This window comes from Cydia strobilella, chromosome 26 (genome assembly GCF_947568885.1).
Source record: "Cydia strobilella chromosome 26, ilCydStro3.1, whole genome shotgun sequence".
NCBI classification, from domain to species: Eukaryota; Metazoa; Arthropoda; class Insecta; order Lepidoptera; family Tortricidae; genus Cydia; species Cydia strobilella.
The window spans coordinates 190,416-404,364 of record NC_086066.1 but is presented as its reverse complement, the minus strand read 5'-3'; the positions used below and the strand labels follow the sequence as shown (position 1 = coordinate 404,364).

Here is a 213,949-nt window from a genome sequence, read left to right as displayed (position 1 = left end):
TGTAATTTTCTGTACAAAACAGTCTGTCGATTTTTGCTGGGGAGGGGCACGTCAAATGTATACGTAACGTAAAAATATGGCAGATACACACTACCGCACCGCACCGCGACCTTTAGGGTCCTCCACACTCGTGCACAAATCGCGGCGCGAAGCCGCGAACGCGAGTGTGGAGTGTCTAGTTCGCGCCGCGTAGTCTGGAGCACGTCTGGAGCGACTTTTCACGCATCGGTCGCTCGGATTGATCATTCCGTCTGGACTACCCTTTAGAGATATGCTAACCGGACCAAGCTCGCACCGCACCGCGCTTGATGCGCCACACCCATAACTGAGAGCGACAAAGACATATCTTTTTCTCACTCTCATTTGTGGGTTCGGCGCACCGCGATCTTGGTGCGGTGCGGTAGTGAGTTAAAGTTAAAAAAAAAGATGAATCATTTTTAAGGGGGAGTCCAGACGGGATGTTCAAATGAACCAATTTAATCAGAAAATAAATTGGCGAAAAAATTAGATTTATGGTGATATTTGAACTTGATTTGAACACTAATCTAAAAAAAATCTCCCAAATGCCAATACTAGGGTCACAAATTAGTATTCATGCGTCCGCATCTGCATTTTAACGGTAATATTAAATATAGCTCATGATCGGCGTGATCGGCGGTCGAAATCGGTTAGCCAAATTGGCGTTTGCGTCCGACACCACGACACCACCTGATTTGATCAAACAATTTAATCAGATGGTATGGATTATGGCCTTCTACACGCACTTGCATTTGGGGCCCGATGACTTGCAAGCTAGGAGGATATAACCAAAGAGGATATAATAGGATAGAGCGGTACTTGAGCGGTACTGTCATAGTAAATTGTGTAACCACAGTAAATTCACTGCCATCTATCGACACACGATTAAAACTAAAAACAAAAATATCAAAAAATGTATTTATATAGACTGTTTCCATCTATTACAGAGTTATATCTATCTTTGATATAACCAAACGGAGACTCCACGTCTGTAATTCTCTGTCACTTTCTGTACAAAAAAGTTTTCCGAGTTTTGCGGGGGAGGGGAACGTCAAATGTATACGTAACGTAACGTCAAAATAGCCATGTCAGATAAACGTCAGCCCATACATTGTTTATGACCATTGGCCTATGGAAGGTAGAGGTAAGGAAATGAATCTTCATGTATCAAAAAGTGACCGTAAAAAACAGTAAATAGGCGGCGCCACCATACACTGAAGTACCTAGACCATACACCTAGTATTTATATAGATGTGCACAGAACATACGCAATGCGACAAAATTAGAAACACGTTTTAACATTCCTGACAACATACCAGAAATAACCTACGTAATTTGGTCGGGTTATTTGCTGCCCCTCCCCCATTTCATCTCTACATTATTATACCTCTATGGTGCATGTCATATAGTCTCCTATATAATACAATACTCCAAAGGTCTCAAAGCCTACCTAGCGCCACTGGAGAGATTAGGAACTATTATTTAAAGCTGAAAGCGGTCACTTTTGCAACAATTCGGCCATATAAGAGATTGCGATCCTTTCTATACCATCCATACATTGGCCGACAAAGAGCATATAATCACTACGTTTGGCCGACTACTTTCGACAGAGGGGAACGCCTGTTAATCTTGCAAGGGTTGTTTTCCGTTTCATGAAATATCAGAACAACGGTAATCTTATACTTCCGCTATCTGAGTAAGTAAGTAAACAAGTACGCTGACCTAATTACAATTGAACCGTTCGACATGCAACTTGTGGAGAAAACGTTACAAAAAATTAAGCGCAAGGACTCTAAAGACATAAATGATATGTCCACGCGCTCACTTGATCTAATACCTAAATTTGTTATTAGTATACTTTGTAATTTATTTAATAGATGTATTGAGACAAGCACTTATCCTAGCAACTTAAAAAAGATTAAAGTACAACCGATCTACAAAGGTAAAGGAGAATTAAATAGATTAAAAAACTACAGACCAATATCCCTAATAACACTGTTTTCCAAAGTTTTTGAAAACCTTTTAAGTGGCAAACTAATGTCTCATTTTAACTTAAATAACTTAATAAATAGGCAACAATATGCCTACCAACCGGGCAGGTCGACGATCGATGCCGCGCGGGACGTGGTAACCAGAGTGACCGGCCATCTCCACGCCGGGCGACAGGTGGCCGCCATATTCTGCGACCTGTCGCGCGCCTTCGAGCTGGTCGCCCATCCTCTGATTCTGGCGAAGTTAGATCACTACGGCGTTAAGGGAAATTACCTAAATATAATCGCTTCCTTTTTAGATGGTCGCAGGCAACTAACCTCTGTCCATGGAGCTAGATCTGACCTGTTGGAACTTGGTGACTGTGCCGTACCTCAAGGCTCCGTTATGGGCAACAACCTGTTCTTAATACTTATGAACGATTTCACAACCGCCACCGATGATGCAGAATTTGTCATGTTCGCCGATGACGGTTGTGTGATCGACTCAGCTTTAAACCAGCAGGAACTTAGATCTAAACTTACCAAGGTGATGAACGACGTCGCATCATGGTTCTCAGTGAATGGAATGATACTGAACGTAGAAAAAACAAATATCATCCAGTTCTGCTTACGTGGGAAAAAAGAACACAACTTAAATATTTACTGCAATAACGAACTTGTTCCCCAGGTGGAAGAAGTAAAATACCTAGGTCTCATAATAGATTCTGGATTAACATGGAATCCCCATACTGACTCACTATGCGACCGTTTGTCTTCTGCCTGTTTCGCGCTCAGCAGGCTACGCCCTAGTCTACATCCTACCAACGTAAGAAAAGCCTATTTCGGCTACTTCCACGCTTTACTAACCTATGGTACAGAACTATGGGCAACTTCAGCCAACCGCGACAGAATATTTAGACTTCAAAAGCGGGCAGTTCGTTGCATGCGTGGAGTCCCCTGGGATCACCCCGCTCGTGAACTGTTCAAGGATACCAGAATCCTCACCCTCCCGTGCCTATATATTCTCGACGTAGCCAAGTATGTGAGAGGTAACCTTGAACAGTTCCCGACGCGCGGTGACGCCCACAACTATAATACTAGGCGAAGAGGCGAACTGCGTCCACCACGTACGCATCTAGCTAAGTCTAAAAAGTGTCTCCACTCAATAGGCCCTAAGATATATAACCACATACCCTTAGAGATTAAAAGTGCTACTGGTAAAAGAGGTTTCGTGAATAAACTTAAGGCTAAACTTATGTCTGCAGCGTACTGCTCTGTTGACGAATTTTTTGATGGCGTGCACTCTTGAACTGGTCCACAATCCCAAGCTATAGAAATGTAAAATAAGAATTTAACTAACCATAATTATGTGATATGATATACTTATATGAACTTACTGTAATCATTTAAACCTATAAATAATAATTGTACCTACCCGACATAATTATCTTATACCTAATAATATATTCATACTGATGTGTTTTGCTATGTAACTTAGATGTAAATAGTTGTATATATGAAATACTGTATTTGACATGTAAAACTATGTTTTATAAAGGAATAAATGAATGAATGAATTAGGGGACATCTTACACAGATCAACCTAGCCTCAAACTAAGCAAAGCTTCTACTATGGGTGCTAGGCGACAATATACATACTTATATAGTTAAATACATACATATATACATACAAAACACCCATTACTCAGAAACAAATATTAGCGTTTATCACACAAATCAATGCCCTTTTTTTATGAGGCAAACGAGCAGACGGATCACCTGATGGTAAGCGATTACCGCCGCCCATGGACACCCGCAACACCAGAGGGGTTGTAAGTGCGTTGCCGGCCTATAAGATAGGAGTACGCTCTTTTCTTGAAGGTTTGAAGGTCATATCGGTCCACCTTACCGGGATTCCAACCCAGGACCATCGGCTTCGCAGGCAGGGTCACTACCCACTAGGCCAGACCGGTCGTCAATTATGCGATTTTGGTATTAAGAAAAGGTAATAGGGTAGATATTTGCTGAGAGGGTCGAATGGATTTACCCGAGTTTATAGTTAAGCGACACAGATATGATAATGACTTGAATTTTGACAACCCTAAATAGCCGAAAGGGTTAGTGCCATACATTAGAAAGGGACAGCGCGATTCGTCCCTCGTCCCCGTATCGCTGTCAAACTTCGGTTTTGTAGGAAGTGTAATTCCTGTACGGTAGTACTATTATTTATTCTGTGCCCCGGGTTAGTGGGATGGTGGCAAGTGGCGCCCAATAGTCAGTAGTCTTATAATAGGGTATTTGACTGTATTCAATAGTAGATTGTTAACCAAGGGATGAAAGGCAGTCATTTCTGCCGAGGTATTTTGGCGCTCGAACGGAGTGAGTGAGTGTTTTTTTTAAACATGACTAAGTATACATTTTTATAGTATTTCTTACGGGTACATTCAGTTAACAATTTAGGCAAAAGTATCGTTATTTATGGAATGGAGAGTCAAATATCAGAATGGAAATTGTATAACAAATCCATTTAAACTCAAATTTCAATTGCTTAACGTAAACAAATTAAAAAAATCACACTTCGAACGTAAAATGCTCTAGTGCATCATTATCATTTTCTGCACAACTTTTAGAACAACAATGACCCTCTTTCAAAGCATGAGAAATGAAAAATAAATTATTTTACACCATGCATGAAATAAAGCACCACAAGATTAATAGAGAAACGTAGACAGCAGTTATTTTAAGACACAATTTCTATTTTAAAACTCGTATAAAACTAAAAAGAGTAGGTAATTTGATTGTGACGTCACATGCTAGTGTTTCATATAAATTCCATAGTAGCAAAATCGTTTTGACAGTTCGAAAAAAGAAACTGATTTGACTAGTACTCAAATACCCTATTGTAGCAGTAAAAAAACAAAAAAAAAAGATTGTTGTGAAAAGATGCAACATCGAGCCCTCTCAGGGGGAAGGTTTGGCAGCACAGCGTCCTGAGTGGCGCAGGCTGGTGCACGACAAAGTCCGCGATTTCGAGGAGCAACGCATAGTTGACTCGATGCTAAACGCGACGAGCTGAAAGCACGCCAGCCTGCTTCCATTCATTACCATTATGTGGCTGGTGTTCTCACGTGCTCTCAATTTGCACGGGGGTTCGCCTCGAAGATCGGCTACATCAGCCATATTCGGGCGCACGAGCGCCGTGCTCACTGTAACAGTTAGCTCCTAGTTACTAGGAGTCGAAGTGGTCGCCATGGTCGAAATCGGCCGTAAGGATCATCATCATCACTGTAGCAGTAATTTTTAAAGGTATTTTTTTATTGATTTTCAGTTTTTAATTTTATTTTATTTTGCACCACCTAATTACTTTAAGTTTATAATTAGGTAATTTAATTTCTCCACTACCTATAGATTGCCCGGAAGAGATTCTTTAGCGATAAGGCCGCCTTTTGTTTACTTTTCTTGTGTGTTTCTTTGTTTTATTTTGAAGTTGTGTAATAAAAAGGATTTGTACTATACTATAATACTATTATTAATAATGTTAACGCTAAATAATGCACAATTTTCTTTAATTGTGATACATGTTTTATTTACAATTTTATTTGATACAATATAAATACATATTTACATTTAATGGATGTTTTTATTACATTTAATACATTATTATTGTAAAATTATAGCTGCCTGGTGAATTTATCTCAAGAGAACAATCGTTTATGCTGCAGTTACCTTTGTACAGTCGCCATCAGATATATCGGAGCGGCCGGGGTGCTCAAAAATATCTGAACATGCACCTAGCGCCTTGACAATAGAGGCGTGTTCAGATATTTGTGAGCACCTTGGCCGCTCATAGGCACCTTGGCCGCTATATATCTGATGGCGACTGTACATAAATCTGTATCATTATTAGGTAATGCAACCGGTAAATATTTAGTATGAAAATACCGGTAATTTACCGGTTTATCTCTTATTTCCAGGGATGTTGCGGATGCCGATTTTTAAAGGCTCACATCCGCGGACGCGGATGTCGAGATTAGGCACATAAATAACCGGGCAAGTGCGAGTCGGACTCGCGCACCGAGGGTTCCGTACTTTTTAGTATTTGTTGATATAGCGGCAACAGAAATACATCATCTGTGAAAATTTCAACTGTCTAGCTATAACGGTTCATGAGATACAGCCTGGTGACAGACAGACAGACGGACAGCGGAGTCTTAGTAATAGGGTCCCGTTTTTACCCTTTGGGTACGGAACCCTAACAAACGTCGAATATTACACTAGTAATTTTTTGTTAAAAAAAAAGAAACTTGGTATTTGAACAAGAATATTAGGCGCCCCACAACCGCATTACTATACTAAAGTCCAAATAAAACAAACTTTTCACTTCGCTGTCCGTCATAGGCTAAAGTGCTCGATCGACGAATCACGAAAACGAAACGAGATTCCTATTCGCTAATGACGAAATTACCTACTTACGCCGCCGCTAAGACGTTCCGGCACCTACCTGTTCCACATCCGCATCCGCATTGAGCTCCGCATAGATTTTATGCGGATGCGAATATTCGCAACATCCCTGGTTATACTCTAAGAATAAATTAAATTATTTTCTATGAAAATATTTTAATTAAACACAAATTAAAATATTTTCATAGAAAATAATTTAATTTGTTCTCAGAGTATTAATGGCAGCGCCATCTCTCTTCGCTAGCCCGAAATCACCCGAATTGATTCAGTACCTGTCCGGTAAACGGGGGACGCTGGTTCCAGCTCTGGACACTGGAGGCTTTGGTCATTTTTTCCTTCGTATATGACATTTATTTCAGTTTATCCCTGGTTATTTCTATGCATTTTTTACCGGTTTGCATTCCCTAATCATCATCTACTTATCAAGACGATTCTAATGGGCCCAAACTCATCGTAACTACAGTTTGCGCCGCGGACGGCGGTCGGGCGCGTGATGCATCAGTTTGACGTGTGTACGAAGATGAGGGCCTTGTTTGAAGGAGCTATCGCATAGCGAACATTTGTATGGACGCTCACCGGTGTGGACCTAAAACAAAAGTAATTGGTAATCGTAAATTCATGTATTATATTAATGATCACCGATAAAAATAAAAAACTGGCCAAGTGCGAGTCTGACTCGCGCACGAAGGGTTCCGTTCTATTACGCTCAAAAACTGCAAAAAAATCACGTTTGTTGTATGGGAGCCCCACTTAAATATTTATTTTATTCCGTTTTTAGTATTTGTTGTTATAGCGGCAACAGAAATACATCATCTGTGAAAATTTCAGCTGTCTAGCTATCACGGTTCATGAGATACAGCCTGGTGACAGACGGACGGACAGACAGACAGCTGAGTCTTAGTAATAGGGTCCCGTTTTTACCCTTTGGGTACTGAACCCTAATAAAAACTACCTTATGTTATGCCTTTGTCCTTCCCCGGGGCTAAATTTATCTGCATACAAAATTTATTCAAATTCGGTTCAGCTGTTTATGCATCAAGATGTAACAGACCGAGTTTTGCATGTAAAATACGGTTTTTTTTTAAACTGTTAATTTCGGGGTATGGCTAAGTACATTTAAGGAAACTGAATAGCATGGTTAATGTATTTTTTATTGTAATTTTTCATAAAATGTAATTAATAGAGTTGGACCAAGAAAAGTCTGCAGCGATTTTATATGCAAGTGTTATTTATACGTCATAATTTGAAATAAAATGAAAAGAATTTATTTATGAACAAGTTTGGGAACAAATCAAATTATTTTATTGAATATTTTGATTTGTGTTTTTTAAGTAGTCACACTACTATATATAAATTAAAAACTGTTATAGATGTCATATATTAAAGATAAAGTGACGAAGCCCTCCAGTGGTGAAGGCCGGATTCGAACCGGCGTCTTTAGCTATCGCGGCCGCCATGAACCCCTAGGCCACCCCGCCACGGCGGTGCCCGTCCCAATTTCTCGACTATATGCGTTCTTAGTAAGACTAGGACTTTTTCTTTAATATATGACATCTATTACAGTTTTTTATTAAAAAAAATATTTATATAAAAAGTTTATTTATCTCAAAATTACATACATATATATAATCACGCCTATTTCCCGGAGGGGTAGGCAAAGACCACGAATTTCCACTTGCTACGATCCTGACATACCTCTTTCGCTTCCTTCACTTTCATAACATTCCTCATACACGCTCGCCGGTTTAGGGTGCTCTTGACCTGGCCTTTCTTCAGGATTTCCCCGATCTGATCAGAGAAAGTCCGCCGAGGTCTGCCCCTTCCAACTCCCGTTTCTACCTCTCCCTTATACACTCTCTTTGTTATTATTCTACTCTATGTTATTAACAGATATTAAATACCTATCATCGTTTTATCTTGTTGTCTCAAAGAGGATGCCACTCAGCATGTGTCGGAGTACATAGTGCTACGACCTACGACACTGATATTCAGTTGACCCATAAACTTAAAACCTAAACCTTAAATTTAGAAATAAAATATGAAACATAAGAATAATAAATAACAATGCGGAGCAGGTGTTCATGAAAATAATAGCAAGCAAAAAACAAAATTTGAATTTTGTTTTGCCATATCCTCTAGCTACGGATCAGAAGATCAGGGGCGTAGGTAGAGGATATGGCGCCCGGGGCAGTCACCAAACTTGCGCCCCTGACGACTGACAAAAGTTTCCCTGCTGCTGCCTTTTGCCCATTTTGGCGCCCCCCCTTGGATGGCGCCCGGGGCACTTGCCCCCTCTGCCCCCCTCTAGTTACGCCACTGCAGGAGATGAATGGAGAATTTCATTATGCAACATGAACTTTAAACCACAATAGACATAGGCGACTAGGTGTGACTTTTGATGTGTGAGATGTAGTTTACACACACACGACTACACAGTACACGACTGCCCAAAAAGAAAAAGAGTGTATTGTTTTCAGGGTTCATGTTTGTATGTGGGTAAGTTTCTTTGTTCCAACGTGTTATGTATGCGTCTTAAGTGCAGTGTAATGTGTGGGCGCATAACCTAGTGTAACCTGCGCGCCGCGAGTCAGTGCTATTCTTAAAATCGGATAGAACACACGTACGTGTACCTCGTTTCGGTCGTGTTTACTAATTTGTACGCTAATCAATTGTCGGGACCATTATGTAATTTAGTTGATTAAAAACGTGTAATCTATAAATTTAAACAAGTTTTATTGGAACGATAAAACCCAAGAACTATAATTACCGTAACAGCTAAGTGCCTGAATCGATTTAGGTGTTTGAGGTATCAATGGAATCCTTACGTCATCCCGAGTAACGAGTAACATAAACTATGTGTCGAAGGACTGTCTCATTTCAAACATAACCAGAGAGAATCATCTTTGTCTTAAACTACTACTAGCACCCAAAAGAAAAGGATGAGTATAGCTTTTTGTTCTTATTTACTATCAATTTGGTTTGACAGACTATATTTGACACGCTCTTACCCGGCTGTGCAGTTGTAGTGCCACTTTCTGTTTGAAGGCCTTCGGGCACACGGAGCACGTGTACGGCCGCTCGTCCGAGTGCACCAGCTGATGATTCTGTCACAAAAAAGGTTTTAAAAAAAATGGACGACAAAGTCGACTTTGCCGGTTAAAAAATACCTCGCGAAGTGCTTAGTTTACGGTAAATCAAAAATTAAAAACATTGCAGTCTCGATTTCGGGAGGGCAATGTTGAATACAAATTCCATTATCTATTTGTCGAGTTTTTTTTTCGAAAAAGTTGAAATGGTCCATATCTGATGAGGGCATAGGTTATTTAACGCTTTTAACAGATAATTAGTACTATTATTATAATGTTGGTACCGCGACTATTTAGCTGTCTCAAATAATGAGGGCTAACGCGTATGAATTCGCCGCTAGGGGCGCTAGTGTAGATGGTGGTCTTTTCCATAGTTCGAAATGTCACTTGTCACTTCAATGACTGACAGCTTTTCTATAGTCTTTTGGACCACCATCAACAGAGGCGCCAACTGGTGAGCAAAAAACGATAGCCCTCATTGGCGTATTTTCGGCAAAACAATACACTTATATTTTTTTATAAAAAAAAGCCAACAAAGCAAATCTTTTCTGTTTAATGTGTTTTAGTTGCTTTCTTGCACCATTTTTGAGAAAAATACTATACAGGGTGGCCAAAAAATATGTGCATTCCCGTTGCCAGGGAGATTTTGGGATTATACTGAGCATAGAGTAACTTATACTAGAGCGGTACTGTCATAGTAAATTTTGTAACCCCAGTAAATTCACTGCCATCTGTCGACACACTTTAAAACTAAAAATGAAGATTTATAAAAATACGATAGAATGTATTTAAATATAGATAAATGATTTTTTTTATTTGCATTAATTATTTTTATGATTTTGACCCATGTTCTTTCACTAATATGCGTTAAAATTGTTAAATAACAAACGAAACCGTCAACGCCATCTATACGACTGTAGGCCAAAACTAGTAGCGCCCTCTGAACGAGAATCAAATTTTCTTGATTTTCGAGGCACGTTTTTTCCTTAGACTGTATCCATCTATTACGGAGTTATATCTATCTTTGTACTGAGCAACTTTTAGTATGGGACCAACAACGAAATCGCGAGAAATAAATTTACCCTCCCATAGAAAATGGACCAGCCAAAACGTATGAAACAGCCAAATTTTTTTTCGCGATTTCGGGGTTGGTCCCATAGTAACAGATGCTCAGTATAATCCCAAAATCTCCCTGACAACAGGAATGCACATATTTTGTATATGACTGTGACCTGTATATGACTCGGCTGGAAGGCTGATTGCTGGCTTCGGATTCAATTAAACGGACTCCCAAGGTTGTCCATCTAAAATTAATCCTCAGCCAGCAAGTAGCTACTTCGGAGCCTCGACAATAATTTTTTTTTTTTTTACTTTATTTAGAACACAAACAGTCACATATACAAATGGGTTTGAAGTACAAATGTACTTAACATACTTAAGAAAACAGACCTGGAGGTTCATTAGTAAGTACATAATGTTAACATACACACTAAACAGCAAAGATAAAAGGAGATAAAAAGGAGATAAATTTTGAATTTAATTTAATTTAATTTATTTAATACAATTCTGGTTAAACGGCATTACAGCAAACACCAATGCGCCGAGAAACTTAACCTAACAGAAAATTTCATTTCCAGAAAAATATAGTACAAAAGTAGGTACAAGATACAAAATACACAGGAAGAAACAGAAATAACAACTCACATAACATAGTATTATACACCGACTGTGGAAGGCCTATCATCGATCGTCTCACAATACTTCAGACATTCACGGTACACACTCGTCCATCTCCATGCAAACAAATCACAATCAGGTGCTGACGTCAGGAGCGCATTGAGTAATGTCAGTGCTCGAGGGAGCGGCGAATTTCTGCGTGACACAATAAAAGGAGATAATAATGTACTATTTTCGATAAGGTTTTTAATCTTAGGTGGCAATGGTTTATTTTATTAAACCAGTCTTGTATTTATTTTTCCGTGTAAAATTCACACTGTAAGTATATTTAGTTACGGCAACAATCTTAAGACATTTTGGAGAAAATATTAAGTAGGTATTATTGATGTTTCACTGATACTTGTAAAATTTAATGTTTTATGCGTTTATGTTTTTCGAAGTGTTTAATGAAATATACTGAAATTAGTTGCAACATAATTTTTTCTTCTTCTTTTAAAATTATGGCTTCAGCCCAGTGGGACTATTTCGCCAGTATCAAGGTATTGAGAGGTTTAAAAACGACAAAAATTGTACGGTTGTACAAGACAGTGTACGGTGATTTGCTAGCTCTTGTAAATCGATAGCTAGACTTTACAAGAAGCACGTGGACTACCGGCCGTTGACTCCAAGATGGTGGTTAAACGCGCTTCAAAATTAATTCTCCATTCACTGCACACTACCACATTAGTTTACTGTATAATAAGCTATCGATATTACACTTTAAACAATATTAATGAGCAAAAAACAAAGTAATTAATCACGATGCTAACTATCAAGATGGCGCTCGAACCGGAAGTCGCAACATAATTTACTAAATTAAAACTATGTTGTTTTTCTCCAGTCATGGGTAATATGGCGTTTATTTTAAAAACTATGGCTCTTGTTTATGGTAAAATGTTGCCAGTGTTTAAAAACTGATGTTAATAATGCAACATGAAATAGTAGAAATTAATTAAAATGGATTTCAAAAATTTCCATATTAAATTGTTGCCATGTTTAAGCATTTTACGTCAAAAATGTGACAGTTACGTAGGAAGTGGCGCCCTCAATAATTTTCTACAATTTCTTGTCGGACTATACTTAATTTTACAGGATTTGTAGTATACGTCTTATTATTGGTGCCAATGGTGCCACGTTGTAGGGGCGCTCGCCGGTGTGGAAGCGCTGGTGGTACACCAGGGTTTTACACTTACAATAGTTACAATACAATATAATGTACTCACTATGAGGGCCTGCGGCATGGTGAAGGATTTAGGGCACTGTGTACACTTGTAGGGACGCTCGCCCGTGTGAGAGCGCTGGTGGTACACCAGGGTTTTACACTTACAATAGTTACAATACAATATAATGTACTCACTATGAGGGCCTGCGGCATGGTGAAGGATTTAGGGCACTGTGTACACTTGTAGGGACGCTCGCCCGTGTGAGAGCGCTGGTGGTACACCAGGGTTTTACACTTACAATAGTTACAATACAATATAATGTATTCACTATGAGGGCCTGCGGCATGGTGAAGGATTTAGGGCACTGTGTACACTTGTAGGGACGCTCGCCCGTGTGAGAGCGCTGGTGGTACACCAGGGTTTTACACTTACAATAGTTACAATACAATATAATGTACTCACTATGAGGGCCTGCGGCATGGTGAAGGATTTAGGGCACTGTGTACACTTGTAGGGACGCTCGCCCGTGTGAGAGCGCTGGTGGTACACCAACGCTGCGTTCGACTGTCAATAAACAAGTAATAATATAATCATTATATTTTATACGAAGGAAGTTTAATTTTGACGGCCTGTCTGGCCTAGTGGGGTAGTGACCATGCCTATGAAGCTGATGGTTTTGGGTTCAAATCCTCGTAAGGGCATTTATTTGTGCGATGAACACGAATATTTGTTCCTGAGTCCTGAGTACCCACAACACAAGCCTCATCACAGAATAAGTAATAGTACTACCGTACAGAAAGGACACATCCTATAAACCCGAAGTTTGACAGCGATTCAGGGACGAATCATGCTGTCCCTTTCTAATGTATGGCACTATCCCTTTCGGCTCTTTAGGGTTGTAAAAATTCAAGTCATTATCTTATATGTGGTCGTACACGCAAAGGAACGTCAAGATGTGTCACGAGTACGTACATCTTATTACTACCTTAAACCTATTTATTGATTAAAGCGCCACCTATGGATTTTTATTTGTATAAAACAGTATTTATATGTATTTTTTCCTTTTTCTCTATTATGTAAAAATCTGTGTGACTCTTATTTGTTGTAATTTCTATTTTTTTCTGGATTGTTCTGTGTACCTATGTCATTTTTGTATTTGAATATTTTGTGTGTATTGTGGCAAACAAATAAACAGTTTATCTATCTATCTATGGGCCTTCTCTTGAACTACGTACCCTGGTGGGTGCGTAAAGTAGATAAGTCATCTAGGGTTCAATACAAAGTAGAGGGTGTCCCATAGATGGCGGTGTTAACACGAGTTAAACTGAAAGGGGAATAGATTAGTTATCCGTCTCACCTCGCACGCCTTGCCGCACACCTCGCACATGGCCTCCTTCCGCTTGGGCGGGTCGCTGTGAGTGCGTCTCGCTCGCTTATCGCGCGACTTTCGCCATCGCACGTTCAGATGTACCCGCTGGTGGTGAACTTCGTAGGATTTCGAGCTGGCGAATGTTTTGTCGCACTGCAATAAATCAATATAACTGAAGGCTTTGTTTTAAGCCGCGGCCAGCCGGGCTAGCTCCCCCTTTAGGGTTCATCCATTAATTACGTCACACGAATTTCGAGGTTTTTTTATTCCTCCCCCCTTCCTTGTCACACTTTTTTTTTTAATGATGAATAGGCAGGCGTTTGACCACGATCCTACCTGATGGTAAGTGATGATGTGGTCTACGGTGGAGCACGCTTACCTATGAGATACCTATTAACTCTTGCCTTGAAGAGCCCCAAATTGTACTCATGCGGAAACACAGACTCGGGCAGGGCGTTCCACTCCTTGGTCACATTTAGCAACCCCCCCCCCCCCTGGTGTGACGTCACATTTTTTCAATGAAATCGGCAAATCGAATTAAGTATTATTAAAATTTTATCAAAATATTTTTGACAAAGGAAATATTAGTAATTATATAACCCAAAACAGATTAGAAAATAAAATTAAATGATTATATAAAAACGATCATCGTTCCAAAAACTTGTTAATTAATACTTATATGTACCTATTGAAATAGTACCCAAATAAGTACATAATTGATTATAATAAAATAAAATAAAAATTATAATAAAATAATAAGTAATTATAAAATAAATATAAAATAATATATATGCGTTATTGATATAAATGCGTTAATTTTAATTTATGTACCTAGTTATAGTTTAGTTTTAAGAAATACTTGCTGTGCCCTAACAGGGTTCATGTGTGAACGTACCCTAATGTAACATCTGTTTTGTACCACATGATAACAAGCAATAAATGAATTATGAATTATTATGAGTTATTTAACTGTACAGCCGATAAAATAATTTAAATAAGTTAAAGTGACGTCACAAAGTTTGTGACCCCCCCCCTCCCTAAACGTGTGATGTAATTAATGGATGACCCCTTAATGCATACAGTTAGTAAAAGACGGGTAGTCTATCTCGCGTCAATCATGTGCTCGGCCTACAGACATGCGTACTCGCCGTGTGCCGTGCCGATTTTATCTAAAGCTTTAACCTTTTCGACGCCAACGACGGATACCGAATCGCAGGTCTAGAGCCAATGAAGGATTAATCCGTCACAGGACACAGAGCAACATATACCTTACGTGTATATACATAAAGTTCAAGGGCCTGACACTCTTTGATAGAGAAAGATAGTCTTATTGCAATTCCTATAAGAGGAAAGAGAAAATAGTGCCATTTGTAGCCGCCGTGCAGGTCTCGACGACAAATAAAAAGACTTTGATTTGAAGTAAACTTATAATCAATAGGTGCTGGTTACTTTACAAGGTACAGTTGACGTAAACGGTTAAAAGTCTAGAAGTGGTGGTAATAGTATGGAGGCTGATGCGAAAGTGATTTAGCTAATTTTGAATGTTGAAATGGTAGTCTAAATTTAGGTGCCTCTAATTGGCCGCGATACAGGTTATGTGGAGCGCTCCTATTGGTGCATTTAAATAAGCCTCCGCATAGTAAGCGAGCCCGACGGCTGCGTTTAGCTACTGCATTACGAATAAGAGGTTGCGTTCGCAACACCATGCTTTGTCCTTATCCTTATCACCGACCGGGTGGCATCATAGGTAGGAGGCGACGGTGAAATACCGAAATTTATAAGAGTGAAAGAGAAAAAATCTTATGCTGCCCAAATTTTATATGAATATTCTTTCTCTTAACCCCGGTCGCTCGGTGGCGCGTCTATAACTACTTGTATATACTGTGTCTATGCTCTTACCTGTACACATTTGAACTGGTCCGTGCTGTGTCGTTCCTTCGCGTGTGCTTGTAATTCCTCATCTGTCGACAATGTCTCACCACACACCAGGCAGGGTCTGTCAACGTTAAAACACTGTTTAAACCGCTTAAACCGCTGAACCGATTTAGATGACATTTGGTATGGAGATAGTTTAAGCCCGGGGAAGGGCATTGGATAGTTTTTATTAATCATCATCGAAAAAATCGCGGACTAAAGCTAGTTATAATATAGGTAAATTACGTACCTACAATTTTTTTTTTATGTAAGTGTAGATAGAATACTCTTTATTGGCACACCTCATTAAAGGCTTAAAGAAATAGAAAAACAATATTTAAAGGCAAAGATAGATATAACTCCGTAATAGATGGATACAGTCTAAGGAAAAAACGTGCCTCGAAAATCAAGAAAATTTGATTCTCGTTCAGAGGGCGCTACTAGCTTTGGCCTACTGTCGTATAGATGGCGTTGACGGTTTCGTTTGTTATTTAACAATTTTAACGCATATCAGTGAAAGAACATGGGTCAAAATCCTAAAATAATTAATGCAAATAAAAAAAATCATTTATCCATATTTAAATATATTTTATCGTATTTTTATAAATATTTATTTTTAGTTTTAAAGTGTGTCGACAGATGGCAGTGAATTTACTGGGGTTACAAAATTTACTATGACAGTACCGCTCTAGTATAAGTTACTCATGTTTAAAGTAAATAAGTAAATAAACATATAAGAAGATACAAATAGACATATAAAAACATAATATATATACGCGATTAAGCACCGTTTAGTTTTAAAATTATGAGTGAAAATCATGTTTTTAAATCGACATATGATATCAAAACAAAAAATATGAATAATATATGTACCTGGCATGTGGGTCGCAGGCGCAGGGGGCGTGTCGCGTCAACGCCTCCGCGCTGTGGAACTGCGCGCCGCACCCCGCGCAGCGGGACTCCGGCTTTACCACTGTTACCTGATATATATGTACCTGGCATGTGGGTCGCAGGCGCAGGGGGCGTGTCGCGTCAACGCCTCCGCGCTGTGGAACTGCGCGCCGCACCCCGCGCAGCGGGACTCCGGCTTTACCACTGTTACCTGATATATATGTACCTGGCATGTGGGTCGCAGGCGCAGGGGGCGTGTCGCGTCAACGCCTCCGCGCTGTGGAACTGCGCGCCGCACCCCGCGCAGCGGGACTCCGGCTTTACCACTGTTACCTGATATATATGTACCTGGCATGTGGGTCGCAGGCGCAGGGGGCGTGTCGCGTCAACGCCTCCGCGCTGTGGAACTGCGCGCCGCACCCCGCGCAGCGGGACTCCGGCTTTACCACTGTTACCTGATATATATGTACCTGGCATGTGGGTCGCAGGCGCAGGGGGCGTGTCGCGTCAACGCCTCCGCGCTGTGGAACTGCGCGCCGCACCCCGCGCAGCGGGACTCCGGCTTTACCACTGTTACCTGATATATATGTACCTGGCATGTGGGTCGCAGGCGCAGGGGGCGTGTCGCGTCAACGCCTCCGCGCTGTGGAACTGCGCGCCGCACCCCGCGCAGCGGGACTCCGGCTTTACCACTGTTACCTGATATATATGTACCTGGCATGTGGGTCGCAGGCGCAGGGGGCGTGTCGCGTCAACGCCTCCGCGCTGTGGAACTGCGCGCCGCACCCCGCGCAGCGGGACTCCGGCTTTACCACTGTTACCTGATATATATGTACCTGGCATGTGGGTCGCAGGCGCAGGGGGCGTGTCGCGTCAACGCCTCCGCGCTGTGGAACTGCGCGCCGCACCCCGCGCAGCGGGACTCCGGCTTTACCACTGTTACCTGATATATATGTACCTGGCATGTGGGTCGCAGGCGCAGGGGGCGTGTCGCGTCAACGCCTCCGCGCTGTGGAACTGCGCGCCGCACCCCGCGCAGCGGGACTCCGGCTTTACCACTGTTACCTGATATATATGTACCTGGCATGTGGGTCGCAGGCGCAGGGGGCGTGTCGCGTCAACGCCTCCGCGCTGTGGAACTGCGCGCCGCACCCCGCGCAGCGGGACTCCGGCTTTACCACTGTTACCTGATATAACAAATATGTGGGGTCGGAGAGATACAAAACACTGATTTAAACATAGAAATTTCAATCGAGACAAAGGTTTTAATTGAAATTGAAAATATTTATTTCAGGCACAGAACAGAACCCATATAGTGTTAGTACCAAAAATATAATATGCTACCTATATCTATGTTAGTCTGTACACTATGTAGTAAAACAATAAATACCTAAAAAACTAATTAAAACTAATTATTTCGATGATGCGCTGGGCTCATGTAATTGGTTCCAACGCCTCATCAGTGGGCAGTCCACTCTGACGACAAATGCGTTTAGGAGACTGTTGGTGCTACCCTGCAATCTATGCAATAGAGATGCCGCTCTTTTACGTATAATAGCGTAAAAGTCATCCGTACGGGCATCGGCGAACATCCCCGACGCACTGCAGTGCCGAGGCAGACCCACCAGTATCCTAAACGCATTATTATATTGCACGCGCAGGGCATTGTACGATCGCTGCGTGAAGCTGGCCCACAGAGGCCGGTGTCGATTTTAGTCGCAAAAATGTAAAATTGATAGATTTAGTCGGTGAAATTGTACACCTTTTGTTACCTAATTGAAACAACAAGTACTGGTTTCTATTAGCACGTCTTCTTATCGTACCTTTTATCAGATCAATTTTTTGAAAAAAGACTCACTAAATTAGTAATGTTTGCTTTTCTGACGGACGTTTAGGTAAACGCGCGTAAAGCACTGATTTTGTCGCTCTTATTTGTAAATTTCGTAAAGTTTGGACGGCTAAACATGGTAATTTTGTATTACACATATCCTGTACTCGACGTTTATCAGACTACATTTTTATTATTATGACTTTGAAGTAGTGTAAATGAAAGTTACACGAAATCAATTTTCTCCAGAAATTACTTCAAAACAAGTGACAATTTCTCTGAAAATCGACTTAATTTCAACGTAATTTTGATACTTAAACAATCTACAACATTTGCTGAAACTATTCTTATACATCAATTTGTATAATTTACCACCATCAATTTTTGATGATTTTTTAAAAACTGCCCCTTCTTTTCATATATTACCGGTGACGCACGCTCGCGACCTCATCACGTGTATAATTTCAACGACAATATCTATCAATTTTAAATTTTTGCTCCAAAATTGACTACGGCCTCTTAAGATCCCATCCACATGGAACCCAGTCATTAGTAAGTATAACCGAAAACAAATATCGAAAGTTGAAAAATCGAATATTGTGAGTGTTGTGTGTCGACGCGGTGACATCCCTGGTGCGCAAAACGTTCAAGTTAATAAACAAGACCAAGTGCGGGTTCGAAAAACTCGCGCGCCTAGAAGATGTTGATGTCAACTTGAGCCAGTCTTCTCCGAGACCACGGGGACAACGCCGTCCTCGAAACGTCGGAGGTAAATTTAAAACTTATTTTACGCGATTAAGTCCGGTCGTTTTGAATTAATAATAGAGAGATACAAGGCTCAAGAATATCAAGATAAGTGATCGGTTTTTAGTGGCCGACAATGTAAGACGAAATTATAAAGTTTAGTACAAATTCACGCAATTTAGCGAAAATTATCCATCTAAAAATTGTTATTTAATTAATACCTACACTACCGCTCAAAAGTATTTAGGCACCCGCAATTCTCACCATACAAAAGATATTTTCAAAATCATACTGTTCGATCGCATACTCGTAAAATATTGTGAGCAGTTTATTTTTATACTACATCGGTGGCAAACAAGCAACGGTCCGCCTGATGGTATGCAGTCATCGTAGCCTATGGGCGCCTGCAACTCCAGGGGCGTTGCGCCTTAGAAAACCGGTACACTCCTTTTTTGAAAAACACAACACACACTCGTTTGGTTCAATAATTATAGCTATAGTTTTTTGTCGATTCAGTATCTGTTTTTGAAAATAAAGAATCAATGGGGGTTCGCGTAGCCCACAGTCACTCATTTCTAAAACATTAACTTTAAACGCGTAAAATAAGTTTTAAATTTACATCCGACGTTTCGAGGACGGCGTTGTCCCCGTGGTCTCGGAGAAGACTGGCAAAAGTTGACATTAACATCTTCTGGGCGCGCGAGTTTTTCAAACTACCCGCACTTGGTCTTGTTTATTAACTTGAACGTTTCGTTTACGCGATTAAGTCCCGTCGTTGTGAATAATAATGAGTAAAAATCGTGAATGTTTAAATCAGTAATTAACTTTAAAATTAGATAATTACTATAGGCTAATTATAAATTGTATTGCACGGTGCCTTTTCAAACATAATATTTCAAAGTCGAAGTTATGTTGCATCGTGTTCTACTCTGAGCCTCACATGGCGACCCTGCCACGTGCCACTTACCTGATGCGCTCGTGACTTGTGCTGTAATAAACCCAGTCGTCCCACGAATGTTTCGCCGCACACGTCGCATGCCACATTCATCGCAGGGTGCTGGAGACGCACGTGCGACAAGTACGTTGAACTCTTCCTATAGAAAAATAGTAGATTGTTAACCAAGGGATGAAAGGCACTCATTTCTGCCGAGGTATTTTGGTGCTCGAACGCAGTGAGAGCGCCAATAGTCCGAGGCTGAAATGATGCCTTTCACCCGAGTTAAACACTCTACTTTTCATTTCGAATACGAGGAAAGTAAAATGAATGTGTTTTTTTTTTAAACATGACTAAGTATACATTTTTATAGTATTTCTTGAGACTTTCAATCATTATGTCAAACAAAGGGACCCCAAAAAAAATACCTAAGATATTCCTCTCCAAACATTGCATGTTTTTCAGTTTCGCACGAAAACGTATAGATTTTTATTATTATTTAAAATTTCTGAATTTTTCTAGCCCCCCATGACGAGAGTTTGCCCACCACTGAACACTGAACTAGGCACTCACGTAAAGCTGGCCCCGCAATGTTTGCAGACGTGAATCTTGCCAGAGTGCCACTCGAAATGCTTCTTCGCTTGATACCTGCAACAAATAAACCGGCCAAGTGCGAGTCGGACTCGCCCACCGAGGGTTCCGTACTATTTAGTATTTGTTGTTATGGCGGCAACAGAAATACATCATCTGTGAAAATTTCAACTGTAGCTATCACGGTTCATGAGATACAGCCTGGTGACAGACAGACGGTCAGACGGCAGCGGAGTCTTTAGTAATAGGGTCCCGTTTTTACCCTTTGGGTACGGAACCCTAAAAACATAAGTGGCATTTTTTTAAAGGAATGCTAATTTAAGAAACGAGCAACAAGTGATACTGTTGACACTACTTATAAATAATAACTACTTAAGGTGGTTCGACTAGGTTACCCAAAGCTTAAACCCCGCTAGATGGCGTCACTTTCGCAAATTTTCAGGTTTTATTTTTTTGTGGAATAGTGTTGGTATCTGTATACTTAAAAGTATGTTTAGCGCACTCTTTACATAAATATTGAACTATTATAATAAACATTGAATACTTCATTAGTGCAAAAAACACTTTTAAAGTCGACAGAGTGTTTCTGTCATGCTATTTCCTACTATTACTCGCACATGCAAACAGTGTTTCCGTGATGCTTGTAGTAGACAATTTCATGCAGTGTAAGTATGCTGCAATGGCGTTGCGGTATGTTCGTGGAAATACATGCAAGAGGATTCGGGTTCGAGACTGGTACGTCAGGGGTACTTTTTTTTGTCCTTTTTTTGTTATCTTATGTTTCTTATACCTTTTATTCTTCGAATTCTTGTCCGATTCCGATATAACCGAAATATATTTCAGTGATATCGGAAACGGCTCTAACAATTTCGATGAAATTTGCTGTAAGGGGTTCGATCTAGCTAGGTCTTATCTCTGGGAAAACGAGCATTTTTGAGTTTTTACTTATGTTTTCTTTTTCTCCCAGATATTCAGTATTATTAATAAATTAGTTTATAACGTTTTATAAAAATATGTGACGTTTTGAACTAAAAGGTACCACATTGTCGGTTGTCGATTAGGTTGAGTTCATTTTGAAGCTTTATGGGAATATGACAACAATAAGTAGGTACCCGTTTGGTTGAAAACGCCACATATATTGAAAACCTGACTTTCACAAATCTCACCTTTTTGGGTTCTTCCAACTCAGATAGGATGGAGAATACTGACGATTCTTAGTAGCACTAGCCCAAGGAAGTCCAGGTTTGTAAGTGTCAGGTATCAGTTTTTTTTAAAGCGCTAAATATAGTTCTACAAGTAAAGCAATCCCTTACTGCCCAGCCTCTATAGTATTTTTGAAACTGGAAGGGTACGATGATAGATTTCATCTCCATACAATTTATAACCTAATAATGCCAAATGTTGTTAAATTATATTGAATTGAGACTATCATCGTACCCTTGCAGTTTGAAATAGTTATTTACGATACAAGTGCGGAAAAGAGAAAATTCGAAACGAGTGGCGACAGATTAAAACACGACCGCAGAGTGTTTTATATCGACACGAGTTGCGAATTACCTATTCGCACGTGTATCGTACAACGTTTTACAGTACATATGGCCCTTTAAACTTTCGACATATGCATGAAAAGTGCTCTTTACGCACTAGGGCGAGAAAGTTGCACCATATGTACTGTAAAATACTTTTTAGTACATATGGTGCTACATATACGTTACCGCCCTAGTGCGGTAATTAGTACAATACGTGCATATGTCGAAAATGTAAAGGGCCATAATTATGTACTGTAAAACGTTGTACAATACACGTGCGAAAAGGTAATTCGCAACTCGTGTCGATTAAAACACTTCCTTCGGTCGTGTTTCAATTTATCGCCACTGGTTGCCAATTTCCTACTTTTCGCACTTGTATCGTAATGTACTAATAATAAAGTAGTAATTGTAAAATAAAATTAAAACTTTTTTTAAATATTTTTTTTTGAATTTATGTAGGTACAGTGAGTAACAACATTGCATGGCCTTCTAATTATAACTATTATAGAAAACGGGATATTTATCATACAAAAAAAATACAAATACAAAATTCTTTATTTTATAATAATTTACATCATGTTTATTTATATTATTTATTTCTCGATATTTTGGCCGGTCTTGCAAGACCAGTCGTTGTGGAGATCCCTGGGGAGGCCTATGTCCAGCAGTGGATGTCTTGTTGGTGTAGATGGATTCACACAACAAATGAAATAACATTTTTTCATATTTGTTATCTGTAGTTGTCCCTGTACCTGAAAGAAAAATAATATCATGATAGCACAAAATCTCTAATGTTATAGGAAGAAAGATGATGCAACAATATGGATTCTAATAAAGTTATCATTTACTTACCTAGTAATAATTGTGTTTTTCATTCATAGACAAAATTCCATAATTTTCATCCCCAGGAAATGTTTTATTTTACTTTATTGCAGTGAGGATGTCCTGATTTTTTCTGGCTAATGAAGGAAAACATTTTATTTCCAAGAATGCCTCTTCATTTTGCACAATAACTAAAAAAACCTAGAGTTAGTGACACATTGACTATTCGGCAACCAAAACAGTAATAATTACATTATATAGGTATTGTTCACTGCTTATATCTACCATTACGGAAGAAGTGAGAATTATTTTCTAAAAAGATCGGCACAAGAAAATTACAATGTACAATGAAGGAATGAAACTGTACCTACCTTACGAAACTTCACCATCATGAATTCCGCTTCAATTGAGTCTGAATTTTTCTGGATTTTCGCGGACAGGCACACCGATGATTTTTGTAACTTGATTTAGACGTTGCTATCATTTTCAATTTATACAAACAAATTGATAAGTCACAATAAACATGACCCTATGTGTCAGTGTCAACACTGTCAAATAAAAATGCACTAAACATGACGGCACTGCAAATCCTGCCAGGTCGGCCAGGCAACGTCGCCAACGTCATAGAGTGGCAACGCCGCACGCAACGTATTTGTACACGACATTTGTGACACACACATACGTAAAATTGATGAAAAAATTACGTTGATTTATGTATGATTTCTGTATGAAACAAAGTTTTTCTATTAATTTAGCGCAAACGAATATTCGAAAGTAGATAAATGAGCAAATATTTGTGTAGTAATAGTGTGTAGTGCCTTAATTAAAGCAGATTGAATTTTGTATGAAAATCGAACCACCTTAAATAATTTTATGGTTTAGACTCACTTATTTTAGTTACTCGCGCGACATGTTTCGGAGAGCCTAGGTCTCCTTTCTCAAGCACTAATAGTGCGAGCAGCGTTCACGACGGCCGTGTATCGCGTACTGCCACGCGCCGAGAAAACCGCGGCGCAGTGACTAAAATAAGCGAGTGTAAACCGTAAAATGATTCAATTTTTTTTATTTTATTTTTTATTATCGGACTTTCTTACACAGATTGACTAAGTCCCACGGTAAGCCCAAGGAGGCTTGTGTTATGGGTACTCAGACAACGGTGTATATATAATATATAAATACTTAAATACATAGAAAACACCCATGACTTAGGAAAAAATATCTGTTCTGTTCTCATCACACAAATAAATGACCTTACCGGGATTCGAACCTAGGACCATCGGCTTCACAGGCAGGGTCACTACCCACTAGGCCAGACCGGTCGTCAATTATGCGATTTTGGTATTAAGAAAAGGTAATAGGGTAGATATTTGCTGAGAGGGTCGAAAGGATTTACCCGAGTTTATAGTTAAGCGACACAGATATGATAATGACTTGAATTTTAACAACCCTTAATAGCCGAAAGGGATAGTGGCATACATTAGAAAGGGACAGCTTAATGTTAGTATATCTCACAACAGTTTAAATTCGATTAATAACTAACCTGTTTCTAGACACGAAGCTGCACTCTTTACACAGAAATTTGAGTCGATGCAGATCCTGGTGCTCCTGCCGCCGGGACTGGCGCTTGAACCGCACCAGACAGATCTCGCACGCGTGCGCACCCATGCTCTGTTGCAAAATAATAATAAAAACTATTTTTTTTAATTGATTGATTGATTGGTTGATTTTTCCATTGTGATTGACATCTGTATCAAAGATAGATATAACTCCGTAATAGATGGATAGTCTAAGGAAAAAAACGTGCCTCGAAAATCACGAAAATTTGACTCTCGATCAGATGGCGCCAGTACCTTTGGCCTACTCTCGTATAGAGGGCGTTGACGGTTTCGTTTGTTATTTAACAACTTTAACGCATTTTTATAAATCTTCATTTTTAGCTGTAAAGTGTGTCGATAGATGGCAGTGAATTTACTGTGGTTACAAAATTTACTATGACAGTACCGCTCTAGTATAAGTTACTCTATGTCTGTATATACAATTTATAGATTGTAATAATGTGGTCCCACAATAAAAAAAAACCGGCCAAGTGCGAGTCGGACTCGCGCACTAAGGGTTCCGTACCATTACGCAAAAAAATCACGTCTGTTGTATGGGAGCCCCACTTTTATATTTGAGTTGATTGTATGAAAGGTAAATTGCGGTTTACGATTTATGACGTATTAAAAAAACTACTTACTAGAGTGGAAGCTTGCATGGTAATGGCACGGTTCACAGAATACATCTACTTACCAAGTTTCAACAGTTTTTTTTTAGTTTCGGAAAAAGTGGCTGTGACATACGGACGGACAGACAGACATGACGAATCCATAAGGGTTCCGTTTTTTGCCATTTGGCTATGGAATCCTAATATGGAAAAAATATATTAACATTTAATATAATACGAGACTAATAAGCCAAGAAGACTGACAACTCTCATACCACGCCGGAAAAATCGACATTGTTAAAGATACTGATATAATAGGGAGTATTACGCGAAACTCTGCGCAGGTGGCGCCACTACTACAATCTATCTTCTCGTAAGGGCCTATGGCGGTCAGCAAAATATTATCGGCGCGTGTCGATAACTTAGTATAGGTTAGAGCACGCGCTGATTCGGTTAAGATAATGTCTGTACCGCCGTAGATTAGAGATGTATAAAACACTTGATTATGATTTAATAAATCAGTCTAAGTCTACCGGTCAACGGTACCTTTTACTCACCCAGCCACGTTCCTCTAAAGAGTCTAAAGGGTCTATCGCGAAACAAGTAAATCGAAATTTCGTTATATCATATCAGCCTTTTATCGCCCACTGCTAAGCATAGGCCTCTCTTCAAGTACGTCACTTATCCAGGTCCTGAGCCAATCTCATGCAGAAGTGACCCGCTATCTTCCGAATGTCGTCCACCCAACGAGCCAACCTAGTTACCTATTTGTGTGATGGATTGATAAGGTAACTGGCATCAACGGAAAGCTCACAAGAGTGCTCCTCCAACTAGGGAAGACCCGACTGAGCATGGTAATCAGTGTCATAACAGTTCATGGACTATTCGACAAACATCTTTTCATAACAGGTGTCACAGACAGTCCCCTATGCAGAGAATGCATGGAGACGGAAGAAACAGCCTCTCACGTGGTGCTGGAATGCAGCAGAGTGGCCCCATACAGGGCAAAACATCTCGGATACACGAGAGACTTCCCCGAGGTCCTACTCAACATCAAAGATTTGATAGGTTTCCTCGAGGAGCTGGGCTGGCAGGACTAGCCCCCCCATGTCACGCAAAATAGGCGTCAGTCGTCGAGTTGCGGAAAATTACAATACAATACAAGGTAACTTACCGGGCTGTGTCGTATCTTGTGGTTGTTGTAAGCGTCGTTCGCCATGAACCCCTTCCCGCACTCCTCACACTTGTACGCCGCGTACTGGTAGTTGGCGCTCTGCTTGCGCGCTCTAATCTCTTCTAGTTGTTGTTCCTGACACATTACAATTGTTAAGATAAACCATTTTTAGGGTTCCGTACCCAATTACAAATTATAGCGCCAACAGAAATACATCATCTGTGAAAATTTCAACTGTCTAGCTAATCACGATTCATGAGATACACTCCGTAATAGATGGATACAGTCTAAGTAAAAAACGTGCCTCGAAAAATCACGAAAATTTGATTCTCGATCAGATGGCGCCACTACCTTTGGCCTACACTCGTATAGAGGGCGTTGACGGTTTCGTTTGATATTTAACAATTTTAACGCATATCAGTGAAAGAACATGGGTCAAAATCATATAAAAATAATTAATGCAAATAAAAAAATCCATTTATCCATATTTAAATACATTTAATCGTATTTTTATAAATCTTCATTTTTAGTTTTAAAGTGTGTCGATAGATGGCAGTGAATTTACTGTGGTTACAAAATTTACTATGACAGTACCGCTCTATCCTATTATATTCTCTTTGCTGTAACTGAAAGCTTACTAAAATGTTTCTTACCTTTGTCAAAGCAATAATTTCAACACTATAACTACTTTCAAACTTGGCGAAATCGAAATCCGGCAAATAGTCATTATCTGACGTCCTTTTCTTTATTTTTTTCTTAACTCTCTTCTCTTCTGTTCTTGTTTTTTTCTTCCTTCCCTTTCTAACTTTTACTTCTCGCACCGGATTTGTGGCAACAAATATCTGTTCTGTATTATCATCACTGAAATCTCTATCGTTATCAATGCCTTCATCTATTTTGTCTTTGATTTCATATTCTATTTTCAAATCATCAGACTCTGGGATGAAACTGTCTATGTCTGACTCTTCTTTTTTTACGTCCACTTCAAGGATGTCTCTATAGTCTGTGGTTTCGACTCTTGTTTGTGTTAGGTAGATGAGCTGGTGTGAGTGGCGGTCTATGGTTCTGATATAGTCAGTGGTTAGCTGAAACATTCGATAGCTTTAGGCAAAATAAGACAAAAGTATTCTTCTTATCTTAAGACAAACAAAATACTTTTGTAAGATAAGAAGATCAAGATAGACCCTTGAGGATACCCTGGTTTGATTCTACCAACCTCTCTAGAAAAGTGTTAGTCTCAGCTTTCCGAGTCTGGTCCGGACACATCCCTACAAACAAATTTCTGTGCATGATGGGTGTTAAATCGTCACCACTGTGTGCAAACTGTCAGAAGACTGATGACTTGTCTCACGTGTTGTTGGTTGAGCGTCCGGAATTCGGACTTGAGAAAAAGAATTTTTGGTAGTCTGGGCTCCATGCACAATGGACAGATCAATTGTTGGTTGGCAGAGCCTATATCGGACAAAGCAATCAGTGTTTACCACTTTATTGACCTCTCCCTTGAGTAGGGAACTATGATAGCACCCATGAGGCTGACATGTTCACCTAGTGTCCAAAGCCTCCATAAAAACCAGATAAAAAAAAGAAAAAAAAAAAGAAGAAAAACATAGTATGTGCAGAGATATTCCTGTTCAAGGGTATTGCAAGGGGGAGCAGAGAAAAGGGGCTGCCATTTCCTAGATATCAAATGTTACAAACAATGTATGCCCCCCCCCCCCCCCCCCCTCAACCTAACGTAAATGCTATAAGTTCTACAGTGTTTTTACAACATATGTACAATAAAATTTTAAGTAGTAGGTTAGGGGTATGGGCATGTAATGATGAGGGATGAAAGCCACATAGGCAAAAGAATGTTAGGGATGAATGTTGATATGGACGGAGAGCGGATGGTGGACCCAAAAAACGATGGATGGATTGTGTGAAAGAGGAAATGAGAAAGATAGGAGTGAGTGCTGAGGTGACAAAAGATAGAGGAGAATGGAAGAGAAAAACATGTTGTGCCGATCCCACATAACGTGGGATAAGGGCAGGAAGGAAGATGTCCAACATGTGTTGATGGAAGGTGTCCGCAACGAGGCGCTGAGGAGCGACATGACATTACCAAATCACAGATTATATAATAATTGTCAAAACTACCAACATAAGTAGCTGCAACATCGTCCTGGCATCGCCTCTATCAGACGAGGTCAGGATGATGTGCAAGCTATACTTAAAAATAATGTAGTGGGGTAAGTAATACTGCAATATTACATTATTACTATTGATCTCAGTATTGGTGACATCGAGACAAAACCCCATCTTTGAAAAAAAATATATAAAAAAAGGGCAGGAAAAAGTTCAATAAAATTTTAAATAAGATACTAATTTTTTTAAATCAATATTCACATGCTCACCTATTTCACTACTATTTGAAAAGTTCACAGAAAACCCCACAGTAACCAAAAGCTTACAGTATTACATGTATTTATTTTATTTATTTATTTTTATTTATTGATAATGGGAAACAAACAGCGAAAGATGACACATATAGATAATTACACTTAAATACATACATAAGCCAAAACAGTTTCCACTACTGAAATTAGATAATTATGGTTGCTCAGACAAGACTTGTTTGTACAATTCAATTAAACTATCTCTAGATCTAGTGCTAAAGAACTAAACAATGCGAATTTGAAACCACATCACGATTTAGATCAATACGGTTTCACTCACTATTATTTTTCGGCAACATGTTTCGGATTCTCCGGGAATCCTTTCTCAGGCACGAGTGTCCGCGTTGGTTGTACGTGCACTAACAGTGAGTGAAACCGTGAATCTAAATATTTTGAAATATGTCTCACGATAGTTTAATTTCGAGTATTACATGTCTTACCTCAATTTGTAAAGGAATTGCCCTGAGGCACTGCTGTGCGCGGAGGCTCCGGGCCCTGAACGCTTTGCATTTGAGCAGAGCACTGCGGCAGTAGCAGCACAGGAGCTGTGGTAACCCATCTGATAACAGCACCTACAAATATAACCATTCTCCTATGTTAACTAACATAGCGATTAGCGGTTTCACTCACGTGTTTTTAGTCACTCGCGCGACATGTTTCGTAGAGCCTAGGTCTCCATAACGCGTGCGCATAAAAACACGTGAGTGAAACCGCTATGTTAGTTAAGTTAATATGTCTCACGATAGTTTAAATTCGATCATTCTCCTATGTATTCAGTAAAATCGAAACTCTTATTTTTAATGGTGCATCTACTATATTTTCTTAATAACTTTCAATCAATCAATCAATCAATCAATCAAATATTTATTTGCTATAAGCACAGCAAAAGTTGTTTCAATAAACATTGTTTTAATTTAATCTTATTAACAAAATTTATGTAAATCTGATGTTTTCAATCAAAAAAGACCACATTGTCGCTTACCATAAGGACGAAAATTGCTTGTATCTTTATACGAAGAACCAGTCAGAGCGTCGTTATGGCAAGTGGCAATGTGGTACCTTTTGCTTGAAAACGACACAAATAACGACTAATAGTAATGACTAAAATTTTGAAATATTATATTTTATCATTAATTAATTTATTTAATGTGCAGCACATAGGAAAACACATTGTACAAAAGGCGAACTTAATGCCATAAGGCACCACTCTTCCAGTCAACCTTTAGGCAAAGCAGATAAGTTGTAGGCGGTGCAAAAACATGATATCTCTAACATGTTGAGATTGCAGTTTACAAAAATTGCATTGAACTAGAAGGTAAGACTTACGGGACTCCCTGTGGTATGAGCAAAAGCTTCTGCGAGTTTATTCTCGTATATATTAAACAATTTAATATCAGTAGCTAGGCAAGCACGGCAGCTTAACAGCTTTAACGAAGGATTAGAGGTTTCTTCTTTTATTGTGTTCATGTTTGTAACTTAGTATCACGTCGTATGTATTTGTAACTATATGCAAAGCTAGGAAATTGGTGTTTATCTCTCGTTTTTGCAATAAAATGCGATGAATCTTGAGTAACAAGCGGACAGTGATTGATGTATTTCTGATGAACTGTCAAACGAGACTCGAGAGCCGTTCGGATACAATCACCACTGCTTAGCGACAGTGCCAAAGCTTTAGAGCCATTTTAGTAGAATTTAATTTTCTTACAATGGCAACATTAAATTTAAACGTCAAAGTTATCATAGCCTCTAATTTCCTTAATTTTCTTTTGGTTTTGTTCATATAGATACATATAATAGTCTTTATATTTGAGAACTAAAGTTACATTTAGAAAATCGTTTATTTCGTATGGCATAAAAAATAAGTAATTTGGCGACTTACATACTTTGCAGGTCAATAAAGCCGCCCGATGATGCTGATATCTTTATTTACGTTTTTATCAGAAAACCGATTGAAAATAAACATTTAATATGATAAACACACGTTAATAAAGGCGGTAAAATGGCTGCAGTCAAGTCGGAAGCGGCGGAAGAGCTGCGTGCGTGTAGAATATGCCTCGCTACCGACACCAAACTTTTCGGCATCTACGAACAGCGGTTAGATGAGGCTTTTATCGATATTATGGGCACTACGGTACGTGTTTTTATATTAAGTTTATGATTGAATCACCAGTAGTTCTAATTGCATTTAGACTTATCTTATTTTTAGATAAATTCTAACTTTGTTTCAAGTTCACTTCCCATCAAGGAATAAGCTAATTTTATTATTATTATTTAATAAGCCGGCAGGCAGTTATGGCAACGTATATGGCCTGTATCTAGTAATCATAAAGATATATATCATGAACGAGTATTAGATGTAGTGTTATGCTTGTCTAATTTATTTTTAAACTGGTTCACATTTTGTGCTGAAACTAGGTCTTCCGGGAGTTTGTTCCAAGCCCTTACTACTTGGTTGCTCAGAAAGAGTTTGTAAGGGTTACTGTGAGACCTATGCCTTTCTAGCTTTAAGTGATGACCTCTCAGACAATCGCTGTTGTTGCGCTTGAACATCTCTTGAAAATCCTTGAGGTCATAGTGCCCAGATAGTATTTTGTAACTTTCTATTAGGTCTCCGCGTTCTCTGCGGTGCTTTAGGGTAATTTTATTTGATTTTCTAGTAAAAATCATTGTTCTTGTCCCTCATTAAAGCTTTCTTTGGCCAAGTTCAGTGGTGTACTCAAGTATGCCAACTGAGGCCAAGGTTGATCTGTGTTAGATTGTCCCCAAATATTTATTTATTTATTTATCATTCAGACTGTATTTCTGACTAAGACCTGATCAAACATTTCACAATCTTCTCTGTTTTGAGTTGTTATTACTCTCATAGATAAGAGGGTCATATAATATCTAAGCAAGCATTAAAATTTATTTATTTTATTTGTTAGCTTTCAGTGTGGGATGGGTGTCCTCAACATCTATGTGCGTTGTGCGGTGCGCAGCTCATCAAAGCGCACGCGCTGCGCGCTCGTGCGCACCGCGCCGACGCGCTCCTCAAGCAAGCCCTCATGCACCAACATATTGTAAGTTCAAGCCTGTCGGTGTTTGTGTGTGTGTGTATGCGGTACTTGTGTGTGTTGTGTGGCGCACAGCTCATCGAGGCGCACGCACTGCTCAGGCCAGCCCTCATGCAGCAACATATTGTCAGTAAATATACTGACGCCCAATACAACAAACTGTGGCTCACAAATCTTTACAATCCATCCAGTGGCTATAAGGCGCCATTCATTTATTATGTAAGACATTTTTTGCAGTTTTTGACTCTAGACGTTGGACCCTATCTAAGAAAAACTGGCCATGTGCGAGTCGGACTCGCGCACTAAGGGATCCGTACCATTACGCAAAAAACGGCAAAAAAATCACGTTTGTTGTAAGGGAGCCCCACTTAAATATTTATTTTATTCTGTTTTTAGTATTCGTTGTTATAGTGGCAACAGAAATACATCATCTGTGAAAATTTCAACTGTCTAGCTATCACGGTTCATGAGATACAGCCTGGTGACAGACGGACAGCGGAGTCTTAGTAATAGGGTCCCGTTTTTACCCTTCGGGTACGGAACCCTAAAAATAAGATTTTTTTTATTTATTTAATATATTTAAATCGGATAACAAGATCCATAAAATACAATAATTAACAATTAATGATTACATTACAATATTAATAATAGCTAATTAATTTATAGCATTGTCAAATTATAACATAAAAAACATAAATCACTAATAAGAACAAAACAAAAATGAAATAAAACTAAATTAAATGTCCAGTACTAATTTGATTTAAAATAATTTGATGATTGCAACATAATAAAACCGTGTCCACCTTTAACATTCACCTCCGTAAATTCATACTGGCTAAGCAAAAATGCAACACTTAGGCAACCGTGCCCACTCAGTCACTCACACACAAATCGCATAGACACTTACATACATACATACACACGAACATTCATAAGACTTAGGTATAGGCTAATTTTAATTAAGTAATTTGATTGTTATTTGTATTTAAGCTTTCCCTTATTTATTTTTTACATTGTGTTTACTAGTCCATCTACTGGGCCTTACTGAAAATCAGCGTCGCGGAGTGTGCCATGTTGGCTCACACCGTGACACCAAGCTGAGTAAGGACCATTTAGCGCAACCTCATTCTGTTTAATTATTTCTAGTTTTAGTCTTATGTTATGTTGTGCTAATAAATGCTTTTTCTTTCTTTCTTTTCTTTCTAATAATGATGCCCCAATTTATAATGTCGAGAATAGGTTGGCGGGTAAGCTTCATTATGGATATTTAGCCATAATTTTGTTTTAAATTGCCCACAGATAACAACAAGCTACCTGGCAACGTTAGACCGCATGTCGCAGCGGCTCGCGCTCTGCCTGTCCATTCACCATCCCGCGATCATTGAAACCACTCATGATGAGACCAAACAGGAGATGGAAGATGATGACTTTGACCTGTATCACCCAGGTATGGCAACATTCGACATAATTATGTGTTAACGCCTCGTCTTTGTTCGGGTATCTTCGGGAGCCGCCGCCGACGCAATGCCTGGTGCGGGGCGCGGGGGCGGGGCAGTGGGGCCGGCAACTGCCATTCTCTCACCAATGTTGCGACGGACGGTCGAGCCCGTCCGCTTACACTGATATTCTAACACCTATGTATCACCAGAGTTAAATTATTATACGTGCATGTATTGGACTGCGAGTGTCATTTCAACTCATCTCATCCACGACCCCAACAACTTCTCGTCCACCCCTACATGCGTGGACATTATGTTTACATGCAATGCATCAAAACGCCTTTTTTTTATCTGGTTTTTATTGAGGCTTTGGACAGGTGAACATGTCAGCCTCATGGGTGCTTACATAGTTCCCTACTCAAGGGAGAGGTCAATAAAGTGGTAAACACTGATTGCTTTGTCTGATATAGGCTCTGCCAACCAACAATTGATCTGTCCATTGTGCATGGAGCCCAGACTACCAAAAATTCTTTTTCTCAAGTCCGAATTCCGGACGCATTCCAACAACACGTGAGACAAGTCATCAGTCTTCTGACAGTTTGCACACAGTGGTGACGATTTAGCACCCATCATGCACAGAAATTTGTTTGTAGGGATGTGTCCGGACCGGACTCGGAAAAAGTGAGAATTATTGCAAACTTTTATTTAGTTTCACGTCCCGTTGTCTGTAATCAAATCTTGCAAGTTAAATTTGACTTCCCGGTTTCCGATGATGCTGGTGTCCATAAATATGTAAGTCGGGCGACAATGCAATATCATGGTACCATAGAGCTGATCTGATGATGGAGACAGGAGCCATAGGAACTCTGTGATAAAACAACGAAACCTAATTGTGTTTTGGGTTGTTAGAATTGTCTCGATGAGCCTGTGGAAAGAAAAAGTACAGTTAGCGATAAAAGCTTGTACCAAAAATTTAATTTTTGTCAAAAACTTATTTTATTCTCATAATACTTTCAGACTTTATTCTCAAAAAAACTTTAATTTATATAAAGTAAATCGTCCCCTTTGCTTTTAATCTCATTTGCAAAACGTCCCAGTCGCAAAATGTTGTAAAGCTCATTCATATTTATAAAAATTAAAATGAGTTACATTTATAGTAAGCTAAATCCATACTTATATTATAAATGCGAAAGTCTGTCTGTCTGTCCGTGTCTTTCTGTCTGTGTGTTCCCTCTTCACGCTTAAACCGCTGAATCGATTTAGATGAAATTTGGCATAGAGATAGGTTGAGTCCCTGAGAAGGACATAGGATAGTTTTTATCCCGAAAATCATCCCTTAAGAAAGTAAAAAGCGGGGTGGAATTGAGATAAATAATGAAGTGCCTGCTAATTTGTGTGCATAATATGCTCAAATTGAATCATTGCTATGAGAATTTTTCCAGGCGCTATACTTACTTTAGCTGCTGTTACTAAGTCCACGCAGACGAAGTCACGGGCAAAAGCTAGTAGTTGACATAATTTAAAAAAAAAAAATACATTTACAAATCTGAAACATTTATAAATGGGACATTTTGTGAGTAGGACATATTTGAATTTAAACTGTTGTGAGACATACTAACATTAAATCATTTTACGGTTTAGACTCACTTGTTTTAGTCACTCAATACACGCTACGTGTACGCAATACACGGTCGTCGTGAACGCTGCTCGCACTATTAGTGCTTGAGAAAGGAGACCTAGGCTCTCCGAAACATGTCGCGCGAGTGACTAAAACAAGTGAGTCTAAACCGTAAAATGATTTAATGTTAGGACATATTTGTTTTCTTCAAACTTTGTTTTTTTTTAGAATTCGACGAGCCCATCATTAACCTGAAGAACAGTATGTTGCTCGAGAGCATGAAAGAGACAGAACTACACGCGGAGGACATTAAGACGGACGTGAGCGAGATGGAAATAAAAGAGGAAGAACCTGTCAAAAAGAGGAAAGACAAAGTAAGAAGAGAGAAGGTGAGTTTTATTAAAGTTAAACATTCACTTATTATGTGTAAGATGTGTAAAAAGTTGAAAAATTCGTGCTTCCAATTTGACAGCTAATGTAGATGGCGCTGTACCAGTGGGGCGACACTCCTCCTTTCGGGCATTCTCGGCTCCGTTCGGCTCAGCATTGCTCCGAGCAATTATTAGGGTTGGCACAACTTGACGTCAATTTGCGTGCACGACCACAGATAAGATCATCATCATCTTCCTCGCGTTGTCCCGGCATTTTTGCCACGGCTCCATGGGAGCCTGGGGTCCGCTTGGCAACTAATCCCAAGAATTGGCGTAGGCACTAGTTTTGACGAAAGCGACTGCCATTTGACCGTCCAACCCAGAGGGGAAACTAGGCCTTGTTGGGATTAGTCCGGTTTCCTCACGATGTTTTCCTTCACCGAAAAGCGGCTGGTAAATATCAAATGATATTTCGTACATAAGTTCCGAAAAACTCATCGGTACGAGCCGGGGTTTGAACCCGCGACCTCCGGATTGCAAGTCGCACGCTCTTACCGCTAGGCCACCATGCGCTCTGCCAGATAATGATAAGATAATGACCTGAATTTTCACAACCCTATAGAAAGGGATATTGCCATAACATTAGAAAGGGACAGCATGATCGGTCCCTGAATCGCTGTCAAACTTCGGTTTTGTAGGAAGTGTCATTTCTGTACGGTAAATAAATAAATATTCGGCCATCGGCTTCACAGACATGGACACTACCCACTAGGCCAGACCAGTCGTCAAATTAGTACTATTATTTACGTGTTTATTATTTACTAGCTTTTGCCCGCGACTTCGTCTGCGTGGACTTAGTAACAGCAGCTAAAGTAAGCATAGCGCCTGGAAAAATTCTCATAGCGATGATTCAATTTGAGCATATTATGCACACAAATTAGCAGGCAATTCATTAATTATCTCAATTCTACCCGGGATTTTCGGGATAAAAACTATCCTATGTCCTTCTCAGGGACTCAACCTATTTCTATGCCAAATTTCATCTAAATCGATTCAGCGGTTTAAGCGTGAAGAGGGAACACACAGACAGAAAGACAGACAGACAGACTTTTGGCATTTATAATATTAATATGTATTATAGGTAGTACTATTATTTATGGTACAGTACCATAATTACAATTTAGTCAAACATATTAATTCTGATTTGAAAGTCAACTTAGAGCTCGGCTTTTAGTATTTAAAATGAACATTTGACCACAGGTAAGAGTGAAAAGAGACAAGAGCATAAAGACGAAGAAGAAAATCCAGCAGATAAAAGAAGTAGAGGAAGAAGAGAAGGAACCAAAGAAATACAAGAGGAAACTGAAGGGATTCAAGAAATTCTTTGCCAGTGAGGATGATTATATCAAGTTTGAGAGCACTTATAATATAGGTAAGTATTTCTAACATAAATCTAGAATGACGCTTAAAGATATATTACATTAGACATTTCATGAGTGCGAAAGAGGTAGACTACACGTGAAGAAACGTGACCACTTTTGAGCTTCATAGCGGCCGCTAGCGGCCCGCTTGAATGTACAAAACGTTAGGTTAGCGGACTGTAATATATGAATACATGAGTGCGAAAGAGGCAGACTACACGTAAAGAAACGTGACCACTTTTGAGCTTCATAGCGGCCGCTAGCGGCCCGCTTGAATGTACAAAACGTTAGGTTAGCGGACTGGAATATATGGAAAGCTGTATATAAAAAAAAGATAGGAGATATATAGGAGATACGGTGGGTGGTTATATCTTGGAATACTGTTACATAATCAAATAGTTTACGCAATCACATATTAAGAGTCTCCGGCAAGCTCGGCCGAATTTCACCTTCCCATAAAAACGGAGTTTCGTTCTCATTTTAAAACTACGTGTTGAATTGTAATGAAACTTTGCACATACAATGACATGAGGTATATCTAGGTCTGTAATTAGTTTATATAACTCCAGTTTATAAAACAAACGAAATAGAGCAATAACCGCGTTTTTGTAGTGCATCGCAGATGTTTACCGATGCACACACGGACAGCTTTGCAGCTATTTTGCGCAAAAGAGTGGCATCCTTAGTGAAGAGGTTGCGGGGCAGCCCAAACAATCTTTATTGAACTACCATGGATATTAAACTTATTTTTTATTTACTCATTTGTCAGAGATAGTAAAGCTATCAGAAGAGGAACAGCAAAAAGAGTTAGACGCACGCAAAGAGTCAAGCAACTACCTCCGCTCGGCGTACCGCTGCGAGAGGTGCTTCAAGGGGTTCCTGTCGCACACCACCTTCGAGAACCACCAGAAGAAGACACACGACCCGGTAACTGACTGACTGATTCATGGATCATCAAAATTATTTACCACTTCCAGATGAGTTAGGAACTTGAAAATTGGTATGCTGGTAGCTTCTACATTGCTAACTAAGGATAAATTAAAAAAAAAATTGAAAATTATTGAGGTTTGTATATTTATGGGTCATTCTATACCAGTACGAATAAGTTCGACTACAAAATTAGAGTCGAGTTCCGGTGAGTGTTGTACTAGATTTGAATAGTAGTTCAAAAAGAGCTAGACGCAGCACAGGCCTACCGCTGTGAGAGGTGCTTCAAGGAGTTCCTGTCGCACACCACCTTTGAGAACCACTACAAGAAGACTCACGACCCGGTAACACTGACTCACTCATTGAACATCAAAATTATTTACCACTTCCAGATGAGTTAGAAACTTGAAAATTTATATGCTGGTAGCTCTTGCATTGCTAACTAAGGATAAATTAAAAAAGTAGAAAATGGCGGACTTACAACCTAATAGCATGGTCTATTAGTCAGCAATAGGGCTAAGTAAACATGTGAATAGCAAGAGCATATTTATTTTGTCCACAGAGCAACGGTCGAAACGAATGCGTTCTATGCGGCGCGCGTTTCCGTCACCCGGCCGGGCTCAGGAAGCATTTCGAGTCTCACACACTCAAGTTTATATGCAAGATTTGCCAGTTCATGACTCGACACCGGTAAGGACATATTATACATATATTTATACAGGGTGGCTAAAAAATAAGTGCATTCCCGTTGCCAGGGAGGTTTTGGGATTATATTGAGCAACTTTTACCATGGGACCAACCCCGAAATCGCGAATAAAAATTTGGCTGTTTCATACATTTTGGCTGGTACATTTTCTATGGGAGGGTAAATTTTTTTGCGATTTCGTGATTGGTCCCACAGTAAAAGTTGCTCAGTATAATCCCGAGACCTCCCTGGCAACGGGAATGCACTTATTTTTGGGCAGTTCGTATTGTCCGCAATCCCGAACTTGCTGACGGCTTAGAACCTCTTAGTCTTCGGAGAGACGTTGGCTCTCTTTGCATGTTCTACCGTCTGTACAATGGGGAATGTTCCGAAGAACTTTTTGATCTGGTGCCATCGTCTCGTTTCTATCACCGCACCTCCCGCCAAAGGAGCAAAGCTCATCCTCACTTCTTAGACACATGGCACACCAAGAATAAGCGGCCATCTCGCTCGTTTCTTCCCAGAACGTGCAGAATGTCGAATGAGTTGCCTCCTGAGGTATTTCCTTTGTGCTACGACATGGGATTCTTCAAGAAGCGGGTATTTAGGGTTCTCAAGGGTCGGCAATGCTTAAGTGGCTCCTGTGATGTTGCTTATGTCTATGGGCGACGATGACTGCTTCCCATCAGGCGGCTCGTCTGTTCGTTTGCTGACTATCACATAAAAAAAATATCCTGTACCTATATGTATAAGTCAATGGCGACAATGTGATGTAATTCCTCCCTACGTTGTAAAATATTATGTTTTTCGCCAGGAGTATGGCGGTGATGCACGCAGATTTCCATTCAGGAAAGACCTTCGTCTGCAAATACTGCGGCCTCACTTTCAAGTTAGTATATAACGTATTCCCTACATATCTTAATGACATGTTTTTATTAGGGTTCCGTACCCAAAGGGTAAAAACGGGACCCTATTACTAAGACCCCGCTGTCTGACTCTCTGTCCGTCTGTCACCAGGCTGTATCTCATCAACCGTGATAGCTAGACAGTTGAAAATTTCACAGATGATGTATTTCTGTTGCCGCTATAACAACAAATACTAAAAACAGAATAATATAAATATTTAAATTGGGCTCCCATACAACAAACGTGATTTTTTTGCTGTTCTTTTCCGTTATGGTACGGAATCCTTCGTGCGCGAGTCCGACTCGCACTTGGCCGGTTTTTTAATGGTTTTTAAAATATAAATATTTATTTTCAAAAAAGTATGGTACATTTTAAACTTATACTAGGTTCGCCAAACTTGCGTTTAACGGCGAAATGATGCACTCATTTTCAATGTTAGTACCTTAATCTAAATTTAATGATTAACATATTACTAAGGTTAATACATACTTTTATATCACATTAACAAGGTGTAAGTTGTATATATACAATATTTACCTATCTTATCTATTTAGTCAAGGATAAACCGGAGTAACGACATTTTTATTTTTAATGTCATATGCCCGTGTGTGTTCCGAATCGCCTCTGAATTTTAAAGTTAATTTTCGGAACTACCCGACATTCAGACATAATTGCCCAAGAATACTTTATTCCATATCTTATTCTATATTGTCTCTATTTTAAACATTAAATCCTTTGAGGCGCACATGTTCTATTAAAAAGCCCAAATATAATAATTTGTCATAAGCGTCGCACCACCGACGTATGTCGTCTTATTTGTAGAATACCGTCCTTATGATATCCTTATATACTGTCCTTGATGTATCTTTTTATGTATTTATTTGTTGTACAGCAAACAAACCACATTCAATACACACACACGTGTGCAACACCCTTTAGAGAACGCCTCGGCGGGCACTTGCGACGTGTGTGGAGAGACCTTTACAGGCAAGCGGGGGCTTCAGCAACATAAGGCCATCGCGCATAAAAAGGTCAGTCAAATGAATATTAAAGGATAATCTTATACAAATTGACCCAGTCCCACGGTAAATACAGTAACATCATAGAGTAACTTATACTAGAGCGGTACTGTCATAGTAAATTTTGTAACCACATTAAATTCACTGCCATCTATCGACACACTTTAAAACTAAAAATGAAGATTTATAAAAATACGATAAAATGTATTTAAATATGGATAAATGATTTTTTTTATTTGCATTAATTATTTTTATGATTTTGACCCATGCTCTTTCACTGATATGCGTAAAAATTGTTAAATAACAAACGAAACCGTCAACGCCATCTATACGACAGTAGGCCAAAGCTAGTAGCGCCCTCTGATCGAGAGTCAAATTTTCTTGATTTTCGAGGCACGTTTTTTCCTTAGACTGTATCCATCTATTACGGAGTTATATCTATCTTTGCTTATAGGATCACTCGTGTGTCTGTCTGTCCGTCCATCTGTAGTGTGCGCTACGTACGTTACACACATCTTCACACTTTATCCCTATATGTGTCATTCTCAACCAAAAGGGTACTTATTGTCGAATGTCAATAAGGCGCTATTTCCATATAGCTTCAATTTGAAATAAACCTTATCGTCTAGCGACAATGTGGTACCTTTTGGTTGAAAACGTCACATATATTCCGTAGGTTAAGGCTCATATTTCACAATTAAACTATACTGCCAACCAACAAGTTGTGTCAATAGGGAATATTACGCGAAACTCTGCGTAGGGGGCGCCACTACCACAATCCATCACAATCTGAGGGTCTACCGAGAAACAAGAAAATCGAAATTTCTTTATCTAACCTCTCTATCACGCTTGCGTATTCGAGCGATAAGAGGCAGATAGCGAATTTTCGGATTCGCGTTTCCCGGTAGGTCCTCTGTAAGCAAACCGCCTTGATGCATCAATGTCATATTTTATTATCTCTGAAAACTTGTCAAAAACAGTTTAAGGCTCAGTATGTATAAGTTACTCTATTTATTTATTTATTTTATTATTCAAATTAGTTACACAGCATTACAGTATTACTACCAAGGCACTGCGAACTATAAAACAAATAAAAATACAAAGATACAATGCCCTACGAGAAAACACAAAAATTTAAGTATTTAAGATTTGGGCGACGACATAACAGCGTGGCTCCGTTGCGTCGTCTGGCTTGGTCTATGGTGTACGATCGGTGCTAGTGCTGCACTCTGGCGGCAGAACAGTGCAGTAACACCCCCTATTGACGCCACACCTCACATGGCGACCCTGCCAGCATGTCACAGCCCATTTTTAGGGTTCCGTACCCAAAGGGTAAAAACGGGACCCTATTACTAAGACTCCACTGTCCGTCTGTCTGTCTGTCCGTCTGTCTGTCACCAGGCTGTATCTCATAAACCGTGATAGCAAGACTGTTGAAATTTTCACAGATGATGTATTTCTGTTGCCGCTATAACAACAAATACTAAAAAGTACGGAACCTCCGGTGGGCGAGTCCGACTGGTCCGGTTCTTTTCTTTAATATTCATGAAATAAAGGCAGGTCTTACAAAAATTGAACAAGTCTCAACCGTACCTACGCTGAATTAGGATTGCCTTGCAAACAATACAAGCAAGCAACATTTTAATTTGATATAACATTTAAAACTTTCGCGGTTTAAACACATATTAAATCACTTATCGGCAACTTGGGGACCAGTGATCCAGAAGTTAAAGCCAAGGGATCTATCTTCGGATGTGTGCGCGGATGTTGTGAGTGTTGTGTGTCGGACTATTGACAATAATTAACTTTTATATGTGTAGTGGGTGGTTTGAAAATGTGATGTCTACCTCGAACTTTAAATGCACTTTTCGTGGGGTAGTCACACAAATCTCTGTTTTGACATTTTGCTGGGACGTCAGTTAGCCGCGACCACGACCAGTGAAACCTGTGTCGAAACGTCGGTAAATAAAGGTAACAAAATAAATTCGCGATAGACCCGTTTCTAAATGTGATTTAATATTTTAATTTGATAATCTGCAGCGGAAAGAAAATCAAAATGTTATTATATTTCAGCTAACAACGCCAGAACTAAAATGCCGCTCATGTCTGGTTCAGTTCGAGAACGTGGACGCGAAAACACGTCACAAGATCAACAACGTCTGCGATCCCAAATTAAGGTAAAATATCCTTTAAAATGTAGCTTTTTAGGGTTCCGTACCCAAAGGGTAAAAACGGGACCGAATTACTAAGACTCCACTGTCCGTCTGTCACCAGGCTGTATCCTGTATCTCATGAGCCGTGATAGCTAGACAGTTTTTGACAACCCTAAAGGGATAGTGCCATACGTTAGAGAGGGACAGCATGATACCACCCTGAATCGCTGTCAAACTTCGGTTTTGTGGGAAGTTTCATTTCTGTACGGTACTACCCGATTAATTTAACTAAATTCATAAATAATTGAATTAAATAAAGCACGCGCCGTTAGGTAAATTCCGTGACTGCTGGATTAAGTTATTTTTGTTATCCAACTTTCTCTAACCCTCTGTTAACATATAAGGAAGGGGGCGTTCAGATATTATGTAACGCAATTGGGGGGGAGGGGGGTCTTATTAAACGTTACGATGCGTTACAGGGGCGGAAGGGGGGGGGGGTTGGAACAAGACGTTACATAACATGTTTTTTTGAAATAAATATCATTATAATCACGCCTATTTCCCGGAGGGGTAGGCAGAGACCACGGATTTCCACTTGCTACGATCCTGACATACCTCTTTCGCTTCCTTCACTTTCATGCTATAACATTCCTCATACACGGTCGCTCATTTCTTCAATTTTATGATTATACTTTGCTAAACATAATTGTGACTTTTAGGTAAAAATGGTCACTTTGGTGTTACGTAACTTTTAGGTAAGGGTAGGGGGGGGGGTACAGGAAAACGTTACGGCGCGTTACAGTGGGGGGGGGGGAGGGGGGTCAAAAATCTTCGAAAATTGCGTTACGTAATATTTGAACGCCCCCGTATCTACTAACTCATGGTTCCGGTCAAAATGTTTGTACAAATAATTTAATTTACTACCCATTTTGTACTTTGTCACAGTGACAACAGTATGAGGTCTCTATTAGCTATATACTTTCATATTGGTGGCGCTGTGACAAGGTAGGAAATGGGTCGGAAATTAAATGATTTCCTCCTTATTCAAAAAACTTCACGGGCCTGATTTAGTTAAATTATGTCAAAAATCAATATGTCAGATAGCGACAAACGAGTCATAGCTAATTCAGGCCAGTAACGCGTGAATAAAGCCATTCGACTCGAATGATGTTTGTACGAACCAGGCCGTGTGCGGCGTGCGGCGAACGGTTTGAAGACGAGGAAGCAGCGAAGAAACACTACCAGGACAACCATGTGAAGGAACACTACAAATGCGACCAGGTACGCTCGTATATTACACCAAAATAAATAGTACATTTCGATGCTAGTGCGGAAAGTATGTTATTACTTCGGGTACCGAGATATTAAGACTCGGGACGAGTGAAGAATGACATTTCGAACGACGTTTTTTAATACAGTTGCAAAAAATAAGACTAGTTACGTTCCGTAGTTCCCTAGTTACGTTCAATACTCCTCGATTTAGATCCCGTGCTCCTAAGACTTTCGCCCTTCAGGTCTACAGAAATAATACCTCTTTTTACAATCCAATTGTCAGAATGTGTCGCCAGTATAATGAATTGGTATTTAAACACAAAGATATTAACATTTTCGACTCACGGCAGGCAGTATTTAGGAGGCAGGTTCTTAGGGTTCTCGGCCATCTTCACACTTCTCAATAATAGTACGCAATTTGACATGTAATTATTAAGTATTTGCGAAATGTTGTAATTTGTAATTTAGTATAATTTTGAGTAGTTTTAGGATAGTTTTTGCTCCTTATATTTCTTTCTTGCTGTGCATGCTTGCTTTGGATGGCATTCTTATGCAATACCTACCACTCATGCACTCTTTGTAACTATGTTGAATGTTGTCTGTTTAGTGTGCCTTTTAAATAAAATAAAAAAATAAAACAATATCGAATGTTGCCTTTTGAAACTTAAACATGCTTGCACAGAAAAAAAACGCCTCTTCTTTGACAGGCGTTTCGGCAGCTATTCCTACCTCTACCTTCCATAGCTATTCCGTTCCATTCAGACAACTTAATATTAAGAACGGTTTTTTTAATATTCAATATTAAAAAATAAACGTGTTATAATACTTATAATGATGAAGAGGTAAGTAATAAAATATGATATATGTATATTTTTCGTATTCTTACATTAACAGTTGGTTTTTTGTGTTGATTATGACGTTTAAAGGAAACTAATATTTACACTCATCAATAAGTAGTCATGAATTGGAACAAGTATACATTTAAAAATATTGGAAAATGAAAAGCACTAGTTCGCGAAAAACAACTTTCCGCACGCTAAACAGCTACGTAAAGTAGCACTTTTTGAGCAACTGTATTAAAATAGTTATTTACGATACAAGTGCGGAAAAGAGGAAATTCGAAACGAGTGGCGATAAATATAAATAAAAGGTAAATCGACACGAGTTGCGAATTACCTTTTCGCACGTGTATCGTACAACGTTTTACAGTACATATGGCCCTTTAAACTTTCGACATATGCACGAAAAGTGCTCATTCCCGCACTAGTGCGAGAAAGTAGCACCATATGTACCGTAAATGAAATTTTTGCCAAAAACTCCATCTACCTAATAGTTGCCAAGCAAAGATCGCCCTTTAGTGTTGAGACCGCCTGTTGTGTAACCTCTATTCTTGTATAAATATTGTTATAAAAAAATGTGGACATATTATCTTATTTATTACTTAATAAGTATTAAGTATTTCAATGCCTTTCACTGAGTTTTATGTATAACCAAAGATAGATATAACTCCGTAATAGATGGATACAGTCTAAGGAAAAAACGTGCCGCGAAAATCAAGAAAATTTGACTCTCGATCAGAGGGCGCTACTAGCTTTGGCCTACAGTCGTATAGATGGCGTTGACGGTTTCGTTTGTTATTTAACAATTTTTACGCATCAGTGAAAGAACATGGGTCAAAATCATAAAAATAATTAATGCAAATAAAAAAAATCATTTACATTTTATCGTATTTTTATAAATCTTCATATTTAGTTTTAAAGTGTGTCGATAGATGGCAGTGACTATGACAGTACCGCTCTAGTATAAGTTACTCTATGGTATAACTGATTTCTGTGTAACCTTTTACCTTTTTTACAAGATATAGGTACTTTCTCGTTCTGTATAAAGATATGTTTAATAAAAATGGAAACTATAGGTCTAGATTAAGATACTGTAACAACATTTTTTGTGTTTCATATTTCAATAATAGTTATTTTTGCAACAAGAGAGGAAACTTGTTTTTTCTTGCGAGTGTTTATTTTTAGTCCCGTGAAAGCGAAAGATTCTATAATTGAATCATGAACGAAGCGAGTGATTCTAAGTTAGAATCTTGAGCGTAGCGAGGGACTCAAAAACACGAGATGTAAAATAACTTTTCTCTCGTGTTGCACATATAATTTTTCACCTCAGTAGTGAGAACATATTAAAGGTTAAAATGTATTTCGAATTACACAGAATAATACAAAAAAAGGGAGTGACGAAAGTAGATTTGTTCGAGCTGCTGAGGTGAAAAATAAATTTACTGTGTCTATGTTATCCAGTGTGACACAACATTCGCTAAGAAATCCTCCCTGGCCGTTCATTTCGAGAGAGTCCATCTCAAGATCAAGCCGAAGAAACCCGCCTTCTACAAGTACCACCAATACGGCAAGGGCAGGATGAAGATCCGGAACGCAGAGATCTGTGAGATTTGCGGCAAAGGGTACCCGGTAAGTTGTAGCTATGCGCGTGTGACACCCCTGAAGCAGTTCTACAAATACCGTCAATACGGCAAGGGCAGGATGAAGTTAAGGAACGCAGAGATCTGTGAGATCTGCGGCAAAGGGTACCCGGTAAGTTGAAGCTACGCGCGTGTGACACCCTTGAAACAGTTCTACAAATACCGTCAATACGGCAAGGGAAGAATGAAGATACGGAATGCAGAGATCTGTGAGATCTGCGGCAAAGGGTACCCGGTAAGTTGAAGCTACGCGTGTGTGACACCCTTGAAACAGTTCTACAAATACTGTCAATACGGCAAGGGAAGAATGAAGATACAATACGAAAAAGTCACATTATTCACACTATTATAGATAAATTACTTATCTCTGCATAAAAATGAGTAAATACTAAACTTTAATCTTATTACAGATATGTCACAAAATTTACTTTCAACTTATTAAACTTGGGTTTTTATTCATGTATGGAGTGAGCACTCTAAGGTTATCTTATCTTATCTTATAGTTCCGGGGGGCCCTTACGGATACACTTCGACCCATAGGGATCTTTTGTGCAGTTACCCCCTAGGAAAGATCCGTCCGCTACTCAAGAGCCTTCCCCACCATCTCCATATGGTGATCCGGATGATGGACCTTATGGGTAGCTTTTTGAATTCCTTTGGTACCAGGTAGCCTGTTCCAAAGTCCTTCATTCTTTGTCTGGCGAGGGCGTGACATTCTAAGGTTACTTATCTTTGGCTTTACCTTAAATTTTAAGCTGACTGTACTGTAATAGTTATTTACAGTACATGTGCTACTTTACCGCACTAGTGCGATAATTAGCACATTACGTGACTATGTCGAAAATTTAAAGGGCCATATGTACTGTATAATGTTGTACGATACACGTGCGAATACGTAATTCGCAACTCGTGTCGATTTAAAACACTCCCTTCGTTGTGTTTTAAAATTACCTATCCGCACGTGTATCGTACAACGTTTTACAGTACATATGGCCATTTAAATTTTCGACGTAGTTACGTAATGTGCTTATTATAGCACCTGGTGTCGTAATGTAGCATCAGATGTGCTGTAAACTGTAATGTAAACCAGACTCTGGTGAATATGTTCAAATTGGTCTGTAGGACACGACGTGGCTTCGGTACCACCAGCGCACGCACACGGGCGAGCGGCCCTACAAGTGTGCGCAGTGCACCAAGAGCTACATGACGCCCGCCGGCTTACAGGTACAGTACAGACAATTGGGGCTTTCCATCACAGAAGGGTCCTTATGCTTCAAGTGCAATAAGGACCATTCTATGTGAAATTCTAACAGATATTCACATGTAGCATAAGGACCTTTTTCTGATGGAAGGCCACAATTATTATCATTACTGGTGTATTTCCAATATCCTTAAGTCCAGCCATGCTAGCGCGGTGACTAGAATACTGACTGGACACTGCAAGTAAAATAAAAAATAATAAAATAAATATTATAGGACACACAGATTGACTAAGTCCCACGGTAAGCCCAAGGAGGCTTGTGTTATGGGTACTCAGACAACGATATATATAATATATAAATACTTAAATACATAGAAAACACCCATGACTCAGGAACAAATATCTGTGCTCATCACACAAATAAATGCCCTTACCGGGATTCGAACCCAGGACCATCGGCTTCACAGGCAGGGTCACTACCCACTAGGCCAGACCGGTCGTCACAATTGTTTATTGAGAGACAATAATATTATATATTATGTAGTATATATTATATCGTCAGGTGTCAAGCAAAACTCACTAATTACTGAAAAATAATTAAACAAAAATCCACCTTATTTGGATAATAAAACGGTTCACTATGGCTATAGGGACCGTGCGCGTTGGAGGGTCTGCCATCTTGTGGCCTGAATCGGAACTATAAACATGTACATCACATGTACATTGACACTTCACGCCAAAGCAAGTGCTGCCATCTTGTGGGCTACTTTGGAAGCATAAACTACACATTTACGCCTATATTACTTAGTGACTTTTCTTGTCATCCGACGATATACTTAGCCCACTTTAGACTGTTTCCTGCCCCTGTTGTTTTTAGGGTTCCGTACCTAAAGGGTAAAAAAGGAACCCTATTACTAAAACTCTACTGTCCGTCTGTCACCAGGCTGTATCACATCACTTGAACCGTGATAGCCAGACTGTTGAAATTTTCACAGATGATGTATTTCTGTTGCCGCTAAAAATACTAAAAAGTATGGAACCCTCGGTGGGCGACCGACTTGCACTGGGTTTTTTAGACTTGTGTGTAAAGCTTGTGCATTCTTTCGACTTCAATATTTCGAATTCGAAGAAGGTTCTCAATTAGCTGGAATTATTTTGTCATTTTTAGGGTTCCGTACCCAAAGGGTAAAAACGGAACCCTATTACTACATGTAACTTATTTTTACGCGACCATGACATTCGATTTAAATTTAGTTTATTTGAAATTCTATATGAATCATGTTTCATTTATGTCTTAATTTTTATTCTTTTATTTTTGAAATGTTTCCTGTAAGTTAGTTAATATTTTAGTAATACATATTTTAATTTTTAAGTTTGTATATTTAAATTTTAATTGATTTTTTTTAATGTTTCAAAGCTTTTATGAGCAATTTTATTGCTTGAATTAAATGAATAAAAAACAATTACTAAGACTCCGCTGTCTGTCAACCAGGCTGTATCTCACGAACCGTGATAGCTAGACAGTTGACATTTTCGCAGATGATGTATTTCTGTTGCCGCTATAACAACAAATACTAAAAACAGAATAAAATAAATTTTTAAGTGGAGCTCCCATACAACAAACGTGATTTTTTTGCCGTTTTTTGCGTAATGGCACGGAACCCTTCGTGCGCTAGTCCGACTCGCATTTGGCCGGTTTTCTTTTTCTTGGTTTCTTGGGGGGTTCGACTTGGAGAAATATTTTTTGTTTGAAAAGGCATACTTCACAGACAGTCCGGATTTGTCTATAGCATCCTTGAGAAATCGAGAGATCAATTAAAATATTATTTGTATATTCTTAAAGCAATTCGTGCATTTTTCTCGGAAATATTTGGTCAAGTTGAACTGCTGATGAAGTCGCTTTTCTACATTTCAACTTTGTGTATAAAACCTTTGCTCATAATTTACGTTTCAGCGCCACGTGGTGATCCACACGGGGGTGCGGCGCTGGCAGTGCTCGCAGTGCCCCAAGACCTTCCTTCACCAGTCCTCCATCTACACACACAAATTGGTAACACACACAAACACACTATTGTTAATACGTCCCTTTCTATTCTCTTATGTTATATGTCGCATGATTTGACTATATGTGACATTTTCAACCTAAAGGTACCACATTGTCGCTTGTCAATAAGGTTGATTTCAAATTGAAGATATATGGACATAGCGCATTATTGATAACCAACAATAAATACCCTTTTGATTGAGAATGACACATAAATAAATATTATAGGACACTCTTACACAGATTGACTAAGTCCCACGGTAAGCCCAAGGAGGCTTGTGTTATGGGTACTCGGACAACGATATAATATATTATATATAAATACGTAAATACATAGAAAACACCCATGACTCGGGAACAAATATCTGTGCTCATCACACAAATACATGCCCTTACCGGGATTCGAACCCAGGCCCATCGGCTTCGCAGGCAGGGTCACTACCCACAAGGCCAGACAGGTCATCAATTAAGGTAACGGACGTCACAAAAAGTTTGGAGTTAGAATAAGTGAAGTTGACAGCGTTCAGCGTTCTATGAAATTACGACGTTTAAATAACGCTTGCGCAGTCTGTGCTATCAAAATCGCTGCTAACTTAGCTTGGTCTAGCTCTATATTCTTTCTTAAAAGGAATATGACAAATTTAAGTGGCTTTAGTGGATCCTTTTAATAGATTGTTAACCAAGGGATGGAAGGCACTCATTTCTGCCGAGGTATTTTGGTGCTCGAACACAGTGAGAGCGCCAACAGTCCAAGGCTGAAATGACGCCTTTCACCCGAGTTAAACACTCTACTTTTCATTTCGAATACGAGGAAACTAAAATGCATGTGTTTTTTTTAAAACATGACCAAGTATACATTTTTATAGTATTTCTTAAGGGTACTTTCGGTTAACAATTTAGGCAAAAGTATCATTATTTATGGAATGGAGAGTCAAATATCAGAATGGAAATTGTATAACAAATCCATTTAAACTCAAATTTGAATTGCTTATCGTAAAAAAATCAAAAAAATCGCACTTCGAACGTAAAATGCTCTAGTGCAGACGCGTATCATTTTCTGCACACCTTTTAGAACAACAATGACCCTCTTTCAGAGCATGAGAAATGAAATAGTAGATTGTTAACCAAGGGATGAAAGGCACTCATTTCTGCCGAGGTGTCTTGGCGCTCGAACGCAGTGAGAGCGCCAATAGTCCGAGGCAGAAATGATGCCTTTCACCCGAGTTAAACACTCTACTTTTCATTTCGAATACGAGGAAAGTAAAATGCATGTGTTTTTTCAAAAACATGACGAATAATACATTTTTATAGTATTTATTGAGGGAACTTTCAATTAAAAATTCAGGCAAAAGTATCGTTATTTATGGAATGGAGAGTCAAGTATCACAATGGAAATTGTATAACAAATCCATTTAAACTCAAATTTCAATTGCTTATCGTAAAAAAATTAAAAATATCGTACTTCGAACGTAAAATGCTCTAGTGCAGACACGTATCATTTTCTGCACACCTTTTAGAACAACAATGACCCTCTTTCAGAGCATGAGAATAGAAAAAGCATTTTTTGACTATGACGTCTAAGCGTTATTCATAAACGCGTTACTGGCCTAATTAGCTATGAATCGTTTGTCTTTATTTGTCATTTTGACTTATGTATTTGTAAGAAAGGGATAAAACATAATTTAACTAAATCAGGCCCGTAAAATGAGGTAAATGTTAACCATAACCATGGGTCAATTTCAAGGAGGTTTCAAAATGTGTCCAATAACATTAGGTGAAAACAGACGACCATTGGAAATAATTTACTAACATTTAAAGCTTAACTTTGTCTTCCATTTTATTTGCTTATGTAATCGTTATTTATCAGGTCCACACGGGTGAGAAACCATACGTCTGCCAAATCTGCAGCAAGGCGTTCACTCAATCTGGCTCTCTACAAACTCACGTCAAGTACGTCCACATGAAGCTAAAACCTCCTCCGCGTCGTCGCCGTCAAGAACTCTATAAGCAACCCAGCTGAACTCCGTTAATAACTTAAACTAACTTCCACATGGGAGAGAAAACATACGCATGCAAGATCAGCAGCAAGGTGTTCGCATGATGCTCAAGACGTCTGTAATAGGAGCTCTACAAGTACGTATACAGGCTGGCAAAAAAAAAGTGCATTCCCGTTGCCAGGGAGCTTTTGGGATTATAATGAACAACTTTTACTATGAGGCCAACCACGAAATCGCGAAAAAAAAATCACTCTCCCATAGACAATGGAACAGCCAAAATGTAAACAGCCAAATTTTTTTTTCGCGATTTCGGGGTTGGTCCCATAGTAAAAGTTGCTCAGTATAATCCCAAAGCCTCCCTGGCAACGGGAATGCACTTATTTTTTGGCCAGCCTGTATAATATTAATAACGCGCAGTCGCACAGAAACAGCACATGAGTGGGAAACCATACGCATGCAAAATCTGCAGTAAGGCAACTGTGGGGTGTCTAGACTAAATTATTAGTTATATTTTACCAACAAGCGATAGACTAGTCTCGTAGGAAGACATAGTAAGAGCCAAAGCTTTAGCTAACAGGGTTAAGTAAAATAAACATAGCCCATTTACTCTTGCCTTGAAAACAGTTATATTCTATTTGAAATTGTACAATAGAAATTCTATGAGAGATCAGATGTAACAGTGATTCTAAAATACTAATGCTTCCATATTGGAAATACTGTCTACCATTTAGAGTAAGGTGTGAAAGTACGTATATTCTGTTTTTTATTTCGTAGACTAAAATGACATTTCATGTGGTACTAAGAAATGTCATGTCTTACACATGAAACGTCATTTTAGTCTACGGAATAAAAAAACAGACCTTAGGATATTTGCTGTAAATGTAGTGTTTTAAGTATTTATAATTACTGTAAACTCTAGTTCCTCATAACGTGAAATAAGAATTGAAACGCCGATTTGCAACACAATTATGTTATTAATAAATTAAACGCGTATACATGTTATTTCTTTGAAGGATATTGCAAAAGTAAAAAGCTTGACAATGGCCGCGCTTATATAGGTCGCAGGAAACCCGTAGCGCGCGATGTGTGCAGCGCAGCGCCATCTACCATGAAATTGAGTATGCTTTCTTGCTTGCCGCAACAATTACGGTCTGCCCTATGGCCAGTGTGATAACACGCGAACATAAAAATAAGCATAACTGTCATTGGGCTTTGTAATATTTTGTTTTTGGTGACCAAACAAATCACATGTGTACGCATACATAGACTAACGGCCTGATTCGAAGTTTAAGATACGTCAATCAATCAATCTTTAGGTAGTATGACCCCATCGATACTGTCGATGATTTCGCCAACGTCAAAGTGGGAGCCACGTGGGATCGAATCAATATTTCAGCCAGTGTACGGTAAATAATAAAATAATGGGCCTCTAGGGCTCTAGCCAGACACGGTTAGAGGTAGAAATACCAAATGCTCTTAGAGCACGACGTTGTTCGGTAGTTATTATTTGTAGTCGACTCGTAAAACCGATAGCTGGATTTTACGAGAAGCACGTGGACTACCGGCCGTTGACTTTAAAATGGTGGTTAAACACGCTTTGAGATTAATTCTCCATTCACTGCACACTACTACATTAGATTACTGTATAATAAACCTATCGATATTACACTTTAAACAATATTAATGAGCAAAAAACAAAGTAATTAATCACGAGGCTACTATCAAGATGGCGTTCGAACCGGAAGTCCCAAGATACGTCAAAAATTTGCTTAATAAATACGCCATGGATCGGATACGTCAGTGTCAAAAGTGACGCTAAAAACTGTAACGCTACCCCGCGCCGGTACGAGACCCGCAGCGCGCGCGCTGGTGAGCACCGCGCGACGCGCGTGCCACACCGACTCGCACTCAGCAACGCTCACACACGTCATGGTCATGGGTCGCAAGATCTATAACGCTACCCCGCGCCGGTACGAGACCCGCAGCGCGCGCGCTGGTGAGCACCGCGCGACGCGCGTGCCACACCGACTCGCACTCAGCAACGCTCACACACGTCATGGTCATGGGTCGCAAGATCTATAACGCTACCCCGCGCCGGTACGAGACCCGCAGCGCGCGCGCTGGTGAGCACCGCGCGACGCGCGTGCCACACCGACTCGCACTCAGCAACGCTCACACACGTCATGGTCATGGGTCGCAAGATCTATAACGCTACCCCGCGCCGGTACGAGACCCGCAGCGCGCGCGCTGGTGAGCACCGCGCGACGCGCGTGCCACACCGACTCGCACTCAGCAACGCTCACACACGTCATGGTCATGGGTCGCAAGATCTATAACGCTACCCCGCGCCGGTACGAGACCCGCAGCGCGCGCGCTGGTGAGCACCGCGCGACGCGCGTGCCACACCGACTCGCACTCAGCAACGCTCACACACGTCATGGTCATGGGTCGCAAGATCTATAACGCTACCCCGCGCCGGTACGAGACCCGCAGCGCGCGCGCTGGTGAGCACCGCGCGACGCGCGTGCCACACCGACTCGCACTCAGCAACGCTCACACACGTCATGGTCATGGGTCGCAAGATCTATAACGCTACCCCGCGCCGGTACGAGACCCGCAGCGCGCGCGCTGGTGAGCACCGCGCGACGCGCGTGCCACACCGACTCGCACTCAGCAACGCTCACACACGTCATGGTCATGGGTCGCAAGATCTATAACGCTACCCCGCGCCGGTACGAGACCCGCAGCGCGCGCGCTGGTGAGCACCGCGCGACGCGCGTGCCACACCGACTCGCACTCAGCAACGCTCACACACGTCATGGTCATGGGTCGCAAGATCTATAACGCTACCCCGCGCCGGTACGAGACCCGCAGCGCGCGCGCTGGTGAGCACCGCGCGACGCGCGTGCCACACCGACTCGCACTCAGCAACGCTCACACACGTCATGGTCATGGGTCGCAAGATCTATAACGCTACCCCGCGCCGGTACGAGACCCGCAGCGCGCGCGCTGGTGAGCACCGCGCGACGCGCGTGCCACACCGACTCGCACTCAGCAACGCTCACACACGTCATGGTCATGGGTCGCAAGATCTATAACGCTACCCCGCGCCGGTACGAGACCCGCAGCGCGCGCGCTGGTGAGCACCGCGCGACGCGCGTGCCACACCGACTCGCACTCAGCAACGCTCACACACGTCATGGTCATGGGTCGCAAGATCTATAACGCTACCCCGCGCCGGTACGAGACCCGCAGCGCGCGCGCTGGTGAGCACCGCGCGACGCGCGTGCCACACCGACTCGCACTCAGCAACGCTCACACACGTCATGGTCATGGGTCGCAAGATCTATAACGCTACCCCGCGCCGGTACGAGACCCGCAGCGCGCGCGCTGGTGAGCACCGCGCGACGCGCGTGCCACACCGACTCGCACTCAGCAACGCTCACACACGTCATGGTCATGGGTCGCAAGATCTATAACGCTACCCCGCGCCGGTACGAGACCCGCAGCGCGCGCGCTGGTGAGCACCGCGCGACGCGCGTGCCACACCGACTCGCACTCAGCAACGCTCACACACGTCATGGTCATGGGTCGCAAGATCTATAACGCTACCCCGCGCCGGTACGAGACCCGCAGCGCGCGCGCTGGTGAGCACCGCGCGACGCGCGTGCCACACCGACTCGCACTCAGCAACGCTCACACACGTCATGGTCATGGGTCGCAAGATCTATAACGCTACCCCGCGCCGGTACGAGACCCGCAGCGCGCGCGCTGGTGAGCACCGCGCGACGCGCGTGCCACACCGACTCGCACTCAGCAACGCTCACACACGTCATGGTCATGGGTCGCAAGATCTATAACGCTACCCCGCGCCGGTACGAGACCCGCAGCGCGCGCGCTGGTGAGCACCGCGCGACGCGCGTGCCACACCGACTCGCACTCAGCAACGCTCACACACGTCATGGTCATGGGTCGCAAGATCTATAACGCTACCCCGCGCCGGTACGAGACCCGCAGCGCGCGCGCTGGTGAGCACCGCGCGACGCGCGTGCCACACCGACTCGCACTCAGCAACGCTCACACACGTCATGGTCATGGGTCGCAAGATCTATAACGCTACCCCGCGCCGGTACGAGACCCGCAGCGCGCGCGCTGGTGAGCACCGCGCGACGCGCGTGCCACACCGACTCGCACTCAGCAACGCTCACACACGTCATGGTCATGGGTCGCAAGATCTATAACGCTACCCCGCGCCGGTACGAGACCCGCAGCGCGCGCGCTGGTGAGCACCGCGCGACGCGCGTGCCACACCGACTCGCACTCAGCAACGCTCACACACGTCATGGTCATGGGTCGCAAGATCTATAACGCTACCCCGCGCCGGTACGAGACCCGCAGCGCGCGCGCTGGTGAGCACCGCGCGACGCGCGTGCCACACCGACTCGCACTCAGCAACGCTCACACACGTCATGGTCATGGGTCGCAAGATCTATAACGCTACCCCGCGCCGGTACGAGACCCGCAGCGCGCGCGCTGGTGAGCACCGCGCGACGCGCGTGCCACACCGACTCGCACTCAGCAACGCTCACACACGTCATGGTCATGGGTCGCAAGATCTATAACGCTACCCCGCGCCGGTACGAGACCCGCAGCGCGCGCGCTGGTGAGCACCGCGCGACGCGCGTGCCACACCGACTCGCACTCAGCAACGCTCACACACGTCATGGTCATGGGTCGCAAGATCTATAACGCTACCCCGCGCCGGTACGAGACCCGCAGCGCGCGCGCTGGTGAGCACCGCGCGACGCGCGTGCCACACCGACTCGCACTCAGCAACGCTCACACACGTCATGGTCATGGGTCGCAAGATCTATAACGCTACCCCGCGCCGGTACGAGACCCGCAGCGCGCGCGCTGGTGAGCACCGCGCGACGCGCGTGCCACACCGACTCGCACTCAGCAACGCTCACACACGTCATGGTCATGGGTCGCAAGATCTATAACGCTACCCCGCGCCGGTACGAGACCCGCAGCGCGCGCGCTGGTGAGCACCGCGCGACGCGCGTGCCACACCGACTCGCACTCAGCAACGCTCACACACGTCATGGTCATGGGTCGCAAGATCTATAACGCTACCCCGCGCCGGTACGAGACCCGCAGCGCGCGCGCTGGTGAGCACCGCGCGACGCGCGTGCCACACCGACTCGCACTCAGCAACGCTCACACACGTCATGGTCATGGGTCGCAAGATCTATAACGCTACCCCGCGCCGGTACGAGACCCGCAGCGCGCGCGCTGGTGAGCACCGCGCGACGCGCGTGCCACACCGACTCGCACTCAGCAACGCTCACACACGTCATGGTCATGGGTCGCAAGATCTATAACGCTACCCCGCGCCGGTACGAGACCCGCAGCGCGCGCGCTGGTGAGCACCGCGCGACGCGCGTGCCACACCGACTCGCACTCAGCAACGCTCACACACGTCATGGTCATGGGTCGCAAGATCTATAACGCTACCCCGCGCCGGTACGAGACCCGCAGCGCGCGCGCTGGTGAGCACCGCGCGACGCGCGTGCCACACCGACTCGCACTCAGCAACGCTCACACACGTCATGGTCATGGGTCGCAAGATCTATAACGCTACCCCGCGCCGGTACGAGACCCGCAGCGCGCGCGCTGGTGAGCACCGCGCGACGCGCGTGCCACACCGACTCGCACTCAGCAACGCTCACACACGTCATGGTCATGGGTCGCAAGATCTATAACGCTACCCCGCGCCGGTACGAGACCCGCAGCGCGCGCGCTGGTGAGCACCGCGCGACGCGCGTGCCACACCGACTCGCACTCAGCAACGCTCACACACGTCATGGTCATGGGTCGCAAGATCTATAACGCTACCCCGCGCCGGTACGAGACCCGCAGCGCGCGCGCTGGTGAGCACCGCGCGACGCGCGTGCCACACCGACTCGCACTCAGCAACGCTCACACACGTCATGGTCATGGGTCGCAAGATCTATAACGCTACCCCGCGCCGGTACGAGACCCGCAGCGCGCGCGCTGGTGAGCACCGCGCGACGCGCGTGCCACACCGACTCGCACTCAGCAACGCTCACACACGTCATGGTCATGGGTCGCAAGATCTATAACGCTACCCCGCGCCGGTACGAGACCCGCAGCGCGCGCGCTGGTGAGCACCGCGCGACGCGCGTGCCACACCGACTCGCACTCAGCAACGCTCACACACGTCATGGTCATGGGTCGCAAGATCTATAACGCTACCCCGCGCCGGTACGAGACCCGCAGCGCGCGCGCTGGTGAGCACCGCGCGACGCGCGTGCCACACCGACTCGCACTCAGCAACGCTCACACACGTCATGGTCATGGGTCGCAAGATCTATAACGCTACCCCGCGCCGGTACGAGACCCGCAGCGCGCGCGCTGGTGAGCACCGCGCGACGCGCGTGCCACACCGACTCGCACTCAGCAACGCTCACACACGTCATGGTCATGGGTCGCAAGATCTATAACGCTACCCCGCGCCGGTACGAGACCCGCAGCGCGCGCGCTGGTGAGCACCGCGCGACGCGCGTGCCACACCGACTCGCACTCAGCAACGCTCACACACGTCATGGTCATGGGTCGCAAGATCTATAACGCTACCCCGCGCCGGTACGAGACCCGCAGCGCGCGCGCTGGTGAGCACCGCGCGACGCGCGTGCCACACCGACTCGCACTCAGCAACGCTCACACACGTCATGGTCATGGGTCGCAAGATCTATAACGCTACCCCGCGCCGGTACGAGACCCGCAGCGCGCGCGCTGGTGAGCACCGCGCGACGCGCGTGCCACACCGACTCGCACTCAGCAACGCTCACACACGTCATGGTCATGGGTCGCAAGATCTATAACGCTACCCCGCGCCGGTACGAGACCCGCAGCGCGCGCGCTGGTGAGCACCGCGCGACGCGCGTGCCACACCGACTCGCACTCAGCAACGCTCACACACGTCATGGTCATGGGTCGCAAGATCTATAACGCTACCCCGCGCCGGTACGAGACCCGCAGCGCGCGCGCTGGTGAGCACCGCGCGACGCGCGTGCCACACCGACTCGCACTCAGCAACGCTCACACACGTCATGGTCATGGGTCGCAAGATCTATAACGCTACCCCGCGCCGGTACGAGACCCGCAGCGCGCGCGCTGGTGAGCACCGCGCGACGCGCGTGCCACACCGACTCGCACTCAGCAACGCTCACACACGTCATGGTCATGGGTCGCAAGATCTATAAACATCTCCCGGGTGAAATCATCGCTGCACATAGTGCAGCAATATTTAAAGCTAAACTTAAAAAATGGCTTATAGAGCAGGCATTCTATGACCATAAAGAATGATTTTTTAGCAATAGTACCTTAAACTAAGAATGTTATTTACAATTGTATTTACATTATTTTGACATCTATAAAAAAAAAAAAAATCTATTACCAATAAAATATATGAATATGACGTTCTTGTTTGACTTGACAGTGACGAATCCGATCCATGGCGTATATATTAAGCAAATTTTTGACGTATCTTAAACTTCGAATCAGGCCGTAAGCTAAAATGAATGTACTAGCGTTTGGTTATATATTTTCCATATTGCAGGTCTGATTTGCTTTATATTACTCTCTCATCGCACTGATTTTTTTTGGCAGGCCGCGTTATTTATTTAGTGAAATTTGTATGACGTATTGAAGTAATATTTTAATATTAGAAGGAGGCTATGTATGATTTTCGATGAAAAATATAAACGAATTCGGGGGGAAAGAAATATCGATTAACATCTATCAAGTCAGTTCTAATAATAAAATTAAATCCTTAGAATAAATTTAAAAGTGGAAATATAATTTATTGAAATCAGCATGTTTTTATAATTTTTACACCTCAGCGAAGACCCAGTACGGGGTCCCTTTGTTTGACATAATTATTGAAAGTCATAATGTAATGATTGTCATATTATCATTAGTCATAATTCTGAAACCGTTAACTTCAGGATTTTCCTCAGGTTATCCTACAGATAGGTTAGGTTAGGTTATGTTTGTTTTATGGCAATCCTGAAAAGTTACGCGTTTCTGAGAAAAACCAAATTATGATTAATGATAATATGACAATCATTACATTATGCGGCTGTAAATAATAATATAGTTTTGTTTTTAGTAGTAAATATAACTAGTACTATTTATTGTATATTTGCATGTATACATAGAGTAACTGATACTAGAGCGTTACTGTCATAGTAAATTTTGTAACCCCAGTAAATTCACTGCCATCTGTCGACACACTTTAAAACTAAAAATGAAGATTTATAAAAATACGATAGAATGTATTTAAATATAGATAAATGATTTTTTTTATTTGCATTAATTATTTTTATGATTTTGACCCGTGTTCTTTCACTAAAGAGTAGTGAAAGAAACCGATGAGAAAGTATGGGATGCACAAGCGGGATTCCGAAAGGGTATGGGATGTACGGATCAAGTCTTTTCCTTGCGATGCATAGCCGAAAAGCATTTGGCTAAAGGTCAGAAGGTCTATTGCGCTTTCGTGGATTTGGAAAAGGCTTATGACAGAGTGGTGAGGAATGAACTTTGGTCGGTACTGTCGGTGTATGGATTGAGCGGCCGTCTCATTCAGGCACTGAAATCGCTCTATGAGGATTCCAGTGCTTGTGTGAGAGTAAACGGGTCGTACACTGAGTGGTTTAGCATCGAAAAGGGTGTTAGGCAGGGATGTGTAGCGTCACCGTGGCTGTTTAATCTGTTCATGGACAGTAGTTTGCATGATTTGAGAAATGATGAATGTGGGCTGAGAATGAGTGGGTTACCCGTCAAATGTCTTCTTTACGCTGATGACCTGGTATTGCTAGCGTCATCGGGTGAAGAGTTGCAGGAGATGGTAACTAGAATGCTTGGATCTTTTGAAAGGAAAGGAATGAAAATTAATGTAAGTAAGACGAAAGTAATGGTATTTGAAAAGGAAGAATATATGACAAACTGTGAAATTTTGATTGGTCAAGAAAGAGTAGAACAAGTGAAAGAGTTTGTGTATCTGGGAACCTTATTCACTAGGGACGGTAAGCATGATAAAGATATTGAAAGGAGAGTGAGTGCTGGAAATCGCGTGAATGGGGCACTTAATGCTTTTATGAGCAGCCAGAAGGTGTCGCAAAAGGCACGGTTGGCTGTGCATAGAGGGGTGCTGGTGCCTACACTTATGTATGGTAGCGAAAGTTGGGTATGGCAGAAGAGGCATCAGAGCCAAGTGAATGCAGTGGAAATGAGAGCGTTGAGAAGTGTGTGTGGTGTGAGATTACAAGATAGAATTAGGAACAGTGTGATAAGGGAAAAGTGTGGACTGAACGAAGATGTAGTGACAAAAATCGAGAAAGGTATGTTGAGATGGTTTGGACACGTGGAAAGAATGAGTGAAAGAAGGCTAACAAAGAGAGTGTATAAGGGAGAGGTAGAAACGGGAGTTGGAAGGGGCAGACCTCGGCGGACTTTCTCTGATCAGATCGGGGAAATCCTGAAGAAAGGCCAGGTCAAGAGCACCCTAAACCGGCGAGCGTGTATGAGGAATGTTATGAAAGTGAAGGAAGCGAAAGAGGTATGTCAGGATCGTAGCAAGTGGAAATCCGTGGTCTCTGCCTACCCCTCCGGGAAATAGGCGTGATTATATGTATGTATGTATGTTCTTTCACTGATATGCGTTAAAATTGTTAAATAACAAACGAAACCGTCAACGTCATCTACGACTGTAGGCCAAAACTAGTAGCGCCCTCTGAACGAGAATCAAATTTTCTTGATTTTCGAGGCACGTTTTTTCCTTAGATTGTATCCATCTATTACGGAGTTATATCTATCTTTTATGTATACATGTGTACGTATGGCAAATAAATGATTTGATTTGATTTATGACTTTCAATAATTATGTCAAACAATAGAGACCCTTGGAAAGACATATACGAATAATGGATTCCAGTAATAGTTTCAAATATTTTTGATTCTCATTCCTTCTGCCGCCGTCGCTTGGGCGGCGGCAAACGTAGATGCACTGTGTTCACGTGCAGTTTCCGCGTAGATGGCGTGGAGAAGTATTTGCCGCACTGCGCGCACTGCACGCGCGTGTCGATGCCCAGGTGCACCTAGAATTTACACACAAAAGTTAGTTGTCTGGAATAGATCGTTCGAGCGATAAGTGCGCTTGTTAAAAGTGAGGGCTCATTTTTAAATGGCAAATATATATAAAACCAGAAGTACTCTAATAATATTTACGCTTAGAAAAAAAAACTACGTCGGTGGCAAACAAGCACACCGCCCGTCTGATAGTAAGTAATTATCCTAGCCTATGTACGCCTGCAACTCCAGAGGTGTTACATGCGCGTTGCCGACCCTAACACCCCGCACCCTCTTTGAGCTCTGGCAACCTTACCAGCAGGAATCCAACACTATGAGTCTTGTTTAATATTGCTACAGTAGAAAGTGCTACAGGTTTTATAGAAAGCGAGCGAGCATTTGAGCGACTTCTCCCCCGTGTGTAGCGTCACGTGAAGCTGTATATAGACTATATACGTAGTGCTGGTCTGTCTGTCTGTCTATCTGAACTTACCGTCGCGTGATGCCGCTTGAGCGCGCCCGCCTGCCTGAACTGTTGCGGGCACTGCGAGCATTTGTGCGGCTTCTCCCCCGTGTGTAGCGTCACGTGAAGCTGTATATAGACTATATACGTAGTGCTGGTCTGTCTGTCTGTCTATCTGAACTTACCGTCGCGTGATGCCGCTTGAGCGCGCCCGCCTGCCTGAACTGTTGCGGGCACTGCGAGCATTTGTGCGGCTTCTCCCCCGTGTGTAGCGTCACGTGAAGCTGTATATAGACTATATACGTAGTGCTGGTCTGTCTGTCTGTCTATCTGAACTTACCGTCGCGTGATGCCGCTTGAGCGCGCCCGCCTGCCTGAACTGTTGCGGGCACTGCGAGCATTTGTGCGGCTTCTCCCCCGTGTGTAGCGTCACGTGAAGCTGTATATAGACTATATACGTAGTGCTGGTCTGTCTGTCTGTCTATCTGAACTTACCGTCGCGTGATGCCGCTTGAGCGCGCCCGCCTGCCTGAACTGTTGCGGGCACTGCGAGCATTTGTGCGGCTTCTCCCCCGTGTGTAGCGTCACGTGAAGCTGTATATAGACTATATACGTAGTGCTGGTCTGTCTGTCTGTCTATCTGAACTTACCGTCGCGTGATGCCGCTTGAGCGCGCCCGCCTGCCTGAACTGTTGCGGGCACTGCGAGCATTTGTGCGGCTTCTCCCCCGTGTGTAGCGTCACGTGTAGCTGAACAGACAATATACATGGATTAAAATCTGGAAACATGTACTAAATGTCCGTAAGAAGTCAATTGTGGGTGTTATCTAGGCTATAAAGGACCTAGGCCAGGTGTCGGCGACCTTTGGAGATGCACCTATTGCTGTAGAAATCACTAGTTTTATGATTAAACTACCTACACCTTAAAAGAGCCTATACCTTGCCGACCCCTGCCCTAAACCTTGGTTGATTAAAACAGAAAAGTAACTGCAATATGAAATAAATAACCTAAACGTCAAACTATCTTTACTTCGCCAGAGACGTTCAGAATTATTAGAATTAATCACTTTATTGTCTCATCTACTCGAAGGTTAGCTGGAAGAGATCCCTTATAGGGATAAGTTCGCCTTTCTACCTCTATTGCTGTAAATTTTATTTTAGAACCTGAACCTTTGTTGTGTTCACATAAAATTTACACCAATAGAGGTAGAAAGGCGAATCTCTTCCAGCGAACCTTCGAGTAGAGTGAAAAACTCTAGTTAGACAAACTAACCAAAATAAAATACTTGCCTAAACTGGCTGTCACCTGGTCCAAAAGAGAGAAAACCGAAAGTTTAAACTAAAATTAGTTGACATTACCTGCAGCCCCTGCCTCGTGGCGCACATCTTGTCGCAGGAGGGACACTTGTACGACTTGCTACTTTTCTCTCGCTTACACTGCCCGAGTTGGTGCCTCTCCAGGGCCGCGTTAGACTGAGACAAAATACAATACTTGTTTTACCATTCACACAGTTGATATTGTATGTAATTATTCTTTAAGGCTCGGAAAAACGCCCGCCATTTTGAAAACGTAAGCCTGTTCCGTTCAACAGACACTTAATATTCCTTATAATAATGTCAACGATTAAATACGAGTATTCCCCAATGACGTCCGTAGACTGTGAGTGAACGAACATTTTTGACTCATAAATGGGTCCCAAATTACAATAATAATAATAAAGTTTCAGGGGCCCATCTAGTCAGCGACGAGTCACCAGCACCACCTACCTTGATAACGTTAACAGACATTGTTATGGCAGGTGTCCGGACCTCTCAGCAATAGCCCAATCTTTTGACCAGCCAAACTTCAATCCATAAACCGGTATACTGTTCACTTTTTCTACAATAGTCCCAATGCCTGCTGCGACCGGTTCATGGGTGTCCATTGTTGCGCCTGTGAACGGGTTCCAGCAGGCGTTCTACATGACATTAAAGCTCTCCAAGGGGCTCTACGTGTTGGATCTATATCCCCACGCAAGCCTATCAAAAGACCGGGATTCATAGACCCGTAAAATCCAGAAGGAGATACAAACAATAATAATAATAATAAATAATATTAGAGTTAGTCTTATATTATAAGTCTGGGTTAAAGCCTAGGTTAAACTATGGTTATGTTTTAAAAATGACGGGCGTTTTTCCGAGCCTTTACTCCTTAAATGCATAAATCAAAAAGGTTGGTTAAGTAATAAAAAGAATTACAGCTCTTATCGTACATAGTGTATGTATGTTTTTCTGTACTGTAATAATTTGTACAATATAAGTACAACTATGAAATAAATATTTTTTCTTTCTTTCACTCACCATGAGTTTCGCTCCGCATATTTCACAGACAACCTGGGCTCGAAGTCGCGTCCTCTCTTTTATCTAAAACACAGATACTTTAGTTAAAATTTTGCCATATTTTAAGAGGCCGTAGTCGATTTTGGAGCAAAAATGTAAAATTGATAGATTTAGTCGTTGAAATTATACACGTTTTGTTACGTAATCCTAAGTAAGTCTCCTCATCGCCTTTTAACAATGAGGTCGCGAGCGTGCGTCACCGGTAATATATAGAGGCAGTTTTTAAAAAATCATCAAAAAATTATGATGGTAAATTATACAAATTGATGTAAAAGAATAGTTTCAGCAAATGTTGTAGACTGTTTAAGTATCAAAATTACGTTGAAATTAAGTCGATTTTCAGAGAAATTGACACTTTTTTGAAGTAATTTCTGGAGAAAATTGAATTCGTTTAACTTTCATTTCCTCGAACTCTAAGTTATATAACAAATTTACCATTTTTAGCAGTCCAAACTTTACGAAGTTTACAAATAAGAGCGACAAAATCAGTGCTTTACGCGCGTTTACCTAAACGTCCATCAGAAAAAAAATCATTACTAATTTAGTGAGTCTGTTTTCAAAACATTGATCTGATAAAAGGCAAGATAAGAAGACGTGCTAATAGAAACCAGCACTTGTTATTTCAATTAGGTAACAAAAGGTGTACAATTTCACTGACTAAATCTATCAATTTTACATTTTTGCGACTAAAATCGACACCGGCCTCTTAAATCTCGCATTTTCTGTGCTTCGTTTAAAAAATAGTAACATTCAAATCATTGGAAGTCACAACGTAATGTAACTTTGAAATCCATCTAAAGCATTTGATTGCGTGAAGCATGTTCCGTTTAACTACTCTGGCTGCAGTACAACTGGTTGTGAACTGAAGCTTGCCTTGTTAAATCTTACTTAAACCAAACAACCCAGGACAACAGTCTTGTGACACAATTGCTAACGACGACAAATTGCCAAAAGTTAAGGAGCCTAAAAATTTGTTTAAGCCAAACTCGGACTGCCGCAAGGTTCAATTGTAGGACCCGTTCTCTTCCTTGTTTAGTCATAAGGTATGTACCTTTCTATAGTATTCCTTGCACAATCGCGTCATCCGTATGTTAACGCAAATGAAACCTTGCTAAACTTTAAATCAAAGACCTAAAAACTGTTAATCCCGGAGTATCCCAAGGTTCAATTTTAGGACCAGATAATGGGTGGGTCGTTGTTTCCTCTAATTATATAATATGGGTACCTTTCTATAATATTTCTTGTACATTTACCTCGTCCGTATGTCAAACCAAATTTTACCTTGCTAAACTTTAAATCGAAGACCTAACTGTTAAGCACGGAGTACCCCAAGGTTCAATTTAAGGACCCATTATCTTCGTCGTCTCTCTTCTAATTATATAATATGGGTACCTTTCTATAATATTCCTTATTCATCTCCCTCGTCCGTCCGTACGCCGGCCACTTGATGCGCAGGTGTATGCGCTGGTGGTGTGTCTCCAGCGAACTGGCGCTCACGAACGATTGGTCGCACTGAGGGGAAAAAAGGATTTATATTTAAAAACTTATTCAATACTCGATGTAGCTCGGAAGGCGGCCAAGCTAAAATGGGAGTGGGCTGGTCACGTCTGCCGGATGCCGAATGAGTTGTGGGGCAAAATCGCCACAGTGGGAGTCCGAAATCTCTAATCGAGGACTTGGCAGACCCCGCCGGCGCCGGTGGGATGAACTAGACTCGTTTTTGAAGGAGTGGCCAGACACAGTATTGGAAAGAGATCTGTGAAATTGGGGGAGGCTTTTGCCACGTCGGACACGTAAGGCTCCAAATAATTTAACTCCAAAAATACGCACGAAGCGTTTCGCTTCCACATTTCTCATGCGAACTGCCAAGGAGTGGAACGCCCTGCCCGAGTCTGTGTTTCCGCGTGAGTACAATCTGGGGCTCTTCAAGGCAAGAGTTAATATGTATCTCATAGGTAAGCGTGCTCCACCGTAGACCACATCATCACTTACCATCAGGTGGGATCGTGGTCAAACGCCTGCCTATACATCATTAAAAAAAAACTAGTGCCGTGTACAAAGCCCTATAAAATCAATGTTTAAAAAAATACGAAAAATATATCAACTTGATTACCAAATCTGCTCATAAAACTACGAGAATCGGTAAAGAAATGCGACTAGTTAAGAAGAGGCTGTTAGTCGCAGCTGCAGGAGAGAGCAATTGGAATTAAGTCCGCCTTTTTGGCGTTATTTATTGTTTTTAGGGTTCCGTACCCAAAGGGTAAAAAGATTCAAGATATAAGCATTTATTCATAAAACATAGTATTTTACATTTACGGGATTTACAAAAACGGGACCCTATTACTAAGACTCCGCTGTCCGTCTGTCTGTCTGTCTGTCACCAGGCTAGATAGTAGAAATTTTCACAGATGATGTATTTCTGTTGCCGCTATAACAACAAATACTAAAAACAGAATAATATAAATATTTAAATAGGGCTCCCATACAACAAACGTGATTTTTTTGCTGTTTTTTTCCGTAATGATACGGTACCCTTCGTGCGCGAGTCCGACTCGCACTTGGCCGGTTTTTTAATAATAATGATTTATAAAATGCATAAATAAATACAGAAAACCACACATCTTACATTTTAATTCCTTCCGACATCCGATATCTGATCAGACAATGTGAAAACGCTCCGCGCCGCGATTTCGTCGTGTCGCTACAAGTACATGCGGCCCACAACAATTTTGGTGTCTAGCCATAGTGGTTGCCGCGCACCGCTACGGAACGGACGCCTGTTCGCGCATGCGCCACCTAGCGGTCATATCTGTCGTAATAGACGCGTTATGTTAGAGAGTGAACCTTCTGTAGCTAGTCATCATCATCATCATGTCAGCCGATAGACGTCCACTGCTGGACATAGGCCTCCCCCAAGGCTCGCCACTCCGACCGATTCTGTGCCGCTCGCAACCACCGAATTCCCGCGACCTTCACCAGGTCGTCGCTCCACCTCGTTGGAGGCCTACCGGCAGTTCGTCTTCCGGTACGCGGACGCCACTCCAGAACCTTCCGGCCCCACCGGCCATCAGTTCTGCGAGCAATGTGCCCCGCCCACTGCCACTTAAGGTACCTAGTACTATTATTTATTCTGTGTCACTGCGCAGTTACGCCAATGTTGCGTCGAGCAGCGCTAGTGTGGGATGGCCCTAAGGTGGAGTTACCTCCTCGCAGCAGAACTCGTGGTGAGTGCGCGCGTGCGCCGCCAGCGCCTCCTCCGCGTCGAACACCGCGCCGCACTCCACGCACGCTCTGAAATAAACATTTTGATTGAATAAAGATAAGATAATATTTATTCATTTAAAACGTATGCTAATTGGATTTATACAATGGTAATAATACAATTTATACTTAAATACTCGTACATTCATAGATGCAACAAGATAAATACAGGTCAAGTTAAAAACAAAAATACCGAACAAATTTGTATTTTCTGTTGCTAATGGAAATTTGATAACAATACCTAAACTAAGTAAACATTTACTTGTATCTTAGGTATGCACTTTTTGTAGGTCAATGTATCAGTGGGTAAATGCTTACCGGACAGAAGGATTATTTATAATAACGATAAACTAAATGATCAATGAACTAAATTTGATCAAATACTCTGTTTCAATGAAGAGAAATAAGTCATAATATCATAATAAAGTGGAAATAAAATTACAGGTTTATCCAGTAATTCTTGATTCAAATAAGGGCACAATTTTATAAAATGATTTCTAGATGAACTAAGTATCTACATCTGTACATACCATAGAGTAACTTATACTAGAGCGGTACTGTCATAGTAAATTTTGTAACCCCAGTAAATTCACTGCCATCTGTCGACACACTTTAAAACTAAAAATGAAGATTTATAAAAATACGATAAAATGTTTTTTTTTTTTTTTTTTTTTTTTTTTTTATACCACGTCGGTGGCAATCAAGCATACGGCCCGCCTGATGGTAAGCAGTTACCGTAGCCTATGAACGCCTGCAACACCAGAGATATTACACGCGCGTTGCCGACCCTTTAAAAACCTGTACACTCCTTTTTTGAAGAACCCCATACTGTAGCCCCTCGGGAAAACCTCGGCAGGGAGCTCATTCCACAGCCGAAGCGTACGCGGGAGGAAATTCCTCTTAAACCGCACAGTACGCGACCATTTAGGTGCTAGGGTGTGAGGATGAACACCCTGCCGATGGCGAGCGGTGCGGTGATAGAAAGCGGCCGTTGGCATCATGTCAAACAATTCTTCAGAGCACAGCCCATTGTACAAGCGGTAGAACACACACAAGGAGGCGAAGTCTCTCCTTAGACTTAAAGGTTCGATACCGCTTGTGAGTTTGGGATCGTCGACGATTCTTACAGCGCGCCTTTGGACTGAGTCGAAGGGTCCAAGCTGGCATCCAGGTGCTCCTGCCCAAAGGTGACAGCAGTACTCCATATGGGGTCTGACTTGCGATTTATATAGCAGCAGTCTTTGCCCCGGAGTAAAGTATCGCCGTGCTTTATTGAGCACACCGAGTTTTTTGGATGCCAGATCAGCCTTCCCTTCCAGGTGGCTACGGAATTGGACGTCACTGGAGATGTCGACACCGAGGATCCCAATACTCCCTACATGGTAAGGGCTGTGCCTTCGAACTGTGGGACCACAGTAAACGGGGTTTTCTTAGCGGTAAACGCGCAAACTTGTGTCTTGGTGGGGTTGAATCGCACTAAATTGTCCCGGCCCCACACCGAAACTCTGGATAGAGTGCCCTCAATATCCGACACAAGCTTTTCACGACTCTCTAGCACCACGGAACGAGGGATGTTGGCACGGCCTGCGTAATAGGCATCCCCAGTACTGTCGTCTGCATAGCAATGAATGTCGTCGATAGACAACATGTCATTGATGTGCAGCAAAAACAGCGTTGGGGATAGCACAGAGCCTTGCGGAACGCCAGCGTTAATGTCCATGCTATTGGAGCAGCTTCCGTCTACTACGGCTCGTATGCGTCTGCCAGACAAAAAGCTAGCGATCCATTTGCATAGTCCCTCCGGCAATCCATAAGATGGTAACTTCGACAGGAGACCCCGATGCCAGACCCGATCGAACGCCTTCGCTATATCTAGGCTAACTGCCAATGCCTCACCTTGACTCTCAATGGCCGAAGCCCAGCGGTGAGTGAGATACACTAGAAGATCACCAGTCGAGCGACCGTGGCGAAAACCATACTGACGGTCGCTGATCAGGTCGTGTTCTTCTAGGTATCTCAGGAGCTTTGCGTTGATTATACGCTCCATGACCTTAGAGAGAAGGGAGGTAATAGCGATAGGCCTGTAATTCGATGGGTCCGATCTGTCGCCCTTTTTAGGCACAGGGTGCACAAGGGCCGTCTTCCACGAAGATGGAACATGCCGTTTGTTGCTAGAGAGTGTGAAGAGACGCGCCAACACGGAACATAACTCAGGAGCACACTGCTTAAGCACAAGTGCTGGAATGCCGTCTGGCCCGCTCGACTTATGAACGTTTAGGGATAGCAACTCCCGCCGAATATCCCTCTGCGTGAATGAGATTTCGGGCATGGAGTATGCACACCGCGGGATGGTGGGCGGCACGGCGCTACCGTCGTCGTTCAAGGTCGAGTTCGAGGCAAAAAGAGTACCAAGAAGATCGGCTTTCTCTTTTGCACTGTGGGCCAGATCACCATCAGCTTTTCGCAGAGGTGGTAAAGACGACTGACAAAAATTTCCCTCGGCAGCTTTGGCGAGCGACCAGAACGCGCGACTCCCAGAGGGATAGCCCGCTAGCTTGTCGCCAATTCTGCCGACGAAATCGTATTTAGCCCTGGCAATGGCTTTTTTACTGGACCTCGAGGCAGCGTTTAAGTCGCGTTTCACATCAGAAACGTTCGGATCCTTATTAGCTACGGCCTTGGTCCAAGCCCTGTAAGCGGCTTGCTTGCGAACTGTAGCCTCTTTACAAGGCCGATTAAACCAAGGTCGTCGCTTTGCTCCCGCTGCTATTACCGTGTTGGGAATGAAACAATCCATTCCCAGCAGTATGGTCTCGGCAACATTGGCTGCGCAGGAGTCAGGATCTTCTGATGTGAAGCAGAGCTGCCTCCATGGGTACGAAGCGTAGAATTCACGCAGTCCGTCCCAATCTGCTGATTTATATTGCCACACGCGTCGCGAGCTAGTTGGCCGTGGTGGATCGGGCCGCGCGCAAGGCGCCTGTGTCCGGACGAGGCAGTGATCGGACGAACCGAGAGGTGCATTCACTGAGATGGAATATCCGTCCGGACGTGTAGTCAGCAGGAGGTCCAGTAAAGAGCTAGTATGATCCTCGATGTCTGGTATTCTCGTGGGAGAATGTACCAGTTGCGAGAATCCATAGGCCAGAGAAAATTCGTGAGCAGACCTCCCCGCGTGGTCGGTGGACCGGGAACCAAGCCACTCAACGTGGTGGGCATTAAAGTCCCCTAAAATCACCAGCTCTGCGGAAGGGTACTGCTCTAGAAGTTTGTCAGTCGTCGATTGCAGGTGCTCGAAGAGTCGGGTTGTCTCCGTGTTTCCGCTATGAGACCTGTACAGGCACGCGTAGACACGAGTGTGGCCGCTGTAGTCCACACGCACCCACAGAACTGACAGGTCCCTGTCTTCAAAGGCATGGAGGCGGCGACAGCAGACCTCCTGCCGGGCATACATGCATACACCAGCGCGTCTCATGAACTTGTGTTCAAGTGTATAGCCGGGATATAGTAGGTATGCAGTGTCCGCCGGGCAGGATATCTGCGTCTCCGTTAGAAATAGGATGGTCGGCTGCGCAGATTCCAGGTGGTAATGGACTGCGCTCAAATTTGAGTGTAATCCCCTGATATTGCAGAAGTCCACTTGTGTGGAAGGGGATGCCGCTGAGAAACCATTTCTTTTTTTACCCTTATTTGCCATGTGTTGTTGTTGTTGAGTGTACAAAGAGGGTTCGGGGCGTTGACGGCTTAAGGGACAAGAGAACAGAACAGATCTGCCAAAGGAATATGTAGGGTAGTGCGGTTCACAGGCACGGCGTACGGAAGGGCCCCCGGTCCCCCCCTGGTGCAGCAGCCGGGTCCACTCCGGTCTCCTTCTCCGGCACGACTACTACATCAAGGATTTTACGCGAGGTTGGTGGTTCAGCCTCCCAGGGCGGAGATTAAGTAATCCCTGGGTTCGGGAACCCTACTGACCTGCGGGCGGCCAGCGGACAGCCGTTTCACCGGGTCTCCCTGATCGCCGCACCTGTACGCCGCGTCCATACAGTCCAAATGCAGTACCGTGAGTTCCGTAGGTCCCCCGTCGTCAACACACCGCACCCTCGTTGAGCTCTGGCAACCTTACTCACCGGCAGGAACACAACACTATGATTAGGGTCTAGTGTTATTTGGCTGCGGTTTTCTGTAAGGTGGAGGTACTTCCCCAGTTGGGCTCTGCTCTAGATCTGGAATGACATTCGCTGTGTTGTGCCCTACCACACAAAGCGAGATGACATTCACAGTGCCCATACCTCTCTTTTGGACGTACTTTAAGGACATACCCGGGTCCGGACGTAGTTTAAGGACATACCCCGGGTCCGGACGTAGTTTAAGGACATACCCCGGGTCCAGAAATTTAGATTTAAATATGGATAAATGATTTTTTTTATTTGCATTAATTATTTTTATTATTTTGACCCATGTTCTTTCACTGATATGCGTTAAAATTGTTAAATAACAAACGAAACCGTCAACGCCCTCTATACGACAGTAGGCCAAAGGTAGTAGCGACATCTGATCGAGAACCAAATTTTCGTGATTTTCGAGGCACGTTTTTTCCTTAGACTGTATCCATCTATTACGGAGTTATATCTATCTTTGACTATACTCTCGTTTGCAATATTTAACTTACGCCCCATCTTGCACAATGTACTATAATCATTTAGGTCAATTATTAAAAAATATCCACAATATACTAACTTTAAGGACGCGTCGCAGTGTGTCCGTCCGTCCGTGTGTCTGCTCATAGCCTCGGAGCTCGCGAACTGTACGCCGCACGACTCGCAAGACAACTTTGACTTCGATAACTAGAAATAACAAACATTTTTTTAATCGATTTCAACATGAATGAGCTTTTCTAAGTTTTCTTTAGGGGCTGCAGTATGAGGTTCTTCAAAAAACCGGACAAGTGCGAGTCGGACTCGCCCACCGAGGGTTCCGTACTTTTTAGTATTAGTTGTTATAGCGGCAACAGAAATACATCATCTGTGAAAATTTCAACTGTCTAGCTACCACGGTTCATGAGATACAGCCTGGTGACAGACACACGAAAATCTATTTCTATAAACTAATGGTTTTAATTGCATGAATTGTATAGTAATTAAAATTGTATTTTTTCTTATTTACTCGTAAGGCATGTTAATTATAAGATGTATTGTTTTGAAAATATGTGTTCCGCCGAGTTTGTTGCCGGTCATAATTCATAATTTATTGCTTATTATCATGTGGTACAAAACAGATGTTACATTAGGGTACGTTCACACATGAACCCTGTTAGGGCACAGCAAGTATTTCTTAAAACTAGAGTTTTGAATGATTCACGGTTAGTTTCACTAGACTTATATTGACCGGGATATAGACCGTGATTACCTTTTGTATTATTTGTGAGCTCCCGATATTTCAACGCAGTTACATGCGTCATGTTCACGGGTGACTGAAGATAGCGGGTGGGTGTCAAAGTTGTGTAGACAGCGCTCGGTCTACCCTCATTCTTGCGCGTCGGCTGCGTTCACAAAAAATAAATAATACAAAAGGTAATCACGGTCTATATCCCGGTCAATATAAGTCTAGTTCTTAAAACTAAACTATAACTAGGTACATAAATTAAAATTAACGCATTTATATCAATAACGCATATATATTATTTTATTATATTAATTACTTATTATTTTATTATAATTTTTATTTTATTTTATTATAATCAATTGGGTACTTTTTTGGGTCCCATATTGGGATACCCTCCTCCAATTGAGGGGGGATTTAAATCTCGGGGCAGAGGTGTAGGGTTAGAGCCGGCGTAGCTTTATTTGACGTTCATAAGCGCATTGTAATATGCCTACTTGAAAAATTAACTATATTTATCTTATCTTTATCTATATAATGATAGTTTTAATTTTGTAATGATGTATATAATGATTACATTCGTACTAATACCTAGCATACTTTAGATTTAAGACTTTTGCTGTGCCCTACCAGGGTCCATGTGAAACCTACACTGCATCCATCCATCCACCATCCATCCATCCATGTACCACCAAATGTAAACCATGGATGCAATAAATAAATTATGAACTATGAAGCGTCCATAGGCTACGATGAAGACTTACCATCAGGCGGGCCGTATGCATACCTGCGGGGTCCCTTTGTTTGACATAATTATTGAAAGTCATAATGTAATGATTGTCATATTATCATTAGTCATAATTCTGAAGCCATAAACTTTTTAGGATTTTCCTCAGGTTATCCCATAGATAGGTTAGGTTAGGTTTGTTTCATGGCAATCCTGAAAACTTACGCGTTTCTGAGAAAACCCAAATTATGACTAACGAAAACGTGGACAAACAATACATTATGACTTAAAACTGTATGAGAAACAATAGAGACCCGCATACCTGCATAAGCATACTTGGTATTTAAAAAAGTTACCTCTTTATGTGCCTTCGCGTGATGGTGGCGTAGCCCCAGGGCTCCGATGAAGGAGTCCCCGCAGATCCCGCACACATGGTCCTTCGATGGGTGGTTGAGGCGCACGTGCCCGTAGTATGAGGTGCTTTTCCTGCAGGGAATCACGTAGGGTAGGGTAGGAAACAGTGGCTCGGAAACAAATAGCCGGAGACAGCGGCTCAGTCAACCTAATTGCAACAAGATAGAGGCGATATTGGGGCAACTGAGCCACTGTTCGAGCTGAGCCACTGTTTCCTACCCTACCGTATACTAAAATCCGTATATATTTGACACTTTTACAGATAAATCAATTAAATATTATAGGACACTCTTACACAGATTGACTAAGTCCCACGGTAAGCCCAAGGAGGCTTGTGTTATGGGTACTAGACAACGATAATATATAAATACTTAAATACATAGAAAACACCCATGACTCAGGAACAAATATCTGTGTTCATCACACAAATAAATGCCCGTACCGGGATTCGAACCCAGGACCATCGGCTTCACCGGCAGGTTCACTACCAACTAGGCCAGACCGGTCGTCAAACACACAAAATAAGATGTTGCATAGGGTCCCTTACCATTTTTTTAAAATGTAATAACTAAAATTAATTTTAATAGCGTTTGGATGGCTACCGTTGCTCAGTCCTCCAACGGAGCGGCAGCTGACGTTCACGATGTTTCTTAATATCGACCTTACTTTAAGAGTTATCGCTTAAGAAAAACGGGGTCATAAAAATGTATTTCTGGCTTAAGGACGTCCATTAAGAGCAAAAGTGAATGTATTGTGTCTCGGTATTAGGCTTGAAGACGTCGCCAGGGAGAAATCTTGATTCCCATTCAGATTCCCAAGAGTCCCGTAGGTTACACATTGGTGCTGGATCATGGAATCTCAGCGCTGGATGGCGGGACTTAAAAATAATAATAATTAAGCCTTTTATTTCCAATAGATTCTATCATAATAAGATTACATTCATGCATAAATATATTAGTTACATTAAAATCATATCATAAACTTAAAACATCATTAACTATTAAAGTATCAATAATTAAGTTTAGTATTAGCATAGAGTAACTTATACTAGAGCGGTACTGTCATAGTAAATTTTGTAACCCCAGTAAATTCACTGCCATCTGTCGACACACTTTAAAACTAAAAATGAAGATTTATAAAAGTACGATAAAATGTATTTAAATATAGATAAATGATTTTTTTTATTTGCATTAATTATTTTTATGATTTTGACCCATGTTCTTTCACTGATATGCGTTAAAATTGTTAAATAACAAACGAAACCGTCAACGCCATCTATACGATTGTAGGCCAAAACTAGTAGCGCCCTCTGAACGAGAACCAAATTTTCTTGATTTTCGAGGCACGTTTTTTCCTTAGACTGTATCCATCTATTACGGAGTTATATCTATCTTTGGTATTAGTACAGCGTTCATTCGTAGCATTTATTAGGTAATTTACATATATGTGATAATTTTAACTAAGTATTTATTTATTATAATTATTTCCTTATTTCTATTTGGGCTGTCCATTTTTGGACATAGGCCTCCTCCCTCCTGTGCCACTCGTTCCTGTCGGCGGCTACTCGAGCTCGAGTCCCGGTGATGCCCGCCTCGGCGACGATGTCGTCTCGCCGGCGTCGCCGCGGGCGGTACGCGTGCCGCGTGGCAACCATTCCAAAGCGCTTATCAAGGCCTTCAGCAAAAAGGCGTCTTCGAGCGCCTTGGCGCTGCCTAGGAACCAACTGCGCAACTTGGTCAGGGTGCTTACCGGGCCCTGCGGCCTAAATAAGCACATGCACACTATGGGGAAACGTGACATGGGGCGGTGCAGACTCTGTACGGAGGCAGAGGAGACGCCCCTACACATCCTCACAGAGTGCCCCTGCCTAATGCGCACTCGTGACTTGATCCTGGGTGGACATATATTGCGCCCGGAGGAGTTAAAGTATCTCGAAACCAAAAAGATCCTGCAGCTGTTTGAAGTTGCAGGTTTGGATCGAGAGTTGTAGTAGGTGGCGATCACAATAGATCAGAGATGGTCGCAGTGATACATAGGCTCTGGAGCCTTACATAGCCCCTAGAAAAAGAAGAAGAAGAAGTGCCGCGTGCCGCGTGGCGCCGCGCGGGTACCAGTGCAGGATTTTCTCGCTCCATCGTCCATTAGTGCGAGCCGTGTGCCCAGCCCATCGCCATTTTAATCTGCAAGCCATTTCCACTTAAAAATAATACTTACGTGAAAGTGGCTTCACACTGCTTGCATTCGAACACCTTTCCAGTGTGCATGAGATAATGGTTCCGCGCCAAATGTCTGCGAGCATACAATACGTTTCAGTCTATATTTATTATTATTTTTATTATTTATTTATTTAATCAGCGCCTTACGAGTCCTCTATAATAACATGTTTAGGGTGCTGATGGGGCTCCCTAGATTCTGCAGTGCATCGGGCATGTTCGCCGACGCACACGTAGAGGACTTCCACGCCATTATGCGTAAAAAGATCATGTCCATCAGAAGCAGAATACAGGGGAGTGCCAACAGCATACTAAATATGTTAGCGGACATCAGGCCAGACAGTCTTTTACAAAGACATTGGATGTCCTCACTTATAAACCCCCATTCAGGGGATATATATTTTTTAAATTAGTGTAATAAAAAATAGTTTTAATATAAATAACCTAGCTTTTAAGTAACAAACTAACAAATTTGGAACACCGTATCTGAATAAAGAATTTTTTTTTTTTTTTTAAATAAAATACAGAGTATTCATACAATAATCATAGCCCCGCAAAACTCAATAATGAGTTTAACTGTGGGGTCATCAGTCTCTAGTTACATATGTACTTAACTTAATTTTATAGTAGTGCAATTACTACAAAATATTGAGGTAGTGTATTTTTAACATAGATTTAAATTTAGACTTCTTATTTTCACATCTTATGGCTTCGGGCAAACTATTAAGCAAATATGGTATTCTTTTCCTATACTTGTGACGTTTTCAATTAAAAGGTACCACATTGTCGCTTACCATGACGAGAACTGCTTGTATCTTTATACGAAAAACCTGTCAGGGCGTCCTTATGGCAAGCGCCAATGTGGTACCTTTTACTTGAACACGACACATTTAGACAAGGGCAAGGATTTATATAGAACCTGGATAGCAGTTACCCTTGTTGCTAATAAAAATTGACACATCACGAAACTAGAGAAAACGGTACGAAAGACTAAATGGAGGCCTAGGAATTGACCAAGAACGGAGTCAGTGGAATATAATATCGAGTCCTACACCCCAACTAGCGTTGAAAAAAACCGAGAAAATTACGGAAAAATTTCAAACGGGCTCGTTTTTTTCGAGTTTCTTTCGAAAAAAACAATGCAAATTTCAGTTACTTACTTCCGAAAAAAAGAATAAAAAAACTTGTTTTTTTTTAAATATTAATTAGGAATTTAAACAGGTAGGTTAAGAACTGTTAGAAGTATTAGAACAAATTAAATTATTTACAGAAAATACTTTAATTTGTTTTTATTTTTAAGTAGAAACATTACTACACTACTATATACTACTCGGCCCAGTGGCCGAAGGGCACAGGCACCTGCCGCGATAGCAGAGGACGCTGGTTCGATTCCAGCCTGGGGCACTGGAGGCCATGGAGACTGTATAAAGGAGCCAAATCTCTATGTATGAAAAGTGTCCATCAAAAAACAGTAATTAGGCGGCGCCACCATACACCGAAATACTACCAAAAACAACCTACGTAATTTGGTCGGGTTATTTGTTGCCTTATATGGTTCATGTTATACTCATGTCCCAGAGCCTAACTAGCGCCACCGGAGAGATTAGGAACTATTATTTAAAGCTTAACGCGGTCACTTTTACAACAATTCTGCCATAAGAGATTGCGATCCTTTCTATACCATCCATACTGGAGGCCTTGGTCATTTTTTCTTAGTATATGACATTTATATCAGTTTATAGGTAGGTTAAGGTTGCATGTCTAATGTGTTTGTTTATGGCATTCACACTGTCATCACTCATCAGTGGCATTATGTGACGTATTTAATTTTTCTGAATAGAACTGGAAAAAAACCGAAAATAACGATTTTTTTTTAAATTCCCGAAAAAAACATTTGTTTCTGGAATTTTCATCCCTAACGCAACTACGAGTAGCAAAGCGTCCATACTCATTACTCAACCCTGTCATATTCATGCCGTGCCAGGAGCAAAGTGTAAGTACCTAAATATAAGGTTGCCAGCCTGTCGATCTTTTATAGGATACATTTCGGAGAGTGTGCCGAGGAACTGCACAACCTTATTCCTCCGTCCCATTTTTACCATCGGACCACACGACAAACGGCACTCCGGCATCGCTTCATGGTAGGAATTCCAAAAATACGCACGAAGCGTTTTGCTTCCACATTTCTTATGCGAACTGCCAAGGAGTGGAACGCCCTGCCCGAGTCTGTGTTTCCGCATGAGTACAATTTGGAGCTCTTCAAGGCAAGAGTTAATAGGTATCTCATAGGTAAGCGTGCTCCACCGTAGACCGCATCATCACTTACCATCAGGTGGGATCGTGGTCAAACGCCTGCCTATTCATCATAAAAAATAAAAATAAAATATATATATAGTTATAACATGTGTCCCGCCGGTTTGTTGCCGGTCCCATATTGGGATACCCTCCTCCAATCGAGGGGGGATTTAAATCTTCTCGAGGCAGAGGTGTAGGTTGATAATCATACTATCCTCCTCTTACACTACTACTAGCACCCAAAAAAAGGAATAATAATAATAATAATAATAAAATACTTTATTGTGCACTACAAAGAAAAATACATGTTACAAACAATGACAGGACATAAGTGAGTAGGTAACAACAGGCGGACTTATCGCTAAAAAGCGATCTCTTCCAGACAACCTTCAGATAGCGATTCAGTGGCTAGAAATAAGTTAATGGGCAGTGCAAAATAACAAAGGTAGGAATAGTATCACAAGTTAGTTTTTTTGGTTCTTATTTACTGCCAATTTGGTTTAACCAACTGTATGTTGAAGTATTATACTTCTTTTTCAAAGGCAAATGCTATGAAATAAATCATAAGGAAGAGAACTATACAGGGTGGGCACAGGGATTCCGACAGACTTTAACCGTGGATTCCTGGCAGTGTTACGAAAGAAAAATGTTATATCAACATGGGTCCAAAATTGCCTAATTAATTTACTTAATTTCTGGAACAAAATAAATCAATTAACGATAGTACTAACTTGTGAACGTATCTTTAGTTTGAAAGAGTGAAAAAGACAACATGCGACACCAATATGACACTTTATGTCTAGTTTATAGCAGGTGACAGGTAAGTTTACTATTTTTAACACTTCTGCTTTGCATGTGTGATTGTTTGTGTCTTGGTATGTAATGATTACGTCACATAAGGGCGTGTTAGCCTTGAGTTTTTTTAACTTCGAAATTACTTAAATAATTGAATATCTCGTAAATTAGGCTTTCTATGGCATTGTTATATTACTTTTTTTTTATCCAAATAGGCACTAGAATTCATGGTTAAAGTGTGTCGGAATCCCTGTGCCCACCCTGTATATATCAGAGAGTACAGGATGGAATGCTTACTTGGCGCGTGTGATGAATCCGCACAGATTGCAGCTGAACATCATCTTGTGGTAGTCGAGGTGGCGGTGACGCAGATACTGCGTGCGGAAGTATATGTGACACACGTCGCACTCGAATGGACCGATATTCTACAAAAATTAAGCCTAATTTCACCTTAATTCACAAAAACATAATCATACTCATTTTAATAACAAAACTTCCGTGAGACATAGACATATTAAATATATTAATAACGGGTCACTCACGTGTTTTAAGTCGAAAACGCTCGACATGTTTCACTCCGTACCGTGGAGCGTCATCAGGAGCTTGCGTCGACGGTGACGGACCGGCGCAGACTGCGGGCCGCAGCCCTCCGCGCCCGATGACTCGGCGCGGGCGCCGGTGGCAGCAGGGGGGGCGAGAAACTACCCTCGTTTACGGCATTATTGTCAAATGATGGGTTACGCGTTTTCGACTTAAAACACGTGAGTGACCCGTTATTAATATATTTAATATGTCATACTCATTTATTTATAATAGTATTAGACTTATATTGACCGGGATATAGACCGTGATTACCTTTTGTATTATTTGTGAGCTCCCGATATTTCGACGCAGTTACATGCATCATGTTCACGGTCTATATCCCGGTCAATATAAGTCTAGTGAAACTAACCGTGAATCATTCAAAACTAATATTACATATATTCAATTCATTAAAGTAATCATTAATTAAAGTAAAGTAAAACAATATAAAAATAAAACTACACTGTGTTTTTGCACTTTGTAGTTTTTTCTCAGTAACCCGTTGACCACGAACGCTGTAAAGGGTTCGAAACGTCGGGATGTGTTATAAATTCAATATACGCGATATAATCCGTTTTCATAGTTTTATTTCATGAGTAACTATCGCGGTAACCGAAGACAATATTAATATGAAAATAATCAACACATTATAGCTAGCCAACATATTAATCAACATATTACGGTGAAAACTTTTTTTTAAAGTAACTTTGCATTAAACCTCTTTATTAACTATTTCCCCTGTCAAAGTCAAAAATATAGTCTGTCAAACAACTTTGTCAGTAGAAAAAGGCGCGAAATTAAAATTTTCTATGGGACGATAACCCTTCGCGCCTACAATTTTTATATTTCCCGTTTTTCTCTACTGACGGAAATACGCTCACGCACGCTAAAGTTACACGAAATCAATTTTCTCCAGAAATTACTTCAAAACAAGTGACAATTTCTCTGAAAATCGACTTAATTTCAACGTAATTTTGATACTTAAACAATCTACAACATTTGCTGAAACTATTCTTATACATCAATTTGTATAATTTACCACCATAAATTTTTGATGAATTTTTAAAAACTGCCCCTTCTTTTCATATATTACCGGTGAAGCACGCTCGTGACCTCATTATTAAAAGGCAAGATGAGAAGACGTGCTAATAGAAACCAATACTTGTTATTTAGATATTACGTAACAAAACGTGTATAATTTCAACGACTAAATCTATCAATTTTAAATTTTTGCTCCAAAATCGACTACGGCCTCTTAATGGTTATGCTTACCGGGTCATGCTTGGCCATATGATTCTTAAAAGGCTGCTCAAACTCAAACCCCCGCCCGCACTGCTCACACTTATAATCCAGATTCAAATAATTACTGCTCTGCTTCCGTTCCTCTATCTCCTGGAGCTGCTCTTCCATCGTCAGTATCTTCAACTTACAATCATGCTTCGACTCAAACTCAGCGTGGTCAAAGTTTGGCAAAAAATTATTCTCCGCTCTTCGCAGTTGCAGCTGCCATTTTGTCAATGGCTTAGCGTTTCTCTTTTTTCCAGCTACAAAACGAAGCAGATTTGATATCCTCTTAGTTTTCACTTCTTTATCCTCCTTTTTAGATTTCCTTTTGGATTCCTTCACTGTTTCTAAGTTTTTAACGGAGATTTGACCTAGGTTTAAACCGTCAATTTCTACAACTAATTGTTTGGGCGTTTCTAGATTATTACTTAGATTAACTGTCTCTTCAATGTTATTTGTAACGTTATTTAAGGGATCTGTGGGTTCATCTTTAATTTCTATATCAGTTTCAGGCAATTCATCCCTGTCATCAAATGAGTCTTCGCAAATTTCCTCAGGTTGTGTGTTAGTCTTTTTTTCAAGTGAGCTGAATGAGTAAACGCTAAGTGTTACCAAGTTTAGAGCTAGTTTGTGATAATTTCTGTCTATTGAGAGTATGTCGTCTGTTGAAAGCTGAAATAATAATACAAAAACTTTATTATTCTATTCTATTTAAAATTACTTTTAATTATTCTATTTTTTTTATACCACGTCGGTGGCAATCAAGCATACGGCCCGCCTGATGGTAAGCAGTTACCGTAGCGTATGGACGCCTGCAACACCAGAGATATTACACGCGCGTTGCCGACCCTTTAAAAACCTGTACACTCCTTTTTTGAAGAACCCCATACTGTAGCCCCTCGGGAAAACCTCGGCAGGGAGCTCATTCCACAGCCGAAGCGTCCGCCTATTTACTCGTAAAATCATCTGAACCCGACTAATACAATCAATACAGTCAGAGAAGTTCTGTCTGTGCCTCGTGCTCCCATTTGTGCTAAACTAAGGCAACGCGCAGGTCATATTATCCACTACTTGTTTTATTGTCCCACCAGATCAGTCAGACGATATTCACAACAATAACTTCATGTGTATGTTTACCACCTTATTTTAAGAACTGTAACTAACCCTTTTTCTGCAAATTAAAATGAATCTGAATCTGGCAAAATAAACTCAATACTAGTTAAATATAAGATGCCATTCATCACTTACGGCCCGGCCACGACATCGAGCGGCGGCGGCAGCGGCGAGCGGCAACTATAGGTTGGAGCGAGACACAGCGATTGGACCTTTCGTTCCCATCTATGGCCGCCGCTCGCCGCTGCGGCCGCGCGATGTCGTGGCCGGGCCGTTAATTAAGCTGTCAAAATATATTTTATTACCACAGTCCAAATTTTGGCATGGCCACAGGCACAAAATATGTTACTCACAAAAGTTAGCTGTTTCAGCATCTCCCTAAGCAGGGCCTGTGAGCGTTGGCAGCGAGCGCGGAGATCAGCAAACCTCAGGAGCTGCGCCCGGCAACATGGGCATAGGTACTGGGGCAACCCATCGTCATCCGAGTACTGAAAATAGCATACATTTTCAAGTCAACTTTTAGCTGTTACTATTTTTGATGGGCACTAAGCATTTTTGGTTTAATAATTATCATGACCAAACATTTTACATACAAATGTTGATTATTAGGGTTCAGTACCCAAAGGGTAAAAACGGGACCCTATTACTAAGACTCCGCTATCCGTCTGTCTGTCACCAGGCTGTATCTCATGAACATGGATAGCTGGACAGTTGAAATTTTCACAGAAGATGTATTTCTGTTGCCGCTATAACAACAAATACTAAAAAGTATGGAACCCTCGGTGCGCGAGTCCGACTCGCACTTGGCCGGTTTTTTTTTAAATGTTAAATATCTAGAAGATCACAGTTATCACTGCTGGCCTGCTGCTTAAATAATAATGATAGCTTTAGGTTCATAATGTAGGAACATTATATTATACCTCTTTAGCATTCATTTCAGATAAACAATTCACTATAACATGAACATCTCATTATCTCTTTTTTGGAACATCTCATCTCTTTTTTAAAAGTTTACTCCAAGGCATGATTTGCAACAATGGCAATGTATGATTTGCATTAATATTTATAGTAAGAAATGAATATAGAAGTTTCAAATAATTAATGTTTCATTCTAGTGAAATATAAATTTCCCATTTCAACATCAGATTTTTCAGTAGGGTGCATTAGGGTAAGATTGAACGGGTTTTTCATGAGGGGTAAGACAAAAAATCGTCCGTATGCCCAAGCATTACGGGCGACATTTTTCAGGGCCGGATCTAGGGTAGAGCGAGTGGAGCGGCCACTCTAGGCGCCAGGTGGCAAGGGGGGCGCCAAAAGGGCAAATGAGAAAAAAAAGGGTAAAAAGCTTTAACGAAGGGCGCCAAAACCCCATTTCGCTCTACCCTAATCAAGGAGTCGAGCCGGCACTTCTTTTTATCTTACCCTGCATGAAAAACCCGTTTAATCTTACCCCAACGCACCCTATTAAAGTATGAAAATCGCAATTTTCCTATATAATAACCATATTTTAAAGAAGATTACTTACCTCCACGCCCATCAGCTGTATGAAATGCTCTTCAAGCCCATCAGGAATGCTATAAAGCTTATTGCTAGTGGTCAAACAGACGCGGCACACGCTCAAGTCCTCAGACACCAATTGTACTCTTGAACTGTTATCCATTATTATTCTGCACCTTAATTATAGTTTATAGAAGATGTATAGCCATTATAAAGGCAGGTGCAACGTAAGAGCTTGCTGTGGATAAGTGGATAACACAATGTATTCAAACTTCAGTCTTGTTACTAATTAGTTAAGCGGATGTTTTTGTAATGATATTGAAAAAATATGTTTAACTACAGATGTTTTTGTGATCTTTACGGATCAAGCACAATATACTGGCCTTTTCTTAAAATTTCAGCGTAAAATAATCAGCAAAACTGAACAACCGAATATACGTCGATACAGCGACGCTCATACAAACACAGAGATGTCAAACTGACAGTGACAGTTACGAACGGCGGCCATATTTGTCCTTGATTAAAGATGCGTTCAAGTTCAAAAGTTGCACAAGTTATGGGCTCTACATACCGTGGGATTTAACAACATAACGGTCGAGTTAAACGTAACAGACTACCGCACCGGACAGCGACCTTGTACGATCACAATATCTTTCTCGCTCTAACTTATACTATCGATACGTGCGACGCACCGCACCAAGGTCGCGGTGCGGTGTGCGGTAGTATTAAGTACCCGAAATAGTATCTCTCTAGTATCTAAGTAATAATTTTTGTTTTAATATATCGTATATAGTGGTTATCGATGGGGAAAAAATCCCAGCTGTTACCAACAATAACTTATAAGAATTGGGAAATAGCCCGAATATTTTTTATTGCATACCTACTTAAGAGGAAAGGGGATGACCGCTACTCCATACAAGCGTAGTCCCCATTTTCCTCTCTAGATATTAACATTGTAAAAAGTATGTTTACACAATTTGATGTAATATTGACACTGATAAGAGTTAGAAGAAAAAAAAAAATTCCATAGAAATGTTTTAATGCTTCTAACTATAATGCAGTAATTAAAAATTCGAAACAAATAAAACTAAGGAGCATAAGCTGTGGTAGATATAAATCAAATTGTCCCAAAATATTTGTTAATATCCAGAGAGGAAAATGAGGACTAATTTTGTATGGAAAGGCGGATCCAGAGCGGTTGTCCACTTTCATCTTATCGGATACATTTCGGGGAGTGCGCACAGGAACTGCACGACCTGATCCCACCTTCCCCTTTCCATCATCGGACATCCAGGCGCGGGGAGCGATTGCACCCCCGTTCGTGGTCCACATTCCATTCGTTCGGACAAAACGTTTTGCCTCCTCCTTTTTGGTACGGACGGCTAAGGAATGGAATGCGCTCCCGCCATCTGTATTCCCTGATCAATATGACCTCGGTCTCTTTAAAACAATTTGTAGGTTTTGGCTGTCTCTGCATCAAGATGCGAACCGGAAGTAGTAGGTTATTTTATTTTATTTTAAATTGTAATTTTAAATATATAATTATTGATTTTGATTTTTAACTGTTATTTTTACTTTTAACTTTTTACACTTGTCTCATCTTATAGGTAATTCTGTGTTTTATATGGGTGCTTGCCTGAAATAAAATCAATTTATTTATTTTATTTTATTTATTTAAAACAAGAGTGAATAGGCTGTTACTGAAACGGTGAGCTCCATCTTAGGCCCTGTCTTCGCTTTCCATCAGATGTGACTAGGGCCAATCGCCGATCAGTTTATAATAAAAAAAAAAAAATCTTAAGTAAATGACTACAAATACTACAATGCATCCATAGCATAGGATTGGGTGCATGGATAGAGTGAATGAGACTGCGCGGGCGCACATAACATGATAACGAAAAGTATAATAAATTCTTATTTATTTTTAGAATTCCTTATTTACCTAATAATATTCAATTTATTAGGTACACTAGTTATATTTAAATAAACATACATTTACAAAGACATATTTTTTTTTAATGTTTAAAACTCTTTATTTACATACAAAATATATACAGTGGTACTACGTAAACGAAATTAATATCTAAAATAGAGGGCCTATAGGCATTGTACCAAGGATGCTGGCGGCATTTCCTCGCTGTATCGCAATGCTGATACGTTGTGCGAGGAAGCCGCCAGCTCTTCGGTCACCAGTTACGTCAACCAGACGCTTTGCGATTTCTGCAAACAACTTGTGCGCGCTGGGACCACATGGCCCTAGAGCAGGGGTCGGCAACCGGCGGCCCGCGAACCGCTCGCTTGCGGCCCGCGAGCCTCCGGGTTACATCAGTCCTACGTCACTAAAGTGATCGAGTGAAAAAGAAAAGTCTTTCATTTCAATTTAATTATTTGGAATTGGGTTGGGTTATCACAAGATCTACATTAAATGTGCTGATCACTCAATATGCACAGACGTGCCAATATGAGTGTCTGCCTATAGGGCGCTCCAGACTACGCGGCGCGAAGCCGCGAACGCGAGTGTGGAGTCGATTTCGCTGATTAGCGCACTAGACTCCAGACTCGCGTTCGCGTCTTCGCGTGTGGAGAGTCTTTAAGTGTGGAGGGTTCGCTGGATGTCGGGCTTCGCCCGACCTTTAAAGGCGCCCTGCATGTAAAAAGCGCACAAAGCGCGCATAGCTGAATGTCCTGACCTTGATGACCTTTAAGTGTGAGGGGCACCTCAGTAGGTCGCGCACATGATTGGCGCGACAGTATCTCGCCGCGAGATAGACTACCCTCTTTTACTAACTGTATGAATTATAGAGGGACGGGTAGTCTATGTCGCGGCTAGATACTCTCGCGCCAATCATGTGCTAGCCCGGCTGGCGCCCTGTATGTAAGAGCGCGCGAAGGGCGCTGAATAACTGTGAGGAACGCCGCAGGCGCCCTGTATGTAAGAGCGCGCCAAGCGCGATGAATGTCCGGCTCCGCCCGACCTTTAAGTGTGTATGTAAGAGCGCGCGAATGGCGCTGAATAACTGTGAGGGACGCCGCAGGCGCCCTGAATGTAAGAGCGCGCGAAGCGCGCTGAATAACTGTGAGGGACGCCGCAGACTCTTTTGCATAGAAATGTATATTAAAAGGTGTCCTTTTTGACAAACGACAATGTAGCCTTTTGTCTAATAAATTCACGAATTATTAACAGTGTGCGGCCCGCTGCAATTTTGCTAACCGCTATGTGGCCCTTGGCTGCTAAAAGGTTGCCGACCCCTGCCCTAGAGTTTCAACTCCAAATGGAACGAAATGATACTCTCTACCGAGGCTCTTATATTTATTACGTTTTAAAATTTCGGCGCTTTCCGAATTATTTTTGAAAGACAATGATAGGTAACAATTATTCTTGATAGTCTTAAACTGCTTGAGAATTAATAAAAAATGCGTATAATTAGATAGATACACTATCCTGTGCCTCCAACGTCCTATCCTAACCTAACAGTCCTAACTGTAAGACAATAAATCTAATTATATACGCAATTTTTGATTTTTTTTCGTATTGATTTCGTTTGATTTCGTATGCCATAAGCGACTACTTGCCAAATTATACAGATATGGTATACGAGGTCCCTCACTCGATTGGATTAAGGACTACCTTGATAACAGAAAGCAATGTGTAGAGATTCTCAAGTACTGTAACAATTCTCGAACTATAGAGTCTTATAGATCTTCCTATATGAATAATGGTTACGGAGTTCCTCAAGGCAGTATACTGGGACCTTTACTATTTTTAATGTATATAAATGACTTGCCGAATTACTTATCCCACAAATGTATTCTATTTGCAGATGATAGATGTGTCATCTATTATAATTAAATGTAATGATTTACTGACATATAATAATGATATAAATTTAACATTAGCTCAAACAATTCAGTGGCTTGAAGTAAATAATTTAAAGGTTAATATTAAAAAAACTAATTATATTCAATTTCATACAGAACGAGCTACGCCGCCTAACTTAAATGTACACTATAATAACGATCCTATAGAAGAAGTTAAATGTACGAAATTTTTGGGAATAATGGTGGACTGTCAGTGCAAATGGCGAGAAGATAAGGTCTATTCAAAACTCAACAGTTTTGTGTTTGCCTTGAGACGAACAAGACAAACAGTTTCCACAGAAGCGGCTTTAATGGCATACCATGGTTACGTTAGCTCAACAATAAGGTATGGTTTAGTCATTTGGGGTAATTGTACACTAATAAATCAAATATTTTTGGCTCGAAAGCGGTGTGTCAGGGCTGTTTTTAATTTAGACCGAAGTGCATCGTGTCGGCCTTTCTTCATACAGCACAATATTCTAACTGTTGCTTGCGTGTATATATCTGAGGTCTGTATGTTTGTTCATAAATATAAAGATGAATTCATAGAAGCACAACAGATGAGCTCTCGTAATGTTAGACAACAATATAAACATAAATTACACAAACCAGCTACAAAACTAGCATCTAAAAATTCATACATCATGTGCATTACAATTTATAATGAGTTACCGGATGAATTTAAAGGGGAAAAGAATACAACATTTAAGAAAATGATGAAAGCTTGGCTGTGTGGGAAATGTTTCTACAGTGTGGGCGAGTTCCTTAATAGTTAAGTTAATATAATATGCATGGACTTAGGCTAGTTTAATCTAATTTGTATGCCAGTTTGTAGGCACAATGTGGAGATCCTATGTAATTACATATTGTAAATAGTTTTAAGACCTCTGTAACCCATATTGACAAATAAACGATCAATCAATCAACTTTATACGTATGGTGTAACATAAATATACAATTATACACGCACCGTATATTCTACAGTTAAGTAAACAAATGCCATGACCAGATCTACTGCGGAAAAACGATTTTCAATAGGCTAAGATCTAGCTAGAACAAATTTTCATTAATGGTATCAATCGATCAGGTTTGTTTTTAGGATCAAATCGGGGGGCTCCGACATGGCTGAATTTATCGAAAGCGCCTTTCCGATATCGGATGTCGGAAGGCGCCTATGACAAAGCAGATGAGGAGAGTGCCATTGGCATTAAGTCAGACTTTTTTGCGTTATTTATCGTTTTTTAGTAATAATGACTTATTAAATGCATAAATAAATACAGAGAAACACATATCTTACATTTTACTTCCTTCCGACATCCGATATCGGATCGGACAATGTGAAAACGCTCTAAGCGCGACCCTGTTTTGGGACCCTTCAAATAGTTTAATTAAATAAAAATGAACTCCAAAAACTAAAGTAGTCGTGACTACTGAAAAATATAAAACAAAGAAATATTCTAATCTGAACTTATCGTCTGTTAAATAAAGGAATAAAATATTCTATTTAGTGTGTATCTTTACGTGCTGAACTAAGTAAATCTTCCGGGCAGCTGTGTAATTACAGTGACTACATTTGAACGGCTTTTCTCCAGTATGTTTTCTAACATGAAGTGTTAACTTATTTTTCTCTTCACTAGCAAAACTACACTGATCACACTTGTATGGTTTCTCCCCGCTGTGTTTCATTTCGTGGCGTTGCACGTTTACTAATTTGCTAGAAGCATAGCTACAATGGCCACATTTGTAGGGCTTGTCTCCTGTATGTGTTTTTACGTGGACTTTTAATTGACACACTTTTCTATACGCACAACTACATAGGTCACATTTGTATGGCTTTTCACCAGTATGTTTCATCTCATGAATTCTTAGCTCACCTTGTTGTCTGCTAGTAAAACTGCAATTAGCACATTTGAATGGTTTTTCTCCACTATGTATTCTCTCGTGAGACTTTAAACTACTGATTTGTGCGCAGGCATAACTACACTGACCACATTTGTACGGTTTTTCACCAGTGTGTTTCCTTTCGTGGGTTTTTAAATCAGACAATCTGATACAAGCAAAACTACAATAGTTACACTTATGAGGCTTCTCACCAGTGTGTTTCATTTCATGACATAGTAAATTGTCTTTTTTAATACTAGCATAACTACATTGGCTACATTTGAACGGTTTTTCACCCGAATGTGTTTTTTGATGACGATTTAACTTTGCTTTCCCTGCACAAGCATAACTGCATTGGTCACACTTGAATGGCTTTTCTGTAGAATGCGTTAACGCATGAGCTCGTAAATTAGATTTTCTATTAGTAGAAAAACTGCATTGGTCACATTTGATTGGCTTTTCTTCAGAATGTCTTAATTCATGGGTTCTTAAGCTAGGTTTTCGTTTAGTAGAAAAACTACATTGTCCACATTTGAATGGTTTTTCGTCAGTGTGCATTTTTAAATGACTTTCGAGATGGGATCTCTTTTTGCATGTGTAGTTACAGTGCTCGCAGCGGTAGAGGTTCTCGCTGTTGTGTTTCCTTGCGTGAATAGCTAAAGCGTTCTTTTTGAGCGTTGTGTAACTGCAGTGGTCACATCGGTGAGTCTCTTGTGTGTCGCTTTGTTCCCCCTGCGGTGTTTGCCCTGCAACAACACACCTTCACATTACTAACACTGTTTCGTTTCGACCAAAACCGAATGTTCGGCCGAAATCTAATTTTTATGCCGAATCCTGTGTGCTATCACTAGGGTATTTGACTACTAGTCAAATCAGTTTCTGTTTTCGAACTGTCAAAACGATTTTGCTACTATGGAATTTATATGAAACACTAGCATGTGACGTCACAATCAAATTACCTACTCTTTATAGTTTTATACGAGTTTTAAAATAGAAATTGTGTCTTAAAAATAACTGCTGTCTACGTTTCTCTATTAATCTTCTGGTGCTTTATTTCATACATGGTGTAAAATAATTTATTTTAAATACAGTCAAATACCCTATTGAACCATGCAGTGGCGCCCATTATGGGCCCGGGCGTAGGGCGGCAAGGCATTATAGTTCGTGCAGTGAGCGGAAATAAAACATGAAAGCGTTCTGTCCGCTCAATTATAGCTACCCTAAGGTGGGTGGTACAGTCGCCATCAGATATATCGGAGCGCCCGAGGTGCTCGCAAATATCTGAACACGCCTCTATTGTCAGGACGTTAGAGTGCGTGTTCAGATATTTTGAGCACCTCGGGCGCTCTGATATATCTGATGGCGACTGTACTTACAAACTACCCAATTGACAAGCTTAGTTCGACCGAGATGACAGTCAGTGACGGATAGTTAAATCGGTTTGTAAAAACAACGTTTTTTTATAATTAAAAATGTGTTCATGTGTCGTGAAGTGGTGCAGTAGTTATTTTGTTCATACCAAGGACAGTGGAATCACTTTTCACGTGTAAGTAAACAGATAACTTCAGTAAAATTTGGAATAAATATGACGACATGTTTTCAATACTACCGTGCTTAGCTAAAACGTCGTAAGTGCATACGACTTTCATAACAACATACGACTTTTTAGATTACGAGAATAATAGGGATGATGTTATGCCAAATGAAGCAGACTGTTTTATTAACTTGTTTGATTTAGATATATTCTATATTGTAATAAATTCCTTCATACAGATTATATTTTCGGTTGGGGTGTAGCAAAGGGTACCCAGGACTAAAAAAAATCGTTGGTGTGATGTCAAATTGACACTACTTTTTTATGATTGTATCTTACAGAATACGTCAAAATAAGCAGGTGTTACTTGAAATTTTTTTTCTAAAATTTAAAAATACCGAGATATTGCACTCCAAACTGAATAATTTGAAGGAAAAAAAATCTTTTTTTTTTTTTTTTTTTCAATATAACCCGGACTTTTTATTACTTCATCATGTAAGAAATATTTAAATAAGTATCTCTTGTTATGTATCATTTTTCTCTAAGATCACCCATTATGGAGATAGGCGGGGTAGTAATCGACAATTTTAGGAACAGAAAATTTACAAGTAACAGAGGCAAGATAGGTGCGACGACGAGCGAAGCGAGGAGGACTGTGTTAGGTTGACTGCGATCAAACAGTGTGCCAGAACCGGCTTATGTTCTTGTACTATTTTCGGTTACAACCTCACCTATCTCCATAATTATTGATCCTAGAGAAAAATATTACATAACAAAATATACTTAATTTGACATTTCTTACACGACAAAATAGTAAAAAGTTGGGTCCGGAAATTTGTAATTTTCGTCGAGTCTTTTTTCCTTGGGTCCCCTTTCGTACACTCTGAGTGAGTCGTAAACGGTAACTTCGGCATAACAGGTGGAAAATACTATTGTAAATTAATCTATTGCTGTCGAGCAATGTGTAATAATTTTGCATTTTTATTATTTATTATTTTTTTCCGTATTTTTGAGAATATATTTGTAGGAATACTACTAATAATATTTTTTAATACAGTTGCACAAAAAGTTCTACTTTACGTAGCTTTTTAGCGTTCGCAAAGTTGGTTTTTTGCGAACAAGTGCTTTTTACTTTTCCAACTTTTTTAAATTTAATTCCGACCGTAATCCATACGTCCACCCACGCAAAGAGTATGGATGTTCAAAATCTTAATGTATTTTTTAATTCGGCATTAAACATTTATTAGTATTATTACACGATGTAAAGTAAACATTAATTTGTTATTACATAAATAAAACGTTACATACATACGATATTTCACTAATTTATTATTTGGCAGAATGGAATTATATAGGTATATAATTATATATATAGGTAGAGGTAGCTATGTAGTACGAGTAGGTAGGTAGTTATAGGTATTTCGTTCATTCATAGGTAAAGCAGCCTTAGGTATATCGTGCAGTAGGTAATTAGGTATAACAACTTAAGGGTGTTACGTGCATTAGGTATATTAGTATTTCGTTCAATAGGTAAATCAAGTTTTGGGTATCGTCTATTAGGTATGTGGCGCATCACTCAGACTGCATGCGCACACCACTACTCGTGAACCCGTCCAGGCGACAGCGGGGCGAAGAAGACGCGCGGAGCCGGAGGGAGCCACCGCGGATCGGCTCCCAGATCGCGACGCGGAGCCTCAGAGCGCATCCGATCGCCTTCGACGCTGAACCTGTGCCGCTCTGCCCCGCCGCTCGCGCTTACGCTATCGCAACCTATCGCTTGTTCGCTATCCTATAAATTCATAGCGCTTTGTAGAAATTAAGATTATAGTTTTATACGTGGAGTTCGCGTTTGATTTAACGATCACATAGATAAGAACCCACAGGTATATCGACTTTTGGTATTACATAATTTGAAAAAATCGCGTTATATACCACAAGCTTAGGTGTCATCCATTAATTACATCACACGTTTAGGGATGGGAGGGGGTCAAGAAAATGTGACATGATGTGACATGGGGGAGGGGGGAGTCACAAACTTTGTGACGTCACTTTTACTTTTTTTTTTTTACTAGCCTAATTTAGTGTCCCACTGCTGGGCAAAGGCCTCCCCTCGTTTCCTCCACTCGAGTCGTCCCGCCATCTCCTTTTCTTATTTAAATTATTTTATTCGCTGTACAGTTAAAAAACAAGATTTTGGAACGATGGAACGATAATCGTTTTTAATCGTTTAATTTTCTTTCCTGACTGTTTTGGGTTATTAAATTACTAATATTTCTTTTGTCAAAAATATTTTGATCAAATATTATTAATACTTACTTAATACGATTTGCCGATTTCATTGAAAAATATGACGTCACACCAGGGGGGGAGGGGTTTGCCAAATGTGACCAAGTGTGACAAGGAGGGCGGGAGGGGTCAAAGACCTCGAAATTCGTGTGACGTAATTAATGGATGAACCCTTATTAGAATGCAAGACATTGACATATTTTAGTATAAAGCCCACTCCAGACTAAGCGGCGCGAAGCCGCGAACGCGAGTGTGGAGGCGATTTCGCTGATTAGCGAACTACACTCTACACTCGCTTTCGCGGATTCGCGCCGTGATTCGCGCATGAGTGTGGAGGGCCCTTTATGTTGCCTGTTTCGTTCAACTCATATAATAGTGACGTACCACAACCGATACTAACCGAAAAAAATGTAGGTACCTACGTATACATATTTGTTGATATAATGCCTGTAATACAATGATTGTATAATCCGTAACATGCAAAAAAAAGCATAAATGTACTTAGTGGGAATATAGTTCAGATCCGGAAATAGCTTTCAACTTTTAGTATGTTGTTAGGCATGGTACTGGGTCTCCAAAACTGCCGGGAGACAGCGGCGCCGGCCATCTACTTCAGCGGAATGACGTCATCAAAATGACTCCAGCCTCGGTGCGAATATTGCATATTGCACCGAAACTATGCATTGCACATACACGTGTGGGGTATTAAATAAAAGCCAATTAAATATTCTATATTTCATTTCTACACTATGGACCAAAATATACAATATAAGAGGAATTTACAAAGATATCAAAATGATCTAAAAAATATTTGATTATTTGGGTTTTATAACCAAACCAAAAGTCGGATGTTAAAGTAATGTACTACAACATTAAAGATGATGTCTCAAGCCATACACTGATACCAACAAAATCAAAATCAGACCAAAAATGTGAAAATTATGCATGAAAATGTAGGTATTTGCTAGAACAAATGCATTAGTTAAAAAAATCGAAATTGGTCATTTTTAGGATAATCTGTATAAGCTTCTAGTATGTTATTAGCAATATAAAAAGTATCATAAAACTGCTGGGAGACAATCTCTAACGCATCTCATGGTATAGTTATAATTTAGATTTTGCAAATTTCGGCAGCGGTCACATGTATGACGCCATTATTTGTCACTCAGGCACTATAGAGATTGTCTCCCAGCAGTTTTATGATCCTTTTTATATTGCTAATAACATACTAGAAGCTTATGCGGATTATCCTGAAAATGACCAATTTCTGCATTTGTTCTAGCAAATACCTACATTTTGATGCATAATTTTCACATTTTTGCTCTGATTTTGATTATTTTGATATCAGTGTATGGCTTGAGCCATCAGCTTTAATTTTGTAGTACATTACTTTAACGTCCAACTTTTGGTTTGGTTGAAAAACCCAAACAATCGAATTTTTTTTCGCCATTTTGATTTATTTTTAAATTTCTCCTAAACTATTGTATACTTTGGTACATAGTGTATTAGTGAAATATATAATATTTTATTGGCTTTCGTTTTTAGTATTTGTTGTTATAGCGGCAACAGAAAAACATCATCTGTGAAAATTATAACTGTCTAGCTATCACAGTTCATGAGATACAGCCTGAAGACAGACGGACAGTGAAGTCTTAGTAATGGGGTCCCGTTTTTACCCTTTGGGTATGGAAGCCTAAAAAAGGTCAAATAGTTAAATATTGCCGTGACTTTGAGATTATTATTATTGTTATTATAGCCCTTTATTCCATAAGAAGTTTTATATGGTTTTTGTATTTGTAATTTAAATGTTATCTTCTATATGGATCCCTCTTTGGGTGTAGGCCTCCTCCAATTTTATCCAATCATCTCTCTGCTTCGCTTTCTCCATCCATTGTTTTCCAGCTGTATGGACTATGTCATCTGCCCACCGTTTTTTTGGTCTTCCTATAAACCGTTTGCCTTCTGGTGCTTTCCATTTAGTGGTTATGTTGGTCCACCTTTTGTCAGTCATTCGGGCTACATGTCCTGCCCAGCCCCATTTAAGTTTTAAAGCATTTGCGAGGGCGTCAGAAACCTTTGTTTTTTCTCTTATTGTTGTGTGTTTTATTTTTTGTATCTTCCTGAGTCCCATCATACTCCTTTCCATGGCTCTCTGTGTTGATCTTATTTTTTCTTTTACTTTATTTGTGTACACCCATGTTTGTGAACCATTTACAGGCATGGCAGAAGACATGCGACTTTGAGATATCTACACATAACTTACCTACACAAGACATGCACACAAACTCAATATGAACAAGTACTAAGGTATTAGAAACAAAATAAATTATTTTAATTATTATTCAGTAAGCAGGCAGGCAGTTGTGACAACTGATTAATTTTATTAATTCATTTGTGTTATTTCAAGTAGAAACACTACTATATAAATTACAAATCAAGTGAAACTCCAGTGCCCAGGGCTGCACGCTTTTTTATGTCTGTTCTAGTCGAATTTTAATTGTTCTACTTTCATTCTAAGCTGCCTGCTTTGTTTTAATTAACATATCTTGTAAACACTACCGAGAATCTATATAGCTATATACCCTTTGACAAGGCTCGGAACCGGTTTTTTCTTCATACAAAAAATACCGGCATTATTACGTTCTTTTCGTTCTTTGGTTTATTATTTAATTTTTAATGGGAAAATCTAATAATACAAAGTACCAAAGTACATGATTTAGTTCTACGTAAATAATTAAAAATGTTGGGCTATTTTGGGATTTTCAAAAAAATCAGTTCCGAGCCTTGCCCATTGAAAAGTAAGTTTTACCTTTAGCTGCACAGATTTGCTGCTCCACTAGCTCAGGGCCAAGCACCAGCTCGTCTTTCACAACATGATCGTCGTACAGTCCTGGCTGTATGTCCTCCATTTCCTCACAGTCATTTACACCAATACCAGAGCATGAGGGTTCTACTTTTACAGTCAATGATGGCTTTTCCATATGACTGTCATCTGACCGTTTCTCCATAAACACATCTAAACGCTCGATTTTTACAACCACATCTGAGGAAGATGGTTTTACAACACACACATCATACCACGAAGCGTCTTTTATACACACGTTTTCGTTTTTTACACTTTCTATACATAGTGAGGGCTTGACTTCAATGTCATCATCAAATGTAGGTTCGGCCTTAATAAGAATAGCTGAACACGATGGACCATCTATTAAGCATGCGTTGTCGGTTGCGAGCTCGTCCTTTACGTTCACTTTCTCATGGTTTGAGGTCTCCATCGTCAACTAATAAGGTTATTTTTACTTTTAAAATGTTAATTAAACAGAAAAAGCAATGGCATGTATATTTAAACTCTTTATATAGTTATAAATTCTAATGTTCACGCCTTAATTTTCTCAATTTCAGTCATTCAATTGACACTAATGATATTTCCATTCATGGCATGGCATTACGTTTCGTTCGTTCATTATGCAGATGCAATGTGAATTTTTTTCTCGTTTGGGTTAAGGTTGAAGTGTAATTGTCTTTTTCGTTCTGTGAAATTATTATGTTGTTTAAATCGTGGTAACAAATAGCAAATAATGTTGTATATTTATGTTTGAGATGCAAAGCAAAGTGTAACAAAACGCACCTGAAAAGTTAGTGTTGCCAGATAGTACATTTTTTACATAGATGGTAGGACCCTATAGATGTGCTATACGCGTGCGCCCGTGAGGGCAGGGCCCATGATTTTTTACATTTTTTGCCATGAATTTAAGTAGTATAATTGGATATATCGCTGTTAAAATTGTGGTGATAACTTATTTTTTGAGCAGTGATATCGTAAGAATCGTGCATTAAATTATTACACGGGCGTTGTGCGAGATGGAGGGGATCGCAGACGGCGGCATGGCGCGCGTGGAGTAGGAGCCCGAACCCGAATGGGATACTGACCGCGGGGAGTTCACACTAACATTACTTACACTACTTCTTACTGTCTTGGCCTCCAACACGACTGCTCGCCACTGATCTCGGTCCCTTGCTGTTTCTCTCATAAGTCCCGATATCATTAAAGTGTTTTGATCTCTTACAGGAATAATAGAATTTTGCTAAGTAAGCACAAAAATAATAATTGCACTACGGGATTAAAGAAATGTTTGTTAAACAGTCCATGACCTGTTATGACGCTTGTTGTATAGTCTGTAGTTTTTGAACTGGATTGGTCTGGAGAATATTTTATTATTATAATTAAAAACTAATGTATAAAAAAATTGAGCATACAAGATAACATGTCTCTAGTTTTTGGTGTTCCTGCTAAGTTTATCAGAATGGAACATACAGTGTCGTTAATTAAATTTAAAAATTATTGTTACAGTAACAGTGAAGGAAGAAGCAGAATTTATGGATGAAGAGGCGTGTGTGAAGGAGGAGTGCGAGGACAGCAGAGACGGGTGCGGCGTGAGCGAGGCAGCCAAGCTGGCCGGCCTGTACGACGAGCACGAGGTCAAGGACAAGCTTGTGCTGGGGCCGGAGCGCCCACACCGCCCCATAGTCGGCCTGCTGGTGAAAGGTAAGTTGATTTTTGTTTCACATTAAATAAACAGAAATCACCATGGTAATATGACAAAATAAAAGAGGGTTATTTGTTTACATATAGGCTGGGCTGTAGCTGCCGCTGGGGCGCGCAGAGCACAGCTCGCTAAAGACTCCTCCGTGCGGCTTGAGCGCCTTCACACGCACGGACAGCACCACACTACAACCGCACATACCGTCACAGAGTCAGAATACAGTAATTATGTTGTGTTGTTTTGAATATTCGGCTGAAGGAATTCAAATGCAAAATTACTTTCACATTTTCAATATTAGTAGGGTTAGTTTTTTTCATATTAGATCGAATATTACACAGTTCGAAAAAGGAAGACTTTCAGAAAAACACAATGAGGGCTACCGTTTTTGTGTTCACCAGTTATAGTGGTATTATATCTAGTTCAGGTAAATGAGGGCTATCGTTTTTTTGCTCACCAGTTGGCGCCTCTGTTGATGGTGGTCCAAAAGACTAAAGAACAGCTGTCAGTCATTGAAGTGCCAAGTGACATTTGACATTTCGAACTATGGAAAAGACCACCATCTACACTAGCGCCCCTAGCGGCGAATTCATACGCGTTAGCCCTCATTACGTAAATTGTTTTTTTTTAATTCAATTCAATTTAATGAAAGAATGTTGACAATAAGATGTAATGTTTTAAAATGATGTTGTCCTGCAGTGTTTCTTGCCGGTGCCATATTGTAAAATGCCTACTTGAAAAAAACTAGATTTATATTTAGTAATAATGAATTATATGAATTAAACAATATATTTACTTATTACAAGCTTTTATGTGGTTTCACCTGTCCCGTTATCTGTATGTCTGTAATCAAATCTTGCGAGCTCACTCCCTCCTAGGGCTCGGCATAGAGAAATAAGTAAGCACAGAGTGCTCACTCCATACATTAGTTTTCTTACCAAAACGCGTATTATTTCCGTAGTCGACATTTAGCGTTAAGTAGCGGATTTATCAGTAGTGATTTGTAGTGCAGTGTAGTGATTTTGCAAACTTTTCTTGAATTAAACATTGTTTACTTCGATTGAAGAACCTATTTATTATATTTTCGCAGCTATGGCAACTTCAATTCTTTAAGAACATTTATAAAGGCATAAAGATTAAAACCTAAACATATTCAAGAAGATTTTATAGGTAATGAAATGTTGTAGATTGTTTAAGTATCAAAATTACGATGAAATTAAGTCGATTTTCAGAGAAATTGTCACTTGTTTTGAAGTAATTTCTGGAGAAATTTGAATTCGTTTAACTTGAAAAAATGTAATCTGATAAAGGTCAAGTACAGAATATGTGTAATACAAATTTACCAATTTTAGCAGTCCAAACTTTACGAAATTTACAAATAAGAGCGACAAAATCAGTGCTTTACGCGCGTTTACCTAAACGTCCATCAGAAAAAAAATCATTATTAATTTAGTGAGTCTGTTTAATTTAGTGAGTTTGATCTGATAAAAGGCAAGATAAGAAGACGTGCTAATGGAAACCAGTACTTGTTATTTCAATTAGGTACCAAAGGTGTACAATTTCACCGACTAAATCTATCAATTTTACATTTTTGCGACTAAAATCGACACCGGCCTCTTAAAAAAAAGATAAATTTAAAATCCAGCTGAACTGAAATTAAAATATTTATTTGTATAAAATGGGTATACATAAAAGATATTATTTTATAGATAGTACAACTTTCAGTATATTACACACATAAAAATCAAATAACCTTACAACTATATTTACAGAAATTAAATCTATATTTACATTATTACTGAATAAATTTCATTGCTTCAGTATCAAATAGCAAAGAGTTATCGTAATATATTTAAATTGCAAACCCTAATCGGTGTGGGTAAGCTCATGTCTCTTTAAACTCGCCAATTTCGCATATTTTTTTTCACACGTGCCACAGGGATAAGGCTTCTCACCGGTGTGTGTTCTTAGGTGCTTGTTTAATAGAGACGGTTGCTTGAACTCCTTTCCACATACATCGCAAGGAAATCTTCTGTCTTTCGAATGTACTTGTTCATGATTCTTTAAATCATCCAATTCTGTGAACACCCTAATGCACTTGTCGCAGCGATACGCTTCTCTAGTGTGAATTTGTTTATGTAAATTCAACGCACTCGTTTGTCTAAATCGCTTTTCACATACGTCACATGAAAAAGGTTTCTCGCCAGTATGAATTAGCTCGTGTTTCTGCAAGTCGTACATTTCCGAAAAGCGCTTTTCACACGTTTTGCAGGAGTGAGGTTTTTCACCCCTGTGACGCCGTTCGTGAGCCTTCAAATGGCTCAATTGCGCAAATCGCTTATCACATGTACCACAAGGATAAGGCCTCTCGCCTGTGTGTGATCGTTTGTGTACTTTTAATTGATTCCACTGTTTAAAGCTCTTTTCACACGTTTCGCAGGAGTAAGGCCTTTCCCCGGTGTGGATACGCTCATGTGTTTTTAAATCCTGCAATTTCGCAAATTCTTTTTCGCACGTGCCACATTGATAAGGTTTCTCACCGGTGTGTGTTCTTTTGTGATCATTTAATGCAGATGAATTCCTGAAAGCTTTTCCACATACATCGCAAGAAAATCTCTTTTCTTTTGTGTGTATTCGTTCATGCTCCTTCAAGGCATCTAAATTTGTAAAGTTCTTATAACATACTTCGCAGAAATACGGTTTGCTTGCGTGGTTTTGTTTGTGTAAATTCAATGAATGAAGTTGTCTAAATTGCTTTTTACATACGTCACAGGAGTAAGGTTTTTCGCCAGAATGGATAAGCTCGTGTTTCTTCAAATCGTACGTTGTCGAGAAGCGCTTTTGGCATATTTTACAGTCGTAAGGCTTCTCGCCTCTGTGACGGCGTTCATGTGCTTGTAATATACTTAGCAGTCTGAACCGCATATCACACGTTTTGCACTGGTAAGTTTTTTCTGCGTGAATTCGTTTATGCTTAGTTAAGGCGCCTAATTGTGGAAATTCCTTTTTACAGACATCGCACGAGTATGTGTTTTCTATTTTTTGTGTCTCTGCACTGGCCGGGGCTACTGTCTCGCGTGCCGTCGCTAGTCCTTCATCTGAAACAAACACGGATTTTTTATACACCATTATAAAGTCTCTTTAGGGACCTTTCAAAGAGACTAAGGGACGCAACACTTGGAGAATTAGAAAAACAAGAAGACTTTTGTAAATAATCAATATATTATATCGAATTACACCGGTAAGTAAACGCATACGACCGAACGTAAATCCGAATTAGAAAAACAAGAAGACTTTCGTAAATAATCAATATATTATATCGAATTACACCGGTAAGTAAACGCATCGACCGAGCGTCTACCATCGTACTACTAGCGACACACGGCCATTTTAGGAACCAAACATTAAAACTAAAGCGCTGCTGTCTATGACAGCTATTGTATTCAGCCAATACCAAATTTCTATATTCAATAGCAAGTGGGGACTGGAGAGCCGGCAGTTACTCCGCTCAACGCATCAGTCTGGCAGTTCAGCGGGGTAACGCAGCCAGCATCTTAGGGACCTTATCGCAGGGGCCTTTTTAGGGTTCCGTACCCAAAGGGTAAAAACGGGACCCTATTACTAAGACTCCGCTGTCCGTCTGTCTGTCTGTCTGTCACCAGGCTGTATCTCATGAACCGTGATAGCTAGACAGTTGAAATTTTCACAGATGATGTATTTCTGTTAAATGGGGCTCCCATACAACAAACGTGATTTTTTTGCTGTTTTTTTTCGTAACGGTACGGAACCCTTCGTGCGCGAGTCCGACTCGCACTTGGCCGGTTTTTTAGATTTAGTTTAGTGTTATTTAGATTTATTGTAATTTTAGGTTGTTTTTATTTAACTTATACAACTAGCACACCAAAACCACTTGAAAATACTCAACAGCTTATATAAAAAACGCAGCAACAACAGATGGACTTGGATATCTCCTAATGGCAAACACAAGAATGAGATAGACTACATCCTTACTAACAAACCAACAATGTTTTAAGACTGTAACATCATTAATAATCTAAACTTCAACAGCAACCATAGAATGGTAAGAGCGAAGCTACAACCCACTGCACCCAAAAAAAACAGACCATTTAAAATAAAACAAACAAACGATATAGTGCTAGAAAGTACTGAAAAAATAAATAATAAGTTAGAAAATTTCATTGAGGATTCAAAGGAACTAGATACTCAAGACATATACAACTACTTTGAGGAACTATTGCACACAAATAACAAAAGTGAAAAAAGGGTAAAAAAAGCCCAGCAGAATGGATTACCAGCGACACCAGACAACTACTAGAAGAAAGAGCGCAACTATTTGCTAAACCTAACAAAACTAAAAAAGACAGAACAAATATTGCCAAAATTAGTAACAAAATTAAGTCAAACATGAGAAAAGACCGCCACCAACACCGGCTAGACCTGTTGGAAAAATGCATTCAAAGCACTGGAGGCATCAAAAAGGCTACCAGATTATTAAGAGATAAAATGGAATGGATACCCAATGTTCTGGATAAAAGCGGCAAACACGAACGAAGACGACCAGAAATTATCTCCATAGCCACCGCATTCTTTAGAGACTTGTATACAAGTAAGAGCACCAGCCAAGATACAGACCTGACAGGAGGAATCAAAGTACCAGACATCATCCCGGCAGAAGTAGAAAGAGCAGTAAATACCCAGAAAAAGGACAAGGCCCCAGGTGCAGACGGCGTAAGCAACGAATTTTTAATTAATAACATCAACCACCTCAAAAAACCCCTTACGCACATATTTAATGAAGTATTACAAAGTGAGACAATACCAACCCAATGGACAACATCTACAATCATATTATTACATAAGAAAGGCGACAAAAATAACATCAACAATTACAGACCGATTAGTCTTATGTCAAACATATATAAGACCTTCGCAAAAATTATTTTGAACCGAATAACAAAAATTCTGGATGAGAACCAACCAAGAGAGCAGGCCGGGTTTAGAAGTGGATATTCAACTTTGGATCACATCTACGTCGTCAAACAGTTATTCGAAAAGGCCAAGGAATTCAACATAACTCTTTACTGTTGCTTCGTAGATTACAGCAAGGCCTTTGACTCACTTGAGCATGAGAAAATATGGCAAGCCCTTAAAAACCAAGGAGTTGACAACAAGTACATCAGGGTCCTAAGAAATGTCTACGTAAACAGCAAGGCAAAAATCAAACTGGATAAAGAAGGAGAAGAGATAAAATTAGGAAGAGGCGTACGCCAAGGGGACCCGGTGTCTCCAAAGCTCTTCACAGCTGTATTACAGGAAGTATTCCGCAAATTGGATTGGAACAAATGTGGACTACCAATTAATGGCGAGAAACTATCACATTTAAGGTTCGCAGACGACCTAATTATTATCTCCCAATCAAAGGAAGAATTACAAACAATGCTGACGGACCTGGACATAGAAAGCCGTAACGTTGGTCTTTACATGAACACCCAAAAAACTAAAGCAATGACGAATGGCAAACTGGAAAGTATACCTAAATATAAATAATAACACAATAGATTATGTGTCAGAGTATGTTTATTTGGGCCAAACAATATCACCACAGGACTTGACCTCGAAAGAAATAGATAGAAGGATCGGAAATGCGTGGAAGCGATATTGGAGTCTAAAAGAAGTCATGAAAAATAAAAGCACAAGTATGGCCATCAAGAGGAAGCTTTTTGATACCTGCATAGTACCTGTTATCACATACGGATGCCAAACCTGGGCAACTAACAAATCTCACATAAGAAAAATAGAAGTTTGTCAAAACGCTATGGAAAGGAGTATGATAGGAAAAAGACTGTCAGACAGAATTAGACTTACAACGATAAAAAGGTACACTAGAACCAAAGACATTACAAGAACCATCAGAAAACTGAAATGGAAATGGGCAGGACATACAATAAGAGGAAGCGGAAAATGGTCTAAAACAGTAATGTTCTGGTTTACAAAACACCTGAAAAGAAAACGTGGTAAACCCAAAAGAAGATGGGTTGACGAAATAAAGAAGGAAGCAGGTGGATGCTGGACAACATTAGCACTAGAAAGAGAGAAATGGAAAGAGTTGGGGGAGGCCTTTGCCAACAAAAGGCATACAGACAACCCTATTATAATAAATAATTAAGATGTAATATACAAAGGTAACAAGTGAAACCATGTAATTGTCTGAAATAAAGGCTATTTTTATTTATTTTATTTATTTATTAAATAAATAATAAATAAATAAATATTATAGGACATTCTTACACAAATTGACTAAGTCCCACGGTAAGCTCAAGAAGGCTTGTGTTGTGGGTACTCAGACAACGATATATATAATACTTATACAAATACTTATACATACATAGAAACGTCCATGACTCAGGAACAAATATCTGTGCTCCTCATCACACAAATACATGCATGCCCTTACCGGGATTCGAACCCAGGACCATCGGCTTCGCAGGCAGGGTCACTAGGCCAGGCCGGTCGTCTATACATAGAAAATTTATTGTTTTTGTACCTTATATATGAATAAATTTACTATTTTACTTTGGTACTTAAGTTCCAGATTGGTCCCATTTTGTCAAAATTCAGTTCTGATGATTGGATCACTGAGGTATTGAGGAAACTCTTCAGTTGTAATAGGCACGCATATAGCGATTTTTTATTGAAATTACTTATTGCCAGTGCCATTTGATGAAGTGGAACTGCTGATGATGACCAGAACGGAATTCTTTAACGACGCGTTTTGCACATTTGACAATTTGTCTTCTTCGTTAGTTTATTAAGCAAGTAAGGTTTTCAACACATTCACTCTCAGCGAGCGATGGAGGAAAATGCGAGCTATCGGCAACGCTAGTAGCGCGTGGTTCGGCTGGCTGTGAATTTGTTAAAAAACATTTTAGTCACAGGTCCAGTTCTGGGGTCCATGGTGGGTTCAAATCCCGGTAAGGGCATTTATTCAGTGATGAGCACAGATATTTGTTCCTGAGTCATGGGTGTTTTCTATGTATTTAAATATTTATATATTATATAATATAGTTGTCTGAGTACCCACAACACAAGCTTTATTGAGCTTACCGTGGGACTTCGTCAATTTGTGTAATAATGTCCTATAATATTTTTTATTTTTATTTATTTTATTAAGGGAACACCTCAAACCTTGATAGTTTCAGATCCAGATCCAGACCTATAAACGTACCCGAAGCGCGAAACTTTTTATTAACAATTATTGTTTGGTCACAAAAAATCCTGCGTTACTCATAACATAGACTTAAACTAAAAATGGAAATACCTTTTATAAAATATATTATATAGTTGGTCAAGCAAATCTTGTCAGTAGAATAAGGCGGCAAATTTAAAAAATGTACGCGCCTTTTTCTACTGACAAGATTTGCTTGACCAACTATATATATACCATTTGCAGTTTGAGTTTGAGCTTTACCTTGGTGTTGTTCCTTTGGTTCTGTCTCGCTCCCGCAAGCTGGTGTCGTCTCGCTCTGGCTCGTTCCCTCTCCCTCCTGCTCACCCCCAACAAACTCCGCCTCGACCTTGATGCACACTACGAACAACAGAACAATTGTGACGTTTTCAATCAAAAGGTACCACATTGTCGCTTACCATAAGGACGAAAATTGCTCGTATCTTTATACTAAAAGCGACAATGTGGTACCTTTTGCTTGAAAACGACACAATTCGAAACATACGGTCACGGTCCGTGATTGTTGAGTTAAAGTCTGTTTTTAGGGTTCCGTACCCAAAGGGTAAAAACGGGACCCTATTACTAAGACTCCACTGTCTGTCACCAGGCTGTATCTCATGAACGGTGATAGCTAGACAGTTGAAATATTTACAGATCATGTATTTCTGTTGCCGCCACGGAGTTTATTAATTCGTGGTTGCCGCTATAACAACAAATACTAAAAAGTACGGAACCTTCAGTCTATTTCACTATATGGCGCCTTACGGCATACAAATTTTGATCGAATTGCGTAAACAACTCTTAACTTGCGCCGCCCGGCACCAAGTGACTGAATCAATATCTTAACCTCGTAAGGCCCACCATACAAAGTTTCCATATTTTTAATTTGAAATTTGTTGTATAGTAGATATTAGGGTGACTTTCGTTTGTTTCAGAAAACAATGAAACAAAAGAAATGCTACTTTATTTAGTATAGATTGAAACAGAGTGTACATTGTAATGCACATTGGGGCTTACGAGGTTATAGACTTGAAGGGATCTCCATACGTTACTCCATAAGTTATAAATCACAAATTCAAATAGTGTGGAAATGATTTAGATAAATCTAAATCTTAAACAAATAAATTTCAAAGCAGCTGAGCACCCCTCTGTAGTCGAGATAAATAACAAGTAAAACAAAATAAAGGGGCGGTGTGACTTCTGGATAGATTTTAAATTTAAATACTATCGCCAGATTTGCAGCGATATACTGATTAGTTTTCTATGATGTTATGCACTAAACTGTGTAGATAAAATGAATGCCGGCGCCCTGGAGGGAAAGAGCTTTAAAACCTTGAGTAAAATGAACTATTTTACTTAAAGGAAACATTTTCTTATTTTTAACATTACACGTCAAAATGATAAATAGCCAAGGAAAATAATGCTGCCCCAATTACTATATGTGTTGTTTTCAAGCAAAAGGTACCACATTGTCGCTTGCCATAGGGGCGCTCTGACAGGTTTTTCGTATAAAGATACAAGCAATTTTCGTCCTTATGGTAAGCGACAATGTGGTACCTTTTGATTGAAAACGTCACATATAATTTCTTAACCTTTCAAGTGGCATACGTCTTTTAGAGTTAAAGGAATTTCGATTTTATTTTAATTATTCAAATCCCAAATTTAAATGACTTAAATTGTCCGCGAGGCGGTTCCTGCCACTTCAAGGGTTAACACTTGTTAACTCACCATATTCTGTAAACACCAGATCACTTGGTAGCACTCCATTCACTGCCTCTGCTTCCTCCAGGGGTTCCTGTTTTAAGTCCAAAGCCTCATTGCCCTGGGACTCCAGTTTAAGACCCACAGCCTCATTGTTCAGAGGCTCCTGTTTTAGGCCCACAGCCTCCATGTCCAGGGACTCCTTCTTCACGCGCACTTCCTCCATCCCTATTCGTTTTTTTTTTATCCTACATACATACAGAGTGGCTAAAAAATAAGTGCATTCCCGTTGCCAGGGAGGTTTTGGGATTATACTGATCAACCTTTACTATGGGACCAACCACGATATCGCAAAAAAAATTACCCTCCCATAGAATGTAAATAACAACCTCAACAATCTCAATAGGGAATATTACTGCAATGTTCTGCAGCAAGAGTGCAGCACTAGTGCACATCCTAAACCATAGAGTAACTTTTTTTTAATCCTTTATTAAAGGGCTTTATCGCTTAGCGATTATGTCGCTCCATATAATCAACATACAAACACACTCACGATTACTAAGGCACTTATGTATCCAGATCCAGTAAATTTACCTACGATAGTAACCATACTGCACAACAATAAAGTGATACACGAAATTTCCACAAGTAACACTCTTTCCAAAACTAGTCAGCCCGAAAACGTTTACCAACGCCGCGAGGAGCAAAACGATTTAGATTTTGCCAAAATCCCATTCATATGTAGAGATACTACGTTGTGGTTAATGATCTGAACTAATGGATCCGAATCGAGTAAAGTAAGTATAATAGGTCGAATTGAGGGTCGAATGATCATATCATATGTCACCACTGACACACGTAAACCTCACTAATAACAGACGTTCGGACTTGGTTCGGACTTGGTAAACGCTACAGTTTTGCTTTGGATCTATAGTGGTAGTGGTACTTAGTTTTATTATGAATTGTTAGTTTTTATGAAATAAAACTATGAAAACGGATTATATCGCGTATATTGAATTTATAATTCATCCCGACGTTTCGAACTCTTTACAGCGTTCGTGGTCAACGGGTGACTGAGGAAAAATTACAAAATGCAAAAATACCCACATACTAAAATAATGAACAATCATAGACTACAAACTTTAAGGCTGGTTGTACATGCAAAATCGGTTCATAAGGCTAGTTGTACACTATAATTATTTTTCAAGTAAAGATATATATTATATACGCGATAAAAAAAAAAAAATATATATATATATATATATATTATTATTATTAATTATAGTGTACAACTAGCCTTATGAACCGATTTTGCATGTACAACCAGCCTTAAAGTTTGTAGTCTATGATTGTTCATTATTTTAGTATGTGGGTATTTTTGCATTTTGTAATTTTTCCTCAGTCACCCGTTGACCACGAACGCTGTAAAGAGTTCGAAACGTCGGGATGAATTATAAATTCAATATACGCGATATAATCCGTTTTCATAGTTTTATTTCATGAGTAACTATCGCGGTAACCGAAGACAATATTTTGTTAGTTTTTAATTAATTTTAAGGTCCTCCACACGCATGCGCGAATCGCGGCGCGAAGCCGCGAACGCGAGTGTGGAGCCTAGTTCGCTAATCAGCAAAGGCTTCACACTCGCGTTGTTTCGCGCATGAGTGTGGAGGGGCCTTTATATATATATCAATTATAGTCTGGCAAACACAACTTGTCAGTCAATAAGAACCAGGAAAATTATACTCATTCCTTTCTTTTGGGTGCTAGTATTAGCGTAAGACGAAGACAGTACGATTCTCTCTGAATGTCTATGTTTGAAATGAGACAGTCCTGGGTTGTCCTGGGACAAACTATAAATTATTTTCTTATCTACAGCGTATTTCCGAATTATTTCTATGTAAGAATCACGTGAGAATTTCCGAACGTTTTTTTTTTGACATTTACATAAAGTTTATCTTGTCATGATCTTGTCTGAATTGTCTGTGGTATGGTATTTAATAACCTTTCGTTCGTGGCTCTCGTTGAAGTAAAAAAAGATAAATTTAAAATATATGTTTACTTAGAATAAGTATTGGTTATTTTCCATATAATTAGCGAACACCAGTATTGTGTAGACGCTGGTAATGTCTCAATCCGTAAACATAGTCTCTGAAGACTCTATCATGAATGTAGATGACTCCTCGGCCCCTCGGGTGCTGGGCGGGTTAATCCTGCCTCCAGAAATCCTGCGGACGGAACTGCCCGAAGTTGCTTCGGCTGTTAATAGTAAGCTTACATCAGTATCCATACGGTCTGGCAAAAAAAGAGTAAATTAAAAAGCGGCAACACTGTAGTGTCGTCCCTTTCAAATCAATCTAAGAAAACCGGCCAAGTGCGAGTCGGACTCGCGCACCGAGGGTTCCGTACATTACTTACTTACTTAATGGCGCAGCGACCCAAAATGAGTCTTGGCCTCCGACACGAGTATACGCCAGTCGTCTCGATCCTGTGCCATCTCCCGCCAGTTATCGGCATGGAGAGCGCTCAAATCTACTCCAACAGCATCGCCCCAGCGATACCTGGGACGTCCGATCGGCCTCCGCCCCACCTGGCGTCCCAAGTACGCCCTTTTAACGCCGCGATCCTCCTCCATTCTCAAAACGTGGCCGAACCAGCGGAGACGGTGAGCTTTTGTCTCGCCTATAATGTTGAGTGCTTACATGACTTTACAATTTACATGATTTTAAATAAAAATAAAATAAAATAAACGCAAAAGAATAGGAAATACTTAGAAGTGTGCCAACACAACATAGAGAGAAGTATTCTCAACATAAAAAAGAAAGACAAAATAAGACTAAGCACCATAAGAAAAACACAATTTTAAAAATGTATTTTTTATGTGAAAGGTGAGTGAAAGGTAAATTGCGGTTTACGATTTATGACATATTAAAAAAAAAACTACTTACTAGATTGCGTTCAAACCAATTTTCGGTGGAAGTTTGCATGGTAATGTACAGCATATATTTTTTTCAGTTTTATCATTCTCTTATTTTAGAAGTTACAGGGGACACACACACACACACACATTTTACCACTTTGGAAGTGTCTCTCGTGCAAACTATTCAGTTGAAGTTCAAAAAAATGATATTAGAAACCTCAATTTAATTTTTGAAGACCTATCCATAGATACCCCACACGTATGGGTTTGATGAAAAAAAAATTTTTGAGTTTCAGTTTCAAGTATGGGGAACCCCCAAAATTTATTGCTTTTTTCTATTTTTGTGTGAAAATCTTAATGCGGTTCACAAAATACATCTACTTACCAGGTTTCAACAGTATAGTTCTTATAGTTTTAGAGAAAAGTGGCTGTGACATACGGACATGACGAATATATAAGGGTTCCGTTTTTTGCCATTTGGCTACGGAACCCTAAAAACGGGACGACACTACAGTGTTGCCACTTTTTAACTGTCATTGTAAATGCATAAATGTACATAAATTGTCCCTTAGTTTTAAGACCAGTTAATTTTGTTTCTGCCTAATTCTTTGTGTAGAATAAATGATTTTTACTTTTTTTTTTTTTTTTTTAATTTCTCTTTTTTGCCAGATTGTACAGTTGTATAGTTTGGCATATGAATGTAAACAACGTGTTTTTACATTTCAGGCTACTTGTAACATTTATCAGTTAACCAACCAAATAGAAAACCGGCTGGATCTATGGAATCCACCACCAAACCATGTCCAACATTATTTGATTCTTTTTGTAGGCTGCATCCTACGGTTAGGTTATCATAGGTAAACAGTAAAAAGACCTAAGGGTTAACAACTTGCATTTAACATCTTTAGTCCATAGGACTGTTAGGCTTTAAATTCAAATGTCCTAAAACTAGTGCCTGCTCAAATTTGTGAGATTAGCTTAGAAATAAAACTATGAAAACAGATTATATCGCGTATATTGTATTTATAATACATCCCGACGTTTCGAACTCTTTACAGCGTTCGTGGTCAACGGGTGACTGAGGAAAAATTACAAAGTGCAAAAATACCCACATACTAAAATAATAAACAATCATAGACTACAAACTTTAAGGCTGGTTGTACATGCAAAATCGGTTCATAAGGCTAGTTATACACTATAATTATTTTTCAAGTAAAGATATATATATATAAGCGATAAAAAAAAAAAAATGCCGGCTCCAACCCTACACCACGGACCCGAGAAGATTTAATTCCCTCCTAAATTGTAGGAGGGTATCCCAATATGCGCAATATGCAATATGCAATTCAATATACGCGATATAATCCGTTTTCATAGTTTTATTTCATGAGTAACTATCGCGGTAACCAAAGACAATATTAGATTAGCTTAGGTTTATCCAGCCTTGTTTAAGATTTCCTTCGCCAAGTACTAATACAACGGTTTTATTTCAGACGCAATACGCTCAAGTACGCGAATCAGGCGGGCCCCTGTCTATCTGCAGCCGGAACTCACACCACACACAATACATCATCGCAAACGTCAACACACACCAACATACAACGAACATGCACAACACATAGCAACACAGGAAAAACTCACGCTAGCAGCATCACCACAAAGAAATAAGAATATAAAGCAGAACCTGCGACAGTATCAAAGGAAATTTAAATGCAACACATGTAATCTACAGTTCCCGGCAAAGGAAGAGTTAAAAAGTCACAACCAATTAAAGCATCAGAATCACAAGTGCGACGACTGCAAGATAGAGTACAGTACTAAAGAACAGCTACAACACCACAAGTGTTTACTCTGTAAAGTTTGCAACATATTATACTCAAACGACTATGGTACATACATCACTCATTTTAGGAAGTATCATTACAAACCAAATTTTACATGCTTTGCTTGTAACGAACATTTTGATAACGAAGATACATTGACAGTTCGTCGAGAAAGCTATGTGGCCTTTTATGCACACTGTCCTAAGTGTGATCGGAGGTTTACTTCTTTTCTGTGCTACGAATGTGGCGACTCTTACCGAAGTATGGATGGTCTATCTAAACATACTCATGGCCAGGGCTCAGATAACATGTGTAGAATATGCAACGCAAAGTTTGAGCATGATTTCCTTCTTGCTTCACACATGCGGACGCATTCTTCTACAGTTAAGAGCTATACGAAGAAGCCAAAAATAAACGAAAAAACAGAAGATATAGGAAATCAAGTAATTAAAGAGTCTGAGGATGCTAAAGTAGAAGAAAATGTAAAAGCGAAATGGTTTGACAATGCGAAGGAAACATTTTACAAAGCGGATGGTGAAAGGGAGTCGATTAAAGATTTAGGAAACTACTGGTCGGCTGAATCTGTAAAACAAGATCCTGATGATATTAAAATATGTGATGAAGAAGTGAAGATCGAAGCTGATGAGCTAATCATAAACACTGAACATAGACAGACAAATGTGCTTGATGAAAGTAAGTTAGACAAAAGAAGAACAGATGGAGTCAAGAAAGAACAAGAGAATTGGTATGAGGTCAATATTGAACCGACAGAGATTTATTTTCTGTCAGAGGTACAACGCCAAAAGCACCAAAGGACAATAATAATTTGTGAAGATAGTAAAAATATTAATGAAAAAATTAACAATAGCTTAAACATTGTAAAAGAAGAGCAATGTGATTCTAATGAAGGGACAGGATTTGTAGAAGCATCAACAGGCACAGGACCATGCTTGGTTAAACTGGAACCTCCAGAGGTACCTGATGGAGATATTAGTAGTGAACCATGCCTTGCAGGGGTCAAGACAGAGTATACATAGAATTTCTGTTTAGATAACAAATAATAGTCTTCTATACTGTGATAATTCTATTATAAATATTTAACACATCCAAATATGTGTTTTACTTTGTAAGTACCTATTAGAATTTAGATAAAATGACAAAAGATTTTTAGGGTTCCGTACCATTACGCAAAAAACGACAAAAAAATCACGTTTGTTGTATGGGCGACCCACTTAAATTTTTACTAGCCTAATTTAGTGTCCCACTGCTGGGCAAAGGCCTCCCCTCGTTTCCTCCACTCGACCCTGTCGTTTGTAGTGTCCCGCCAATCCGGATAAAATGCGTCTAAGTCGTCCCGCCATCTCCTTTTCGGCCTGCCTGCACCCCGGCCAGCACCATCTATGGTGTTCCGTGGGTCCCACTCGGTAACCATTTTGGCCCACCTTTCAGGGTGCATGCGGCAAACATGCCCAGCCCAGTCCCACTTAAGCTTAGCGGTCTGGACACCTACATCTACAACTCGAGTTCTGGAGCGCAGTTCCGTGTTTCTGATTCTATCAGTTCTGCGAACACCTAGTATACTGCGCTCCATCGCTCGCTGGCAAACCTTGAGTTTGGACTTTAACGCCTCAGTTAATGACCATGTTTGAGCACCGTAGGTTAGGATAGGCAGGATACACATGTCGATGAGTTTGCGCTTGAGACACAGGGGAAGGTTTACCTTCAATAGCGCCTTCATGGACCAGAAGCTCTTCCAGGCGTTGTCAATACGTCTATTGACCTCTATGGTTTGCCTGTTTTCGAAGGAGGCTATCTGGCCCAAGTAAATGTACTCATCAACATACTGTATATCCTGCCCATCTACCGTGACCCTGTGTTTTGCTCCATTGGTCATCAACTGAGTTTTCGCTCTGTTCATTGTGAGTCCAACCTCAAGGCTCGCAGTGCTGAGATCTTGTAGCATGTGTTGTAGTTGAGATGCCGTGTGGGAGAAAAGGACGATGTCGTCGGCAAAACGCAGGTTAGTTAACCGTTTATTACCGACGACAATGCCCAATCCTTCCCACGAGACCGCCAGCTTTTTGAATATCTCCTCTAGGCAACTGGTGAACAGTTTAGGAGACAGCGGGTCGCCCTGTTTAACGCCTTTCTCTATTTTAAATATAGGACCATCTCTATTTTAATGTCCAACGAGTCCAACGTATGTCGGGTCTACACCCTGATTCTGCATGGCGGAAAATATAGCGGAGTGTTTGACGCTGTCGAATGCTTTGCTATAATCTACAAAACCAAGGTATAGAGGCACGCTGAACTCGTTGGACTTTTCTATTAATTGATTTAAAGTATGGAGGTAGTCGGTTGTGGAGAAACTAGGCCGGAAACCGGCTTGCTCGGGTGGCTGATGTTTATCTAGCAGTGGGGCAATTCTATTTTCTATGACCTTTATAAACAGTTTGTAGATATGGGAGGTAAGACTAATGGGCCTGTAATTGTTTATATCAGACTTATCGCCTTTCTTGTGCAGAAGTACTATATTTGAGTGGCATAATTTAGGAGGTATTTTACCGCTATACAAAATTGAGTTGAAAAAAAAATACTTAAATATTTATTTTATTCTGTTTTTACCCTTTGGGTATGGAACCCTAAAAACGGGACCCAATTACTAAGACTCCGCTGTCTGTCTGTCTGTCACCAGGCTGTATCTCATGAACCGTGATAGTCAACGAAATCGACTCCACACTCGCGTTCGCGGCTGCGCGCCGCGTAGTCTGGAGCGAGCTCTAAATTTCATTCACCAAGGTCATTGTGCGACGCATCCATAAGTAAGAGCGAGAAAGCGATATCTCTTTCTGACCTTATATGACCTTGGTGCGGTGCGATGGTGTGTTACGTTATTACATTCGCGGCTCGTCTCGTGTCTCGCCTGGAGCTCGTCAGGGGTGCCAACTTAGGGGTTTTTCCACTAAATTTAGGGGAAAAAAAGCAGCGTGGGTTTTTTTTAGTGGCAAAATATTTTTAGGGGTATTTCTATACCATGCAGGTGTGACATCGAAAAAGTGTTCACGAAGTGAGAAGCTACATTATTACTGGAAATGAAACGTTCTCGATACCATAGTGTATCTATCCCACTCGTTGTTGCTTGAACTCGCAAGTGCGACTGAGAAGGAAATACACGGCTGAACGTTTAGATTTACGCTACACAGTGTTTTGTAACGTGGTTGTATGATCTTTCGTCGCTTTAAAGGCGGTTTAGACCTTACTTTTGGTTGAGCCTACCCGGTTTCCTTACGGAATGATCTGTGTGAACGGGACGTCGCTATACACATTCATAGAGCTGTCTCGTTTGCACATGTCCGTTCGTACAAAGATATCTCTATATAATACTAATAAAAAGCCTAAAAAGGAAGTACGGCGGAGCAGGCAGAGAGTCTGCCAGAGACGGTACTTCTATACGTGTCGCGGCGAATGACTATCCGTATGACAGTTCCTTCAAATGGTCTCTCCACACTCGTGTGCGAATCACGGCACAAAGTTTACGGTTTTACACGTGGTTTTACAACATAACAAAATGCAAAAACAGTTAAATCACGTATGATGCCGTAGATAAATAACAGTTAAACTCGATCAGCTGATGCTTTTCCGCCATCTTGCCGCAAACCAAACGGTGAAATCGCCAGATGGTAGGATAAATACTAAGCACGCTCCAGAGTCAGACCACGCGACGCGAAGCCGCGAACGCGAGTGTGGAGTAGATTTCGCTGATTAGCGAACTAGACTCCACACTCGCGTTCGCGGTTTCGCGCAAGAGTGTGAAGGGCCCTCTAGATTCATGGAAATCGCCGTTAAGTTCTGCGAGTATTGAGCATGTATGGATGGAGTCATACGTCAACGTCGCGATATGTTCTCTCCGCGAAGTCGCGACTCGCGATTCAGACAGATAGTAACGTAATATGAAAAATAATGGAAGAAATAGGTTTTTAACTTATTTTTATTACTTAATTGTTACATTTCTAAATAAAAAAATGTGTTTAAGTACCAAAAAAAGTCTAGAAACATTTGACATTGACGGTTACTTCATAAAAAAAAACCGGATAAGTGCGAGTCACACTCGCCCACCGAGGGTTCCGTACTTTTTAGTATTTGTTGTCATAGCGGCAACATAAATACATCATCTGTGAAAATTTCAACTGTCCAGCTATCACGGTTCATGAGATACAGTCTGGTGACAGACGGACAGAGGAGTCTTAGTAATAGGGTCCCGTTTTTACCCTTTGGGTACGGAACCCTAAAATATTAACTTTGAGTTGTCATAGGGATTTTTTATCATTCGCCGATCGCCGAGTCAAGTACTTATAGTACATAAGTTTAATCATAAAAATGTCGAACCTGTCGAAAATGCTTTAATGTATGAAATTCTGGAAAATGTATAAATAATGAGCTTTATTAAATGTATAATTTATTTTATTTTTTATTTAGTGGGTTTTCCAAAACAATAGTACAGTTTTAGGGGTTTTTAAGTTGAGCTCTAGGGGTATAAAATTTTTTGTTGGCAACCCTGGCATTCATGCTCTTTGTGTAATTAAAAAAAAATGCTCTTTGTGTTGTCACCATTGTCCATTGTCACGTTCTCCGCGTTCTCGTTCTCGTTGTGTGGCAACTCAACTGGCATAGCATTCGGAGGAGCGGAGCATAGCAAGTCGTGTTGGTTTTGTGTAAATTTAATCGTGTTTGTAATAATTTTACTTACTACCTATAGATTATATTGAAACAGTTTTTTGTTAACTATGGAGTCGTCAGCGTTACAGGGCGCAGAGAGTGTTTGCGTGAAAGCTGAGCCCTGCGAGGAAGTGTTTGTGAAAACTGAACCTTTGCTGGATGACGTGTGTGTAAAAGACGAGCCCAGGTGCGAGGATGTGACGATAAAAGTCGAGCCTTCGTGCTCAGATGTGTGTGTAAAAGATGAGTGGCCCGGGGTGAACGCGGCGGCGGGTCTGTACACCGACGACGCCGTAAAATATGAACTAGTGCTCGGCCCCGAGCTAGTGGAGCAGCGAGGCGTGTGCCACGCATCAACAGGTCAGTTAAATTGTCTAGGGCCCTCCACACTCATCCGTGAGTCACGGCGCAAAACCGCGAACGCGAGATGGCGTCGATTTCGCAGATGAACAATAGGCATTGTTCCCCGTGTATAGTCGGTTTTCGGCCCGCGTCAAAAGAGACGCGAAGCGCGAACATGCAAGACTCCATTACACACTATTTTGGCTCCTCTGTGGCAAGATAAATATTAATTATATAAGGTTATAAGCTATATTTTACGGTTTTACAACAAAACAAAATGGAAATAGAGCTAAATCACGTATGATGCCATAGATAACCAACAGTTAAACTCGATCAGCTGATGCTTTTTTTTCGCCATCTTGCCGCAAACCAAACTGCGCAACCGCCATGAAGTTGCGCGAGTGTGGAGTCTACGACGTCAACGTCGCGATATGTTCGCTCCGCGAAGTCGCGCCGCGATTCACGCACATACCTTCTAATATAAACTGTAACCCGATTTTATAACCATATTTGATCACATAGTTTATGATCCTTTGTGGCCAAATTCAAACTTGATTGTCTGTGGTCCCAATTATTTTGGATAATCAATGTTCTACTGTACACACAGACAATCTGTATTTAGTTTAAGTAGATTTGAGTAACGGTTGTTTTATTCTGTTATGAGTAACAATGTCATGTTGATTGCAGCTACCAACCTGGCTGTGGAAGTGAAGCATGAGATTGTCCCCGGGAGACCATTTGTGAGGGACTACTGTGTGGAGCCGGAGCATCTTGTTGTGGACACGCTGCTCACCGGCACTTGGAGCACACACCAGGATGGCCCGAGACAAGCTTATCAAGCTAGTGTGGCGGAGTGTAGTGAAGGTGAGTGGCTTTAATAACAAAACTTCCGTGAGACACAGACATTAAATATATTAATAGCATAGTGTGGAGTCCTGCTGAGAGTATGAATGCCTTGCTACTAGAAAAGGTACAGAAGGCATTCCTAAGGTTCCTGTACAAGAATGTTTACAACTACTATCCATTTTTATACCCTACGAAATTTTTGTTAGGATCCCTGGGTTTCAACTCCCTGCAAGTGAGGCGTAACTATAATCTCCTGATAGTGGCTTGTAGAACTTTCCGACTGCCCCGACCTAGTGTCACAGATAGTGAGGCTGTCTGTACCTTTCCTATCCAAGCAGGAACTTAGGCCCACTATAACCTTCTTGCAGTCCCAGCAACGCACACTGTAGCACACCAAAAATCTCCGCTCATTCGCGCTCTAAAATTTCTGAACGCGCTTCTGTCATGGGCTCCTGAAAGTGATTTGTTTGCAAGTCGATGGGCAACTGTATGTAATATTTGTCTGAAGTATTGCGAGGCGATGGATGGTAGTGGTATTTTATAAAATTGTTATTGTAAAGTGTTGTGTACCTTAGCTAATAAGTTGAAAGCTCTAGATTTTACAGTGATTTGGTGTATACTGTCAGACTGTATAAGTTTTGTTTCAATAAATAATAATAATAATTAATAACGGGTCACTCACGTATACGTGAATACGTGAGTAGCCGGCTCTACACATAGTGAACATACGCGCGAAGCAATTTCCTCGCGCACAAAACGGCCAGTGTAGACGTGTCTCACGCGCGCCGCCTCGGCCGAGGCACGTCTACACTGGCCGTTTTGTGTGCGAGGAATTTGCCTCGCGCGTATGCTTGCTATGTGTGGACCCGGCTAGTAACCCGTTATTAATTTATTTAATATATTTAAGGTGAGTGGCTTATGTATTTTTCTAGATTGGTTTTTTTTTTTTTTTTTAATCCTTGTTTAAAGAGCTTTGTCACTTTTGTGACGATGTCGCTCTGTGCGTATACAAAAATGTGACTATCTTCTATTTAGTCCAAGCGCAACAAGTTTGTATAAACATTTTGCATCCTCAGATAGTGGGTGCCCCAAAATTTGGTTGCAACCCCCAACTTCAAATAAGGTTACGTTCATATCCTTTCTCTCACTTTCGTTTCGGACACACTCCATGATGACATGGTATGCATCCTCCAAAATGTCACATTCGTCACAGTTTGGCGACGGCACCTTTTTCATTAGATACGCAAATTTATTTAATGGGATGTGTCCGGAACGTAGTCTAAATGCTAATACTAGTTCGCGTCGACCCATGGACGAGTCCTCAAACCATGGATTCCTTAGAAGTTGTGGCTGGATCGTTTTATACCATATCGCCTTATCTACCGATCTACAATCAAAGTATTCACTCCACATTTGCCTACATTGTTTTTTGACTAGGTGAATTGAATCCATAAATGTAGGTACTATACTAAACGGGATTCCGTCGCTAACCGCCTCATTTGCTAAAATATCTGCCACCTCATTACCTGTAAGACCTATATGGGACGGTATCCATTGTAGGGTAATCGATTTATCGTATTGTTTTAATGTGCGAACTGTTTTTAGTATAGAATAGGCTATCGGTGCTCCTCGATAGTTCGAGGTGCATCGAGCCAGGTGCTGAAGGGCACTCCTTGAATCTGTCAGTATTACAAATTCTTTTCCATCCACTGATTCAATCCAAGATAATGCTTCTGCAATAGAAACTAGTTCGACCTGCATAATTGAGATATTGGCAGACATTTTGAACTTAGCCGATACCTTGCATTGGGGGTCATAAAAGGCAGCACCCGATATTTCCTTATTCTTGGAACCATCTGTAAATATTTTGTAATGCGACCCATATGTTTCATCCAAATATTGAGTGCATTTAGCTTTGAGTTGGTTTTTATCATATAGTCTTTTCGCTTGCGTTACGGTTTCTAAATTTATTTTAATGACATCAGACAATTTTATGTTATTAATCCAAGTATCTAAGGTAAACATTTCCAGTTGTTTTTTTGACTGAATTAGGACATCCTTTAGACAATTGTGAATCGAAACTAAAAGAGGTATTTTAATGCCATACTGACGAGAGCCGAGAATTTGAGATAAATTGCGAATGGAATTAATTGTAGGATTATTCAAAAGGGATTTAGATTTTAAATAGTATTTACCAGCCAGACAATATCTACGAATGTTTAGTGGGGGGATATGCAATTCATTTTCCATTACATGTATAGGGGAACTTTTTATAAATCCACCAATCACTCGCATACATTGGTTTTGAACTTTGTCTAACTTGTATAAGTGACAATTTGCGCTCGTGTCATAAAGGAAGCTACTGTAATCCAATCGACTACGTATAAGAGCTATATATAATCGTCTTAAGTGTTTGGGATGTACTCCCCAACGGGGTCCTGTGAGAACTTTAAGAATATTGATAAATTTAGTCAATTTTTGTGTTATTTCATCTATATGTCGCTTCCATCTCAGTCCGCGATCAAGCCACAACCCCAAGTACTTAACATTATCAACTACTTGTAAGGCTGAATCGTTTACGCTAATGTTTATTGCCTCGGCCTTTATATATTTGCCAAAAACGCATATTTTGCTCTTAGACCCTGAAATTGATAGCCCCTTTTCCTTTAATAGATGGTTCATCATATTTAGAGCAGATTGTATCTCAATTATACCATCATTGACGTTCTTGGCCGCAGTGTATAAAACGAAATCATCAGCATATTGCGATACTGTTACATTGGTTATTTCTCTGCAGATATTAATCGTCGCTATATTAAACAACAAAGGCGAGAGGGGGTCACCCTGCACCAAGCCTCGACCGGTATGTCTGATGGTATAAGTGTCTGATATTGAACATTTAAGTATACGCTCCTTAAGGAAATTCCATAAATAATTACATATTTGAGCTCCTATTTCATAATTGTCTAGTGTGTTCATCAAATAAGATATGTCGACATTATTGTATGCATTCTCTAGATCTATAAAACAACCCAAAGTCATGAGTCCCTTGGCCTTTCCCAGTTGCGCGTCAGTTACAAGGCGACTTAAATTATCAACACATGAGCGACCTTTCCTAAACCCGGTAGTAGCCTCAGCAAGCATCAGATTCTTTTCAAAATACCATTCGAGGCGTTTATTTAATATAGAATGAAAAATCTTACAAATACATGATATCAATGATATTGGGCGAAGTGCATTGGCGGATTGTAGGTTACGACCAGGTTTCGGAATAGGCACTATCTTAATATCTCGCCACTGATATGGAACATAACCACTGTTAAAAAATATGTTGTACAGACGCAATAAGACTTCTTTGCCACAATCGGGTAAATACTTTAACATAGAATACGAAATATCGTCACATCCTGGGGCGGTATCCTTTGATTTCATGCAGCTATCAAGTTCTTGGCGTGAAATCTCGGCACTTAAATAGAAGTTGTTGGACTTAAAAATTGGGGCTTCAGGTAACACGTAATCAGGCGCTAAGCTGTGCAATAGTTCGTCAATCTTTTCCCTGTCTGTATAAGTCCTGTTTGACTTAATGCCTTTTAGCCACTTCATACGAGACCACATATCGCTAGAGGAAGTAGTTTTATCTATTGATGAGCAAAATGTTTGCCAGCTCTGACTTCTAGCCTTTCTTATCTTAAGTTGAGCAATTCGAGTTTTTTTTTTTAACCTATCCAGATTTTGCGGGGTAGGATTTCTTCGCAATTGAGCCAATGCTAATCTTCTTTCGGCCACCGCTCTTGAAAGCTCCGTGTTCCAGTACGGTTTTGGGGTAAAATTGGTTGTGTGGTTTCGATTAAATTTAATATTTGGAATATATAGGTCAGCCGCTTCATTTAAGTGTTTTAAGAATAAATCATATGCTTCTTGCGGACTGTCAGGCATCACGAGATTAGAGAAGATATTATCAAGATATTTTTGGTACTTCTCCCAGTTAGCGTTTTTAAAGTTGCGCGTTTTCCTTATAATATCAGGGTGGTTCATTTTCAATTGTATTTTGATGAAAAGGTGATCACTGCCCAAACATTCATTTGTAACTGTCCATTCTGTTTTTAGGGCTAAATCTGTTGATGCTATCGAAATATCTGGTGATGAACTCTGCAACCTCTGATTTACCATCTTTAATCTAGTCGGTTGACCATCATTTAACGAAATGAAATTATAGTCTATCAGACTGTCGAAGATTTGCGTCCCTCTCTGGTTAGATCTATTTGACCAATTTGAGTGATGTCCATTGAAGTCTCCCAATATCAGTGTTTTTTCTTTAAATTGCGAAAAAACGTGATCCCAATCATTTTGTGATGTATTGATACTCGGTGGACAATATACGGCAACAATATCTCTTACATCGTGACAATTGTATAGTTGAACGTGTATCATTTCAATGCCATAGTTTAATGTATTTATTGTACATTGCTGCGCTTGAATAGAATAGTGAGTCAAGATACATACCCCCCCATATCCATCATTTCTGTCCTGTCGAAAAACGTTATAGCCGCTTATTCTAATATTAATATCCGTATGCAGCCATGTCTCACTAATAATACAAATATGAACTTTTTCTTGGCGAAGTAATAATTCTAACTCCAATATTTTACTCTTTAAACTTTGGGCGTTCCATTGCAAAATGTTTAATTGTTTGAATGTGCCAAATAACTTAATAATGGTATATCCGATATATTTTCTATAAAGTAGTTAATAGCCCACTGAATGCATACTTGAATTATATTGGCGAATTTAGTTTTTACAGTTTCCTCGGGTGAAAAACATATTCCCTTTATCTTATCTAGTAATTGACTAAATGTCATCGATTTCCCCCTCTTATGTTTTCGTTGGTAAGGTGTCGATTTCTCTTTCTGATCTGTTGTATTCTCAGTTATATCTTCCGAACATGACATATCCCACTCATCAGTATCTACAATATTGCGTTTTTTTTGTTTTTTCCTTCCTGTACTTTTCGCGGTTTTGGTTTTTTTCGACTGCGTGTTTTCTTGATGTATAATCGCTTGCGTCGTGCGTAAAACTGAGTCGTTGTTGTCAGATTCCCGAGTTTGTTGAGTTTCTCTAGATTTTAGTGTGCTTGTCGGTTCTTGGCTAGCCGCGTAGCTTCTGGCGGGTAAAACCTCAGATGTTATTTGGGAGCGGAAAGCGGGCTGATGAATAGGCGGAGAAGGCGGAGTGTAGAGGGTTGATGCTTTCTGGTAACTATGGTTATGTTCACTCATTATTTCTCTTATTTTTCTCTCTTTTAAGAATACCGGGCATTTCCTATCTAACGAAATGTGATTCATTCTACAATTTACACACTTAAAGATCTTAGTTTCGCAGTTAGCGTGGTTTCCTCCGCATTTGGGGCAAACAAGTCTATTTGACGGGCATACCTTTGCTGTGTGCCCGTACCTCCAACATTTCGAACACTGAGTGACTGGAAATACATAAGGTTCCACTCTTATTCTTAAATCATTCATATAAATGTATTGTGGTAACGTATTGCCTTTAAATCCTAATCGCACTTTTTCTGATTTAACCCAGTCGCCCTCGTCATTTTGGACCCGGCTAGTAACCCGTTATTAATTTATTTAATATATTTAAGGTGAGTGGCTTATGTATTTTTCTAGATTGGTTTAAAATAAATAAAATAAAAATATAAAGTTATGGTAGTATCTTACACATCATCCTGGTCCCATAGTAAGGGCATGTGTTATAGGTACTCCACTCGAACACTCCTCCCCCCTCTCCCCTCGTGTGACATCACACATTTGGCAATCTTGTTCTGAACGAAATTAGCAATCTGAATTAAGTATTTTTTTTATAATAGCAATATTAGAAAAGAAAAAATCACGAATAAAATGTTATTTAGTTTTAAGTTGCAAAAACTAGTTATTTAGCTGTACCGCAAGTAAAAAAAACTAAACACTTTCCGGTTACAAGTCGTCGGTTGAAAGTGACGTCACGAAGTTTCGTTGTCAGGAGGAATCACGAGGACTGTAAATTTAAAAAGAAAAAAAGTTAAAAAAAAAAGTCTGGTGTGACGCATTTCCAGTTACATTTTATATGGACCGTCACAAAACTGACACCCAAAAATGAAAACTGGGGCACTTTTTTTCTAATAAAAGGTAAATGGTACCCTTTTATAGCATTTTTCATGGACGACGGCGACAGGTGTCATCGATATATAATTCAAAACGCCAAATCTCGCAAAATTATATTGAGATTTGTTCAGTCACGGTACGCATCCTTCCTGTTTGAAAAATACTGAAAATGCCCATTCCCTATATGTATTTGAAGCAACAATGGATTTACGTCAATGAATGTACTTCGTATAACCATAGAGTAACTTATACTAGAGCGATACTGTCATAGTAAATTTTGTAACCCCAGTAAATTCACTGCCATCTGTCGACACACTTTGAAACTAAAAATAAATATTTATAAAAATACGATAAAATGTATTTAAATATGGATAAATGATTTTTTTATTTGCATTAATAATTTTTATATGATTTTGACCCATGTTCTTTCACTGGTATGCGTTAAAATTATAAATAACAAACGAAACAGTCAACGCCCTCTATACGAGTAGGCCAAAACTAGTGGCGCCATCTGATCGAGAATCAAATTTTCGTGATTTTCGAGGCACGTTTTTTCCTTAGCCTGTATCCATCTATTACGGTGTTATATCTATCTTTGGTATAACTTAGCTAACTTCACTATTATGATAAAATAAAATTTAATAACCCATGGTTATGTAATGTAATGTAATGTAATCGTTTATTGCAGACGAATAGTCCATATTATATACACAACAATTTACAAACAGAATTAAAAATAAATAATAAATAATTTTATTGTACCTATGTTTTCACAAATAAAAAGATTCTGAATCTGATTAATCACAAAATTATTGTCTTTGGTTACCGCGATAGTTATTCATGAAATAAAACTATGAAAACGAACGCTGTAAAGAGTTCGAAACGTCGGGATGTATTATAAATTCAATATACGCGATATAATCCGTTTTCATAGTTTTATTTCATAATCACAAAATTCATAAAACAGCACATACCAAGTCAAATAAATATAAACAAACGAACAATTTAATCATAATAAAATAAAATAAAAATTGAAATAAAATTAAAAAGATTAAAACAAAAAAAATATCATATCATATCATTTATTCAATGCAACCATGGTATTTTACAAAGATGTTAAAAGTCTACTTAAGTACAAACATGGACCCTACTAGGGTGTAGCAGTTTACATTATAATTATTCTTACCCAGTAGGTAGTGGTGAATACTTGAATATTGGCTTATAACTACAAAAGGAATACAATCTTAACATTTTTCATTATTATATAAGCACTAATATTAATATTGCACTCATTACATATCTATACACAATCGAGGCTAAGGTTGGTCTTGGAAGAAATCCTGCAAGGAATATGGGCATAACTGTAATAAGTAGGCCTTTAGTTTTTTTATAAAAGTTGTGAGTTTTTTTTCGTTTTAAATATGTTGGGGAATTTGATTAAACATTTTTATAGACATTGCATGCGGACCTTTATTGAACATTTGTAGCGTGGCAGGGGCATTCACAAAAATTCTGTTTCGATGGCGCAAGTTATATGTTTCTGAATAATCAAACATTAAAAATAATATACTGTTTTATTTTTAAAATTCAGCCCGTGAAAATGAAGATAAAGGTTAAGACGAAGAGAAAATTTGTTTAAGTAGATTTGTGTAACGATTGTTTTATTCTGTTATGAGTAAAGCCTCGCAAAAAAGAGTAAAAATTAAAAAGTGGCAACACTTTAGTGTCGTCCCGTTTTTCTTAGATTGATTTGAAAGGGATGACACTACAGTGTTGCCACTTTTTAATTTCTACTCTTTTTTGCCAGACTAACTGTTTTAAGTTTATCACGAATAAAACATTTGATTCTTGATTCTTCTAACTGTTATGTTGGTTGCAGCTTCCAACCTGGCTGTGGAGGTGAAGCATGAGATTGTCCCCGGGAGACCATTTGTGAGGGACTACTGTGTGGAGCCGGAGCATCTTGTTGTGGACACGCTGCTCACCGGCACTTGGAGCACACACCAGGACGGCCCGAGACAAGCTTATCAGGCTAGTCTGGCGGAGTGTAGTGAAGGTGAGTGGCATATGTGTTATTTTCCTAGATTGGTTTGTAATAAATAAAATTAAAAAAATTAAGTTATGGGAGTATTAGCGCTGGTGGCCTTGACCTAGCGGTAAGAGCGTGCGACTTTCAATCCGTAGGTCGCGGGTTCAAACCCCAGCTTGTACCAATGAGTTTTTCGGAACTTATGTACGAAATATGCGTTGCATGCATGCATTATGCTTAGGCTGAGGCTGAGGCGGGACCATTTCGTGGTACACTAGGTATATACTTTTTTGTTTTAAATATACTTTTTAAAATATTTATTTATCAGTACGGTTTTTTACTCACTATTATTTTTAGTTGCTTTTGGCGACATGTTTCGGATTCTTTGGGAATCCATCCTCAGGCGCTCATGTCCGCGGCGGTTGTACGTCGTGCACTGCCCGCGCCGCCCGCCTCGTCGCTCGTTGCGCACGCGCTGATGGGGCGGGGGCGGGGGCGGGGGGCGCGGGGCAGTCCGCAGATGGAGTCGTCAAATGAAGGTCTGGTAGGGCGGCTGTATCGAACGAAGTCAAGCACACTGCACTCACTATGTCCCCGCGATCGTCACAACACACTTGCCGCTTGATTGTATTATAGGCTTCCATGCAGGTGGCAACATCCAGCCTCCGTCCCGATTGAAATTAGGGCGGCGTGCAATTTCAATCGCCTCGCGAATCTTACGCGGCACAAAACATTTCTCCCGTACCAGTAATCTCGCTTTATCGAAACGAATGAAATGGGACGCGCCTATATCGTTCGCATGCTCTGCCACCCTGCTGTAATATGTCTCACGATAGTTTAAGTGCGATTAATATACATTTTCTTTGTAATACGTTTGTTTGAAATGTAGTTTACCATGAATAAATGAATTCTATTCTATTCTATTCTAAATATCATTTGATATTTACCAGTTGCTTTTCGGTAAAAGAAAACATTGTGAGGAAACCGGACTTAATCCCAATAAGGCCTAGTTTAGGGTTGGAAGGTCAGATGGCAGTCGCTTCCGTAAAAACTAGTAACTAACTAGTTACGTCAATTCTTGGGGACCGGCCAACCCTTTCCGCTATAAAACCCTTTCAATGGGCGTCCTTTAACACGGCTAACACATTGAAAGACTTTCCCCTTTGGACTGCAAGCCCATTCATACCCCAACCTTTGACTAACCCTTACCGAAAAGCTAGCCAAAATTAAATTAAATTAAATAATCATTTATTTTCAGGCATTGCCCATGGCAGTGTTAGTAACAAAAACTTAAATAATAATGTTAGACAGTACAATTGATTAAAACCTACCATGCAAATCAATATACTTAGACTAAATTAAGGGTAACCCTTATCGTTAAGCGCTCTTTATAAAGCTTTCCCTTTAGTCATGTCGTAGTGCGTGAAAGAGACAGGATTAGTATATATCTATCAAAGAACGCCGCCGCCATCGCCGGGGACTGGCCCGCTATCCCTTATCCGGGTTTTATAAGGGTATTGCATAAGACTTAAGTCACCATACCCTTTGCCAGACGAAACCCTTTCATTTAGCTTTTAAAAACCTTTATATAAAGCTAACACTTTTGAGTAATCGGTAGCCCAAATACCCTTACAAAAAATAATTAAAATAATTTATAATGTAATTTAATATTATGAAATAAATAAATCTAAATCAAACCCTTATCATCCGCTCACCAACACCTTGCATATTGCTTATAAGGGTTAGCCTTATAAAGGGCTTCTCTTTTAGCATATTGAAATATATGTAATTAATTACTTTGGCATGCGAAGGGCGGAAGTGGCGGAGTAGTTATGTAAAGGCCAGTTGTCGGTGTAAGAGTGCTCGTTTATTATATAAAACATCCTATCTTACACATGTTTAGTTATCGCTGAGACAAGCAATATGCATTATGTCGCAGTAAACCAAAGCATTACTGCTAAACACTAAAAGTGGACATTCACTGTCGCGAATATCGCGAATCGGCTAATAGCTGCCAACGTCATGGAGTAGATGGCGCTCGTAGTCACGTTTAAGTAAAATAACCGCTTCTAGGTGGTTGTGATTTTTGAGGGTAAGACAAGAGGGTATACGCGCGAACGACAGTAAGAAAAGGGGGTTGTGTGCGAACAAAGCTACGGGAAGAGTGATATTTGCTTTAGGATCTATTCAAGAACTTTCTTATGGTGTTATTAGAATAATGAGGTATCTCTTGTAGATTGTGACTAACATTCATTGTGATATCAGTATTCAGAGTGTCAACAGTGTTTCGAGGGAATTGTTCATGGCTAATGTAAGTGAAGTTCAATCATAATTATACGAAGGGTTTCGTCCCAAGATATTCGTAATTTAGAATTATAGAACACATTGTAGTTACGAGAAAGTGTAACCACTCATCATATGAACTTAAGGTAAACTTAGTGTGCGGAAAAGGGTCGCTATAAGGGGAGGTTGGAGGCGACTATGAAGCCCAAGTAACCAGATGGATAATCAGGTGTAACTCATGTTATACGTAGGTAACAAAGTAGGACATCAGCAATGAATTATCGTCATCTCACTAACGTCCAGGCCTCGTATAGGTATATAGTATGTTTACATATCGTTTTTCCAGTATCAGTAAAGGCATCAGCTCATTCAGTAAAGGCATCAGCTCATTCGATAGGTTAATAAGTATAGTGAGCTTGACGACATTCACCACATTACAGCTCCCCCAAAAGTTCCTATCACCGCTGGGGTGGCAGAAGAAAAAACAATTTTTTCTGATATAAGATTAAAACAATTACGAAATATCTTCATAAAAAAATGATATCTTGAGCCCTTCAATAAGTACATATCAATAACATTTGTATTAAAACAGAGTAATCTGTCTTAGTGTCGGTCCGTTTAAAAAAAAATAGTCTTTATAAGTACACTAATAACACACACTAATAATAATAATAATTTACGTTTAGTTGCTTAAGATAGTGATACTTGATAGTGATAGTGATGTGTGATACTTTTTTGATTTATAATGTTTAAGACCTTTTGTTAACCGCATTTAACGCAAATAAAGAGCTACTTACTTACTTACTGTATGGACCATTATGAAGTCTGAAATAAACGAATTTTATTTTTTTAAGTTCTAATCATTCATAATCTTCTTTAACTAAAAAAAGAATTTAATCCTTCAATATCGTATTCCTCGAGAAGTTAACTATACTTTTCTTATTATTCATTATATTAATCGACGACTGGTAAAAATATATTATTATCTTCCATTATTGTTTATTACTATTCACAGTATGGTATCTTTCATAAACCTAGTACAATTAATAAAATTTAAATTCTTCTTCTTCCTGCCCTTATCCCACGTTATGTGGGGTCGGCACAACATATTTTTCTCTTCCATTCGCCTCTATCTTTCATCACCTCAGCACTCACTCCTTTCTTTCTCATATCCTCTTTCACACAATCCATCCATCGCGTTTTGGGTCTACCATACGCTCTCCGTCCATCAACATTCATCCCTAACATTATTTTGCTTTTTTTTTATACTGCGTTGGTGGCAAACAAGCACACACATCCCTCCTCATCACATGCCCATACCACGCTAACCTACTACTTCTTATCTTCTCCGTTACTGGTGCTACTTTCAAACTTCCCCTAATATACTCATTCTTAATCCGATCCTTTCTCGTCACTCCACACATCCATCTCAACATTCTCATTTCCGCTGCGTGCACTCTTTTTTCATCCGTCACTTTCGTCGCCTTTAATCAGAGACTCGTGCTCCTAAAATAATGGGAATGGCTACCCAGGGCATGGTCACCCTAAAATATTAATATACGTTGGATTGGCTACCCAAGGGCATGGTCACCCTAATACAATACACAATAAAATCGGCATATCAGCCCTGGCTCCTTGGCTCTGCCTGTACCTAGATACAAATACATTAAGACCTAAAGTCTCCTACTATTCTCACTAAGGACACGGTAGTGCGCATAATGATCGAATGAAGGACTAGTGCTCTATCAATAAGGTCACATTATCCGAATGTGCCTATAACTCCCTAACTATTCCTAACTTGGTACCACGTACTGTACTGTTATAACAACAGTTTAAAAATAGTTATTTACGATACAAGTGCGGAAAAGAGGAAATTCGAAACGAGTGGCGATAAATTAAAACACGACCGCAGGGAGTGTTTTAAATCGACACGAGTTGCGAATTACCTATTTGCACGTGTATCGTACAACGTTTTACAGTACATATGGCTATTTAAACTTTCGACATATGCACGAAAAGTGCTCTTTTACGCACTAGTGCGAGAAAGTAGCACCATATGTACTGTAAAAATAGTTTTCAAAGTGTATAATAAACAAAGTAATAACTTTGACTTTCACTAAATATCAGGTGATCAATCCAATATGTAGCTGAAGTATAATCATTACTATGAACAATTGATACATCAAAGTAAACGGTGGTATCAAATTTCATTCACCGAATTATTATAATGTAAGATCGCGACGATGGCTCGCGCTCGCGACCTCGTTAAATTAACGCTGACGCGCGCGTAAGGTCGCGCGGTTGGCGGAAATTGCCAAATCGGTAAATAAATAAATATTACAGGGACATTCTTACACAAATTGGCTAAGTCCCACGGTAAGCTCAAGAAGGCTTGTGTTGTGGGTGTACTCAGACAACGATATATATAATACTTATACAAATACTTAAATACATAGAAAACATCCATGACTCAGGAACAAATATCTGTTGTTCATCACACAAATAAATGCCCTTACCTGGATTCGAACCCAGGACCATCGGCTTCACAGGCAGGGTCACTACCCACTAGGCCAGACCGGTCGTCGAAATGAGGACACTATTCGACACTAAGATTTTACAATTATGATTTTATAATTTAACTTTAGAGTATTTTTTGTTGGAAATCGTATATTCATCAATCAGTTAATTTGAAATGTAAAAATGATAATAATAATTTGTTAATTATTTAAGGTCTACATTTTAAAACAATACCTATGTATATAAAAAATAATTGTACCCTTATAATTCTGTGGTGGGTCTTAGTGACGTGTTATGGACGCCGAGCCGTCCTCTTCCTCGTCCTAGTCCTGTGCGCTGATGCGGCTGGCGTAGTGGCGGCGGCATTGGCTCCTGGTGCGCGTGCGAATCCGTACATTACACAATTTAAACAATGTATTTTTTATGTGAAATGTGAGTGAAAGGTAAATTGCGGTTTACGATTTATGACGTATTAAAAAAAACTACTTACTAGATCTCGTTCAAACCAATTTTCGGTGGAAGTTTGCATGGTAATGTACATCATATATTATTTTTAGTTTTATCATTCTCTTATTGTAGAAGTTACAGGGGGGGGGGGGACACATTTTAGCACTTTGGAAGTGTCTCTCTCGCAAACTATTCAGTTCAGAAAAAAATGAAATTAGAAACCTCAATATTATTTTTGAAGACCTATTGACACCCCTCACGTATGGGTTTCAGTTCTAAGTATGGGGAACCCCCAAAATTTATTGTTATTTTTTTCTATTTTTGTGTGAAAATCTTAATGCGGTTCACAGAATACATCTACTTACCAAGTTTCAACAGTATAGTTCGGAAAAAAGTGGCTGTGATATACGGACGGACAGACATGACGAATCCATAAGAGTGCCGTTTTTTGCCATTTGGCTACGGAACCCTAAAAATACTACTTTAGGTTTAGGCTGTACCTTCTCTGTCTGTATCTACATGGTGTTCAGTATTCAGTCAATTATTGCCTGGGGATGGCCATTGAACCTTGTTTTTGGGGTTCCGTACCCAAAGGGTAAAAACGGAACCCTATTACTAAGACTTCGCCGTCCGTTTGTCTGTCTGCCTGTGTTGAAATTTTCACAGATGTATTTCTGTTGCCGCTATAACAACAAATATTAAAAACAGAATAATATAAATATTTAAATAGGGCTCCCATACAACAAACGTGATTTTTTTTGCTGTTTTTTTTTCGTAATGGTACGGAACCCTTCGTGCGCGAGTCCGACTCGCACTTCGCCGGTTTTTTCAATATAGTCATTATTACTTGCGAAACTACAATAATGTAAATACATGATCATATATTTATGCTAGTTAATTATAATAGTTACATATTTGCTGTGACTTATTTACCCTTTCTCTAATGCCAAAGAAAAGGAAGTATATAAAACAGAATGTTTTAATGAGTAAATCAGAAAAAAACCGTTCTTGTTGCAGGACAACCTCCACAGAAGAAGCCAAGAGGATACCTAGACACACTGATACACACTGGTGATAAGCCCTACAAGTGTGATCAGTGTAGTTATGCTAGCAGCAAAAAACGTAATCTCGAAGCTCATGTAAGGACACACACTGGTGAAAAGCCCTTCAAATGTGACCAATGTGATTTTGCTTGCAACAGAGAACAAAATTTGAAAGCTCATGTAAAGAGACACACTGGTGAAAAGCCCTACAAATGTGATCAGTGTAGTTATGCTAGCAGCGTAATGACTAATTTAAAAGCTCATTTAAGGAGACACACTGGTGAAAAACCCTACAAATGTGATCAATGTAGTTATGCTGGCAGCCGAAAAATTCATTTACAAACTCACGTAAAGAAGAGACACACTAGTGAAAAGCCCTACAAATGTGATCAGTGTAGTTATGCTAGCAGCAAAAAATGTATTTTCGAAGCTCATTTAAGGACACACACTGGTGAAAAGTCCCACAAATGTGACCAATGTAGTTATGCTAGCCAGAATATAAGTCATTTGAAATATCATCTAAGGACGCACACTGGTGAAAAACCTTACAAATGTGGGGTGTGTTCTTACGCAAGTGCCCGGAAAAGTGCTTTGAAAGCACATTCAACAAGGAATCATGGTAGCTACACTGACGACACTAAGGTTGAAAAACCTTACCAGTGTGGTCAGTGTAGTTATGCTAGCAGCCAAAAATGTTATTTTGAAGCTCATGTATTGAAACACACTGGTGAAATGCCCTACAAATGCGATCAGTGTAGTTATGCTAGCAGCAAAAAAAGTAATTTCGAAGCTCATGTAAGAACACACACTGGTGAAAAGCCCTTCAAATGTGACCAATGTAATTTTGCTAGCAACAGAGAACAAAATTTGCAAGCTCATTTAAAGAGACACACTGGTGAAAAGCCCTACAAATGTGATCGGTGTACTTATGCTAGCAGCGAAATGAGTAATTGGAAAGCTCATTTAAGGACACACACGGGTGAAAAGCCCTACAAATGTGATCAATGTAGTTATGCTGGCAACCAGAAAAGTAGTTTGATAACTCATTTAAAAACACACACTGGTGAAAAGCCCTACAAATGTGACCAATATAATTTTGCTAGCAGCCAAGAAATTCATTTACAAGCTCACGTAAAGAGTCACACTGATGAAAAGCCCTACAAATATGACCAATGTAATTTTGCTAGCAGCCAAGAAATTAATTTACAAGCTCACGTAAAGAGACACACTGATGAAAAGCCCTACAAATGTGACCAATGTAATTTTGCTAGCAGCCAAGAAATTAATTTACAAGCTCACCTAAAGAGACACACTGATGAAAAGCCCCACAAATGTGACCAATGTAGTTACGCTAGCCATTATAAAAGTCATTTGAAACATCATGTAAGAACGCACACTGGTGAAAAACCTTACAAATGTGGGGTGTGTTCTTACGCAACTGCCCGGAAAAGTGATTTGAAAGCACATTCAACAAGGAATCATGGTAACTACACTGACGACACTGGTAAGGTTTTTCAACCTTACCAGTGTGGTCAGTGTAGTTATACTAGCAGCCAAAAATGTTATTTTGAAGCTCATGTATTGAAACACACTGGCGAAATGCCCTACAAATGCGATCAGTGTAGTTATGCTAGCAGCAAAAAAAGTAATTTCGAAGCTCATGTAAGAACACACACTGGTGAAAAGCCCTTCAAATGTGACCAATGTAATTTTGCTAGCAACAGAGAACAAAATTTGCAAGCTCATTTAAAGAGACACACTGGTGAAAAGCCCTACAAATGTGATCGGTGTACTTATGCTAGCAGCGAAATGAGTAATTGGAAAGCTCATTTAAGGACACACACGGGTGAAAAGCCCTACAAATGTGATCAATGTAGTTATGCTGGCAACCAGAAAAGTAGTTTGATAACTCATTTAAAAACACACACTGGTGAAAAGCCCTACAAATGTGACCAATATAATTTTGCTAGCAGCCAAGAAATTCATTTACAAGCTCACGTAAAGAGTCACACTGATGAAAAGCCCTACAAATGTGACCAATGTAATTTTGCTAGCAGCCAAGAAATTAATTTACAAGCTCACGTAAAGAGTCACACTGATGGAAAGCCCTACAAATGTGACCAATGTAATTTTGCTAGCAGCCAAGAAATTAATTTACAAGCTCACGTAAAGAGACACACTGATGAAAAGCCCCACAAATGCGACCAATGTAGTTATGCTAGCCATTATAAAAGTCATTTGAAACATCATGTAAGAACGCACACTGGTGAAAAACCTTACAAATGTGGGGTGTGTTCTTACGCAACTGCCCGGAAAAGTGATTTGAAAGCACATTCAAAAAGGAATCATGGTAACTACACTGACGATACTGGTAAGGTTTTTCAACCTTACCAGTGTAATCAGTGTAGTTATGCTAGCAGCCAAAAATGTTATTTTGAAGCTCATGTTATGAAACACACTGGTGAAAAGCCTTACACATGTGACCAATGCAGTTATGCTTGTATCAGCAAACGTTATTTACAAATTCATATTAAGAAACACACTGGTTAGCCACAGAAATGTGATCAGTGTAGTTATGCTAACAGCCATGTAAGTTATTTGAAATTAAGCACATGTAATGACACACACGGCTGATAAAACCTTACAAATGTAAGGGTTTGTATTTACGCTAGTGCTGGGGAAAGTGATTTGCAAGAACATTTAAGGAATCACACTCACTTTTGGTAAAAATCAAAGCCCTACTATTGTGACCAGTGTAGCTAGAGCCATATTGCCAGGGTTGATAAAAATCATGATTTTTATAAAAATAATAATAATCCGATTAATTTGATTTAAATGGGATTTATTTGATTAAAATCAGATTTTTTGGATTTTTTCATTTTCTTGTCTTTTTTTATTAATTAAATAGCCAGTTCAGTTATATAATAAATATATTGCCGGAAGCGGACTTTTTTTCATCGAAATAAACCGACAGCATCTTTTTTTCTTCCAGACATCTTTTTGTTGTATTCACTCTTTCACTAGTCAATTACGAATGACGGGGCGAAAAGCGAAATGCGTCTCGTGTTTTAGTTTCGGGGAATCCTGGAACTGTTTCGGTACCATGCGTCTCCTATTATAGTTTCGGGGTTTCCCCGTAACTGTTACGCTATGACTCGGTTGCACATGTGTGCGTGCCGTAGTGGTCCGGGGAATTCACTAAACAATTTTGGGCCGATTTGGTTGTAGTAAAAATTTAATGATTTAAATCAATGATTTTTTTGAAAAAAATCCCTTGATTAAAATCACGATTTAAATCACTGATTTAAATCAAGTGATTTAAATCATATCAACCCTGCATATTGCTAAATCATGTAAGGGGTTATCATTATCTAATTAAATTTTGTATTCTTTAGTTTGCTACCCTCATGCTAAAATTGATAGCCGAATCAATGTTAGCAAGCGGGGTAGGTAGCCGCGGAACAACCGCAGGCAGCCAATGTTGATTGCCCCCGTAAAGCGACTTGCTAAGCTCAGGAGTCCCGGAGAAGGACATAGGATAGTTTTAATCCCGAAAATCATCCCTCTAGAAAGTGAAAAGCGCAGCGGAATTGAGATAATTAATGAAGTGCCTGCTAATTTGTGTGCAAAATATTTTTTTATTTATAATTGAATAATTGCTATGAGAATTTTTCCAGGCGCTATACTTACTTTAGCTGCTGTTACTAAGTCCGCGCAGACGAAGTCGCGGGCAAAAGCTAGTATGTAAATATTATCACTATTATCAGTATTGTAATCTCATTATGTACATAAATATGATTGTAATGTAATCTTGACCTGTAAAACAATGAATTTACCAATAAAGTAGACTATAAGTATAATATTGTATGAAATGTTGACTTACCATGTTATGATCTTATTACGTTATGGTTAATAAATAAACTAAACTAAATAAATCAATCAAACAATACTTTACTTTTTAATTGTTTTTTTATAATATTGTAATTGTGATGTATATAAACGTTTAACACCAAGAATTACCTTTGGCCTATAGTTATCTTAACACCACACACTCGCGGATTACCACACTGCACCACGGTTACATTTTGAAACACGGCTTTATTCCAAAGTAACGCGACGCCCCCAAATGGTCGACCCTGGATCATGCCGGCCGCTGCATCCATTGCCGACGTCGCCGTGTATACAAAGGAATCGTTAATGCTACTCAGGAACTGGATATCCCATCCCAGGTTTCTTGTAGACCCATGATGTCACATGAGCACATGACAAACTTAGTCGCCGTACACTTTCAATTGAGCGTTTTACACTCTTACAATTGAAGCTAATTAATTTATAAATATTTTTATCCATTTACTTATCTATTATTAAATAATGCCGCTTGGGCTAGGCCCTTTCGTGTCTCTGTATTTAAAGTGTACAAATTTCCGAAATATTACGCCATGGGGCCATAGTAATTCGTTTAAAAATAAATCTATATATATAAGCGCAGTGTTCTTTTTCCTTATATATCGAAAGCTTTTGGAGCTTGGTATTCTCTCCGGTCTTATCGTATACATACTCCTCTATATTTTTCACTGTCGTTTCCTTATGTACTTTGGTTATAAACATAAGAACCTTCGGGTCAGCCGCTCGAAACTTTCCATCACTAACATTGGCACAACCTTTTCTGCCTAGAAACCGACCGCTGGGTTTTGGTTTCGGCCTTCCTACTCTTTTCCATTCGCCCTCCTTTTTAGCAATATCTGCAAAACATTAACGCTCAGATAATATTTGTTTATCTCCGCTACAGTTAATATCGGCGCGGATAGGTACTTGCGCGCTCATCAGCTGATCGTCCGGCTCAGCGATAGGTAAGTCAGTCGGGCTCTCGGCCGGCGCTAACGTCACAGCCACAGCTGATGCATCTACCGCTTGCTTCTTATTTTTGCATTTATTATGCGGCGAACTCTGCGATTTATTGAGATTATCTTGACTTAATGATTGTGTTTACTTAAAATCGGCGTAAGAGGGTTTTTTGATGTCATCGTGTCACCGCCATTGTTAGGTTTAAGTGAAGTCCTTTGTAACGACTCTTGGGACGTATTTAAGTGCTGGTTTGGCGATACCCTGGGCTTCGGCGATATGTTGACATCTTCATACGAGTCCGTATTGCAAAAAGATATCCCCAATGGGCCACTGTCGTTTATCCAAGCTCCACGTCTTGTGTTTACGTTGCCGAAGCTGGACATTGGCAATGTCGGATTTTTTAAGGTCTGGATATCAGATCGTAACTCTTCGAACTGCTGCTTCGTCGCATACGTAATTTTTACTGAGTCTATGTCACGTTGAATTTCAGACCACACGGCTCAACTAATAAAATGTCCGGTAAAACCAACGTGTCTGTTGTCACATTGGTATATACTAAATATAAAATTCAAACGCAATGTATATTGTTCTATGAATAAATGACTATGACTATTCGCATGAATCAAATATATTTTGTTGTAATTCCGCCAGTTTGTTAGAAAAAGCCATGTTAAGAAAAACCCATACAAACGTAGTTCAGCTCGCATTTTAAAACTACGTGTTGGATTGTAATGAAACTAGTTTATATTGGGACCGTGCACGATGTAAGCGCCACAGCGATTGCAACTATAGGCTTGTATTTTGTCAAAACTATTAAGCGAGAGTAAGTAAATCGTAATAATTTCAGTGAAAACTACTGAACGGATTTTTATGCGGTTTTCACCTATGAATAGAGTGATTCTTGAGGAAGCTTAAGGCGTATAATTTGTTAAGGTTTTGTGTAAATTGGTTGAAATATGACGATATTTGGTAATGAAGTCAGAAAAAAATCACGCTGGCTAAGAGCTTTAATCGAAAACGCTGCCCAACCCGTTTGAGATATAACAAAGGTGAAAAGATTTCTCTTTCATTGCTCTACAAAAAAGTCCGCGATGGTGTATGTCTATCTTTTAAGGATAACTTACTATACCCATTCTTATCTGCTTTAAAGATTTCATAATATGTGGTATTTGCAAAGCTATTTACACAGATACAGTGTTAAGAATTATCAAATTAAATACATTAGTTATATTAAGCATTTCATACAGATTACAATGGTTCCTTACACCATACAATTTAAATGAATATCTTAGGAGTAATCGTAAATTAAAGTTCCATTTTGACCCATATAACTATTATGAAAATGTTAAAGACGCTAATCCGTAGTTGTCAATTTTTACCACCTTATGCGCTGCGATCGTTTTCCTTACCCCTACCATGTACTTCGCACGGTGCCATAAAACAAACGAAATAGAGCAAAAACAAGTTTTGTGTGAAAAACTTAAATTCGCTGTATTTTTTTAATTATGGTATCTGAAGCTATATAAACTATTACAGACATAGATATACGTTATCCTATTGTAAGTACAAAGTTTGAGAGCAAACTAGCTAGTCGTTTTAAAATGAGAACGGAACGTTTGAATGGAGAACCGAGCTTGCCGGAGACCCTTAAAAATAAAATTCTAAGCAAAAACTGGGATTATATATCGTTTTTCCCAACCAGAGGTCCTAGCCAAGATGCCAATCGTTAACGCCGTAGCGATGGAAACGGTAATCTCTCTCTAATCTCTATCGATTTGATTCAATAGAATAGAAAGCGTTTATTCATGGCAAATTATTATCACTCTACCATATTGGTGCGACAGGGAGACATTAGCGTATCGTTCGTTACGGCGTAAACGATTTGCATCTTGGCTAGGCACCCTAACTCGCTAAGGCTTTTACCTCCTCCTCCTTGCTTCGTTCTCATCAGTGCTGAGGGTCATGACCTACGTGGGGCACATGATTCCGGATAGCAGATTTCCAGGCATTCCGATCTCTTGCGACTTCTAAAGCCGCTCCAGACTACGCGGCGCGAAGCCGCGAAAGCAAGTGTGGAGGGCCCTTGAGGCATTAAAACCTTAAGGCTTCTATAAGCTTCTAAAACTGATGAAACAGTTGCATTTTACAAATCAATCAACATACCGTTTTCAGTATATTATTATATGAATCAAATGTCTAGTTAATGTAGCGGCTAACACAAGAGGGAGAAAGAGATATCGCTTTCTCGCTGTTACTTATGGGTACATCGCACAATGACTTTGTGCGGTGCGATGGTGTGTTACGACTTTTAAATCGGTCAACTGACCAAAAATCGTTCGCACTTCAGATGAGCGAGTTACAAGTGAGTAGAATATAAAAAGTCCGCTCCAGACTAGCGGCGCGAAGCTGCGAACGCGAGTGTGGAGTCGATTTCGCAGATAAGCGAACTGGACTCCGCACTCGTGTTCGCAGCTTCGCGTCGCGATTCGCACACGAGTGTAGTGGCGAGTATTTTAGTTACTAAACGTGTCTGAACATCAAAAATTTAGTCGAGTAACTCGAGTATTTAGATTAGTAAGAGTGGTGGGGCGAGGCTTACTCGCCCGAAAAAATATAATAAAAAGGATCCACTTAATTAAATCACTGACCAATATACTCAACTAAAATTTTGGTGTTAGGACACGTAAAGGGCCCTCCACACTCATGTGCGAATCACGGCGCGAAGCCGCGAACGCGAGTGTGGAGTCTAGTTCGCTAATCAGCGAAATCGACTCCACACTCGCTTTCGCGGCTTCGCGCCGCGTAGTCTGGAGCGATCTTAATACTCGCCATTTGACTAAATTACTAACGTAGTCCGAACTAGGCTTTAGTGCCTTTTCATGGACCACAGAACTAAGCATAAATTTCAGGTCTGTGTCATGGACGAAAAAAAGTGACATCTTTCGTCAAAATTGACATTGAGAGAACAATGATAATTATAAAGTCGCTCCACACTCATGCGCGAATCGCGGCTTCGCGCATGAGTGTGGAGGACCCTTAAAAAAAATTCAGTTTCTCTACTTCTACTTTGTCTATCAATTTTATCATTAACCGAGGCAAGAACTTTAATTTATTATACTTTACCTTTCCCTGATCCATCCAAAATTCCGTCTTATCCGTTATAATGTAATCCTTTAATACCGTTTCCCCGTTTTACTCGTTTGGCTGAATGCGCCAGGAGCGCGATGCCATTAAATTAAAAAAAAAAAACAGCATTTACAGCAAAGAGTATAATAGTATATGATTTACAGCTTTTTGCAGCTTTGAATCGTGCTTGACTTAATTTAGTATGGATTTGAAACATCCTATTTATAAAAGTTGTTAAGTATTATAGTGACGCTAAAGAATATATAGAAGACGAGACGCTAAGGATTCTAAACGAGATTTTAGTTGACGATGGAGTCGTCAGAGTTACAGGGCGCAGAGAGTGTTTGCGTGAAGGCTGAGCCTTGCGAGGACGTGTGTATAACAGATGAGCCCACATTCGTGAGTGTGACTGTGAAAGTCGAACCTTTGCTGGATATGTGTGTAAAAGACGAGCCCAGGTGCGATGATTCGTCTATAAAAGCCGAGCTTTCCTGGTCAGATGTGTGCGTAAAAGACGAGTCGCTCAGTGAGAGCGCGGCGGGGCTGTCCGGCGACCACTTCGTGAACGATGGGCTCGTACTCGGCCCCGGGCTAGTGGAGCGGCGCGTGCGCCACGCAACAACAGGTCAGTAAACATTTATCGCATTTGAAAATAGAGTTTATCAATACAGCATCATCACTTACCATCAGGTGGGATCGTGGACAAACGCCTGCCTATTCATCATAAAAAAATATATAAAAAGCATGGAACTTATTGAACTGCTTGTAGGTTCATAACAATAGATATTACACACGCATGCTTTTTTATTATTTTTAATTCTGCTTGTAAATTGTTGTGTACCTACAAATATGGACTATTTGTCTGCAATAAACGATTACATTACATTTTATTATATTGTAAGTAGGTAAGTAAACACTTTATTGTATGAAAGAAAGGAATACTGGTTACATCAGTAAATGTGTAGTACAAAGGTGAACTTGTCCCTAAGAGGGACAGGGAGTCTCAGTTAACCTATACCTAAAGTAGTAATTAAAAGCTATACCTAAAGTAATTTTATAAAATTGAATACTATAAACTATTTATAAATAAATGTGTTGATTTCAATCAAAAGGTACCACATTGTTGCTTGCCATAAGGACGCTCTGTTAGGTTATTTGTATAAAGATACAATCCAATTTCATCCTTGCGACAATGTGGTACCTTTTGATTGAAATCAACACATTTATGTATATATAGTTTATAGTATTTAATATTATAAAAACGTTACAAATATCTTTATATAAATACATCAATAAAAGAAATATATATTATAACTGCACACATCTTCCTACCTGCGAGTAGGTTTTCCTCTGAGAGCCATAGTTTTTTTAGTTTATATGTTAGCGATGCCACTGCTTAACTTATGGTTAAGGGGAAATCTCCAGGCCATGATGGCCTCAGTGTCGAGCATCTCAGGTACGCTGGAAGTCACCTACCTAGAACTCTATCTCTTTTCTTTAACATGTGTATTAGCCACAGTTACTTGCCGGAGGATTTAATGCATACTGTTGTAGTTCCTATTGTAAAGGATAGAACGGGAGATGCTTCTGACATATCCAATTGCAGGCCCATATCGCTTGCCACGATTGTGGCTAAGGTGCGTGATGGTTTGCTTGATGACGTGCTGGGAAAACACTTGAACATTCATGACGCTCAGTTTGGCTTTAGGCCGGGCTTATCTACTGAAAGCGCAGTGTTATGTCTCAAGCAGACTGTCCAGTACTACACCACTCGCAAGACGCCAGTCTTCGCCTGCTTCTTGGATCTGTCAAAGGCTTTTGACATGGTGGCATATGACAAGCTATGGCATAAGTTAAGAGACCATACCAGCGTACCTCGGGAGGTCACGGCTTTATTTGTATTGGTACGGCCACCAGTCGAATACTGTTAAATCGGCCGGCGTGCACTCTGAAGTGTATAGGATGAACTGCGGGGTGAGGCAAGGGGGGTTGAGCTCACCTAAGCTGTTCAATCTATACATGAACGAGTTAATCGAGGAGCTCAGCAGTACCTATGTCGGATGTCACGTGGATGGGGTGTATGTTAATAACCTCAGCTACGCGGATGATATGGTGCTGTTGAGCCCCTCGGTTGGTGCACTACAGCAATTGGTGAAGATATGTGAATCATATGCAGTTGCCCATGGGCTAAGGTACAATACTTCGAAAAGCGAGGTAATGCAATTTAAAGCTGGGTCAAAAACATACAAAATGACACCTGTTGCCCTTTGTGGTACCGCTTTAAAAGTTGTACAGAAGTTCAAGTACCTTGGCCACTGGGTAACAGAAAACATGTCAGATAATGATGATATAGAGAGGGAGCGTAGGGCGTTGTGTGTTCGTAGTAACATGCTGGCCCGCAGATTTGCTCGTTGTAGTAATGAAGTGAAGCTAACGCTTTTTAAAGCATACTGTCAAGCATTCTATACGTGCAATCTGTGGGTCAGTTTTACGCAGCGGGCATACAACGCCCTGCGCGTGCAATACAATAACGCGTTTAGAGTGCTGTTTGGGCTGCCGCGTTACTGCAGCGCGTCAACTATGTTTGCCGAGGCGCACACTGATAGTTTCAACGCAATAGTTAGAAAACGGTGTGCGTCATTAATCAACCGTCTTCGCCACAGCCCAAACAGTATTCTAAACGTGCTGGCGCAGCGCTGGGACTCCCTTTGTGAGCGCGCTGGGTGCGGCTGCACGCGCCGCCGCAGGCCGCACCACGCCGTTTTTAATTTAAGTAGCTTATATGTTTGTTTTGTTTGTTTTTATTTTATTTTATTTTTATCACTAACATAGATTTATAAGTTTTGCTGTGCCTTGTACTAACAATAATATGGATTTTTTATTCGAAATAAAAATATTGAATTGAATTGAATTGAATTAACACTGTCTCAGAGGAGGTGGTAGCGTATTCCAAAGCTTAACAGAATATACAGTAAATGATTTGTTATTAGCCTCAATTTCTGTCCATATGTAGTAGTATGTACTCTATGTTACATAATTAGACACTTAACCTACTCGTATAGGTATTGACACTTAGCCTTAAGAGACTTGACTGACAGACTGACCAACGTAAATCCCTAGTAGCTAAGGTTATTAGCATTAGCACCTATCTTTACCTTTAGACTTTTTTTTTTTTCAATCTAGTTTTTAATTCACTAACTGGTTGCCCAAGATACAGGCTATGCCTAGTTTGGGGACCCCTGTTCATACTGTCATAAATGTACCGCTGTATGCGAGCAACCTGGACCTCATGTATACTCCATCTGCAAATTCCCATCCTTGTGTGTGCAAAATAAATATATTTTTCATTTTCATATGATCTGTGTTTGTGAATTGGGATAGAGAGAAAAATAGGTGCTAGAGCGTAGTCGGTGGTTCGAGTTTAGTTTATTTATTTCATGACAATGATAAATTACAATATAAATTATTCTTACACTAATCTATATGAATTTATATTATGATCGTCAATAATTTGGCATGCAAACATATGGGTGCTTGCCTGAAATAAAATCAATTTATTTTTATTTTTATGTAATTATAAAATGTTAACAATGATTATCAAAAACAATACAAATTATGAGAACTAACAATTTATAACTTAAAAAGGTATTGGAAAATTACCGTCAAATTAAAACTGAATAAATAATGGAATACATGTCAAACAAAAAAGGTATCTCGTAATGATCGTCATACTAAAACTAAGAGCAGTAATAATATCAGTTCAGAACTAATGTCAAATAAAATCCATTATACATAAACTATAATGTCGAACAGTTATTTAAATTTTAATTCCATGTCTACTGCATGTAAAGATTATTATAACACCCTTCGCCTTACAATGGCATTACTAAGTCCAAATAAAACAAACTCGTCACTTCTTGTCGCTGTCCGGCATAGGTTGGGCTACTCGATCGTCGAATCACAAAAACGTTACGAGATTCCTATTGGCTAATGACGAAATTACCTAGCACTTACGCCGCCACTAAGACGTTCCTGTACCGAACTGTTCCACATCCGCATCCGCATTAAGCTCCGCATCTTTTTTATGCGGAAGCGGATTTTGAAAATAATGCGAAAGTTCTGCGTTTGCGGATGCGGATGCGAATATTCGTAACATTGCTGGAGTTAACATTCACGAGGTATGCAGGCTGTTTTTTCATTTATTTTTTACTACTAGGATGTCCTACTTCCAGTGTTCCTGTTCTTTATTTAAATGTAAAATAATTAATTAATTGTTTGGCACATATGTAAATAATAATATGCATAATTTTAGATTAAATAAGTATGTTTCCCGTATGTGGAACTGTTGCCGTGCCCTAACAGGGCGTCACATGAACAGCTTATATTTAAGAACACCTGTACCTGCTATGTGATATGCAATAAATGATTTCAATTTCAATTTCAGTGTCAGTTTGATGTGATTTTTTTGGGACACCCTGTATATCTATTTTGTAGGAAATTTTGTACAAATTATTTACGTGAAAGACTATTTTTGCCTATTTGCTACTGTTTACGAGTTATTTACGAAAAAGTAAAAAGAACAATCTAGGATTGATTATGTTACTTTCCCGCTTTCAAATTTCGTCAAATATGGGTCCTAGCAGAAAGTGTACACAATCTTTTTTGTAGACAATTTTTTGTAGATTATGTATGTAAAAGAACATTTTTTGCTACGGGCCACCGTTTACGAGTTATTTACGAAAAACTATAAAAAAGGACCCGTTAGCTTCACCCCCACCCTCCGGTAGTTTTAGTATATTGTTTAATACACCATTCCCTACAACTAATTATGCCAAAATACGCTTATTTCCCCCGATTGGCAATTTTTGGTTTTCGTTTGGTGAGCAATTTCCTTAACTCAACTCAATTCATCTCATCTCGACTCAGCTAAAGCTTTATATGGGTTTTTTTTTTCTTCATATTTTTCTTTCGTTAATTTTCCCAATGTTTTTAATAGTTATAAAATCGGCCCAGCTGTTCTCGACTTTGTTTTATACGAGTATATAAAGATTTAATAAAATAAAACAATCTTGTTGCAGGGAAAACTCCACAGAAGAAACCAAGCGGCAGACCCAAAACTTACCAATGTGCCCACTGTGAATATACAATAGGTATAAAGTCATTGTTAAGAAGCCATTTGAGAAAACATTCTGATGAGAAGCCATACAAATGTGGGCAGTGTAGCTACGCTAGCAAGTATAAACATCATATACAGATCCATGTAAGAAAACATACTGGTGAAAAGCCATTCAAATGTGACCTGTGTAATTATGCTAGCAGACAAAAAGGTCCTTTGCTAGTTCATGTAAGGAAACACACAGGCGAAAAGCCTTACAAATGTGATCAGTGTAGTTATGCTAGCAGCCATAAAGATCTTTTGCGATTTCATGTAAGAAAACACACTGGTCACAAGCCTTACAAGTGTGATCAGTGCAGTTATACTAGCAGACGAAAAGGATCTTTGCTAGTACATTTAAGGAAACACACCGGTGAAAAGCCTTACATATGTGACCAGTGTAGTTACGCTAGCAGCCAAAAAGCTCTTTTGCAAGTTCATGTAATGATGACACATGCAAATGTAAAACCTTACCAGTGTGACCAGTGCAACTTTGCTGCTTATCGCAAAGAGAAACTGATAATTCATATAAGAAAACACACTGGTGAAAAGCCTTACAAGTGTGACCAGTGTAGTTATGCTAGCAGCCGTAAATATAATATGCTCGTTCATCGAAGAAAACACTCCAGTGAAAAACCTTACAAATGTGATCACTGTAGTTACGCCAGTATTCGCAAATATGATTTGCAAGGACATCTAAAGGCACATACTAACAAGAAACTTCACCATTGTGACCAGTGCGACTATTCTAGCAGCATAAAAAGAAATTTGCAAATTCATTTAAGGAAACACACAGGGCAGAAGCCTTACAAATGTGACCAGTGTAGTTTTGCTACTGTTTACAAAAACAGTTTACAAGTCCATAAAAGCAAACACTGTAAATAAAATACCAGAGCGACCTTACAAGTACAAATATTTATTCACCAGGCCTTTAACAGCAGCACAAAGGTAAGCAGTTGTAAGTTCTCTGTAAGTGATTCGTTTTATAGTATACTATCTGTCCGCAGTAGATTTTCTCTTTCCTGCAATAAGTCCACGCATTTTTTGTGGTAAAATATTTATATGAAATAATCTAAGGCAAAGCTGACATTGAAATGATTTAAAATGAAGTATATTCCTTTTAAATAGATGTCTGTCAACTTGTATTTATATTTACTAAACGATGCATTCTTTATAGTTCGTGTTATCCACAATGACGCGCAGATTTGTCAAATCTAACCTTTAATAACGTAATATTACGAGTCAAGGCACGCGTCTTTGTGAATGATACGATCTATAGTAGTTAAAACAGTACTGGATAAGTAAAAATACTAACCGTAGTGTTGTCCACAGGCCTCGAGAGCGGCAACCGCAAGCGTTCGCAAGAACGGAGCGAGGCGCGTGGCCTCGACGTGTCGGACGCGTCGATGCGTGCGGTACGGGCCTGTGGACGCTTACCTCAAGGGACCGCTGATATTACGTCGTACAAACCGGACGACGTACTAAGCGAACTGCCGGTCTAGACAAGGTGACAATCGCTATGACGACGAAACGCTTTGTGTCTCTATCACTCTTCCATATTAGTGCCACAGTGACAGTTGCGTTTCGATCGCTATGGAGCGTAAGCGATTGGCATGTTGGCTACGCGGCCTGACATTCTAATTTTTTATTATTAAAATAATTACATCATTTTGTACTTATTAATATAAAAGCATTTCAATTAAAATATTGATTTACTTGTATAAAATAAATATTTATTTAAATACATTTTGTCTTAAAAGGAAAGACTTGTTTGTTTGGAAGAAGCCACTTTTGTACGCGTACTCACTCATCAGTTATCACCCGCAAATTACTAAAAATAAAAAGTACAAATACAGCTATATCACACACATATACAGCTCCTCTGGAGTTGCAGGCGTAAATAGGCTACGGAGACTGCTTCACATCAGGCGGGCCGTATGCTTGTTTGCCACCGACGTAGTATAAAAATATCCGTACACGGCGAAGAAGTTGATAACAGGCGGGAAAAAATTGAAGAAATTTGAACCTTATGCAATTTCATTTGAAGTTCAAATTTCTTAAATAAAATACAGTGTAAACTCTATATAGCGATACGCAAGGGACCGGACGTTTTTTGACGCTACAGAGTTTTCGTTATATAGAGAATATAATGAATTGAATGCGCTCCTGACATCAGCTGCTGACTGCGATATGTTTGCGTGGCGATGGACGGCTGTGTGCAGTGAATGTCTGAGGTTTTGTGAGAGGATGGATGATAGGTGCTCAACTGTAGTAATTTAGTGTTGTAAATATATCATAGTACTAGTTGTAATTTAAATGTAATTAACTTTCATGGCGCATTAGTTTTACACTGTAATGTCATGTAAATGTGTTTTCAATAAATCAATAGAGATAAATTAATATGAAAATGAAGCAACTATAGGCAACAAATGTCGACGTTATAGGGAGTGAATCGTTATATGGAGTTTACACTGTATCTCGAATTATCAACTTCTTCCCGCCGTGTACGGATATAATCGCAGCCCAGGAAATAAACCACAATTTACTTAACCAACGCTATAATATTGTTCTAGGGGCACGGCAGTGCCCCCGCCAAGACGAGCAAAGCGAAGCGCAACGGGCTCATCTACCTTTTCTCGAAGCGCTTCGTCGTTTTTTTGAACCCTCATAACTTGGGTTTGGATTATACCAGATAAACAAATAACTCTGGATATGATGTCATTAGTGCCTCGTTGCTCTACAGAGTGCGGGCCAGCTCCAACCCCATCCTGGCTACTGTTGCGGGCCGATACGACTCACCTATAATGCGGCATTTTGAGTGTGTCATAACCGCTATTAGAGGATAGTTGTTAGAATGTTATTGCTGTCTGTTTTTGTTTAGTCGCTTTCTGTTTTTTGTTCCACTAACACTTAGTTTTTAATCTTAATTGTTACTAACCATTATGGGCCAGTGTTGTCTTAAATAAATAAATTGAATTGAATTAGTGCTTATTAATCATAAAAAAATTTAATTACATAGCTCTTATACTTTAAATTTTATTCATATCTAAAAAAACGATTTCGTCACTCACTCACTGATGATCATCAAAACCTTTAGGGTACTTCCTGAAATCCTAGGAATCAATTTATCACCTTACGTCCATGTGACGGCAGCGAGACGAAGTCAGAAGACCGTAGTCAACCTCAGTACTTTTTGTACCGAGAGTGACTGAAATAGCAAGACACGTTCGTACGTTTCCGTGAAAACACGAAAGAAAACAATAATGCACTACATCTGTATATGGTTGACGGAAAAGTTATCACAAATGTCTCGCACAAAAAATAAATTACTACAAGTACATATTAAAAACACTAATGATAAACAAAAAGAATTATTGTATAAAAATACCGAAATAAAACCAATAGACTAATGAATAAAGCGAGAAACAACTACACGTAAAGATACATTTGTAATAATTTTACCAATCCCAAAAAAATGGGGCAAAATTGCAACAAACTGGTAGAGAACAAGCTGTTGATGACATGTTAATTAGGGTAGTACTTTAAAATAAAAACTAGCGAAATGACCAATAAATTTGCCTGAGCCGAGACTTCAAAAATAATGTATTGAATATTCTCAACACATGCATTGTGCCATTGCTTGATGGAGTACGTACATAAACACTCCTTAAGTTTAACAAAATAAACGAAAGGTCTATGTCAAAAATAATTAAAAATATTAATGAAAATAAGAGTGCTGGATAAGCTAAAAGCCATTATACATTAAATGCATAACCCAGGAAATAACCCCGGTTGTCACCCATTTGACAAATATGATAAGATAAGATAATTATTTATTTGCTTAAACATGGTAATTTTCAGTTCACATAATCATTATAAGCAGTATCACATGTTTAGCCAATGGCAGCATGCAAATATTGATCTTAAAATTAAGCTATATACATTATTTACATTAACAATAAACTATTTACATGACATTGATTTTCCATTGTAGCTTTAAATTGAACATACATTCATTATTTTTAGATATTATAATTGTCTTACAAAACTACACATTTCATATAATTTTCAAATTTAATATTTATGGTTATTTATTTATTTATTAACATTATATATTGCATAGCTTACCTACTCATCATCCCTAGATAATCTAAAATAGGATTAATTCGGCCCATCCATAATAAAGGTAACTATTCTGATACTAACAATTACCAACCTATAATTCTTCCGAGCTTAGGCAAAATTATAGAAAAATATTTAGGTAATCAAATAAATGAGTTTTTATTGAGATATGCCACCATTCATGAAAGACAGTTCGGCTTCTAAAAAAGGAAATAATACTTCACAGCTGTTGGCTCAGTTTACTGACGAAGTAAACGGGCACTTAAATAATAGAAAACATGTTATAGTAGTTATGATTGATATCAGTAAGGCATTTGACACTTTGAACCATCAGACCTTACTTAAAAAACTAGCAAAAGGGGTCATCCATTAATTACAACACACGTTTAGGGGGGGGGGGGGTCAAGAAAATGTGACATGTTGTGACAAGGGGGAGGGGGAGTCACAAACTTTGTGACGTCACATTAACTTGTTTAAATTACATTACAATATTCGCTCTACAGTTAAATAACAAGTTTTTGGAACGCTAATCGTTTTTAATCGTTTAATTTTCTTTTCTAATCTGTTTTGGGTTATAAAATTACTAATATCTCTTTTCTCATAAATATTTTGATAAAATATTAATAGTACTTAATTCGATTTGCCGATTTCATTGAAAAATGTGACGTCACACCAGGGGCAGGGGTTTGCCAAATGTGACAAGGAGCCCCCTCAAGAGGAGGGGTCAAAAAACCTTGTCAAAAATTCGTGTGACGTTATTAATGGATGAACCCAAGTGACATACAGGGGCCAACCTTAAGCTGGTTTAAAGATTACCACCATAACAGATACAACACAGTCAGTATTGCCGGACTTGAGTGAACTGAGAAAATCTAACAATGGCACCGCACAAGGCTCGATAATTGGCCCAACAGAATACTTAATTTATGTGAATGATATGTGCAATATATTCAGGACCGCCCCTGTCTACCTCTTTGCTGATGACACATGCCTAATAACGGCCAATAAAGATTACAAGGTGGCAGAGAGTCAATTGCAAAGTGAATTTGATACTTGATCTTGATTTTGATCTTCTCTTTTCGTTCTTGTAGTGACTTTTTGGAGATGTCATGGGTAATGTATGTGTTTTGCTTTATTTTCTTCTTGTTTCGTAGTATTTCTATTATTTTCTGGATGGTTGTTGTGATGTTGTCGAAAGAAGAATAGGTCTCGTTTTATTGTTATCTTCTTGTTTCCTTCCCAAGCGCTGTACACGATTGATGTCCATTGATTCTAGACTCACATCTAAGTCTTTGATGGTATTTGTAACGGTGGTTATAAGTTGATCGAACTTTTCCTCCTGGGGCTCAGGGATACCGTGTAAAATCATATTATTTCTTGGTGCATTATAGTTCAATGTTTCTATTTTCTTGTTAAATTCTTGTACTTCTATGCGTAGTTTGTTGTTTTCTTCCACAATTGGTTTGATTTTTTCGTCAACTTTTTGCAATATTGATGCAGTGACGTTTTCCGTTATTGTTTGCGTTTGGATATCGAGTTGTTGTGTCATTTTTTCCAGTAAAAGTGACATCTCTGGTGACAGTCCGGCCATTGCACTAACGAAACGCAACGAGTTTAGGATGACTTGATGTTTCTGAACGTATCCTTGACGCCGTTATGTTGGTAGTGCTTTCGTTGCTCAGGAATGTCTTGAATTGACAGATAACCTCCGAGACTACGCCGGCTTTTCTCACAAATTTCTTTACTTTGTGTTCGTTTCGAGTTTATTTTAAGTTATTTTCGTTGAAACTAAAACGTGATCACTATGAGGAGTAGCACTTTTGGTAGGAATTGTCTATGTTTAGCACTTTATTTCGTAATAAACGCGGAAGCGATATACACAACGACCGACTACGTATGCACCGGAACCGGAAAAGCAATATACTTTATTAGTTTATTATCTTTCAGGATAACAGCAATTCGTTATGTATTTTTACTGTTGTCAAATACCCTATTATGTAAAAATTAATTCTCGACTCCCCACCAACAAAAAAATTGATCTGGCCCAGCTGCCTCCCACATCGTCTTTAACTAGAGAGCACTCAGTACGAGTTTATCTTCAGGTTAGTTTCTTTCAAGAATTTCGTTGATTCAGCTTATTTTGCGAACATATTTACTGTACATAGATTATACTTGCAGGTCCAGGAATGGTTAGGAAACCCTCTACCCCCCACTGATTGGGGATTCGAAAAGGACGAGGAGGGTCACTTACGCCCAGTGACTAACCGAAGTAAGCCGGCTCCAGACCGCCTTCTCGAGATGGTCTCATGCAACCGCACACAAGGGTGCGAAACCAGAAACTGTTCGTGTGGAAGGCACGAGATAGTAAGACTTGGAATATAATAAAAGAGATATGTCATATGAAAAAACCTCAAAGTGAACCGTTTAACCTAATTAAAATTAAATCAGATCCTAAAGACTCGGTCAACTTTATCAACGAATATTTTACCAATATAGGACAAGACCTTGCCGCGAGTATTACTACGCGCCTCATTCACACTCCCTCTAATGTGCCAGATGAACAACCTTGTATAGAGACCCCGGTTAATTCGCTAGTATTGTTGCCTACTGATGAAACTGAAGTACTAAATATAATTATGTCACTAAAAAACAGCTCTTCTACAGGTTGGGATGGTATACCATCTGCACTTCTTAAGCTTTCGACTTCCACAGTTGCTAGACCTATTGCCCACATTTGTAACTTAGCCTTATCTACTGGTGTATTCCCCAAAGCGCTTAAGAAGTCTGTGATTGTTCCTATCTACAAGGCGGGGGAGAAAGACAGTGTCACTAATTATCGACCGATCTCACTACTTCCTGTTGTATCTAAAGTTCTTGAAAAGGTTATAAATAAACGTCTCACACATTTCCTGCAAAGTTTTAACCTACTGTCTAGTAATCAATATGGTTTTCGAAATAATATTTCAACTACAGATGCAATTAATCACGTTGTCGGACATATTGTCAACAAACTCGATTCCAAATCCAAATGCATAGGAGTATTCGTTGATTTAGCCAAGGCCTTCGACACTGTCTCTATCCCAATCCTTCTTGATAAACTACAGAACCTAGGCATAAGAGGAACTCCTCACCAACTCTTCACTGACTATCTTACTGATAGAACTCAAGTTGTTAAAATAGGTGAACATAAAAGTGATGAGACGCTGGTAAAATTCGGAGTACCGCAGGGTAGCGTTCTTGGCCCTACTTTATTTCTAATATATATAGATGGCCTCTGTCGCCTTAAACTAAGAAATGCAGCTATTGTGACCTTTGCTGATGATACTGTACTTATGTTTGATGGACCATCATGGCATGATGTTAAGTACACCGCAGAAAAAGGCCTGTATCACGTTATGAATTGGCTCAATCAAAATTCCCTCTCTCTCAATCTAAGCAAAACAAAATATGTTACGTTTAGCATAAAGAACTCCATGCAACCATCTAACTTCTATATTCAAGGTCACACTTGTCCAGACACTTACGCGGCTCCCTGCAACTGCTACACACTTGAAAGAACTAATGTTGTTAAATATCTTGGTGTAAATATAGATCAAAATCTAAAATGGAACTACCACATTAATACTCTATGTTCTCGAGTAAGAAAACTAATGTATATATTTAAAAACATTAGGCATTTGAGGGATCCTATTGTTGTCAAAAATGTATATTTTGCACTATGCCAGTCCATTATAGCATACGGCATTGAAGCTTGGGGAGGTGCCAAAAAGTCTCACATGATTGCAATAGAACGAGCTCAAAGAGCAGTTATTAAGGTAGCTACATTTAAAAATTTCAGATACTCAACGACCGCTATATATAGAGAATTTAATGTTCTATCGGTAAGACAATTATATATAAAGTCCATCATTCTAAAACAACACAAAAAAGCACCATCTTCAGCAGTTTCTGAGAGAAGGAGAAACCGAATTTTTATCAATCCACCTAGTAGAACTAGCTTTGCCCATGGCTTTGCCTTTTTCCTTGGCCCATTTCTGTACAACAAGATCTCGAAAAATGTTAACTTAACTCAACTAACAGTGAATCGTTGTAAAGCGGCCGTTACATCTTTTTTGAAACTATACGACTACGATGACACTGAAAAACTCCTAAAAATCACTGTCTAAACTAAACTAAATACAATTAATACAAAAAGGTTACCTAACTTACTAAAACCTGGACTTTTAAAGAATTACCCTCCACTTAAAATGAACACGCAATGCTTGATAATCTTGATATCTATTTTTTTTTTTCTATATACGTTGTGCTTCCCTCACATATTACATATCCATCATATATCCATATATGCTTCCATACATGCTATGCTTCTCATGATCTTTAGAATCTCACTAGTGATGACAACTACACACACAAACACACACATACAACACACACACACACACACACATACACACACACACATACACTCACACGCGCGCACATACACAAACACTTATTTCCAATGCTATTTGCTTTGTTTTTTTTTTTCTTGTTGCAACCTGTTTTATTTTTTCATTTTCTTGTCATCTTTATACAATATTACATATATATATGTATATATATCTAGTACTGCGCAAATACATGTATACCTACTGCTAGATAAGATTAAATGTGATCCGGGAGAGGTGGTGCTTCCTGCCGTCATACAGTTTTTACTAGTACGGAGGAATCGTTTCCTGCTCTTATGAACAACATGATGTAAATTAAAATTGTACTTAAAGGAAATAAATAAATTGAAATTGAAATTGAAAATTGAAGTTCGGGTACCGTTAAAAATTTTCATAAAATTGTTAGAAGTAATTAATATAAATTAATTGAAATTAAATTGAGTATGCACGAACATCTGCGGGTACTGAGCAGGGCATGGATGCAGTAATACGTTAAGAGAAGAGGACGAGGACAACGACGACGATCCGGATGGAGACCTTGAGCCGATCCCGTGTGCTGGTACGTCAACGTCGCGTCTCTTTCCTCTATTACAGGATGTGTTATTTATTTTTTCTAATATACTTATTTGTTTCAGAGACTGATATGGAACTCTAGTCTAGACTTATACTAGACATATAGACTGATATGGAACTCAGCAGTGCTGGAGACTTCTGCTCGCTGTGATAAAAAATATTTTTATGATTTAGAATTAGGTGGATTTAGCTACTTGCAATAAAATATCATATCAGTACATTCCTCACTCATTTCAGACGAATGATAAGTACCTATAATATGGAAAGTTAATGAACATGACAAACAAGGATTTCCAGGAATCCTGTAATGCAATACGTATGGGCTTGAATCTGAGTAGTACTTATAGAGGCAATGGTTGCGTAAGCCCAAAAACTGCATAAGAATGAAAAAAGTTAGTAGTTATTTTTTAACTATTTTTAAGGTAACTTCCAGGTGCCCTGGAATCATGGAACTGAAAATATTTGACGTCAACATGATTAAGAAAAATAGAAAGTCGTTTAGGATTAAAAACGGCGTTCTGCCATTGCTCTAAACCAATCCTAGCTTTTTCCTTCCAGTTCCAGGAAAATTTTAGTTTTTCCAGGTTTTTTGACACTGAAATGTACTGGATAATAAAAAAAGCGTTATTCATAACGACTTTAGTTACGCTCTTGGAATTTTCTTGAAATTCCAGTTTTTCCGGGATATCCCGGCTATCCCACTACGGAAGTCCCGGGACTTTCGGGAGCGTCATCCTGGAAGGTGTCCGAATATATTCCAAAAGGTCCCGTTTAGTAATTTGCAACAAACTTTGGGCAATTTTAAACAACCTTAGCATAAATAAATATAAAAGCTAAAATGCCATACTCCATACTACGCTTATTACACATTGCACTTGCAGACTGTAATTAACTAAGGTATCCCTTAATATAGGAGAACATATAGATAGGTAGAATATACTCTTTATTGGCACACCTCAGTAAACGATACAGCTAAAAGAAAAACAATTGATTAAAGGTAGAGGCAGACAACAGGCGGTCTTATAGCTAAAGAGCGATCTCTTCCAGACAACCTTGGGGTAGCGAAACAAAGGATTTAATCAAAAAAGAGTAGGTGTTACAAAAACGTTATGAAGCCTAGTTTCACACAATTATCATATATACCTATATAATACATATTTACAAAAATCCAGAACTTGTATAATAAATTAGAATACATAGTTAAGAAAAGTATGACAAAGCAACAAAAAGAAGAAAAACAAAGGAATGTAAACAAAATACTAACAAAACCAACGCTAGAATTAATGGCTAGACGCTCAGAACTCTTAAAAACAAAACAAAAAACAAAAGAAATGAGAGAAGAATTAAAAAGGCTATTCAAACAAACTAATAAGGCTATCGAACAGGACTACTCGAATTACAGAAAACAGATCATAGAAGCTAACCTACAACAATACAGGAGCACAAAAAGGGCACATAAACAACTCAATACACATAAAAACTGGATACAAAATTTAAAAACAACAACAGGGAAAAACACGAGGATAGACATTATAAATAGATTGTGCCACTGAGTTTTACAAACAGCTATATAAAAACAACGCTGGAACTTACAACGGTACAAATGCTAACACATATTATGAGGCTTTAAAATTTGGAGTTACTCTGTTAGCACATCCACTATCCTGCTTGTTCAACAAAGCTATAAACACCGGACAAGCACCTGAACAATGGAAGAAATCAGATATAATCCTACTGTACAAAAAAGGTGAACCTACAAACGTCGGAAATTACCGGCCAATCAGCCTACTCCCCAGTACTTATAAGTTGTTCACCTCCATAATACTTAACAGAATTAGTACCAAGATTGAAAATCTTCAACCAATAGAACAAGCGGGGTTCCGGTCTGGTTTTTCAACAACGGACCATATTCATGTTATGCAACAAACTATGGAAAAATACAAAGAATTTCGTATGGAAAAATACAAAGCGTTCGTCGATTACGCCAAAGCATTCGACACAATATCACATGATGCGATCTGGGAGGCACTGAAAAAATGTCAAGTCCATGAGAAGTACTTCAACATCCTGAAAAATATATATGACAATAGTACCAGCTGTGTGAAATTAGAGAAACGAAGACCGGAAATACCAATACTACGAGGAGTGAGACAAGGGGATCCTCTGTCCCCCAAGATCTTCATAGCAGTGCTGCAAAACATTTTTGAAGAACTGCAATGGGAAAACGAAGGCATCATTATTGGCAACCGCAATCTAAGTCACCTCAGATTCGCAGGCGACATAGTCCTCTTCGCAGAAAGCAGCAAAAAATGATAAATCAACTAAGTGACCAAAGCAAAAAAGTAGGTCTTTCAATGAACAAAGACAAAACAAAGCTAATGACCAACAGCTCCGCATATATATGTTTTTTGCAGGCAAGCATACACATTACATAATGGAATCCGTTTATTATGACTTCGCTTATACTGACCACCCGCTTACTATGACGCAATTACTGTGCGAAGTTTGATTTTCATATAAAACTCTTTGTGACAAATTCGGATATGATTTCGCTTATAGTGACAAATCGCTCACTATGACCTATAAATCCTATTTTTATGAAATTATGTCCGGTTATACTGACACATTCGCTGGTTTTCGTGGTGGTCCTCACGCGAAGACGTTTGGTGCGTGGCGTTTAAGTTGTTTTAGTTTTGATTCTCGGTGAAAGTTGATAATTGGTACAATGTTAATAAAACTCATCTCTTACAAAGAAATTAGAAATTAATTTGGAAAAATTAACATTAACATGTACCTATAGTTAATCAACTATGCATTATATGACATCTGCTTAGTATAACGTGCTTGTCACTTCCCTTTGATGTCATTATAAGCGGATTCTACTGTAGGTGCAGAATTAAGAAAATTAATGTAGGTATAATAACGAGTCGTATAATTATGTTTTAACGTTTAACCTTAGATAGATATTCAGTATTTGATGCTGTTATACTTCGTTTTTTTTTATAGTAGTAGAAAGAAGATAAGCGATCTTGACGTATCTTTTTAAAGAAAGTACTTGAAAAATAATTCATAGCAAATATGTGGCGTGCGCCAGCAGCTTGCCGCACACGCCGCACGACACCGCGGGCCTCTGCCCTCGGTGTATGTGTGACTGGCTATATACATTAACAAGTGTTGTCTCTCCTCCTGCCCCTGGGCGGTCTGGGCGCGCGCGGGGGCGCGGGCAGCTTGAGGTGCACGGTGTGGACGTGCAGCTTGAGCGAGGCGGCGTGCGCCAGCAGCTTGCCGCACACGCCGCACGACACCGCGGGCCTCTGCCCTCGGTGTATGTGTGACTGGCTATATACATTAACAAGTGTTGTCTCTCCTCCTGCCCCTGGGCGGTCTGGGCGCGCGCGGGGGCGCGGGCAGCTTGAGGTGCACGGTGTGGACGTGCAGCTTGAGCGAGGCGGCGTGCGCCAGCAGCTTGCCGCACACGCCGCACGACACCGCGGGCCTCTGCCCTCGGTGTATGTGTGACTGGCTATATACATTAACAAGTGTTGTCTCTCCTCCTGCCCCTGGGCGGTCTGGGCGCGCGCGGGGGCGCGGGCAGCTTGAGGTGCACGGTGTGGACGTGCAGCTTGAGCGAGGCGGCGTGCGCCAGCAGCTTGCCGCACACGCCGCACGACACCGCGGGCCTCTGCCCTCGGTGTATGTGTGACTGGCTATATACATTAACAAGTGTTGTCTCTCCTCCTGCCCCTGGGCGGTCTGGGCGCGCGCGGGGGCGCGGGCAGCTTGAGGTGCACGGTGTGGACGTGCAGCTTGAGCGAGGCGGCGTGCGCCAGCAGCTTGCCGCACACGCCGCACGACACCGCGGGCCTCTGCCCTCGGTGTATGTGTGACTGGCTATATACATTAACAAGTGTTGTCTCTCCTCCTGCCCCTGGGCGGTCTGGGCGCGCGCGGGGGCGCGGGCAGCTTGAGGTGCACGGTGTGGACGTGCAGCTTGAGCGAGGCGGCGTGCGCCAGCAGCTTGCCGCACACGCCGCACGACACCGCGGGCCTCTGCCCTCGGTGTATGTGTGACTGGCTATATACATTAACAAGTGTTGTCTCTCCTCCTGCCCCTGGGCGGTCTGGGCGCGCGCGGGGGCGCGGGCAGCTTGAGGTGCACGGTGTGGACGTGCAGCTTGAGCGAGGCGGCGTGCGCCAGCAGCTTGCCGCACACGCCGCACGACACCGCGGGCCTCTGCCCTCGGTGTATGTGTGACTGGCTATATACATTAACAAGTGTTGTCTCTCCTCCTGCCCCTGGGCGGTCTGGGCGCGCGCGGGGGCGCGGGCAGCTTGAGGTGCACGGTGTGGACGTGCAGCTTGAGCGAGGCGGCGTGCGCCAGCAGCTTGCCGCACACGCCGCACGACACCGCGGGCCTCTGCCCTCGGTGTATGTGTGACTGGCTATATACATTAACAAGTGTTGTCTCTCCTCCTGCCCCTGGGCGGTCTGGGCGCGCGCGGGGGCGCGGGCAGCTTGAGGTGCACGGTGTGGACGTGCAGCTTGAGCGAGGCGGCGTGCGCCAGCAGCTTGCCGCACACGCCGCACGACACCGCGGGCCTCTGCCCTCGGTGTATGTGTGACTGGCTATATACATTAACAAGTGTTGTCTCTCCTCCTGCCCCTGGGCGGTCTGGGCGCGCGCGGGGGCGCGGGCAGCTTGAGGTGCACGGTGTGGACGTGCAGCTTGAGCGAGGCGGCGTGCGCCAGCAGCTTGCCGCACACGCCGCACGACACCGCGGGCCTCTGCCCTCGGTGTATGTGTGACTGGCTATATACATTAACAAGTGTTGTCTCTCCTCCTGCCCCTGGGCGGTCTGGGCGCGCGCGGGGGCGCGGGCAGCTTGAGGTGCACGGTGTGGACGTGCAGCTTGAGCGAGGCGGCGTGCGCCAGCAGCTTGCCGCACACGCCGCACGACACCGCGGGCCTCTGCCCGAGGTGCACCTGCACGTGCACACACATACGGGGGCTGTTTGCTATACACGGTGGCTAAAAAATAAGTGCATTCCCGTTGCCAGGGAGGTTTTGGGATTATACTGAGCAACTTTTACTATGGGACCAACCCCGAAATCGCGAAACATTAAATGACTGTTTCATACACTTTGGCTGGTCCATTTTCTATGGGAGGGTAAATCTTGTTTTCGCGATTTCGTGGTTGGTCCCATAGTAAAAGTTGCTCAGTATAATCCTAAAACCTCCCTGGCAAGGGAATAATGCACTTATTTTTTAGCTACCCTGTATACTCTGCTTTTTTAACTATCTATTACTATAGTCTGTCAAGCGATTTCCGCCAGTAGAAAAAATCGGCCAAGTGCGAGTCGGACTCGCGTTCCAAGGGTTCCGTACATTACACAATTTAAACAATGTATTTTTTATGTGAAATGTCTTTAAAAAACCCGTAGGGGTCGGATCAAAAACTAAGTAATTAAGTCCGACTCACGCTTGACTGCACATTTCTAATAGGTTTTCCGGTGATCTATAGGTAAAGATCTATTTTCTGTATTTTTTCAAAATTTTTGACCCAGTAGTTTCGGAGATGAAGGCCCCCCCCCCCCCCCCTTCATTTCATGGTCATTTTTTGTCTATTTTCTTGAATAACTTCTAAACTATTTATCTTAAAATTATAAAAATATATATTTGAGATTCTCACAATGAGCTCTTTCATTTGATATATAACACGGTATAGTTTGACAAACTTAATTTTTTTATTTTCTCATTTATCACCCAAAAGTGACCCCCGAGTTTAAAATTAATATGTTTACGTTACATGTCCATCTTTGGGTCACAAACTTACATATGTGTACCAAATTTCAACTTAATTGGTCCTGTAGCGTGTGTACAATGCCTCACCACCACATATACGTTGCTGTAGTATATAATAGTATGTACGCGTTATTTTACCATAAGTTCTCTGAACTCACTGTTTATCGTCCTGCCGAATTATTCACTTTCACTACTTTTAATTGCCTCGAAATGTGTTCTTGTACGTTTCTGGCGGACGCGGTGCGCTGCCAGTGCAGCGCAAGGCCGCACTGGCAGAATCGCCATGTAAGGTGTGGCATTGTACACACACTACAGTTTAGTAGTTTCGGAGAAAATGGGCTGTGACAGACGGACAGACAGACAGACAGACGCACGAGTGATCCTATAAGGGTTCCGTTTTTTCCTTTTGAGGTACGGAACCCTAAAAAGCGGCAAATTTTAAAAAAATATGCGCGAAGGGTAATCGTCCGATAGAAAATTTTAATTTCGCGCCTTTTCATCATCATCATCATCATCATATAATAAGTATTTTACCAATTTCGATGTTTAATCATTTCTTTCTACTATTTTTCCTGTTTCTACTATTTCTCCCAAATGAATTAATTTAATTATCCGTTTATTTAATCTCCGAAATGTACACACCGATTTAAGAAAAATACAAACATATACACTAGCACAAAAGAAACAATTCCTGGCACTGGTACCCATCATCTACCCGTATTTGCTATTCTGTTTACTCGTATAAACAGTCAGACACACTCACCACTCGGTGGTGTTTCTCCATGTTCTTCTTAGCAAACCGCAGCGGGCAGCCGGGCTCGCGTGCGGTCGGTCGCCGTGTGGACAGACAGACAGACAGACTCACCATACTCGGTGGTGTTTCCATGTTGTCCATGGCGAAGCGCAGCAGGCAGCCGGGGCATGCGTGCGGCCGGTCGCCGTGTGTGACAAACAGACTCACCACTCGGTGGTGTTTCTCCATATTATCTTTCTTGGCGAACCGCAGAGGGCAGCCCGGACATGCGTGCGGTCGGTCGCCGTGTGTGACAGACAGACAAACTCACCACTCGGTGGTGTTTCGATGTTGTCCTTGGCGAAGCGCAGCAGGCAGCCGGGGCATGCGTGCGGCCGGTCGCCGTATGTGACAGACAGACAGACTCACCACTCGGTGGTGTTTCTCCATATTATCTTTCTTGGCGAAGCGTAGAGGGCAGCCCGGACACGCGTGCGGTCGGTCGCCCGTGTGCGCTCGAAGGTGTACCGCCAGGATTGACAGCGACTGGGAGAATATGTAAATTGTTGTTGTTGTTGGCGACCGGTCTGGCCTAGTGGGTAGTGACCCTGCCTGCGAAGCCGATGGTCCTGGGTTCGAATCCCGGTAAGGGCATTTATTTGTGTGAGGAGCACGGATTCCTGTGTCATGCGTGATTTCTATGTATTTAAGTATTTATGTATTATATATATCGTTGTCTGAGTACCCACAACACAAGTGTTTCTCCATGTTCTTCTTAGCAAACCGCAGCGGGCAGCCGGGCTCGCGTGCGGTCGGTCGCCGTGTGGACAGACAGACAGACAGACTCACCATACTCGGTGGTGTTTCCATGTTGTCCATGGCGAAGCGCAGCAGGCAGCCGGGGCATGCGTGCGGCCGGTCGCCGTGTGTGACAAACAGACTCACCACTCGGTGGTGTTTCTCCATATTATCTTTCTTGGCGAACCGCAGAGGGCAGCCCGGACATGCGTGCGGTCGGTCGCCGTGTGTGACAGACAGACAAACTCACCACTCGGTGGTGTTTCGATGTTGTCCTTGGCGAAGCGCAGCAGGCAGCCGGGGCATGCGTGCGGCCGGTCGCCGTATGTGACAGACAGACAGACTCACCACTCGGTGGTGTTTCTCCATATTATCTTTCTTGGCGAAGCGTAGAGGGCAGCCCGGACACGCGTGCGGTCGGTCGCCCGTGTGCGCTCGAAGGTGTACCGCCAGGATTGACAGCGACTGGGAGAATATGTAAATTGTTGTTGTTGTTGGCGACCGGTCTGGCCTAGTGGGTAGTGACCCTGCCTGCGAAGCCGATGGTCCTGGGTTCGAATCCCGGTAAGGGCATTTATTTGTGTGAGGAGCACGGATTCCTGTGTCATGCGTGATTTCTATGTATTTAAGTATTTATGTATTATATATATCGTTGTCTGAGTACCCACAACACAAGTGTTTCTCCATGTTCTTCTTAGCAAACCGCAGCGGGCAGCCGGGCTCGCGTGCGGTCGGTCGCCGTGTGGACAGACAGACAGACAGACTCACCATACTCGGTGGTGTTTCCATGTTGTCCATGGCGAAGCGCAGCAGGCAGCCGGGGCATGCGTGCGGCCGGTCGCCGTGTGTGACAAACAGACTCACCACTCGGTGGTGTTTCTCCATATTATCTTTCTTGGCGAACCGCAGAGGGCAGCCCGGACATGCGTGCGGTCGGTCGCCGTGTGTGACAGACAGACAAACTCACCACTCGGTGGTGTTTCGATGTTGTCCTTGGCGAAGCGCAGCAGGCAGCCGGGGCATGCGTGCGGCCGGTCGCCGTATGTGACAGACAGACAGACTCACCACTCGGTGGTGTTTCTCCATATTATCTTTCTTGGCGAAGCGTAGAGGGCAGCCCGGACACGCGTGCGGTCGGTCGCCCGTGTGCGCTCGAAGGTGTACCGCCAGGATTGACAGCGACTGGGAGAATATGTAAATTGTTGTTGTTGTTGGCGACCGGTCTGGCCTAGTGGGTAGTGACCCTGCCTGCGAAGCCGATGGTCCTGGGTTCGAATCCCGGTAAGGGCATTTATTTGTGTGAGGAGCACGGATTCCTGTGTCATGCGTGATTTCTATGTATTTAAGTATTTATGTATTATATATATCGTTGTCTGAGTACCCACAACACAAGCCTCCTTGGGCTTACCGTGGGACTTAGTCAATCTGTGTAAGAATGTCCTATAATAATATTGTCTATATTGTGTGTGTATGTTGTATAAGTTGTACTGTATTGTTGTATTGTCTTCGGTTACCGCGATAGTTACTAATTAAATAAAACTATGAAAACGGATTATATCGCGTATATTGAATTTATAATACATCCCATAATATAAATAATGGAATGAGGATGTATTATAAATGAAATATACGCGATATAATCCGTTTTCATAGTTTTATTTAATGTCCTATAATATTTATTTATTTATTATTGTGTCAAAAAAATTTTTTTTGTAAGCGTAAGTTAATAAGGTCTTACACAACGAAAGAATACATATAGACGAAGTTCTTAGTACATTTTTGACTTAAAAAAAAAAACGGTCCACATGACTGAAAGTATTTTTTTTCCATAAATTTACTCCGCCTTCGCATTTGAAAATTATTCAATACATTATTTCCCGCCGTTAAAAATGATATATGGTTGGTCAGTAAAGGTTTTGATTGGCTAAAATCAAAATCTTGCGCGGCAATAAAAAAAAAACCTATTTTACTTGTCAAAAGCGATACGAACATCAATTTTCCCTCACTGTTTTATTTGTATTTAAAACAAATACCGTCAATCGGGGTGAATAGGGACAAAAATTAAAATGTGATTTAGGTACCTGACAATTTCTTAATAACTACCCACATAAATTATGTCATACGAAACTTACAATTTTCAATCGAATGATACAATTTGCGTGAGTAGGTCTTTTATAAGAAATTTTCACAAAGAAATTGTCAGGTAAATCACATTTTAACTTTTGTCCCTATTCGCCCCAGCTATCCCTATTCACCCCGTTTACGGTAATTGTTTTGAAGAGTTTCGAATGATTCACGGTTAGTTTCATTAGAATATCGGGAGCTCATAAATAATACAAAAGGTAATCACGGTATATATTACGGTCAATATAAGTGTAATTGTTTTGAAGACTCACCGTGCAATTTTTACCGCAGACCTCGCAGATAAACCCCTTTTTCGCGACGATCGTCGGCGCCGGCGCCGCCGTTTCCTGCGCCTTCATGTTCTTGTTGCACTGTACGGTGAAACGAATTTAATAAAATTATAAAAGAGTGATAGGATTTTGAGCGTAGCGACGAGGGACTCAAAAACACGAGATGTAAAATAACTTTGCTCTCGTGTTGCATATATAATTTTTTACCTCAGTAGTGAGAACATATTAAAGGTAAAAATGTAGTAGTAGTAGTAGTAAACTCTTTATTGTACAAATATACACATTAAAAATTACATGGTACAAATAATAAGATGTACAAAGGCGAACTTATCCCTATGAGGGATCTCTTCCAGTTAACCTTTGAGTAGATGAGAGGAGAAAGTGAAAAGAGGGTGACAAATGTAGCAAAATGTACAACAAGGTACCAGAAAGATAAAGGATATAAATACATACAAAATTAATAGGATAAACATATAATATATTACACAAAAAGGAATGGGGAAAATACACTAAAAATTGGAAAAAAGTAGAAAAATATAAAGCAACATACAATACAAATATAGGCACATTAGTCAATCAGATAACCACAGCTTCTTTAACCTCTCCTTGAACGACGCAAGCGATTGCGCCTGTCTGAGCGAAACTGGCAGCTCATTCCACAGCTTCACTGAACGCACTGCGAAGGACTTGTTGTATCCACGAGATTTGTGAGAGGGGATGGCAAGTGATAAATTCGCGCTAGAACGGAGACGGTGGCCACTGCCTTCAGCCAGAAATTGAAATTTTTGAGAGAGGTATACAGGAGAAGAAGGTGTAAAAAGAACATTGAAGAGAAGAGAAAGAGTGTGAAGATCTCTGCGGCGGCGGATTGGAAGCCAATTGAGTTTATGACGGTAGTAAGATACATGATCGAACTTCCGTAGGCCGAAAATGAATCTTATACAGACATTCTGTAAGCGCTCTAACTTGTCCAAGAGCTCTTCTGTCATGTCAAGATTCACAGCGTCGCCGTAGTCGAGTAAAGGCAGTAACAGAGAGCGAGCGAGCATGGCTTTGGTGTCAAGTGGAAGAAAGTTCTGCAGGCGCCTTAAAGAATGGAGCGATCCAAACAGCTTTTTGCTCAATTCAGTGACATGAGGCGCCCAGGAAAGTGTCTGATCCATGGTGACCCCTAGATTTCTGACAGTGGGTGAGAAAGGAATTGGTATACCATCAAAGAAAATTCTAGGTGCCACCTGCTCAGACAATTTGGAGATGTAATAAGGACTTCCAAAAACGATCGCTTGCGACTTCATGGCGTTGACTTTCAACCCGAAAGATGAAGCCCACAAACAGACGGATTCTAAGTCGGCGTTAATTTGGCTTACGAGGGAATCGAAATCGTCAAATGTATTTCGAATTACACAGAATAATACAGAGAAAAAAAAGAAAAAAAAAACGAATTTGTAATAGAAGTATGAAGTGGCAGTTCATGGCCTTCACTAAATTAAAAAGCTACTTTGTTTCACTCCCTGGAGTGAGGAAAGTCGCACTGTCGTCACTCTCGTCTAGGGAGTGACGAAAGTAGGCTTGTTCGAGCTGCTGAGGTGAAAATTAAAACACAGTTGATGGAAGGTTGTCCACACAAGTTGAAGGAAAGCTCAAGGTCCTTTAAAGGTTCCACGTGGAGTCCAGCTTGTCGCGCGGCAGGTCACTAACATGTCCATTCTTAGTTCGTATCTATGGTTAGACTATTTATGTATTTTTTTTATAATTTACCATTTTCAACTATTTTCTCCGTTTCTACCATCACTTGAAAAATGCACATAAACATTGTTAATATTGATTGCTCGTTAATTGTATATATTGTATTGTTGTATTGTAAAGTGTAGCGTTTTATACATCATCAGCGGCTAGATAGCTTATAACTTATAAGTTGTACACATACATAAAATATCATAGAAAACAAATTTTAAATATAGGTATGCCCCACCCGTATACTGGTTAATCGCTCGTACAGTACCTTTTTAATCTGGTGGAGCTTGAGTCCGGGCGGGCCCTTAAAGGACTCGCCACACAACTCGCACGTGCTTGAGGTGGGCTCAGACGTCGCGTGGTTCATGCGCACGTGCGTGTAGAATGTTGACTTCTTCCTAGAACAACATACAACTTAAGCGTTATGAACACAAGGGTGGGAATGCAGCATGTTTAATAGCACAAAACCCCCTAACCCTAAAAAATAACTACAGCGACTATTATAGTATGGCTATCGGATGGCTCTTCAAAAAAATTGCCGATCCTTGATCTAATTTTATTATAAGCTATACGTACTTATCTTATCTGTGGTCACGAAACAACGAGTTATTTGTCACCATTTTGTGACGCGGTCACATAATTTTTAGTCGCACCCTACACGGGCTGAAATTTATTCACTGGAATATCTATGGTCACGAAATTTTGTCTATGATGGTACCTGGTTTTTTAGACCCATTCCGGTGCAAAAAATCAGCCCGTGTGTGGTGAGCTTTAGAGAGGACAACACTAAAATAATTCATAAAAAACAAGGTTTGAAAAAGTGGTAAAGTATGTTGTTACTTGAAAGTGCGCGCACAGTGTCCGCACTCCCACGTCTTGCCGGCGTGGTACTCCGCGTGCAGCAGCGCTTCGTGCCTGGAATGCAAGTCGACTGTCATTTCTACCATTTTCTACCATTTTCCTCGTTTCTACCATGCTCCAAGGCTGTACTATACTTTCAGTTTCTAATGTCTTTTTTTTATAGCCTGTAGTGTCCCACTGCTGGACAAAGGCCTCTCCCTTTGATTTCCATGACTCCCGTTGTTGAGCTGTTTCCGGCCAGTTATTAGTGAAGGTGTCTAAGTCGTCCCGCCATCTCCGCCTGGGCCTGCCACGTCCGCGCTTCTTTTGCGGCATCCACTTGGTGGCTATACTAGCCCACCTATCTGGATGCATGCGGCAGACGTGACCTGCCCAGTCCCACTTCAGCCTAGCGGTCTTCTCCCCTACGTCAGCTATGCCAGTTCTGGAGCGCAGTGTAGTGTTTCGGATGCGATCCATCCTTGTGACACCTAGAATGCTGCGCTCCATTGCTCTCTGGAAAACCTTAAATTTGGACTTCTTCTTTTAATAAAATAAGTTTCTATATGAAAAGAAAACGAACTGATCAGAGCTTTGAAATATTGCGTTTTTGAAAGATCAAAATATTTTTTGTGTGACATTTATGTTCATTTTTTTACCGTTTCTACCAAGTTTCCCATAATTTCTACTATTGATCTAATTTCTACCAATATCATTTTAGAAAAACACAAATGTCCAAATGATCGATACGATCAAACACTTGTCACACACACATCACGTATTTTAGTTCATGAGGTGCGTACATACACTGTTGGGACACTTTTTTTTTTTCCTATCTGGCTTTTACTCCCCGTAATTTTGCACGGGGTGAATTTGCCAATGTCGGTTTTTGACTTTCACACGTTAGGAGAATGTTCGGTAGTCTGGGAGGTGTGGTTGGGAAAACCTAAAAACGAATAATTGTTATGAACATCACAGACAAACACATGACGAATACAAAAATTAGTAGAAAAGCGGGAAGTGGGTGACAGAACGTTAATAGTGCCAACATGAAGGAAGTGGAAGAGAAGAAAACGATATATAAAATAAATATGAAGTATAGAGTAAAACATAAATAATTAGACGCATTAGATTATAAAAGATAAGACGCTATTTAGAGTTTAATGTTGTTCGTTTGTAAATATTTAATGAGTATAGAATAGAAGTAAGCCTAGTATCCACTTGACACTTGTCGCACTCGTTCGGGTCTGACACTTGACAATGACATGTACATGGAGACTATATAAAGGAGCCAAATCTCAATGTATGAAAAGTGTCCATCAAAAAACAGTAATTAGGCGGCGCCACCATACACCGAAATACTACCAAAAACAACCCACGTAATTTGGTCGGGTTATTTGTTGCCTTATATGGTTCATGTTATACTCATGTCCCAGAGCCTAACTAGCGCCACCGGAGAGATTAGGAACTATTATTTTAAAGCTGAAAGCGGTCACTTTTGCAACAATTCTGCCATAAGAGATTGCGATCCTTTCTATAGCATCCATAGACATGTAGTAGGGCAGTTTCATGTGATAATGTGGACACGCTGAATAAAAGCACCAATTTTTTTTCAGGCACTTGTTAGGTCCATAACTTTAAGTTTTTGATAGGAACCAACTCCTCTGTCGGCCATCTTTATTTTTTTTTTGGATTATGGCCATTTTGAATTATAGTTAATTATTTATATCTCGAGTTCTAACGTTATTTAGAACTCGATATATTAATGATATACGTATATAGAGGAGTTGGTTCCTATCAAAAACTTAAAGCTATGGACCTAACAAGTGCCTGAAAAAAAGTTGGTGCTTTTATCCAGCGTGTCCACGACATTTACGACAATTTGTTCGAGCACTCTGCCTCACTAATGCAACATTAATTAAGACAACATTTGTGGTATTTTCTATAACAACAGACCTTATTGTCGATGGCGCTTACGCCATTATTAACGATGCTCCGATATAAATACAATGCCGCGCGACGCTGTGCGGCGTAACCGCAATCGACAATAAGGTCCCTTTTCATAGAAAATGCCTCATTTATTCTGAGGTTGTGCAATAAAGAGGATTTGTATTGTATTGTACATTACCTCCCTTTAACGACTCGTTGGCACTGCTTGCAGACGTATTTGAGTTGGTGCGTCTCTATCAAGTGTGTTCGAAGGTTGTTCGGCCACTTGAAGCGGCAGCCGCACCACCGACACTCGTTTGGCCCTGACACCGCCTGACATGAAAAAATATATTTAAATTCTTTATTTTCAGACAATTAAAGCCTAACCAGGAATATATGATCATTGTCAAGAGGGCGCTATTATTTTCATTTATGTATATGGCAACAGTTCAGTATAGTTTGAACAATGTGGATTGGTAACTCGTTTTTTTGACTTACATACTTTTATTGAAAATGAAAATGAAAATATTTTATTTCATTTATAAAGTGTTACATTACAAGGTAGTAGGTTGGGACTTCCTTTTAAGTATATTATACCTGTATCAGGAAGCCCCGCTCCTCCGTAGCAACAAGTAATTTTTAGTTTAACAAAAGCAGAAAGAAAACTTAAGCTAATACAATTTTATCTACATTAAATGTGTATGTGTGTGTGTGTGTGTGTGTGTGTGTGTGTGTGTGTGTGTGTGTGTGTGTGTGTGTGTGTGTGTGTGTGTGTGTGTGTGTTTGTGTGTGTGTGTATATGAGAGTGAGTGAGTGTGTATGTGTGTGTGTAGGTGTATGAGATCGTGTGAGTGCAGGTGGTGAGGTGATGTACTAATCGGCACTTCTTATATATAGGTACTGTAAAGCATAGAACTATGTATCGTACTTTTCTTACACAATAGGTATTTTCTTATACAATAGGTACTGTAAAATGTCATATTTTCTTACTTATTATATTAAAACTGATAAGTAGGTACTTTAGAGTGAGTTAATATCAACTTAATTTAATATATCAGAGCCTCTGTCTCCTCGTAGTTAAGTATTTTAAGCCACTCGGTTAATATTTTTTTACATTTATATAGTTGTAAATTGTATATATTTAGTATTTTGTTTATTTTATTGTACACATATGCAGATTGCGCTCCAAATTGTCTCTTAGCAAATACAGATTTTGTAGTTGATATGGGGGCAACATTATGTTTTCTTCTACGATTTAGCAGCTGTGGGTTAAATGGTAATGTTTTATGTAGTCTCGTTGTTAGACTCAGTACATACAGCTTCCTCATTGTTAGTAAGTCACTTAGGTGGTAGAGGTCTTTCGTTGGGAATCTGTATGGCTTAGAGTACATAACCTTTAGTAAACAACGTTGCCCCCTTTCAACTTCCAGAAACTTGGTTTTTGCTGAGCCACCCCACACTGATATGCAGTAAGACATTACTGATTGAGCTAAAGTTATATATAACTGATTTAATAGATTTTTTGTTGTAATGTGTCTTAACTTTTTGAATAGCCATATCAGTTTTCGTATTCTCATATTTACATATTCAGTATGAGTATACCACGACATGCGCTGGTCCAGCATTACACCTAGATATTTCGTGGAGTTTACTTTATCAATTCCCATACAGTTACATGAAGGTAGATTAGAATTATTACAAGTATGAATTTTTAAGTTAAGATTATTATTAGGTTGTGAGCTGATATATTTAGTAAAACATATGTAATTTGTTTTATTAACATTAAGAGTTAGAAGGTTCGTTTTTAGCCAAGAAGCCACTTTACTGAGTCCTATCTCAGCCCTTTCAAACACAGACTCCCAGGATGGACCTTCAAATACTATGGCAGTGTCATCGGCGTAAGACAAGATGTGCCCACATTGTATTCCGAGGTTTGTCAGGTCATTAATATAGAGTAGAAATAATGTAGGCCCAAGGACAGAACCATAATCAAAATAAGAATCCAAATATTCGCACACACACATGTGTTTACATATTTTATAGTTGGTTCTTCTTTTTTACCGTATAAAAATCATGCATTTTCTTACGCATCAGCGCATTACACATAGGTCAAAATTACCTTACATAGTCAATGAACAAGATTGATCGTCTCCAAAGCCCATAGTGTTTTATTTTTATAAAATATATTTTTTTTTTAAACAAGCTCATTTTTGTTACTGTAAGTATTTCCTTTCCAGTTTACTATTTACATTATTTACAATGTTTCGCTCTTGATTATGTTTAGTTTGGGAGATTTTTTGTCATTTATTATTTAATATTCAACACTAAGTATTATTCAAATAAACCGCCACAAGATACTGACAACAGTGACAACCTATCATTAAAATTATTGCCAGTGCAAGGAATTAGTTCCAATGAAATTCCGCAACATGGCAATTATAATATTTAAAACTTTCGCGTTTTGAACACATGACACCACCACGACCAGTGAAACCTGTGTCGAAACGTCGCTAAATAAAGGTAACAAAATAAATTCGCGATAGACCCGATTGTAAATGTGATTTAATTAGAATATTTTCCAAATATTATTAATCGGAGAGAATTCAGAAGATCAAGAAGTAAAGCCAAAACCAACATTGCATCCATGAGCAGCATATAAAATGTACGTTTTTTTTATTCAATTCTCATAGGTGAAGAGGTAGACAAAAACCCTTGCAGCAACGCTCGCAACGCATGGGCGTGTTCCTGTAGCTGTCCGCATGTTACCGCGCCTCCATTTTGGCTTATTCTGATGATAAACTCACCGGATCGTGCACTTTCAGATGGTTCTCATAGGTGAAGGCGGATAGGAACCCCTTGCAGCATCTCTCGTAGCGCATGAGCGCGTTCCTGTAGCTGTCCGCGTGTCTCCGAGCCTCCATTTTGACCGATTCTGATAATAAACTCACCGGATCGTGCACTTTCAGATGGTTCTCATAGGTGAAGGCGGACAGGAACCCCTTGCAGCATCTCTCGCAGCGCATGAGCGCGTTCCTGTAGCTGTCCGCGTGTCGCCGAGCCTCCATTTTGACCTATTCTGATAATAAGCTCACCGGATCGTGCACTTTCAGATGGTTCTCATAGGTGAAGGCGGATAGGAACCCCTTGCAGCATCTCTCGCAGCGCATGAGTGCGTTCCTGTAGCTGTCCGCGTGTCGCCGAGCCTCCATTTTGACCTATTCTGATAATAAGCTCACCGGATCGTGCACTTTCAGATGGTTCTCATAGGTGAAGGCGGATAGGAACCCCTTGCAGCATCTCTCGCAGCGCATGAGCGCGTTCCTGTAGCTGTCCGCGTGTCGCCTAGCCTCCATTTTGACCTATTCTGATAATAAGCTCACCGGATCGTGCACTTTCAGAATCATCGCATTTATCATCGCATTTATTCGTGATAAACTATGATATACAAAAGTATAAAAGAACAAAGAAATATAAACATAAAAATAAATAGTTTACCACGAAATGGTCCCGCCTCAGCATAATGCTAACCCAAAAGTCAGCGCTGATCTTCCGGCGAAACCATTTTGAGGGCCACGAACGAACGCAGCTGTACGACACGGCCCTATTTTAAAACACAGAACGCGACTTTGCGGCGGCGAATGGGCGGCGATCAGCGCCATCTAATCTGCCGGTGAGATGTCATGATGACATAGAGGGCCATGTCGTACATGTGCTGATTAATGTATTATTTATATAAAAAAATAATATATAACACTAGTATTTGGTACAAGCAAAAGAAAATCAACGTGATTACATAACAAAAACTAAAAATACAATCTTACAATATAAAATAGTGGATGTGTTTACTTTGCCAAAGTGAAAGTTCGTACATACGACTGACAATGAAAGTCTCCAAGTTTGTTACAATTGTTACACGAGGAAGATGAATTACACATATAGATATAAATATAACACACAATAGTGAAGTAAGAATTGCAAGGCAGCGACAGAGATAGAAATGCCAACAAAACAAAATTATACAGTCTCATTGAGTTAACATAAGGATAGGACAGAAAAAATCAGGTATCTATATTTATATTATTGGTTTGCTCACAAAACAAGTAATAAACCACATAACTATTGGGATAAAAAATTACATTAAATGAAGCTAGTATCGTGTCTTAAAGTCTCCTGTTGCCGCTGGTGTTGTAGTGTATATAATTTAAGCTTTGCTTTAAAACTTACTACACTTTGTAGGTTCCTGAGAGGTGGAGGAATGTTGTTCCAGCAGCGGCTTGCCATGTACCTAAAGCTCCCACGAAAAGCTGCCGAAGCATGTCGGGGTGTCACCAACTGTACACTGCAATTACGCGCCCCAAGTGACCTACGGGTGGACATCCATGATAACTTCTCGAAGAGATATGATGGGGATTTGTGTTTTATTACGCCAAATAAGAGATATGCCAGATGAAGCTTACGACGGTGTAGCATTTTGAGTATATTATGCTTATTTAGAAATGGAGTCACATGGGCTCTTCGCGGAATGGTAAAGCAAAAACGAGCACAAGCATTTTGCACCCGCTGAATGAGTCGCTTTGTTTTTGCCAGAAGACGTGGATCAGATGGATCTTTCAGATGGTTCTCATAGGTGAAGGCGGACAGGAACCCCTTGCAGCATCTCTCGCAGCGCATGAGCGCGTTCCTGTAGCTGTCCGCGTGTCGCCGAGCCTCCATTTTGACCTATTCTGATAATAAGCTCACCGGATCGTGCACTTTCAGATGGTTCTCATAGGTGAAGGCGGATAGGAACCCCTTGCAGCATCTCTCGCAGCGCATGAGTGCGTTCCTGTAGCTGTCCGCGTGTCGCCGAGCCTCCATTTTGACCTATTCTGATAATAAGCTCACCGGATCGTGCACTTTCAGATGGTTCTCATAGGTGAAGGCGGATAGGAACCCCTTGCAGGATCTCTCGCAGCGCATGAGCGCGTTCCTGTAGCTGTCCGCGTGTCGCCTAGCCTCCATTTTGACCTATTCTGATAATAAGCTCACCGGATCGTGCACTTTCAGATGGTTCTCATAGGTGAAGGCGGATAGGAACCCCTTGCAGCATCTCTCGCAGCGCATGAGCGCGTTCCTGTAGCTGTCCGCGTGTCGCCGAGCCTCCATTTTGACCTATTCTGATAATAAGCTCACCGGATCGTGCACTTTCAGATGATTTTCATAGGTGAAGGCGGATAGGAACCCCTTGCAGCATCTCTCGCAGCGCATGAGCGCGTTCCTGTAGCTGTCCGCGTGTCGCCTAGCCTCCATTTTGACCTATTCTGATAATAAGCTCACCGGATCGTACACTTTCAGATGGTTCTCATAGGTGAAGGCGGATAGGAACCCGTTGCAGCATCTCTCGCAGCGCATGAGCGCGTTCCTGTAGCTGTCCGCATGTCGCCGCGCCTCGTTTTTGGCCTATTCTGATGATAAGCTCACCGGATCGTGCACTTTCAAATGGTTCTCATAGGTGAAGGCGGACAGGAACCCCTTGCAGCATCTCTCGCAGCGCATGAGCGTGTTCCTGTAGCTGTCCGCGTGTCGCCGAGCCTCCATTTTGACCTATTCTGATAATAAGCTCACCGGATCGTGCACTTTCAGATGGTTCTCATAGGTGAAGGCGGATAGGAACCCCTTGCAGCATCTCTCGCAGCGCATGAGCGCGTTCCTGTAGCTGTCCGCGTGTCGCCGAGCCTCCATTTTGACCTATTCTGATAATAAGCTCACCGGATCGTGCACTTTCAGATGGTTCTCATAGGTGAAGGCAGATAGGAACCCCTTGCAGCATCTCTCGCAGCGCATGAGTGCGTTCCTGTAGCTGTCCGCGTGTCGCCGAGCCTCCATTTTGACCTATTCTGATAATAAGCTCACCGGATCGTGCACTTTCAGATGGTTCTCATAGGTGAAGGCGGATAGGAACCCCTTGCAGCATCTCTCGCAGCGCATGAGCGCGTTCCTGTAGCTGTCCGCGTGTCGCCGAGCCTCCATTTTGACCTATTCTGATAATAAGCTCACCGGATCGTGCACTTTCAGATGGTTCTCATAGGTGAAGGCGGATAGGAACCCCTTGCAGCATCTCTCGCAGCGCATGAGTGCGTTCCTGTAGCTGTCCGCGTGTCGCCGAGCCTCCATTTTGACCTATTCTGATAATAAGCTCACCGGATCGTGCACTTTCAGATGGTTCTCATAGGTGAAGGCGGATAGGAACCCCTTGCAGCATCTCTCGCAGCGCATGAGCGCGTTCCTGTAGCTGTCCGCGTGTCGCCTAGCCTCCATTTTGACCTATTCTGATAATAAGCTCACCGGATCGTGCACTTTCAGATGGTTCTCATAGGTGAAGGCGGATAGGAACCCCTTGCAGCATCTCTCGCAGCGCATGAGCGCGTTCCTGTAGCTGTCCGCGTGTCGCCGAGCCTCCATTTTGACCTATTCTGATAATAAGCTCACCGGATCGTGCACTTTCAGATGGTTCTCATAGGTGAAGGCGGATAGGAACCCCTTGCAGCATCTCTCGCAGCGCATGAGCGCGTTCCTGTAGCTGTCCGCGTGTCGCCGAGCCTCCATTTTGACCTATTCTGATAATAAGCTCACCGGATCGTGCACTTTCAGATGGTTCTCATAGGTGAAGGCGGATAGGAACCCCTTGCAGCATCTCTCGCAGCGCATGAGCGCTTTCCTGTAGCTGTCCGCGTGTCGCCGAGCCTCCATTTTGACCTATTCTGATAATAAGCTCACCGGATCGTGCACTTTCAGACAGGGACCGGACAACCCTTTCCGCGATAAAACCCTTTCAATGGGCGACACTTAAATACGGCTAACACATTGAAAGACTTTCCCTTTTGAACTGCAAGCCCATTCATACCCTTACCTTTGACTAACCCTTACCGAAAAGCTGACCAAAAATAAGGCTAGCTCTTAATAAGGGTTACCCTTATTTTTAAGCGTTTTTTATAAAGGTTTCCCTTTGCGTGAAAGAGACAGGATTAGTATATATCTACGGTAGTGCATGAAAAGGAAAGAAAATACGTGCCTAGTCAAAGAACGCCGCCGTCGCCGCCGACGATCGCTCGGATTCGAAGTAATGTGTGCTTTATGAGCAAGGTAGAAGACTTAAATTAGCACGCTTATATGCTAAAATGGAAGCCCTTTATAAGGCTAACCCTTATAAGCAATATGCAAGGTGTTGGTGAGCGGATGATAAGGGTTTTGTAAGGGTATTTGGGCTACCGATTACTCAAATGTGGTAGCTTTATATAAGGGTTTTTAAAAGCAAAACAAAGGGTTTCGTCTGGTAAAGGGTATGGTGAGTTAAGCCTTATGCAATACCCTTATAAAACCCCGATAAGGGATAGCGGGCCGGTCCCTGCTTTCAGATGGTTCTCATAGGTGAAGGCGGATAGGAACCCCTTGCAGCATCTCTCGCAGCGCATGAGCGCGTTCCTGTAGCTGTCCGCGTGTCGCCGAGCCTCCATTTTGACCTATTCTGATAATAAGCTCACCGGATCGTGCACTTTCAGATGGTTCTCATAGGTGAAGGCGGATAGGAACCCCTTGCAGCATCTCTCGCAGCGCATGAGCGCGTTCCTGTAGCTGTCCGCGTGTCGCCGAGCCTCCATTTTGACCTATTCTGATAATAAGCTCACCGGATCGTGCACTTTCAGATGGTTCTCATAGGTGAAGGCGGATAGGAACCCCTTGCAGCATCTCTCGCAGCGCATGAGCGCGTTCCTGTAGCTGTCCGCGTGTCGCCGAGCCTCCATTTTGACCTATTCTGATAATAAGCTCACCGGATCGTGCACTTTCAGATGGTTCTCATAGGTGAAGGCGGATAGGAACCCCTTGCAGCATCTCTCGCAGCGCATGAGCGCGTTCCTGTAGCTGTCCGCGTGTCGCCGAGCCTCCATTTTGACCTATTCTGATAATAAGCTCACCGGATCGTGCACTTTCAGATGGTTCTCATAGGTGAAGGCGGATAGGAACCCCTTGCAGCATCTCTCGCAGCGCATGAGCGCGTTCCTGTAGCTGTCCGCGTGTCGCCGAGCCTCCATTTTGACCTATTCTGATAATAAGCTCACCGGATCGTGCACTTTCAGATGGTTCTCATAGGTGAAGGCGGATAGGAACCCCTTGCAGCATCTCTCGCAGCGCATGAGCGCGTTCCTGTAGCTGTCCGCGTGTCGCCGAGCCTCCATTTTGACCTATTCTGATAATAAGTAGGGCTCGCGGTCGAATCCGTGTTTCGTTTACACGTTTCGAATACCCGTCTCCGAATAATACGTAAACGGTTTTCTGGCCCGTTCCGCACGTTTAATTAAGAAACGTGTAGTTAAGACCCGTGTACACGGATAAACGGGTATTCGAAGATACGTATCTTATTTATCCGTGGCTCCGGACACGTCCTTGACGATAGTAGCGAAGAAACGAACGCCAGCTACAAATGAATAGACAAAAGATTCATGACGAGTTTCTGTCATATTCCGTGGGGTCGTAGAGTCGAAATTTAATAAACGGTTTAGAAAACCCTTTCTTGAGCAGGTAGTTTTTGCTTGCAATAGGTATTACGAGTATTCACGCTTCTTATCAAAGTAGTATTTTATATAGCACTTTAAATAGCTACTTTTTTTTACGTTGCGGGTTAGCAATAAAATAAAATAAAAACCTGCTAGTACCTATTTAAAAAAAAAATTAGAACCATCGAGTTCAGTATGTAGGCAGGAAGTCAAACTAATGTTCGAAATTGGCATTAGGTAAGTATTTATAAAAAAATAAATTTTTAACTTGCTTCTTTATTTTTAGTTTAATTTGAGAACATGATATGAAATTATATTTCTTGTCATATAATGTAGTGTAGGTACACCTTATAAAACAAAGTCCCCCGCCGCGTCCGTATGTCTGTCTGTATGTTCGCGATAACCAGACCTCACCTATGAATGAAGTTTTCTTTGGGAATGTTTATGTGTATATTTTGTTAAGGTTTTGTTTAAATTGGTAGAAATATGACGATGTTTGCTAATGAAGTTAGAAAAAATCACGCTGGCCAGGAGCTTAATCGGAAACGCTGCCCAATCTATTTGAGATATAACGACACAATGTATGGTGGAAAAAAGTCTACAAAAAAGTGCGCGATGGCTGTCTGTCTATATTTTAAGAATAATTAACCCATTATTAACTTCTAAAAAAACCGGACAAGTGCGAGTCGGACTCGCCCACCGAAGGTTCCGTACAAAATTTAATTTTAAATTTTAGTTGTTATAGCGGCAACAGAAATACATGTGTAAAAATTTTAACTGTCTAGCTATCACGGTTCATGAGATACAGCCTAGTGAGTGGTGACAGACAGGTGGATGGAAGTCTTAGTATTATTGGGCTTCCGATGTGAATACTTGTTACAGAATGTATTTTATTATGCTTGACTCTCCAAGCGAAGGTCGCTAGTTATTAATAAACATTTTAAATCTACTTGATAAAATTGCACCTTCTCAATAAATTCTAATTGTTTTTGCTCTAGGTACCTCTTACCATAATAAAACGCTTTTTAGTGCGGCGCGGCTACAAAACAATGGAAAACATTTTCTTGTGCAGATGTTTTGACCTTATTACAACGACATAAAGCTTATAATTCGCGGTGACACTTGTGATAATAGTTTGGGAACCTACATGTTTTCGACGATGACAAACAAAAGGATATTGGAAAACAATGGATGGATGGACCATTTAAGTTTATTACCTGAACGCTAGTGAGAAAGTGACCAAAGTGAATTATGAATGATTACCAATTTAAAGATCTATCTTAATGTAATTAGCAATATTATCGCAAGTTATCCAAGGTAGTATGGGTTTTTATGGTTCTTGGGTAAAATTCTGCTTTTCATTTGAGCATGATTACTCGATAATCCCGCTTTTGTGTACCTAACTTTTTTTGCGCCATTGGCAGGTTTGTTGTTTTCGCAAAGCAGTAATACACCTGAGGTAAAAATAACCACGAAATAATTAAACTGTTATTTTTAATGAATATTGTATTCTGTCTGCACACCTATTATTAATGAAAAAATACAATACCATAATGTAATTATAAAAAAAAACTATGATCGATATCAAATTTAAGTAATTAGCTTAGAAGCAATCGGTTTTATTAAATGATATAAATAGTTTAAAATAAAAATTATATATACCTACTATTAAACATAGGAAGATGGCTCAGTACCTATGTTTTATCAATACGGTTAAAAACAATTTAAAAAAAAGTAATTGTGCGGTTTTATGAAACCACGATGAAAGTGAAACTTTTTTCGGATTGTAGGCATTTAACTAAAAAATTTCGGAAATTAATTCGAATTACGGTATTAAAATCGCGGTTTTAATGTTAACTTAATAAATTGGGGCGATAGAAAAAAAGTTTTCCTTTAAAAATCGTACGACAAACGAATTCATCTGAAGTCAACATAATAATAGTGGAAAGTGGACCTTGTTACCATTGTACATTGGCTCAAACTGGTTCGGAGTATTCAGACCCGTTCGGAACGGTCTTAAGTACCCGTGTAAACGGAGATACGTGTCTGAGATACGTATCTTGGGAACGTTCCTTCGAAACGTTTTCGAATCCCGGCGGTTCCGTGTAAACCGGGTTCTTAGTACCGCCGGGCTTAAGAACACGGGTATTCGTTTCGGCGTGTAACACGGATACCGGGAGCCCTAATAATAAGCTCACCGGATCGTGCACTTTCAGATGGTTCTCATAGGTGAAGGCGGATAGGAACCCCTTGCAGCATCTCTCGCAGCGCATGAGCGCGTTCCTGTAGCTGTCCGCGTGTCGCCGAGCCTCCATTTTGACCTATTCTGATAATAAGCTCACCGGATCGTGCACTTTCAGACAGGGACCGGACAACCCTTTCCGCGATAAAACCCTTTCAATGGGCGACACTTAAATACGGCTAACACATTGAAAGACTTTCCCTTTTGAACTGCAAGCCCATTCATACCCTTACCTTTGACTAACCCTTACCGAAAAGCTGACCAAAAATAAGGCTAGCTCTTAATAAGGGTTACCCTTATTTTTAAGCGTTTTTTATAAAGGTTTCCCTTTGCGTGAAAGAGACAGGATTAGTATATATCTACGGTAGTGCATGAAAAGGAAAGAAAATACGTGCCTAGTCAAAGAACGCCGCCGTCGCCGCCGACGATCGCTCGGATTCGAAGTAATGTGTGCTTTATGAGCAAGGTAGAAGACTTAAATTAGCACGCTTATATGCTAAAATGGAAGCCCTTTATAAGGCTAACCCTTATAAGCAATATGCAAGGTGTTGGTGAGCGGATGATAAGGGTTTTGTAAGGGTATTTGGGCTACCGATTACTCAAATGTGGTAGCTTTATATAAGGGTTTTTAAAAGCAAAACAAAGGGTTTCGTCTGGTAAAGGGTATGGTGAGTTAAGCCTTATGCAATACCCTTATAAAACCCCGATAAGGGATAGCGGGCCGGTCCCTGCTTTCAGATGGTTCTCATAGGTGAAGGCGGATAGGAACCCCTTGCAGCATCTCTCGCAGCGCATGAGCGCGTTCCTGTAGCTGTCCGCGTGTCGCCGAGCCTCCATTTTGACCTATTCTGATAATAAGCTCACCGGATCGTGCACTTTCAGATGGTTCTCATAGGTGAAGGCGGATAGGAACCCCTTGCAGCATCTCTCGCAGCGCATGAGTGCGTTCCTGTAGCTGTCCGCGTGTCGCCGAGCCTCCATTTTGACCTATTCTGATAATAAGCTCACCGGATCGTGCACTTTCAGATGGTTCTCATAGGTGAAGGCGGATAGGAACCCCTTGCAGCATCTCTCGCAGCGCATGAGCGCGTTCCTGTAGCTGTCCGCGTGTCGCCGAGCCTCCATTTTGACCTATTCTGATAATAAGCTCACCGGATCGTGCACTTTCAGATGGTTCTCATAGGTGAAGGCGGATAGGAACCCCTTGCAGCATCTCTCGCAGCGCATGAGCGCGTTCCTGTAGCTGTCCGCGTGTCGCCGAGCCTCCATTTTGACCTATTCTGATAATAAGCTCACCGGATCGTGCACTTTCAGATGGTTCTCATAGGTGAAGGCGGATAGGAACCCCTTGCAGCATCTCTCGCAGCGCATGAGCGCGTTCCTGTAGCTGTCCGCGAGTCGCCGAGCCTCCATTTTGACCTATTCTGATAATAAGCTCACCGGATCGTGCACTTTCAGATGGTTCTCATAGGTGAAGGCGGATAGGAACCCCTTGCAGCATCTCTCGCAGCGCATGAGCGCGTTCCTGTAGCTGTCCGCGTGTCGCCGAGCCTCCATTTTGACCTATTCTGATAATAAGCTCACCGGATCGTGCACTTTCAGATGGTTCTCATAGGTGAAGGCGGATAGGAACCCCTTGCAGCATCTCTCGCAGCGCATGAGCGCGTTCCTGTAGCTGTCCGCGTGTCGCCGAGCCTCCATTTTGACCTATTCTGATAATAAGCTCACCGGATCGTGCACTTTCAGATGGTTCTCATAGGTGAAGGCGGATAGGAACCCCTTGCAGCATCTCTCGCAGCGCATGAGCGCGTTCCTGTAGCTGTCCGCGTGTCGCCGAGCCTCCATTTTGACCTATTCTGATAATAAGCTCACCGGATCGTGCACTTTCAGATGGTTCTCATAGGTGAAGGCGGATAGGAACCCCTTGCAGCATCTCTCGCAGCGCATGAGCGCGTTCCTGTAGCTGTCCGCGTGTCGCCGAGCCTCCATTTTGACCTATTCTGATAATAAGCTCACCGGATCGTGCACTTTCAGACAGGGACCGGACAACCCTTTCCGCGATAAAACCCTTTCAATGGGCGACACTTAAATACGGCTAACACATTGAAAGACTTTCCCTTTTGAACTGCAAGCCCATTCATACCCTTACCTTTGACTAACCCTTACCGAAAAGCTGACCAAAAATAAGGCTAGCTCTTAATAAGGGTTACCCTTATTTTTAAGCGTTTTTTATAAAGGTTTCCCTTTGCGTGAAAGAGACAGGATTAGTATATATCTACGGTAGTGCATGAAAAGGAAAGAAAATACGTGCCTAGTCAAAGAACGCCGCCGTCGCCGCCGACGATCGCTCGGATTCGAAGTAATGTGTGCTTTATGAGCAAGGTAGAAGACTTAAATTAGCACGCTTATATGCTAAAATGGAAGCCCTTTATAAGGCTAACCCTTATAAGCAATATGCAAGGTGTTGGTGAGCGGATGATAAGGGTTTTGTAAGGGTATTTGGGCTACCGATTACTCAAATGTGGTAGCTTTATATAAGGGTTTTTAAAAGCAAAACAAAGGGTTTCGTCTGGTAAAGGGTATGGTGAGTTAAGCCTTATGCAATACCCTTATAAAACCCCGATAAGGGATAGCGGGCCGGTCCCTGCTTTCAGATGGTTCTCATAGGTGAAGGCGGATAGGAACCCCTTGCAGCATCTCTCGCAGCGCATGAGCGCGTTCCTGTAGCTGTCCGCGTGTCGCCGAGCCTCCATTTTGACCTATTCTGATAATAAGCTCACCGGATCGTGCACTTTCAGATGGTTCTCATAGGTGAAGGCGGATAGGAACCCCTTGCAGCATCTCTCGCAGCGCATGAGTGCGTTCCTGTAGCTGTCCGCGTGTCGCCGAGCCTCCATTTTGACCTATTCTGATAATAAGCTCACCGGATCGTGCACTTTCAGATGGTTCTCATAGGTGAAGGCGGATAGGAACCCCTTGCAGCATCTCTCGCAGCGCATGAGCGCGTTCCTGTAGCTGTCCGCGTGTCGCCGAGCCTCCATTTTGACCTATTCTGATAATAAGCTCACCGGATCGTGCACTTTCAGATGGTTCTCATAGGTGAAGGCGGATAGGAACCCCTTGCAGCATCTCTCGCAGCGCATGAGCGCGTTCCTGTAGCTGTCCGCGTGTCGCCGAGCCTCCATTTTGACCTATTCTGATAATAAGCTCACCGGATCGTGCACTTTCAGATGGTTCTCATAGGTGAAGGCGGATAGGAACCCCTTGCAGCATCTCTCGCAGCGCATGAGCGCGTTCCTGTAGCTGTCCGCGTGTCGCCGAGCCTCCATTTTGACCTATTCTGATAATAAGCTCACCGGATCGTGCACTTTCAGATGGTTCTCATAGGTGAAGGCGGATAGGAACCCCTTGCAGCATCTCTCGCAGCGCATGAGCGCGTTCCTGTAGCTGTCCGCGTGTCGCCGAGCCTCCATTTTGACCTATTCTGATAATAAGCTCACCGGATCGTGCACTTTCAGATGGTTCTCATAGGTGAAGGCGGATAGGAACCCCTTGCAGCATCTCTCGCAGCGCATGAGCGCGTTCCTGTAGCTGTCCGCGTGTCGACGCGCCTCCATTTCTGCCGCTTGCTCCTCTTCTGATAGTCGTATCACCTGAGAATAACATAATACAAAATATTTTTTATTGCCATCAATATAAAATCGAGAAAAGCTCACAATCCAAGCTTAAACAAGAGATTTATAGACGTTTGTAAGGTGCAGTGAGTTCAGGTCTTTCTTCGTCCGTACGCAGCTCGCTGAGCAGTGGGCACTGCCAGCGTGCCCGGGATCGTTGATATTTATAACAAAATGAAGTAACAATGAAGATTAAAAACTAATAGATGTCATATATTAAAGAAAAAGTGACGAAGCCCTCCAGTGGTGAAGGCCGGATCCACTGGAGGGCTTCGTCACTTTTTCTTCACTAGTGTGACTACTTAAAAAAACACAAATCAAAATATTTAATAAAATAATTTGATTTGTTCCCAAACAATGAAGATGTTAATAGAGAAAAACTGCGCGGTTTGAGAGGAATTTCCTCCCGAGTCCCGCGGACGCTTCGGCTGTGGAATGAGCTCCCTGCCGAGGTTTTCCCGAGGGGCTACTAGTATGGGGTTCTTCAAAAAAGGAATGTACAGGTTTTTAAAGGGCCGGCAACGCGCATGTAATATCTCTTTTGTTGCAGGCGTCCTAAAGCTACGGTAACTGCTTACCATCAGGCGGGCCGTATGCTTGATTGTCACCGACCGATATAAAAAAAAGACCGAAGATTGCTATTTGTATTTTTTAGCGACTATACTATGATCTAAACAAGTGCTACTATTTTTAAAAATCCTGCTGGCTGAACCCACGGCACCTTAAGTTGGCCGAAACACCAGCTCACCTGTATGTTGTACTTCTCCTCAAACTTGATGTAATCCTCATCGCACATGAAATATCTCTTAAAACCTTTTTTCTTCCTCATCGGCTTCTTTTTCACCACCCATTCGACCTCCGGTTTCGCTTTTACCTTGAAAATAACAAAATTAAGTACATAACTGTGACAGGGACCAAGCTAGATGAAAAACATACAGACAGGATAGGGGGCCATAGGAAAAATCCGTAATAACTAGTTTTGAATAGCAGTTACGTGTTACTACAATATTCGTAAGTGCTCTTTGGGTCTATTGTATTAAAATATAGTCTGGCAAACCAAATTTGTCAGTAAAGAAGAACCACAAAAACAATACCTATCCCTTTTTTGGATGCTATGCACTAGCACTAACTAGCGTATAGGGCTAGTACTAACTAGCGTAAGATTGTAAGGTGAGCTTCTCACGGTTAAATGGTTACGCTGTTGCTGATTCACCTTGCGTCATGGGGGCTACAAAATCAAGAGAAAAGGTTATCAGCGCACAAACTGCGGCCGGAGGTCTAGGTCGGAGCTATGTTTTTACATTGTAATAATCGTCACTCGGTGACTGAACGCACGCGCGACACCGTATATGGCAGGGTCGCCATGTAAGGTGAGGATTCGGAGTTGAGTAGAAACGAGTGTTCAACTTAAACGATGCTTTATTACTGCCCTGCATACTTATGTAAATGGTCCTTATATAATATATATCCTATGAGCTACATACATAACTATATCTAGTATACACTACAAGATAAAGACAGGATGATTCTCTGTCTTTGTTTGAAATGAGACAGTCTGTGGCCAAAATTTAATTTGGAAAGTATAAAAACTATAAAAAACCTTGTTAAAATAAAATAACACAGACTTACCTTTATAACTTTCTTTCTCTCATTCTTAATTCTTTTTCTTTTCTCTTTCTTCACATCTTCATTTCGACTATTTTCTACTACCATATCCGTTTCTACTATTTTCACTTCTTCTATACTTCTACCAATATCTACCACGTTCTTTGTTTCTACCATAGTATTTTCAACTAAATCTACGTCGCTTTTGTCATCATGGTCGCTGATTGAATCCTGAAAACAGTCAGTTTCAGGATATTCTGTATTTGTTTGGTAGTTGGCAAGTATGTGTGTCTTGTCGTCTAGGCGAAGCGATTTGCGATCGATAGCACGAATGATATCTGTGGTAATCTGTAAAATAAAAGAGAATATTACTACAAAGACCGGGAAATCAGGTCACTTTGTTTATTATACATTGAAAGCCAACTTTGTTCTACAAGCTACGTGACCAACTTTGAAAAAAAAAATTGTGTTGTTGACAGCATCATCTACGTTGTGTTTTTACCTTTTTCCCCATTAGTAAAATTCTAACATAGTTGTAAAATATTTTTTTTTATTTTTTTTTTATCTGGTTTTTATGGAGGCTTTGGACACTCTAGGTGAACATGTCAGCCTCATGGGTGCTATCATAGTTCCCTACTCAAGGGAGTGGTCAATAAAGTGGTAAACACTGATTGCTTTGTCCGATATAGGTTCTGCCAACCAACAATTGATCTGTCCATTGTGCATGGAGCCCAGACTACCAAAAATTCTTTTTCTCAAGTCCGAATTCCGGACGCATTCCAACAACACGTGAGACAAGTCATCAGTCTTCTGACAGTTTGCACACAGTGGTGACGATTTAACACCCATCATGCACAGAAATTTGTTTGTAGGGATGTGTCCGGACCGGACTCGGAAAGCTGAGACTAACACTTTTCTAGAGAGGTTAGCAGAATCAAACCAGGGTATCCACAAGGGTCTATCTTGGATTGTTCTGTACCAGATTCCAACACCCCTTGATAAAGCTTGTTCTCCAAAATGGTATTCCCATTTCTGTAAACATCTTTTTTTAATTCTGGGAATTACTTCACTTGAATATGGTATAGAATCGAGTACAGAGCCATCCATTACAGCGGTTTTAGCAAGCTTATCTACTGCCTCGTTTCCTACTAACCCTACGTGGGAAGGAATCCACTGTATTTTAACAACTCTATCTTTACAAATAAACTCATGAATCAACTGTAGAGCTTCATATGCAACAGGCATGCCTCTTTGTCCAAAAACACAACGATTAAGGTGTTGAAGTGCACTCTTTGAGTCAGATAGTATTACAACTGGAGCACTATTAGCTAGATTATTTGCATAACACAAGGCTTCTTTAATAGCTACAAGTTCAGCTCGCATAACGCACGCGTCATCATGCAGCTTCCACATGAGTGAAACATTGCACTGAGGATCAAACAGAGCTGCTCCAACACCTTGTACACACTTCGAACCATCAGTGTATATTTTATGAAATTGGACATACTGCTCAGTAAGCACTCTCAGTGTAGAATTTCTCAACGCCTCATTCTGTTGATGCCGCTTAGGGACATCAATATAATCAATGCTATCCATTATACATGACCTGGTGTCAACCGAGGACACCCACGTGTTCAAAGAGTACATATCCAATTTGTCACAGTGATGCACAGGTAAATCTTTCCATTCATCATAAATTTTTGCTAACAAAGGAAAATTTATAACAGAAAATTGGTAACGTTTAGTCAAAATGCTCTGTAACGCGGAAATAATGGGGCTGTTTGATCTTGATCTAATTCTTAGTAAAAATCTACAACCCAACCAATAACGGCGCACAACCAGAGGAGGGATGGAGAGTTCACTTTCCATAGCTATAACAGGAGTGCTGCGTATGAAGCCTCCGCACACACGCAAAGCTCTATTTTGCAAAATGTCTAATTTCTTTAAATGATAAATAGCACAGCTTCCATAAATAAAACTACCATAATCCAGGCGACTTCTTAAGAGAGATATATAGAGGCGCCTGAGATGTTTAGGGTGAACTCCCCAAGACCTGCCCGCTAGAACCTTTAAAATATTAATATGTTTGTAATTTCTTTCACACAGCTCTTTTATATGGAGCCCCCATCTCAAGGGCGAATCCAGCCATAATCCTAAATACTTAACTTTACGAACAACCTCGAGAGACTTGCCATTAACAACTATGTCAACATTAACATCTTTTCGTGATCTTTTAAAAACACATACTTTCGATTTATTCTCAGACAGATACTTGTAAAATATGAGTGCGAAGCTTTTCTGGCTATAGTATTCAGGCCATCCCGCAACGGTGGGACAGCAACCCAATACAGCTGCCCCAGAATGGGACATCAAATGATACTTCATCCTAATCAACGTGCACACTCAGGAGCATTCAGGAAATCTGGGCACCTCCACAATCTACAGAGTGTGACTTACATAATGTTGTTGCAGTAACAGCTGCTGCAACACGTCAACAGCCGCGCGGGCGCGCGCGCGCAGCTCCGCGCTGCGCCGCAACGCCGTGCGGCACGAGCCGCAAACGTGATCGGGCAGCCCGTCACCCGGTGACACCTGAAGCAAGAAATAAATGTACCTACAATGAGGCTTTCTCATATAATATAGTTCACACATAAAAATTGATAAAAGATTCAAACATTCAAGGAGTGTAGGAATCTGGTACAGAACAATCCAAGCTAGACCCTTGTGGATACCCTGGTTCGATTCTGCCAACCTCGCTAGAAAAGTGTTAGTACTGTTAGTCTCAGCTTTCCGAGACCGGTCCGGATACATCCCTACAAACAAGTTTCTGTGCATGATGGGTGTTAAATCGTCACCACTGTGTGTAAACTGTCAGAAGACTGATGACTTGTCTCATGTGTTGTTGGAATGCATCCGGAATTTGGACTTGAGAAAAAGAATTTTTGGTAGTCTGGGCTCCATGCACAATGGACAGATCAATTGTTGGTTGGCAGAGCCTATATCGGACAAAGCATTCAGCGTTTACCACTTTATTGACCTCTCCCTTGAGTAGGGAAGTATGGAAGCACCCATGAGGCTGACATGTTCACCTAGCCTAGAGTGTCCAAAGCCTCAATAAAAACCAGATAAAAAAAAAGATTTAAACAATCTTTATTTACTAATGTAATGAATCTTATAATATAACAAATAATTAGTAATAGTAGTAGTAGTTAGTTATTATTTGTAGTTTTTCCTCAGTCACCCGTTGACCACGAACGCTGTAAAGGGTTCGAAACGTCGGGATGTATTATAAATTCAATATACGCATTATACGACTAACAGTACTAACACTGGAAGATGCCCGGCAAGCGGAAACATGGTCGCCCTAAATCCACTTGGCGTCGTTCTGTGGAGCAAGAGCTGGGTGTATTGGGGATGGGGTGGGAGGAGGTTACCCAAGCTGCCCAAGACCGTTGTAAATGGAAAAACAAGATTCGAGCCCTACACCCCAGCAGGGGGTAACAGGAAAAGAAGAAGATACACATTATTATTTTCACTCACAATGAATCCTACATGTAGTCCTATGTATGAAGTGAAACAGGTTTTTTACGTCCACAATGCTGCGCGGGGCCCCCAAAGGCTCGGGCCCCGTGGCATTTGCTACTCTTGGCATGTGGCTAATGCGCCACTGTTTAGATGGTCAATGCAAGCAAGTATTGTAATCTTTGTTTGCTTTCTTATTTCTGAGTTTCTGATACTATCTAATAGTTTAATCTCTAACTACGCTCCATTGCCCTTTGACCACTTGCAAGTGTCTCATGATGGATGAATGCAGATGTTGAATGTTTTCTTTTTGATGTTGATGCTTAAATCTTTGCTGTTCATAATCTCTTTTAAGTGACCAATAAATTTACTCAACCCTTTAATTTAACATAAATATATATCATGCCCCACTTGGACTATACCTTAACTCAATATATTTTTAAGCATATTCTAAATCGTTAAAAACCGCTGTGTAGACATCAATATAACTCGATTTAATATAATTTTACTTACAGGAGTACCCAGAATATCGGTAAATGCGTCTTCCAGTTTACTCTCAATAATTCCGAAGAGTTTCAAGTCCGTGGCCAGGCAAATGCGGCACGCCAGTAACTCGTCTGCTTCTAATTTAATAGCAGTCATTTTGCTTGATAAATCACACTTTTATATCATGATTTAAATACATTTCAGATCGCCTTAAATATCAACATTCAACAAATTTTTGTTCAAGATTTTGACAGTTGAAGTTGACACCCCATTTACGTTATGTTGAGAGTAATTTCCTTATTTTTTAAGTTTTTTACACTATGGAAATTTTACACTGTTCTAACGCTTATAGCGTTAAAATACAGTCTATTTTAGAATATTGAAATTACTTGTAAAAAGGACATTATGTTTTATAGCGTAGAAAGGACCGTAATGTTGCCATGCTTTGTAATTTTCTACCAGCATAGATATTATATTTCCATGGAAGTATTTGAATGGTACTGTAAACATAATGAAATTTATGAAATTAATAGAAGATAAGCTGTTTTTAGCCATAGAAATATTTGAAACCACTGCTGTTCTTTCTATATACACCTAAAGCGTCAAGTTAGAAGCTTACATTCTTGTTTTTTAATTATTTTATAGCTTATACTTTTACTTTATTTGTATGATAAAGTTAGACCAAGACAAGTCTACAACGATGTGAATAGCACGCGCAGTGCAAGTGTTATTTATACGTCATAATTTTTCTTTATTCTTTTTTAACCTTTCTTGGTCTAACTTTAGGTACATCTGATATCATATGATATGTCAAAGGAATAGCCTACCCCCACGTCTAGGCCACATCGTGTAAAAGTTTTTTAAACTTCTATAATCATGGTAGAATTTTGGTGTAGGTACTTACACACTTGGCAACATTACACGTTCGATCAGATGCTAATTTTGTTATTTGTAGAGTATTAGTAGAGTTAGTGACGTAACTGAAATTTTGAAATAGACCCTATTTTGCGTTACTTAAAGTTTAATTTTGTAAAAGTCTAATATACTTTAATAAAAAGAAGTTTATCCAACAAAAGCAAAACTACTGACAAATGTCACTAATGTATAACTGTGTTTACATATCGATTTTACGTATTACACAGATTTTACAACAATAATCACACAAATCCCATTCTAAATGCGGTAGCCGGCTCAAAATGTTGAAAAGCTTGAAGCAGGAAAGTGCGGAGGAGCTCTTAGCTTGCCGCATATGTCTCGCAACCGACACTCATTTGTATGGAATTTTGGAGCACCGATTGGAAAATGCTTTCATTGATATTACAGGGACTACCGTGAGTTCAAAATAATAAATTATAAAAACTTATAGTTCATGTGCTTGGGTTCTATATTATAACAGGTTTTTATGCAGAGATTTTGTTATTATACAGTTTAACATTCCTATATTAGTAGCTCTTTTCGGATATATTTCTTGTAGAAATATTTGGTTTTACTGATTTAAAAGTCAACGCACCTAATGAGCATAGTAAGTAGTAGTACATTTAAAACAATATCTAACGTATGTGATGTGGTTAAAAGCCGCCCAGTTACAAAATGTTCTACATCAGGGATTAGCAAACTTTTAAAAATAGCCAGTAGAAACCAGTTTTAGCAATGTCAAAAAACCGGCCACGTGCGAGTCGGACTCGCGCACCGAGGGTTCCGTACTTTTTAGTATATGTTGTTTTCAAAATTTCCACTGTCTAGTTATCACGGTTCATGAGATACAGCCTGGTGACAGACAGACAGACGGACAGCGGAGTCTTAGTAATAGGGTCCCGTTTTTACCCGTTGGGTATGGAACCCTAAAAACAACATATTGATATAAAATAAAATAAATCACATTTAAACTGAAACAGGACTTGATCAAATAATCACACATACCTTTATTATTTTATTTTTATTTTTTAGGAGTTATGGAATAAAAAGGCTTTTTATTTTATTTATTATTTATCATACCTTTATTATGTAAAAGGAATAGAGGAAGACAGTACAAGAGGTGGGAAGACGAACTCAAACTGACGGCTGGTCCAAACTGGAGAAGAGTAGCGAATGATAGAAAGCAATGGAAGGAGTTATAGGAGGCCTTTGCCAGGAGGCACACTGAACTTAGAGACATATTATAACAAAAATAGAAAACTACCAAAGAAAGGAAGAAAAATCTGAGTTCAGGATAAAGGGCTTATATAGATAGATAGATACCTTTATTATTAAAATTTTAGCCTGATGTTTTGTACATGATTACAAACCACCCCTCCACCAATATAACCATGAATGTAACGATATAAAGTATGTAATTTAAATATTCAGTTTAAATTTTGTGTGTGTGTGTCTGTCTGTGGCACCATAGCTCTTAAACAGGTGAGGAGGGTGAGGTGATTTGGATGCCGTTTTATTTTATTTGAAAGCAAGTTTTCTAGCAGTAGCTCAAAAGTCAAAAGCATTTGTTTGTTCAACATAGGTAAGGTACATAAGTACAGGTCTCACATAATCATTGTATCACTATGTTGTGCCGTAAGGCGTACAATTTTCCATTTATGGTCTGTGGCTGCATGCTGAGCACAGTTACCATTACTTATCAAAATCATCTAACAAAAATTCACACACTATAATATGCTTTGTCAATTAAAAATTTAAGCTCTGAGCAATGTTTTATCAAAATCAATTCATCCATTTCAATGAGTTGGGTTTTTAAATTTTGTTATTTTGCTTGTAAGATCTGAATTATATAAACTGTGTTTTACCAGCTGTCGGCATGGGACGGCTACCCGCAACACATCTGCGTGCCGTGCCGCGCGCTGCTGCGCCGCGCGAGCGACCTCCGCGCCCGCTGTCGCCGCGCGCAGCGGGCACTCAAGAGGATCCTCATGTTACAACATACGGTCAGTATACACGCATGTTACATTACAGTATCACCGTATGTTACATTACAGTATATACGCATGTTACATTACAGTATACACGCATGTTACATTACAGTATACACGCATGTTACATTACAGTATAACCGTATGTTACATTACAGTATACACGCATGTTACATTACAGTATACACGCATGTTACATTACAGTATAACCGTATGTTACATTACAGTATACACGCATGTTACATTACAGTATACACGCATGTTACATTACAGTATACACGCATGTTACATTACAGTATACACGCATGTTACATTACAGTATACACGCATGTTACATTACAGTATACACGCATGTTACATTACAGTATACACGTATGTTACATTACAGTATAACCGTATGTTACATTACAGTATACACGCATGTTATATAACAGTATACACGCATGTTACATTACAGTATACACGCATGTTACAGTACAGTATACACGCATCACATCTGCTGCGCCGCGCGAGTGACCTAGTGGGTATAGTGACCCCGCCTATCAAGCCGATGGTCCTAGGTTCAAATCCCGGTTAGGGCATTTATTTGTGTGATGAGCACAGATATTTGTTCCTGAGTCATGCAACAATAACACAAGCCTTATTGAGATTACTATGTGAGTCTATTTGTGTGATAATAAATAAATAAATATTATAGAGCATTCTTTTACAGATTGACTCTCCCACGGTAAGCCCAAGGAGGCTTGTGTTATAGGTACTCAGACAACGTAATAATATAAAACACCCATGACTCAGGAACAAATATCTGTGCTCATCACACAAATAAATGCCCTTACCGGGATTCAAACCCAGGACCATCGGCTTCACAGGCAGGGTCACTACCCACTAGGCCAGACCGGTCGTCAAAAATAATGTCCTATAATATTTATTTATTTTTCAGATAACAACTGGCTACATTCGTACAGTGGACCGTATAGCTGAGGGCCTAAGTCTGCCTCTTTCCATCTCTGTCTGTCCTGAGCCTGTACTCTTCCAATACGATGACACTGACGATCTTATAAAAGTAAGTGATTTGAGTTTTAATGGTGGCGTGTCACACTCTGCCATTGAATAGTACATACACACACAGAGTTACACAGAGTTAACTTGGTCCAGCACTATTAAATTTCAACAAGGTAACATAACAAAGTAGAACAAAAAGCGGCCAAGTGCGAGTCGGACTCGCCCACCGAGGGTTCCGTACTTTTTAGTATTTGTTGTTATAGCGGCAACCAAAATAACACCATCTGTGAAAATTTCAACTGTATAGCTGTCACGGTTCATGAGATGATGACAGACAGACAGATGGACAGCGGAGTCTTAGCCCGTTTTTACCCTTTGGGTACGGAACCCTAAAATGTAATCTTCACCATAGATGGTTGGCAGTCCTCAACTGTGCGTTTCTCCAGACACTTCCTGCCTCGTAAAGCTAAAGTCAGGAATGAACTGTCTATCCCCGGTATTTCCGGACCGATACCACCTTCAAACCTTCAAGAAGAGAGCGTACTCTCATCTTAAAGGAATGCAACGCTCTTACAACCCCCCTGGTGCTGCGGGTGTCCATGGGCGGCGCTTATCGCTTACCATCAGGCGATCCGTCTGCTCGTTTGCCTCCAATATCATTAAAAAAAAATACAATTCAGCTTTACCCATTGGTTTCAAAGAATATTAGTTCACAAAAATGTTAACCAGCCAATGGTATATTGTTACAGGAGGAGATCCCCCTCCTCTCCCCGTCCCCGCTCCCCTCCCTCCCCTCCCCCCCCAAAGACGACATCGTAGTGAAAGACGAGCTGCCTTGCGAGTATGAATCCAACGATGACGTCGCGCTGAGCGAACTGCAGGAAAAGCCTAAGGAACATAAGGAGAAGAGGAAAAAAGTTTTAAGAAAATCGAAGGTGAGTGGTATTGCATGGGTTGGAAGTAATTTTACATAACACTTCTTCTTTCGCAGTCGTATGGTTTTATCTCGCCCCGGTACAATATTTGAACACGCACTCTGACGCCCCGATAATAGAGGCGTGTTCAGATATTTGTGAGCACCTTGGCCGCTCCGATATATCTGATGGCGACTGTACAATACTTTCGTTGAAATATTTTTTGCAAACATTCCTCTAGTAACTCGTAATCCTATATGCGGCACGGCAATTCAAATTCAAATTCAAAATGTTTTATTTGCAAATATAGGTAGTACAGTCAGCTGCAGAGAAAAGGTACCCCACGTCCATACTAATTTACAGAACTTTGTATGCAAGGGGGGGTGCCTTTTCTCTGCAGCTGACTGTACATACAGTGATGGTAATCTTACAATAAGTGGTTTCTCTATATTTGACCAACAGGCATGCAAAAAACAGTTAGTCTTAAGTCTAAATTAAAATATTGTGTAAAAAAATATGAACAGAAATCAATATCAAAGAATTCATGACGACAGTTACTATTAACAAATATAGATATAACTCCGTAATAGATGGATACAGTCTAAGGAAAAAACGTGCCTCGAAAATCAAGAAAATTCAGAGGGCGCTACTAGTTTTGGCCAACTGTCGTATAGATGGCGTTGACGGTTTCGTTTGTTATTTAACAATTTTAACGCATATCAGTGACAGAACATGGGTCAAAATCATAAAAACGATTAATGCAAATAAAAAAATCATTTATCTATATTTAAATACATTTTATCGTATTTTTATAAATCTTCATTTTTAGTTTTAAAGTGTGTCGACAGATGGCAGTGAATTTACTGGGATTACAAAATTTACTATGACAGTGCCGCTCTAGTATAAGTTACTCTATGCTATTAAGAAGACTAGAAATTTAATGACTTTTTGAGTTCTCATGTATCTGCTACACAAAGATTGTCTGGAAGACATCCCTTAGTAATAAAACCGCCTGGTCGCCGCGCATCTAATTTACATTTTATTTTATTTATTGGCGATATTTACTACTTACTTGCCCAATCGGTTGGAAAAATTGAGGCAATCAAAATGCCGTTTTTAGTATCTAGGGTTTATACCCTAAGTCAAAAATTAAAATAGGTTTTTATGTCCACAGACGAAAAAAACGAAGACTGAGCAAGTGAAGAGTAGAGAACGGAAAAAGACGGAGAAGATACGGGATGAAGACTTTCCCGCGTTCGAGAAGGAATACAACTTCGATGTCGTCATACTATCGCGGGAACAGCAGGTGGGTACACTACACTGCAATACACAACCACTGCACCACACTATATTACAACATACCGCACTATTGAACTCTACACTACACCGCATGACACTACACTATAGTACAACACACTACACAATATACCGCACTACTTAATTTTACACCACATTGCACTACATTACACAGCTTATTACACTCCACTACACTACCACAGTCTGTAAAACAATACAGTCATTCGACGAAGCCGCGTCTGACCAGGTAACGGGCGGAGTGCGAGGGGCGGGGTGCGAGGGGCGGGGTGCGAGGGGCGGGTCGCGCGCATCCGAGCTGCATACCGAGCTATTTAAGCGTATTATGATTAGACTTATATTGACCGGGATATAGACCGTGATTACCTTTTGTATTATTTATGAGCTCCCGATATTTCGACGCAGTTACATGCATCATGTTCACGGGTGACTGAAGATAGCTAGGGCGGTCTATATCCCGGTCAATATAAGTCTAGTGAAACTAACCGTGAATCATTCAAAACTCTAATCGTATTATGGTTGTTTTAATTTTTGGATACTTTTCAATGTAATTAATTTTATCTTATCTTATTCTTAGTAGCTCGGTACTACTTACAGGGCTAGCGTGTTTTATTTGAAATGTGCAGTTTTTGGGCAGTTGTGTAAAAGTCTGTGACAACCCTACTGTGTTCTTGTGCGGTGTCGGCATTTACGCAAACATCAAAGGCGCCGATCCACTGTTACTTTTTACACTGTGACACTACACTCTATTCCACTACACTAGACAAGATTACACTACACTACTGTACACTAAACTGCATGACACTCCACAACACCACAAAACATTTCTCTACACTTCACTGCATTACACGATAATACATTACATCACTACAAAACATTACACTGCCTCATTAATTGACTAAATTTTGTATTTATTCTCAGATTGAAGACATGGCGTCGCGAAAAGAGAAGGACAACTATATGAACTCGCAGTTCAAATGCGAGAAATGCTTTAAGGGGTTCTACACCGAGGCCACGCTCGCCAACCACGACTCGAAACATCACGATGAGGTATGAATACAATTAGGCTCATGCATGAAGATTATATTAAGAATTAGAATAAATTTTTGACTGTTTGTTTCCTAAATAAATTAAAAATATTTATTTCGATCAACTTAGGATCATCATTATTTGAACGAAATATTTTTTTTCGCATGTTTGTCACCGTTGTATCATGTTACAAATGCATTTCCGTTATTAAATTATCATTTAATTGCTTAAAATAATAAATAAAAAGTACAAAAATTTGCCCGCGACAAGCTAATAACCGAAACGCGCGAAACGTCACGTGACGTCACGCGTTCGACAGATTAGTTCACACACGTGTCATTAAGCAAACGTCAGTTGGACCGTCCAACGTGTGACGTCATCCACCCTCTGTCGAATTCGCGCCAAAAATTATGAGCGTTTCAACTGCTCGAAATTTTTCAACATTTTAAATATGTTTACTGGAAGAGATCCCTGAAAGGGATAAGTTCGCCTTTGTACAAATGATGCGTTTTTCTATTGTTTTATGTTTATTTTTGTACAATAAAGAGTTTTACTACTACTACTACTAAAAGTATTTTAATTTTTTCCGGTGTTCAATCGATATAAATTACATTACAAAAAATAAAAACTTGCATGGAGCAGTCAGGCGGAGGCAGTCTTCACTTTGTGACTTTGTTCTACCAAGTTTAGATATTTTTACTTTGCCTATTGCGATCACTGCTAATTAGAGACAATAGTGGTTTAAAAAAAATGTTTTTGGGGAACAAGTAGAACAACAATACAACAACAACAATATTAATATTAATTTTTAACAAGCAGAAACGTCTGCGATCGATGCTATTAAGCTTAGAATAAATTTAAAAGTGGAAAAATTACTGCCTTGGGTGAGACTTGAAATCCAGAGGCCGTGAGTTCAAGTCTCACCCAAGGCAGTAATTTTTCCACTTTTAAATTTATTCTAAGCTTAATAGCATCGATCGCAGACGTTTCTGCTTGTTAAAAATTAATATAGAATGGGTAGCACATCGTAACTGGTGAATTTCCAATATGACTTGGAACTCCGGTGGCCGTTTAAGAAGTTTAACACTCTTACGGTAGATGTCGCTAGGGTCCCCTAGACCCATATAGTGGGATGATTTGCTGACTATGGATTGAGGTCTTGGTGGCTCAGTTGGCAGAGCGCTGGAGTATCTATCCAGAGGCCGTGAGTTCAAGTCTCACCCAAGGCAGTAATTTTTTTCACTTTTAAATTTAACAATATTAATTTATTTATTTATTTTAAACTTTATTGCACATAAAAAGTTTACAACAGGCGGACTTAATGCCATTATAGGCATTCTCTACCAGTCAACCATAGGGCTAAACAGAAAAGCGTCAAGGTGGGTGCACTGAGAGAAAAAAAAACAATAAAGAAACATAACTTTTGAGCGAAGTAAAACTTCTACATGCATAATATAATATACCTATTTATGTATACAAAAATTAATTGGTTTATTAGAAAACACATTTCCCCTATTGATGGCGCCACTGGACGGTCGAGGCAGTCTTAATATGTGTATAAAAGCGGTTATATGACATTTTTTCAACGATTTTAACAAGTCTGCAAAAGTTTCGGTTTCGGCCGAAACTAGAGGCAAAGCCGAACCTTTGGTTTCGGTTTCGGCAAGTAAAACATGTTTCGGTCGGACACTACTTTCCACACTTGTTTAACGAAACGTTGTATGTCAGGCTGTAGGTCCCCACTCGTGCGAGCTTTGCCTGTGCCGGTTCCGTATTCCAGCCATCCTGCGGCGCCACCTCGCCACGCACCGGTTAAGATTCGTGTGTCAGCACTGTGGCTTCACCGCCAGAGACAGGTATCGTTACTATTACAGTATATATAGTATTACTAGTGTGTCAGTCCGTGGGCCCGGTGCGAGCTTTGCCTGTGCCGGTGCTGGCAACGCACTTACGACCTCTCAGGTGTAGCGGCGGCGGTACTCGCTTACCATCAGGTGATCCGTCTGCTCGTTTGCCTCCTATATAATAAAAAAGCGCTTAATGTTTGCAGGTCGCACGCCATGACTCACTCCAAAGAGCACAAGGGTCTGCGTTACGAGTGCCAACACTGCGGAGACACCTTCAAGTAAGTGCTTCCAGATCTAGAGCAGAGCCCAACTGGGGAAGTACCTCCACCTTACAGAAAACCGCAGCCAAATAACACTAGACTCTACTAATAGTGTTGTGTTCCTGCCGGTGAGTAAGGTTGCCAGAGCTCGAGGGAGAGGAGTGTTAGGGTCGGCAACGCGCATGTAACTCCTCTGGAATTGCAGGCGTACATAGGCTACGGAGACTGCTTAACATCAGGCGGGCCGTATGCTTGTTTGCCACCGACGTAGTATAAAAAAAAGTGCTCACATGACATACATACATTTGGGTTCATCCATTGATTACGTCACACGAATTTAGAGGTTTTTTGACCCCCCCCCTCCTTGTCACACTTGGTCACATTTGGCAAACATCACCCCCCTGGTGTGACGTCACATTTTTTTCAATGAAATCGGCAAATCTAATGAAGTATTATTAGGTAATATTTTATCAAAATGTTTTTGACAAAAGAAATATTAGTAATTTTATAACCCAAAACAGATTTGGAAAGAAAATTAAACGATTATCATTCCAAAAACTTGTTATTTAACTGTACAGCGACTAAAATAATTAAATAAAGTTAATGTGACGTCACAAAGTTCGTGACTCCCCCCTCCCCTTGTCACAACATGTCACATTTTCTTGAAATTTTCACAGATGATGTATTTCGGTTGCCGCTATAACAACAAATACTAAAAACAAAATAAAATAAATATTTAAGTAGGGCTCCCGTGATTTTTTTTGCCCTTTTTTGCGTAATGGCACGGAACCCTTCGTGCGCGAGTCCGACTCGCACTTGACTGGTTTTTCGTATCGACAGCACGAGTAAAATCAACAGCCAACAGTTAGGAAAATTCAAATTAGATTTTATGAATAGTGTCTAAACGATAAAGTTTTTTGCAGAAAGCGGTCAACGTACGGCACCCACGTCCGCATCCAGCATCCCAACCAGAACAAGTCGTGTGACGTGTGCGGAGAAACGTTCCTCGGAGCACTCGGGCTCGCGCTACACAAGAAGAAATCGCATCGACAGGTAATCTTTAATTCAGTACAAAAATTCAATAGTAAACATATGTGCCATTTTTCTTTGATGGAGGGTGATGGTCCTGCATTCTCCCCAGTTTAACCTACGGATGCCAGACATGGGTCTTCACCGAGAAAGTTAAAGAAAATTTTTTATCATGCCAACATGCAATGGAAAGAAGCCTATTGAAACTAAGAAGAATAAACAAAGTAAAAAACATAGATATCCGGATGAGAACAAAACTGACAGACGCACTACAGTTTAGTTTAAGACAAAAATGGAGTTGGGCTGGACATTTGGCTAGATACAAGGACAAGAGATGGACCATACAAACAACCAAATGGAAAGGCCCACTGGGCAAACGTAACTCAGGAAAACAAAGAAAAAGATGGGTCGATGACATCATAGCAATTGCAGGAAATACTTGGGAGAACAATGCTACAGACAAAGAGAAATGGAAAAAGATGGAGGAGGCTTTTACCCTCAAGGGATCACACATCATAAAAACATAACAAAAGAAAAGTCAATTTTATAATAGATGTGCGAGAAACAAAGCTTAAATAATAATAATAATAATGTGCCATTTTCAACCAAAAGGGTACTTATGGTTGTCAATAAGGCGTAATTACCATTAAGCTTCAATTTGAAATCAACCTTTTCGACAACCGACAATGTTGTACCTTTTAGTTGAAAACGCCACATATTATTAAATGCTAGACGGAAATAGATGTCATATATAAAATAAAAAGTGCCGAAGGCTGAATTCGAACCGGCGTCTTTAGCTAACCGGGCTTATGAACCCCTAGGCCATCTTGCTACGGCGGAAGCGGTCCTTATTTCGCGACTATATTATAATAAATAAATAAATATTATAGGACATTTCTTACACAACTTGACTAAGCCCCACAGTAAGCTCAAGAAGGATTTAATTAATTTTCATCAAAATCGGGTCAACAATGAATGAATTCAAGATGGCGACCGCTCCGTTATTTTCGACTACAGATTCGTGTTAAGGGGCCTTTCGGATCCTCAGATATCGATTTTCATCAATATCTGCTTGAAAATAAAGAAAATAAATATGGCGTCCTTTTCGTTCAATTTCGACTAGATTCATGTTAAGGGGCCTCTCGGATCCTTAGATATCGATTTTCATCAAGATCGGGTAAAAAATAAAGAAATTCAAGATGGCGACCGTTTCGTTCAATTGTGACTTCAAATTCACTAAAATAGAAGTACAGTCCAGGGCATAAATATATATATATATACATTCCCAAAGTTTCAAAAAATATGTGTACGCTCTTACACCTTAGACAATAAAGTCGTGTTCACATATTTTTGAGCCATTTGTCTGGATCGATATTTTTGCCTTCGACTACCTACAATAATAAAAATATGGACACCGAATATTTGGATTCTGATTTTGATTACGGTGAACATTTTTCAGACTATACGGAAATGTTGCCATATATATGAGAATAATAGCGCGCTCTTGACAATGATCATATATTTCTGGTCAGGCTTTACAGTGCTCTTCCATCTGAGCTACCAAGACCGTACCCAATACAACGAATATTTCCACCATACACCCCAGGCCAATATTATGGAAACAACGTTGTTTTCTTTAATATCTCATGTTTCTATCTTTGTTGTATATATTTGTAAACTAAGACTTACATTATGCAAACCTAAAAGATTAAAAATGCACGCTTAATATCAAAACATCCTAAAATATTGTCAAAAAGCTAAAAGAATAAAGAAGGAAAAAGTTACATAATTATACCTACCCTTTAATTACATGACAAAATGTTGAATTGGCAACTATCACAGCCAGAGTAATTTATTTTTGAAATGTTCTATTATTATTTTTATCAAATTGTCAATGAGTAGTATAAAATCCATCGTTTAAAAGATCACACTTTTCTATTGAAATACAAGCTTGTTTCCATACCTTTGGCCTGGGGTGTATATGAGCCATAAGGAGGCTGTGGCGACATCTACCGTAAGAGCCTTACACTTCTTAAACGGCTATCGGTGTTACCACTTTTAATTTATTTCGAAGATTTATAGCATTGTTCGCAGACGTTTCTGCTTGGTACAAAATTACCTTAAAAAAAGCCGGTCGCGCACCGAGGGTTCCGTACTTTTTAGTATTTGTTGTTGATAGTTTTCAATTGTTTGGTGGATTTCAATAATAATGTCCGTGTTACAACAACGCTATCAATTACTTTTTACGAAAAAAGTAAAAAAAAAATTAACAGAAAAAATAAAAATTAACAATTCCTTAAATGCACTTGTAGTCATATCCCGAAGTTAATAACGGAGTTTAAAAAACCGGCCAAGTGCGAGTCGGACTCGCTTTTTTACTTTTTAAAATACATTATCTGTGAAAATTTCAACTGTCTAGCTATAACGGTTCATGAGATACAGCCTGGTGACAGACGGACAGCGGAGTCTTAGTAATAGGTTCCCGTTTTTACCCTTTGGGTACGGAACCCTGAAAAACTACCTAGCATACTTATATGTATTTTCATCAAACTTGCTCGAAAAAGATTTTATTTCATGCAGGTGTACAGAAGGACAAAGGCCTTTATTGTTCCCGCGTGAGTTATGGATTGTGAAAAAAAGCTATAACTCACTCGTGAGTATAGCTTTTTTTTTATTATGTTACTTGTTCATATGAATTAACTAGGTATAAATGAATTTTACGTATTAAATACTGACGTTCGTAACTAAATATTTTTTTTTATGTTTAAAAATATTTAATTTGATTAATTTAATAGCCGTTTAAAATATTTTTACACAGTTTTCAATTGTGGCTGAATGCCGATGGGTCTGTGCCTTCGATGCCAAAACTGCCAAAAAATTTCAAAATGGCGGACGAATGTTTGAAATGTCACCGTATTTAAGAATTATTTCGCTTAAAATTTAGTTTTTTCTTCGCAAGTGTGATGAAAAACATTGTGTAACTCCGGGGGTAAGAATATTGCAAATTCGAGTCTTTAATACACTCCAGCCTGCGACTGTCGTGCATTTAAAGACCTCATTTGCAAAATTATAGTTAACGCTATCTCTACTGAGCTCGTTCACTTACCTGTACTAACAATGGCATTCTGTTAAACAAAGCCATTATTTCTTTTGTGTGAGCGCGTGGCCTTTGTGATTGGGCGCGTGGCCATTGTGTGTGAGCCTCAGGCACAAAGGCCAGCACGCGCTCACACAAAAGAAATAATGGCTTTTGTTTAACAGAATGCCATTGTTAGTATAAGTGAACGAGCTCAGTAGAGATAGCGTTAACTATACACTTACCCCCCACGTTGCACAATGTACTATTGTATTATTAGGTGGTGGAACAAGGCGCGGCGCACTGCGCGCAGTGTGGCGTGTGCTTCGAGAGCGAGTACGCGCGCGCGCGACACACCGCGCTCGCCGTCCAAGGCTGCCAGCACGCCAGGTACAGTACAACATAGGGCTTCCAATACCGGGATCCCCCCTTTTTTATGGTAGATTTCGATACCGGTATTTAATTTTGAAATAACGGGATCCCGGTATTTTTATTATCTAACAAAATATGCAAAACAAACGTAAAATAACCATCAAAACGTTACAATTCGGCATCACCACGAAGCTTTGCGCGCAGAGATCTTCAGTCTTCCTCGTTTTACGATTCGACAGCATTCTCTGTCTTGCGCGATGTAGCCAGTCGGTTCCCGGTGCTTATAACGTGATGTGTACGTAAGCTATAAGCTATCCTGTACTTATAGTTTCGCGCCGGCTGTGGTTTATGTAAATCTCACAACAATGTAAGTATGCGTATATGATTTATATATTAGATATACTCGATAAGGATCAAGTTACGAAATGGTTTATAACTCATGTCATGTTTCTTCCGAAGTAAGAAATATACCACGTGTGGGTTTATTGATTTAAATACTTAAGTACAATAGATCATTTTATTTAAAAAATATACAAAAAGAATTTGATTAAAATTTGGTATTTTTATTTTAAAGTTACTTAGTTCCTTTTTTTTTCACAAAATCCCGGGATCCCGGTATTGAAGTCGCCAATACCGGTATTAATACCGGTATTGCGAAAGGTCCTGTATTTGGAAGCCCTATACAACATCAATAGGGATGATGACACACATGTTGAATTTTATACTAAATCTAGCAACATAGATAGCAAATGAGCAATTTATCACAATAATGTAGATATTAAAATAATATATGGAAATAATACAAAAATACAGGACCTGAAAGATTCAAAATTTGAGTAGTTTTTTAACCTCCAAAAAGGAAAACGGTAAGGGTACCATTCGATTCCTTACATTTTATCTATAAAAAGATAGCAACTATATACATAATCGCAATATTTCACAGACAAAAACGCAATTTTCTTGTTTTGTCCATACATTTAAAACGGGCTCTCAGTGACCTTGACGTCACGTTCACTTATCGTTTCGTTAGGAGCGTTTCGCGAGTGGATTTGACAATCATTTCTGACTTTTGTATTGCTTTAACGCAATGGGTCCCATATAGACATTTGATCCTAAAAACAAACCGGATCGATTGATACCATTAAGGTGGTTCGACTAGGTTACCCAAAGCTTAAACCCCGCTAGATGGCGTCACTTTCGCAAATTTTCAGGTTTTATTTTTTTGTGGAATAGTGTTGGTATCTGTATACTTAAAAGTATGTTTAGCGCACTCTTTACATAAATATTGAACTATTTGAAAATTTGTCATCTAGCCTATTGTATTATATTATTAAGTTATAAGTTAAAACGAAGGCCAACGCTATCCTTTTATTACAGAGCATGCGCACTTTGTGGAGAGAACTTCAAGGACGAACCGGCGCTGCAGGCACATGTGAGAGAGAGACACCAAGATCGGCAGACGCAGTGCCAGGAGGTGACAACATTATACGTTTACTAAGCTACTGTTTGCGTTATTTAAGTGACTAGGAACCTTTCCGCCGCCACTTATACACAATTACTTACTTACTTACTGCTGTGGCGCGACGACCCGAAGTGGACCCGGGGGTATGTCCTTAAACTACGTCCAAAAGAGAGGTATGGGCACTGTGAATGACGTTTCGCTTTGTGTGGTAGGGCACAGGACAGCGGATGTCATTCCAGATCTAGAGCAGAGCCCAACTGGGGAAGTACCTCCACCTTACAGAAAACCGCAGCCAAAAAACACTAGACCCTACTAATAGTGTTGTGTTCCTGCCGGGGAGTAAGGTTGCCAGAGCTCGAGGGAGAGGAGTGTTAGGGTCGGCAACGCGCATATAACTCCTTTGGAGTTGCAGGCGTACATAGGCTACGGAGACTGCTTAACATCAGGCGGGCCGTATGCTTGTTTGCAACCGACGTAGTATAAAAAAAAAAGTGGATCTTGGCCTCCAACACCAAAGACCGCCGCTACTCGGTCCAAAGCCGAACATCATTGGAGAAACGAAAGCCGGCAGGCTCCGATGGCTCGGGCACGTAGTCTGGTTGGGGGAAGATCGCGCGGTCTGGAGGGCGTACTCTGGAGTACCGAGTGGCCGAAGACCGTCTGGACTCCCTAGGTACCGCTGGAGAGACGAAGTGCAGAAAGACCTCAGCGAACTTATACACAATTATTACATTTAAAAAAAAGAAGTTACGCTCTCAATAAGGGGTACCGCGTTTAATATGTATATTTTTGATATGTATAGCGCTGTTGGTTTTCCATGTACCAAAATAAAAAAAATAAAAAAATAATACCGCGCGCCTAGGGGCGCTAGTCTAGATGGAAGTCGTTTAAGAAGTGTAACACTCTTACGGTAGATGTCGCTAGGGTCCCCTAGACCCATATAGTGGGAAGATTTGCTGACTATGGATGAGGTCTTGGTGGCTCAGTTGGCAGAGCGCTGGAGTATCGATCCAGAGGCCGTGAGTTCAAGTCTCACCCAAGGCAGTAATTTTTCCACTTTTAAATTTATTCTAAGCTTAATAGCATCGATCGCAGACGTTTCTGCTTGTAAAAAAATAATTTAAAATAAAATAAAATAAATAAAGTTTTATTTCAGGCAAAAAGTACATTCGTACACCCATATCAAGAGACAATTTAAAAGTTAAAGCGCCAAAAGAAGTAGTACTTAATAATAAAATAAAATAAAATAAGTTGAACAATTTAAATAGCATAAATTACACTATTTTTTGTTCCCGTTTTGGTGCACGGAAAGCCAGAATTTAGATGGAAGTCTTTCAAAATGTCAAATGCATAGAAGTTTTGGGGGTTTCAAGCTTTTTTATATATCATATTGTGCGCTCAGGGATGGTATCCGCCACGTGTATCCCTTACATTTAGATTAATTTGTCTTAAAGGACCTCTGCGCTGTTGGCTTTGGCCCCACGTACGCCTCCCAAAGGTCCGGGGCCCTACGGTCCCGAGATATAGAAAGAGGTACAAATAATAATAATCAAACGGGAAGCTGTGGTTCATATAAAACTACTAAACTACTAATAAACTATTATTATAAATGCGAAAGTCTGTCTGTCTGTCTGTCTATGTGTTACCTCTTCACGCCTAAACCACTGAACCGATTTAGTTGAAATTTGGCGTAGAGATAGTTTGAGTCCCGGAGAAGGACATAGGATAGTTTTTTTTCCAAAAATCATCCCTTAAGAGGGTGAAAAGCGGGGTGGAATCATGGTGGAATTGAGATAATAAATGAGTTGCCTAATATTTGTGTGCATAATATGCTCAAATTGAATGATTGCTATAAGACTTTCTCCAGGCGCTATTTCTTACTCTAGCTGGGGTTACTAAGTCCACGCAGACGAAGTCGCGGGCAAAAGCTAGTTCTATATACATCAAATTGTCAAAATATTTTAAGGCAGTTCCCAGAACCAGAAGGCGAAAAATCTCCTTATATGATCATATTTTTCTAAGAGACGTTGGTATTCGTAGACGTGGAAAAAATATATGTAGTTCTTGATTATATTATCTTTAATTTATAAGCTTCCGATACACGAATTATGACACTTCGCTCGATACAATTAATTCCCAAAGTAACCTCTAACTAGGACTTTTAATCTAACTTTACTCGGTTATTTATTATTTGACACTATAAATAAAAAAAGAAGAAAAAACAATCTTAACTTAAACAGTAATTTGACAGCTTTCGAATTTCGATATTGCAAGGCAACGTTTTTAAAATAAATAAAAATCGACAAAATTCGATCGAAATTGACACTTGGCGCGCATGGTTTTTCCCGTTCTTTCTTACGAAATGTGACTGTGATAGCGGCACACCGATGGAACGGCCTTAATATCCATCCAATAATAAGGAAAATGGGGCCTACATTTTTTTTTATATGGAAAGGCGGTTTTGCGCGGTTGGCCACTTTCGTCTGAAATCAAAAAGTTAAATAAATATTATTTGTGTGCAGTGTGACATGACGTTTGCTAGCGAGGCGTCCCGCAGCGTGCACTACGAGCGAGTCCATCTCAAGGTACATTATAAAGTATATCTATTTTCTCTTTGACTGATCAGCAGAGCCCGGAAAAAACATTTTTTATCGATATCGATAATTGACTAAAGGAAGAATAAAACGGCCCACCAAATAAAAAATATATTTAATAAGAAAATTTACGTGAGGTTTTTATTTTATTTATTAGGAAAACCTACTGCTAAACTAACACGTTAGGTAATAACATAGAAGCAGTGAGCCAATTACAAGTTTCCACAGATAGAAACTGCGTAAAGTGCATGGTGTGCAAAATTACAACTCTAATAATGCTTACTAACTTATAAATATAAATTTACATATAAAATTACATATGTATATAAAAACAGATGCAATTTCTTCTTCGAAATCTACGTCAGTACTCATAGCAGCACATTACATTACATTTGATTTGTGATATTGATAGGAGGTGGATAATGATTAATTTCTAGGTAGCAAACACTTTCGTTTATCACTATAAATCCATTTATGTATACTATACTATTACATTATGTAATTGCATCTGTTTTTATATAATTTACAAAAAATCTAATTTTATTTTTTTGAAATGTTGTTTTTATTTGATTGGCCGTCTTTTTCTTCTATTAAGCAACTATCGATATCGATAAAAAAATCTAACTCTAGCAAGATTGCGACAGTCTTTTGTTTTGCCGCGAAAGTTCCGAGCTCTGCTGATCAGCTAACCTTGGATTAACAATGGCGCCGTATTATGACATATTAGTCATGTTACAATTATAACTCGGCTGTTAAATTCGTTGGCAACGTCCTTTCTTGGATTGTACACTTGTATAGTCGCTATCATACATATCGGAGCGGCTACGGTGCTCCAAAATATCTGGACATGCACTTTAACATCGACATAATTATAGGCAAAGATAGATATAACTCCGTAATAGATGGATACAGTCTAAGGAAAAAACGTGCCTCGAAAATCCAGAAAATTTGATTCTCGTTCAGAGGGCGCTACTAGTTTTGGCCTACTGTCGTATAGATGGCGTTGACGGTTTCGTTTGTTATTTAACAATTTTAACGCATATCAGTGAAAGAACATGGGTCAAAATCATAAAAATAATTAATGCAAATAAAAAAAATCATTTATCTATATTTAAATACATTTTATCGTATTTTTATAAATCTTCATTTTCAGTTTTAAAGTGTGTCGACAGATGGCAGTGAATTTACTGGGGTTAAAAAATTTACTATGACAGTACCGCTCTAGTATAAGTTACTCTATGTTATAGGCTTGTCGTTCCGATATATCTGATGTCCACTGGACCTCTCGTCTGCCATTAGTTTTTCTTTGGCATTTATTCACTTATAAAGTACATTTCATACTGATTTAATACATTTACTCGATTAATTTCTAAATAAAGATTTGTTCGTGACAAATTTGCTAAATAAGAATACTTTACGCAAAAGTAGGTTGTCTAGAATGAATTAACAGAAATCGCTACCACTTAAAACTATATTTCTAGTGTGTAGTGTGTCTAGTGTGTGTGCGTGTATTTGTAGTGTGTGTAATAATTATTGTTTTTTTGTAAAGGTGAAAGTGCGCCGCTGCCTGCCCAAGACGGGGCGCAAGTACGATCGCTACGGGGACCACTTCATGTGTGAAATGTGCGGCAAGAAGTGCCAGGTGAGCATACAGGGGCGTCTCGAGAGACGGGGCCACAGGATCCTGTGTAAAAAACATTCTGTATATTTATTGTATATTATTCAAACACGATTTATAACCTTAAAACGCAAAATCTCGTAAAATTGTATGGATATGACATCTGTTAACGTACCCAAGGTGTTTGAAAAATGCTTTAAACTCGCCAACCCTAGTAGGTGAATTGCAAATAATTTGTACGTAAACATTTGAACAAGTTTTGAGAACAAATCAAATTATTTTATTAAATATTTTGATTTGTGTTTTTTAAGTAGTCACACTACTATATATAAATTAAAAACTGTAATAGATGTCATATATTAAAGAAAAAGTGACGAAGCCCTCCAGTGGTGAAGGCCGGATTCGAACCGGCGTCTTTAGCTATCGCGGCTAACGCCATGAACCCCTAGGCCACCCCGCCACGGCGGTGCCCGTCCGAATTTCTCGACTATATGCCATCTTAGTAAGACTAGGCGTCTTTGACCAGCTCTAAGGGCAAGCAGTGCGCGCTTGCACCTCCTAAACGAACTCCTTACGGATTTACGTTGTAGCGAGAGAGACTGGTGCTGCCATCTATGAACATTTGAACAAGTTTTGAGAACAAATCAAATTATTTTATTAAATATTTTGATTTGTGTTTTTTAAATTTATATATAGTAGTGTGACTACTTAAAAAACACAAATCAAAATATTTAATAAAATAATTTGATTTGTTCTCAAAACTTGTTCAAATGTTCATAGATGGCAGCACCAGTCTCTCTCGCTACAACGTAAATCCGTAAGGAGTTCGTTTAGGAGGTGCAAGCGCGCACTGCTTGCCCTTAGAGCTGGTCAAAGACGCCTAGTCTTACTAAGATGGCATATAGTCGAGAAATTCGGACGGGCACCGCCGTGGCGGGGTGGCCTAGGGGTTCATGGCGTTAGCCGCGATAGCTAAAGACGCCGGTTCGAATCCGGCCTTCACCACTGGAGGGCTTCGTCACTTTTTCTTTAATATATGACATCTATTACAGTTTTTAATTTGTACGTAGTTAAAAACCTGTAATTAGTCTATAGTTAATTTATTCCATTGTGTTATGCCCAATTAAGCCATATCTATTTAAGTTATATGCATGAAAGCGTGTTAGTGTGTGCTATAAACTTATATGTGTATGAATTAAGTACAATAAATACAATACAATTTATGTACATGGTTAATTTTCATAACACAATTGAATCAAATTAACTCAAGGCTAACAGTTTCTTAACTACGCTTAATTATGTACAAGTTTTTTTTTAATTCGTAGAAACACGATGAGTGATTGAATAATTGCGTTTGTTACAGAACAACATCGCCCTGAAGTACCACATCCGCTCTCACACAGGGGAGAAGCCGCACGCCTGCCCGCACTGCCCGAAGCATTACTCTACGCCCGTCGCGCTGCAGGTACAGTTCACTTCACTACAACATCGCCCTGAAGTACCACATCCGCTCTCACACAGGGGAGAAGTCGCACGCCTGCCCGCACTGCCCGAAGCACTACTCCACGCCCGTCGCGCTGCAGGTACAGTTCACTTCACTACAACATCGCCCTGAAGTACCACATCCGCTCTCACACAGGGGAGAAGTCGCACGCCTGCCCGCACTGCCCGAAGCACTACTCCACGCCCGTCGCGCTGCAGGTACAGTTCACTTAACTTGTTATGAACACACAACTTTGGGAACAAATTAAATTATTTTATTAAATATTTTTGATTTGTGTTTTTTAAGTAATCACACTACTATATATAAATTTTAATTGAAATAGATGTCATATACCTATTAAAGAAAAAGTGACGAAGCTCTCCAGTGGTGAATCCGGCCTTCACCACTGGAGGGCTTCGTCACTTTTTCTTTTATATATGACATCTATTTCAGGTTGTTATGAACAGTTTGGTATGAAAATAGGCATTCAAAATTGAATCAATGGTATTAGAAAATAGAATTGAATTCGTTTTATCTAATAATCGAAGGGAATAAAACAATAGCAGGTCGGCTCTATTTAATAATTATTAAAATTTCATTGTAGGTAATTAGTACTAGTATTAAGACGCGGTGTCGCTAAAGGTTAAGCGATTCTACCTGTACCTTTCATCTTTGTGCAGTCGCAAATTAAAAAAAAAGAAAATTAAATAAAGCGAGTGCGATGATAAGGCAGCTAAATGTTTGCCTATTTTCTTAAATAACTACAAAACTACATGAAATTGATTAAAAAAGTATATTTGATTTTCTCATAATGATTTCTCATTTCATATGTCACACGATATAGTTTATTTAATTACAGTTAGTATTAATAATTAAAAAAAAACACTAATGAAATAAAACCTACGAAATTTTGAAGTGTCCCGTTTTTACGCAGTACCACATCCGGTCGCACACGGGGGACAAGCCGCTGGCGTGCCCGCACTGTCCGCTGCGTTACGCCACTCACAAGGGACTGCAGGTGGGTCAATCAACTCTTATCACTAGTTGCCGTGCTCAAGTCTCCTGGGCTATACAATATAGCTTAGGACCAAAACTTATAGGTACTTACAAATCAAAATCATGAGAACTAAGCATTAATGAAGTCCATATAAGTTAACTCTACATAGAAGTTGAAGTGTCTCTATAAACGTAATAGTTTTGGACGATTTTGTTGGCACTGCCACACACTGTTATTGAAAAATATGCAGACACTTCAGTGAACTTATTCTCTCCTGAGTTAACTTCTAAAAGTTGATTGACCCAGATGCAGTCACCCTCTTATATTTATACACTTTCGTATTCAGAAATATCTAACACTCTGATTGTGTGCACCTTTCACATATCTCTTTTTGTAAAATCATTAGAGAACGGTAGATATTTTTGACGCGTAATTTCATCCGGGTCAAGAACTTTTGCTCTGTCTGTAGATATCAAAATATTAACTTCAAATCTGTTTAATAATAAATAAATAAATAATTTCTTTATTCAGACACGGTGTTCCAAATTTGTTAGTTAGTTACTTAAAAGCTAGGTTATTTATACTAAAATATATTTACACAATCACCTACTTAATTTAAAAAAATACACATCCCCTGAATGGTATATTAGTGGGTATAATGAAAGTCTTTGTAAAATGTACACAAATTGCGGCTAATAATTAGAATGGTGTTTACAGACTCACTTGCTCAAGCACACAGGCGAGCGCCCGTTCAAATGTGAGCTGTGTGGGAAGGCCTTTACACAGAAGACCATGTTACAGAAACATAAAACGGTGAGTACCACATCATACAATACTAAGTCATGGCCAGATCATAGACATTTATCATTTCAAAATGCCATTTTAGAATTAAACACTTCATGATATGGTTAGGTTAGATTTGACTTTTTCATGATGTTGCCAAACGATCATTTCATAAATTCTATGATCTGGCCATGATACATACATAGTTACATACATACACATTGCTGGCTTGAGTATGTGAGTAGATATTGTAAGTAAGTAAACACTTTATTGTATGAAAAAGAAAAAAATCAAGGTTACATCAGATAAAAGTAGTACAAAGGCGAACTTATCCCTAAGAGGGATCTCTTCCAGTTAACTTAAAGTAGTAATTAATTGTTTATGTCTACTAATATTGTCTTCGGTTACCGCGATAGTTACTCATGAAATAAAGCTATGAAAACGGATTACATCGCGTATATTGAATTTATAATACATCCCGACGTTTCGAACCCTTTACAGCGTTCGTGGTCAACGGGTGACTGAAGAAAAGCTACAATGTGCAAAAATACCCACATACAAAAATAATGAACCATATTAAACTATAAACTTTAAAGGCTAGTTGTAATATACGCGATATTTATAACCAGTTTTCATAGTTTTATTTTATGTCTACTAGCTCATCATTTGAATCGTCCAAAATGTATAGGTGTCTTGGCACTACTTTGGCACTTCAATTATGACTTTATCTACTTTGAGATGCCAATTATGATATCACAAGTCATTTCTGCCAACAAAAATCTTAACAAAACTTAATCTGCGCAGGTACACACTGGTGAGAAACCATACGCGTGCGACATATGCGGCAAGGCGTTCACCCAGTCGGGCTCCGTGCACACGCACGTCAAGTACGTGCACAAGAAGCTGCCCGCGCCGCCGCGCAACCGCGGCAAGCGAGACAAGCCCGACTGACATACGCACTACTGACATACAACTTACACTTCGCCGGTTTGAGCCGGCTAATTATATTACTAGTCGCCCCATTTTGCGACGTGTATAGCTTTCTTTAAATAGGCTGACTGACATATTTTTGCCATTTATTTTGCCATTTTGAGATTGGTCTTATTTATAGTAAAAGTTGCTGAGTATGAATATACTTATTATATTCATCTTGCAAATTATGGCTAAAGGTTGAAAAAGGTGTACATTATACATTTAGTATTTAGATGTGACTTCGGGATATTTAATAAGATATATGATAAATGAATTAGCCTAAGTATTTATATTTTATTGTACAAAGTTATTTGTAAGGAATTGTAAGGAAATAAATAATCAAGGAAACATGTTGCGTTTTTACTCAATATCTATTTAACTAAGTTAACTTATTGTGCATCCTATTCTCGTTTAATTTAAGATAATGTAGTTAGTAATTAATTAAGTAGTTCGCTAATCAGCAAAACCGTAGTCTGGAGCGAGCTTAATACTCACTAGGAGAAGAACGATAACTCCATACCATAGAGTAACTTATACTAGAGCGGTACTGTCATAGTAAATTTTGTAACCCCAGTAAATTCACTGCCATCTGTCGACACACTTTAAAACTAAAAATGAAGATTTATAAAAATACGATAGAATGTATTTAAATATAGATAAATGATTTTTTTTATTTGCATTAATTATTTTTATGATTTTGACCCATGTTCTTTAACTGATATGCGTTAAAATTGTTAAATAACAAACGAAACCGTCAACGCCATCTATACGACTGTAGGCCAAAACTAGTAGCGCCCTCTGAACGAGAATCAAATTTTCTTGATTTTCGAGGCACGTTTTTTCCTTAGACTGTATCCATCTATTACGGAGTTATATCTATCTTTGCTCCATACAAAAAATGTCCCTTTCAAAAGTTCGTTTACAATACTAGCGCTCTCCTTGTATAGCAATAGCATTGACAACCGGCTTAGCCTGGTGGCTATTTTTGGTATTGGTTTGGTAATCCGGGTAATCCAGTTCAGTTAAATTTGTACAGAACCAGGGACCGGACAACCCTTTCCGCGATAAAACCCTTTCAATGGGCGACACTTAAACACGGCTAACACATTGAAAGACTTTCCCTTTTCCAAGATTACTCATTTTAGCTTTACTTTTAATTGAATAATAATATGTTGTACAAGTTGTATTAATTAAGTTAATTTAAGGTAGTCTTATGTAATACAAATTTAATGTATTACTAGGACTAGGACCTATTTGCATGCTGCCAAAAACAGCTAAAAGGCTAGACCATGTAACTTTTATTATATCTATGTAAAACCCTTTTTATGTGCAAATAAATGATTATGATGATTATATTCATCATTGAGTACAATAATTAGGAATATCGAATATATTAAAATAGATAAATTTCTTTATTTCATAATAAGATTACAATATAAACGTGGGCGGAGATCGAAGGAGTCAGGAGTCGGAGAAAGAAACAGCATGTGTATCTTATGGCGTCTATTGGTAGTTTTTTTTTTATTGAAAATTTAACAAAAATTATAACATTCTTCTTCTTCCTGCCCTTAATCCCAAACAAAAATTAT

At 40.3% G+C, this 213,949-nt stretch overlaps 13 protein-coding genes across 16 annotated transcripts; 5 read left to right on the top strand and 8 right to left on the bottom strand.

Moving 5' to 3' along the window:
• Positions 1-5,642: 5,642 nt before the first annotated feature.
• LOC134753008 (zinc finger protein 79-like) lies at positions 5,643-16,821 on the bottom strand. The gene is made up of 8 exons (XM_063688769.1): positions 16,571-16,821; positions 15,683-15,779; positions 13,772-13,936; positions 12,861-12,978; positions 12,713-12,828; positions 12,475-12,573; positions 9,458-9,553; positions 5,643-7,035 (listed from the first exon to the last, which is right to left on the bottom strand). The coding sequence occupies exons 1-8, from the start codon at positions 16,819-16,821 to the stop codon at positions 6,907-6,909; spliced, it is 1,071 nt and encodes a 356-aa protein (XP_063544839.1). The 3' UTR covers positions 5,643-6,906.
• An 813-nt stretch (positions 16,822-17,634) lies between these two features.
• On the bottom strand, positions 17,635-30,435 carry LOC134753190 (zinc finger protein 506-like). Its single transcript, XM_063688991.1, has 8 exons — positions 30,175-30,435; positions 29,289-29,420; positions 27,067-27,498; positions 26,414-26,548; positions 24,577-24,704; positions 20,668-20,742; positions 20,128-20,254; positions 17,635-17,775 (listed from the first exon to the last, which is right to left on the bottom strand). Exons 1-8 carry the CDS (start codon positions 30,313-30,315, stop codon positions 17,650-17,652), a joined length of 1,296 nt encoding a protein of 431 aa, XP_063545061.1. The 5' UTR covers positions 30,316-30,435; the 3' UTR covers positions 17,635-17,649.
• A 311-nt stretch (positions 30,436-30,746) lies between these two features.
• On the top strand, positions 30,747-51,591 carry LOC134753167 (zinc finger protein 568-like). Its single transcript, XM_063688964.1, has 15 exons — positions 30,747-30,979; positions 31,773-31,907; positions 33,201-33,348; positions 35,187-35,347; positions 36,590-36,761; positions 37,520-37,677; positions 38,240-38,367; positions 39,177-39,251; positions 40,161-40,299; positions 42,361-42,464; positions 43,625-43,721; positions 46,013-46,180; positions 47,314-47,415; positions 49,347-49,442; positions 51,304-51,591. Exons 1-15 carry the CDS (start codon positions 30,848-30,850, stop codon positions 51,454-51,456), a joined length of 1,968 nt encoding a protein of 655 aa, XP_063545034.1. The 5' UTR covers positions 30,747-30,847; the 3' UTR covers positions 51,457-51,591.
• Positions 51,592-61,381: 9,790 nt separating this feature from the next.
• On the bottom strand, positions 61,382-84,451 carry LOC134753171 (zinc finger protein 528-like). The gene is made up of 13 exons (XM_063688967.1): positions 84,018-84,451; positions 82,846-82,980; positions 81,368-82,051; positions 79,811-79,938; positions 76,425-76,499; positions 74,153-74,282; positions 72,428-72,534; positions 67,633-67,720; positions 65,822-65,941; positions 64,391-64,453; positions 63,410-63,523; positions 62,082-62,800; positions 61,382-61,617 (listed from the first exon to the last, which is right to left on the bottom strand). Exons 1-12 carry the CDS (start codon positions 84,150-84,152, stop codon positions 62,657-62,659), a joined length of 1,923 nt encoding a protein of 640 aa, XP_063545037.1. The 5' UTR covers positions 84,153-84,451; the 3' UTR covers positions 61,382-61,617; positions 62,082-62,656.
• Positions 61,480-62,607, bottom strand: LOC134753007 (zinc finger protein 558-like). Its single transcript, XM_063688767.1, has 5 exons — positions 62,547-62,607; positions 62,392-62,501; positions 62,237-62,335; positions 62,082-62,180; positions 61,480-61,617 (listed from the first exon to the last, which is right to left on the bottom strand). The coding sequence occupies exons 1-5, from the start codon at positions 62,605-62,607 to the stop codon at positions 61,480-61,482; spliced, it is 507 nt and encodes a 168-aa protein (XP_063544837.1).
• Positions 84,452-89,315: 4,864 nt separating the features above from the next.
• Positions 89,316-107,831, bottom strand: LOC134753183 (zinc finger protein OZF-like). Of its 2 annotated transcripts, XM_063688982.1 has the most exons (3): positions 107,064-107,831; positions 105,579-105,695; positions 99,751-101,187 (listed from the first exon to the last, which is right to left on the bottom strand). In XM_063688982.1, the coding sequence occupies exons 1-3, from the start codon at positions 107,260-107,262 to the stop codon at positions 99,956-99,958; spliced, it is 1,548 nt and encodes a 515-aa protein (XP_063545052.1). In that variant the 5' UTR covers positions 107,263-107,831; the 3' UTR covers positions 99,751-99,955. The 2 variants fall into 2 exon arrangements, with proteins under 2 accessions (XP_063545051.1, XP_063545052.1); XM_063688981.1 differs by lacking the exons at positions 99,751-101,187; positions 105,579-105,695; positions 107,064-107,831 and adding exons at positions 89,316-90,474; positions 96,358-96,894.
• LOC134753201 (uncharacterized) lies at positions 97,311-98,882 on the top strand. Of its 2 annotated transcripts, none has more exons than XM_063689006.1 (3): positions 97,311-97,367; positions 97,900-98,094; positions 98,182-98,882. In XM_063689006.1, exons 2-3 carry the CDS (start codon positions 97,926-97,928, stop codon positions 98,334-98,336), a joined length of 324 nt encoding a protein of 107 aa, XP_063545076.1. In that variant the 5' UTR covers positions 97,311-97,367; positions 97,900-97,925; the 3' UTR covers positions 98,337-98,882. The 2 variants fall into 2 exon arrangements, with proteins under 2 accessions (XP_063545076.1, XP_063545075.1); XM_063689005.1 differs by lacking the exon at positions 97,311-97,367 and adding an exon at positions 97,426-97,637.
• A 1,392-nt stretch (positions 107,832-109,223) lies between the features above and the next one.
• On the top strand, positions 109,224-112,907 carry LOC134753194 (uncharacterized). The gene is made up of 2 exons (XM_063688997.1): positions 109,224-109,304; positions 111,450-112,907. Exon 2 carries the CDS (start codon positions 112,043-112,045, stop codon positions 112,814-112,816), a length of 774 nt encoding a protein of 257 aa, XP_063545067.1. The 5' UTR covers positions 109,224-109,304; positions 111,450-112,042; the 3' UTR covers positions 112,817-112,907.
• A 3,507-nt stretch (positions 112,908-116,414) lies between these two features.
• LOC134753143 (zinc finger protein 271-like) lies at positions 116,415-147,454 on the top strand. 2 transcript variants are annotated; one of them, XR_010128793.1, is made up of 5 exons: positions 116,415-116,855; positions 117,525-117,701; positions 125,706-125,882; positions 145,195-146,219; positions 146,604-147,454. XR_010128793.1 is itself a non-coding variant. In XM_063688932.1 (4 exons), the coding sequence occupies exons 1-4, from the start codon at positions 116,564-116,566 to the stop codon at positions 134,693-134,695; spliced, it is 3,222 nt and encodes a 1,073-aa protein (XP_063545002.1). In that variant the 5' UTR covers positions 116,415-116,563; the 3' UTR covers positions 134,696-135,659. The 2 variants fall into 2 exon arrangements, 1 of the variants encoding a protein (XP_063545002.1); XM_063688932.1 differs by lacking the exons at positions 145,195-146,219; positions 146,604-147,454 and adding an exon at positions 132,120-135,659.
• A 15,237-nt stretch (positions 147,455-162,691) lies between these two features.
• LOC134753006 (putative zinc finger protein 66) lies at positions 162,692-171,710 on the bottom strand. Its single transcript, XM_063688766.1, has 6 exons — positions 171,594-171,710; positions 168,845-168,978; positions 166,717-166,791; positions 166,145-166,274; positions 164,125-164,223; positions 162,692-162,910 (listed from the first exon to the last, which is right to left on the bottom strand). The coding sequence occupies exons 1-6, from the start codon at positions 171,708-171,710 to the stop codon at positions 162,692-162,694; spliced, it is 774 nt and encodes a 257-aa protein (XP_063544836.1).
• Positions 171,711-176,720: 5,010 nt separating this feature from the next.
• LOC134753005 (zinc finger protein 235-like) lies at positions 176,721-180,399 on the bottom strand. The gene is made up of 3 exons (XM_063688765.1): positions 180,283-180,399; positions 179,375-179,497; positions 176,721-176,864 (listed from the first exon to the last, which is right to left on the bottom strand). The coding sequence occupies exons 1-3, from the start codon at positions 180,397-180,399 to the stop codon at positions 176,721-176,723; spliced, it is 384 nt and encodes a 127-aa protein (XP_063544835.1).
• A 2,498-nt stretch (positions 180,400-182,897) lies between these two features.
• LOC134753003 (uncharacterized) lies at positions 182,898-188,936 on the bottom strand. The gene is made up of 5 exons (XM_063688764.1): positions 188,733-188,936; positions 187,155-187,289; positions 184,722-185,045; positions 183,841-183,966; positions 182,898-183,071 (listed from the first exon to the last, which is right to left on the bottom strand). Exons 1-5 carry the CDS (start codon positions 188,859-188,861, stop codon positions 182,898-182,900), a joined length of 888 nt encoding a protein of 295 aa, XP_063544834.1. The 5' UTR covers positions 188,862-188,936.
• An 882-nt stretch (positions 188,937-189,818) lies between these two features.
• On the top strand, positions 189,819-212,634 carry LOC134753168 (oocyte zinc finger protein XlCOF6-like). Its single transcript, XM_063688965.1, has 17 exons — positions 189,819-190,036; positions 191,489-191,623; positions 192,549-192,671; positions 193,360-193,545; positions 194,699-194,830; positions 195,760-195,888; positions 197,596-197,723; positions 197,918-197,992; positions 198,898-199,027; positions 202,360-202,469; positions 203,829-203,925; positions 206,436-206,498; positions 208,057-208,149; positions 209,489-209,590; positions 210,543-210,626; positions 211,323-211,418; positions 212,193-212,634. Exons 1-17 carry the CDS (start codon positions 189,902-189,904, stop codon positions 212,337-212,339), a joined length of 1,965 nt encoding a protein of 654 aa, XP_063545035.1. The 5' UTR covers positions 189,819-189,901; the 3' UTR covers positions 212,340-212,634.
• The last annotated feature ends 1,315 nt before the right edge of the window (positions 212,635-213,949 follow it).

What these genes read in the sequence shown, in the direction of transcription:
- LOC134753008 (XM_063688769.1), bottom strand. Translation starts at nt 16,821, where the DNA reads ATGCCAGGTACATATATATCAGGTAACAGTGGTAAAGCCGGAGTCCCG. An exon ending in CCATGCCGCAGGCCCTCATA is followed by an intron (nt 9,554 to 12,474) that starts GTGAGTACATTA and finishes TTTTTGTGACAG; the next exon opens with AATCATCAGCTGGTGCACTC. An exon ending in CACTACAACTGCACAGCCGG is followed by an intron (nt 7,036 to 9,457) that starts GTAAGAGCGTGT and finishes CTTTTGTTTTAG; the next exon opens with GTCCACACCGGTGAGCGTCC.
- LOC134753190 (XM_063688991.1), bottom strand. Translation starts at nt 30,315, where the DNA reads ATGAACACAATAAAAGAAGAAACCTCTAATCCTTCGTTAAAGCTGTTA. An exon ending in CAATTCCTTTACAAATTGAG is followed by an intron (nt 27,499 to 29,288) that starts GTAAGACATGTA and finishes CGAATGTTTCAG; the next exon opens with CTAACCACTGACTATATCAG. An exon ending in ACAAGATACGACACAGCCCG is followed by an intron (nt 24,705 to 26,413) that starts GTAAGTTACCTT and finishes ATTTTGCAACAG; the next exon opens with AGCATGGGTGCGCACGCGTG.
- LOC134753167 (XM_063688964.1), top strand. Translation starts at nt 30,848, where the DNA reads ATGGCTGCAGTCAAGTCGGAAGCGGCGGAAGAGCTGCGTGCGTGTAGA. An exon ending in TACTGCGGCCTCACTTTCAA is followed by an intron (nt 39,252 to 40,160) that starts GTTAGTATATAA and finishes TTTGTTGTACAG; the next exon opens with CAAACAAACCACATTCAATA. An exon ending in CCATCTACACACACAAATTG is followed by an intron (nt 49,443 to 51,303) that starts GTAACACACACA and finishes GTTATTTATCAG; the next exon opens with GTCCACACGGGTGAGAAACC.
- LOC134753007 (XM_063688767.1), bottom strand. Translation starts at nt 62,607, where the DNA reads ATGCTCGCAGTGCCCGCAACAGTTCAGGCAGGCGGGCGCGCTCAAGCG. An exon ending in TCAAGCGGCATCACGCGACG is followed by an intron (nt 62,336 to 62,391) that starts GTAAGTTCAGAT and finishes GTCTATATACAG; the next exon opens with CTTCACGTGACGCTACACAC. An exon ending in TCAAGCGGCATCACGCGACG is followed by an intron (nt 61,618 to 62,081) that starts GTAAGTTCAGAT and finishes TGTAAATTCTAG; the next exon opens with GTGCACCTGGGCATCGACAC.
- LOC134753171 (XM_063688967.1), bottom strand. Translation starts at nt 84,152, where the DNA reads ATGGATAACAGTTCAAGAGTACAATTGGTGTCTGAGGACTTGAGCGTG. An exon ending in ATATGGCCAAGCATGACCCG is followed by an intron (nt 79,939 to 81,367) that starts GTAAGCATAACC and finishes TAATTTTTGTAG; the next exon opens with AATATCGGTCCATTCGAGTG. An exon ending in ATAAGGAATATTATAGAAAG is followed by an intron (nt 64,454 to 65,821) that starts GTACCCATATTA and finishes TCTGTGTTTTAG; the next exon opens with ATAAAAGAGAGGACGCGACT.
- LOC134753183 (XM_063688981.1), bottom strand. Translation starts at nt 96,823, where the DNA reads ATGGAGACCTCAAACCATGAGAAAGTGAACGTAAAGGACGAGCTCGCA. An exon ending in GCAAATCTGTGCAGCTAAAG is followed by an intron (nt 90,475 to 96,357) that starts GTAAAACTTACT and finishes GTGTTGTTGCAG; the next exon opens with GGCAAACACCGCAGGGGGAA.
- LOC134753201 (XM_063689006.1), top strand. Translation starts at nt 97,926, where the DNA reads ATGGATGAAGAGGCGTGTGTGAAGGAGGAGTGCGAGGACAGCAGAGAC. An exon ending in AGTCGGCCTGCTGGTGAAAG is followed by an intron (nt 98,095 to 98,181) that starts GTAAGTTGATTT and finishes GTTTACATATAG; the next exon opens with GCTGGGCTGTAGCTGCCGCT.
- LOC134753194 (XM_063688997.1), top strand. Translation starts at nt 112,043, where the DNA reads ATGGATGGTCTATCTAAACATACTCATGGCCAGGGCTCAGATAACATG.
- LOC134753143 (XM_063688932.1), top strand. Translation starts at nt 116,564, where the DNA reads ATGGAGTCGTCAGCGTTACAGGGCGCAGAGAGTGTTTGCGTGAAAGCT. An exon ending in TGTGGCGGAGTGTAGTGAAG is followed by an intron (nt 117,702 to 125,705) that starts GTGAGTGGCTTT and finishes TGTTGGTTGCAG; the next exon opens with CTTCCAACCTGGCTGTGGAG. An exon ending in TCTGGCGGAGTGTAGTGAAG is followed by an intron (nt 125,883 to 132,119) that starts GTGAGTGGCATA and finishes TTCTTGTTGCAG; the next exon opens with GACAACCTCCACAGAAGAAG.
- LOC134753006 (XM_063688766.1), bottom strand. Translation starts at nt 171,710, where the DNA reads ATGGAGGCTCGGCGACACGCGGACAGCTACAGGAACGCGCTCATGCGC. An exon ending in ATCTGAAAGTGCACGATCCG is followed by an intron (nt 168,979 to 171,593) that starts GTGAGTTTATTA and finishes TTTTCATGTCAG; the next exon opens with GCGGTGTCAGGGCCAAACGA. An exon ending in AGCTCCACCAGATTAAAAAG is followed by an intron (nt 164,224 to 166,144) that starts GTACTGTACGAG and finishes TTCACCGTACAG; the next exon opens with TGCAACAAGAACATGAAGGC.
- LOC134753005 (XM_063688765.1), bottom strand. Translation starts at nt 180,399, where the DNA reads ATGGAGGCTCGGCGACACGCGGACAGCTACAGGAACGCACTCATGCGC. An exon ending in ATCTGAAAGTGCACGATCCG is followed by an intron (nt 179,498 to 180,282) that starts GTGAGCTTATTA and finishes TTATCAGAATAG; the next exon opens with GTCAAAATGGAGGCTCGGCG. An exon ending in ATCTGAAAGTGCACGATCCG is followed by an intron (nt 176,865 to 179,374) that starts GTGAGCTTATTA and finishes TTATCAGAATAG; the next exon opens with GTCAAAATGGAGGCTCGGCG.
- LOC134753003 (XM_063688764.1), bottom strand. Translation starts at nt 188,861, where the DNA reads ATGACTGCTATTAAATTAGAAGCAGACGAGTTACTGGCGTGCCGCATT. An exon ending in TGTTACTGCAACAACATTAT is followed by an intron (nt 185,046 to 187,154) that starts GTAAGTCACACT and finishes TTTATTTTACAG; the next exon opens with ATTACCACAGATATCATTCG. An exon ending in AGGAGAAGTACAACATACAG is followed by an intron (nt 183,072 to 183,840) that starts GTGAGCTGGTGT and finishes TGTTATTCTCAG; the next exon opens with GTGATACGACTATCAGAAGA.
- LOC134753168 (XM_063688965.1), top strand. Translation starts at nt 189,902, where the DNA reads ATGTTGAAAAGCTTGAAGCAGGAAAGTGCGGAGGAGCTCTTAGCTTGC. An exon ending in TTGATATTACAGGGACTACC is followed by an intron (nt 190,037 to 191,488) that starts GTGAGTTCAAAA and finishes GTGTTTTACCAG; the next exon opens with CTGTCGGCATGGGACGGCTA. An exon ending in TACTATCGCGGGAACAGCAG is followed by an intron (nt 194,831 to 195,759) that starts GTGGGTACACTA and finishes ATTTATTCTCAG; the next exon opens with ATTGAAGACATGGCGTCGCG.